General features: G+C 40.1%; 1 protein-coding gene across 3 annotated transcripts; it reads left to right on the top strand.

Moving 5' to 3' along the window:
- Window positions 1-93071: 93071 nt before the first annotated feature.
- NFKB1 (nuclear factor kappa B subunit 1) lies at window positions 93072-211432 on the top strand. Of its 3 annotated transcripts, none has more exons than XM_040966564.1 (24): window positions 93072-93606; window positions 119081-119123; window positions 122618-122693; window positions 126774-126814; window positions 130539-130637; window positions 159924-160072; window positions 171805-171968; window positions 173274-173432; window positions 175933-176037; window positions 178311-178402; window positions 180411-180549; window positions 188469-188612; window positions 189857-189946; window positions 191679-191873; window positions 193780-193921; window positions 197542-197656; window positions 201770-201971; window positions 202440-202609; window positions 202886-202988; window positions 205394-205518; window positions 206630-206696; window positions 206965-207137; window positions 207846-208026; window positions 210578-211432. In XM_040966564.1, exons 2-24 carry the CDS (start codon window positions 119088-119090, stop codon window positions 210736-210738), a joined length of 2928 nt encoding a protein of 975 aa, XP_040822498.1. In that variant the 5' UTR covers window positions 93072-93606; window positions 119081-119087; the 3' UTR covers window positions 210739-211432. The 3 variants fall into 3 exon arrangements, with proteins under 3 accessions (XP_040822498.1, XP_040822499.1, XP_040822500.1); XM_040966565.1 differs by having other exon boundaries at window positions 126777-126814; XM_040966566.1 differs by lacking the exon at window positions 119081-119123 and having other exon boundaries at window positions 93527-93606.
- Window positions 211433-212346: the final 914 nt, after the last annotated feature.

Consider the following 212346-nt stretch of genomic DNA (forward strand, 5'->3'; position numbering starts at 1 on the left):
ACCAGCGCCCATATGGGATCCTGGGGCGTGCAAGGTGAGGACCTTAACCACTTGCGCCACTGCGCCGGGCCCAGCATTTGAAATTTTTAGAAGGCAATGTTTTGTCTATCATGTCATTGCATTTTTTAAATTTTTCATCATGATGTTATCTTAAATTTGAATTTTTTAAGAAGACTTCAAAAAATCTTGGCACAAATTAAAGTCACAATAAATTTTCCATCCAGATATTAGGAACAGAAATTCAAAGTTAAGCTTTCATGTTCTTTTTGCTTTTTTATCCTGAGAGGGTTTTGTAAGGCCTCTCTATCTTGGCCATAACTAGAGAATGAGATTAGAAAACTGATTATTATTAGAAAAGGAGGAGGCACGTGTGCCATTATAAACTGCATACACCTTGCCTAGCTTCTAGTAGAGTGCCAAAGAATGGGACTGGATTCCATGGCCAACCAGATCATGTCAGATTTGTTGCTACAGTTGGTTCATATGCTTGAGTTTTAAGGTAAAGAGAACCTTTATACAATAGTTACGTTTAACTTATTTAAGTCTCTGCTGATAATGATAGAACCCACTGTTTATGATAATAGTCCTAGTGCCACCAATAAAACTAAAATCTATAATTAGTTTCCTTAATCCACATTGACTATGACGACATAATCACTCTAGGACAATTTGCTTTCCTGAGCAAGTCTGATCAAAATCTAAATTGAGCATTAGTCTTACTGTATCATCTAAATTAATGTGTAGTTGGCCAAAAGCCACCATAGTCTTCAAATAACCATTGCTTGAATTCCTACCTGACATTTCAATTCTAGTGAGTGAACACTTGGAAAACTAGTCTATTGTCTTGGCAACAGATTAATTTTCCAAATGTTCTCTGAGAAAGAATGCTTTACAAGTAGTCTATTCTTAAATATAGGCGTGTGGTACAATGGTTACACCACCTAGAATACCAGCGTCTCATATAACTCCTGGGTTGAATTCCAGCTATTCTTCTCCTGATCCAGTTCCCTGCTCATGCACCTGGGAAAGCAACAGAACATGGACCAAGCGCCTGGGCCTATATCAACCATGTGTGAGACCCAGTTGGAGTTACAGGTTCCTGGCTTTGGTCTGGCCCAGTACTAGCCATTGCAGTCATTTGGAAAAATAACCAAGGGATAAAAGATATCTCTCTTTCTTGAATTCATTGCTTGAATTTCTAACTGACATTTCAATCTAGTAAGTGAACACTAGGAAAATTAGTCTATTGTCTTGGCAATAGATTAATTTTCCAAATGTTCACTGGGAAAGAATGTTTTACAGTCTATTCTTCAATATACGAGTGTGGTACAGTCAGCAAATACAAACTCTATAAAACCGAGTATAAAACTACTTCCATGAAGCTTTATTACCATTACCGCTATGTCCACACATACACATCTACTTGAATTTTTTAAAGGTCTATAGCCAAAGCAAACTTTTTCTAATGTAAATTTAAATATGTTCCATGATTTATCAAATACTTTGAGTTACTTTTAAGTGTTTTTCATTTACAACCTCACTCAATGGCACAGCAAGAGACTGTCCAGGACCACCCTGGGGAGACAGAAGAAAACCAGATCTGTTCTAGGCCTTTGGATCTCCATTTTCTGAACCCGACAACTACTTCCCTTCAGTCTGCCCCGATACAAGATCTTTAAATGTTGAAAGCTCTTGATTTTGCACACTGACCAGCTTCCTACTAAATCATACATTATTACCAGAATTTCCTGGTGAGCTATCTCTCCCTGCTATCACTTAATAATGGTTTATCACTGCCATTCCCCACGCTTCCTCCTGATAACACACAAGCAAATGTATGTACTTGAGCAGATGTGTGGCCATCCCAAGCCAATAGAGTGAAGAGGTGGATGCCCAGAAGTCCTGCAAGAAGGTGTGGAGGGCAAGGAATGGCCTTGAAGATCCTCATGAAGCATGTGCCAGAAGAGGTTCTCACCCAGGAAGCCTCCGAGTGACCCAGAAAGCATGTGCTGGCATGTCATCACAGCTTTGCTTTTGCCTTAGCCAGCTGGTGTTGCTTTGCTGGAGAACATGCTTAATGCTCACCACCCCCTGCTCTCAAGGAAAGAGGCAGAGCAGAAACAATGCCTGCCTATCAAGGAGAAAGTTACAAATCCTGCTACTGATGAGCGACTAGTCACAATTTAAGGTAAGATCATTATTTTGATCTTCAATTTAGGAGACATTACCTTTTACCATAAGTAAGTTCTAATTTGATTACAAGGAGTAGCCTATGAGATGATGCAAATTTCAAAAGCACAATTCTTCTGTTTATTCAACAAATATTTTTAGAGAGTCTTTCAGACACTCCTCAATATGTTGAGATCATTGATGTACACAGCAGGTTCAAATCCTAGCCTTCCTTGACCTCCCATTTTAGTAGGAGTAGAATGAAATAACACATAAAGCTCATTTTCACAAAACATTTCTCATAGTCACAGTCCATTTTAAATATATCATTAAAAAAAAAAAACTTTGAAAATGTTCCAGGTGCTAGCATATGGTATAGTGGTTAACACACCTGGATCCCACCTCAAAGTATTTGGAATTGCTATGGAATGGCTCCAACTCCTGACTCCAGTTTCCCAGCAATGTAGACCCTTGGTAACAGCAGTGGGGACTCAGGTAACTGGATGTCTATCATCCTTGCAGAAACCTAGCTTCTGTTCCTGGCTCTTGCCTCTAACCATAGCCTAGTCCCAGCCTTGTGGGCATTTTAAAATGGACACAGCAAAGGAAAGCTTGTTTTCTTGCTTGTGCTCTCTCACTCTGCCTTTCAGATTAATTTGTCTTTTTCTTCTTTAATTTTAATTAAAATTTTGACAATATAGGGCAGGCATTTGACCTAACGGCTATGGCGCCTGTTAGGATATCTGTATTCCACATTGTAGTATGTGGGCTCTATTCCCTGCTCTGGCTCCAGATTTAAGCTTCCTACCATTGTAGACCCCAGGAGGAAGCAGTGATGGCATTGTGGGCATTTGGAGAATGAACCTGCATATGGGATTGATCTTCTCTCTCACTGTCTTTCATTAACTAATTTTTAAAACCATTATACATGCACATGATATTAAGGCTTTCAGCTTCATTCACATTAACCAAAACCTAGAGGCAACCAAATGTCCTTCAGTAGGTGAATGGAAAAATAACTGAGATAGTTATATAATGGAATATTATCCAGTAATATAAAACTGAGCTACCAAGCCACAAAAAGACACAGAGAAAGCTCAAGTATATATTGACAATTGAAGAATCCAATCTGAAAAGGGTTCAGATTGTATGAGTCAAAATGTAGGACAATACAGAAAGACCAGATCACAGCAATGGTGAAAGGGCCAGAGATTGCCGAGGGGTCGAGGGGGGAAGACAGCGATGCAGTAGTGGAATATGCTGGTCTTTGAGGACACCAACACTTTCAGTCTGATATTGTAATAGTAGACACATGTCCTTATGGAAGGCAAAAACTTAGTGTTTAACACAATGTAAATTCCGGGCTTCAGTTAATAATTGTGTATCAATATTAGCTTGCCAGCAGTAAACTGTTACAAAAAATACTCATACAAGATGTTAATAATAGGGGAAGGCTAGAGGGAAGGACTAGCAAGGTTTGTGAAAAATCTCTGTACCTTGCAGCTACTTTTCTGTCAACCTAAAATTTCTTTAAAAGAAAAAGTATTGATTGGAAGGAGAAACAGTCTAAGGTAAATTCTCTTGCCTTGACTTTCAGGCAGCATGGGATTCAAAACACCGTATTACAGTAGATTCCATATCTCAGAACTGCAGAAGCGGTGAAATTTCTCCAAAGGTACAAAGGAAGAAGATACGTTCTACCTTTTCTTTGCCAATCAAGCATATGAAACACACATGTGTGTACTTATAGTAGAACTTTGGAAAGTTTGTGGGGAAATGAAATTCAAATAAAGTCTTATTTTAGTGCAAAAAAACATTCCTGCATTGTTTAAAGTTTCCATTAATGTTCTGAAGACCCCACTTGTGATGAATTTCAAAATGTTTTTGCACCAAAATCTTCAAATTCCATTTCTCCCAAAACTTTTGAAGCACCCTACTGCAGGCCAAATATACTCTCCCTAAAATGGCCTAAATAAAGGACACTTTCAGTTAAAAAAAAAAAACCATGATAAAAAGGAAAATTTCACAAAATGCAATAAACTTTTCCTTATGAAAACTCACTCTGCTTTGAAATGTTCTCATTTCATGGTGCCCCTATGAACATTTCACCTGGTGTCTGTAGCACACAGGCTGGTTCAGGCTTTAGTCAACAATTTACGCCAGCAATATGCGTGAAAGTGGAAACTCTGGCCTGATCTAATGGATTGAATGTCAGCCATCTAAGTTGACAAGGTATTGTGCCCTCAAAGAAATTGGCTACTTGCATCCTTATTACTGTCCTTGTTGTTTACCATGGTTGTAAATCATACGAAATGTTCAAATGCTAATTTGGTAATAGATTAATTAATAATTAATAGGTTAATTAATTGCCATAAATTAGTGTTCCAAAGGGATCATTTTTTTTGTTTGTTTCCTTAAAATTCTGTTCCCCATTCCTGTGAGATGGGACTCAGCAGATAACCTGGGAAGACCTTCAGAACATGGTTTACTGAATAATGATGGATCCTGCCAGTGGAGGTGTGTATCACTCATCCAATATCCTAAACAGGTACTCACTGCTCCTGAAGAAGTAACTCAGTACTCCCAGGTCTGGGACAACAGCCCAGGGCTCTCACCAGATGTTCCTCCTACCCCAAACCCACAGCATGCCAGATATGGCTTAGATATTACCTGTCTCTGAGAGCGAGTAGGGAATAAGAACTGTTTATATTGAGACATAATATGAGCTGTTGTACATGACTACTCAAAACAACGGTTAATGCCAAATTTATGTTAACCATACCACTGTGTCAGCATAGTCACCTAGTATATTCTTTTTTTTTAAGATATGTGAGGGGAAGATGCCAGCACACACCAACAGATAGGGTCTGGGAACCCATTTGCAGGGGTGTGTGGGCCCTGCGTAGGCAGGTAGGCCCCCAAGCTGGCACAGCCCACCACCAGAGGACTGGCATGGATGGCTATGGATTGCTCAGGGAAACATATCCAGAGATGTGTGTGAGGGAGGACTGCTGAAGGAGAATGCACCAGGTGAGGAGTGGCTTCCGGGGGACTTCCATCAACCTGGCTACAGAACTTGCAGGTAAATGAGGACACTGAGACCAGGCAGTTTAGAGGAGGGAAACCAGAGGACCTTCTGCGACCAAACCAATACATCCACCCACATGGGAGACCTGAGGTAGGATTGTTGGAATCAACCACCACATACCAACACACACAAAACCATGGCTGGGGGAACTGCCTGGCAGGGCTCCACCACTGTGCCTTCCAGTGAGTATTGAAGCAAGGGGTGGACCATGTTAGTCTGGGAGCAGAGTCTGGGGGGATCATGGGCTCACCCCTGTTGGACTGCCATATCAGCTGGATTGTTGGAGGACTGGAGTGGTGACAGGCTGAGCTACGCATGAACATAGAACTCAATAACACTCATGGGAACTGAGATTGGGAACAGGCCAGACCGGTCTAGGCAGTACCACCCACAGGCAAGCCCAAGAATTGAGTGTGGGTCAAGCCAGGCCATAATATCCACCAGCACACACAAAGTTCAACACAGGGAAAGATCTAATACCTACTGGCATACATGAGATCTGGGTCTGGGAGTGGGCATGGTGGAGGCAATGTGGGGAACTCCTACCTCATCTCAGCATTTGCCAGGGGGTGCTGTAGCCCAGCCTGGCATGGTCTACCTTCAGTTCCAGCTCATGCTGGTGGGTGCTATACAGCCTAGCCCAGCCAAACCAACCCCAGTGCTGGCTCTAATGTTAACTGACAGGTATTGTGGCCCAACCTGGCCCTTCCTGCACCACATCATGGGTCTCACATCTGCCGGTGGGTGTTATGGACTGGCCCAGCCTGTGTGACCCACAAATATGCCGGCAGATACCATAACCTAGTCTGGTCTGGGCTGCCACCAGCCTTGGTTCCTGTGCTCACCTGCAGGGACTGCACCCTATCAGAGCAGTTCCCCAAACACCTCTATCAGGCCTCCTCCCAGTAGTAGGTCTCACGCACACCAGTGGATCTTTGGCCCAGCCTGATTTGGCCTACATATTGTCCAGGTAGAAATAGAAGCCTTGCCCAACTACCACACACTCATTCTAGTTCTTACTGTTGACTGCTACAGCCCAGCCACACCTGGTCTACCCCCAGACCCAGCTTTCATGTGGTTCAGTGGGTGCAGAGACTTATCCCAACCCATCTTATACCCACCCTGGCTCTTGTGAGCACCAGTGGGTGCTGGAGTCTAGCCTAATCAGTGATCCCCAGACCCAGCCCACACCCATGTCCAGGGACACCACAGTCATGTCCAGATCGCTGCTCCCATTCTGGCTCTTGTACTCACCAGTGAGAACCACAACCCAGCCAAGGCACACTCTTAGCACCCCAATCAGGCCTGTTCCCATCCACAAATCTTGAGAATGTCAGTGGTTGCTCTGATCCAACTTGGTATAGCCCATTGCACTTCTTAGCATTTGGCATTAGATGCTGCACCTTGGCCTATCCCAGCCCATCCCCAGTCCCAAATCTTGCTGGTGGGTGCTACAACCTGGTCCTGCTCATTCTGTTGCCATCTCTGGCTCATGCAAACTGGTAGTTGAATAGCGTAGCCTGGCATGACCTACATTCCAGTGTCACTCCTGTTTGCCAGTAGAATAAGGTTGGCTTGACCCTGCCCAGCCTGCCCCTACAATACCAACACACACACCTGTCAATGGGTGGAGCTACTGTGCCCAGCCTGACCAACACCCAGGGCTGAACCACCTGTTCTCCAACAAGTAACTTAGGCCCTGCAGAGGAGTTTTCCAAGTTCCCTCACCAGGGCTACTCCGAGACCCAGATTTCACATGTGCCAGCAGGTGCTATACCCTTTCCCGGAATAGCCTACCCACTCCATTCCAGCCTTTGCATGAGCTGATGGGTGTTGTGGCCTGGCCTGTTTCACATCCTATTCTTAGGTGCACCTGTGGATGCTACAGCCTGGACCAGCCCAGCCTGTTCCCAAACCCAGTACCCATGAGTGGTGAAGGGCTCTGATGTCATGCCTAGCTCTTCTCATCACTACCCCCAGCCCTTGGACTAACAAGTAGAAATTAAAGTTTCACAATGGTGGACCCACATATCCCTCCCCCCAGATTCTGTCCCCATACCTGGTTCTGTCATGTGCTCGTTAGTGTCATAACCCAGCCTAACATTACCTATCTGCTATTCCAACTCTCACTGATGGGTACTATGATCTAGCCCTGCCTGGTAAACTACTAGGACTAGCTTTAATGTGCTAACTAGTCCAGCTGAGATCTCCCACATGGGCTAGTGCATCTGTCTGACCCATAAAAGTCCTGCAGTTTCCACCTTCTGAATCACTTGGTCTCAGCCCCCTTGCTTACCTGCAAATACAATGGTTTTGTTGATGAGAAGACCCTCAGAAATCAATCCTTACCTGCAACATATTCTCTCAGCGATGTTCCCTGCCACACATCTATTTACCCCCTTCCCTGATCAATCCACAGACCAGGCACATGAGGAGATCCCCAGGCTCACTCCACCTACCTGTTCACAAAGCCCCAGGTATCCCCAGGTATCCCCACCAGCACCATTCCCCTGTCTACCAATAAGCCTGCCTCCCCATGCTCCAACAAGCAAGAGGCCAGGCTCCTTGGGCCCCACAGGCAGCCAGCCTATTTAGAGGCTGCTTACCATGGACAATGGATAAAGATAAGATTTTCTGCTGAGAAGACTAAGGAAAAGCACATTTTAGATTTAGAAATGTTCCCAACACTCTCCAAGTCTTGTAAAAACACAATCCATTTACTTGATCTCATTTCTATCACTATGAAATAAACAACAATTCCTTATGCTAGTTTCCCTTTAAGAAGTACACTAGGGGCAAAGGGGGGAGGAGGTTAGGAATACTGTCATTATACCCAGATTAAAGCTATGATCCCATGAACCCAAATGGCTGGCAACCAGGAACTAACTACCCGTTCACAACAGTGTTCCTTCTCTTGCCTGTTGCTTGTTGCTTCCTGAATAAACATAACAGTGAGATTATGAGTCTAGCCAACTTCATAACCTCATATATGAACTTTTTAAAGTTAGTTGTTTATTTGAAAGGGAGAGTTGGAGAGAGGTGAGTGGGGAGAAACAGAAAGATGAGAGATCTTTCATCTGGTGATTCATTGCCTCAAATGCCCACAATGCCCAAGGGCTGGAATAGGCGAAAGCCAGAAGCCAAGAACTCCAGCCAAATCTCCTACACATGAGTGGCAGGTTCCTCAGCCTTTGACCCAATACCCATTACCTCCCAGGACACGGTAATAGGAGGCTGAATCTGAAGCAGAAGCAAGACTTGATCCCAAATACTCCAATATGAACTGCAGGAATCCCAAGCAACAGTCTGCCCTGCTTTGCTACAATGTGAATTGGCACATAGTTCGCAATGTATGATTTCAGGATAAGGTAACTCTATTTTTTCTTACTTTCCTTTATCCTGAAATCATATATTGCTAACTAATTTGTGAGGCAATGAAATGGATACTTAAAGTTTCTTATTTCAATATATGCTGATACTTGTGGAAAATGTTATTTCTGGAAAATATATTGAGAAAATAAGTTTATTTTGCTGCCAAAATTTTTGAAAACCATGCACAGCTTTTTCATAATTTGCATTTAAAATGAACTTCCTGAAAACTCCCCATACAGAAAAAATTTCTAGTAATTTATTACATTGTGTTATGTTGGGGTACAGATGAATGATAGTAATTTTTTTACAGAAAAATCACGGCATAGTAAATGAGAAGTACTAATTATATTAGCCAAAAAAAACCAATTATTGAACAACACTTTGTCATGCCACTGTGTTACTGCTTAGACATATACAGTGTATACACATACATACACCCCAACACTGTATAATAGAGCAAAGCAGATACCTTCTTACTATCTTCTCCATATTGCAACCAAGTGAGAAGGAGAAAGATCTAGTTTCTCATAAAATGAAATGTACATCTATTCTAAAACCCATAAATTCCACTTCCAAACATTGACTAAAGAGAAATGAATTTACATGTTTATAAAAATCTATGTGTCAACTAAAGCATTCAGACCAAAATATCCATAAATAGCATAAGCTGTGGTATATTTCTATAGCAAGATAGTGCTCCACAAGAAGAAAGAAATCATAAGTACATGCAGCAACATAAATAGATTTCAAAAAAATATTTTGAGTGTAAAACATCTAACTCAAAGGAGTACATATTGAATGAATATACTTACATGAATAGAGTGCAATGAACCAGTGGCAGATTCCTCTGGGATAGTAGTCCAAATGTTGTCTGGGAATGGACACAAAAAATCTTGCTTTGGGGAAGGTAATATGCTATATTTTGATACATGTTTGAGTTTTCCAGGTGCAAATATTTGTCAGATTCAGCCACTTACTCATTTTATTTTATGTAAATTTCTCAACAAAATAAAAGAAACTTAGAACACAACACAACTTCAAATTATTTGGGAATAAATACACTGAGGCCTATAAGATATTTTGAAATATATCAAAATCTAATAGATTAATAGATGGTTAGAGCGATAGACAAGGCAATAGGTATTTGATAAACAGGTTTCGTTAAGCATTAATAGTGGAATTTAACAGAGGGTATATGATGAAAGGAAATGAAATGAGCATATGAAAGAATTATTGTGCCCCCATGTTTACGATACTCACCTCACCATCATCAATAGATGGAACTAATCCAAATGTTCACAACTGATGACTAGATGAAGAAATTATTATATAAACACAGTGTAACATGACTCATCCATAAAAGAACAATTTTGTATCTCATGGCAAAAGGGATATAACTATAGACCATTTTGTTTGGTGAAACAAGCCAGAACCAAAAAAAAAAAAAAAGTTTTCCCTGACTTATAGTATACAAAGTACAAAACATGTAATGTAAATGACTACAATTCACATTTTGATATCTGACTATTGTTTTAGTCATTGTTTATACTCTTAAGAAACAGTGTTTTTTTTTTTTTTTTTTAGTTTCTGTTTGTTGAATTTGTTTATTTAGTGTAGGGTTAAACTGGTGATTCCAAAGAAAACTGAATGCATGTCTTTATAAAAGCTAAAAGAAACATAAGAAAAGAAAGAGTGAACGTAGGAGTCAGGAGGAAGCTCGGGTATGATGGCAAATATTATGCTCTTAAAACTATAAGAAATTTTTAAAAGTTGCTGCAAAAATTAAAAAGAAAGAAGAGGGATTAGAGAGAGGGAGGAACCCAGGTCAAGTATATTTATCCTCTTAGAATTATACCTATAAAATTCAATTACTTCTAATACTGATAATATTTCTATACTTATTCACATACTATACTGATATGGGCAAGATGGAGCAAATGAGATTATCTCATTCTTTATTTAGAAATCAATGGGAAGTGTGGCAAGATGCCTACTAAGTAAGACACTCTGACAACCTCCCCCTAGATTGACAATTTAAACAACTCTTCACATACCAAGCTAGCTTCTCAAGAGTTAAAAGAGCCAGGTGAGAGACAACAGTGCCTGGTTTTAATGCAATAATAAGAAAAGGCATATTGAAGGCAGAAAATAAAGCTTAAACCTTAGACTTGAAACTCAGTCCCCATGCCTGTCACAAAACTCAGTGTCAGCAGAACCCTACAGCCCTTGTCCCTGGAAATTGAACATTTGGGCTGTTCTTAGTCGAGTAATCATTTTCACCATCCTCTCTTCCCAACTTCAGCAGACAGCAGACAAGACTGCAACTTCTGAGAAGGGCAGGAAAGTGAACCTAAGGGTTTGCCTTGAAGTTCTGAACTGGGCCTGAAGCTGTGAGATCCAACCCCAGAAAAGCCCAGTGGTTTCTAGCCCCAAGCCAGTTCTTAAAGATTCAACCTCTAGACCTGCACTAGCTGAGACCTCTATCTTGGTGGGAGGACTGAGTGTCCAACAAGCATCACCTCCAATCTTCATTGAGTGTTTATTGTGTATCCATAAGATAGCGCAAAACTCAACTTAGTGTCAGCCTTCATGGTCGGGACCACCCTCCGCCAATCATGGGCAAGACTCTAGTGTCTGAGGAGTTAGGCAATAAACCAAGCATTGGATTATGTCTTGGAAATGGTACAATCATCCCTCAACAGCAGCTTATTCTTGCTGTCCCAAGGACAACTCCTACAAAAAGAGCTCCTGAATCTGTCACAGCCCCAAGCTTACAGTGGTGACTCCAATCAACTGAAACTATATCTTGGCTGACCAACTATGGAAGCAGCAATATTGGGCCTGAAATCTACCTTTGGAGTAACCCACTGTAACATAGTTCACCTTGGTACTATTCTACCCTTGGCTGGCAGTGAGCAGCAGGTAAGATCTAGCACTGCAGCATTGTGTGGTCACAGGATTCCTCCCTTGATTCCGCCTCCAACCCCAGACAGTATACACACAGAGAGGGTGTTTACCTGTGAGAGGACAAGGTAGACATGTTACAAGATGTTGTATTGACACATCTTCAGGAAAAATACATTTACTGTAAAAGCTAATTATACAAAAGTGATAGAAAATAACTAATCCTCTAGATGTACAACTACCAACATAGGAACACAGGAAGTATAAGAAGGTAAGGTAATTTGATGCCCCAAAGTAACAGACTCCAGACAAAAGGAAACTGACAAAAAGCCAGATTTTAAAAATTCAAAGAATGATGATAGGAAAACTCAAAGAATATAAATAGACAAAATCAGAAAAATAATACATGATATGAATGAAAATTTTTACTTGGGCACTGATTTCAGACCTAGCTGTTCCACTTCTGACCCAGCTGTCTGCTAATGCACCCGGGAAAACAACAGAAAGAAAACCAAGTGTTTGGGTCTCTCTACCAATGTGAGAGATCTACAAGAAGCTCCGAGCCCTGGCTTCAGTCAGGCCCAAACCTGGCTACGTCAGCCATTTGAAGAGTCAATAAGGAGATGGAAGACCTCTCTCAAAATGAGTCGCAACAGATTTCAAAACCATGCAACAGAAGCACATCATATTTTTTTTCTGATCACAACAAATGAAAACTAGAAACACATAAGAAGTGGTAAAACGGCCTGCAGGCTGGATGTGTCCTTAATGAGCAATGGACCACTGAAGAAAGCAAAGGGAATCTTTTTAAATTCCTTGAATGAGACCAGATCAATTGCCTACAATGCCACTATCCCATATCAGTTCAAATCCTAGATATTCCACTTCTGATCCAGCTCCCTGTCAATGTGCCAGGGAACATAAAGATTGCATTTTTGGTTCCTACAATCCATGAAGGAAACCAGGACGAGTTCCTGGCTCTTGGCTTTGACCTGCTGCAGCTCTGGGCATTATGTCCATGTGGGAAGTAAAACCGCAGTTTGAAGATCAAGTCAATATTTTCTCTCTCTAGCTCTCACTTCTGTGTGTGTGTCCTTCCCCTTTTTCAACTACCTTTCAAATAAACAAGTAAATCTTATAAAAGAAAAAGCCACATGAAATGCCATAAATACATACATTTTTCATCTGTTAAGCTTTTTTAATTTAAAAAATGTATGTTTTGAAACATGAAAATGAAAGTACTGCATATCAAAGCTTATGGGATAAAGAAAAAGCAGTACGTTTTTAAAAGATTTATGTATTTTTATTGCAAAGTCAGATATACAGAGAGGAGGAAAGACAGAGAGGAAGATCTTCCATCCAATGATTCATTCCCCAAGTGACCGCAATGGCTGGTGCTGCACCGAACCAAAGCCAGGAGCCAGGAACTTCCTCCAGGTCTCCCACATGAGTGCAGGAGCCCAAGGCTTTGGGCCGTCCTCAACTGCTTTCCCAGGCCACAAGCAGGGAGCTGGATGGGAAGGGGGACTGTGAAATTAGAACTGGTGCCCAAATGGGATCCCAGCACATTCAAGGCAAGGACTTTAGCTGCTAGGCCACTGCAACGGGCCCAAAAAAGCATTATTTAAAGTATGCTTTATCCCTTTTAGTATCTACTTTTTAAAAATATACATATATACATATCTGTACATATCTAATAAACAACATAGCAGTATACTTCAAGAAAAATAAGGGAAAAAAAAACCCTGAAAGGTGGTAAAAAGTAAAGATTTGAGCAGAAATAAAAGAAATACTATGAAAGAACATATGTACAGCAGTCTAAGTAACTGGGGCCATCCTCCTTTGCTTTCCCAAGCCATTAGCAGGCAGCTAGATCAGAAATGGTAAAGCCAGCATATTAACCAGCATCCATTTAGAATGCTGGTGGCACCAAGCTGGAAACAGAGCTGGCTCCACGTGATAGCCCTTCTAACCTGAAAAGGTGAAATACGGATCAGAGGTCTTGTCTGCCTTTTGTTTGTTTCATTACAACCTCTTTTCTGTCTTGACCTTGATTTGGTTTCAGGTTAGAGAACTACGAGTTTTTTTAAGAGTTGGTGAGAACACTTGAATACTATAAGCTGCTAAATATAAAAATGAAATAGACACGAGACAGCCAAATAGTACCCTATAACCAGTTTAAGGTTTATAGCAGCCAGTTGTATATAAACTAAAATTGAGATGTCAATGAAGTAGTTACAGGATGTCATTAAGAACTTGCATATTCTAACATATTGGTCACTCAGTACCATGTCAATTGACTTCATGATGTTGTTAATTTCCATGTTTCTTCCTGTTGTTGAAGTTGTATAGTGACATTTCATTGGAGGGGATGATATCCTGCCAGCTCTACTTTCAGACCAAGGATGGTCTCCCAATGAAACTGTTGAATTTATCTGGACAATAAGATGCTGGACTCTCTGCATGGTCCATGCCCACAATGAAGGAATCATGACTGGTTATAAACTGTACAACTGCAACAATATGGAGGAATTCAATATGGGGGGAAGGCTTGAGGAGGGGTTGGGAGAATCCCAGAGCCTATGAAACTGTGTCATAAAATGAAATAATAATAAAAAAATCCTGTAGTGACTCAAAGTTGTTCATTTTGAAAGATTTACAATAAATCCCTCTTACATTTTATTTAGCTCAAAAAAACAGTTGGTAAGAAAAGATTACTCCCTGCTGTGTGGTAGTTCTCCTACTGTCAACAGATGCTCAAGTACTCGAAGCCTGGTCCCTTTTCATAAGGATCCTGTGAAAGGTAATATTGTAATGTTTAACATCCAGCTTCAAGCCTGTGTAGCAGGATTTCACTGGCAAGGAAAGGAATGAGAAGGAAAATAGTAGTAGATCATCTACTGAACTAGCCACTTTGGGACGGGTGTGGTTAACTGATTTAATTGTCCAGAGTTAAAGAGGCGGTTGTTACCACCATTGTTTTGGGGCACAAGCTGATCTTTGAAGAGATAAGTAACTTAAACAAGTCACTTGGTTGCATGGTAGAACTTGTCTATTCAAATTTTGAACAATTATTCATTCTTAGGAGTCTGTACTCATGGAAAAGGCATCTTGAACAACAAGAGACAGAACAGCTAGAAGCACAACGTTAGATTTCAAGATATAAACAAAAACATCAAGGTCCTGGCATAAAAAACAGATGCATAGATTCACGGAACAAAGTAGAGATCCAATCAATACTGTGGATGGCAATTCATTGACAAAGGCACTGGAACAAGGGCTATTCAAGAAATGATGCTGGATAAACTGGGCACCCATGAGAGAAAGACGGAACAATTACTCCTCTCCCGTCTCCACAACAGCTAATTCAAAATGGCTCAAATGTTTTAATCTAAGATGTAAAACTATTAAATTACTAAAATAAAATGAAAGCAAAAAATACATCAAGACATTAGCATATGCCACTATGGATACAGATAGGTAAAGAATATCCATAGAACAAAGGAAAAATTTCCCAGATAAAAATTCCAATAATAAAACTATTAGGTAAAATTCAGTTTAACTAGATCAAAAAGGCAAAAAAAAAAAATTTCCCATAAATGGCATTGTCAGTAAAGAAAGCAAACAACTGATAGGTTGAGAAAAATGTGTTTGGTTTATAAAAATAATAAGGATCTAGTATATAGAATCAGCAAAAATTCTTTCAAAGCAAAAAGACAAGGTTATACACAGACGGCTCACAAAATAAATCAAATCCATTAGCAGTAAGAAAAATTAAAATTAAAACACTGATTGCCATTTCATTTCCATTAGGAAGGATAATGACAGGCTTTGATATAGGAAATCCAGTGACCAAATGATAGGAACAAAACTGCTATGATCTTTCTGGAGAGAAGCTGGAAAGCCATACAAGTCCATGGGAAAAAGAGTTAAGCAGGCTTCTTACAGTGTTGTCATTAAAGGAAGTTCTTACCTGGAAACAGATAAATATAAAGTGATGAAAGATGGAAGTCCAGACAAAAATGCTGCACAACATTTAGAAGGATTGGAATTCAGATAAACAGTTACATGAATAGAGCTAGAGCTTACATCTTACATCAAGAAGCTGAGTTTTAAAAAAAAAATGAAGGGAACTGGGTCCAGTGCCATGGTATAGTAGGTTAGGCTTGCACCTGCAATACCAGCATCCAAAATGGGTACCAGTTCAAGACCTGACTGCTCCACTTCCAACCTTCCTTCCTCCTAATGTGGCTAGGAAAGCAGCAGAAAATGTCCTTGAGCCCCTACCACCACATGGGACACCTGGAAGAAGCTCCAGGCTTCTGGCTTTAGACTGGCTCAGTTTCAGCCTCGATGGCCACTGGGGAATAAAACAGTGGATGGGAAATTGCACACACACATGCGCATGCTCTCTCTCACTCTTATTCTCATTATAAGTGTGCCATTCACACAAAAATAAATAAATCGTTTTTTAAAATGAAGAAAATGGCCCAATGTAACAGCCTGGTAGCTAAATCCTTACCTTGCATGTGCCAGAATCCCATATGGGTACAGTTCATGTCTCAACTGCCCCACTTCCCGGCCAACTTCCTGCTTACAGCCTGGGAAATAAAGGACAGCCCAAAGCTTTGGGACTCTGCACCCACATAGAAGACCCAGAAGACACTCCTGGCTGCTGGCTTCAGATCAGCTTAGCTCTGGTTGTTGTGGCCACTTAAATAATAAATCAATGAATGAAAGATATTTCTTTCTGTTTCTCCTTCTCTCTGTAAATCTGACTTTCAAAGAAAAATACTTTTTTAACAATAGAAGAAAACTGAAACATGGCCTACAGATAAAAAAATTTCTATAATTAAAAACATATGAAAGGTTGTACAGACAACGAGGCAGCCTCAGCATGGTATAAAGGGAGCGGAGAGTGGTCAGCCAAAAACTGGGGCTACAGAGACCATGGTGGAAATCTAACATAAGAACACAGACCTGGAACTAGCTGAGGGAGTGGCACAAGTGACTGCAAACAAAGAGCCATGTACCAGCTGAAGTAAGTAAAATAGAACAGTAGACCTTCGGGTAACACAGCTTACAAACCTGCCCCAAGGAAAAGAAATTGATAACCAGAATTACAATGACCAAGAGCAACGAGACAAAGGCACAATGAATATTACTGAAGACTCCCCTACAAAGGAGCAAAACCCTCTGCCAAATTCAGAATTCACTGAGGAAGACATTGAGAAAATGGGGGATACAGAATTAAAAACACTTGTTATAAAGCTTCTTATCAACAATGAGAAGCACATAAAGCAGGCATCCAAGGAATTCAAGGAATATGTCACAATGGAAATGAATCAAATGAAAGCTGATATATCAGATATGAAGAATACAGTGGAGCAAAGTAAAAGTACAATAAAGAGTCTCCAAAATAAAATGAAGGAGGCAGAAGAAAGAATCTCAAAATTAGAAGATATTTCCTGTCACCAGGGGGAAACAAACAAAAAGCTGGAAGCAGAGCTAGATCAGGCCAAAAAAAAAGTATTCAATAATTGAAAGACACTATTAAAATGCCAAATATAAGAGTTCTGGGAGTCACAGAAGGTGCAGAACCAGAAGCTGGGTTTAAAAATGTATTCAATGGGGCCCGGCGCAGTAGCGCAGTGGTTAAGGTCCTTGCCTTGCACACCCGGGATCCCATATGGGCGCCGGTTCTAATCCCAGCAGCCCCGCTTCCCTTCCAGCTCCCTGCCTGTGGCCTGGGAAGGCAGTCGAGGACGGCCCAAAGCTTTGGGACCCTGCACCCGTGTGGGAGACCCAGAAGAGTCTCCTGGCTTCGGATAGGCATAGTATCGGCCCGTTGCGCTCACTTGGGGAGTGAATCATTGGACAAAAGATCTTCCTCTCTGTTTCTCCTCTCTGTATATCCGCCTTTCCAATAAAAAAATAATCAAAATAAATCTTTTTTAAAAAAAGTATTCAATGAAATAGTAAGGGAAAATTTCCCTAATCAAGAGAAAGAATTGGGAAACAACATCCAGGAAGGGCACAGAACTCCCAACAGTGTTGACCAAAAGCAATCATCACCACGACGCATGATTATCAAGCTCTCTTCAATTGAACCTAAGGAAAAGATCCTTAAATGTACACACACAAAAAAAACTGACATATAAAGGAGTGCCAATTAAATTCACAGAAGACCTCTCACAGGAAACTCTACAGGCAAGAAGACAATGGCGTAACATATTCCAGATTCTAAAAGAAAAAAATTGTTGGCCCAGAATAACATATCCAACAAAGCTTCCTTTTGTTTTTGAAAATGAAATAAAATTCTTTCACAGCAAAGAAAAGTTAAAAGAATATGCCTCTTCCAAACCTGCCCTACAAAGGATACTTCAAGATGTTCTCTTGACAGAGAAGAGGAATAGCACCTACCAAAACCAAAGGCAAATGAGAAAAACATCCCAGTAAAATAACAACAGAAGACTAAATCAATGAACAACTGATTGTTAAAATGACAGGACTGAATTACCACCCATACATATTAACCCTGAATGTAAATGACATAAACTGATCAATCAAACATCATGGATTAGTAGACTGGATTAAAAACAAAGCCCATCTATTTGTTGTCTACAGGAGACACATCTCACCAGCAAAGATCAACGGAAACTACATCTCATAGATTTTGATTTTTTGTTAGTATCATCTCTTCAAAACACTTTCTTCTGATTATTCAATGACTCATAGATCATACAGTAGCATCATTTTCTTCAAGAAGTTTCTTGAGTTTCTTTTTCATTTCTTCAGCGACACATTAGCCATTTAATAGCATGTTATTTAACTTCATGGCATTATAAATTTCTATTTTTCTTCCTGTTGCTGATTTTGCTTTGTGGCTTTTCACTTAAGGGGATATATAGTAACTGTGTAATGGAGACTATCATATCCAGATGTGAGGATACAATGCAGTATGCATCTCTACTTCCAGACAAAGATGGACTCCCAAATGATACTGTTTACTATGTCTTGACAATAGGATGCTGGACTCTCTGCCATTGTCCATACCCACAATGATGGGCATATGATTGTGTATGAAGAACTATACTATAGTAATGATATAGGGGAACTCAGTGATGGGGGAGGGATCTTGGGAGGGGATAAGGGAAGTCCTATGATCTATGGTACTGTATCATAAAATGATAATAATAAAAAGAAGTAAAGAAAAAAAAATAAAAACAGGCAAATGAATGGGAGTCTGTCCATCCATAACATCTGCCAGGCCTGGAACAAAAATATAAATGGAGGTTTACATGTGTCTATCAACAGATTTTAAAATTAAATCAGGCTGATAAATCATTAAATATAACAATGAACCTATATTTGACAAAAAATACCACCCTTCTGAAAAAAAAAATCTAAGAACACATAAAGGTTTAGATAGAAATGGCTAAAAGTTAACAAAATATTAGACATAAGACAATCATTATGCATGGCTGCATGTTCTATAGATGGCCAACAATGTCGATTGAACAGCTGTTTAATGTAACAGAGTGTACCTGGCCTGGCAAGTGCATCTGCTGCCAATAGCATCCTAGTGTACAAGTCCTTCTCAAGCCACAATTTAAAGATAAGAGAAGCCAGATACGGATATCAAGAAAACATCTACCTCTGGAAATGCATCACCTTTCTTTTGAGAGCAGAAATTTGACAGAATAAATTTTCTTTTCCCTTACCTAAGTTTGTCACCTGCTCAGATCTTCCCTGTACTTCAAATATTGGCTGCTCTGCTATTGACAACACACACACACAACCCTTAGCCCCTTTGCAGACAGATGCAAGCCACATATTCTAAGACATGTGTGTTGTCTTGGGAATTGCGTGGTGCCAATAAGAAGGCGAGTGTGAAGGATCACAGATTGAGCTATTTCAACCTGAGTACTGGAGGCTGTGGGAGGCACCTATGGGTTCTTAAATACACCTGTTGATATTCACGATTCTCTAAAGTGGCACCTGGATGAAGAGTCAAAATGTGTTGCTGACGTTATCTCCTCTACCTGTGGTTAAATGAAATAATAGAAAAAGGAATAAAGAATAGGGGTTGGTGCAATGGCTCAACAGGCTATTTTTCTGCCTAAAGACACCGATACCCCATAATGCTATACCTCCAAGGGCTAGCAGTACCAGTTCATGTCCCAGATGCTCCATTTCCCATCCAGCTCCCTGCTTGTGACCTAGGAAAGAGGCAGAGGATGGCCCAAAGGCTTGGTATACTGCACCAATGTGGAACACCTAGAAGAGGCTCCTGACTTCTGGCTTCAAATCAACTCAGCTCCATTCATTGTGGCCACTTGGGAAGTGAATAAGTGGCTGGAAGATCTTTTTTCTCTGTCTCTCCTTTATTCCATTAATCTACCTTTAAATAAAAACAAATAAGTCTCGCTGGTGCATACAACTATCTGGCCTGGGAACACCTCAGACAAAATTTCTTTGGTGATCTACCCAATTGAAATGCCAGACTCAGAACCCTAACCATGAAGGGACAGAAGATGGAACAAGTTAATCAACCGCCTCAGCTATAGGTTGACAACAAAATACTGGGCAAATAGAGACGCTATGATGGACAATGTCAATTAATGGATTTTTCAACAACCTCATCGTGTTTGGAGAGGAAAGATTGGCAGCAATTTCAAAACTGGTGACCTATTGAAACCACTTCAACGAGTATCTCGGAGCATGCCCCACATGCGGGACTTGGGGTGGGTGGGAAATCAGGTGGGGCTTCTCCCTCAATATCCCCCTCTACCTCAGATATATGAAGGAAACAATATGGAAATAATAGTCTTACCCACTTTCCTGTAGCCCTTGACCCTTTATGCACAAATTAACCATGTAAAGATTGTTAAAATAAAAAATATTTAAAAAAAAAAACAAATAAGTCTCTAAAACAAAAAAAAGCAGAGTGTTCAAGAGTGAACTAAGAGCTCTTTGTATTTCAGCTATTCCTTGATAACATTTTTTGGACATAATCACCAGAGATCATAATACAACATCCTTACATTTGATTTGTATAACATGGCATCAATCTTGGAACTCTGTGCAGAAATATAGGAGTTCTCCACCAGTTTCTCTGAGACATATCCTAATCTAGGAAAATCAAGTCAGTCTGTACTGAAGTACTGATTATTCCATCAGCTAGACAGATTTTTGTCTTCTATTATTAACTGGTCTAATTGCAGTTGATCCTTTTGAAGTAAAAACTTGTGAAGTCCTTCAACATGGTGTTTTACAACTCCATAAATTCTATGCTTTTTACAAGACTAGGAGTCTGGCTTTTTAGTTGATTTACATTTTAATGTGGCATTCATAAATCAATAGCGTGATAAAACAAAAGCCACACAACAGGCAACAAAATCCCTGTTGGTGCTAAAGGAAAAAGAAGTGTTGATGGAAATTAATGTTCTAAATGGAACCTTATTAGTATCTTCCTATTATAAGGACTTGTGGTCCCCAACACAGATTCGTAACTATTTGTGACTCCCTTATGAAAACTTGCATAGCAAATGAAAACTTCCTACTTGATTAACTCAAGTTCCTTTTATTGGTGGCATTAAAATAAATTAACTTGACTGACAGGATGTTGGACTGTGACTCCCTTGAGCCACAAAAACATTAATCTACTCTTACACATGTACCTTTGATTATCAAATAGTTGCAAATCTTTTCCCATACCACCAGATCTAATAGTGAAAAGATACATGTCTTTTTAAGTAGGATTTCCTGAGGAAACACTAAATAATTTCAAAGAACACAGACTACAAGAGCAGTCATAGAACATAAGAATAGGGGGAAGTGGGGTCAGTTGACTTCATATTTAAAGGAAAGATCATCACTTACTCTATTCAGAAACACTGAAATCAGGTTGTTAGCAACAGAGTCAGATGAAAATACAAGAAATTCATACTAGAAGTACAAAGAGTTCAGCAAATAAGACTCTACTATTTATCACAGCTCTAGATTTTTCAAAAGCCTTTTCTGAGAGATCTATTTATTTATTGTTTATTTGAAAAGCAGAATGCCAGAGAGATAGGCAAAGGCAGAAAGAGATCTTCCAGGGGCTGATTGATTTCCCAAATGGTCAAAACAGCCAGGCGTGGCTGGGCTTAAGTCAGAAGCCAGGAACCAGGCAAGGGTTTGGCCATCGTGTGCTACCTGCTCAGGCACATTAACATGAATCTGAATGTAAAGCAGAGCAGCACTGGGATTCAAGCGACACTTCTTAACTTTCTCTGTCACATCTTAATCTCTTTTAAAAAGCCTTTCAATTCATACAACTTTGACCAAAATTTGACTGTTGGCCTCTGTTAGTCTTACTCAAATCTTAGCACCCTACTTCCTTTTGCTCGGTTATTTAAAATTTATGAAATCTCAATTATTTAACTGCTCACTTTTCAAATATCTGGATTTCTTAAACTCCTTTAACATTCTTCTCTTGCCATATATATTAACCAATTCTTTCCTATGGTTCAGGAGGGTAAAAACAGGCAGAAATATTAATCACTGAAGTTAAAGACTCAAATAAGACTACCCTTGCAACACACGCTGTGTGCTTTGTATTAATAAGATGCTTTTAGATAAATGTAACTAATGAAATATGTGTAATGAAAAAGAGAATTTTTTAAGTAATTGGGTTACACAGTTCTAGGATCTAGCAGGTCCACAATCAACAATGTAGGTTCTTTGGTTTGGATGTGGCTTGAATTTGTCTCCCAAAAAGTCATGTGTTGGACTTAGTCCCTGATATAGCAGTATAGAGATATGACGGTACCTTCAAGAGGTGAGATCAAGCAGAAAGTAGTTAGGTTGCTGGGTTGACCATCCTATAAGATGAGATAGAAGAGAATCCTGGCTCTTGAATCCCCTTGGTTTCCCGACTCTACAGGTGATTACCCACAAGTCCTCCTATAATTGTGAGGCCACCTGCCAGAAATCAGCATCACATTCTTTTCTCTCTAAGGTTTATCTACATATCAGACTATCTCAAACATTGGCTGCCTGGTTTCTTTTAGATCCCAAGCTTTCCTATTGTAAAGTGTATTCTCCAAAAAGTTTATGAAAAAAAATATGAAATCAAAAGATAAGCTTAGTATGATGCAAAAAGGGGGGATGGCAAGGGATTTGTGCTTGTAGGGAGTCTTCAAAACATTCTTGCACTTCAGGTAAAGCCGCTGTTTGCCTTGAAAACATACTATAAAGGCGTGCTAGTTCAAGTTCCAGGTACTCCTCTTCTGGACCAAGACCCTGCTAATGCACCTGGGAAATTGCCAGAAGATGGAGACAAATTGAATTCTTGTCTCCTAGCTTTGTCTTAGCCCAGCTCTGACTATTGCACCCATTTGAGAAGTGAACCAGTGGATGGGAGATCTCTCTCCATGTCTTTTCCTCTCTGCATCATTCTATCTTTCAAGTAAATAAATTATCTTTTTTAATGCATGCAAAATGTACACTTTGAAAAATAGACTATGAATGAATTTCAAAAAATTCTGCTCCAAAATAAATTTCTTTTTTCTTTTTCACACGGACTTCTAAAGGTACCCTTGTATATGGTTATTATTAAAAATTCAGAAAACACTTAAGTACACAAACAAAATGATCATTAAATGTCTTCCCTCTTGTTCTGTTCCTCTTTCTCCCTCTCTTCCTCTTTCTCCAGATACACATCTACACACATACTCCAGAATGTTAAACTGAAACAAAAGATATCAAATACAAAATTGAATTATCAGACACCAAGATGCAAATTTCAAAAGAATTACTCAAGAACTCCATATAAAACACTTAGCCCCCTTCCCAGATTCAACAAAACAAGCAAGAGAAATCTGTGAGGAAGATTTCTTTGGGGCCAACTCCTCAGACAAGAGGTCACAGTGAGTGAAGATCTATGCCAGCTGGCCTGACCCACATTTCTCATCTGCCTTCAGGCCTGTCAAAGACCCACAGCTTGTTCTGATCCATAATTAGATTTCCACTATCAAATCCCTGGGTTTAATGTCTCCTGTAATTGAACAGTATGTCTGGGCCAGACTGAAAAATGGCAATAGCCTTGCAATGACAGCTACTGAGGCACTCACTATTTCATGAGTTCAACCCCTGTGGTGTTTAATCCCTGTAGCAGTAAGTCACTGATGCAGGATTTTGCTTCTGTTCAGCTGTGTGTTTCATGCTTGCATATGAGTAGTGTGATGAAGTATTGGGAGCAGGGGAGGTGTGAAACACATTGTCTCTTTCCTGAACTTAGCAGAGCCAATAGAGAACTGGCAACATGCAGAGATGTCCCTGCCATGATGTGCCAGCCATTAGCAAGCAAACTGTGGGACAGTTTGTGCTTACAGACAACTAAGACCTAGCCATCTGGGTCTGCTGGTGAGCTATTCCTCCCATGCAGTAGACTGAGAGTAGACGCAGTGTTCTGTGAGAAGCTGACACAGAGACAGGAATCTTTACTGAAAAAAACTCCAAGAAGGTTCATGATTAATACATGACATACCTGTTATACATTCCTGTCATTTGCAGTCCATGTAGCTACTCATGGACATGTTATCTGTGTTGCCGTTCATTGGTTACTGATTGTTTTGGTTTTTTTTTTTTCTTTTTAGCTTGAAAAGCTAGTTCGATGGTCTCTTGAAAGAGATTGTCAGTCAACACACATCATCAGAATTGTCAGGGCTAGACAATTCTAGGCCCAGGGATTAGCTCCAGATCATTATTATTAACCGCTGTGTCATTCAGTGAACCTGAGGAATCTTTTGTTTTTGCTAGTCACCTAGAAAACTCCAGAGTACTTCAAAAAGTTTATAGCAAAACAGAATTAAAATATAAGTTTATATTGGTGCAAAAATAAACTTGAAATCTAGACTTTTTTTTTACAGCTGCATTTTTCATGAACAATTTGAGCATATCTTATCTGTCCTTTCCTCAAACCAAAAATCTTGCTACCCACATAAGACTCTGACCTCCAGGCATATAAGATGGAAGTCTCATCTCATCCAGCTTTTTTTTTCTCTCAAGTACATAAAATTGACTATTTTCCCAAAAACTGGAGAGCAAGACAACTCTATCACTTAAAATGCAGTCACTCAATGTTCAGGAACGCTTTGGTTAGTACAAATGGGCTTGACTGTCTCTTCTAAGGACAGACAGGACCACCCGCAGGCTGAGGTGCCTCTATGTCCTTCCCTCTTCTCCCTCCCTGCCATTTTTTCAGGACTTTGCTCCCAGCTGCCTATGAATTCATTTCCCTGGAGTCTCTTTCAAGCCACTCTACATGCTTGGGTCAAATCCATCACAGAATGTGGAGAGAGATAAGCATCATCCACAGGGAGGAAGGGAATGCTCAAAAGAATTTGTACCTAACAGCAGAAAAGGAGAGAAAACCTATGAGTCACCAGCACTTATTTCAGAGCATCTTTGAACAAAATAGTACTTTACTGAAAGTCTCAGGATGGAAAATTCTTCTGTCTGCCCTTTTAGAAGTTGTTTCTTTTTTGTTAGGTGTTTCTTTTTATTTTGTTAGCTAACACAGTATTGAGAAATCTAATAGACATTTACCGAAAAGACCTGGATTAAATTCAGAATGTGGGAGAACCTCAGAATTCATAACTCACTGGGTGTGTGGAGAGTTCACCATTGCTTATTTACGCTTCAATTTCCTTAAAAACTTATAAATCTGAAACTAGCCAAGGATAATTAATTTATTTCATGTAGTCCCACCTGCCAAAAGGAAAAAAAAAAAAAAAACCTCTTCTTATTGGGAAATTCAAGGTCTTCTCAGATGTCAGCCACACATTTGCATTTCCCCCCTCATTGCAATGCTGGGGTCATAGACAAAGGCCAAATTCACAGCTCAATAGCGAGGCAATCCACGATGATAGCTTCTAGTTTTAATTCTTCATCTTGTTTTTGTGATCAAGAGGTCAGCTAGAGAAAGTCTGTCAAGAACTTTACTGAATGCTGACTATGCAGCAGGCAGTGGGGGAAAGTGGTTGAAAAGGCCTGATTTCTTCTGTTCAGGATACTTGTGTCTGCTAGGTGAAACACATTCAGATATAAACAGTTATAATACGGGGGGAAATAAATTGGTTTCTCTTGTTACAAAAGGAAAGATTAAGTATTGGATGGCAGAAAAGAAACTGAAAAAAGCTTAAAAAGTGAATACCATATGCCCATCAAGTGCTGAATGAATCAACTGCGTAATGGTCAAGATGAACTGCTGATGCAGGCAACATCACAGACTAATTTCACAGGTGTTTTGCTACCTAAAATGTGGCATATACACAAAAAGTTATAAAATGCACAGCAGTGTCTGTCGGAGGCTCAAGAGAAGGCCAAAGGGGTAAGTTACACAGGGACACAGGAAATTTTTCTCTTTCTAAAGATTTATTTAATTATTTGAAAGGCATAGTTACACAGAGAGGGAAGGAGAGACGGAGTTTCTCCATCTGCTAGTTCACTTCTCAAACGACCACAAAGACCAGCACTGGACCAGGACAAAGCCAAGAGCCAGGAGCTTTGTCTGGGTCTCCCACTTTGGTGGGAAGGGCCCAAGGATTCAACCCATCTTTTGGTACTTTCCTAGGTGTATCAGCAGGAAGCTGAATAAAGAGTAGCCAAAACTTGAACCAGCACCCATAGAGGAGGCTGGCACCACAGGTGCTGGCTTAACTCACTGTGCACAGCCCTGGATCCTGAAGGCATGTACTTTTTTCCCTTAATACAATTTTGTAGGTATGGGGATTCCCCCTGTCCTTCCCTACTCCCTCCTCATTTCCCCCTCCCACTATTTCCCCTCATATTATTATGGCAATATAGTCCCCCAGTAACAGTTACAAGCTCAAGATTCTGCTACTCACATGTGCCATGGCACTATAGGCACAGACAAAGGCAGGAAAATCTAGTATCATATTACTAAAGTATACTTAACTGTTTCATTAGGAGTCCTCACTTTATTCAGGGGTAGAAATACAAACTGCAAGGCATCTTCACTTCCAGGTATGCTAGCCTCGATTATACAGTTCTTCTATAAGAATGTATGTAAATACCTGTTCACCTAGATGTTTAGTTGCATTGTATTTTGCATAAACGTTGAGAAGGCATGTTCTTTATCACAATTATGGTAGTGGTTACATGACTGCAAAAATCTGTCAAAAGTTGCTGAATTATGCATACACTTAAAGCGGTGCAATTTTTTACACATAAATTATGCCTCAATAAAGTTGATCCTCAGTCAAGTTGCTGCACTGGCCAAATGTGAACATGCAGTACCTGTGCCCACTACTCTCTCCTGGCCTACGATGCCAGCAGGATGGTCAAAGACAGATCTATTCCTCAGAACAGACTTTTGACAAGCCCTGCAAATATGGCAGGTGATGTTAGCCCCGAAAACTCCCCTCAGATGCACTCCCACCCTCTGATGCCTAAAGAGAAAACTTAGAGAACATTTGGTATCCGAAAGAGCCTAAGATGGATTCACTACATGATTCCTAAGCTAGAAAGGCATATTATTGTTTTTAGATGACCTCTCTGAAAAATAACAAAATGAAGCATACTGGAGAAAGTTAAATAAATCATTTTAAAATTTGATGCATATATGTATCTGAGTTAGTATAAAGTGACCACTTGAAAATGTATGAATTATCCTTTCATACTGTGCATGAAATGTATTCATAGCAACATTCTCACTTAAATGTAACGCAGGAGGTTACTATAAGATAAAATTTCCTCTTGTCAGCGTCTCAACACAAGTACCTGTCTGACTTTGTTAAATAAAACCTTTACTGTGTTTTAAAAATAAAGCATATTTTTTTTTAATTAATGAAAGCTATAACAGGTGAAATCACTGCCTGTGATATGAACATCTCATATGGGCACCAGTTTTTGATTCAACTTCCAGCTAGTAAGCCTGAAAAAGCAGTAGGAAATGGCTCATGTCCTTGCGCCCCTGCAACCATGCAGGAGAACCAGATGAAACTCCTGACTCCCAGCTTCCACCTGGCCTAATTTTACCTATTGTAATTATCTGGGGACTGAAACAATAGATGGAAGATTTTCTTCTGCTTTCAGTCTCTCACTCTCCCACTCTCCCACTCTCCTGCCCTTTTTCCCTGTAACTCTAACATTCAAATAAATAAATCTTTTTAAAAATGAATGAATAGGGCCCAGCGCAGTGGCGCAAGTGGTTAAGGTCCTCGCCTTGCATGCCCAGGATCCCATATGGTCGCCGGTTCTATCCCGGCAGCCCCGCTTCCCTTCCAGCTCCCTGCCTGTGGCCCGGGAAAGCAGTCGAGGACAGCCCAAAGCTTTGGGACCCTGCACCCACGTGGGAGATCCGGAAGAGGCTCCTGGCTTCGGATCAGCATAGTATCGGCCGTTGCGCTCACTTGGGGAGTGAATCATCGGACGGAAGATCTTCTTCTCTGTCTCTCCTCTCTGTATATCCGCCTTTCCAATAAACAAATAATAAAAATAAATCTTTTTAAAAAATGAATGAATAGATGCTAGCACTTTGGAATGTAAGGCTAAGCCTATACTTGTGGCTTTAGCATCCCATTTGGGTGCTGTTCATGTCCCAGTTGTTCCACTTCCAATCCAATTCCCTGCTTATGGGCAGGGAAAGCAGCAGAAGAGGACTCAAGTCCTTGCACCCATGTTGGAAACGAGGCAGGGGGGCAGGGTGTCAGGGTTTGGAAGTCAATGGTCCCCAGCTTCAGAATGGCTAAACTGACCATTGCAGCCATCTGGGGAGTGAATCAGCAGAGGGAAGACATCTATGTCTTTCCCTCTGTGACTCAGCCTTTCACTATTTTCCTGTGGTTTCCAGTGAAATGGAGAGGCAGGCTGAGGCGGCAATAAGATTATGCAAGACTTGATGGCCATGTTTGTCTTACCCACAGTAAAGTAACTTTGGCAGGTCGAGATTGAAATTCTGATTGGTCTTTTGACCAGAATAACTATTTTCCAGTGGTTCACAAAAATCGCAAACAGAAAAGGGAAAGCAGACGGGTTCCCTGTACGTGTCCTCTAGGCCCTTTAGAAAACAGAATTGGGCTTAGCTTGATAGCCTAGAGGCTAAATCCTCGCTTCACATGCACCGCCAACACATATGGGCACCAGTTCATGTCCCAACTGTTCCACTTCCCATCCAGCTCCCTGCTTGTGGCTTGTGAAGGCAATAGAAGATGGCCCAAAGCCTTGGACCCTTCACCTGCATAAGAGACCTGGAAGAAACTCCTAGCTCCTGGCTTCTGATCAGCTGATCTCTGGCCATTGTGGCCGCTTGGGGAGTGAACCAAAGGACAGAAGATCTCTCTCTCTCCTTCTTCTTCCTCTCTGTATGTCTACCTTTCCAATAAAAATAATAAGCAAATCTTTAAAAAAAAAACCAGAATTGTTCATTTAGCCACATGCAAACACCTCTACAGGAAAGGTGATATATAAACATCAAGGAAATGGTTATTGCTCAAAAGAGATGCCCCATAAATATTATCACAGAAAAATTGGGAGAATCTACAGTATTATCCAACATGCATTTGGTGCTGTAAACAACAACAAAAAGCTAAGGGCAAGATTCTACACAAGAAAATTGATGTGCATGTTGAACATATTGATCACTACAAGAGCAGAGATAACTTCCTGAAACATATGGAAGAAAATAAATGAATGATCAGAAAACAATAGAAACCAACTAGGAAACTGCCCAAGTTCTACTGAAGCACCAGCTTGCTCCACCCAGAGAAGCCCACTTTGTCAGGATTGAGCTGCTGGAACCTATCCCTATGGATTCAGGGCATAATATGTGCAAATAATTAAAAATTAAACACATGACTAATACATGGTAATAAAGAAAAAGGAGGAAGAAAGGTGGGAGGGAAAAGGAATGGAGGAAAACAGAAAGGAAACAAAGGAAGAAAAAAAGGAGTGAGGGAGGGGAAAAAAGGATGGAGGAAGTATGAGTTAAAAGAAAAAAGAAAGCAATTTCTCTAACTCCAAATCTTAAACTTTTTCTCTATGACACTTATGAAAAGTAGAGTGAGAAGTAGGAAAGATTAGAAGTCAATTCTGTGTCCAGAACCATGTAGTCCCAGTTAGAGAAGCAAAGTTGACAACCACCTGCAAGACTGCAGCAAAGTATGCATGTGTGCCCTATTCCTACTCTACCAACAGCACTGCCTAGTTAGCCATTCCCCAACTCAACAACCATGATATGGGTGAAAAAAAAACCCAGTTCTATACAGGAGGTGATATTTACCTGTCTTAAACATAAATTAACATCCACCAGACAACTGGGGAAAGCATATTTCACACAATGCAGCTCTAAGTGGTAAAGCACCTTCTGAGGTCTATGGCACACAATACTTCAAAAGAAAAATTGTGAGAAAGGAGAAACTACTGTCATTATCCCCAACCTGAAAATTATAAATATTAAGAGACTAAGAATCAGAATGAGTAGGCATCTCACACCCTCATGGCATCTTCAGGCAACAGCATACAAAGAATGCAATGGGAAAAACATTTTTTTATAGGAGCTGAGATGTTAGACTTCAGGTAGGAAAAGTGATCTTGGTAGAGCACCTTTATGCTTCAGCTTGGTTCTGATTTATCACAGTAATAAGAAGCTTTAGCTTAAGTGACTTTTGAGTGGGTAGTGTTTTCAAAAAATTGTCTGTATTACTTTTTGATGTGGGGAATGAATATATTAATTTCCAATCCAAGTTCTTCTCTCCTGCAGAGGTAGAAATGCTAAGTAAGACTAGTATCATGTGCAAATAGGAATAGAATTTCCTATGAGGTGATAAACATACATTCATACATGAGTGTGACCTGGACAGAGAAACATGGCAACAATGATGACAATGCACAAAGCAAGGGTCAGAAAGGATTATGACCAAGAAATTATAGAGCAGACCACTAAGAACTGATATGAACTGATATGAAGCTCAAAAATAACCCTTTATCATCAGAAAAGACTCATTATGTTTTCACAGCTGCGGCTATAAGTTAGATATTATTATCTTCAGTTTATAGAAGAGAAAACTGATGACCAAAAATCAGGCGACTTGCTCGAAGAAAGTCTTTGTTTGAGAGGTACAGCTGATAACTCTAAACTGATCTTCTGACACTTCAGTCCAAGCACTCAGTCACTCTGCTCTTTATCGCCTTCAGAGCCTTGACTCACACATTAACTCTCTCCATATCATCTAACATTCTGTCTAAAATGCTTGAGATTGTGTACCCCCAAATTCATATCGAAGCCCCAATCCCATATGTGACCGTATTTCAAGGCAGGACCTTTGACATGGTAATTAAGGTTAAATAAGGCCAAAGTATGAGGCTCTAATCTAATGGGACTGGTTTCCTGACAGTGAAGCACTAGACACTATTATTGTTCATGTGAGAAGACAGCCATCCACAAGCCAAGAAGGGACACATCAGTCATTAATCCTGCTGGCATCTTAGTCTTGGATTTCTAGCCTCCAAACTTGAGGAAATGAATGTCAATGGTTTAAACCATCCAGCCCAAGTAGGCACAAAACCTAGCTAAGGGTGTGGAGAATCAGGTATATGATCCAAAGAAAAATCAGAACACAGTGGGGAGTAATTGTTCTGGGCCCTGTGCTGTGCTGATTCTGGAGGTAGATCACAACTTTGAAAGGCAGCTGGCAAGTATAACTGAGTTAAGTTACTTAGCTTTACTACTGGATTCCCACAATGAGCTTGAGGTGAAGAATTCAGTGTACAAATGGTGGTGCCACACGAAAGCAGTTCTGATGAGGCTATGAAGGAGAAAGCATGGAGTTGGAATCGGTACATTCGTGTTTGAGCTCCACTTGTGCTGCTTACTCTAACATTATAAACTAGCAAGTGTTACCTAAGTCTCCCTGGATAGACCTGAATATTTCAATGATGAGTTAAATACACATTCCCAGTAAAATCATTATGAGATTGTGACCTATTTTATACATAGTAAATGTAAAGCATATGGTACAGAGCAGACATTTAAAAATGTGTATAGTGTCATTATTATAATCATGTACAAAGTCTAGTAAGCATGTAACTATAAAGTGATTATAACCTCCACAAAGAATGTCCACTGAGGAAGTTTCAAGGGAAGAGTAAAATTTAATCTGGGCTTTGAAAAATGAGTAGTTTACCTATCTGATGGAGAAAAGACGCTTGAAAATGCACTTACGATATAGATGGATATAGAAAACAACAGTGAATTGTGAGTTCGGCAAATTGCATTTAATTCAGAGTAATGGACTAAGAGACGGAGAGGAAAGTGAGTTAGGATATGGTACAGGCTCTTTTAGAAAGAGACTTGAAGTCGCAGGGGCTCAGAATTGACAAACCGCTCCTCTCACACATAACCGTCCCAGTAGATGTGCTGCCACTGCCCTGCAGAGACACCGACATACCTGAGTATTTTCATCTTTGCCTTCATCCCCAAAGTCCAAGATATTCCACTAACATGCCCATGTTCCAGGCAGTGTAAAAGAAGGAAAGGAACAAAGGGAATTTCCATCCCCCTCAAGAACAAAAACCAGAGGCTGCAAGCAACCTTTTAAAAACAACAACCGGGCCCAGCGCAGTAGCGCAGTGGTTAAGGTCCTCGCCTTGCATGCCCGGGATCCCATATGGGCGCCGGTTCTATCCCGGCAGCCCCACTTCCCTTCCAGCTCCCTGCCTGTGGCCTGGGAAAGCAGTCGAGGATGGCCCAAAGCTTTGGGACCCTGCACCCGCGTGGGAGACCCGGAAGAGGCTCCTGGCTTCGGATTGGCATAGTATCGGCCATTGCGCTCACTTGGGGAGTGAATCATCGGATGGAAGATCTTCCTCTCTGTCTCTCTTCTCTGTATATCCTCCTTTCCAATAAAAAAATAATAATAAAAATAAATCTTAAAAAAAAAACAACCAAAAATACCCCACAAAGCCTACAGAACAAGGGAACTCAAAAAATTTAGTCTATGCCAAGATGCCATTTCTGTTCCAAAGTTCAATTTGTACATGTTCTGATGTGTGTGTGTGTGTGTGTGTGTGTGTGAATCTCAGAATCCTTTGTAAAAACTACTGCTCAGGGAAATGAAAAGAGAAAAGGAAAAACTCCATCTCCAGAAATCTGACTGACAGAAATTTTTGGTGAGGAAGCAAAAGAAATAATGGAAGCTCCACAGAACAAAAGGTCAGAGGTCAGAAATGCTCCTTGCAGGCAGTTGTGCGCGGTAGCCAGTGGCTGGAGGAAAGCTGGAGTTCACCACCACCTTGAGTAAGAGACACGATGCTGAGGACTGGGGAGGACAGCAGAGCCAAAGAGCTGAGCTCAAACCACACGACCAGAATCACCGACAGCACTGACTGGCAGAGAATCTAGGGCCCGCACTGACTCCAAGTCCGGGCAGCAGCTGCAGTGAGAGAAGGGTTCTGCTGGGCCACCATGGGGGAGGAGCACATATCTTCTTTCCATTCACCCACACAGCACCGTGGTAGTGGAGAGGAGCTACCATTTGGAAAGCAGCCTGGACCTGCCCGGAACAACTGCTGCTGCAAGATAAGTAAAGGTCATGCAGCTGCAGCAGCCGTGGCATGCGCCTGACTCTGAGTAGGCACACATGATTAGCTGGTTCTGTGGAAAAGATAAATCCATGTTCCTCACTGATTTCAAGTCAGGACTAGTGGCCTAGCAGGAAACAGCCCACACACCTGGAACTACTGTGAGGTATGGACATACTCCCACCCTTCTACAAGCCCTGAAGGGAGACACAATAGGACAAGCTACTAAGACAGAATACTCAGTTAGCTGGTGCTGGAGACAGTTCTGCTTTCAGTCATTGGCGTTGGAGCAGATCCACTGGGGCTGAGGAGAGCTCCAGCACCCTCTGATTGAGGCAATCTTGTGCACAAGGACTTGGGAATTCTGTGACAGCTATGATGGTGCACAGTGTGTATCTACAGAGAACTGTATAGATATTTTGTGTGCTTCATGTACTGGCATGGATGGGGATGGTGGCCACCATGGTCTAGTCTTGAACATTGACAGCTTGAAAGAAAGAAGTAAAGCAGTGATCCCATTAATAGTCACAATCATGGCCTCCACCATGTTCAACAGAGAAGAGATCCTCCATGCCCATAAAGACCCACTCAACAAAGAAAAGCCCAGGACTGATGGCTTCACTGCTGAATTCTACCAAACTTTTCAAGCACTAATTCCAATTCTTCTCAAATTAACTCAGAAAAAATTGAAAGGGAGGGAATCCGCCCAAACACCTTCAATGAGCCCAGCATCACCTTAATTCTAAAACTGGGAAAAGATAAACAAAGAAAGAGAACTGTCAATATCTTTGATGAACATAGATGTAAATATCCTCAACAAAATATTAGCTAACTGAATTCAACAACACACAACAAAGATCATTCATTGGATCAAGTGGGATTTATCCCTGCCATGCATGGCTGGTTCAAGATAATTAAATAAATAGATGTGAATATATCATACTAACAAGCTGAAAAATAAAATTCATGGTTCTGTCATGGCGACAATAGTTATAAATTACTGTCTTTATGAGAGTATGTCCTCCTAGAAGGCAAATACTATTTCTCATTCATCCCTAAGCCTATCACTGTGCCTGACATAAATGTGACTCAACTGTTGACTGGACAGATGGAAGGGAAGATAGATGATAAACTAGCATTTCCTGTCTTAAAGGAATTTATCATCAAGGAAGAAAAATACAACTTATACACAGACAGTTGAGTAGATACAAACCAGTAATGTTGTATGTCTGCTACTGTATTTTACAACAGAGATTAGGATCTGAAAGAAAGCCTAGTTAAATGAATATAATGAAACACTTTCATTTATAAGCCAAACAGGAAAGGCTTCATTTACACTACTCATTAACACCTAAAGGATCTTATCACTTGGAAGAGATAATGATGAAAGTGGTATTAACAATAAGGAAACACAAAGACCAGGTTTTGAAAGTTTATTCCATGGTTACCTTAAGTGCTGTGTTAACAGCACCTTCTAAAGAGAAGTCATTTGATTTGGTTGGGTTGGATTTTATAGTGAGCTTCTTTCCTGTTATTATCTCCAGGTCACCTGAACACAATGCTATCTTCTAATCTATAAATTTGTGCTTTCATCCAGATAGATAATCAGCATATGGAGTTTAATCCTTCCAGAACACTCAGCCAGCAACTTTCTTACCCTAGTCTACCACACCCTGGTAAGTGTCAGTTAGTATGCAAACTGAGCCAAGATCCTTGGTACCAATCACTGCCCACAAAGGGTGGTGCAAATTAAATGACTCATCCTAAATAGTAGGACATGTGTACTTAATATAACTTCCATAATAAATTAGGTGAATAAACTCTGGGGAAAAATGATATTTGGACAAAGTTTTCTCTTCAAGTCAGTATATGTATTATCTAGACAAGGAGTAAGAAAATTCATACAACTTTCTTGGGGAGAAAGTTACTAATGATTTTGAAATATTTCCCAGAATAAAATTGCATAATGTGTACACTCAAAATAATCTCTAACAATAAAACTATTAATCAGGAAACCAAAATGATGTTCAACCAAACAAATTGAATAAAATTTAACCACAGAAACTGAAAAACTGGTTTAAGAGAAAAGCTAAATCTCATTTTTCCCTCAATGTGCAAAGATTATGTCTTACGTGGGTTAGATAAGTGCTGTGGCAGAATACTACAGTTCTAGTCTCAGGAGCAAAGCCAATCTATAAATTATTCAATCGCCACTCTGATTCCTAATGGACAAGAACCAAACAGCAAAGGCCAGAACTGCTGTCTGTGGCAACTTCTTAAGCAGGGCTAAGAACTGACCCTTATCCTGTCTATGTCTTACTGACCACACACTCACAGAACTTTGGTCAACAACAAATTAACACTCCTCCAGTATTTGACCTTTTCTCCCTCGCAAGAGGCTAATCATTACTGATTCTCCTCCTGGCTTGCTGCTTCCACCTTTAAGCTGACACATCTCCTCATTTCTCAAATATTTGTTGAATGTTCTAGTCACTGGCCTCTTTAAAGGCTCTGCAAGTGAATCACCAGCCCATCCTCTCCCCAACTTTTGTTCAAATCAAGGTCTCCCCTAGCTTTTTTCTGTTTCTCTTCCCTTGCATGTGCCAGTTTCCAAAATAAAATTGGTATCGTTTTACTCTCATGTAGTCTTACTACTTTTCACATCTTCAGTTTTTGATCTAACTGTGTCAAGTCTTTCATGCAAACAGGTTGCCAAGGGTTCTTTATTCTACCTTAAAATGATCTTAGCACTACTCTCTGTTGGCTATTCACTGGTCCCTCTTCCGTTGTCTTCACTCAGGTTCTCCTTAGTCCTAACCTCCGCTAACCAATCTTCCTCTATCCTTTCCCCAATCCTGTATTCCTCCCAAGTTTTCTCCTTAAAAATGAAATATGGTTTCATCACAACTCAGCTAATAAATGTCTATGGTCTCTCCTTTGTCTACAGGATTAAGTCCAGATTTAATCAGAAGGACCAGATACGGTCCCTTCCCAAACAACCTCAACCTGTTCCTGTATTTTCATTCTCTTTCATACTCTGTTTCTTTTTCTCTCAAATTGGCATGTGTTTCATCCTTTGTATGAAACTGCTCTTCCCCCCACTAAACCTTCAGCTTCACCTTAAAAATTCTTTTTTTTTTTTAATTTTGATTTAAAATTCTTATTTTTGTCATTTTTGAAAAAATAGATTTTGGCTTGGGCAATATGGTACCATGGATTAGGCCTTCACTTGGCCACATTCCACATCACTTGGCCAGCTCAAGTCCTGGCCATCCCATTTCCTGTTATTACCTCCTTGGGGCAAATGATGATGGCTCAAGTGTTTGGGCCCCTTCCATCCACTTGGGAAATGCAGATTCAGTTTCTAGCTCCCAGCTCTGTCTGTTGCAGGCATCTGGGGACGAAATTGGGGGATGAAGGTCTCCTTTTCTCTTAACTCTCTTACTCTTTCATTCTCTCACTCTTGGGGTGTGTGTGTGTGTGTGTGTGTGTGTGTGTGTGTGTGTGTGTGATTCCACCTTCCATGCAGACAAACAAACAAACACTATTTTTAATTCACTGAAAAATACCCTAAAAAACTAATCAAATGTCACTTGACTAGAAAGACCTCCTTTGTTGACTCAAGGTTCAAGCAACCATATTTGCCTGAACCAAATGTGTGATTCCAAGAGCCTCAGGAGCATCCTGCAGAAGATCAAAGATCTAACCATCCATCCAAACTCCCGGCACCTAAGTTGTGTAGCATGTAATCCCTAGTGGGTTTAAAGTCTATCAAAGAGACATTCTAGAAGACTAGGCAAGAGATAAACTTCAGAGGCTCAGGTATGGAGAGATAGGAAATGATTAATGGTGTTGATCCGGCCCGAACCAGTCAGTTGATCTCCTGAGATCATGTGGTCTTTTTACCAACAATGCCTAATGATGAAATTTACCTGTTCACATGTCTCAAATTTGCATCAAGCTGAATTGTTTGAAGACAGCAATCCCAATCTCATTTTTGTACTTTGAATGCCTGGCTTCTTACCTACCAATTAGCAAAGATTTTACTATAAATTCTGGTTGCATTGAAAATCCATGATGTAATAAATGCTTGGGGATGGGAAGATAGGTTTCATCATTAAAATCACTATTAAATGTTATACAGAATCCACATTCGGGTCCTTCATGCTAACCAGTGCCTAAATCCTTACTTTCCATGCACTGGGATTCCATATGGGTGCCAGTTTGTGTCCTGGCTGCTCCACTTCCAATCCAGTTCCCTGTTTATGGCCTGGGAAAGCAGTAAAGGACGGCCCAAAGTCTTGAGACCCTGCACCTGCATGGGAGACTCAGAGGAATTTCCTGGTCCTGGATTCAGATCAACTCAGCTTTGGCCATTGTGGCCACCGAGGAAGTGAACCAGTGAATGTAACATCTTTCTCTCTCTCCTTCTCTGTAAATCTGCCTTTCCAAGAAAAATAAATAAATCTTTAAAAAAAGCCACATTCTCAATGTGATGAGTGAGAACATCAAAATATAAATCATATAGTGCACCTGCACTGGGAAGCCTGTCTACTTTTCTTCAGCTTTATTTTAAGGCAATACCATGAATTCTGCATCCCAGTGTAGGGATTTTCCTTGACCCTAGTGAAGCTTCCACACTTACAAGCATTGATTATGAGGATGCCATTATGGCACAGTGGGTTAAGCTGCCACCTGCAATACAGGCATCCCAAATGGGAGCCAGTTTGAGTTGCAGCTGCTTTGCTTTTGATCCAGCTCCCTCTGAATACATTTGAGAAAGCAGTAACAGACGATCTAAGTCTTTGGGCCCCTGCCACCTTTCTGAGAGATATGGATGGCATTCCAGCCTTCTAACTTTGGTCTAGCTTAACAAGACAGTTGCCATCAACTATAACTCCATCTTTCAATTAAATAAATAAACCAAGAAGGAAAGGAGCTGAATGAAATATGTAGTCATGAATTGTTTTCAGGGTAAGCACTGTAGCACAAAGGATTAAGGGTAAGCATTGTGGCTTACATCCCATATAGAAATTGAGTCCCACCTCTCGTTCTGACTCAACTGCATTCTCATTTGTACTCTAGGAGACAGTGTAAGATGGCTCAAGTACTTAGTTCCTTGCCAACTAGACAGGTGACATAGATAGAGTTCTTGGCTCCTCACTTAGATTTGCCTCAACCCTGGCTGTTTTGTGAATTTGGAAAGTAAGCCAGCTGATGGAAGATCATATATATAATCTCATATATATATATACATTCTCTCCATCTCTCTGTGACTACATTTTTAGGAAGACAGAGAGAGAACAGATCCTGTGCTTTCTAACAGAGGCCATTAATCCATGCAGTTTCTCTCTTCTGTGGCGCCAGGTAGCCTGCATAGAATTATGAGCACCCCGAGTCCGCCATGGTGACAGGGATCATGCAGCAAGACAAGTTCTTCAGTGATCTCCACTTGAAAGGGACACAGTAAATAAAGAGAAACCATGAAAGTAGAACTCCAGCTCCTGTCATTCAAATCTCCCCAGGGCTGGGGCCCCAGAGACAAGCACACTGTTTTCTTTCTGAGCTCCTTACCGCACTTCCATGCCCCTTCTCATGGCAGCAACTACTTGGTAACAATAAGGAACTGGGGAGTCCAACTTCAGCTCCATGGACAAAGTCAAGGAGACAAAGCCAGACTCACAGTTTAGAGCTGAACTCCCCGGATCTGCAGCACTAAGACACATATTCGGCACAAAGTGCCCCTTTGGAATGCCTTCCTCTGGCATTTGCTTCAGATTCTCTTTACTCACTTTCTTTTCCATTTTCCCATAATCTTCATTATGTTATAGAAATTAACTTTCCTGAGAAGTCTCAAATCCATACAGGGAGTAGGCAAGGTATCAGTATTCAAATTTGGTTAAAAAGACAGCAAAACAAAGCAGTAGTCACTCCAACTTTAATAAATTGAAGGTAAAAGTAAACAGGTGGTTATTTATGTTTCTTTAGTTTATTTACCTTATTTGAATGGCAAAAGAGAGCAGCCATGATTCTTCACCTTCAGGTTCATTCCACAAATGCCTATGATAGTCCAGGACAGACCAGGCCAAAGGCAGGAGCCTAGCATTCCAGCTGAGCTTCCCACATGGGTGATATGGGCTCAACCCACCTGCACCTTCACCTACTGTCTCCCATAGCGCCAATTGGCAGGACTCTAGAGTCAAGAATAGAGATAGGACTCAAATCCAGGTACTCCAACATGGGGTGTGAGCATGCCAAGTGGTGTTAAACATTGCATCAACTATGATGATATTAGGAGTACCCAGAGACATGGCTTTTGTTGGGTGATTAGGCTATAAATGTTCTGCCGATTTATTCATGTGTCCCGTTCACAAGAGCACAATGGTGTTAGTGTTCTCACAAGAGACCCCAGGCTAGGACTCAGCCAAAAGCCAGAAGATAACTGTCTATGAACCAAGAATGCTGTTCATACAGCTGCAGAATTTATGAGCATCTTAATTGTGAACTTCCCAGCCCCCCGAAATGTGAAGGATAAACTGGCCAGCTTCTAAGACATCCAGGATGTGAGAGTTCGCCATAACAACCAGGCTGAAACAGTAAGGGTAAGGAGACAACAACAATACATCACCTGGTTTCTCTAACCATTGAAAACAAACAGGAAGTTCACAGCAGATGCTAGAATTGTGACTCACGTTCAGTATGGAATATTAAGCAACTTAAGAAAAAACATAATTTGCATGAAGCGATTTTCTGAAGGTATAAGAGTAGGAAGATGTGGGTCCAGCATGGTAGCCTAGCACCTGAAATCTTCACCTTGCACATGCTGGAATCTCATATGAGTGCCTATTCGTGTTCTGGCTGCACCACTTCCCCTTCATCTCCCCACTTGTGGCCTGGTAAAGCAGCAAAGGATGGTCCAAGGATTTAGGAGACCCTGAGGAAGCTCCTGACTCCTGGGTTCAGATCTGGCCATTTTGGCCACTTGGGAAGTGAATCGGCATATGGAAGATCTTTTCCTTCTCTCTCTCTCCTTCTCTCTGTAAATGTCTTTCCAATAAAAATAATAAATAAATCTTAAAAATAAAAGAATAGGAAAAAGTATACTGTAGGCTGGTGCATATAGTAGAATCTTAGTTTCATAAAGATAACCTTGACCAAAACACACATGTATGCACACAGCATGAAGGATCATGTGAAAGAACGCCTATGATATCAACATGCATCACTGTGGGGGCCCAGAAGATAAAACAGGAAGGAAAGGAAAAGCGGGAAAACTTCACGCTTATGTTTTCCCATCATTTTTATGATTCCACGTATTATCCCACGTGCACAATACTTTTGTAATTTTGAAAGAGCTCTTGAAGGGGAAAGCTTAAAGAGCCTTAGGCTCTGCATGTTTTCTTCCTCCTTCCTTCCTCTACTCCTAGAATTGTACCTGCACCTGAGATTTAGAATTTGCAGCTTTAGCAAAAAAGTGTGATGTCACTGAAAAGAACAGGAGTCCTTTTCCAGGTGGTTCAGGCTTTTCTCATTGTTAATGGTGAGTTCCTGAGAGCTCCCTTACTAGTCCATAGCTATTAAGAAGAAACTCTTTTAAAAAAAGGAGAAAAAAAGCCTCCAAGTACTTATTTTAATCAGCCACTCTCCTTGGATAGTTATGTGGGAATGTCTAACATTTAAAACATGCTAATCATTTGTAAACAAACACTCTCTTAACAGCAGTCTCATGGGGACTATGGGAAGTTGAAAGTAATCAGTCTCAACTTTGGATTTCAAGTCCAACCCATTCCTTCTGAAATAAAATTAAAAAGAGAAATTGCTTGGGACGGGATCAAACTCAACACACAATTTCGCTACCATGTAACCAATCAGAAAGATTCTTGTTAAGGTTTATTTTCTCTAAACACATGTTCATGTTTTTGGCTGATGATTGGACAATATCCAACGACTCCGAACACTATGTTGATCACATGTATTAGTTAGGGTTACACTTCACATGGAATTTCCCCGCCCCCCACCACCACCAAAAGGGTGTACTAAGAAGCTCCCAAACCAGACATCTCAAAAATGGGGGTCTGAGATATTTTTCCCTAGGGATAATTCCACCTTGAACTTTTCCCAGGCTAAACTTGTAAAAGTTACTGCATGCTATGTAGACTTCAAAATGGTGATGCTTGATTTGCTCTGATCCTGAGTTGACCCAGAATTGTTCTCCGAGAAAATTTTTTTTAAAAACTGCTTCCAGGGTTCGTCAGGCCAATGTCAATGCAAGACCAGGTTTTAGCCACACACTGCACTGATCTTAAGGACACTAATGGTTTTCTTTTTGCTCATTGGTTTTAAAAATATATCCTTTTTAAAAATCTCCTCATACTTTAAAATTTTATAGTAAATCAAAATATGTTTAAGAAAATTTTAAAATCCATACATAATTCTTCAACACACATTTTCCATATACTTTTTGAAGATCCCTCTTATAGATGAATTTCATTTACAACAAAAGTTTTAAAGTTTAGCTTTCATGCAGTTTTTCAAGTATCCTCATATAAATTTTAAAAATACAGGATCTTCAATCATAACACCAAATAATTGCTTAAATACTTTATTCAGATAATAAACTATTAGTCATTACCCAAGTGTTATCATAAGTGAAAGTAACCTTAAAATAATATCCAGGATGACTACTTACATGATACAGAATATATCCAGCCAAATAGATTTTTGTCCCTTGATGAATCCAGAGATGCAATGTGACAGGTAACTTCAGGGAAGAGAAAGGCTGCAAAACATTGTAGAGAGGTCGAGGAGAGGATTGAAATCACAGACAGCCTTAATGCATAGAGAGACGATCATATTCAGATGTGACGATATGATGACATATGCATCCCCACTTCCAAAACAAAGATAGACTCTTTGAAACTCTTCCACAATGAAACTCTTCCACATATCTAGACAATGGGATGCTGGGCTGTCTGACATTGTCTGTACCTGCAATGTTGAGGCACACTTAAATAACAGACTGATGGATTTAGGACTGCTTGTGAAGGATTATACTATTCTAATAATATGGGAAAATCAGTAGGAGTTTGAGAACTTATGGGGGAGTATCCCAGACCCTATGGAACTGTATCATAAAATTCAAAATAATAAAAAAGGATGTTAAAATGCATCCTTTCAAAATGAAAATACTGTTGCATAAAGTCAAGGAAAAGGTGGTTGTACTTGACCTAAAACTGTAATGATTTGGATTCAAATTGAATAGGATTTTAGTTGACTTTACAAGAAAAAAAGGCAAGCAATCAGAAGAAACAAGTTGGGAAAGATGCTAATGAACTCAGTGTTAACTTGACAGCACATTGACAGGACTGAGCTGGGAATCCCGAGCTGGGAACATACACGCTGGAGATAAGAACCCCCAAGTCATCAGCAAATAATAGAGCATTACAACTCTAACCCACCAGCTATGCCTCCCTGGTCAAGTCACCTGTCACCTCCATGCTTCTGTTACCTAAGTTGAAAAGAGAAGATGGTCAAACCTATCCAGGATTCCTTGAGAAAATGATTGCAATTTCACTTTATAAATCCTTAATATAGGTTAGCTGTTTTTAAAACTAAATCCCTTCGGAAGACCACACTGAACATGGAGTTAATCAGCATTTGGAGAGAAGTGCTTTTGAGATCAGGTATAAGCTAGGAATTCACTCACCAGAAAACTTGCACATAAACAACAACCAACAGCCTACAGCCTACAGCCTACAGCCTACAGCCTACAGCCAGGTCCAGGAGATCTACAGATACCTAAAATGCAACTATTGATGTACAGGGAAAAGAGGGGAAATCTAGGAATGCAACAGAGAGAAAACCAACACTTAAAAAGCAGGACAATGAGAAGTCCATGAGATCACCAGAAAGTTACAAAGACAGATTTGACAAAGTGGCCTCAACCAATTCTTCAAATACGGCAAAGGCACAGTGGGACACAGTGAAGCAGTCACAGGGAACGTTCAGAAATTCTGAGTTTGGAACTCCGAGAGGAAAGTAGAATTCAGCAAATTGAGGCATGTAAAGGAGGGGAAAATTGGAAACAAGTCATACCCAAAAAGAGGGAAGAAAACATGAGGGGGGAGCGAGCACTTGGTGTCAAAAAAAGACTGATTCTTCCTCTTGACTGTGTCTGTTTTGGTGTTTGGTCCCACAAATTTATGCTTGGATGGGTTTGGGTAGTTTGCCTTTTTTTTTTTTAATTGAGACATGGTGACCATAACTATCTAGGAGTACAGTGTGACATTTTACTGCGTGTACACAGCATGTAACGGTCAGATCTGAGTCCCCACATAGCCATCTGGTGTTTATGGATGGGAGAGACCTGGTATTTATGGGCTCAGGATGGAAGCCAATAGAAACACGACGCAGGAGATACAGAACCGAGTGGGAAAGACCAGTGAATCACCATTCTGGCAATGGAAACAGGGAGGGGAGGAACGCAATCAACGGCTCCAGGAAAGGGTGTGGTCCTGAGCAGGAAGGAGGGCGCCTTGGGAGGAGAGGCCTGGAAGTGCCCAGGTACAAGGGAGCGTGGAGCAGGGCTGACAACTAACAGATGACCACAGCTTTCTAAATCATGTAAAAAAAACAAGATGCTTGGCTAGGTACTTAGGAGTTAAACATTGCAAAAATGCAGAAGACCTGGAATGGAGGTCAAAGCAGATGATGAAGGAATTCCAAGCTCCGCTCTGCGATAAGCCATGAGAGCTCCCTTCTCAGAAATGCTCCAAAAGCTTAGACACGAATGCCAGACACACCAAAGGATTTCAACAGTTACCCTCACACTCCACAAGCCACAGTAAGGCGGAACCATTGCAAAATGATATGCCCACCAAACACATGTTAGACTTATGGATATGAATCCCATCTGTCCACAAGCATGTGCTTAGTATACAATGTTCAGTTCACTAAGCCGTTGGCGTTTCTTTTTTTAAAATACTAATTTTTATTTGAAAAGCAGGTTTTACAGAGAGATACAAAGATAGAGAGAAGGTCCTCCTTGCACTGGTTGACTCCCCTAATGGCCACAATGGGCGGAGCAGAGCTGATCTAAAGCTGGAAGCCAGGAGCTTTTTCCACATCTCCCACATACTGTTAGGTTTTCCAACACTGGTTTCAGTTTTTTCCTCCTTGTAGAACCACAAGAATATATTATCTACCAGAGCAGTTCCTTTAAGAATGTGCTTATTAGGGCCCAGCATGGTAGCCTACTGGCTAAAATCCTTGCCTTGCCTTCCATGTGCCAGAATTCCATATGTGTATTGGTTTGTGTCCCAGCAGCCCTGCTTCCCATCTACCTCCCTGCTTGTGGCCTGGGAAAGCAGTTGAAGATGACCCAAAGCCTTAGGACCCTACACCCACATGGCAGACCCAGAATGAGTTCCTGACTCCTGGCTTCAGATCGGCTGAAATCCATCCCTTGCGGCTGCTTGGAAGTGAATCAGTCAGTGGAAGATCTTCCTCTCTGTCTCTCCTCCTCTCTGTATATCTGACTTTGCAATAAAAATAAATAATTCTTTTTCAAAAAGTAAAGAAGGGGGGGGAAGCAGGTTTTGGGGAGGGGAGGGGGGAATCCCAGTGCCTGTAAAACTGTGTCTCATGATGCAATGTAATAAAAAAAAAAAGTAAAGAAAAAGAATGTGCTTATCAGAGTAAAGGGAGTAAGTCTTATTTCCTATTTCTACTTCACCAAATGTGATAGTGCCAAAAGCAAAATAAAATCTGAAATACTCATTTTTTTAACCCAAGTTGTATATCCTTTATAATAAGGAGGAGGAAGAAGCTGAATTTTTATCTCAGCAAAACATTGTTGTGAAGGGGCATTCCCCATTTAAGGGCCAGCATTATGACACATCACATAAAGCTACCACCTGTGATGCCAGCATCCCACATGGGCACTGATTTGAATCCCAGCTGCTCCATTTCTGACCCAGCTCCCTGCCAATGTGCCTGGGAAAGCAGCAGAGATTGGTCCAACTGCTTGGGGTCTGGTGAATCAGTGGACAAAAGATTCTGTCTCTCTCTCTCTTCCTCTTTCGCTCCCTCCGTCTTTCAAATAAATAAATAATAAACCTTTAACAAATTTTCCAGTAGATTTAGAACTAAAAACAGAAATTATCCGTCCAACCACCATACTTTCTAAATACAAAGAGCTCCCACTGTGAACGAGCCTCATTTCAGTTGGTTTTTCCTCCTTTTAGCCTATGTGGGAAATGTGTTACACGGTTGCACTTCATGTTTGTGCAAATGTTTCACATCTTTTTCGCCATGTGGAAAGTGGTTCTGGTCACAATCATGGATAAAAAGAAGAAAAGGTGCAAAAGGACAATCTATTCTGAATTATTGAAAGCCTTGGAACTTCCAAATCTGGAATTAAATCCAGAAGAGTCCAAGTTTCTCAAGATTTGTGAGAGTTTAAACAGCAGTTCTATAAACATGTTTCTTGGAAAACGATGTCTGATTTTCTTAGACAAACAAGTTAACCTGAAAAGGAAAAACATGTATTTTTCACATTTAATAAATTCTATGAACTGAGAAAAAAACAATTAGACCATCAGTTTGGGCTGTCTTTAATGCACACGTCCACAGTGCCACCAAGTGGTAGTCTCAGTTTCAGGAATATTTTGAAGCACAGAAATTCCGCTATTCCACAGGTTGTCACTAGGTGGCAGAAGATGTCCTTTTAAACAGTGTGAGAATCAAGATTGAAAACTATTTCCTCACACTCAAGAGCACCAAAGACTTAAAAGATTTACAGAATAAATATATATTTATTACATTGCATTATGGGACACAGTTTTATAGGCACTGGGATTCCTCCCAACCCTCTCCAAACCCTCCCCATGGTGGATTCCTCCACCTTGTTGCATTGCCACAGTTCAAATTCAGTTGAGATTCTTTTATTACAAGCATCTACCAAGCATAAAGTCCAGCATCTTATTGTCCAGATAAGTTCAACGTTTCTTGGGGAGACCATCTCTGGTCTGAAGGTAGAGCCGGCAGAATATCATCCCGATCAATTAAAAGCCCCAGCGATGTTATAGTAACAATATATAACGTTATGGAATTAGTTGATATGGTATTGAGTAACCAATATGTTAAAAGAAAAAAAAAAAGAAAGTGAAAAAAGATTGCAAGTTCTGAACCACATCCTGTGACTTCTTCATTGACATTTCAATTGTTAGTTTATGTACAACCGGGTTCTGTACACCTTAAAATGCCTATAGGTTACTATTCAGCTCTCTCATGTCTAATTTCATTTTAGTATTTAGCAGTTCATAGCATTGAAGCATGATTTTGCTGAACCTGGCTGTTTTTCGGGTAATCTAACTCTATAACTCAAACAAGACATGTGTCAACAGTTTAGGTGAACAGTTTTAGGAGGGGTGTGCAGGGAAATCTTCAATACCCCAGTGAGGAGTAACTAATCTTTGTGTCCCCCCTAGCGAGGTATAAATGCAACCCCACTGACCATTTCCTGTCTGATTCTAAGCTTTTCCTGTTGTTCTCTATCGATTCTAGATTTTTTGTTTGTTTGTTTGTTTGTTTTGAGGGGTTTCTGGAGCGATCCTGATGGTCATTACAAGAGAGGGTGGAGACCCAAAGTCGGAACCAGGCAAGGACCAGAGAAAGCTCCCCTCCCTAGTCCCGAAGGAAGTTTACTGTTCTTCTGTTTCTGTGGACCGCTCAGGGCTCCTGGTTGTCATTCCGATGACCTTGGATCCTGCAAGGCAGGATTTGGACTTCTTCCATCCATGTGGTAGATCCAAGCGGGAGTGGATGACCTCAGAGTTCTTGGCCTCCGAAGGTACTCCAATTCCCCGTGGTCTCCTCGGCGGTTGGAATGTAGTCCTCAGGGCTCGTACTGATAGTCCTTGGTGAGGATCTGGGGGTGTTCAGGGTTGGGATACAAGCCTCCTCCTGTCTGCCTGCTCCACTCTGGGGTCCCCCCCTGCTCTGTGCATATGACCTCCTGTTAAGAGGTTGTTAGGATTGCTCCTAATTCCCCCATATGCCTTTGTAGTTTTGCTATTGTCTAATGCTGATTTGAGTCTGTTGTCTATGAGTTACCAGTTATGATCCTGATAGGTTATACTTCACGGAAATTCTGTCAGTTGCTACAGCATAAAACATTATGCTTGCAAAAATAAGCCAGACACAAACAAATATTTTGTGGTATCATAAATGTGTGGAATCTAAAAAAAACTGAAGTCATAAGAGTTCAGAGAATAGAGTAGTGGTTGCCAGGTGCTACAACTGGGAGAAATGAGAAGATGTTAGTCAAAAGAGATACAATTTCAACTATGCAAGATCAATAAGTTCTGAAGATCTAATTACAGTTAACAAAAATGGATTATATTCCTGAAATGTGCTGTGTATAGATCTTAAGTGCTCTTATCACACACACAAAATTGATAACTTTGTGAGGCGATGGATATTTTAATTAGCTTGACTTTAGTAACCATTTCACAGCGTGCCTCAAAACATCATGTTGTACACCCATTTTTATCTCATTCAAGCTGGTGATTGGACCTCAACAGACACATACACAGAACACACCCTGAGAGCCTGACCTCTCCTCCAGTCATTTCCAGTGTAGTTTGGGCTGGGTACCCCCGCTCCCCAGGGTGACCTGCCTCAGCACTCACTACCCACTACCCAGGAGATCCTATCAACCATAGGGTGCAGCTTTCCAGCATCCACACAGCCTCCCAATACAACAAACTACCTCCTCCATCCACACAGAAGACCCACTGAGCAGTACCCAAACACGGGCTCTGTTACATCTCCCAGTGCCAGTGTTGCCATATGCCACAACTTAATGAGTATGCAAAGGTTCCTTTTCAGATGAACACTTCCTGTTCTCATCTTCAGATTGCCCTACAGTGATGCTGGGAACAGCAGTGGGAGAGGAAATAAAGTTTCATCACTGCTAAAAACATTTAGTTTCCAGGTTTGTGACTTTCTCAATATAATTTCACAAAGCGATGCTTTGTCATATCTTAGAATTAATGCTTCATGAATTATACACACACGTATGTTTAAGTTAGTGGCAAAGCAACAGATCCCGGGTGTATGGTTTTTTTTACTTCTGCGAGTTCTAGTTTATTCTTTGCAACAATTATTTTGCTCACCTGTGCTAACTATCAAAATGCCATCTATCGGCTTAATCATCACATCAGGAAGTAAAAAGCCACTTGCCTGTGTCAGGATTTCTGAACTGATGAAAGAGCTTAGAGGCATTCCTCCGTGCTAATTAAAATAATAGACCTTGTCACATGAGGCAATTATTTTCCTAAAAACAGCTGACGTGTACACACCATGCTTGGCAAAATTCCTGGCCAATTTCGCAAGAATGTTTATTCCAGACTGAGATCATTAAAAAAAAAAAAAGGCAAGAAAAAGACAAAAAGAAGGAGCTAGAAGGGGTTAAGACAGAGAAGTGAGGGTGGGTAGGAAAGGAGAAGAGAGGGACAGTGAAAACAAAGGAGGGGAAAGCAGGGAAGGGCCTTAATCAATACAGAATTTTCTATTTTTTTAAGATTCATTTATTTTTATGGGAAAGGCAGAGTGCCAGAGAGAAGGACATCCAGAGAGAGGTCTTCCATCTGCTGGTTCATTCCCCCAGTGGTCACAATGGCCAGAGCCGAGCTGATTCGATGCCAGGACCCTGCAGCCTCTTCCCAGTCTCCACCATGGTGCCATCCTCTGCTGCTTTCCCAGGCCATGAACAGGGGGCTGGATCAGAAGTGCAGCATCCAGGGGTGGAACTGGCACTCCAACAAAACGCCACTGCCACAGTCTGAGGCTTATCTCACTAAGCCACCGTGGAGAACGCAGAATTTTCTGAAGTTTTTTTTTTCCTCATTCTAACCAGATAACATACACAACTGTTTATAAAAATTCTTATTAATTACATAGGATGCAAATGTTTTTGTCAATGATTCACCAGTTAAAATGTCCTAACTTAAATTCACGCAGAAAAATCACAACAGTGATTAGGATTTCTATTTCAATTTTATTAATGCTGCCAGTTAATATGAGTGATGGTGAAGAGAATGCATCAAGGTAGAACTTCGTACTCAGAAAGATCCAGAAAAACCAACACTGGGAGTGAACATTTATGAACGGAGACATCACAGAAATGAAAGGTCATGATCTGCACATTCCAGTTTTGCATGCATCTAAAGAACTTCAGGGAATAATCCTTCCAAATAGACCATGCACTAATCCAGATCCAGCTGCTGTCGCACTCAGAGACAACTGGGCCATCTCAGCCAGGAGCAAGCCACTGCTGACACATCTGCAACCCCTTACCTGGTAAGAAAATCCCACACACCTCTTTCGATCACATTCCATTTGCTTCTGATTTCTGGCCACTACGAAAGGTAAAGAGAATGAAATTGCTTCCATCCTTTCCCTCACTTTCAGTCTGGAATTTTGATCACAAGGAAATGTATTTTCGATCTGAAGAGAGTTTACTTAAAAGTTGAAATCTATGGGCCCAGCACAGTGGCCTAGCAGCTGAAGTCCTCACCTTGAAAGTGTCAGTATCCCATACGGGCACCGGTTCTAATCCCGGTGACCCCTGCTTCCCATTCAGCTCCCTGCTTGTGGCCTGGGAAAGCAGTTAAGGACGGCCCAAAGCCTTGGGACACTGCACCCGCGTGGCAGACCTGGAAGAAGTTCCTGGCTCCTGGGTTCAGATCGGTGCAGCACTAGCCATTGCACCTGCTTGGGGTGTGAATCATCAGATGGAGGATCTTCCTCTCTGTCCCTCCTCCTCTTTGTATATCTGACTTTGCAATAAAAACTTAAAAATAAATCTTTAAAAAACTATTGAAATTTATTAGCTACTAACATTTTGCTTAGTGAAAATATCAGGATTTGTACGTGGGAAGGAAAATAGAGTGTATAGCTTGTTTGATTATACTGTGGTCTCCAGAGTATTATGAAGACTTTTAAATTACTTATTATTATTATTATTATTATTCTCCTTTGTATTTAACTGAGCTACGCTTTTCTAAATATCACTTTCTAGAAATATATGCTTGAATAGCACCTGCAACTATGATAATTTTCCAGCCCACAGCAGGTTTAAATAGGTAAGCCCAGAAATTGGTCTTGCAGTTTAATCTGGAAGATTGCATATAACTTTAAAGTTTGCTTTCAATGATCATTCAACAAGGAATGTGTAAGGAATGTAGAGACAGTCCCCATACAGTAGCCTAGCAGCTAAGTCCTCACATTGAACATGCCAAGATCCCATGTGGGCACCAGTTCTAATCCTGGAAGTCTTGCTTCCCATCCAGCTCCTTGCTTGTAGCCTTGGGAAAGCAGTTGATGATGGCCCAAAGCCTTGGGACACTGCGCCTGCATGGGACCTGGAAGAGGCTCCTGGCTTCAGATCAGTTCAGCTTTGATCATTATAGCCATTCAGAGAGTGAACCTTTGGACAGAAGATATTCCTCTCTGTCTCTCCTCCTCTCTGTATAACTGACTTTGCAATAAAAGTAAAATAAATCTTTTTTTATTTTTAGAAAAAGAAATGTAGTGAGAATGTTAAGTGATTGGGTTAGACTCAGAACTTCCTGAAGTTCTCATTTCCTAGGTTCTCTTTCAGGAAGTTTTCAAATAATAGAGAAAATAGAGTCTTAAAATACAGACCTTGTAGAATATATTCCTATTTGTTAGGTTCTAAGCGAGAGGATCATAATTATTTGTGATAATGTTTTAAGACTAAGAAAATATCACCAATATCATGGCATTCTTTTGTTTGCCATGTCTTCATCTTATGTGGAAATTGCTCTCTTGGAATAAAAAGGTAGAAAAAAAATCAATGTACTACAATCAATTTAAATCAGTGAATTAGCACTACTTTATTATTAATTTTTAAAATTTACAGTAAAAAAATGAAAATTAACCAAAAGAGATGTACTTTTGGTACGATACCTTTTACCACTGCTAGAGTTTTCATGTTACTTTTCCAGTATTTTCCTGAGTCATGCATTTTGTCACATTTTCATCTGATATTTTCCCATGAGTGTCTTCATCAGATCCACTTACCTTTTAGAGGAAACTCAATCCACTTTCCAGCTCCTTGGAAAAACAGTCAGTGGCCAGTGGTCAGGCATCCGCCCCTAGTTTTGCTGATTATGACGAGGGACGCATGAGTACATAGAAATACAGTTGTTGAAAATTTGTCGTAATAGTCCAGAAATGCAAAAATGATTCATTCAGTTATATCTTATACGTCAAAACACTTATGAGACTGGAAGGCATTCACACTATAGGTGCTAAGTTAACACTGGAGATGTTTTACTTTGATACAACACGCATTAAGGCTCTACACTGCCCCAGCTCTTGCAATTCATTCTTTGTTAGATGCTACAGACACCAGTAAAAAAAAAAAAAGTATAAAAGCCCATACCTCAAGCAGTTTGCAGTCTGCTAGAAAAAAAAATACTAACTGGAATAAAATATGATATTTGCCATTGTGGGAATAAAACACTTGGGACTTTTTGGATACAAGTTACGGAAAACATGATTCAAACTGGCTTTAGCTATAAAGAAATGAACTAGTTGCACAATCAAAATTGGTTGAAGGGATTGATGCGTATAGCACATCTCAAGCCAGGGATGCCAGTGGTGTCACGAGGAATGACATGCACTCCTCCTCTAATCTTGCCCCCATGTGTTTCAGATTTATTCTCAAGTTCCCACAATGGTCCCTGGCAACTCCCAGCTCATCTCCTACAGTGTACTATTTGGAAAGATTACCATTCTCTTATGGGGTATAGACAGCAGGGGGAGTAATTGTAGAACTTAATACTTCCATATTTTATCTTTTCTGTTCTTCCCTGTTGGTTCTGCACTTCTGCTTTCCAGGGTCATATACTGGCATCTACTCCCTGCGCACAAGCCATTGTCTCGGTAAGACTGAGATGTTATTCCAGCACACGCTGACCCCTGAATATGCTTTCCTTGTCTATTATAACAAATTCTCAACGATCCCATTTCTAACATGTATTCATGGATACAGTCATGATCATAGTCAACAAAACCAGAAGCAGAAGCCTAACAGAAAACTGGGCCGCTGACAATTTTCCCCAGGAGATGGGACGCGGATTAAGAGTTTTCCTCGCACGGTGGATGGATCTGATGAGGCTTGATGGCTTCCTCCTGTCTATGGTGTGCTGGAGGACACTCAAAGCTGATGGTGAAATACTTAGGAATTCTGTCAATAAGCAGTCGTCTTAAGCCAGTGGGAGCTGAAATCATAGTGCAAATGTCTAAATTACAAAAGCTGGCAAAAGTTGCAGAGCTGGTCTTTTTTGCCTCAGAGTCAGTTTTCTATTCTAACCACCACTGCCTTCTCCCCTTTGTATTCTAATCTCTGAGAAATACACAAACAGATCCAGTTACAGAGCAAAGTACATACTACGGGTTGCAAGTCAGGCAAAAAACAAATAATTCCAAAGCAAAAGGATTTGGAACTTGTGCTGAGGAACACATGTTGAGACAGAGGCCTCCCCCTGAAATGAAGACCTCTGGCCCACAGAGCAGCCCTTTCATGTCCTACTAATCCATGATCAGGTTTAGAAACTAAATCGAGCCTGCTGGCAACAGTCGTCAGTCTGGTCTATTACTGGCAGTCCACATGGCTGACCCAGGTCCACAAATGCATAAGACAGAGAGATACAGTAAGGTATGAGTAAGAGTTCTCCTGCAGGGATAAACATGGCAGAGAAGTAGAAAAGATAAGAACTGTTCACTCTCCTGTTGCTTCACTCTGGAGGGGAGAAAAAAAAGGAGGAATCCAGACCTTGAGAAAAGTGGGCAGCTGTGTGGCACAGTGGGATCTGTCATGAGGTGTGAGGAGCAGAGGAAACCACCACTGAGTGGCAAGGAGGCAAATGACGGGCATGGGGTGCTGCTGCCTTAGGCTCCTGTGGACCTCAGTTCCATTTGAGGGCTCAGCACACGAATCCCCTACTACAGTGTGTGGTGGGCAATGGTTTCTACAAACTTGGCCACTACTTACCCACTAACATCAGCACGTTATTTCAAAAATTAATTTGTTAATTCACTCAACCCTCTACTGTTAAATATGAGAGCACTGCAACGTCTGTGGGACTCAAAGATTAAATGGGAATACAAAAGATATGCAATCCAACACTAGTTTTTTCTTAAGGGGCACAGTGCATGAACTTTTTGAAGATGCCTCTTATGTATGAATGTCACAGCTTTTACATCAAAAAGTTACTTTTTCATCTGATTTCCATATATATTTTTTGAAATATCTCAATCATCAGGGTGCTTCTAATCCCAAAGAAGGTGTATTCTGATGCACAAAGTATGTTTCTTCAATTTTGAACAGTTTTTCCTTGGTCAAGGTTTTTTTTTAAAACTTTATTTTGAAAAGTGGATAGAGAGTGAGAGGGAGAGAAAGATCCTCCATCGACTGGTTCATTTTCCAAATAGATGGAACTAGGCCAGGTTGGAGCTAGGAGCCATGAGCTCCATCCATGTATCCATGTGCGTGGCAGGATTGGAGTATTTGGGATACCTTCTGCTGCCTTCCCTGCTCACTAGCCTGGAGCTGGATCCGAAGCAGATCAGCCTAGAACCTAAACAGGCTCTCTGAAATGGGATGCTGGTACCACAGGCTGCAGCTTAAGTTGCTGTGCCACAACACTGCTTTTATAGCCAACTCATTACATAGGAATATCTAAACTTCTGTGGCCATTATAAAAACAGTAAGGACACATTCATCCAGTTTTATGTTTGGTCCACAAAAATTGAATGTCTTTCTCACTAAACTTTAGCAGAGCTTCTGAAACGTTTTGGACTTGTAGCTAGCATCTGTGTAGCTGTGGCCAGACATTTCTGTTTTCTGAAGGACAGAGTGGGATTTATTTCCAATACATTACTTCCTATTTTGTTACCATGTGTTTCTTTAAACATTAGATCCCTAATGCACACTCAGGATTAAGTATGACTTGTCTGCCTCAATCAGGAGCAAGGTAATTTCTTAGCCACAGTCCATGGTTCATGGGAATTCTCTGCCCTATCATTGAACTCTGCTGTATGTATTCACCTTCTTCATTCAGCTTCCTTCCCAAGCATCTAATATTCAGTCAGATTGAGGTAGCACAGCGGGTGCAGGTTTAATCAGATGCTCTCTTACTATCTTGACCCAATGCACCATTTCCTGACATTCTCCTATAAAATGCAAATATTGAAAACACTTATACGATAATGCAGTCAACCTCACATAGACAAACCTAGTCTATCACTAAAGGACTCAGTGGATGCTCCTGTGTTGTGGGAGAGCAATATTATCTCTGTTCTTTTCCTGAAACACCTCTGTATTATCTTCCTGACACAGAGAACTACTGCTTGGACCAAGGGCAGGTAGTTCATGACATTCTGTACACTCACACCAACTAATGAAAGAACTAGCATCTAATGTGCCTCATTCTATTTGTTAGTACTTTCCGTGTGCTTAAATAAATTTCATTTAATACAACTCCAAGTTAATTATCTCTAGATCTCTGAAGTTAGGATCATTGGTATCCATTAGTACAGATGAAGACATTGAGGAACTGTGAAGCCTTTTGCCAAGGGTCACATAACAAGTAAGGCTCAGAACTAAGACCCAGACTCAGGCCATCCAACTACAGACACCGAGTCATTGGATATTTATCTCAAGGATAAGAAAAAAAAATAAAGTCAAATTTTGCTGAATGAACACTAGAGATAGTTTTCCACTGACCTATCAAAACCCATAAATGCGTATTCATATATCCATCCCAAATACTCTAGAGGTTTTCATCACTTTATAATCCAAATAATTATAAAAGTTAAAAATCCTAGATATCAGGCAAAAGCAAATTCATTCTCACTTCTCAACCTCCTACAGCAAAGCACACTCATTTGCTAATATGCCCTCACACAGAAGCTCTGGCACCTGTTTTCCTTTTAACTGCTGAACTATCCCCAATATCTTCACATGCTTTTCTTAAGACATGTTGACTAGAACTATGAAGAGTGTTACAGATTTGTACCTGTGATTGTAATTACTGAACAAGTTAATCCTCCATTGTGTGGTGCCAACATTCTATATAGTCAATGGTGTGGGCCCCAGCTATCCCACTTCCATCAAACTCTCTGCTTATGGCCAAGGAAAGCAGTGAAGGGCGGGCCAAGTCTTTGAGCCCCTGCACCCACATAGGACACCTGGAAGAAGCTCCTGGCTCCTGGCTTCAGATCAGCTCAGCTCTGGCCATTGCGCTCATTTAGGGCTAAACTAACAGATGGAAGACCTTTTCTTTGTGTCTTGTCTTCTCTCTGTAACTCTGCCTTTCAAATATAAATACATCAATCTGTTTTTTTTTTTAAAGTGATTGTTGAACCACAAGAGAGTTTTGTTTTTTACAGGGTAACTTGAGCTCTTTGGCTGAAGATATATTATTAACTCTTTGGAAAGTTCTGTCTTCAGGTTCATAACCAAAGCATGATTATGGGAAATCCATTTCAATTTTGCTTCCTCATCCACAAAGTGGGAAAACTGATGAGCAACCGTGTTGTGGTGGGTAACAGCAGACACTGAAGTCAAACCACTTGGTTCAAAACCTACCTCTGTAGATGTTCCATTGGACAACTTACTTCAACCTTTTGTGTCTCAGTTCCTCATCAGCAACTGCAAGTTAAAACAGTAACCCCTACGTTCAAGCATCAAATGCTTACTCCAAGTGTCAGAGGAGTTCATTAATGTTAAATACTTGGAAACAAGAACATACGCACTAGTTATTCTTACTAAGGAACTGCAAGAGCTAAGGAATAAAATTGGAATGTATAGTGCCTCAACTGGGAGCAAGAACTAAGGCATTACTTCACGCGCTGTCATAAACAGAGCACTGGCTGAACGTAAAACAATAAACTAGTCCCAGGTAAAATAGACCAGCACAAATACCCTCATATCACCTGCTCGCTAATCAGATCTCATGAGCAAAAAAACAATAATCAATAAATAATCACACCAGACAATAATCAGCATTGATTAGACATCTACTGTGTGTTTGCCCTTTTCTAGGCACACAAATGCAGGCAACAAAGATAAGTCTTTATCCCCAGTAATTCCCTGCCTAGGAAAACAGAGCTTCCTTTTTCTGTTAAACCACAGATCAAAACTATCATGCATAACTCTGAAGGATGGAAGGGGGGCGAAGGAGGGACGGAAGTATGATTGGTATTCTGAGGAGACACTTGATGTCACAAGACCTGGTTCCACCTGACTCCAAAATCCTGGGCTTTTTCTACATCCATATACAAACTAGTAAATACACATCATCTCTTCAAAGAGTGGTAAGTCCCAGGATACAGAACTACACTTATTTTGGCAATTCAGTTTTTTCCTAATTCACTTTTCCCTCCAGCCTTTAGTCCCAGTGCTTTCACATGGGCTTCCCCTCAAGCAGCCCACTGCCCGGCCCCTGGCATCACTACACTGGTCCTCAGATGGTAGCTGCCCTGGCAGGGGAAGCTCTGCATGGTGAAGCTGAGGCTGCAGGTGCCTATTTCAGATAAGCACTTGTTACACTGAAAAGGGGAATCATCAACAGTCATTTTAATTGCTCCTGAGCCAACGTAGTCTATCCAGTTAATAGGTATTAAGTGAAAACAAATAAAAACCAAATGAACAAGTAGACCAATCCCTTCCATAAATTTATACATGAGTGATCACATGAGTTGTTACTATTTTAAAGGCCTGCCTTGTAGTAATTACTTTCTCTTGCAGGGGCTGTTAGAATTGTTTTGTGCAGCACATCTTGCCATAAGTGCAGTGCTCAGTCTGTACCTGGATTTATACTTTTTTAAAGAAGAAATTTCTATAAGCAGCAATGTCTTAATACACAATCATCGATTCCATTATTTTTGAAAACTTTAATCAGTGGCCCTAAAGGGAGTTTCCTTTATAAAAAGCCCCCTGATTCACCACTAAGGGGTAGGAATTTACACAGTTGCTAAGCTTGAGCAACCTAGAGATACCAACAAAAAAAACAAAGATGTGAATACATATTTTGTATAGATTCAATTAGAAAGTAGTAGAATGTTTGGTCATAGAATAATTTTATAAAGCAAGACAGAAATCTATGGAATAGTGGATAACTACATAAAAATATTGGTAGCAGCTGAGGTGCCTCAAAGTAGCGTATCTCAAACCCTGATGTGCGGCTGGATCAACTGTAATCTTGTTAAAATTCAAATTCTGTGGTGGACACTTGGCAGGGAGTTTAAGTGCATCCCATATGACTTCAAGTTCAGGTTCTGCTTTTGATACAGTTCCCTGCTAATACACACTCTTGGAAGCAAGTACTGGCTCAAGCAGCTGAATCCCGCCATCCACGGGATGGAGACATAGACTTAATTCAAGGCTTCTGGCTTCAGTCTGGCTCAGCTCCCGCTGTTGCCAGATCTGGAGAGTAAGACAGAAGATAGAAGATACGTTTTCTTTTTCCTTCTGACTTCATAAATAAAAATTTTTAAATGTATACAGTGCAGGTTTAGTAGGACTGAAGTAAAGCCCCAAATTCATCATTTCTCTCACAAGTTTCTTGGTGATGGCAATGCTGCTGCTCCCTGAATCACCTTCCAGCAACATTTAAAGGGAACACGTGTGCTTATTTGAATGGCCATACCCAGCATGAAGTTTAAAAACAATTTTTTTAAAGTTCAAGATGGTAGAATAGGGTAACAACACATTTAAACAGATACAGAATCCTTAGCCAGAGAGGGTACACTCCAGGGAATGAAAGAGGACAGGCGGACGGCAGAGGGGCACCTGGAGACTAACAGACACTGGAAATCATGGTGTTGCAGTGACCAGATACCCCACTGGCAGTCAGCGAGCAGTGATCTGAGCTCCATTGGTGGCCAGAGTGCCACCAGAAGGCAGGTAGGAGAGGAGTTCACCAGAAACTCAGCAGATGAACCCAGGCAAAGAATTTCCCGTCCTGCTGATTAGTTTGATTCAATCAGGAGCAGAGGTAAAATAGAAGACCCCAAACAGGTGGTAAAGAAGTAGGGTAGATTTCATAGCCCAGATCCCCAGTAGAGTCTCATTGGGCATCATTTTGCGTAGGGAGGCATGTGGGACATGACTGTGCATGCACTAAGCTAGGAGCAAACTCATTTCTGACTCAGTGCATTGCACTGATAGGGCAGTAGGAAGGTTCCACCCAAAATAGGTCCGAGCAGCCCCCATACCTAATGGCCAGCAGATCCAGAACTCCACCAGTGGCACATTAAGTACCACTTTGTACAGTGTGGCAGATGCTATGAGATTGCAGGGACAACAATGAGCTAAGCATGCACTGAGCTGGGAGCAACCTCTCTGCCAGCTCACTGCATTGTACTGGTCTCACAGGGAAAATAATACTGACTTTGGCATTTTTGGGGTCAAAATAGGTCCAGGTGGTCCTCAGACTTAACAGCGAGCAGGTCCCGGCAAGATCAGCACCATCAACAACCTAATTATTAGGATATCTGGTATCTCCCTAATCCTGGGAACTGCTCAAACAGGAAGTAGGAGAAAGATTGTACAGAAAATGGTGCAGCCACAGCATGGGATCACATGAGATGGAGAGTAGTAAGCCAGGAGCTGAGGCTACAAAGACCATGGTAGAATCCTAACACAAGAGTCCAGACCTGAAACTCGCAGGAGGGAGTGGCACAAGTGACAAAAAACAAAGAACTAACTACCAAACACAATCAGTAATATCAAACTGTAGTCCTGAGGGTGACACAACTTAGAAATCTGCCCTAAGGAGAAGAATCTGCTAACCAGAAGTACAATGGCCAAGAGCCAAAGAGACAGGTACAGTGGATATCACTGAAGACTCCCCTGCAAATGAGCCAAAGTCTTTACCAGCCTCAGAGATAACTAAGGAATACAAAAAGAAAATGGGGGGTACAGAATTGAAAACACTTGTTATAAAGCTTATCAACAATGAGAAGCACATACAGGAGCTCAAGAAATATGACACACAGCAAACAGCCACAATGAAACCAAATCAAGTCAAATGACTGGAAAATAAGGACACTTATTAAAAATTCAATGTAAAGTTTCCATAATTGAATGAATGAGGCAAAAGAAAGAATCTCAGAATTGGAAGGTATTTCCTGCCACAATGGGCAGACAATCAAAAAGCTGGAAGCAGAGCTGGATCAAGCTTAAAAAAAGCATTCAAAAATTAAAAGGCCAAATATAAGAGTTATGGGAGTTCCAGAAAGTACGGAATGAGAAGCTGGGTATAAAAATGTATTCAATGAAACAATAAAGAATGGGGCCCGGCGGCGTGGCCTAGCAACTAAAATCCTCGTCTTGAAGGCGCTAGGATCATGTATGGGTGCTGGTTCTAATCCCGGCAGCTCCACTTCCCATCCAGCTCCCTGCGTGTGGCCTGGGAAAGCAGGTGAGGATGGCCCAAAGCCTTGGGACGTTATACCCATGTGGAAAACCCGGAAGAAGCTCAAGGCTTCTGGGATCGGATTGGCTCAGCTCTAACCACTGTGGCCTCTTGGGCAAAGAACCATCCGACAGAAAATCTGTCTCTCCTCCTTTCCAATAAAAATAAATGAATCTCTAAAAAAAATAAGATATTCTCTTGACATAAAAACGGATTGGCACCCACCAAAACCCAAGGCAAATGTGAAGAACAATCCAGTGAAATAACAACAGAGGACTAAATCAAACAATGAACAACCTATTGCTAAAATGACAGGACCAGGGCCCAAGGTGGCAGCCCAGCAGCTGAAGTCCTCACCTCACAGGTGCTGGGATCCCATATGGCCACCAGGTCTAATCCCGGCAGCCCCACTTCCCATCCACCTCCCTGCTCGCGGCCTGGGAGAGCAGTCGAGGATAACCCAAATCATTGGGACCCTGCAGTTGTGTGGGAGACCTGGAAGAGGCTCTGGACTCCTTGCTTAGGATCAACACAGCTCCAGCTGTTGTGGCCACTTGGGGAGTGAATCAATGGATGAAAGATCTTCCTCTCTGTCTCTCCTCCTCTCTGTATATCTTTGTGATAAAAATGAATAATAAATCTTAAAAAGAAATTTAAAATATTTTTTTTAAATTGACAGGACCAAATTACTAACAATTCATATTAACCCTGAATGTAAATGGCTTAAGCTCCTCAATCAAATGCCATATTAGCAGTCTGGATCAAAAATAAAACCCATCTATCTGTTGTCTACAAGAGACATATCTTACCAACAAAGGTCAAAGGAAACTATATCTCATGGATTTTGGTGGTTTTGTTTTCATTTTCAATTTACAATGTTTTGTTTTCTCATATTAAATTCTTCACTGATTCAAAGCTCATAGAGTAGCATAATTTTCTTCAAGAAAGCTCTAGATTTTCTTTCTCATTTCTTCATCAACACATTAGTCATTCAGTTCCATGTTATTAATTTCATGGTGTTGTTCATTTCTATTTTTCTTCCTATTGTTAATTTTGTTTTGTGGCTGTTTGTTTAATACAATGTATGGGAACTGTCATGGAGACTATCCAGATGTGAGGACACAATGCAGTACGCATCTCTACTTCCAGACAAAGATGGATCCCAAGGAAATGTATCTTGACAATATGATGCTAGACTATCTGCCATTGTCCCTACCTATAATAATAGATTTATGACTGTTTATGAAGAACTACCATTGTAATAATATAGTGGAACTCATTGGAGGGGGAGGGGATATGGGGAGGAAGTAAGGGAAATTCCAGAGCCTATGGAACTGTATCATAAAATAACAATAAAAGGGGAAATGTTTAAAAACAATTTCAAGGACTTGCACTGTGGTACAGGATTCCTAGAGGTGCACCAGTTGGAGTCCCTGCTGCTCCAGGTCAAATCCAGCTCCCCTTCTAATGCCACTGGAAAATAGGGGAAGATAGAAAGACCAGGAAGAGGCTCTTGGTTCCTGGCCTCACTGTGACCCAGCCCCAGCCATCTCGGCCATTTGGGGAGCAAACCAAGAGATGGAAGACCTTTCTGTCAATCTTAATAGCTCTCTTTCTGTGTGTATGTGTGTGTGTGTGTGTGTGTGTGTGTGTGTGTGTGTGCGCGCGTGTGTGTGTGTAACTCTGCCTTGCAAATAAATTTTTAAAAATAAGATCTCATAATTAACCAAAGAAACAAGCATTCTTACAAATAAATAGGGTTAGTGGCTAATTTTTCCTTCAATCAACATGTTCCTTGTGTCAAATTGTTCACGATGTCATGTTTTAAGGAATACACAATTCAGATGGTTGACATGTTGAAAATAATTGGCAGTTTCATCCAATGAAGTAAGATTGCTCCATTCTGTGTGAAGCAGTGACAGAATTTTGAAGTTTTCAAATGCATAGCATTGTTTACTAGCAATTACATTATTGCAAATGTTGGCGATTGCTTCAATTTCAATTAAAGCGAAGATGCAACATGGCAAGAAATTTTCCACCTAATTTTAACCTAGTGTGTCCAGCTTTTGAAATAAATGTCATGGATTCTGCCTCAAACTTGCTTGTGCATTTTTGTATTAATAGTATGAAGGATTTTACCTCCTTTTTTTTTTGTAAACATCAATTACTGCCCTACTGCATATTAAATCTCAACACAGAAATCACCAGAAAGTTCCAAACTCTATCAGATTAGGGATGCTATAGGAGAATGGATGATCTGCCCAAACTTTTATCATTGTCCCCAAAATTGGGTGGCTTTAAGGAAAAGGGAAAATAAATGTGAGAAGTCATGTCTAGTGAATATAAGCCCAAATAGTGACTGAATCAGGCAGATTCAACATCTCTGACAACATCTGTCCAGAAGGTGCCAGGAGGTGGCAGTATTCATCACAGCATGCCCGATGGTATCACACAAAACAGCTTCTTAGAGGGGTTATGTGCACGAATTTTCAAGGGAGAGTGGTAACGACAAGCTAACGTGGCTGGAGGTCCGTTTAGACTGAAGAGACATTGGGACAACATTATTATTTTACACTTTAAAGCAAAAGATGTCTGGTGTTATCAGTGCATTTTCTAAATCTTAAAATCTCAGCTTACGGAAAGACATTACCGACATTTTGAAAGAATGGGGAAGGGAACGTATGGAGGCATAAATTTTAACTGAGATAAGTGCGACGAAATGTTGTTCTGGAAATCTCTTCGTGAACAATCTTTTAAACCATAGTCAAAAGATCTGGCATGCTGCCAAACACAGAGTAGGAACACTGAGGAAACATTTCCGTTCTTTAACCCAATCCCGCTTACAATGGCAGGGGATTTGTCCCAAGGTCACTGTTGCTCCACCAACCCCAGGAGTTCTAACTTTGCTTCTCAAGTTTCTCATAGGAAACTGCTGAAAACAATAAGAGCCATAAATGTCTAAGAAATAGTAGCAAGCAAGCCTAGCAGACAGACCACGAGGAATAAAGTGGCTCTTTCTGAGTCAGATTTCAGAATAACAGTCAGTCTACATAATAATAAGAAAAAATGTGATCATTCTGGTTGCTACAGCCCCAACATATCATTCTGTCTTAAAGGTTTCCGGTCTTATTATTAACTGGTCTCCACTGTGCTCCTACACAGAAACATATTCACTATATTTATCATTGTTTAAATTATGAATTGAGATATTTTTGAAAATAAAAGCTAAATTTTAGAAAAAGTAAGTGACCTACATACATCCTGCATTTATAGCTACCCACACATACATTTTGAAAGACACTTTTAAGGTTTGAGAATATATACTTTAACAACATATTATTCCTCTGTGAATGCTAAAAATTCTACCTTATTGTTATTGTGGTGGCCTTTTACTATTAGAAAACTACATTCAAACTGTTGAAGCTAAAATTATCCTGGGGTAATGACTCCATTTTTTCCTGTCTGTTTTTTTAAACCTTGTGAATTCTAGAGTGAACTAAAAATGAGCAAACAGTGAATCACACAGGGTTTGGAATGACTCAAAATTCTAAAGAATAGCATGTTAATTATTACACACTATTTCCCAGGAAAATAAAATGTACAATTTTGTGACCCAAACTGCCTTCAAAAAACTCACCAAAGTCCACTTTACACTGAGATTTCAAAAGGAAAATGTAGAGTTAGGGTATATGCAAAGTGAAAATATAATCCAAGATGTTTATATGACAGATGAGAAAAGTAAAGGAATTGAGTTCAGAATAATTATCTCTATTTTTACGAATGCAGAGGGACATAAAGAGAAAAGGAGAGGCAGAGAGAGATCTTCCATCTACTAGTCCACACGCAAACACTTGCAACACCTGGTTGGGCCAAGAGAAAGCCAGGAACCTGGAACTCCCTCCAGGTCTCCCATGTGGGTGATGGGAGCCCACGTACTTGCACCATTATCTGCTGCTTCCCAGGGTGCATGTTAGCAGAAGTCTAGATTGGACACAGAGGCAGGACTGGACCCAGACACTCCAGTATGGGACACAGGCATTCCAAGAGATGGCTTAATGTGCTATTCCACAACACTCAGTCAGACACTATTTCTATTTTTTTAACATTTTAAACACATTAGTTTGGGGGCCAGCATGGTGGCTCAAAAGGCTAACCCTCCACCTACAATCACTGGTATCCCAAATGCGTACCAGTTTACATCCCAGTTCATGCTCCACTTCCAATCCAGCTCCCTGCTGATAGCCTGTGAAAGCAGCAGAGGATGGTTCAAGTCCTTAGGCCCTGGCACCCACTGGAGACCCAGGGGAGGCTCCTATCTCCTAACTTCAGATAGACTCAGCTTCAGCCATTGCAGCCATTTGGGGAGTGAATCAGTAGAGGAAAAATCTTCCTCTCTGTTTCTCTTTCTCTCTACAGATCTGCCTTGCCGATAAAAACTTTTTTTTAAATAAATAAACTATTATTTAGAATATTCATAGCTACCTCCATATATGATTATTTTATATATAAATATGAGAATCTTTAAGTATTCAATGTTTTCCTTTTCAGGGAAAATGGCTTTATTTCTTAAAAAATGAAATATGAATTGTACGCAGCCATCTGCTTCTTACTTCAAAATCTGTTTCATCAGATTATCTGTTGCTCAACCTGGCAGGCACCTGACTTCAGCAAGTTTCAGAAGCAGTGATATCAACGTTAATATTTTCGTAAAGTCTGAAAAGAAGATCTGCTAAGATGGCACAAACATTCACAACAGCAAGAGGAAACAAATATTCTGAACAGCAAGAGAAAAAAAGAGGAAAGAATATGTTTTTGTATCACAAAGTGCAAGCAAAGCTTTCCTTTTATGTCGATTATTAGAAATTAGAATACTCCCGTGTTTTCTGAGTAACACAAAGAAAATTGAAGAGATGCCTTTTTTAGAGACTTTAGAAAGCAGTTAAGATTTGTCTACTATGCTTTTCCAACATTGCCATTAAAATTCCTGTAAATATTGATTTTTTAAAGCCTGTGAAACAGGTTTTAAGTATGTGATTCCACAAACTTAGAATTTTTGAGACAGACAGTATCAAGGGAGATGGATGTATGTGTAGCCGACTTTTCAGAGAGTCCTGTAGCATATGAGTACACACTTCAATTACCCTTCTATTTAACACTTCAAATAATTTCACATTTGCCAAATCCATAGCAATAGAGTACCTGGTACTTTCCATCCCAGTCAAGTCCAAAATGGAAAGAGCAAGTCCTAAAATTTAAAAATGCACATATTAAAACAAAATATGCTTTCCCATTTCAATGTATAGCTCCTATAAAACAGCAATTAGCAATTTGAAATTATTGATATGCTTTTCTCTTTTTTTTTTTTTTTTTTTGAGGCACATGATTTAGTCTTCCTTGTTTCTTGCCAGGGTTACAAAAAGATGGCAAAAAGAAAAACTGAGATAGTATCAAATGCTTTATCTGAACAAAGGATTTTGTACCAAGATAATGAATACCTTTGTAAATCAGATTAGACCATACAGTGTTACATCATTCAAAGGAAATTAGCAAAGGCAAAAGAACTAAAATTTATTATAGCACTGTTGTAATGTAGCTAGATGAATTAAATTCAAAAGCAAAAACATTTGATATTAAAATTGACAGGTTTAATAAAAAAAACTTCTTTAAACTAGTTCTCTGAGCCCTGGTATATGAACAAAAACTAAATTTTGAGACAGAATACCTATCAATTGATGACTAGATAAGAAAATGTCCTACATATACACTATGGAATATAGCTTAGTCATAAAAAAAGAATGAAATTGTGTCTTTTGCAACAAAACATACAACTGAAATCATTATGTTTTGTGATCTAAGTCAGTCTCAATAAGACAAGTAGCATATGTGTTCTCTAATATATGGCAGTTAAAATAGACTAAAAATGTACTAAAATGTACATTTTACTAAATGCACTAAAAATGTACTAAAAATGAATGAAATTGTCATTTTGAGATATTATTGTTGTTTTAGCCCTTCTTTATTCTCCAGTGGTACTGTGGTCTTCCTACTTTACACTTATTAAATATTATGATCAGTTGCAAATTAAGACTGTGAATACAGAGTGGATTAAAATTACGTCTTTGCAAAAATCTTTGAACAGATGGGAGAGGAAGAAGAGTTTTGTGGTAAATGGCAAGTGTGGTTATCTTCTTGGAGCTGTACCTATGGAATGCATAAAACCTGTTCTCTTTCTATTAAATTTATAAATAAATTATAACAAGAACAGGAAAAAGAGAAGTAAATTCTACCTTCACAACCTCTACCGATCATACAGCAAGCATGAGTGTGAACTTTGGTCACATATTCACATGCAGCAGAAATGCAGCCTACTTTACATGTAGTGGAGTGCAGCCTTCCACAAGGAGCTGATCTGGTGTTCCTTTCTACTCCCCTTTAACCAAGGTGAGAAGCAGAGAATCTGCTCTTCTGTGTGACCCTCCCCAGGAGCACCTGCTGAGACAGCAGTAGTCCTTTCTGCTCATGAGCTTCACCAATGAAAACAAGGCAGCACAAGGTGTCACACCCCTGGTGTCCATGTGTTCTCAGGGATCCCAGGCAGCCTGGGCTTGCTAGCCAGTCTCATTCTGCAGGCAGACACCACTTCTCAGAGCGCTGTTTGTGCCAAGGGCTGCCAAGGGCTCTTTAGAGCTTCAGTAAGAATATCCTTTGTATTTGTGCCCACCCGCCCCCTTCCAATCTGAGAAATGTTTTTCTCTTCTCTGAGTAGGGCAGGAGAAAATATCTATACTTAATTTGCCAGTGGCCAAACATTTTTTTGGTATCTCAACATTTCCCTGAAGACTTTTTCAAAGAATTGCATAATGACCAAAATTTGCAAGAAATACACTATTCCTTTTACCCTGTCACACCCTTTTCCTGAGTGGATGAGCACAGACTGGCCCAAATATTTGAATGCAGAATGAAGATAAAAGCAAGAACGAGTTAGATGAAGCAACTGTCTCTAAAAACGACATCTTTTTAATATCAACATTTTCACTTTCGCTCATTTCAGATTTTCTTTTTGTCCGTGTATAGGTAAAAACATTTAATCTTCATAAGGGCTTTTATGTTTCTTTAGCATTTTATAAGCTACATTTTAGAAGAAATACCCTCAAAAAGTTAAGCCATGGAAAATGCAGGGAAGCTTTTTTTTTTATTCAATATACTGTTAATTTTTTAAATGAAGCTTATCTCATTTCCAAAAATTATATACTAATTAATCCATTATTAATTGCAATTTCTCATTGATATCCTAAGGTGATTGGTTCTAAGAAGGATCTCTGGAGATAGCAAAATCCAAAATCTTTAGATTTTCAACTCCTTGGTACAGAATGGTATAAAATTTCTTCTTGACCTGAGTTCATCCTCCATGTACTTTAAATCTTTACTAGATTATCTATAATATCCAATGCAATGTAAATATTGCATAAAATGTGATTATATTAGGGACTATTTATTGCAAGAAAAAAAATCCACATGTTTGTACACATTGCTATTTTTCCAAGATTTTTTTTTTGAAAGGCAGATTTTTATACAGACAGAATGAGAGACAGAGAAACAGCTTCATTCCACTAAGTCACTCCCCAAATGTCTGCAACGCTGGAGCTGGGCTGGTCTGAAGCCAGGAACCTGAAACTCCTCTGGGTCTCCAACATGGGTATAGGTCCCAAGGAGCTGGGCCATTCTCCATCACTTTCTCAGGCCATAAGCAGGGAGCTGGATCAGAAGCGGAGAGGCCGGCACTCACACCAGTGCCCATATGGGATGCCAACACCACAAGCTAATTTCTGTTATAAAACAGTGAAGGGGCAAGGTTTTATGTTTTCACAGATTAATGTTAAGCTGCAGGTTGGAGCTTGTATTTGCAACATTCCTTTTTTAGAAATAGCAGCTAAGACATCTTGTCAAGTTGCCCCACCTGTGAGAAGGACTCCCAGCAGGTTTTACAGGTCATGGCTGGAGAGTGGCAAAAGTGAGGCTGACAGGTAGTCAGTGGTCCACCACCTTCCAGGGACAGCAAGATACTTCATGGGATCACCATGCTTTGCTGTCACAGAACACCATTTAAGCCAACATCCTTAGCCAGGTTTTCTTTTTTCTTCCCAGAAAAGTATTCACTTGCCTGTTTACTAATTTTTATGTTTTGTTTTTATTTGTATTATAAATACATTTGATTCATTTTTTAAAGATTTATTTATTTTTACTGGAAAGGCAGATTTACAAAGAGAAGAAAATACAGAGACCTTCCATCTGCTGTTTCACTCCCCAGATGGCCACAACACCCAGAGCTGATCCAGGAGTTTCTTCCAGGTCTCCCTTTGGGTGCAGGATTCCAAGGCACTGTGTCATCCTGTACTGCTTTCTCAGGCCACAAGCAGGGAGTTGGATGGGAAGTGGAGCAACCAGAACACAAACCAGAACCCATATGAAATTCTGCTGCATGCAATGTGAAGACGTTAGCCACTGAGCCATTACTCTGGGCCCAATATGTTTAATTCTTAAGGCCATGATCATTTGCTATCCTTGTACCCGCCTTCTTCTCTAGCATATTTTTCTTCCCTTACATTCCATAAAACATCTTCACTTAAATCTGCCACACCAGGAACTAACTTTTCTATATTTCAACTCAGCTGTTTTTTTTAATCTCCAGTATGTTTCTGTACACTTCACACTTCCATCTCTTTATTTTGATTTGTACTCTCCTCTCGGTTTTCTGTTGCAATTTCACAAAGAGTATCTTCCCTGACACTCTAGTGTCTCAGCCAAGTTTTCCAAAACAATCTCCTAGCTCCAGTAGTGATAGTTTGTCAAAATATGTAAACCTCTCAATCTCCAGAGAAATAAAAGGCTTCTTCCTGTTTTCATGTTCTCGTCTAAGTTTCTAATTTTTTTAAGTTGAAAAGCAGAGGGACAGAGAGAAGGAAAGAGACAGATGTTCTATCTACTGATCTACTCCCCAAATTTCCACAACAGCTGGGGCTGGCTCCAGCTGAAACCAGGAGCCAGGAACTTCATGAAGGTCTCCCAACTGGATGGCAGCGATCCAAGTTTTGTTTATCATTTGCTTCCTTTCAGGAGGATTAGCATGAAGCTGAACAGAAGTGGAGTGGCCCGGCTTCTGGGACTAGAACCAGCTTTCCAACACAGGAAGTGGTCATTCCAAGCAGGAGCTTAACCAACTCACCAAGCTGTAAAACCACCCTCTACTTTCATTTTTTTAAAGCACACATTAAAGTGTTCTTCATCTTCCAGTTCCACTGAGCAGGGAGCATTGTTTTCTAATCCATGTAATTGCAAACAGTCAGTGTCAGTAACTTGGCAATGATCCTCTCTCAGCCTCTGTTTGCATTAACAGAATTTCCTTCTTGTGCTACTTTGGAGAGGCATCTTGGTTGAATCTCGTAACTTCTGTACTTCAATTATGATCGTCTCAATTAAGATCTTAACTTCAATTAAGATCAAAACTAACTTTTCAATCTCTTATCCCACAGGAAATCCTAAGTCCTAAATATTTACCCTAATTACATTCATCTTGTTTTTTTACTACCTTCCTCTGTATACAAGGAACTGCTGTTGTTCTCATTATTACTATACCTAACAATCACCAAAACACCATGTATCCCATTGTGACAGTGTGAATGTTGGTGCTTTCCCAAAATTCATATGTTACAACTTCATATGCAATGTGACAGTAAAAAAAGATGCAACATCTTAGGAAATGGTTCAGTCATGACAGCCCGGTCCAAATGAATGGGGGTAGTGTCCATACAGTAGAAGTTGAATGGAGCTGCCTTGCTCCTTTTCACCATGTAAGCATATAGTAAAAAGGCACTGTCTTCAACCAGATACCAAATCCGTTGGTTTTCTGATCCTAAACTTACAAAGTTTCCAGACTTTGAACTTTCCTATGTTATAAATTACTCAGTGTAAGGTGTTTTGTTATAACAACAAGAATATACTAATAAACTTGAAACAAGACTGGGGTACTAAATGGCTTTGGAACTAGATGATGGACACTGGAAATCTGAAGAAGGCGGCAAGAAGATGCTTCTACCACCATGCTTGGACCATAAAAGATGAATCCAGTGAGGATTCAGAACAGAGGAGCACAGAGAAGTTCAGTCTTCTTGGAGATTACCTAAGAGACCATAGCCAGAGTATCAGTAAAAATATAGCCATTCTCTTAAGGTTTTAGACAGATATAATGAGCATGGTATTGGGAACTAAAGGAAAGGCCATCCTTATGATAAAACGGAAAGAATCTGAATTGCATTCATGTCCCAGCGCTAACTAGAAAAGAGCATATTTGGCAGTGGAAATACCTAAGCAAAACTTTGAGAATGTGGCATGGTTTCATTGATCCACCTAGACTAAAATTCAAGAAGACAAAAACAAAGGTGGGGATTATAATCTAAAAATTGGAACTTAATGACCTGGAAAATTATCAGTTTGGCCAGGTTGCAAAGAATAAAAGCATGTTCAGCAGAGCACACTAACAGTGTGGCCATGCCGCTGCTTGACAGAGACAAATAAGGATGGTCAAATGGTTGTTACTCTTCATTAAGACATTGGAAAAATGATCTTGACATTATTTCAGAGACCTTTGGGGCTTCCCTGCCCATCACAGTGCCAGAATACCAGAGGTGCAAGATGATTTCAACACTCTCTTCCACATATTCTAATATAGAATCCCATGGTCACCCAAGTTGTGACTCAAGATTGGGCTACCCCTCCAGAAGATGCAAGCAGTAACTCCAAACAGCTTCTTAGTACATACTGCTTAGCTCATGAGGGCATGGCCTCCCACATTTAGTGTAGTTACATGGAAAGGCTGCCACGAAACTCCAGAAAAAGCTACCTGCCAGCAATTCTAACAGGGAGAGTCATGAGTACATGGTTTAGACATGAGACCTGCACAATGGGCTACACCCAGCAAATCTGTAGAGACAGGATAGCCTGAACTTTGGCAGCACAGCCCAGCATATCCAGAAAACAGGATGTTAAGTTGAAAAGATTAGTCTAGAATCTTATGGTTTAATAATGGCCCAGGATTTGGCCAAAACCTGTTCCTCCTGCCCTTTTTTTTTATTTCCCCCTTTTTGAATGAAAATAATCTGTACTGTACCTGTCCTATCTTTGTTGCATTTCACAGGTTCACAGCTGAGGAGTAATTTTCTTCCAAAGATAAATCATGTGGTTTGTCTCACTTATACCTTAGTCAGATGAGATTCTGGCCTTGGGTTTTCTAATTTTTTCCAGAACAAGTTAAGATGTATTATACAGATGTATTTTCCATCTAAAGGGGACATCAGTTTGTGGGGTCAGAGCAGAACACAGCTGTCTGATTATTAGTATCCCCTGAAAATCCATAAGTTAGAATCGAACACCTAATGTGATAGGATTAAATGCAGCCTTTGGGGACTGAAAGTCTTGAGGACTCTACACTCATGACTGGGTTAGAGCTCTTATGAAACAGGCTGAAGGAGGATGCCTTGCACAGCTCTGTTTGCTGGGATATAAAAACAGGGTATCATCAAGGGAACAGAGAACACAACCTTATCAGATGCTACCTTGGTCTTGGACTCCACAGCCTCCATAATTGTGACAAAAAGGTCTTTATTGCTTATAAATAATCTAAAGCATTTGTTATGGCAGTCCCGACAGACTCAGAAACTTGTTTCTGGAAGAATATATAACGCTTTTAATTTCAAAATGAACATGAGAGAATACTTTTAAAAGCTTACAGAACCCCAACCATGAAGAGACTATGTCAGCCAGTGGATTCTGAATAGATTTCATCATTGGAATGACGAGACTGGCAGCAATTCAGAACTGTTGAACTATCAAAACCGCTTGAGCAGGACCCTTTGAGCACGCCTCCCATCGGGGACCTGGGATGGGTAGGAGGCAGGGTGGGGCTTCTCCCTTTGTTTCTCCCCTAACCCAAGATACAGGGGGAAAAAGTGATGATATTAGTGTGGAAACAATGACCTTACCCATTTTCCTGTAGCCCTTGAGTCTTTGTACCCTAATCAACTAAATAAGATTATTTTTAAAAAATAATAATAAAATCTACCCTATAAAAAAAGCTCGCAGAACATGAAATTGCAAACAAGTGTAGAAGATAGGTTTTCACCTAGTGGCTGAAATGATTGCACCCCATATTGGAGTACCTGGGTTCAGTATCTGGCTCTGCCCCTAACTCTTTCAGTTAATGCAGACCCAGTGAAGTAACAGTGTTGATTCTTACTGAGTAACGGGACATCTGGATCAATTTCCAGGTTCTATATTCCTTTACCTGCCTGTCTCTCAAAAAAAATGAATAAATCTTCCAATATTTAAAATAATTCTGAGAAATTAATCATTCTTTTTTATTATCATAGTTGTTTGCTATTACAGAGAAATAATAATGTCTACTATTTGTTGAACATTATTGCCAGGCAGATGGAGTGATACCCACAATTCTAACACTGCAGGGTAGTTACTACTGATCTCATTTCCCACAAAGAGACTGAAGTTCATGGAATTTAAGTACTTGCCCAAATAATATTGGTAATAAACTGTAAAACAAAAGCTCATAATCAGATGGCTTTGGTTCCAAGCTAAATATGATGCCTATACTAGCAAAGGTCCTTCTAGACATATGAACAAAATCACTACCACTTCAATAGAGCTTTTTGTTGCATGTGAAACTCAGCCTAGCAAGCTATTTGAAACTGCCAACAAATCTCACTAGTAACATCTGTGGAAGAAAAGGAGATGGCAATTGATAATACAACAAGCACAGTTAAATACACAGGGTGTTTGATGCATCACTGACAGTCACAGAGATCTCTAATCTAAATCTGCAATAGTGGTTCCAGGGGTAAGCAGCATGGTTTTTCCAGTGCATTACGTTATTGAATGAGTTATTTCCTGCATTCAACTTTCTCCCTTCAACAGGATTTAAGCTCATTGATAGAAAGATGTTAACTATGTGAAGGAGTAGAATTTACTCTCTACATCCTTAGTTACAGAATTAATTAGAATACATCATTGCATCCCCTCCAAAAAAAGATAAATAGTTCTATAAAATAATTGATTTTAAGTGACCAGATCTTCAACCTTTTATTATTTATCTATTACTAGCCTTTGAAACATCCAAACTCTAAGCAATAGCTAAAGTATTATTGTGTTTGATTTCAACTTCAAATAGGCCATTAAAGTGCTTTACAAAAGGGAGACTAGAAATAAACATCCACTTAAAATGAATACTAGCATATGTTGCTCTGGATCTCAGCTGTTTAAAATGTGGTTAAGTCTTTAGAGATAAAACTGATATTAATGGGTTAAAATTCTTTTCTCCAAGGGAAAAACTATAATCCAGAGGAATCAAATACGTCAAGGATAAAACCAGGAATTATCACTACAGATCATGCAGACATCAAAAGGTGATACAGGAATAGTACCAATAACTTATAACACATAAATTTGGTGACTAAAATCAAATGCATTAATTCCATGAAAAATACAAGGTTCCGCAGTTCATTCAACATATTACATTTTGAATAATTTGTAACTATTAACAACATTAATAATTTTGAAATCTCCATAAAGTAAATATCTAAACCCAAAGAATTTTATTGGTGGATTCTACCAAACATTGGTAGAAGTAACACCAACACTATGAATTTTCTTCCAGAAATCAGAAGATGAATGCTTCTAAATTCACTTTGTGAAGCTATTATGACAATGAGGCCAAAACAAGACAAAAATTATAGACGAGGAAAACTATAGGCCATTATAGGTGAATATTTTGTCAAATGGATTCAGCAGAATCTAGGAAGAATTACATATTGTTACAAGGTTGGAGTCATTTCTAGGATGCTATACTACATTGATAAATAAAAGTTAATCATAATCTGTCAATATTATTTAAAAAGACAACATCAATGCTTAATATTTGTAGAAGCACTCAGAAACTATGAATAGAGAAAATTGTTTTTTCAAAATCATGAAGATCATCTGCTTAAAAACAAACTGCAATTACCATTATAATTAATGGTGAAAATTTGAAAACCATTCTGGTAAGGAATGTTGAGAATTGGTTATGAATTTTTGGAAGCAATGAACATGCAGAAACTCTGTACTTTCCATTTGCTGTGTCTCTAAGTATACTCTTTGAAAAAGTCTTAAAAATTTAATTGTGTTTGTATATACACACAATGGACATATGTACCCTGAAATTCAAACATTGTAATTTATAATCATCCAAAACAGAAGCATTTTCTATAATATAGCGAAATATACACAGGATTTATATTCTAAAACTATAGAATGTTGACAAAATAAATTAAGAATATAGATAAAACCATGTTTATGGATTGGAAGACATAACATGTTCAATGTGACTGTTCTTTGAAAATGCTTTTACCGGTTTAATGCAGTTTTGTCAAAAATCTCAGCAATACTCCTGCTATATATGGGCAAAATTATTCTAAAATATAATTTAAACCTGAAAAAATAGATTGTTTTCTTATGAAAGTTTGAGAATCCACTTTATGTTCTGTATAAAAGTGTCTTATTAGATATGATTTGCAAATATTTTCCTTTAATATGTGCTTGTCTTTTTTTGAGGATAAGGTTTTCACTTTGATGAAGTGTTATCAGTTTTTATTGTATTGTGGCTTCAGTGTTGTAACAAACAACTCTGCACCGAAAAGTCACTCAAGATATTTCTGTATGTTTTCTTCTAGAGCTTTTACAGTTTGAGGACTTAATAACCTAAGTCCATGATATATTTTGAGTTGAGTTTTGCATATAATTTTTGAAGATACAGATTGAGGTTCTTACCTGTTTTAGAAAAACCAGCAATATCTAGTTCTTCTTGCATAATTTACTGAAAAGGCTATGTCTTCAGTCAATTGCCTTTGAGACTTGTTAAAAATCAGGTGTCTCTAGACTTTATTATGCTATGACTGGATTTGTTTTAATGATTTTTTTTCTCTGTCTATATAATATCCTATTTTAGTATTACAGATTTACAAAAAAAAAAACCTTGAAATCAGGTGATACTCCTCAAACTCTTTGGAAGCTTGAAATTATTTTTCATTTATTGGAAAGGCAGATAGGTACAGATGATAGGTAGGTAGTCTCCCATGATCACCGAGAGATCTCTCTGCTTGTTCACTCCTAAAATGCCCATACAGGATGGGGCTGAATTAGGCAAACGTCAGCAGCTATCAATTCAATGTGAGGTTTCCTTATGGATGAAAGAGTCTTAAGTACCTGTGCTGCCAACTCTTGCCTCCCAAGGTGTACTTTCTTAGGAAGCTGGAACTGGAACAGAGCTGGTCCTCTGATATGGGATGCAGAAGTCCCAAGCAATCTAACTGCTTTGCCAAACACCTTCCCTCTGTTGACTTTTTCGATGTCGTTTTGATTATCCTAGATCTGTATGTCTTTCTGTATGAATGTTAGAACCAGCTTGTCAATTTCTGTAAGTGTTCTGGATTACTTAGATTTTCATTACTCCAATTAGGCACCAAAGTCAAGCTACTTACAAAAGAAGGAAGTTGATTTTAACACACAGTTTTAGAAAGTCATAGTCCACGTATTAGCTGCTTCTCATTCTGCTGTCTGATGAGGGTGGTGGATTGTGGAATGCATAACGATGACAGCTGGAGCCAGGAAGAACAAAGAGTCAGGGGTCATACTTGTCTAGGCCTGTGCGGCTTCTCTTTATAAATGCTACTTTTAACCATGATTCATGAAGAATGCGGTTTCTACTCCCACCAGGTCAAACAACCTAACTACCTCCAAAAGGCCTCGCCTTCAGATAGCACCATCGGATTACATGTGCACCTCGATCCAGTAGTTGTTACTGTGAGCTCACTAACCATTTACTTAAGAGTAGGAACCAGGTCTTTAGCAGATGAGTCTTGGGGGGAGGCCCAACTAAAATTGAAACCATGGCATATGTTGTGGTTTTGATGTGGTTTGTAGTAAATAAATCAGTCTATTTTGAAATAATTGACACCATTGCCTCTTGAGAAGTACGTATCTTCATTTATTCAGACATTCTTTACCTTAATAATGTTTTGTAGTTTTCAGTGTTTAGGACTTTCCCATATTTTCAGATTTATCTTTTTTTATTTTTAAAGATTTATTTATTTTTATCGGAAAGGCAGATATACAGAGAAGAGGGGAGAAAGAGGAAGATATTCTGTTCAATGATTCATGCTCCAAATGGCTGCAGCAGCCAGAACTACACCAAACCGAAGCCAGGAGCCAGGAGTTTCTTCCGGGTCTCCCATACAGGTGCAGAGTTCCAAGGTTTTGGGCTGTCCACAACTGATTACCCAGGCCATAAGCAGGGAGCTGGATGGAAAGTGGGGCCACCGGGATTAGAACCAGCACCCATATGGGATCCTAGAGCATTCAAGGCAAGGACTTTAGCTGCCAAGCTACTGCACCGGGCCCAGATTTATTCTTATGTATTTATACCTTTAAAACTATCTAAATGTTAATTTTATTTTTTCCTTGCTAGGATAGCTATTATTAGGCTTGTGCTGAGGTTTCTTTCTGGTATGTTTCTTTCTGTATGTTCCTGAGGAATTTTTTTTTTAAAGAGAAGTATACAGACAGACAGAGTACCTTTAACCATTTTCCCCAATGTACTATCTTGTGGAACTAAACTACAGTGTTATAACTAGGATATTGACCTTGGAACATTCAAAATACAGAACACATTCCACCACAAAATTTCCTCATGTTGCTCTTTAAAACCTACTTTTCTCTCTTTCTTAACTCCTGGCAACCACTAACATGTTTTCTATTTCTAGAATTTTCATACATGGAACATGTTTTATAAATGCAATCATATACTATGCAGAATTTTAAAATCACTTTGTTTTCCCACTCAATATAATTCCCAGGAGAATCAAATGTTTTGTACAATCATTCACTGTATTTTCTTACTAAATTATATTCTATGATTTGAATGTTCCAGTTTGTCTACCCATTCATACATTTCATACATTCAAGGGGATGAGTTGTTCCTCCTTGTTTTCTTTCAGCCATCTCAGATAATCTTTTCATGTGTGAACATGAAATTTCATTTTTATTGCATCAATATCTAGATGTGTCATCATTAGATCATATGTTTCATGCTTCATTTTTAAATAAAACACTAAACTTTTCCAGAGTAACTGTACCATGTTTTTTCTAACAAGTGAGACCAGAGTCATCCAATTTCTTTATATCCTTACCACCATGTGATGTTGTTGCCCTTCCTTATTTAAGCCTTTCCTGTGTGCCATGGTATTTCACTAAGATTTTAATTTGTACATCCTTAAAGGTTAATGCGGTAGCACATGGTTTCATGGGCTTGCTTGTCATCTTCTCTTCAGTCAAATTTCCATTTATGACTTGTGTCTATTTCCAGTTGGGTCTTTTAATTCATTGAGTGTTCTGAGTTCTTTATATATGCTCCAGATGCTTTGATTGGCATGTGGCTTACAAATACGTTCTCTCTGCTTCTTAATCTTTCATCCTCGTAAATGAGTCTTATTAAGAGCAAAAGTTTTGGATTTTAATAATTCCCAGTTTATCATTTTTCATATGAGAGGTTTATGATGCTAAAATAAACTCTCTCTGCCTATCCCTTAAGCCCTAAAATTTTCTCCCATTGTTGTTAAGTTTTAAGTTTATACTATACATTTAAGCTCACGATTCATCCTGGGTTAATTTTTAATCTAGCTCAAGGCTCATTTTTTTCTCCCTTGTCTGTGAATATTTCAGTATTCCTACACAATTTCTTGAAAAGGCTCACTTTACTCTATTGAATTGCTTTCTGCACTATTGTCAAAATCAGCTGAGTGTATTTCCATGAGTTTGTTTTTGGATTCTGTGTTCTAATTGACCTATGTATGTCTGTCCTATTGCCAGTAACTCACAATATTGATTAATGTAGCTATAAAATATTTCAAATTAGATGGGTTGTTCATTCTCTTTGTGTTTCTCAAAATATTTCTAGCTAGTCTACTTTTAATATTTTTGCCTTTTCAAAAATTTTTTTAAAAAAATAATTTGTCCTCTTTTTGCACAAGAATTTCAAAACTCATCAATTTTTATTCCTTAAATATACCTGGTTATTGGATGTCATTTTAACTCAGTGAAGCCATTATTTTTTAAATATGTGAGTAACCCTATTCTAGTTGATGAAAATCAAAGAGTTATTGACACATCTGGGACAGTCCTCTGGTGATAAAAGAAATCCTTCAGAACTGTCTTTTTGCCTCTCTTCCTTTCAATTTCTCCTCCTCCCCCACCTCTCTCTCCCCAACCATCCCACTCAGTATGAAGAAGACAATATGTTGTACATAGTGCAGCTGGAAATGTCCTTTGGCCAAGAGGAAAGTCAGGCATCAAGATATTGCTAATGCAGAGAGAGAGAAACACAAAAACAAATTCCTCCAACAAGAACAGAATTAAAGACCTATCTATAGTGAATATGAAATCTACTTTACCTAAGAATTTTCAATATTCCACTTGCTTAAATCATTTTGATTCAGAATTTTGTACATTGGTCCCAAAGCAGCAGCTTAGTTGCTAAATCCTCGCCTTATATGCACTGAGATCCCATTTGGGTGCTGGTTCGAGTTCCAATTGCTCCACTTCCCATTCAGCTCCCTGTTTGTGATCTGGAAAAGCAGCAGAAGACAGCCCAAAGCCTGGGGAGCCTGGAATAATCTCCTGAGTCCTAACTTCAGGTCAGCTCAACTCCGGCAGTTGCAGTTACTTTGGGAGTGAAATCAGTGGACAGAAGATCTTTCTCTCTGTCCCTTCTACTCTCTATAAAACTGCCTTTCCAACAAAAATAAGCAAATCTTAAAAAAAATCTGTAGCTTGCAGTGGGAAGCATCCTAAGCAATTTAAGTGCATTTTCTTTTGAGATTCTTACCATAATATGCCATTAGAATACAACTCTATTATTGAAATTTCACTAGATTATTTAAATTTGTAGAAAACCCAAGTGAAAGACTAATATGTGTAACTTTGAATATAAAACTGATATGCAAATTTATGTATATCAGCTGTATAAGATGTATATAGCTGCTACAATACAGAGTCTATCAGCTGTTTACATCATCCCATATACTTCATGCCTTCCAGTGACAGCCAGAGGAACCTCTACACTGCTTGGTTGTATGTGATTATTTGTGAATGTTGGACTAGTCTAGCTGGTGGCAGGCAATGTAGAGGGAAGTGGCAGCTGTGAGATGAATTGCTCCAAGCCCATGAAGCTGGACAGGAGGATTTACTTACACCCAAGGAGATCTGAGAGAAGAGAGGCTACTGTCCAAACCTCAGTGGGGTGTTCATAAATTGTCTTTCAGCTCACTGCTAGCCCCCAACAGAACAAACTTCCTCCCGGCTGATTTACCACTACCTCAAAGACCCTAACACGTGGTCTGTAATTGTGGGTCAGTGTCTTCAGAGCAGGAAATGGAAAATAACAATTTACCCTCATAGTATTAGCAAGCCAGCGAGCAAACCGAACATAAACACTTCAAACAAGTGTTTTATTGAAATAGACCTCTGGAGGAGTTGAACAAAAACTTTTTCTAAAGGTAATAAGTAGACTTATGAAGCTATAATTAGCGGTTAAGTGACTAACAGTTAAATATATGCTATGTTGGAACTTAACAAAAAAAAAAACGATTTAAAAAGACGTAACAACTCCTTGTGTTGCTGACTCTCTGTCCCTCCTGACTGAAATAACCAAAACAAAATCACTGATGGAAATAACTGAGTTGCTCAATAACATATTTTTGAAAATTAATATGTTGCTTATCTGGCATGAAAGTCAGGAATCCACATATTTCCCAAACTGAAAACTGAAGGGAACTGTTGAGAAATCACCTTTGTAGTGCTGGTTATTGGGTACAAATTAGGAAATTCTCTCCTGTGAATTCATAAACAGTCACATTATATGGAGTGATTAAAAACATTCAAGTAATGAAATTAATAGTGTTATGAAATGAATAGTGTACTGTAGCACAGACATAGAGAAATACAACATTCTTCAAACATATCAAAGGTTTTCCAAAGATGAAATTTTGAGAAATAACGGGAATGTATTATTGAAAGCTTACCTGACTACTAATCAGTATTAAATGCAGCCAAAATGAGAACTGTTAGCTTCAAGAAATTACCCAGAATGCAATCCATAATAATAAGAGATGTTGAAAGATACAAAATTTAGAATGAAATGGTCTAACACACACGTTCAACATAAATTCCAGATAATGAGACTAGAGAAAATAGAGGAAAAGACAGTATTACAAAAATTTGAGAATTGTTGAAAGATATGAAATCTTAAGATCTGGGGAGCCATGGGTGGGCATGGGCATTTGGTCTAGTGCTAAAGACCTTGGCTGTGGCAACCACCTCTTATATCAGAGTACCTGGGTTCAAGTTCTAGCTCTGCATCCAAATGCAGCTTTCTATTACTGTGTACCCTGAGTGTCATTTGGTGATACTTCAAATAATTCACTCCCTGTCAACCATGTGAGAGACCTGGATTGAGTTCCTAGCTCCAGGCTTCAGCCTAGCCCATTCCTAGCTATTGTGGACAAATCAATGCTTGTAATCTTTCTCCCCCTTCCCTTCAAGTAAGTAAATATATGCATTGTTAAATCTGAGGAGTCATACAAAACCTTAAAAATGTACAGGTGGCATTTGAAATTTGCCATAGACTACACCTAGATTCAAGACAAAGAAAACTGTGAAAACAACCAAACAGCAATTAGGCTAATGCATTGACTTCATAATGGCAATGAACACTAGAGAACTGAATGAAAATATTAGCATACAAACAATGCCTAAGCTAGAATTGCACATTCAGTCAAACAATCTCTGTTACCATTTAAAAGGCATAGATACAACTAAATGTCACTAAAAGAAATTTTTAAATATAAGGCTTGCTAACTGAATATGGCCAAATTATGCTTAAGAAAAAAAAAAACTGGAATTGACAGTGTTACTAGGTTAGCTATAATGGTACCTGTATTCTAGAAGCTGAGAAACTGATGTCGTTATTTCATACCACGGCATTTGAAAAGAAATCCAAGAAATGTGAAGGAGGGAACTCTGAAAATCTGAGGAAGAGTGTTCTAAGCATAGAAAACAGCATGTGCATGAATGTCAGGAGTGGGTGGGGAATGCCTGGTGGTTTCAATAACAGACTATTGCACAGAGCGGTAAGCGGTGAAACCAGGAGCCAACAGTCAGGTCGGAAGGACCACCTTTGAACATTGACTTTGACATTTGTACTGAGCGATAGAGGAAGTCTTTAGAGGGTTTTGACTTTATCACTTCATCTGATCAGGTAGATGGAATGTTTTCAAAATAATTTAGGCTCAAATCATCAGAAATTATGTTTCCTTGGGGTGGTCCTTTCATAAAATCCTATTGATCAGATTTTATACAAGATTAGAATTTACAGCATCTTAAATTGTCAACATTTTTATTTTTGCGTTGCTGAGTATTTAAGTTAGTCTCTGTGATTAGGGCTGCAATGCATTCTCTACAACCCATAGATCACATAGATGTTTCCAGGCAATGTCCCATTCTTCGTCACAGCCTCCTCTGCCCATGTCAGGAGGAAATAGCTCCAGAATATGCCTACATGTTCCAGCATGCACTGACTTCTTAAATTCCTGTTTCATTATAACATAGTAGTTATTTTGGGATTTGTTCTCTATGCTAGATGCCATGCATCTGTCCACCAGATCCACACTCCACCCCATTCCATCCTGTAATGTGCCTCTGGCTTCCATGTCAGTCCCTCAGTGGAATCCACTGGGGTTGTGAAGGCAGGGTGGAGGGTGTAGGGTAATACCTCCCACTGATTCCCTCCCCACTATCCAGGGAGTTGTTGCTGGCTAATTTCTCCACTGAAACATGCTGTTCCTCCCTGAGACTCGTCTCCTCCAGTCAGAAGCTCTTTCTTGGTTCTAACAACGTTTTCTAAGGCAGTTACCTCTCCTGGTTCTTGTTAGTCCTGGTGCAATTTGCCATCCATTGTGAGTTTCCCTTAACTCTGTCCACATCCTTGTAAATAAGCCCTTTGTTAAAGGATATTTAACTATGCCATTGAGAATGCCCTCTTTCTCTGTCTGCATTCTGATGGTACTAACAATAAGTCCAATCAATAATATTTATCAACCTTTTTTTTAAAAAAAATACACTGTACAGGGTGGACATTGTGGCACAGCAGGTTGAGCTGCTCCTGCAATATTCTCATCCTATGTTGGACTGCTTGGGATTGAATTCTGCTTCTATTTGTGATACAACTTCCTGCTGGAGCATCTGAGCTACAGAAGCTCCTGGGCTCCATCACCCACGTGCAAGGTCTCAGATGGAGTTCTTGGCTCCTGTTTTTGGTTTTGCCTAGCCATTGTTATTGTGGGAATGCAGGGAGTGAGCCAGCAGATGGAAATTCTACTCGTTTCTAGCTCCCTTTCTGTCCCTTAGCATGTTGAACAATAATAATTTTAAAAAATTCTTTCCTTTTTAACTTCCATTATGACTTTTTAAAAAAATGTTATACTCAGAATGAAACACTGACTCAGTTGACATCAAGTACAATGCCATGGGTATAAAAAAGAAAGCAACTTGGGGTTCAGAAAAAAATCCCATTAGAAGGTATCGTTTGAGCTGAGTCCTGACATGTGAACAAGACACCGGAGCTCTCCTACTAGGGCAGTCCCTTTCTCTTCGGGGATTATCACAGCATCAAGTAGGGACGATTAGCTGCTCACCACAGTCTCACTCCAAGCCACCAGCACCGAGTCCCTATATCAGCAGATCTAAGGCTGTCTGCTTGAAACAGTCAAATTCCCCAACACCCACACAGCTCTCCTGAACAGCAGCCTGTTCACTACAGAAGAGGTCAACCTTCTGTCAAAGCCATCTTCCCTTACACAGAAGACTTCACCTGCACCAGAGCCCCTAAGTGCTGAGCCTGCTATAAGGCACCCTTTTGTCCCCAGATGGTGTTTCATTCACAAAGTTCAACAGAGCACTAAACAACAGAAGACAGACTACAGTGGGCATGTGTTGGGCTTTTTATTATGTGGAAGTGCATTACATGCAGTTAATCCTCATGAAGCAACCCAATTTTAAGTTAAGGAGAGTGAGGCTCAGAAAAGGTTGGTCATGAGGCCAAGCGTAGGAGCTGTATTCAAATCCCTTCTGCCTGATCACCACCCTTCTATCGGATCTTTGTTTATGAATGGCCTAAATGCAGATCCTGGTATCTTTTCCATGTGTTCTGAGGGCTTTTCTGGGCCTCAAACAATATCCTTAGGCACAAAACCAAGGTTATGGTTAGCCTATTTCTACTAGGGACAGTGGAAATAGTAGTCTGGGAGCTGCCAGAGGCCACTGAAGGACTTCAGAAGAGTTAGAGCTACCTTCACTCTTTTCACTACCTCTTGTCCCAAAGTATGCTTCTACTGTAGTCAAACAATCTGAATTCTCATTTCCACTGGAATCTTGATCAACTGACTTAGTTTCTCTGATTTTAGTTTTCTCACCTTGGACATCAGAGTAATTGAACTATGGTGAAAATTTACAAGATGTACAAATCAGGTTGGAAATGTAGACATGAATTGATACAGCTCCTTAAATACTTGAAGGGCTATTTTGTAAATGAGGGAGTAGAGCTGTCTTTGTTATACTATAGAACAGTAAGGGGGAAATACAGCACAGATTACAAAAAAAAAAATGATTGGTTTCAATATGGGAATAACCTTCGCCAGTGACCTTTCGATACTGGTAAGGACCACCTGTCTGCAATCAGCCACTAGAATATTCACAAGTTCTGGGAACCATGCAAGGAACTCCTGCTTCATCTATAAAGTCAAATTTCATGATGGTTAAGTTTCCTTGCACTCTGTGAAGGTTTTTATACTTCTAGCAATTGGCTTTCAGTGAACAAACAAATGACTTAAGAGCCAAAACCCTCCTTTCGAACGAAAATGCTGGCTTAAAAAATACTTTTGGCCCTGCGGCGTGGCCTAGTGGCTCAAGTCCTCACCTTGAACGTGCTGGGATCCCATATGGGTCATATTGGCGCCAGTTCTAATCCCAGCAGCTCCACTTCCCATCCAGCTCCCTGCTTGTGGCCTGGGAAAGCAATTGAGGACGGCCTAGAGCATTGGGACCCTGAACCTGCAGGGGAGACCCGGAAGAGGTTCCTGGTTCCTGGCTTCAGATTGACGAATCATCAGCCGTTGTGGTCACTTGGGGAGCGAATCATCAGTTGGAAGATCTTCCTCTCTGTCTCTCCTCCTCTCTATCCACCTTTCCAATAAAAATAAAATAAAATCTTTAAAAAAAATACTTTTAAAGAGAAATAGCTCCATAATTCACTATAAAGAAAACATGTAAATTGTCTCTACGAAACTAAACATTTCTCAAACATTTTCATCTACCCCTATCATTATATACAGGTAGAAAAACTGTCTCATGAAGACACACAACACATTTATGTGTTGCAAAAAATGTTAGTTTTTAAGACCATGTTACTGATGATTTTACAAATGAATAATAACATATAAAGCATGTTAATTCTAAAGTTTTTCTTAAATTCTTAGCAAAATGGGCCACAGATAAGCGGCATTGCTTGCTTATTGATATTCTCAAAAATCTTGCTGCCCATGTATTAACAGAGGTCTGTCATCCTAGATATTATTAGAGTTCTTTCAGATTCCTACAAAAAAGCCTTACACAAGATGTGTGTTTGCAACAGTGTATTTATTCTGGTTAGAGAGATGGAAAAGCATCAATTCAACACTTACGAATAGGCTTCACAACCAAATACAGCCCTTTTTAGACCACAGAGGATCTCTTCAGAAAAACAAGTCTTATTGTCTCAATTTCCATTAGGCAGTCTGGTTTCACTCAAAACAACTTACTGGCCTCATTTTACATGGAGGGTTACTTGGACAAGAGACTGCCTATGCTGAGATCAGATAGTTCCAGGCAAATCAGAGTGAGTTGATTCTCCAGTTCTTTGACACTATGCAAAAGATAGCTTTGTATTATGAGCTGAATTTTGTCCCTCCAAATTACATATATTGAAACCCTAATTCTTTAGCACTTCAGGATGTAACTGCTTTTGTGAATGGGGTAATTAAGTAAAGAAGAGGTCACTGGAATGGGCCCTCATCTGTTCTAATGAACATCCTCTTAAAAGGGAGATACGTGGAAAGGTAAGACCATGGGAAAACACAGGGAGAAGGTGACCACCTGAAGGCCAAGGAGAGAGGTTGGTTGGAAGAGACCAACCCTGCAGACACCTTCTTCTCAAACTTCTACTCTCCAGAACTGTGAAAAAATAGATTTTCATCATTGTTGTCTTTTGTATGGTGTCTATAGCAAACGAACCCTCTAACAATAATTCTCATTTCTGGCTTACAGCACTTCCAGCTGACTAGTCTCATACAGAGTTCTTCTCCCTGTTCTTCCTTCTCTCCGAGCTCAAAGGCACCCCAGTCTTGCTTGCTCTGGATTGGGATCACAATACAACCCTGTCCCTTTCTGGTCCCTTACTCCCTCTTCAAGCTTTCTCTATTAACTAATTAAACTCTCTTTCAGGCTTCCCACACTTCCTTTTTCTCACCACTCCATTAGTGAGAGTGAAATAAGCAAGGAATAACACTAATCTCTCATTCCTTCCTTCTCATTTCAAACTCAGGATGAGACTCTTGGAGTTACTGCCTTCCTTTCCCCATTTCCCACTCATTTGTCAGACATACCTTCTGACATTGAAATTACCCTAAAAGTGAATGAAGTCCCAGCTGTCAGTGTCATTTGAGGATCAGCAAAGGTACCTTTTCTTCCAGTCAGAGTGGCAGTATCAACAGAGCAGGAGCTGGCTTCTGCCCCATACCACGCCAGCTGTCCCCTGCGGCCACACTAAGGGTTTTGTGATTCCCAAACTCATTGGATGCTTCTCATGCTCACGTTTTGGCAGGTGTCTGCAGTATCTGACACTGCACTCTGTCATCCTTAAAACTCTCTCTTGGCTGGCAACAATGATGAAAATATAGTTTCTTGGCACCTCAGGAATCTAATTTTTTCTCTCATCAGCTCCAAAACTGAAGCCATCAAATTTCTGTCCTTGGTCCGTTTCTCTCCAAACTCTTCTATCTTAGAAACGCTCTTACAAGTACCACATCTCTGCCCTATTGTAGGGTACCAGGCTTGAACTTCTGGTTGTACATTAATCATTTCCTTGTAGAAGTCTCTCTGAGCCTATCATACTTGACAGATCCAAAACCAAATATCAGATTCCCATGGTAATGTGCTATCATTCAGACCACCCAGACTAGAAAATTCATAGTCCTCTACAACTTTCTCCTTTTCAAACTGTACATATATATAAGCTATAAATGTCTTATTTACCAAATCTTTAAAAGTCTCTCATATTCTTTTTATTTCATCAGACAGCATTTGCAGTAATGGTTAAGATCAAGGACATTGGGATGAAATCATTTTTTAAAGATTTATTTATCTTTATGGCAAAGTCAGACATACAGAGAGGAGAGACAGAGAGGAAGATCTTTTGTCCATTGATTCACTCCCTAAGCGGTAGCAATGGCTGGAGCTAAGCCAATCCAAAGCCAGGAGCCCGGAGTCTCTTCCAGATCTCCCACATAGATACAGGGCCCCAAGATTTTGGGCCGTCCTCCACTGCTTTCCCAGGCCACAGGCAGGGAAAGTGGGAAGTGGGGCTGCCAGGATTAGAATCGGTGCCCATATAGAATCTCTTAAAGTTCAAGGTGAGGACTTTAGCCGCTAGGCTACCACTCCAGGCCCTGAATGAAATCATTTGGATTCATGTGCTGTATACCCTGTGACTTGTTAGTTATGAAATATTAGGAAAGTCACTCAATCATGAAAATGAGTGTACTAATGAAAATATATTTGATATGATCAAGAATCAAAACAAACATGACAGATACTAACATATGCTCATCAAAACCATTTTTCCTCCAAAACTAGCAAAACATATTCCCTGCATTCTTGTACTGAGAAAGCAATCCTTGTACTATGAAAGCAATACACAATGACAGTTAGATGACAGAAGGATTATGAATTCCTGAGGCACTGTATTGAGGAGAGCTGCCCAGGTGAACCATGGGACTGGGAACTTCTGCAGCTCATTTTGTGTGCAAGAGAAAAATATTGTATTGCATCAGCTTGGGATTTAAAAAAAATAGCTGTTGTTACATCCTGTAAATATGCTGGACACAGGGGGCATTGTGGCACAGGGATGTGCCATTTGGGATGCCCACATCTCATGCCAGAATGCCTAAGTTCCACCCCAGATCCACTTCCAAGCCAGCTTCCGGCTCATGCACGTCCTGGGATGCAACAGATTATGGCTCAAGTAGCTGAGTCGAACCCGCCTTCATACAAAGCCTGGATTAAGTCCACGGCTTCTGTCTTGAGCCTAGTTTAGGCTCAGCTATTACTGGGATTTAGAGAGTGAATCACCAATGGAATCCATCTCCCATTTCTCATCTCTCACCTCTTTCTCTCTCTCTCTCTTTCAAACCAACAGAAATAAATAAAGCTTACAATACTTGAAATAAGGCCATGAAGTACCCAACCAATGGGACAGATTGCTCTTTCTACAGCGCTGTATTAGCATGACTCTAAATCATCTTTCACTTAGAAAAGGACATCAGGAAACATCAATTCTCTCTTGCTCTAGCAGTTTATTTACCAAGAACATGCATTTTCCTGTTAAAAGTCTTTGTTCTTCCCAGTTACAACATTAATAAATTCCAACGTGATTACAGAAAAAAAAAATTCTAGGAGTCCAATAAAGAAGGAAGTGTAGGCACTCATTTCCTTCTTAGTGCTTCACAGTAGCAAGATAAATGATGCTAGAAGTTGCCCTTGTTGCATAAGCTGCTACTTGTCTTCCACCATCTGCATCCTGCAGTGCTGAGTTTGGATGTCACGGGCAGGTCCTCTCAGAACCTGTCTCTCCCATAGCACCTCCCCCTACCTCAGTCCTTCCAACTGCGGGATATGCATTGATGGCCAAGTCTTTGTGGTGGATAACAATGTATTTCTGTTTTCACCAGACTTTTAGTTCATTTGGTTTTAAGACTAGAGCATTTTAAATTGTTTCATTGTTATTTAATGGAGTGCATTTTTTGTGTGGAGTCTATTTTAAATACTATGAATGATTTTTAGGCAGGGGCTATTAAAAACAAGCTGTTGAATCTTGGGCATCTGAGAATCTAAATTTTTGTTTTGGATTTTAGTTATTGCAGCATACTCATCTAATGTCATTTCCTGAGTCTTTTTTTTTTTGCTACAAACTGTTTTAAATCAAAACTTCATGTGCTTAGTTTCTACTCCCATCTGTTTTCTCTCTCCTGATTATTTTGCCATCATATCAACCATTCCAACACCTACCAAATGCCATCTTCTTCATTAAGCTTTTCTTCCCATAAGCTTTTCTGCAGCACGAATGATAGCAACCAATACTTCTGGGAGCTTCTTGGGCATCTCCCCACCCCCATGTACTTCACACAATTTTTGTCATCTCGATGCACGGGGCATTGTCATCACCCCCTGTTACAGATGAGAACAAGAGGGCTTGGCACAATTCCATAGTTTGTTCACAGTTGCACAGCAATCAGGGCAGAACAAGAGTGAATTACTTTCTGTGAAGGGTACACCCAGGCACTGGTTTTAAATCCGAAGGCTATGCTAGAGTCCTTAACCTGAGAGCTTAACCATCAAGCCACCTTGCCAGCACTATAATACCTAAGCATTTGTACCTCCATGAAAGCATTTTCGTATGGTGCTCTGTCTAGTACTATAATTACACACTCCTTTGTTTTTTGTGAACTCTTTGACAGCAGTAATCATAGCATACAAATATTTACTGGAACTCACAGAAAAGATGTTGGTACCTGTAAAACCAACAGCACTTGTCTTTCAAATGTATTGATGTCTCTGTTTCACAGCATTTTCATTACCAAGGGAATATAATTTTGGAATCCTTTTTATGGAAAGATGATTCTTTTTGGGGTTCACTCCTAGTGATTTGACCTATTTTGCAAATCACTTCTCTCCTGGCTACTGGGCACTAGAGTGGTCAATTTTCTAGCTTTAGTTTGGAAGTAGGGATTGTGTCTTTTTTTTCTTCTGTGACCACTTAATGCTGTCTTAATAAGATCAGCTAGCAGTGCAAGTGCTTTAATGAAGGTGAAAGGAAACAGTGCTATAAACAAGATGACATATAATAATGACTATACATTCTGGTAAGAACCCATGTCCCTTAAGCCTATTAGAAAGTTAATTTCATATTACAAAGTAAAATTTTAAAGTTACATATAGATTTGTTTGAGAGGTAGAGACAGAGTGTTTAACTTCCAAATGACCTCAACACCTGTGGCTGGCTGGGGTCAACGCTGGGAGCTGGGAGCTCAACCCAGGTGTCCTGAATGGATGCTAGGAGCCTAATCACTTGAACCATTAATACTCTCTCCAAGAGTCAGCTTTAGCAAAAATCAAGACTCAAACCCAGGGCCCATCATATTATCCAAATAGTCTTAAGTGGGATATTGCATCCAAACTGGCATATTAACTGTGAGGCCAAACCCCCACCATCTTATACTTGTACAGGCCTTTGTGCTTGCTTTTATTTCTCCTTTATCTCAGTTAAACTGTCAGAATGTAACAAACTTGCACATTGTTGCATATATGTGATAATTTATGTAGTACCATAAATACAACATACATCATATAAAACATTGTATGAAGCTATTATGCAGCATTTAATATAAACTACAATGATGTGCTTATTAGATTACAGATGAAGTAACTAAAGCTCAGGCAAATGATTTCTTGGCAAAAGTTATACAAATAAAAAGCAAAACTAGCGCTCAAGCTCAAGTTTGATTCCAAGTTCAGTGAGCTCTGTCCATTTCATCTTGGGTCTGTCTGTCTTACACCTAGGACCTGTGACCCAACTATTTCTAAGTGCATTGAGGCGATGTCATAATCCCAAATTGTACCCTTTAAAGAAATACAGTTCAATCTGGACTATTCTTATAAGAGTTGTAACACTCGGTGAGTCTGAATTTATGAATCCTTTTCAGAGACTGTGACTGCCAGTGTACATACTAATTTCAGAATTCTCTGCACACTGACATGCCAACCCTGAGCTTCACAAGATCTCATTTGTGACCAGTACCACTGACCTCTCCCTAATATTATTGCCGTGGATTTCACATTCAGACTTTTTTCCCCTTGTAGCCTAACCACAATAGATATTTGATAACTTATAATAAATGTATTTGTAAGAAATCTCCTGAGAACAGTTTTGTAAATAGTGTATAGAAAGTGCTAGATGTCAAAGTAGGAGTACAGGAAGGTTAACCAGTGAGCCAAAAAACTGGGAGCTCTTATAGTTTTGCCATCTGTAGTGACGATTGTATTCCCTAAAAACATGTGTTCAAGTCCTTAAGCTCAGGTATCCATAGCATGAACTTATTTGAAATAGGGTTTTGGCAGATAGAAAAAAGTTAGGTAAGGTGATACTGTATTCACCCCAGGACTGCTAAACCCAAGGACTGCTGCCTTAGAGCGAGCAGAGGAGCTTTGGATACCAAAACTCAGAGTAGATAAAGGGATAGAAGTCATATGACAACTGAAGGAAGACTGGAATGATACAGCAATACCAAAGCATGCAAGGCTTGCTGGAGCCACCAGAGGTTAGGAAAAGCAAAAGATTCTTACCTGGAATCTTCAGGAGCAAAGTCTTAATGCCATCTCTCTCCAGACTTCTCACCGCCAGAACTGCAACAGAACAAATGCCTATTACTTTAAGCCAGCCAGCTTGTAGTAGCAGAATGTGGCAGAAAGCTTGAGGGTTCTGGTCTAGCGTGTATGCAAATGGAAACACATAGACCACACTCTGGAGCTGTAAGCCAAAAAGGAATATATTTGGGCTGGTCAAGCCAGGAATGAAACCATCTTGTGGCCATAAAACCTGGTTCCCAAGCAGCCAGGAGTTACAGCTTTTATGGGGCTTCCTTCTAGGGAAGCTGTCCATGTGAATTATCTCAGTTACAGACCGTCAGCAGAAGAGAGGGCTGCAAAAGCCCACCAAGTATTTATATATTACACCAAGTGGAGTGGACGGTGGAGTTGTAGAAACGTGGCAAGAGGGTTTTTGGCTTTCTCTGCGGGGAAGGGGAAGGTGAGGGCACTACGGCTGTTGGCCTAAATGCTTTGCAAACTAGCCACAGCTGCATCAGAGACGTGGTAGACACGGGCCTGTCCGCGTCTTTATGCAATCAGTTGTATCCCTTTCACCTGCGAGAACCATGATTATTCTCAACACAGATTTAGTCAGTTTGCCTATTTTTCTCCCCAGGGAGCAAGGCTGTGACTAATTTGTTGCTACTTTTACCCCTAGGAAACTGAGTGTTTAACATACCACCCTCCATTTTAAAGTCCATCAATGCTATCAATCTGAGCTTCAATTTTAATGGAATCCTTTTCACTAATCAATGTTCTTCCATATTTGTTCCCAAGCATGCAGCTCTGACTGAAGCCCTGTAAGAATCCCATCTAGCCATCTTCTGTGCACACTTTCCTTATCACTTCCTTCATTGGCACTTACAGACTTCCTACATCTGCTAAGCCACAAGTCATTCTGCATAAACCATACACCAGTCTTTTAAAGTGTAACATTAATCCAGTTGCTAGTATGTCACATAAACATGTGTCACAGGATTTCTCAGAAGCCCTTCCATTTGTGTGAGTTCTCTGAATTTTGGCTGTTCATTCTGGGAGTTACAGCAAATGCCTGGAGGATCCGCTGTCTCAAGGTCACCAGAGGCTCATCTCAAACCTGCTAGACACTCTTCCAAAATTGTCTTTGGACTTCTTAGAGGAGGGAGATAGGGGAACAAAAAGGAATGAGACACAGGTGTTAAGGGCAAGCAAGAGGCTACAACAGTAGTGATTTTTGTTCTCTTGGCTTTTTGTTTTTTATAGTTTTGTTTGCAAAGTGACCAGATGAAGGTGGAAAGAAAGGGGAAAGGGGAAAGTACTTCCCAGGAGAGAGCCAGGAGATGGGGTGTCTTGTGAGAGGGAGAGACACTCAACAACAGTGATGTTTTAAAGCTGAATTTACTTCTGCCACTAAACTGGCTATGAAGTTCAGGAGTTTTTTTAAAAAACGTCTTTCATGGTCTGAATTCCTTGTTAGTGTGGGGCTTCTTTTTTAAGGTTATTTATTTGAGAGGTGGTTATAGAGAGGCTGGGAGAGAGCTCTTCCACTCGCTGATTCACTCCTCAAATGGCCACGGATGACCATTCATATATCAGATGCAATGGCAGGGAGACCAAGTCCTTGGGCCATCTTCTGCTGCTTTCCCAGGGACCGAAGGTAAGGAACTGGAGGCTGGTGTTATCAGCCTGCAGCGTAACACAGTGGTGCAGGCAGCCTTGAGTTGTTTCTTGGAGATCCAGCCCACTGTAGGTCTCCCCCAGCCCATACTTCGTGCAGTGGCAGGTGCAGAAAGCAGTTCCAATGGTGGTCACGGGGAACCCATCCACGGATGCTAGTAGCGGTCTACCCAGCAATAAAAAAGAAAACTCTCTGGCAGATTAAGATTTCTCTGTGAACTGTGAACCAAAACCAACACTACCACCCTCCCTCCCCTTCCATCTCTGGTAATCATCAGAAAGGCCTGACCATACCTCCACCTGTAAGTTATTAATAATTATCGCAAACCCAGGAGATTTAAGACTTCGCCAAAATTCAGTAGCTACTCCTACTTCACTGAACCTAAATCGGTTATGGTATAGGAATTCCAGTTTAATCTGTGAGGAGATTTGAATGTAACTGACACAGACTTAAATGGAACATACAGATGAGATTTATTTTTGTAGCTGGCAGGCTTGGATGCATGCCGACCCCACATCGCCGCGAGCTGCTCGGGCCTGCCTTTCAGGACTCCGGACCGCCTGCTCCAACACCCGTACAGCGGCTGCCGCCTGCCTGCCTGCCTGCCTGCCTGCCTGCCTGGACTATCTGGGCCCTCGGGCGCTTCTTGGGGACGTCCCACTCGTTCCAGCCCTCGGGATCTCCGGAGCGCCTGGCAAGAAGCAGGGAGCCTCCGCCCCGCGCAGGCCACCGGGGCGCCCGGCAGGCTAAGCGCGCTCCGCGTCCCGAGGAGGCCGACAGGGGCGGCAGCCCTGCTGCACCGCCAGGCAGGGCCCGGGGTGCTGGGCGCCAACACGAGTGCGGGCTTTCCCCACCCCCGGCGGCGACCCCACCTCCCGCCCCCGCGGCGTGCGCGCCTGTGTCCGTCTGTCGGTCTTCTCTCTCGACGTCAGTGGGAATTTCCAGCCAGGAAGTGAGAGAGTGAGCCAGAGAGCAAGAGAGAGAAGTGCACCAGCGAGCCGGGCAGGAAGAGGAGGTTTCGCCACCGGAGCGGCCCGGCAACGCGCTGACAGCTTCCCCCTGCCCTTCCCGTCGCTCGGGCCTCCCGCCGCCGCCGCCGCAGCAGCTGCCCTCGGCCTGCACCCCGCCGACAGCCCGGCGCAGCCCAGGCCTGAGCCGCGGGGGCCAGGAAGGCGCTCCCCGCGCCGCCCGGCTACCGAGCGCCCTGCGCTTTGCCTCCGACCGCGCTGCGGACATGGCGCGGCGCTGACTGGCCCGGCCCGGCCAGACTGCACGCCCGCTCCCGCGTCCCGACCCGCTCGGGCCCCGGCCCCGACCCCGGCCGGCCACTGCCTCCTCCTTCGCCAGCCTGCAGGCCCGCGCCGCCCCTGGGGGCTGCCCACAGGCGCAGGGAGGCCGCGCGCTGACTCGCCACCAGGGTAAGCACAAGTTGGGCTGGTGGGGGGCAAGCTGGGGGCTTGGGGGCCGCGTCCCGCACCCCTTTAGCCCGCCTCGGACTTCCTCATTCCTCTCTTACCCACTGGGTTAGACTCTGGGTGGAGGTTGACAGTAATTGAGAGGCACATGGGATTGGCGACCGGGGCGAGGGGGAGGGAAGCACATCCGGACTCGGCGGGTGCCCTGCAGCCAGCCCGAGGGCCGCGGCCGCCGGACTGTCCTGTCTCCTCGGGTCGCTTTGCCTGGGTGAGCACGGATACCTGGAGGGACTCTTGGAAACTTCTTCGTCGTGGTCGTCGTCTTTTTTTTTTTTTTTTTTTTTTTTTTTTTTTTAACACGCACCCCCTCACTGGTCTCTGTTTAGGGAGAGGCTGGAGGTTCGGAGTGCGCTGCGGCGCGGAGATTGGGAAAGGTGGTTGGTGCAGTGCAGAACCAGATTTCACCTAAGGGTGTTCCATGAAATGAAAGCAGAAGTGCTTGTCAGTTCTCTAGGTTGGAAAAGCCCTCCTAGCTTCCCAGAATTGAACAGGAGAGCCTATTCCTCCCTCTCCTACTTCTGAAAGAATCCCTCGCTTCCCATAAGTGTTTGTGGGGGTCCGCCCGCGCATGGACATACGCACACACGCACACCACACACGGCGTCAAGGGTCGTGATCTGTTCACCTGCTCTAGTTGTCAAAAAGCGGAGGCCTAGTATTCTTCCAGGCCCTGACGTTTGAGAAAGATGAGAAATCACACACTTGCAGTGCCTTTTAGACACCGAATTACATAAAACTCTTGCACGGTGGCACCATGCATTGTGTCTGACCTCTGAACCCAAAATCATAATATAAACAAAGCCTGTTCTAAATATGTTGTCTTATAAGGTTTAAAGTAGACATTTATGGAGATGTTTGGTCCATCCTGACTGGAGCTTAAGGGTACTGGGTTTGAATATCAAGATTTCGAATATTTTTGTGATCTTTAGGTAGAAATTTTCAGCATTACAACTTATGAAATGACTGTTTAATTGGAAGATTTTCTTATAAAACTTATGCCCTGAGAAAAACTGTTATAATATTATTAAAATATTTAGTAGCTCTGGCATCAAATGTTTTCTACAATCTTGGAAACAAAATAGTAATTTTTCTAGCATGATTCCTCAACCGAGTATTCTTGAATAGCGTTAGCTGCATTAGTTTTGCTTAGACTTTAAGAGGGAAACTTAATTAAAATAAGCCTTTAGCTGACGTATGTTGTTTTCTTGATTTTAATATTGCGCTTTCTAGAGATGAATCTTTCCTATACTTTATGTACTAAGGAAATTATGTAAATAAAGCAAAGTACTTTTTGAACTTTGGAAGACAGGACATCAAAAGAAAATCGTCTTAGCATTTTATATTTATCATGTAATTGAATGTTGACACAAAAAAGTATATATGTATTTATAGATGAAAAGGAGACAGGAAATCTCATGAAGCCGTTCATCCATATTTATAAACTTGGAACTCCTGAATGACCTCCTTGGCTTGTTGAGGTAAAATGTCTTCCTGAGCTGCAGCCTAGGCAGCCAACTTGAACACAAAAGATTCATCATGTGTAGGTTTTAATGCTGGAACATCAGTACTGCTTGTTGTGAAGCGAACCGCTTCTACCCTGCTTGAAGGAGATTTTTGAGAAAGTGGTATTATCCTGCTAGGAGCTGGTGGTGACTTGTAGACCTGTTATCCTTGCTTTGAAATTTCAGTTGAACCTCTTGTTCTGCAGTTGGTGCTCATGCAGGCTGATGGCTGCTCCTACTTTTCAAACTCTGTAAATATAGGAGTGTACATGTAAAAATAGTCTTGTTCCCCTTTGTCAGCTTCCTTTGATCTTTGCACTTCCTTTTTACTTCTATCACTTAAACAATATCATTTGTGATATCTGAGTCGCAGTTGGTTTAAAGCTCAGTGAGTCTGAAATAAGCAGAGTTACAGATCTACGGATCACACACTTGACATTTCTCTCATCATTGTTCCTTGAAACAAACTGAAACTAGATTGAGTAACATGTGTACAGGTTGTTTTGGCTACCATTTTTTGGACTGCCAAATAATGGATGAAGTAAATTACTGCCTAGACTTTCAGAGATTGCTCTTTGTAGGAGAGAGAAGATCTAAATAAGCCATTGGCACCTTATATGAGTCTTAGACTATCAGCAAGCCCTGTTTTTGCCTGATTTGAGGGGAGGTATTCCCCTCATCAGAAGAGGTGAAAGTTCTGGCTTCTGGGGGAAGTGGTTACTTCCTAACCTTCAATTAGTTTGAACTCAAGAGTAGAAAAGGAGTTCACATTTAAAATAATAAAGTAATTCTAAGTTGCCTTACGGATTTTTGATCAAGAGCTGCAAGTGTCTGATTCACCTTTCAGAACCTACTGCTAGATATGCTCTTCTAAAGAGATGACTGCAGTAGGAAGTGCATCTACAAGAGGAGATGGTTTAACTGTAGGACAAATACTCACACTCTGCTTGTCTGCCCTACAGACTGAGCAGGATTCACATCAGCAGGAATGGGCCTGTATGAATCAACTGCTGTATAAAGTTTCTCCTTGATGTGTCTGTCTCATAGTAGGCATATTGGTTTGGTTGTTTAAGTGGCTTGCTGTTTACAATGTGAATCATAGGATAATGGGGATGTTATGTTTAAAGAAGATAAGGAGGAAAAGGAAATTGAATTGCAGTGCTGGAGGATACTTTCAGTCGGTTTGCCTCTCCAACTACACATTTGTCTAATAAGGGTTAATTGACAACTGCTTCCTGGTGACCAGTAAACCACAATGGAGCAATTTATCCTGCTTTCTGGGAATTCATTTTCATTTGCACCTCCCATAAATAGAGTTCAATTAATATGTTCTCGGGCGAGAACTGAAGTCGGCAGGAGTGTACATGGCCTTTCATAGTGTTTGGAATTAGTTTAATAGTCACTTAGGAGGCTTTGAGACTTGAAGTGATGGAGGCCTTGGCTCAGGGAGAAATCTGTTGGTTTTGTGGCATGGTCCTGCAGGTCACTTTAACACCTGTGCTGTATATACATGTATGTTGAAAAATTAATATTTGAAGCCACATAGTTTGTTAGAGTTAAGTTAGGGTTGAACATAACTGAGTCTCTTACCTTTGTGATAATTTATTAATGAGTATCTAGTGCTTTACTGGAGATGAACAAAAGAAAAAGAAGTGGCATTTATTTAATGATGGTGAAATTGCTTGATACCTTTAGTCTCTGCTGCATTAGATGTTGCTACTGGATTGAATTGATAGCTGTCTTCCAGATGTTCAGAGGAGGTTGATAAGGTCTGGCCCTGATAATCAGACAATAGTTTAGAAAATAAGTTGTGAAATAAAGCTGCTTTGCTTCACTACACTAAAACTAGCAGTTTACACAAAAGTGGTATAAGATGTGATTTATTAAGGATTCTGGAAACCTCAGTAAACACATTTGCTTAGAATACTAATCATGAAAGTATTTTAAGTTTGGAAAAGCTCAATTATTCTTTACATTTTGTGTAGTAATTAACACAGATTTGTTTATTAGCAGTCAAAATTCCCCTGCTTAAATTTGCTACCTTTTTTGAAATTCAAGTAATGATACATATGGTTTAGTTATTCACTTCAAACTACTTGTTATTTATCTTTCACTATCAAGCCACCTAAATCCTTTTAAGTATCTTTATAGGGGGAAAAGAAAAGGATTTTTTTGAGAGTTAACAAGCTCCAAGCCGTAAGTTTGTATCCCCATATGTCCACAATATCTGGGACAAGGTCGAGGTTGAAGCCAGGGGCCAGGAATTCTGCCTCTAGTAGGTGACAGAGGCCTGTTACCTGACCCATTATCACTGGTCCAAGAACCTGCATCAGCAGGAAGCTGGAGCCAACATCAGGACAAACCCAGGCACTCTGACATGGCTTGCAGGCATATTCATTGGCATTTTAATCACTAAGTTAAATGCCTGTCCTTAACCAGTTTTTATTCTGACCCATAGTTTTAGTAAATAAGCTATCCAAAGATATTGGGGATTTTAAGATTTATTTTTATTGAAAAGGCACATATACAGAGAAGGGATAGAGAAAGATCTTCCACCCACTGGTTCACTATCCCAAGTGGCCACAATAACTGGAGCTGAGCTGACCCGAAGCCAGCCAACAGCTTCTTCCAAGTCCCTCCCGTGGGTGCAGGGTCCCAAGGCTCAGAGTCATTCTATACTGCTTCCCAGGGCACAAACAGGGAGCTGGATGGAAAGTGGAGCAGGCAGGACACCGACTGGTGCCCATATGGGATGCTGGCGCTTGAAAGTAGAGGATTAGCCAGTTGAGCCATTATGCCAGCCCTGGTTGATTGGACTTTGAAGAATGTAAATATTCGTTATTGCTTATTTCCAGAGAGCCCAAGTTTAAAAAGTGCAATAGAAAAAGCTGTCGGAGGAAATCAAATCCTTTAGTTCCAGATGAAGGAGTATCTAACCTACACTGACAGGCAGAGGTTTCTGATGCTGCATAAGCTGCAGGTTTGCCCATAACAACCAGTGTTAATTGCTGAATGAATCGATTCATTTGCTTTGTTAAATAGCAGTCTTTTTCTGTAAGGACAAAATATTATACTGTTTTTTGCTTCCCTTCTGGGGGAAAAAAAAAAAGGCACCCAAAAGCATAGCTCTTGCTTCCTGGCTGTGCTACTTTCTAGAGTGCACTTGAAATGTACTGGAACAGATAAACTGTTTTTAAAAATGCATATTTTCTTCCAGAGGGAAGCATTTCATTCTGAAAGAGGAGTTTATGATCTGGAAAGTGCCTTTCTGTTTTGATGTTTTAGAGAGGCATTTGTCAAGCATGATCATACAGTAATTGGCATGATAAATGATGCTGTTACAAGTGAAAAATGTAACTTGGCAGAGTGAGAATTTCTCTAAACCCCACTGAAACCTTCCTTTCAGTGCTAGTGTCTTCAAAAAAGGAAACAGTGCTGTTAGCACTCATTCCACTCCTGTGTAACATCTGTGTAAATTAACAGCCAAAACATTTAAAAATTGTGGTATAAACTATAAAGCTAACGATTGCCTATCACCTGTAAGTCTGTGAGCTTTGAGTCCCTGTATGGGAAGCCTCGGGAGAAAGTAGACAGCTAGTTGTTTTTTAATGGTACTTTCCACTTCACATTATTTTCATGATGGTGTAACCCCATAAAGCTTGAGGCCTCATCACCGCAGGAATTTGTTGGTTAGTACACAGTTGTAGAGTTTTCCAAAAACAAGACAACAACAACAATTAAGATTTTGCATGAAGTGAAGTAAGCCATCCGAAGGAGACCAGAGCATAACTGTGTGCTGGTGTGATTTTTTGTTGTCAGGGAACACAGTCCGTCTGTCGGAAAACAGCCATGATGTTGTGCGCAGCTCACGCCACTGCACTGGTTTGCCTCCTGTTTAGTTTTTTTGTTCTGACCCTGAACTCCCTTTACCGGCCTCAGAATATCCAAGTTTTAAAAATGAGTCCATTTTGTTCTTGCCAACAAACTGAGGAGGAAATTACATGTCTACATATATACCAACCACACTGTAAATCTGTTGTTGAAAAGTGATCTGAAGGGGAAGGAGGAGTGCATTTGTTAGTTAAAATAATAAAAATTTATGCAAGTCTGCCTCTGTCCCATGAGATAGCTCCCAGAGAATGCAGCTTCTAAGCAGAGAGGTTTAAACAAAAAAAGAAAACTGTGATTGTGTCCTAATCCTTACTGTACTAATTAAGAATACATGCATTGCATGGCTTTCATATTGGAAAATAAAGTCACTGGATTTTTGTTTGATGTGAGCCATTTTGATTGTAGTGTCGTTCAACACCTGCATGAAAGCTAAGCTTAAGAGGCGGAAAAAGGTTTTTTTTGTTTTTGTTTTGTTTTGTTTTAATGGTTTGGGGCAGGCATTTGACACACTGGTTAAGTCACCAATTAGGATACCTGCTTTACATAGTGGAATGCCTAGATTTGATTCTTGGATGTGTATCTGACACCTCCCCCCGCCCTTGCTGCTAATGGCACCTGGAGAAAAGCTGAGCTGATGAAGTAATTAATTGATCCCTGTCTCCCACGTGGGAGATTCAGATTGCGTTCTGGGCTCCCTACTTTGGCATGGTCCAGCCCTAGCTGGTGGAAGCATTTGGTAATCAGTCAGCAGATGAAGATCTCTGACATTCTGCTTTTCAAATCAAATTTTTTAATTTGATTTTTAAAATCAGTATAGTAATTTCAAAAAGCAGTGTTTTCATTGCACCATTTGGACGAACCTTATTGTATCATGTCTCAGTGTCAGGTCAACCATGTTTCTCATTTATCCCAAATGTCAACTGTCACATTTATTATACATGCAGAGATGAAAAATTAAAGCTATGACAGACCCCTCCTTCTGAATCAAGCTACCTGTTTGTTGGATTTATGGCCAAGCCTGCAATTTATTTAGAGCAGTGAAAATAAATTACTTGATCATTTTAGAAAATATACTAAGACAAAAATTTTAAGAAAGAGAAAGTGACAATTTCTCAAAGCTTTAACAAGAATTCCTGACTCATATTTATTGGTATTTGAACAACTTCCTTGTCTACCTGTTTTTAAATACAGATGTAAATGGTAGAGTTTTACCATGTATTGGTGTTGAATAATTAAGGCTTGTTTCATTCAAATTTTTTTTCCAATGAGTAGCAGACATGATGGTAAGGGCAAAGGAGAATATACTTAAAATATGGATGTGTCACCTAAGCATTTTTATGACATGAAAGAATGGAATAAATATCAATGGCTGCTCATGGAAGTGTAGAGGAAATCTAATGTAGAAACAAAGAGGGTTAAGAATTAAAACTAAGCTAGTCTTACTTTGTGAATGTTTAGGAAAGTACGTAAAGGGAATACACAAGAAATTGATATATACCTACTTAAAAACTGATTATAAAATATAGGAAATGAGCGTTTTTTCAATGCCTACAAGCTGCTTATTTTAAATTGATCAGGAAGCCTAGGAAAATATTTTCTGGAGGAGAGGGATTAATTGAAAATCCAGTCCCATGTGCTATTCATTTAATTCATCTACTTATTATACTGCTAATACATATTGTGGAATGTAAGTTTAGTCTTTGTGTGTTTACACCTAAGAGTTCTTTCAGGAGATTTGATCAAAGCAAATTATAACTGGAGCACAGAGAAACATTTAGGGGGAGAGTCCTCTATGAAATTAAGACCTGAACTGTTACTGACTTAAATATGAAGATAAAAGTGAACCAGAATCTTAAAGAAAAGGATGCATTCTATACCTCATGGTTGAAAAAGGGAGGGGTCACAAAAAAAGGAGTGAAAAAGGTCACCCTTGAATACATGCTTTCTGTAGGCATTTCATAGCAGATTATACTATTGTTATTAAAGTGAAAGCAGTGGATTTTCCTCACATTCTCAGAATGTTAGAAATATAGAAATATGTTGTGATTAAGTGAGCATCACTATCTGAAAATTTAAAATAAATGGCAGCTGCAAAAAATTAATATATTTCCTTGCTCATGCCATATCACAATATTTATTTGACTTATGTTTTATAGTTTCTTGCTGTGTGTTTACTTAGTTTCCTGATAGACATTTACTGAATTTAATTAGCACAGTATGGACTAATTTAAAACATTACAGATAAGGCATTTGCAGATAAGACTTTTTTGTGATGGATGAGAAGAGTTTCCTGTTTCTCAAAAAGTCTGTTGCAGTAGCCAAATTGGAATTAAGGGAAGGTTTAGTTCTGGGGAATAACCGTGCTGAGTTGACTGAGTTGTATTTGGGAGTCCTGTCATTGAGGACAGAAGCTAGTAATTCTGTTGCTAAGATAAGTGTCTTGACAAATGTCCCCAGCCATCAGCATCCAGCCTCCTCCATTGTTACTACAGCGTGTTAGGGAATGCTGTCATTTGCTCACTATGATTCATTCTGCCTCACTTTCTGGTGTAGCCGCTGCAGTCCGCTGCCCCCTCTCCAGAGGTTTTCCCACTGCAGTGAATTTCTGGCTTTTGTTTTCGTATTGTCTCCTGAGGTAATATTTCCTGTTCCTTACCACCCGTCATCCCAGCATAATGTTTTGGTTTTTTTTTTTTTCTAAGATGCAAGTGTAATCTTGTCACTCTCTTTACATTTCTAGAGGGACTCTCCGATGTCTTCCTGGGCTGGCTCCTGCATCTCTCACCATCCACCTGTGCTCCTCACCCAGAGCCTCATTTTCAGATCATATCAGCTCTCAGTTCTCAGTGCATGTTTTCTTAATTTGAAGGCCCTGGCATGTTGCCTGTCTTGTCAGCAGTGTGTTTTCCTTCCTGGTTATCCTGCTAATTACTCAACCCTTAGTCTGGATTCAAATATGCTCATTTCCGTCTCCCCACCTCCCAACACCTCCTCTCCTTTCCTCCCTGACCTCTCTATAAAGAATTGTGTGATCCCCTTGTGTGTTTTCTTGACTTCTTGTGTGTTCCAGGAAAGAAATATCTGAAGGCAAAAAATTATGTCATTTACTGTTTTTTTTTTATGATATTCAGTATGTGCTGAATATGTGAGTAAATTTTTGTAGGAGAGTGTAGTACTGAGCTGTGTGGTTCTGAAAGTTGTTTTTAACTTCCAAGTTTTTTTTTTCACTATTTAAAACAATGGGAGGGTTAGACTAAGGAAAGTCTGCCTTTCAAATTACTTGTTTCTTTGATATGATTGTTTTAGCTGGAACACATCAGGATTCCCTGCCATTTTGAGATAGGTTGTGGAAAATGCTTGTGATTGGAAATTAAGCCAGTTCTTATTATTGTTATGTGGATAATGTGCTGTAGTTTTTTGTTCCAGTCCCATTTCTTCCTCATTTCCAGATTGTTTGGGATTCCAGATTTTCATTGTCAGTCTCTGATGATCCTGTATCTCCAAAGAGTTAGATAACAAAACAAATTGATGGTAAAATTCAGCATTTGAATTTTAGGTTGGTCCAGGGTCTTGCTGTTTATAACTATAGTTGCGAGAAGGAAGGAAGGTGGTGATAGTGTGCAGTCCTCATCTGCCATGAAGGAACGCGGTGTCTAGGATGGTAGAACAATCACATAAGCCAAGAAGAGAGCATTGAGAATGGTAGAAAAGTCTGTTGAAAAGCAAGTTTGTAGATGAGGAGGAGTGGCGGAGGGGAAGCTGCTTGCTTGTAAGGAAAGTTTACTTTCAAGCTCTTCCATCTTTTATAATTTTTCTCTTACAAAAAATTGTATACCAACTGTTTAGGACATATAATTGTATGTTTTAATATCCCATGTGCATTGGTAAAAAGGCAAATCAAACTAAACATTTTGATAGTAATTCATTTGAATGTGTGCTAAATTCTTTGACAGGGACAGTTCTTATTACTGAAAGTATAATGCTCAACAAGTCGAAGTCTAGAACTTCATGGAGCTTAGATCAGTTCTGTTTTCAGTTTTTAAGATTAAATTTTCTTCTTTAAGACTTTATTTGAAACATGGAGTACAGTGACAGAGAGGTAGAGACAGAGAGTAAAAGAGAGAACTTCCATCCACTGTTCACCCCTCAGATGGCCTCAGTAGCCAGAGCCTGGGCCAGATGGAAGCCAGGAGCCTGCTCTGGGTCTCCCTCCTTGGGGAAGGGACCCAAGTACATGGACCGTCTTCCACTACATTCCTAGGAATGTTAGGGAGCTGATTGAGAAGTGGAACAGTTGGAACTCAGTGTCTATAGGGGATGCTGCTGCCACAGGTGCTAGCTTTACCACTGGGTTATAGCACCAGTGTCCCACATTTTTTAATTAACTTTTTTTTTTTTAACTAGAAGAGCCAAATTTTAAAATTTGCCTTAAAAAAATAAAAACTAAAATTGCACCAATTATAAAAGTAAAGCTTTAATGGTGAATCTTAAAATACACTTATCTAGGCCTGGGTGGAAATGAAGTATTAGAACATTGCCTATACTCCCAAAAGCCCCTTCTGGTACCCTTCTTTGTCAATGCCCGTACCCTCCACTCATTGAAAAAGATTTCACTAGCAAATGACTTCTGGGTTATGGGTTTATTGAATTCGTGTCTCATGTTCATTTGCATAGATGGTCAGGGGTGGCTCAATGAATTTATTGCTGCAAGGTGCTAGTAATTAGCTTCGCACAGGAACTCTGCTCTGAATAAAGACTATAAGGTTAGTTAAGATTTTCCTCACCAATTTTTTTCTGATATTCATAAAAATGTGAAACAAATTGCGTCTTCATATGAAGTTATCATGTATGAGTTTGAGAGTAAATATTTTGTGTGTTGCCAAGTAGTTGGGCTTACTGACAAACACAGGAGAAAGATTTATCTGTCTGATTTTATCAGACATAGGAAAGGGTTTATATGCTATTTCTTAGTTTATATGCTAATCTCTTTTATGTATTTTAAAGGATTAGTTTATATGTGTTGTCAATGTGCAAAGGGCTTCTAAACTAGATCTAACGATTGAAAGGTCACTGGAGAAGACCTGATGTTGGAGCTGGAAATAAATGTAATTTTGGAAGCTCTTTACTGTAATTGTTTCCTCAAGAAACCCCCTTTCTCCCTCCAAGCTGATGGAAGCCATATCCATAGAACCAAACATTCTTGGTTCATGTGATGATATTTTTTCCCCCAAAGGAAAGCACATATTTGTATGTTTTCATGAGGGCAGATACCATGAAAATCCAAAATAAGTCATATTCAGATTTAAGAGAATCAGATCAGTTTCTCCACAGATGAACAGAAGAATGCTAATCTCTATTTCATAATCCATTGAAGTGGTCTTCCTGTTCAGCTTGAAAATATCAGTACTCCAAAAATGGTGCTCAAGACAGATTAGAATTGAAATTAGAATTCATCATTCAGTATTTCCAAGGAAGATGAAATATGTAGTGTTTCATGTAGACGCAAAAGGTCAGAACACATTCAGTAAGTCAAATAAATAAAACCAATAGATAAAAATGACCAAAGCTTTTTAAATTGTTCCTTGAATGAAAGATCTGCAAATGTTATTGGGTGTATGTCTTCATGTGGTAATGAAAGGGGGTGATGATATCCGAGGCATGCCTTTAATTCTATCATAACATGTTTGACCTAATTCAGTAAATCTTCAGCTCTACAAATTTATCCTTAGCAGATTTTGTCTTACTATAACATTATTTGAAAATTTGCTTAGAGTTTTTCTGCTTGGCTTAATTACGTATATTTGGGAATATTTGGGAATCTTTCTGCTAGCAATTTTAGATTTCAGTCCACTGTATTTATATAAAATTTTCTGAATGCTTTTACTTTGAAGTTTATTGTGACTTGTGTACTGGCCCGCGTGATCTGTCTTGGTGAGTGTTGAGTGTGTACTTGGAAAGAGTATTTTCATGATTGGGTGGAGTGTTCTGTACATAGACCTGGATTTATCTGACTGATGATGGTGTTTGTCTTTAATTTTCTATATCCTTACTGCTAAGGTTTGAATGTGCCCATTCCAAAATGTGTGTTAGGAGTTAATAACCCATGTGGCTGTGTTGAGAACAGAGGACATTAAAATATGATTGGGTTGTTTCAGGGCTCCTTTCTTTGTGAAAGGGATTAAAACAAGGGTTCACAAAGTGGACACAATTTATTCTTGTGTTTTCTGGCATGAGGACATAGTGAGCCTCCCTGCTGGAGGATGCAAATACTGATGCCTGCTTTTTAGATTTCTGACAGTTCTCCAAAATTGGGAGAAATACCTTCCTAGAGGAGTCATTCTGCTTCAGTACTTAAGCCACCATATGTGATGCCAGCAGAGTTCCCCGTCAAGTCTTGTCAACTCTACTTGTGATTCAGCTTTCTAGTAATGTACCTGGGAAGAAAGCAGATGATGCCCAGGGTGCTTTTGTCACTGCCTGGATGAAGTTCCTGGTTCCTAACTTCAACCTGGCCCAGTGCTGGCTGCTGTGGGCATTTGGGAAGTGAACCAGTGTTGAGAAGATCCATTTGGAGTCCAGCATGATGGCTCCATGGGTTAATCCTCTGCCTTGCAAATGCTGGGATCGCATATGGGTTCCAGTCTGTCCCAGACGCTCTATTTCCCACCAGCTCTCTGCTTGTGGCCTGGGAAAGCAGTAGAGGATGGCCCAAAGCCTTGGGACTCTGCATCCATGTGGGAGACTCAAAAGAAACTTCTGGCTCCTGAGTTTGAATCAGCTCAGCTCTGACCATTAGCAGCCATCTGGGGAGTGAACCAGTAAATAGAAGAGCTCTCTGTCTCTCCTTCTGCTTCTATAAATTACCCTTTCCAATAAAAATAAGTAAATCTTTAAAAATCTGTTTTTCTCTCTCTGTATCTCCTTCTGCTTCTGTAAATCACCCTTTCCAATAAAAATAAGTAGATCTTTAAAAATCTGTTATTCTCTCTGTCTGCCTTTTGAGTACATCAGTGTTTTTAAAAACGAGGAAATGAGATATTTCTCTATAAATCATACAGCCTCAAATATTTTGTTATAGCAATTGAAAGACAGTTGTTGATATTCTGATCTGCTTTTCTTAGTTACTGGGAAGAGTGTGGTCTCTAGTTCTGCTGCTGCTTTATGAATGTTGAAGTTCTGTTAATAGGTAAATACAAAGTGACCTAATAATTTCTCCTTGATTCATTGGCCTTTTTAACCTTATGAAATATTCTAGTTTGTCTCTGGTCATATTCCTTTTCTTGAGGTCTATTACAAGTTCCCATACTTATATTTTTAACTGTTTTTAATGTTAAAGTGCAATTCTTATGGAAAGCATATACTTGCATCTTGCCTTTTTATCCAGTCTGACCACCTCTACTTGTTATAGGTGAAGTTAGGCCATTTCCATTAAATATTTGTTTTGTTGAGTTTGAATGTCTTTTCTTTGTTATTGTTACCTTTGTGTGCCATTTCTTCTTTATTCACTTTATTCTTCCCTGAAACCTTATAAATAAATCAAGCTTAGTGACTGTTTTAGCTTTAAAAATCTATTTTGTCTTCATTAGTTTCTTTTTATTTTGATTGATTTATTTGAAAGAAAAAGACCTTTTACTCTCTAAAAGGCTCCAACATCCAAGGCTGAGCCAGGCTTGAAGGAGACAGGAACTACATTCAGTTCTCCCATCTGCTAACTGTCAGGTGTGTTAGCAGGAAGCTGGATTAAAAGTACTCAAGTACTTTGGCCATTTTCCGCTGCTTCCCAGGGACGATAACAGGGAGCTGGATTGGACATAGACTAGGCGAGACTTGAATCAAAACTCCAATATGAGGTACAAGCATTTCTGGCAGCAACTTCACTGGCTGTACCACAGTGCCTGCCTCCTCATTGGTTATTTTCTGAAATTTTTGTGTTACAGGTTACAGTATATATATCCTGGCATCTACAAAAATGGACAGAGCTACTATTCTCTTACGATGTAAGAGCTTGACAATGCTATCCTTCCCATTGTCCTCTTCCCTTTCTCTGTGCTGTTATGGATGCACATTTTACTCCTTAATGTGTTAATAATTTCCATAGTTTGTTGGTTTTCTTCAGCAGTCAATTGTCTAAGAAATTAAGAAATAAGATATCAAAGTTTTAGGCTAATCCACACAGTTATCATGTTTGATATTTTGATTCTTCTGTGGAGGCCCAAGCTTCTGTCTGGGATCTTTCACCTTCTGCACCAAGAGCTCTCTTTAACACATCTTTTAGTAGGTCTGGCAATCATTTGTTTATTTGAACATGTCAGTTTCACCTTTATTGTTAGGATGTGTTTGCTGAGTATGTTTCTAAGCTGATCTTGTTTCATTTCAGTGCTTGAAACCTGGTGTTCTATTGTCTTCTAGTGCATGTCTTTGGTGATGAACAATCAGCTGTCATGCTTTTCTTTGTTGATCCATTTGTCCTTGTCAATTGCTGCCTTTATGATTTTTTTTTTTTTGCCTCTTAACACTGTTTTAACAGTTTGTCTAGTATATGCTTAAACATGATTGTGTCTGCCTGTCCAACATGAGGATCTTTGACATTTTTGTATCTGGATTGATTTCTAAAAACTCTAATTTGAAAAATTCTTAAGCATTGTTTCTTCAGGTTTTTTCTTTATTGTCACAAAGCTTCAGACTACTGAAGCTGAAACTGTCTTCATTCTATCTTTTTTCTCTGTCCTTCAGTTTGAATAATCTTTAATAACCTTTTTCTGGTTTATTGATCCTATTCATTTATGATGTTCAGTATGCCAATAAATCTAGTGAAATTTCATTTTGTATCTTGAACTTCCAGTTGGTTTGGGAAGAAAGTCCACAATTCTCTGGCCAGTTAGTAAGTCTGCCTTCTCCTTTATATCACTAGACATATCACTATTAGTTGTTTCAAAACTGCTAGTTGCTATTTGTTTGTTACTTTTTCTTCTGGGTCATGTTTTTCCATTTCATTATAAATGTAATTATTATTGTACATTGTGGCTATTGTAGAGTTTACATTTTTATATTCCTTTATCGTTTTGTTGTAACAGGCAATAAGTTTAGTGATGGCTTACCTTTTTTTTTTTTAATTTATTTCCTTATTCATTTGAAAGGCAGAATGACACAATGGGAAGAAGAGAGAGAAATAAAGATAGATCTTCTATTTACTGATTCATTCAACTGCCTGCACTGACCATGGCTGGACCAAACCAGCAACCATGAACCTACAGAGGATAGGGACCCAAACACTTGGATTATCATCTGCTAACTGTCAGGTGTGTTAGCAGGAAGCTGGATTAAAAGTAGAGGCAAGGCTTGAGTCACTCAGATATGTGATGGAGGACTCTGAAGTGGGCAGGTCAGCCCTCTTCTCCACAGTGCCCGCCTCCTGCCTGGTTTTACCACCGTGACTTTAGAGTAGCCCTGATTTTACCATGTGTCCCTTATACTTATCACCTGCTCTTCTGAGGTTGCAACTGAATGTGAGGCCTCTCTACCCTGGATGATTGCACCTTCAGTACTTCAGCATTGTATGATCTCTGGAATCTCCATTTAGCTCGTAAGTCCCCGTAATATTTTTGCAAGTGGTCTTCATATGGTGTCATCATGCACTAGCACAGCTTAGTATCTGGCCAGTGACCAGGAGTGAGTCCTGTGCAGATTTCTGAGGCTCTTGTTCCTTATGTAAATCCTTTCTCTTTGATATTCTGCCCAGTGAGATTACTGCCTTCTGTTTGGCTTTACTTCCTTGTGTCATGGTTTGGGATGTGTACTCTTTCTAAAAGTGAGGGTAAATTTGATGCCTTATAAAAGTCTATTGTCGAGTGTCTTACATTATTTATTTAAGCATTCTGTGTGCTTCACAGCCGAGTATGGAAAAAGGAAAAGTTCAAATATTTTTATCTGCTATAACTTAAACCAGGAGTCTACTTTTGACAAATTGGAGATTGTAAAACTTCTTATTATTAAGGCAATTTGATAAAATATATACTGATTTATTTATCATACTTACTGATTATTTTCTTTAAAAAAAGTAAAACTCATTTCTACTTTTTAGACACATAAAGCCATTTTTAGAAGATGTTAAACATGGGTAAAGTTAAATCGCAACAGAATAATATGTCAATTTATAAAAACCTACCAGTAGACATACATATTAAAAATCTGTGTTGACTTTGAGCAAAGCAAGTTCCAGGGCACATTCAAGAATTTTGTAACAGAAGCCAGTGCTGCAGTAGGTAAAACTACTGCCTAAAACCCTGGCATCCCATAGGAGGGCCAAGGCTTGTGTCCTAACTACATAATGCTAATGTGCAAAAGGTAGCACACGTGTTTGGACCCCAACGCTCACTTGGGAGACCCAGATGAAGTTCCAGGCTCCTGGTTTTAGGTTGGCCATTCTCTGGGCATTGTAGCCATCTGGAGAATGAACCAGCAAATGGAAACTCTTTTCCTCTCTCTCTTTTCATGTCTCTTTCTGTGACTCTCTGTATGTAGCTTTGACTTCCAAATAAATAGATAAATACATATTTTAAAAAGAAAAAGCACTTCATGACAGAAGTTGGGTTTAAGGTAAGTCTTACAGAGTAGATGATAACCAGTCAGTCAAGATGGTATTTTAGGATGCAGAAAATACTGGGAGTAAATACATGTGATGGTAGCAAGCAAGTTGTTTTTGAATGACGGTTCTGTCTTACTGGAGCCTTTTAGTTAGGATATAATACATGATTATAGATCTGATATAAAAATATAATACGCTGAATGGTTGAGGCTTTTGAACTTTATCTTGTAAGTTGTATAACAATAATGCGAAAGATACTTTAGAAAGAGATTGCAGTGAGGAACAACAGTTAGAAGGCAGTTACTGTCTTTCAGAAGTGAAGTAGTACAGATATCACCAAAGGATATGACAGTAGAAATGGAAATAAGGGCCAATTAGAAGGAGCAACACAAAACAGAAGCTGGCTGGGGTTCTATATTGGCTGGTTATGAGAATGGCATGTTGGAGACCATTGGCAAACCTTGTTGAAAGGACCTATTAAAACTGGAATGATGAGTTTGGTTTTTGATCTTAGAGAGCTTAAGGAATTTAAAATATTAACTTTTTATAATAGTTTCACTGCTTCTGGATGTAGAACATGGGTGGCAGGGACCCAATTACTTAGGCCATCAGCCACAGCTTTCCCATGCCCATTAACAAGGAGTTGGATGGAAAACAAAGCGGCAGAGCCAGCACTCTTTAATGGGATGCTGGGGTTGCAGGTATAACTTAACCTTCTGCACCAAAAGAATTGCCCTGGTTCAAATATTCTGTTTACACTGCAGTACTTTTGGATAATGTACTTGGGTCTTTTGTTCAATTGGGAGTTGAAAAAGCCCATGGTATAAAAATGAGTCCAAAGGGTGATCTGACTAGAACACTTAACAAAGTGTAATTGTTATACTGAATTGCAGACAGCTAACCCTTGCTACCCTCATGTCCTTTAACACTTATTGTGCTATTCTGTTACCCGTTTATTTTCCTATTTAGTAAGCTCTTATTTTATTTACCTTTTGCAACAGAAAAAGCCACCACAAGAATAGATGTTTAGTGTGTACAATGTAGTGTGTAATACCTGCAGAGTGCCTGGGTTTGCTTCCTAGCTCAGATTCTGATTCCAGCTAATGCACACCCCGGAGGTATCTGGTGAGACTCAAGGCTTGGGTTCCTGACACCCACCTGGGAGACCTCTGAGTTTCAGGCTCCTGGATTTGGCTTGGCTAAGCCCTGATTGTTGCATTTGTTTTGGGAATAGAGCAGCATGTGGAAGACCTCTTTCTTTCTTTATCTCTCTTAGTCTCCTCTCTCTCTCTCTCTCTCTGCCTTTCAAATAAGTATCACCATAAAGCAAATTAATATGCACGCACTTAGTGCTTCTTAAAGATTTGTGAGTTGTGTAGGTTGTCTGGGCTGAGTTACTCAGTTGCTTTTGTTAGGTCTGAATCTCAGGTAGACCTGCCCTCTCTCGGCTCCACATCATCTCTCATCCTCTTGTAGGCTAACCCTTGCTTGTTTGCATGGCATCAGTGTTCCAGAATAAAAATGTGATTGCAAGGCTTCTTGAAACTTGAGTTTGCCTCGTTTATTGGTGAAAGCAAATCACAGGCCTGCTAAAATTCAAGAGATGGAGAAATAGGTTTTCCATATTGTTGGCTGGAGTTTCAGAATATTTGTGGCTAATGTTCTCAGCCTGCTACAACTGTGAGTTCTGTGAGTACACGACTCCAACATTGCTAAATTTTTTAAAAGAGTGACTAAATTAATGAAGAAAGGCAAACAATTAGGTAACTTTTCAAGATGCTTTAGTTTTCTATACATACTTTCATCATATCATCAGTGAGAATGTGTTTTATATACACATTTTAGGGATGGTTTCTTTATTCCATTCTTTGAAACTGACTAAAGGAAGTTTATATTTTTTTTAAAAGATTGATTTGAAAAGAGGAGTGGGGAGATTAAGATTCCATCTGCTTATTCACTGTGTAACAGTCACAACACCTTGATTTGGGACAGATAAAATCCTACTTAAGAACTCCGTTTTCTCCCACTTGGGTGGCAGGGACCCCAGCACTCGGGCTGTCATCCTCTTTCTTTGCCAGGTGCTGTAGCAGGAAACTGAATGGAGGCAGAGCAACTTGGACTCGAGTCAGCACTCTGATAGGGGCTGGTGCACTTCATGGTCATGTCTTAACCCAATGTGCCATCAAAGAGACCGCCAAAGAAAATAAAAAAAGAACAATCATTTAACATTGATTAATATTTCTGTTTTCACAGTTGATTCTGTTGTGAAGAACTGAGATTTGCACATTGCCAGAGTCTTTTGTGTTTTTCAGGCTATGCATTGGGTAGAACAGCTCCAATATCCAATATAACAAAAATGTGGTATTAAAATAATGCTCTAAGTCAAGGATACGTACCGCCTCTGGCTCAAAAACAAGCAAAAGAACCATAGTCTGCGGTGTCAGATTAGCCTTTAGTATTATATTTATACACACATATATACATATGTTTAAACTATATATTATATATTTGTATATGTGTGTATACATGCTGTCACACACACACACACATACACACACACACACACACATACTTATTTGAAAGCACTGCAGGGAAGGAGAGAGAAACAGAGCTCTTCCATCTGCTGGTTCCTTCCCTAGATGGCCACAATGATCATGGCCGGTCCAGTCCAGAGCTAGGAGCCAGGAACTTCTTTGAAGTTTCTGACTTAAGGATATAGTTGAATTTACTTTCTTCTCTGTGAAACAAAGCCTTGTCATGACTCATCAGGGTTTCTCATCCTCACCTTTATTGGTGGTTGGGGGTCGGATAATTTGTTGTGAGGGTCTTCCCTGTGTTTGTAGAATGTTTAGCAACATCTCTGACCTCTGTACATGAATTGTTTTAGGTCCACCCACCCACTTGTGACAGCTGACAGTCTCTAAACATTGCTAGAATTCCCCTGAATGTAACATGGAAACCATTTTAAGATTTATTTTTATTTGAAAGGTAGTGAAAAGAGAAGAGACAAAGAGATTCTTACATTTGATGGTTCACTCCACACATGATCACAACAGCCAGAGCTGAGCCCATCCAAAGGCATAAGCCAGGAGTTTCTTCTGGGTTCCTACTTGGATACAGGAGCCCAGGACAAGAGCCATCCTTTTCTGCTTTCCCATGGTATAAGCAGGGAGTTGGATCAGAATTAGAGCAGCAAGGACTCAAATTGGTACCATCATGGGATGACAGTGCCACATGTAGAGGCTTAGCCTACTGCACTGGCCCTGAGTGTAAACTTTTTTCATCAGCTTTGAAACATAACCATCTTATAGAGAGAGTATGGCCTGGTACTCAAAATATAGGGTGGGAAAGAAATTCAATATTGGAATGTTCTCAGTATGCCAAAAACTTCTGTTTGTGGCTCTTTTCATTATTTATCATAAGCACTTGTTACGCTTTCTGACAGAATGGACAACATTGCTGTGTATCACTCACTGTACTCCTTTGTGAGATAATGAAAGAATTTTGTGTATGTTATGTACTATCACTGGTAGGTTGTCCCCCAACGTGAACAAAGAACATTGATATACAGGTTCTAAGAATTGTATTTGTATTTGTATTTATCAAGTTATTGTATATATTAATTGGTCTCAGTTGACAGAAGTGCAACACTGTGGCTGAAGGAAATGGGAAAAGGAGTGGGGAAATGTAGAAAGTGAAGTGATACAAATCTAAATGTGGCTACACAGAAATACTGACTTTAAACAAGCTTGGCAATCAGCTGTTTTAAAAAGTAATTAATCCCACCAGCAACTTCCTTTCACCATCACTGAGCCAACATGTTACCACCAAGATTAAACAGCACATTGACGGTTAATTTTTTCATTGTGTTTCCAAAAAGATGTTAATAGTGCTTAAAAGTTTTTGATTCATTCATCCCTCATTTTAAAAAGAGATTTCTTTGCTTGCTTGAAAAACAGGGGTTATAAAAAGAGAGAGAGGAAGGGTTGGAGCGAAACAGATCTTCCTGCTGGTTCGCTCCATAAGTGACTGCAACAGCTAGGGCTGGGACAGGCTGAAACCAGGAGCCTGGAGCTTCATCTGAGTCTCCTTCATGGGTGGCAAGGGCCCAAACACATGGGTCTTCTTGGGCTGCTTTGCCAGGCTCACTAACAAGGAACCAGATTGGGAGGGAGTAAAGCCATTGGAACTCAGATGAGTGCTCCTGTGGACTGCCAGCATCACACAGACAGTGGCTCTACCAACTGCCACAACACTAGCCATCATGCTTCATGTTTTATACACTGTCATTAGTTATTAAAGGTGTCAGAGTTTAAGATCAGGGCAGGTCTATTAAGTATTTCTGGATATATAATTGTGGTAGGAAATAAAGTTGTGGAAATGCATAACTTAGTAAAAGCTTCCATGTTGTTATATCTAGGTCTGAATTATTCTAACAGTTGCCTAGTATTAGTTTTATGAATGTAGACTAAATCTGGTTTGTTCTCAGAGGGTATGTAGCTTATTTTCAATGTTATGCCTCAGTGAATACTCTTATTTTTTGGGCACACTGGCTCAAATTTTTAGTGAAAATTCTTGAAATTGAAATAGCAGAATCAAAGGACAGTCTCATTTGAGCATATTGCATTATATCCATGTGTAACTAACTTTTATAGTCTTTCTTCCAAAAAATTCCTGTATGGAAAGAGATTTCACCATGTTTTTCTGATGCATAAACGTATTATCCAACAGACAAATGGTGAAAGGTCATCCCTTCTCATAATTTCATCTTAGTTTCCAACCAAGATGAAATGTTAAAATCATGTATAACTGGTGTCTGTTCTCTGAATAGGATCTTGAAATTGAATGTTCCTTCTTGGTGGCATGTAAAGTTTTGGTTTTTTAAATTTCAATTGTGCTCCTTTGGTAGATCATGAAATTGCTTTAATGGATTTAAAGAGGGTGTGTGTGTGTGTGTGTGTGTGAAGGCTAATAAAATGGAAATATATTTTCTTAGGGGGATTACAATCAAAAAGTAAATCTCTGATTCTAGGAAGTATCCCTTGTAATACATAAATACCCAAACTCCAACCTTAACGCTAAACACCACTTTTAATCAGCTCCATCTCACTGCCTCCTTTCACCAAGAAACACATGTGATGAGCTTTGTTGTTCGTAGAGGGTTTGTTCCAGATGTTCAGACAATAACCCTTTTGGCATGTCACAGAACTCATCACAAATTCAGGACTAAACTTGTTGCAACATGGCTTTTACAAGAAAACCACAAACAATTCACTGGATGTTTTATTTGTTGCTAGCCAGCTATGTTTTCAGTTTCTGTTTCCATGGGCTGAAAATCTTGCCAGAAACCTTTCCACTGGGGAGAAATGCAGAGATTAGACTCATCTCCCCCAGCCGACTCTAGATCTCCCTTTCTGTTTCAAGGTCCTTCCTCAAAAGCGCAGAACTGAGCAAAGGGACAGTGAAGGGAAGGCTGGGGGAGCAGGGGGGCAGAAGGGACTTTCCCAGTCCTTTCTAATCCGTTAGTTCCAAAGGCTCAATTAGCATTTCAACATTTTAGAAAGAAAACCTGCTCTTACAATTAATGCAAATATTGCTAGTGATTCATTCTTTCCAAATGATTCTTGGCTTGTTTTGGCATTTTACTTTTAAATTATGAATTAACCTTGCCACCACCCTTTGGGTACTCTTGCCTCAACTCTTTACAGTGAATGTAACTGTCTTGTAGGGGCTGTAGAAGTTCAGATTGAAGGTTTTATCTATGGTACAGTGGTGATCCATGCTAATAACTCAACATCCCTGTCTTAAAGGAGCTGCAGTCAGTGTTGTCAAAATTAAGGTGAGGGCTGCTTTCTGTTAATTCCATACATTTAAGCTCAGGAATACCACAGTTTAAGCAGTGCAGCAGAGGTACTGAATTGTTTTTGTCAGTTTCACGAATCAGCGGTCTGTTCTTTCAAAAACTGTGGGCAAAGATTGTTTGAAAATATTCCGAAGATTGACCCAGATCACTGATCAAAAAAAGTGACTTTAATCGTTTTTCTGAACATGTTGGTTCCTATGGTATATTAAGGATAAGGATTTATGTACCTTTTTGTTTAGTATTTCTCATATATCTGAAAATGATACTGATAATTCATTATATTCATGTAAAATTTAAAAGTGTTTCAAAAATGTTATGACTTAAGAGATGTTTTCTTTGAATAGACATTTGCCAGCCAGATAACAGAACTACAGTGAGCCTGAAAACATGTTTTTTTCTTTCAAAAATCTGTCCCATCAAAGTCTCACATTAAAGGTTAAAAATGAGACCATGGTGTTTGGTTAAAAGCCACAGTCACGTACCTAGCAGTGGCAGAATTTTCAATGACCTATCTCATCTATACTGTAGCATGTCCCATTGTCTCTTAAAAAAAAAAAAAGCAACTTATTTTTGAGAATTTATTAAAGAGTGAAACAAAGACAGCGTCAACTCCCCTCCCATCAGCTGGCCTCCCAGAGTATGCATTAGCAGGAAGCTGAAATCAGGAGAATCATCAAGAATTGATCCTTGCACTCCTTTCTGGGATGCAGTATCTTAACTCACAGCTGAAATACTCCAGTTCTCTTTTATAACTGCTGGTCTTAATTCACATATATTCACTCGCTGCTGTTTGAATATCTTCAACCAATAGTTTCTTACTTGGGAAAAATATCTCCCTGCAAACCTATGTGAATTTCATGTCCAGCAGGACTTGCAGCTGTCCTTTTCCCTTTTGCTAAGGTTGAACTGTGCTTCGTATCCTGAAAGTCCTCATGAGCCTTTCTTCCTTTTTGTCACGCATGCTCCAGCAGGCACAGATTCATCAGAAGACAGTTTTTTCTTGGAGGCTAAGTGCTCATTGCAGCTTTAAGCAATGTGTTCATTGGGGTGAGGGCTGAGCTGTTTGAACAGTCACCGAATAGTACACTGGGCTTTAAAGAACAGAGACTTGCCTCTTTCTCACATCACCACCAGTGTGAGCCTGGCTGGTCAGAGCTGCTTTGTTGCATGGTGACCGTCTAAGGTCCAGATTCCCTCCATCTTATCTTCAGTCTTGCAGTCTCTCATCATTGCCTGTGTGGTAGAATCCAGCTCTCCTCCACATCCGGGCTTTATCTTGCAAGGAAGAGAAAAACAAAGCATGGAGGAAACATGTGAAAGGTCTTCTGCTCAAGGCCTCAAAGCTCAGCACACACACAGCTCTGACATTTCCTACTGGTGAGCATGTTGTCAGATGGCAGGAATTGTGGGCTCGATTGCACGCTGAGTATCATGGTGCCAGCTCAACAGTGCTGCTGTGGGAAAAGGAACACATTTTGATGGACAAGCTCACATTCTCAACTGCAGCCCTGAATGCCTTGGGTGCCTTAGGGGTTTCGTGGGGAGTGAGGGAAAGACGTCAAAAATTTGTGTATGCTTTTAACTCCACTGTTTCATGTCATATATCTAAAATGTACTTTCAATTAAATTAATGGTTTCCTGTTTAAAATAATGCTAACAATATTAGGTAAATTGTGAATGTTTTACAATGTGGTTCAGCACTTTTGTTTTTTTGTTAATTTTTTTCCCTTGGTGAAATCTACCAAAAGTTTAATGAATTAAAATCAGTCATTCATAAAAACTCTTACAAAGAATAGAATAGTACTTTCTCCAGCTTATTCTATCAGCCCAACAATGCTATAATAATAAAATCAAGGATCTCCCAGGAAAATTAAAGATCAATATCTTCTATGAATATAGATGAAACACTCCTGAGAAAAATACTATGAAACAAAACTGCCACAACATAAAGACTTATTACACTGCAAACAAGTGGGACTTACCCCTGGAGTACAAGATTGAGTCAACAACATATAATAAAAAATATAATGCAATATTAACATAATAAAGAAAAATGCACATAACCATCTCATTAGATGTTTAGAAAGCATTTTTCAAAATCCAGTACTTTTTCATGACAACAAAGCACATAATAAACTAGAATCTAAAGGAACTTCCTCAGGTAATGTCCCACAGCTAATACCATACTTTATAATGAAAGACAGACTTCATCTTAAGATTAGGGAAAAACTATGGAAGTCTATTCTTGTCACTTCTATTTGGCTTTGTACCTAATGCGTGCCTCTGGGTAATAAAAGATTGCTAGGAACTGAAGTGTGTTCATACCTGGCTGGAGTTACGTCTTGAAACCCACAGTGGAGATAAGGATTCTTGTTTTTGCATTTTTATGGCACTTTTAAGGTTAGAGTTGCTATACTAACTTCAACATTGGTAGGGAGGTGGCTGCCTTCAGTGGACACAGGAAGCACTAGAGGATAGTGTGTGGTACCCTGCAGCAATCCTCTAGCCATCCTGGCAGCTGTGCCAGGCTCTATTCAGGCCCTTCTGAGACTCTTCAGCTGGAACAGCTTGTAGACAACTTGGAAACAATTCTGAGACCATCACAGGGTTCATCAACAGCTGGAAAATAACAGGAAAGCACAAGGAGCTAAGACTGTAAATCCTTAAAATTTGAAAGGTGATAAAAAGAAATGGCCACTAAAAAATTCAAGTATGTATGACTTTTATGTAAAATACCAAATTCAGGTTATTGTAACCTTAATGTGAGAATGTAGAGTCATATGTAAATGGTAACTTATTATGCAATCTCCCTGTTGCCAAATTTACATACCGAAGAAGAGAACCACACTAAATCCTTCTCCTAAGGTCTTTTTAGAACAGTTAAATTTGGTCTTAGAATGATATTACTGCATGAATTCCATAGTTACAGGATTTTAAGTTTTGGGTTTTTTTTGAAGGGCAATTACAGAGAGAGGAGGGGAAAAGGAGAGGGACAAATGTGTCTTACATACTGGTTCACTTCCCCAAATGGCCACAATAACCAGGAATTGGTCAGGCTGGAGCTAGGAGCTTCATCCGAGTCTGCTGTATAAATGCAGAGCCACAAGAACTTGGACCATCCAGGCCTTTTGCAAGAAGCTGGATTGGAAGTAGAGCAGATGGGACAAGAACTGATTGATGCCTATATGGGATGCTGATGTCTCAGGCAGCCAACTTACCCAGCTGTACTATGATGGGATTATTCATATATGTATAAGCAGAGAAGAGTCTGAGAACTCCCATCCGGTTGTTAGCTACCTAAATGCCTGAAATAGTCTGATCTAGGCTGAAACTGAAGCCTGGAGCTATGAACTAAATTCAGGTCTCCCAGGTGGGTGATGGGAACCCAAGAGGTTAAGCCATCCCTTACTACTGCTTAGGGTCCACATTAGCAGCAACCTAGAGTCAGGATTCAAAACAAGGTATTAAACTCAGGTGTTCTAATATATAACACGAGTGACTTACCTTGTATCTTAACCAAGCTAAACAAGTTTCATTCTGGTATTATAGCTTTGTTGTGTTTGTTTTGATATACAGCTCCAGAATGGCAGACGACGACCACTATTTGAGAACTGAGGAAGTAAGTGTTGTTATCTCACAGATAATTTTATTTAAATGCATTAATATTCCAAAATGGATAGAGGTACCACTAGTAATAGTTATGAGAAAAACTCTAAAGGTGGTGAATAATTAAAATTTTTTTTTCAGTTTCCCTGTTCCTTAATGTGAGGTTGGAGAAGACATATGAGTCCTGCTGTCACATGTTGTTGCATGTAAATTGTGCGGCAGTTCAAATGATGGCCCCCTTACAGTCCTGCTATGGCAAATTACCATGAACCTGGTGGCTTAAATCAACAGAAATATATTTTATCTTTTTCTCAAAGTTCTGAGGGCAAGAAATCCAGGATCTCGATGTTGACAGCGTAGGCTCCTTTAATGGAAGTGTGAAGGAGAACCTGCCCAAGCCTGTCTCCTGATTCTTGGGGGATTCTGGCAAGCCTCAGCATCCCTTGGCTATGGCCGCATCACTGCATTCTCTGATTCCATTGACAAATGTCCTTCCATCCTGTGTGTGTCGACTGTGTCTATATCCATATAGCTCTTTCTTTTTATTTATGGCAGTTTCAGTTGTTGGATTTCAAGTCCCCCCATCTTCCTAACTTGATTAAATCTAGAGACATTTTTTCCAAGTAAGGTTACAAATCAGGTAGTAGGGATTAGGATTTAAACATTTCTCCTCCACCCTTGTTTTTTTCAGGAAGAACACATAGCAACCCACCATAGCCCCTTAAGATATTTAAAATGCATCTAAAGAAGCAGCTAATATGTATTGAGATCTTTATAAATTAAATTTCAGTCTTTATATAATTTTTTGAGCTTTATAGATACTGAGTGCTACTGAGCACCTCTTGTATCTCAAAGGATTTCTTAATTCCCCTAAGCCTCACATATCTCATATACAAGGTTGGGATTCTAGCTACATATTCACAGGGATGTTGAAAAGACTTGAAGACCAGTGAATGTGCTTTGAGAATGTTACGTTAATTTGTTTTGATAATGTTAGCAGTTATGTGGGGCACCGATGTCCTTGTTTTGTTTTCCATCTAGCTTTTTACTTTGGAGAATTTATAAGCTATAAAGCATTAACTAGTCCAACATATCTGTGCTCCCTATTTAAAACTCTGCTTCATTATCTGTACTTACCGTCTTGCTGTACACATAAATTATTATTATTATTAAATTATTATTTAAAAAAATTTTTTTTGGTAATTTGGGAGAGAGCTCGCGTATCTGCCAACTTCCTGAGTGACTATAACTTCCAGGGCTGTCTCGGCTAGAGCTAGGAGTTTGGAATGCTATTCAGGTTTCCCATGGGGTTGCAGGACCCAGCTCCTTTTGCCATCACCTTCTGCTTCCTTGGATACACATGAGCAGGAGGCTGGAATTAAGATCTGGAACAGAACATGAATCAGGCACTCCAGTATGGGAAGTGGCCATCCTAAATGTTGGCTTAACCGCTGTGCCAAATACCTATCCTTTACATTTCTAATGTAATTGTTTTAAGAGCTATTTCAAACTATGAGATGTATTCTATTTATTTGGGCATAATGATCTGACAACATCAACTTTTTGTGGATTAAAACAAGTGGTACACAGACTATGTTCAAGGCGCTATCACTGTAACAGGAGGGACTGCAGTAGTTTCTGCAAGGTGATAGATGCTGTAGTAGATGCCTGCACAGAGGGGACAAAAATGTTGAAGGATCGCTAGGTGCTCCAAAGGCAGTTTTTATTAGGCAGTGATTTGAAAGCTATAATTTGCTGCACTGGACAAGGGGGAGGGATTCCTAGGTATCAGCACATCTGAATGGCAGCCAGCTAAAGCAATCTGAATTTTCTGTCCAATGTGATGCATGTAGAGAAACATCCAGAAAAAATAAAAAAACAGTATTGAAGTACTTTCAGGGATCACTTACTGATTCTACATATAAATAAAATAGACTAGCATTCATAACTCATGATACAGTAGAGTTACACAGAATGACTGAGTCCTGCTTTTTTCACATTAAGATGTTCCTTTCTGATTTTGTTGTTAAAAAATAGTAATACAAGATAAATCTAGGAACATTTTCTTTGACTGCCATGTAAGAGACATTTAGGTACTTATGTTATTAAAACCCTTTGTTTTACCTTTCACTTTTAATATGCCATCTCTAATTCTAACCAACATGAAGCTGTTTCTGCTTGGTTTTAAACCATGCTTTCCTGTCTACACACAGGAAATCTTGTTACCAGGAAACAGTCTTTCATGCCACATGAGGGTTAAAGACTGCCGAGAACATTCATTTTGAAAGTTTTGCACATGTGGGCATTTTTGTGATCCTCAGCCACAGGGGTGGGGCATGTTCTGATACTTCCATGTTTGAGGGGAAGATGTCCTTGATGTTTTTATTTTCTTGTCTTTAGCTTGATGGGTTTTATTTCCTGACGTTCACATGCCCGCAGGGTTTGAGGGTATTCTGGAATTTGCTCTCTTTCCTTGATGTGCTCAGACGCTACGTAAGCAACAGCACAGCATGGTCCCTGCACTGATGGTGCCTTCACTCTCTGTGCAGCCATGTCAGTCCCCCGCATGACCACAGCAAAGGTTTCTCTACCAAATCATCTCTTTGGCTCTGAGACCGATGAATATGCAATAAGAAACTAGGAAACCCATTTTTACTGATTTTTTTAAAATTCCTGTTTACTTTCCAGGAAACAATGAATAGCTTGCTAAGTTTTACTCTTCAACCATAAAATGGAACACAATTTTAATTCTGAACTGATAATTTTTGTTTTTCTTATTGTTGATTTAACTAGGCATGCTGTGTTCCTAGGCTTCCAAGAGCCTCCAATGCATTGCTAAAAAAGGAGAATGGGACAAGTTGTTATATTGGCTATTTAAAAAAATCTAATTGTTTATCAAGATAGAGTTGAGTTTTTTAAAAATATGTTGCATGCCCATAGTATTATTGCTACAATAAACTACAACAAATTATTGCCAACTTGTGAGTGTAAACAATACAAAATTGTTCTCCATTTAATTGTTTGAAAGGCATAGTGACACACAGAGATAAGGGAGAGAGAGATGCCACTTACTGACTTTCTCCTCAAGTGGATGCATACGCACTGCTGGGCCGAGTTGAAGCTGACAGCCAGGAATTCCATCTGGGTGTCCCATTTGGGTGTCCCATTTGGGAGGCAGGAATAAAAGTACCTGAGCTGTGTCATCTGTTTCTTTCCAGCTGGATTAGAGGTGCAGAGTGGCGAGGACTTCAACTGTTTCTCTGATAAGGGTGAGGACATCTCAAGCCATGGCTTCACCTACTATAACCCTCATCCTAAGCTGTTCTTTCTTAGATTTCTTTGTTAACAAACATGGTCCAACTCGACATAAAATGCCATTCACATATGAAATTAATTAGATCTCATGAAAGTATTTTGGAATACTGATTGCATATTTTGGGGTTTTGGATTTCATTCTTACAGTTGTTTCAAGTATTTGACTTTAGATTTAAATTTTCTTCTCTACAGATGTTTCATTTGGATGGTTTGAGTACTACAATATTTAGTTCAGAATTATTTCAACCTGAGATGCCACCACCAACAGGTAAAAAAAAAAAACTCATGCTTATTTCCTTTTGGATTACTTTATATTTTTAAAATTGAGTACTTGTTCATAATCTCTTTTAAAGATCAGTCTTTCAGAATGTTATCTTCGAATGTATTTGCACGAAATTCTGTCTGCCAGGGGAGCTCAGAAAGAATTTTTTACTGAATGTAAGGATTTTCCTTTTTAACTTCTGTCTTTTCTCTCAGTGCTTTTTGAATCTTTTTTGCTCTGTAGCAGACTCATGAGGCAGCCTCAGCTGTTCAGTTCTCTTCCAGAATCATTTGTCTAAAAGCTGTTTATGTGCCAGGCATAGGGAAATGAACTGTAACATGAAAACGAGCACAGTAGATATAGTGCTAGGTTTTAGTTTTGTTGGTTTTTGTTTGGTTTTGTTTTTAAGTCAAAAGGCAGAGTTCCAGGGAAGAGGCTCAGAGAGAGAGAAAATCCTCACCCCCTGGGTCCCTCCCTAGATAACTACAATGACTGGGCCTGGGCAAGGCCAGGATCCTGGAGATTCGTCTGGGTCTGTTTCCTGCTATTTTTCCTAGGTACATCAGCAGGAAGTCGGATCAGAAATGGAGCAACAGGGACTTGAACTGGCACTCATATGAGAGGGTGGCATTGCAGGCAGTGGCTTTACTCGCTTACACCATAAATAATGCTAGTCCTTGGCTTTGTATTCTGACCAATTGAATATGTCACAATCAAAATCCTTCCCATTCATGTAGCTATTAGTTTCATTCTCATACTTTTTAATTGCATTTAAGCAATTCAGTTCACTCAGTTCCTTTTTCATTCGCTGATTATATGTAAGCTTGGTATGATGGCTGTTTTCATGTCCTGTTCACTTCTTACATCATGCAGAGATTCAGCTGGTTTTCAGAACAGTGTGAATTAATCATGATTAACAGGATGTTAATCACAGATCTGGATTTGGATAGTTTTATTTGCTATGAGCTTATTTTCCTTGAAATACTTTATACAACTTATACCTTTCTCGTGTACAATTTTTATGATTACACTGGTGATCATTGTTTATATGAGAATGTTTTTCTGTGTTTCTATAATTAGAAGAATTGCAGGGGAGGAATTTATCTATGCATTAGGCTTCACTAGCAAGAGCCACAACACACTGGTCTTTGTCTTTTTACCTGACAAAGCGTATTTTAAAGGCCTGTGTGTCTATGATCTTGTGAAGTCATATTTAGTTTGAACTCTAGATCAATTTCTTGGTAGTGTCTGTTTCCTGCAAATTCGTTTTTTTTTATTCTGAGGTTCAAAGTATTTTTGATTATATTAATATTTTGTTGAAAATCTAGTAACTTCCTTCTTGGCCACAGGATACATATACATTTTCATTTAATGTATTGTGAATACCAAACAATCCTAAAAAACTTTTTTTGAGTGTTATTTTTTCCTTAGGTTTATATTTTATAGAAATATGATGACCCAAAGAACTATCTAGTAAATATTTTGTGGTCAGAATTTCATTTTTTAGAAACGATTGTGCTATAGCAGTAGAAAAACATTTTAAAATTAATCCTGTAGTCGTGTTTTCCAGTTACTGCCCTGTCGTTTTTATCCATACATTTCTTCCTCCAAGTAAGCTTTGGTTTTTTTGGTTTGTTTTTAAAGTTGTCTTTTTAAAAAAAAAAAAAAAAAGATTTATTTATTTTTATTTGAAAGGCAGACTTTTACATAAGAAAAGGAGAGACCTAGTCTTCTGTATGTTGGTTTACTCTCTAAATGGCCACAACAGCCATAGCTGAGTCAGTCCAAAGCTGGGATCCAGGAACCTCCTCTAGGTTTCCCACATGGATGCAATTTTCCAAGGACTTGGGGCATCCCCCCCACCTTCCTAGGCCATAAGCACGGAGCTGGATAAGAAGTGGAGCTGCTGCAAACCACAACCATATGGGATGCTGTCACCACAGGCTGGAGAGTTAGCCTGCCACACCACTAGGCTGGGCCCTTACGGAAGGTTTATTCAAATTTTAAATGGATAGAGAGGTTATCTAGCCCAGTGCCAACTTGTAATTTTCATATGGATAGTTTAATCTTGTGGATTTATTAAAAATCAGGAGCTTTATTTTGCTGTTGTATTATTATTAATTTGAGTACCAGAGAAACAGAGAGCTTCCATCCCACTGATTCACTCCCGAGATGCCAGTGGTGGCCTGGAGTAGGCCAAGGCTGAAGCCAGAAGGTGGGAACCTAATCCAGGTCTCCTGTGTGAGTGACAAGACTATTTGACTTGAGTCATCACCACCTGCCTCTCACAATCTATGTTAGCAGTCAGTTGGAGTCAGGAGTTGCAGGAAGATATCCAACCCAGGCACAATGATGTGAGCCGCTAGAATCCTGACAAGAGTTTAAACCTAACTGTGTCAGATGTTCACTCCTTGTAGATTTTTTTGAAATCTAAAACTGTTAATACATCTGCAAGTTGTTGAAACAGCTGTTAGGATTATAACTTTCTTCTGCAATTCAAATTTCTTTGCATAATAGAATGTCATGAGATAGAGATGTGACCAGAAGAAAGTTGGCCTTAAAACAAATATATGCATATCAAATCTAATTTTCCAGTGGATTTAACTCTTGAATATTTTCTCTGTGAAGGGGCCTGTCTTCTTAGTAAAATTCTGGAGCATTCTAGAGGACATTGTCGTATAGACTATACGTAGGTGGTATGAAGATATTTGTCTTTCTACTTAGTTTGACTTCTTCAACCCTAATTAAATCCTTGCCATGTTTTATAATTTTATGATTTTAGTTACTTTTTATAGAAGCAATTGACAATGTTGTTTACAGTGTCTATGCTTGAATTTTATGTAGATAAAAGAAGATAATTCACTGTTTCAGACATTGGTCAGTGCTTCTTCGTTTTTTTCCTTTCTTGTATGTCTGTCTTCAGATATGATCAGTCATTTCCAACTGCCTTCCTTGTATATTTTCTTAAATAAAAACAGGAAACAATTATGCCACAATTTCCTTCAGTTCTCTAGCGTTAACCTAAGATAAAAACAGATTCCAAGTTAATTTTTAGTGTCAACTTCAAGATTTATCTCTTCACACAGATTTATTTATCCAAAATAATAGATCTTGAGCTTCTAGGCTAAAGATAATGATGATTAGAATGGACACAGCTACATCATCGTAGAAGGTTTTTTTATTATTAAACATTGACCACATGCCTGTGTTAACTGTAGAGTTATAGGTTATTGTTCCGTTGGCATAAATACAGAAAGAAAGTAGACACGTTCTAATATGAAGCTAATTTGTACATTTTCTGCCAGATATTCTGATTTTCCTTTGAATTTTTAAGCTAGGTACATTTGAGTAATGGATGAAGCGTAGGTTTTTCTTATAATTATTTGGTATGCATCTAGCCCATTAAATTACTTTATATATTGTGCTGTTGAGAGAATGATATTCGACTATTTTTCTGTAAACATTCAAAATTGTGAATAAATGAGAAGAAAATCACCATTTCTGATACACTAAATTGGAGAGGCAGAGGAAACTAATGAACGAGTGAAGGAGAAGAAGTGTTGAGGGATTTAGTAAGACAAAAGAACAGAAACAAGGAAGAGAGCAGAGAGCCCAAGGTCATGGTCTGTGTATTTTGCACATGCACGTTGCTGGCTCAATCGCTTTTATTCCAGATTAAAATATTTGAGGAGTGAAATTCAGTGTCTAATGATGTGAAGGCAGAAGAAAACTTCCTTGTTGTAGGAAGTAGTTGCCTCTTTGAATTGGTGTTCGTGTCATTCTTAAGGATGAGGTTGTGAAGATTATGGGCATCTTTGCCAGCCGTCATGTCTTTCTTGGGTTGGGCTGTGTGCCATCACTAGTTGGCAAATGTTTGCTTCTGTAAAAACAGTGAGACTGTAGTTTTAAGAAAAGGATACATTCAGTGTTTCAAATGAGCCTGAGAAATTGTAGCCTTGTGAAATGAGCTTTAAGAGTTGACTTGAAATCTCTACTAAAACAGTTTGAATTTTTAATTTGCTTTACATTTTCTCAAATTTGAGAAGCCTCACAGTTCTTTTGGTTTCTGTTTGTTTTTGTTTTTAGCAGATGGCCCATTCCTTCAAATATTAGAGCAACCTAAACAGGTAAGAAGATTAAAGGGGTGGATTTTACCTTACATGTTAAATCCCTGTGTCTGATATTAAGATCTCAAGCCTTGAATTATAGTAAATGAATTTTATATTGGAAGTAGATTACCTGGAAAATCATCTACCTTCCAAGTTGTGGAACAACATTAATAGTCCACTTTATCTCTTTCTTCATCATCCTTCTTTCTGTCTTGAGCCCCAACAATTACTCTGATAAAACTTTAAGCATACATCCTTGATATCCTACTATCTCTACCATCTTAATCTATCAGCTCCTCCCAGGAAAGGCATAGAAAGTTCTATTTATTTTCATTTATAAGGAAGAACATTGCAATTCACATACATACACTGTTAGATCCATTAGTCAAGTCCCTAGTACTTCGTAGCCCGCCTCCTTTCTTCAGGAGCACTAGTCTGTCTTTGCATTATGCAACTCAAGGCACAGAAATACTAATGGGAGATGGAATTTTAGGATGCACTGCTGAGTTCTCTTCTCTCTGATATTAGCTTCACACCCAGTTTCTTTGAATCAGAATATTTGGTCTTATCAAGTTGTTAACTCTTACCATTAGGTTTTTTAGAGATAGCTCAGAATGTATAAGGTTACATTACCATGTTCAACTCTGTAGAAATTGATGCTATCAATATTGTGAAAAAGAAAAAGAATCTTTAATACCTACCTATAAGAAGTGTTCATCATTAGGGGATGGAAGTAGCAATATAGTCCTGCACAGAGCTGCAGTAGAGCCACTACACCTCTGAGTGGATGTGCTGATCAAATTTGTGTGAGATTAAGGAAACACACACCTGCTTCTTGAAGTTGCAGTTGCTTTCTGAAGTGTTCTTTTCCTACTCAGATAAACGACATGTCTGCGTTGTATAACACTGAATGAAAGTCAAGAATTTAAATAAGTTTTTACAACATTATGGTTTTCAGGATTTTCAGATTTTCTTTTGTGGAGATGAATCTTAGCATAGACTACTATTATTAGCATATACAGCTTTCTTGAGTGTAATCCGGGATCAGTTATCTATTACTGCTTGAAGACTAAAATTATGTTTAAACTGATTATCAGATATGTATAAATATTTTATGATTAGTCAATTTTGGAGGTTAACTATTGCACCTCCTGTTGGTTTTTCATGTGTTCAGAAATTTCATTCAGTTACCAAAATTAAGCCAATAAAACTTGTTCACAAAAACTGTAAGAGTGAGCATGTAGCCTGTTTCTTTTAAAATTTATTTATCGTATTTATTTGAAAGAAAGAGACTGATAGATTTCCACTTGATGCTTTGCTCCCCAATACCTGCAGCAGCCATGGTTGAGCCAGCCCAAAGCCAGGAGCCTGAATCTCCAGCTGGATCTTCTTCTAGATTCCAGGGACCTGGGTTCTTAAGCCATTAGATCTTCCTCATGAGGTATAAAAATATCAGGAAGCTGCCTTCGAAGTGGATATAGGACTCTATCCCAGGTAATTGAATAGCAGAAGCTGGCATGTAAGGAGGTAGTTTAACACCTGCCCCTGTAGCTTATTTTGTAATTTGAGTTTTATAAGAAGTTAAACAGGAATTGCCCTGAAACTTCACCTCAGAAAGTTGTCCCGAGTCTCCTGAGGCACTGTGTGTAAGCTGTCTTAAGTCCCACTTTGATGAGTTGATCAGACAGGTTCAGAGGCCCCTGTGTGCCTTGAGAAACTTTCCCATACCTGGAAATTGCTTCAGTCCTTACGCGTTCCATGAAGTCTACTTTTCCAGCCAATCTTTAGAAATTAGAGTCCTTGGGCCAAGCTAAAGTCCTCACCTTGAAAGCACTAGGATCCCATATGGTCGCAGGTTCTAATCCCAGCAGCATCACTTCCCATCCAGCTCCCTGCTTGTGGCCTGGGAAAACAGTCAAGGACAGCCCAAAGCCTTGGGACCATGCACCAGCGTGGGAGACCTGGAGGAAATTCCTGGCTCCTGGGTTCAGATCAGCACAGCACCGGCCATTGCACTCAAAGGGGAGTGAAATATTGGACGGAAGATCTTCTGTCTCTCCTCCTCTGTATATCTGAGAAAAAAAAAAAGAAAGAAGAATCCTTGGAGATTATAGGAACAGTTCCAGATGTTTTTCAGAGAGTTCAAATTAGAAATCACAAGACCCTATGAAGTATGAAGAAATGTGGTACCACCAAGGCCAGTGCTTTGCATAGTGGGTCAAGCTCCCAACCACATTACTGGCATCCCATATCGGTGCCAGTCTCAGTAGGGCTGCTCCACTTCTGATCCAGCCTCCTAATGCATCTGAAAAAGCAGCAGAGAAAGCCCAAGTGCTTGAGCCACAGCGTCCACATGGGAGAACTAGAAGAAGCTCCTGGCTACTGGCTTCGGCCTGACCCTAACCCAGCTATTGGTCATTTAGTGAACCAGTAGATGGAAGACCTTTCTGTCTCTTCCTCTCTCCCTCCCTACTTTGCCTTTCAAATACATTTTTAAAAATTTTAAAAAGAAATATCCACCATTTAAATTGGGCAAAAATTCAGAGCTGTTCAAAGCTTTGTGTTTGAGTGTGGAATAGAAACCCCCCCCAATTGGCAAGCAGTGTGTGTTATAGGGCACTCCCAGTGGCCTAATGGTCTTATACTGTTTATTGAAGTCAGTCCCAACAGTAAAAGAAAATGACCAGTGTGGATATGTTTTAATGTAGTTTGACTTAATGTTCTTTTCACTCAAGTGATTTTAATGACAGGGAAAACCATCCAGTCAGATGACTGTATGTTATAAACTATCAAGTACTACCACAAATAGACACTGTTGTGAAATTGCATCTTTTTGGAAATAGAATGAAAGCTCTTTTAATAAAATGGTGAAGTCCATTTCTCATATCTGTCCTGGTTTTATTCTTTATATTCAAATAGATTTAATTATAATTTCACCTTATGAATCATAAAATGTTAGAACTGGAATACACCTCAAAAGATAGCCTAATATAATCTTACTTGTACAGATGAAAATACATGGCATTTAGCATGTTAATCAGCTTGTAATCCACAAAGCAGAGGTTTCTATCCAACTCTTCATCAATGAATTAATATTAAAATTCCAGGGCTAGATCATATTTAAGGGAACTATCTAGTTTTGTATTCATTTAGGTCAGTTAGCATTCAAGTTTGGACTGGAACAAGTCAATTATCATAAAAAACAAATCTTTCCCTCTGAACTGTTGAGAAACCTACCAGATGGGTAGCCTAGTCTAGGATTTGGTCTGTAACGCTGGTGCAGATATTTCTGTGTTCTCTACAGTGGCTGTAAACAGTAGATGAAAGGATTCCTTTAAATAAGAGACAAAGAAGCATAACTTTTAGTAATATGGCAAAGTTCAGAGTTTTTCAGCTGCAATTTGAGATGAGGAAGCTGTGATTCAAACAAGCGCAGCACATCAAGTCCAGCAGCTTCACCTCTTTGGCAGTTTGCTGTCCACCTATGCATGTCACAAGAGGTTCCACAGGATGGGGCCCCTGGCCTTTCCGCCATGTTTCAGTACACAAATCACACAATGTCCTCTTCATAATGAGAGGACAGGAGAGTGACTCTCTTTTACAGAGACTCACTGTTTCATAGTTTCATGAATTTTTCTTTTCACTTGCAGTGTATGCAAGTCCTAAAAGTGTGCTTGTAACTGTCACTTAACAATTTAACGAACATTTCTCAAACTTACTGGGTCCTTGTTTGCCTTTGCAGAGAGGATTCCGTTTCCGTTATGTGTGTGAAGGCCCATCCCACGGTGGACTTCCTGGTGCATCTAGTGAAAAGAACAAGAAGTCCTACCCCCAGGTCAAAGTAAGTTTGTGATGCCCTTTCGTGTGAATTCTGGAAGACTGGCATTCCTAGGAGCAAAAGCAAAGAATGCTTTAGGTGACTATCATTTGTTTTTTTCCCCTGAACTGTGAAGCATTCATGGGAGTATTAATATTTTAATAGGAATTCTGTTACCTTTCAATAGGACCGATAGATTTTAAAACCCTATTAACATTTCTGTTAGTAAAATATTCTCAACATTAGCAACTGAACTTTTTCTTAATCATTTTAGAGATTTAAAAAATATGTATACTCTCTGAAAGTATTGTCTTTGAAAGAAATTTCTGTTAACAAATTTTTAGACTTTGTAGGGGGAAAAGACAAAACAGATGACTGAGTGTATGAATTACAGCCATCCTTCAGATTTGCAGATTCCACATCGAAGTTTTGACTAAATGTGGATTGGAAATACTTGCAGGAAAATGGTCTGGGCTGAACATGCAGACTTGTTTTTCTTGCCATTGTTCCCTAAGCAATATAGTATGGCAAGTATGTACAAACATTCTCATCTTGTTGGGTATTATAAGTAGTCTAGTGATAATTTCAAGTGTATGGGATGGTATGCTTCTGTTATAAGCAAATACTGCCCCTTTGTATACAAGACACTTGAAAATTCATGGATTTTGCTGTCCACAGATTTTGTTGAAACCAATTCACATACACATTGAGGGACAACTAAGTATGATACATTTTCTGAAATCACCAATCGAGTTTAGAATCTGTGTGTGTTTGCATTTAGTAGGTTTATCTAAGACTTATGCACAAAAGGCAAAATTATTAATAGTACATAGTTGGTAAGATCTTTTGGAAATTCAATGAGAAACTGTTCAGCAGACAGCTTGGAAGTCCTGCACCTGAACGGCCTGGTAACCACTTGTAATAAACTGCTTCATGATGTGCCTTGTGTTTGCTTGGGTGTACTTTTGCCACCTTCAATTTTATTTTTGGTTTTTAGATAAAATGTCTTCCTCCGGGTTACTTTGAGTTTTATGTTTTCATAACCTAATGCCATGTTTCATACACTGATTCATAGTAGCTTTGCAGATGAACCAGTTGACAATTGCAACTTGCACATTTCAGAAAGTTTTATTTGTTCAGTTCCAAGGCTTGGGCAAAAGGTTGTCTTATGGTTCTTATAAGGTGTCCATGCCTCTCAGAATGTAAAATATTTTGGCCACAATATTTTTGTTATTTTGTTCTTGTAAAGAAATAAAACTCATTAGCAGGCCCTTTAGAAAACTGTCAAGTAAGGAAGTTGTTCTTTGGTTTTCCAGCCTTGCATTTGGTTTCTCTTGTTTTATCATGTCATGCTTCTTGGCCTAGGGCTATCAAGATTTCTATCTTTGTTCTAGAGTGGAAGACCAAATACTGATTTGATGCCATTCATTACCCTCGAAGTGAAATTCATTCATATTATACAGTATGGAACGTACTAATCACATTTGCCTTTTTTTTAAGTTGGCTATTTTTTTAAGCTATAGTTATGTAGTAAGAGGTTTTTCTCCCATTAAAGATAATTAGGCAGGTGGATGAACTGTCTCTAGTCCACAGCAGAACACAGCATAGGACCTCACGTCCTTCAGAACATGAATGAGGAAGGATGAGCGATAAAGAAGTACTGAGTATTGACTAAGTACTGGACATATAGTCTTTTAATCTTCATAACAACTTCATTAAGTAAGAAGTGCGGGAAGGAGTTCACTTGGCTTTCCTATGGGACTAGGGGCTCAGTCAGCAGCACACTTGCTGCAGATTGGAGGTGCGGAGGGCAGGGCCTGGGCAGGCGGTGGTAAGTTAAAGCACTGAGAACTCGAACTGAGCACGAAAAGGGTAAGAGACCCAGGGGCACAAGTGCCTGGGTGTCTGGAGTCAGACACAGCACCTGCCTTCTCAGTACACGAGCCTGTGTGTCATGCTTGTAAGTGTTGTATTTATTTATGAGAAGCATATAAATTATAAATAGTACAGATTGTTCACGAACTATTTATTGCTACTATTCTCGTGTTTTGTGGGTAGGGAGCAATTCTTGATACTAAAAAATCACAGAATTAACTTTTTAAAAATGTATTGACTCATAAAAAACATCGTATATACAGTTATGCTTTGTCTTCATACACCCTTTGCATGTGGTGATTGCTTGTAGTGTACCTAACAGAGTATGTCAGAAATGAAACGGCATACTAGGTGCTATATGCTCTTGTCGAATCAAGAATTTAATATTCAGCAGGAAATACAGATACATAAATAATAACAAATTCAGTCTAAGTATAAATGTGGAAGATTAATCATTATTAAATGTCAGCTACGGCTAAAGCATTTATGTTTTATTCACTAATTCCAGGTTATATTCATTAAGCATATATTCAAGGTATAGGAAAAGGAGCTTAAATAATGTTAACAAGCTGTTCTCATACCTTTAGCCTGACATTAACTGTGAGTTTAAATGGCTCTGCTGTCCCTAAGTTAAAGGAGGTAGTTTTATTTTAGAAACATTTTCCAAAAAAATATTGATTTGTTTATTTGAGAAGCAGAGTGACAGAGAGAGTGAAAGAGAAGTGACATAAAGGTAGACTTTGCATCAGCTGGTTTACTCCCAAAATGACTGCAACAGCTAGGGTAGGACCAGACTGAACCTGTCAGTCAGAACTCCATCCAGGTCTCCCATGTTGGGGACAGGAATTCAAGCACTATAATCGCGCTCCATTGCCTTCCAAGTGCATTGGCAAGGAGCTGATCAGAAGCAGCACAGCATTGAAAGCAGTAGCTTAACTCTGTGCACCATGACCCTGGCTACTCATAGAGTCTTGACCAGAAGGATGAAGATGAGGGAAAGAGACAAGCATGAGGCATTTGTTTGCAGAACTTTTAATCCCATCCCTTCCATTGATATTTTTCATGAAGAATTATTAAGGGTGGCCTTCCAGTTATATGATTTTAAGTCCTCTTTCCCTCTAATATAAGTGGGGGAAAGTTGCTGTCAGCAGGTGTCACTTCTGAGCAGGAACTTTTCAGTCGTGTATCTGCCCTAAAACAGTTGTATTTAGCACCTGCATGATGGGTGCTGCGGGGAAGCACCACAGAAGGTATACTTGGATCAGATGGGACATTTGGAGTTAGCAAAGTTCTTTATTGTGGGTGACTGTCCAGTGTGTCATTGCATTACTGGCAGCATCCTTGGCCTCTGGTCACCAGCATCACAAGAATGGGAGACAACCAAAAATGGCTCTAAGAATAACCAGTATCCTCTGGGAGACAAAAGCCATTCCTGTTTGAGAACTGCAGATCTAGTGTTCAATGTGAAATCTAACTAGCTTTACTCCTTTGTTTACTTTTCTCTGTAAAACTGTATCAAGGACTCATAGATAACATGGAATTGGTCATACATTTTTTAACACAATTATGCAGACATATTTTACTAACAGTAAGTACTTTTGCAAGTAGGTATTTCTCGTTTTCAAAGATGCTCACTGTATAATTTTTTTCTAGAATCTCTGAGTTAGTATACCTGCCTGTTCAAGATAAAGAAAAAACAATCTTAACCATTCCAGAGTCTATGCTAACTTCATACTTACAGACTATGGAGGTGTTCTGTTGACCATTGTAAATATAGTGAGGAATCAGGGAAAGCACCCACACTGACACCCAGAATCCATTCCCACAGTAACATCACAGGGAGGGTGTTACTACAGGCCACAAAGAAATGCAGCTTTCTAAGTGCCACATTCCAAGTAAGGCAGTTGCCTCTATCTCTTCTGCAGCCTGTCTACCATCTTCGCTCCCTGTCTTCTTGTCAGGCACCCTAAAAGATGGTAGGGTCTTTGTGCACTTACCCATATACAAAGAGCAGCAATGTCTTGGGCCAACCCACATGTTAGGGGAGCTGACCATGTGTTGGGACTCTGAACACAAAACTGCACTATACACACCACGCACACTTCCAAATTCCTTGGATCATCTTCCTGATTCCTTAGATCATTGTCCACATTTGACATCCCAAGTTAAATTCATTTTGAAAACCAAGTCTAGGAACCTACACAAATCCTACAATTTCTCCTAGAATTGTGTCCCATGTGTTAAACTCTGTTTCAGATAAGCAGGTAAAGACTAGGCTTACACACCCTGTCATCCTTAGAGATTAATTCTAGAACATGGGCTCTGCATGTTTCTTTCATTATCTGAGAAGAATCACATTCAGCTGATGTCTTTTCTGTTTCTTAATTACATAAAAAATTTCAGTGATATAACAGCATGGTCCATCATGTAGATTTCATAGATACTAGTATTTTTACCTGGTTTACACTGGCCTATGTGTTTCTCCTAAATAACTTGCAATTAGAATTGCAACCACACCTGCCTGTCACATTGTCCTCTTTCCTTGTCTGTCAGGAAACCACTATTCTGCATGCTCATTCTCTGAGATGGAGTTCTGTTTTTACTACACAAGTAAGCATTCCTATATGCTGGCCTTTTTCAGAAAGTGAAATTTCACTAGCTTCAATTCATTGTTTTGGTTATATGACTGTTTCAGGCCCAATAAGGGCTAAAGCTCCATGAACCTTGCAAGGTTCACACATTGATTCTTCAGAATTACGATTACCATCAAGATAAAATATTAATTTACATTGTGGAGTATGTGGCTATCCTTACAGCAATGTATATGCTAGCAGACAATCCAGGGAAAAAAAATATGCAAATCAGTTCATGTTGTGTCCTTTTAAGGAAAACTTCCTGTTGCTATGCATAAATAATCTATTGGTGCTGTCCCATAAAAGTTCCCTTTAAAGTTTCTTGTCATGATTTCATCATGGAGCTCTTGGTGGAAGAAGCTGGCAGAAAAGCACAGGAATCTTCCTCTAGGGCAATCCAAGCCTGTCCATGCCTGTTGTTGACTCAGCAAGGAGTGCCAGGGAAGACTCATTGCCTTCTTTTTCCCGAAAGCCATGCATGCATTAAAAAAAAAAAATTAAAAAACAAAAAACTGCCTTCCTCTTCACAGAGGTGGAACGGGGCCAAGAGGAGAAGCCTTGTGGAGCCTCAGGCACCTTCACTGGCTTTTTAAGTGGCCAGCACCACTTTCCCTTCCTGAGTGGCAGGATGCCATCTGCTCAGCAGGTTCTAGGTAAAGCAGAAATTAGTAGCAGTGCCTTAGAGTCCAAAGCAAAAGGAACTCACCAGTTACTGGTCTGATTTTCTCTGTTGTTAGTAGTTTAAAAATGTCAGGGGTTTGTAAGACAGCTGGTACAGGTGCATCTGTTTTGAATCAAATGTTGTCCAAAAGCTATGTCTCACTTAGGTGTTCTGTCCATGAACTTTTATATAGAACAGAAGGCATTTGTTGAAATGCTTGTATCAACAATAGCTTTTTGTTGTCTGCTATCCACAACTGGTTTTAAAAAAATGGCTCTACTCTTCCTGCCTCACACTTTAAAATAATAAATGTGTAGTTTCTGTGAAGGTCCAATGACAGAACTGACTGGTCTGCTGTGGCATTTGATTAGATCTCATATCTTTACATAGCCTGCCCTTCCTTTGTATAGACTCGTCTGAATGAGGAAATTTGCCATTTTAAATATCTAGTTGGAATACCGATTTTGAGTAATTTCATCTTAACTACTTAAAAGAATGGGGGGAAAATATCATTGATAATCAGTGGAGTATGAATACAGAACCCAATTCATGGCATCTTGCCGGAGTCAGCTCCAGTTGAGTTCGGAGCTCGAGAAGGGTGCGTGAAGTAGGCGTAGAAAGAAGAGACGGACCACTACAATTTCAACATCATTGTGGACCACGCGAGAAAGCTGTCTGCTTTATTTATACAGAAGCAGTACACAGTCTTTTTTTTATGGCATTTTGACATAGCTTCAAGGGGGGCACAATTTACAACCGCTTGAGAGGCGAGTGAGGGAGGATCCCACATTCTTTCTCGGCTTGCCAGCCCCTACTTACTTCCCTCAAGTCTGGGTCCCATCCTTGGCACTGTCTGTGACAACCAGACCCCTACCTTGAATTATGCATGGGAAAAGGGCTGAGAACTTGGTTTATGGGGATTAGGGTATTGGCACCAAAGGTCATTAGGTCTGCAGGCCCACACAGTTTGCTAACTAAGCAAGAGTTACAACGACGGAAGGAACTGCAATTAGCAATGAGCCATGTTTACTCTATTTAGGTTTCTGCTGTACAATGGGCAAGTAAATGTTTCCAAAGATAACTCTACAGATAGTTTCACCTTAAGACAGGACATTATCCATTCTGATGTTGCAGCCAACATTTTCTCAGTAGACGACACATCTTATTCAGTAATACATTCCTACTACAATTCTTATTCTATAACTTATCCATCACTTAATGAGAGAAATACATTAAAAGAGAAGAAATATAAAAATCTAAGGCAAAAGTTTCAAACATTAAATCCCTCTACAATTGTAGGCTCTATAACCTCATAAATGATCAAACAATAATCAAAAGTATACATGATGTTAGTAAAGTCACCCTATTTCCTCTAGTTAAAAATTATGAAGGCAGCCAAAGCAACTACATTTACTATGTTCTAAAGAGTTGAGAGTTGCAAGGACAGGCTAACCTTTAAGGTCACAGTAGCTATATTTGGCCATAGCAGGATAGCCTTTAGGATCACAGTAATTATACTTTTGCCATAGCAGGATGGCCTTTTGGGGTCACAGTAATTATAACAGGAAAACCTTTAGGGTCCCAGTAACAGGATAGCTATATTTTTTGTCATAGCAATTTCAACCCATACTCCCATCACTTCCATTAGTTTGTGAAACTCTTATCAGGCCATTTCCCAGAAAGCATGCTAAATATTTGGGCCAGATCTCAGAGCAATGGTTAGGCACACAATAAGGTGTCTGGAAACAGCATGGGCTTAATTGTACTCCTATGCGCAGTTAAAGGCCCACTCAACAAGACACTATCAGTAACATTAACTTTTAAGCTCATGTTGGTTGTAAAAGCCATCTCACAGGGGCAAACTATGCCTAATAGATTGCAGAATTCTTAGTGGGGTGGTTGAGTGTCCATGCAAACAGGAGGTGAGACTGCGTCAAGGTGGTCAGAGAGAAATCTGCCGGGCCCTGCCAAACAGCTGTAAGCTCCCCCAGGCCCTGCCAAGCAGGGGAGCTGTTCTCTTCACACCTTCGTGTCATCCATACCTACTGCACAGACCCCAGCACATCTGTTAGTATTTCCTTTGGGACCAAAAGCTATAAACTGTGCTAAGATCCGTGTCCCCAACATGCATTTTATCCTGTAGTCTATCAGAAGAAAATTGCTCATTGAAGAGATGGGCTTCATTTTTTTGGGTCTGTGGATCCAATTTTGTTGATTTTATAGAGTCCTTGGATTTCTCAATTTATCTGCAGAATGTTTTGTGTGTGTGTGTGTGCACGCACATTTTTTGCAACTTTTCATCAGATTGTCAAAGGGAAAAGACTTGAATGTAATTAAAAGCCATTGCTGTAGGGTGTAGGTCACTTCGGGTTTTTGACAACAGCTAATTAAAACACTGGTCCCTATAGTGTTGTCTTAATCTTTTTTCTTTCTTTGTGTTTCTTAAATATTATTTACACGTGACTAGAAATGCTTCCTATTGCTAAATACATAGCCAAGGACGCCTCCCTTTAGTTTGCAGAAGGTGAGAGCAGGTATGGCACAAATGTAACAGCCAGGAACGACACATAGGCTTCACTTCTTTCTCTGTCTTTTCTATCCATGTGCTAATTAAACATGAATCTAACCATTAGCGTTTGAAGCCAAAAAAGGTTAAGACAACTCATTCAACAAATATTCATTTTGCACTGTTAAGTACTGTTGTTGACAAGCAGACAGAACTTTCTCCTATTTGTAAGTATAATTTAGATGCCCAGATAATTTCTCTTTCAAGTGGTTCTAAAGTTTTCCATTTGGCCCCCCAGAATGAAATACTACCTTGTCAAATACTTATTAAAATAACCCTCTGAATCTGCTGCATATTAGCAAAATTACCATTATAAACTGGAGAAAGCTGCTCATTGGAGTGAAATATGATCTGTAGAAATTGTTCAGGACATCATGGGCTTCTTTAGTCGACCAGAAGTCTGACTTTTGCATTTTGTTTTTGTTGGTTCTGCTTGGTGGCTTTCATGTGTTGCCCGTTTCCATTTTTCTCACCTTAACACTTCCCTAAATACATTATTAATCCTAGAGCCAGTTTTCAACCTGACGCAAACCTAGATGGCTTCTTCTAAGCCCAGTAGTTTCAGTCTGAAGACCTTGATGTAGCAGCTCTTCATTCTTTGGGAATCCTGGTTTTATTTTTTTTAAAGATTTATTTTATTTTTTTATTGGAAAGACAGATATACAGAGAGGAGAGACAGAGAGGAAGATCTTCCATCCGATGATTCACTCCCCAACTTACTGCAATGGTCGATGCTATGCCAATCCGAAGCCAGGAGTCTCTTCCGGGTCTCCCAAGTGGGTGCAGGGTCCCAAATCTTGGGCCGTCCTCGACTGCTTTCCCGAGCCACAGGCAGGGAGCTGGAAGGGAAGCGGGGCTGCTGGGATTAGAACCGCCGCCCATATGGGATCCCGGGCGTGCAAGGCAAGGACCTTAACCACTTGCGCCACCAGGGAATCCTGGTTTTATAAAATCACGTACTACTGATTGTTTTGGTAAGATGAGTACACAGAGGCACTGTAACCCTAAAATGTCTGCCACAGCTTGCCCTTACAGACTAGTTGTCAGTCCTGCAGATCTAAAAGGGAAATTTTAAGTCTTGCTGAAGCTTCCACCTCTTCTCCACCCATGCCAGGTAGAACCCTGGGACAAATCCTGCAACATACCTGATAACTCAAAGAGCTCTCATGGAAGTGGACTAGAAGGTGCATGCAGATTTCAAATATGCTGGTAGCCTTTAGACCCCGTTCACTGAACAGATGATCATATAGCTTCCTTTGCTTTTGTGTATCATCTTATGTGATCATCACAGTAACTCTGTCAGAGCCTATGATCCCCCTTTTACTTAAAAAAAAAATTGAAGGTGGAGAAGGATAAAAACAAAAACAACTGACTTTGGTTCTCACAGTTTGTAGATGATGGAGCCCAGGGTTTCAGTTCAGGCAGTGTGACGGGAGAGTGCACACTGTAACCATCATGGGTTAGTACCATTTACCATGTTGGGAAGGATCCCTCTTCACTCACAGGCGTCTGAACACAGTGGTTCTGGATCATAGGTATGCATCAGAGTCACCCCCAAAATGTTGTAACCATAGAAATGCCTGGAGCCCATTACAAACAGTGCATCATCTGACCACACTGCGTCAATTCTGCGATAATTCCCAATGACTTGTGTCATTATACAGTGATAGCATGTGGCAACCAGTGGTTGAATAGATAAATCAAGGTATAAGCATGGAATATAATATGATATGACTGGATTGTTGAAAATTGATAGAGCTTTCTGTATGACATAGAAAACTCCTGTTTAACTGATGTAAAGAAAAAAGCAGTGTTCTAATTTTTTTTTCTTACTGGCTGGTTATAGATATTAATCCCTTTTTATAAAGGCTAGGATGAAGTATGTGGGTGAATTGGTTGAAACTTGATTCCAGTTTGAGTAATAGGAAATTGGACTGAAAGAAAAATATGTGGGGCAAACTCAGCTACAATTTCCATCATGTTTATTTGAAGATAAAAGAGACAAAAACTAGTCTGAGGAATCTGTAGGAGATATCAGTGTGCTTCTCAAGCCTTATTATACATGAAAAAAAAATCCAAGACTTATTAAAAATGTCAGTTTTCTTCCATTTCCAAAGTGTGGTAACAGTACATAATCCTAGTACTGCAAAACCCCTAGAAATATATCCAGAACAAAAATGGAATGAACATTTCCTTTAGTGGATAGTTGAACCTACAATAAAGCAAGTTACTCAGGAACTGTGAGACAAAAGGATTATCCAAAGGAAAAAATAGATCTAAATGCAATGGGATACAGGTGCTCCTTGAAGTGACAGCTTACTCTAGGAATATTTTTGCTGACCAAGACAGTTGAAAAGCTTGGTTATTAACAGCTTCTCAGACACCAAGGGAAAACTTGATCTGTGATATGGGGAGAGCTACAGTTGCCCACTTAAGTTAGGATCGTGGAACATAAGACATAGAGGAGACAGAAGTGGCCTAGGTTCTAGGAAATCAAAAGGTATACTACCTTTCCTGAAAACCAAGCCTGATGCGTTCAGCAGTTCAAGTTTAGACTCCTATTCAAGGAATCTAGGAAACCCCCCAAGTCTAGAGTTAGTATGTGGTTCCAGATTGGTGACACCTTCGAAGCATAGCAGAAGTCAATCATGGGTAGCTTTAACTAATATGAACAGAAATTATTAAACACTTTAGTTATTAAGCCAGGATGATTGATTTTAGGGCTAGGCACAATAATGATTTCTAGTTTTTCTAGTTATAAGCAGTGCTATTTAATTTCACTGAGCCTTATTTAGCCTTCTCTTCAAAACTGAAATAATACATTCTTTTAGGATATGTGTATAAATTGAACTGTTCAATGCATGATACACAATAAATGCCTAAAAAATAGTTTCTTCTACTTTCATATACTCAAATAGACCAATACAAATGTTGAATGGCAACTTGGTTGATTGGTTTAATGATTCATGGAGCCAAACAAAAGTTCAACCAATCACTAAGTTATTCCAACACAGGCTTTCTAGTCAGTCCTACTCCCATAGTTATTTGAGTCCTTCTCCTACTGTTGAGATAGGAGACTGAAATTGAAAATGCTTGTATCAAGAGTTGCCTTTTAGTTGTAACATGTGATGTCATGGTGGATACAGGAATCCAGAACGGAATTTATCAAATTTTTGTTAAGGTGCTTGGCAGTGTTTTCTTAGGCACTGTGCTTACACTAATTTGCATGAGTACTGTGTAGCTTTCCTAGGAATGCCACAATAAGTTACAACAAGCTTTGTGGTTTAAAACAACAGAAATTTAGTCTTTTTCAGTTCTATAAGCTCAGAGTTCAAGGCCAATGTGTCTTGGGCCAAGTTTCCTCTGGAAGCTATAGAGAGAATGCCTACCCTGCCCTTTCCTAATGTTTGGTGAATACTGGAAGTCCTTCATGGTTTTTAGCCTGTAGCTGCAATACTCCTATTCCTGCCTCTGACCTTAAGGGATTTTTTTTTCTTCTGTGTCTGTTTAAAATCTCTTTTTCCTTTCTTTTGTATAGGTATCACTCATTATTTTCAGCATCGACTGCTATCCAGTATGGCCTTTATAATTCATTGTGTCTGCAAAGATCCTGTTTTAGAATCAGGCCAGATTCTGAGGTGAACTTGTGTTTGGCAGGGCACTGTTTGACCCACTGCAAGTGCATTAATAGTATCAAACAGATCAGCTATTGGTCTTGAGCATATGGAGAAATGACTATTTTAGCCATATGGCACACCCAGAAATCTACATGTGTTCGTGGTGTTATGTTACATTTTTATGTAACTAGAGAGTAATAAGAAAAAATCAAGTTAGATGGATTTTCTAGTGTTTCAGTAATTTAAGAAGGAAATTCCTAAGGACATGCACGTGATACAGCTGTTAACACCGCTGGTTGTGTCTCCCATGCCTTGTGTCACAGTGCCTGGTTTGAGTCCCAGCTATTTCACTTCCCATCTACCTTCCTGCTCATGTACACACTAGAAGGTAGCAGGACATGGCTCAGGCTTGGGTGCTTGCCAGACATGTGGCAGATCTAAATTCAGTTTCAAACTCCTGACTTCAGCCTGTCCCGGCTCTGACTATGAGCCTGTGGGGAGTGAATCAACAGATGGATGATTCATTGTGTGCGCATCTGTCTCTCTCTCTCCCAATCTGCTTTTCCAATGAAAGTTAAAAAAAAAAGAAACTCCAAACATCCAAACATATTTCCTCTTTGAGTAGATACTGGGTAGAGTCATAAATGTTTAAATGCTGGCTCTTCAGGAGCAAAGAACATTACTAATTTGTAGTGTTTGCAGTTTTTTTGCTATGAATGCTTTTATCAATTCTAGGTCTCTAATGTGCAGTCAAGCTGGCATAAACGTTTTCTGAAAATTTGTCAACTCCAATGTCAAACCAGCTCAACAAACCACTACAAAGCTTCATAAAGAAATATGAGATCACATGCTATATATTAACCCCATGAGTAACAGATCAAGAGACGATAATAAATTGTCATATATAAGACTATTTACTCATGTGTTATGTGACTGAACCACCCAAGACTGCAGGATCTGGTAAATAACATTAAGTTGCTAAAGTGGAGACACCTGTTACATGGTAGTGCCCTAGAGTTGTGGTTTCATGGGCAGAATCCTGTACTTGAATGCAAAAGTGAAGTCTTCCTCCAGATTATGCCAGATCATGTCATCATCATCAAGATATTTATCTCTTCAAGCTTTACTTTTTTCATTTTTAAAAATGAAAAAAATATCCACCTTGTAAAAAGTGTCAGGATAATGAGGTAGTTTATATACATCACCTAGCATAGTCCCTGACACATGAAAGTATTCAATATTTATTTGGGACATGTTTATAGTTTTTAATCTCCTGAAAAGGCCTGTTATGATAGTTCCACGAGGGCAGGGCTTTTTATCTGATTTACCTTGTTCTTCCCAATCTACTGGCCTGCTTTCCCCTTTCCTTCCCAACTTTAATTTGACTAGCAGTCTTAAGACTAAGGTTCTAGTCCCAACTCAGACCCTGCACTTTATTTTTTTTTTTAATTTTTTTTTAAGATTTATTTTTATTATTTTTTATTGGAAAGGCGGATATACAGAAAGGAGATACAGAGAGGAAGATCTTCCATCCGATGATTCACTCCCCAAGTGAGCCGCAACGGCCGATGCTATGCCAATCCGAAGCCAGGAGGCTCTTCCGGGTCTCCCACACAGGTGCAGGGTCCCAAAGCTTTGGGCCGTCCTCGACTGCTTTCCCAGGCCACAGGCAGGGAGCTGGAAGGGAAGCGGGGCTGCTGGGATTAGAACCGGCGCCCATATGGGATCCCGGGCGTGCAAGGCGAGGACTTAACCACTTGTGCCACCGCGCCGGGCCGGACCCTGCACTTTAGATGTATTACCACTTTTCCAGATGGAAACAGTCTTTTCTGCCTACTTAACTCAAGGCATTAGAATTTTCCAATGGCAAAATGAGACTTAGACACATCTAAAACCAACTTAAAACAGATTTATTTAAAATTTTGATTTTAAATTCCAAAGGAAGCAATAACTGAATTCAGATTCGACTTACTTCAATGGTCTGCCTGGCTCTCTCTCACTCTCCCTCCAGCTTTGACTTCTCTTGGTGGGCCTTGCATCTCCATCTCTAAACTAACCCCAACAGCAACTCTAGGCCCATTCTGTTAAGTTACCAATCTCTACAGTAAGATCCACTTTCTAGGAAAAATGAAATCAAAGTGTATGAGGTCCCAGACTGCAGGTCTCTAGGTCCTAGTTTGTTATTTCTTGGCCCAACACTAAAGATTGCCTTGGGAGCAACTCGGAGGACAGAGTGATCATGTTAACATTCCTTGCCAGGCCTCCACCCCCGGATCTGAAAGTTGAGTGAGGTATGCCAAAAAATTGCTGATTGAACTGGAGTTGTGGATTCCCAAGCAGAAGATTGAATTGGAGCCAACAAGCAGGTTAAACCATTGCTTGTAACAACAGCATCCCATCCCCAGTCCTTCCCGCTCTGCTTCTGATGTAGCTTCTTACTAATGCACTTGGAAGGCAGCAGAAGATGACCTAAGTACTTGGGTCCCTGCCATCCATGTAGATGAACTGAATGAAGTTCTAACTCCTGGCTTTCTGGCCAAGCCCTGGCAGGTGCTGCTGTTTCAGAAGTGGACTTGCAGATGGAAGATTTTTTCTCTCCTTGTCACTCTGCTTTTCAAAAAATTATGTCTTTAAAAAGAAATGTGCATACCCTTAAGACTCAAAGACGGAGCAAAAGTTTCTGCTAAAATCAACTTAAGACTTTTAAATCCTCTTTTACTGAAATTGTATGATATTCTGTACTTTTTTCTAGAGAACATCTAATCTGCACCATTCCCAATATACAGTCTTTATTTTTTTTATTTGTAACTAGAATTTGTTGTTGTTTTTAAAGATGCATTTATTTTTATTGAAAAGTCAGATATACAGAGAGGAGGAGAGACAGGAAGATCTTCCGTCCGATGGTTCACTCCGCAAGTGACCGCAATGGCTGGAGCTTAGCCAACCCGGAGCCAGGAGCTTCTTCCGGGTCTCCCATGTGGGTGCAGGGTCCTAAGGCTTTGGGCCATCCTCAGCTGCTTTCCTAGGCCACAGGCAGGGGGCTGGGTGGGAAGTGGGGCTGCAAGGATTAGAACTGGTGCCCGTATGGGATATCGGCACTTCAAGACGAGGACTTTAACCACTACGTTAGTGTGCCAGGCGCCAGGATTTTTTTTTTTAATTAGCTTTAAGTATCACTTCAGGGGTAGACATTTGGGCACAGCCATTGAGACACTGATTAGAACAGTCATATCCCAACTCATTGCAATAGAGTCTCCGTTCTCCTTCAGCTCCAGCTTACTTCTAACTGACACCCTGGGAGACAGTGATTGTTCACGTACTTGGGTCCCTAACCCCACACAGGAGACCCAGAATGAGTGCTCAGCGCCTGGCTTTGGCTTAGCCTAGCCCTGGATATTGCCAGCATTTGGGGAGTGAGTGAACCAACAGATGAGAAATCTCTGTTCCTCCACTCCCTCCGTTCCTCGCTGTCTTGCTGTCACTCTCCAGGCTCTTGCTCCCATTCTCCTACTTCATCTTTACCTCTCCCTCTCTCATTTAAAAAAAAAAAAAAAAAGCAATGCTAGGCAGTGGGCGTGTGTGTGTGTAGGAGAGCTGCAGAACTAAGGCAGAACCTTACTTGAAGTCACCTACTGACCAGATGTCTGTTCTTGCTCTATTTGAGAGACTAATGATAGCACCTGATAAGTGTAGTTCTGAAAGTTCAGAGTACTGATCTGGGCATACATCTCAAATACCCTCATGAGAATGAGTCACCCCAAATAGACTTCAGTGTTATCATTGATAGAGTTTCTAGAAGAACTGAGTCAGAGATGCTAGATACCCTGTGTGGGATTGACAGTATCCCTGGTTCTAGTAATGTCAAATTAGAGGATCTTGAATGAATCTTTAGGAATTTTATCAATTTTGTGGGTAACATGAAGTGATCAATAACAGATAACATAAATGCAAATTGATCACATAAAGCTAGCACAAAGTAGTGGTATTTAAAAGATAACTATATTGAAAAACAAATTACCACAAGTGAAAGATGATGTAGCTTCAACATATGCCAAGAAATCTTGGAGTTTCAATTGCTGAGTAGCCCAGCAATGTGATGTAACAGCCCAACAAATAATTAATTCCCCATATGATAAAATAACAGAAGTATGATGTGCAAGACTAAGGAGATGGTGGGCTGTGCTGAAGGCCACACCAGATATACCATCTTCACTGCTGAGACCCACATCAATGGAGAAATAGAAAGCACCTTGAGTGTGTTAAGAGCAGAGTAATAAGGCTTTTGTCATGTGAGAGTAGTTACTGAACCTGAGGATTTTTATAACCTGGAAGAGATGGCTGCCTACAAATATTTGAAACGGCTATCATGGGAAAGAAGGATATGACGTGCTCTGTGTATCATACAGACATGGAAGTAAGGAAAGGGGAGTGGAAGACTCCCAGGTGGTGGAAGTTTTCTTCTGAAAGAGCTGTTGGAGCTGGAATGTAGACCTCAGGATGGATGGAGTTTAATGCCACCACACTGGAGCAAAAATAAGTTCAAAGACGGCAGGTCGAGACAGCTAACTTGTGTTTAGATCCAGTACAATCAGTAGATATTCTCCCACTCCTTTCCTCCCACCCACGCCTACCTGTCTCCCTTGAATTTTACTTAATAAACCATAATTTCATAATAAGAGATAAGATTTGGTCTTCTTACAAATCCTCCAAATGAGTAGCTTACAAATTATGTTGTTCAAACCTAAAGTGTATAACTTACTTCATACTCTCTGTGTTTTAGTCTACTTATACAGGCTAGAGAATATGAAGGTATGTTAAATGGTGCTTTTGCAAGTTTAGAGTACATGAAGTGTCATGTTTCCATATTGCTGGCTGATGTTAACTTGGAACATGTTAAACATCTGGTGCTTCTCCCTTCCTGCTTTTATTCACATCATAGTAACAGATAGTACAATATTTGGTTAACCTCAGTCTGACACTTACATTGAGTTTTCTCTTTTGTCATACTAGTGTCTGGGGTGTAACATGACCAGTAAAGTAGCACCAAGAAATTAGACAAAGAAAATTTCCCAGTTCTGCTCACTTGTAATTCTCCTAATTTAGTAGGGGTTTTCCACAGGAAATCACAGAAGAATAGTTGAAATGTTTTTTATCTTATGTACTTTCCTTCTGAAGAAAAGAACAGTTAATTGTCTTCTTCCCAAAATGAACCTAAATTCTTGTAGAAGGCAGCTGTATTTACCATAGTACAAGCTAAATTCAGCAGAGAATGATGTTTCTAAGTTCTTTGAATCATTAAGAGCCTAATTGCTTTTCTACCCAAAGGGTTTGAGTGTACATGATATAATAAGTTTCTTCAGCAAATAAAAAAAATCATGATGGTGATTATATGCCTGAAAAAATGTGATGATATTTAATCCTACACATAATCAGTGATAAGCTAAATCATCTCAAATCAAGTTTGGACCAAAAAGGCTGTTTTGAGAAACTTTAAAGTACTCCAAAGAATATTAGGAATCTGTGTTAATAACTTCTGTTTTCAAAGTATAAGTAAATGAGAAGCTTAAAAATTTTGTTTTGGGCATTCTTCATTTATACATAACATGTGTTACAACTCCTTTAATTACTTGTGTTATTTCTATGTATTCTTTTTAACTTTTTAGACTAAAAGTATTCATTCTGCCTTCATTGGTGATCCTCTCTCTCCCTGGTGGGTAATTATAGCATTTCTAACACAGCCCCTGGATAGGTAGCTCTTTTATTATCAGGGTAGAACCCTCATTGGATTTAGTGAAAAAAAAAATGCTTTGGGTACTTAGTCTCAGTTTTAATGACAAAAGTTGAAATCTTTGCCTAACATAAAGGTTTTTCTTTGTCTCTAAATTTTGATTTTCCATGCTAACAGAGGTCCCATTGCAACAGGTAATTTATTGTTGATATGTGTGTTTGCTCAGTTTGTAATTGTGATGCAGTGTATTTGAAATGTCCACATTTTAAAATTAAGTTTATCTGTAAGGTTCCTTCCAACTCAGAAATTCTGTGAAATTAAACTTTTTTTTTTGTATGATAAATGTGATCTTTGGCTGTTGTCCTGTGTGTCTATGAATCATAGAATTTTAGAGCTGGAAGACACATTAGACATTTGTGATTCTACAAATGCCTAAGATTAAGAGCCAAAAGAGGTTAAGTAACTTAATCAAGAACATAGCAACAACTAGTGATTAGGATTCTGGCCACCTACTGAAGTTCTGAAGATTTGTCAGATGTTTTCATATGAAAACCTGTACTCTTCCGAGCAGGCTCCTAAGTGCATAAATAAAAAGCTAGAATATTTTTGAGAAAGGTGAACCTAATATGGCACATTCAGAAAAAAGGCACTGCTGAGACATGTGTTCAGTATGATGGAGAACATTTTTCCTTTTACACCCCAAATGGAAATTTTAAACATTCTCAAAACTTTGAGGTAGTTACGATAGGTGAAATTTTTTTCATCCTCTTTGTACTGTGCTGTTGTCCCTGTTATTTTCTCTAAACCTGGTATAATACTTGAAAATGCACTACAACTCTTGGTAGCTTAAAGTAAAACATTATATACCCATTTGGGTATGAAATTATAGAAATCCTGATTTCACATTCCTAAAATATTTTTCAGTGACTTAGAAGCATAAACTGACAGTGGGAATTGGGACTGTATTCTGGACGGAATGTGACAAAGATGCTGACACGGAAAACCCACCTCCTGCAGCTGTGCTGGCAAAGTTTAGCTGGCCGTGAATGTGAGATGAGCTATCCAGATCACACAAGGCCTGCAGCCAAGGTGGTGCTTCTCCTCCCAGTCTCGCTTCTGCTTTACCTAGAACCAGAACTGGATGCTTGTTTCCCACTCACTATACCACCTGGGCCAGGGCCCAGCCTGTCTCAGAGCTGAATTCTACCTGAAAGTTGAATTTGTAAAAATGAGGGATGTTTTTTGCATCTCTGCAGCTTGTCTTTCACTAAATGAAAGTTATTTTTATAAATGAAAAAGCCTAAAGGAATACAGGGTTTCAAAACATAATCCTCTTAGAAATGAGAATCATGCCAAGGCTAGGTGTTCCTGTGATTTCATACCAAGGATTTAGCAAACTCGCTAGTTACCTGGCTCTGCTTGCTCACCTTTGCTAAGACTTTTCAGAAATTCCTCAGGGATCCCTCGGAGATAAATTAGTGAGGCAAATCTCGTTATAGACAGCAGCCCTCCAGACCTAAAGAGACACAGCCTGCGGGTCCCCTTTTGCAGGCGAGTCTGCTTCTTTCTCTGGGTAGCCTGGAGTTAGTCATATTCATTCTGTTTTGTTTTGTTTCTTTTACAAATATTAATTAAGTAGGCGCTGGTTTTGTGCCGGGGGCTTGGGTAATATGTTGATCTTTAAAGAGAAAGCCATTAGTGTGATAGAGGAACTAAGATACATCTTTAATCATCTGAAATATGGGAATATGATGTTTGATTTAGTCACTGCTATGTACTTAGTTCCTGTGGCTGCCGTGGATAAATGACTAAATAAGATATTTTTGAGTGGAAGGATAAATTATCTCATGATTCTACAGTAAAAGTTAACTTCAGAATTGGCTAGTTGGAATGATTAATTGTAGGATTTTAGGAAATCCAGTATTTGAGCTGGAGATTGAAGGAAAAATAATAATTGAAAGCATAGCTGTAACTGCAGAAAAATCAGCATCAAAGCTTCAAAAATAGAAACCTCTGAGGTTGAATGGGGAATGATGAGTAATTCTTCCAGAATGAAGCACACATGAAAAGAGCAGGTGGTAATACCAAAAAAAAAAAAAAACAGTAATGTCAAGCTATGAAAGAATTTAGACTGCATCTTTTGATAAAATGGACAGGCAATAAAAGTTAAAATATAGGAATGATGCATAATAAGTGCTTCAGGAATTCATTTGCTGTCTGCTAAAGAATATTCAAAGGGAAAGACCTGTAAACGCCATTTGAAGGAATTTCATGAGGGGCCCTAAGAATGCAAGCCAAAATAGAAACTAAGGTAAGAGAATGGAGGGGGAGGGAGGGGAAACAAATGAAGAGGCTTTGAAAATACTTGGCTGAAATTTGAAATCCAAAGAAGCAATAGAAGACAAAGAACTGCGAGGGATCTAAGATGGTAGGACAGTGTACTCCAGTGCAGTTACTTAAAAGCAGTGATTCCATTCACAGGAGGCAGAGTAGGTTTGAGAAGGATATTAGTTCTGTTTTGGGCACACTGAATTGTAAAGATAGTAGTCATCTTCATGAAGTAGACAGCTAACTCCAAGAGAGTGGAGTGCAATGAACATGGACCATCGACCCCATGGACCAATGAACATCCATAGTGAACCCTCTCTCTGGAGTGGAGGAAGAGTAAATATCTCAGCAAAAGCAGCAAGAGGAAAGAAGAGGAAATCTCCAGGAGGGAGACACATCGTGTGCTTCAGAGAGGCTGTATGTGACTAAGAATAAGATAGGGACAATAGGTTTAGAAGCATGGAGCCAGTTGTGACCTTTAATGGTTTTTCATTTGAAGAATGGGGGGATTAATGCAAAGGGCTACAGTAGGTAGTTGAGTGTTGGCAGAGTATTTTGTGTACATGGTAGAGTCAAGAGAACAGAGATCGAGTTGGTGTGTGTACACTTTAAGAACTTCTGTAACTGTTTTGTAGTGAAGATCAAACCAAAGAATGGTTTGACATTTCTGGGTGTGGTGCCTGGCATGTAGGTTTCAACAAGTACAACTGTCAGGAAAAAGTTTTTCTTTTCTTTCTTTTTTTTTTCAAAGAATAAGGAAGGAGAGTATGCCTGTCTATGACAAGAGAAGGGGATCTTTAGAGAAAGAATAATTCAAGGAAGTCTAGAATAAAGATTGAAGGTAAAACCAGAATTATTAGTTTTGGAAAAAGGAACAGACCTGTTTCTATGAATTAGCAGAAGGCTTGTGCTTGAATGGGGATATTTTGAATTTCAGTTTCAGTAAGAAGAGAGTTTAAAAAACCTCTCCCACAGTGGACTGTATCTGCTCTTTGAAGTTAGAGGACAGCTCTCTGAAAACTGTCAGACAGGAAGAGCTAGATCAGAATTGATGCCACTTTGTGCCTGGTCTGTATCAAGAACTGCACCTGACACTTTAGATTACCTCCTTTCATCCTCATGGAAATTCAAAGATGGTCTGTTTATGTTCACATCTTGCAGATGCAATAAGCCAGGAAAGCTCAGTAGCTTGCCCAGGATCATCCACTATGTTGTGGAGGGAACCAGGAATGAGTCCAGGCTTTCTGGCCCCAAAGCCAAGGGTTCTTACTGAGATTTTGGACATGTGACCCCAACTAAAAACTGAGTAGATCTGATGGGGTGATTTTTCCTATCAGTTACCAACGTGGACGTTGAAGAAGAGCCTTCTCATCTGAAGAGCAAAGGGCTATGAAATTGGGGTAGATTAGAAATGTGAATCTTGAATACCTGAAATAACAAGACTAGACATAGAGGAAATGGGTGAATGGAGAATGGCATACAGAAAATGCAGTAAGGCTGTAAAGAGTGGAGGACAAGGGGTCTTGATTCAGGTGTCACCCTCTTCTATTTTCCCATTCCTGCTAGAATTCCTACCTCTCAGACACTACATTCCCTTTATCATACCGCAGGTGCAGTGCAGCACCTGGAGCCCAGAGCTTCAGATCCTTCTGCTGACCTAGGCTAATGTTCTGTTCTGGTATATAATAATCTCATTCTAATTTAAATTTAAAAATACACTCTATTGAAGAGACACATTGGGATGTAGTCACATGTTCAAAGACAGATTGACAACATAGTAACATTAATTCCTTCCCAATCACCTTTTTACATTTTAGTAAATTGGCTTCCATGATAATATTTTAATCATGTCTTATTTATTATACACTCCTTAAATTATGTGCTTATTTTGAAAGCCAACAATATGACAAATATTATTTTAGGTATTAGGAGTATGGCAGGGAAGGAATCGATATCCCTGCTCCATTGTTTTGGAAAAAATAATCAGAATACATAGTCATGTAGTAGTAAATGGAAATTAATATATGGAGAAAACAAAGCAGAGCAAGGAAGATAGGTTTAGGTTTAGCAAGATAGATTTAGGTAGGGTTAGTGTGAACAGTGAACACCTCCTTCAGAGATGATAGTTGACAATGAATGTGGAACAATACAGATATCCTGAGAATATTCTAGAGAGGTGCCTGCAAATAATAAAGCCCTCAGGGGAAGGCTTATATTCAAGAGCAGTGAGAGGCTCATGTGGCTGAACAAGAAACAAAGCCAGAAAGGAGAGCCAGAATGGGGTGATTAGATCATCTAGTCATCATAAGCCCTTGTAAAGACTTGGATTTTAGATAGAAAAACACTGGAGGGAGAGGAGCAAGAAGGCTGGGGATATGAATGACATGGAGACTCTAAGAATACCTTTAATCTAGTAGAGAGAACAAGAAACTTAGATAATAGTTCCAGAATGTTTTAAACTTTATTGTAAGAATATACAAATGAGGCAATATCAGGCCCACATTTGCACACTTGTAAAATAATCCATGATAAAATTGCAAACCATTCTTCCCATATTTTTTGTAATTATTGATGATTAGGCCATACAACAGTACAAATTTATTCGTAGTTGTTATTGAGATGATAAGGGTTGAGGTAAAAGTACCCAGCAAGCCTTGTATTAAGCCACACAGTATTCTGTAGAGTGGATTTTCTGAAGGAAACGTTATGTGTGTGCGTCTATACCTGATAGGGTAAAATTTAAGAATTAAATTTTAATAAAGGAAATGGTCAAAGTATGACAAAAAATCACACTTTCAAAGTAGAACTGTTCAAAGAGCTCTTACTCATCTTTTCTGTGTGGTTGATGAAACCATCATAGGCCATTTCCTTGTGATGTGGCAGTTTGATCTAATGCCAGGCTTTTTGTCTGGAACTGTATGTGCAATCAGTCATGTAGGGCACTGGGCAAAGTGAAAGAATGTCAGTGAATCAGTGCACATCCAGGACATACCAGGAGGATAACTATCCTCAACAGCAAGTAGAGTATTTTCCTGTCATCCCATACTTTACTGAGAATGCCACACTGGTATGGCAAAAAGGAAGAATGAATTCTGAGATCCTTTTTATTTTGGCTATCTGACTTTGGGTTATATTACTTGTTAGTCTGCCTTGTATTTTCTTATCTGCAAAATGGTAATAATGGGGCCAACCCTTCTTACTTCCTGGATTCATTGGGAAGCCTGTAGATCTTTACAAATAGAAGGAACAAAATTGGTACCACTATGGTAGCTATGTGTACTAGACACTATCTAGTCTTTGTAATAGCCCTCTGATGTCATATGATTGGCTCATTTGTCTATGTAGGGCTTGAGCCTCGGGGTTATCTAACTTGTATACAACCACAAAGCTGGGCGTCCTGGAGCCTGAGATTTGATCCTGATTAGATTAACAGGAAATTCCCTTCCTTCAGGGAAGACTTTATAAAGTGTCTCTATAGCAGAAACTGTGTTAAGCATTATTCTGAACCATCTTGTTTAGTAAAGTTTAGTCTGTATTTTCTGGTTGCTGAAATGTTTACCAATGATAATATCTAACTACCATTGTTAAAATAATGTTTTCCTTTGTTGTTGTTGTTATTGTTACCTTATAATCTGACTTACTGGGCAACAGAAAAGAATTACTGAATGTTCATGTAGCTAATTTTTTTTAATGGAAGGGCCTTGTAAAGGGTCAAGCATGCTTTTGCCACCTATCACAAGAAGGCCTTCCTTTCTGAAAACACACACCAAGAAAACCAAACAGACGGGTTTCTCAGGAATAGCTCAGATGCTTTTAATCAGATGATGTGCACTTCCAAATCACAGAGGAGACCAGACCCATGCAAAAGAAAATGATCCAGTGAGATGATGGCACAGGAAAATGTGAGTGAACTGTGAAGTTAGACCCAGATTTTAAAATCTGCCCTGTCACTGGATCACAGCTCCATCACTCTGAGTCTTAGATCCTCCAGTTCCTTCAGCTGTGGACCAGAGTACCAGTACTTACGCCAGGAGCCTTTTGTGGGGCATATTTTTGTCTCTTCCAAAAAAAAAATGTGCATTAAGTTAGAAACAATGGATAAATGCTTTATAAATTTAAAAAGCAAGGAGAAGGAAGGCAGTACCCTTTAACTGCCAGTTAGTTTCTCCCCACTTCTTTTTGTAGTACATTGCAGGAGGTTTTCATTCACTGTCCCTATTGATCAACAGTTCCAGCACCAGGACAGTCAAGGAGCTTGGTGGACTAAAATGATGAGAAGGTTATTTTATAATGTTCGCATTTAGTCCTTCCCCTTAACGAATAACAAGGAAGGAGAAGGAAACTCCAGGAAGTAGAAGCCATTTGTGAATGTAACAGGAGATCAGGAGTGGGCTTTTGTCCCTAGAGCCTTTGTGCTATTCTCTCTGCCAGGAACACTCTCTCAAGCCTTGTGCCCTACTCAGCCCCTGCCCTGTAACATTCACCCACCTTGTCCATTCCCACCACCATTCCTGTTAAATTCCTGCACTTCTTTATGTCTTAACCCTGGAAGGTATTTCTGAATTCCCAGCCAGGTCAAGTTTCTGTTGCATATAATTATCTAATAAGTTCTTCCTAGTTATGCTTTTACATTCACTTGTGAGGTTATATGATCTGAGTCAGTTCTTCTCTGATTCCATAACAAGGAATGTGTCTGGTTTAAACTTCCAGTATATTTCTCCACTGCCTAATTTACTACAATGCCTGGAAAATAGAAAGGTCTTAAAATTCATTGAATAGGTAAGTTTGGTTATCAGTAAGGCAATAGCTTAGATGGGAAAAAATTTATCTTTGGGATTGCTAATCTCAATAGATGCCAAATACTGTATTAACTTATTTAATTCTGAAAACAATCCTATGATAACTAGTATTTCATTACTTTCATTTCAAAGATGAAACCAAATTCCAAGGCAGTTAGCCATCTCTGTGTTGGCTCAGCTAATAAGTACAGAAGAATTCAAGCGCAGAAGCCTGGCATTAGAGTTCTGAGTCTTAGACATGTTGTTCTTCTGCTTCATGTGGTAAAGGACATGAGTACAAATAAACCAGGCATAGGCTTTTTAAAAACTATAGATTTGTCACCTCTTCTTCATTATCATCATCATCATTAACATCTTCCTTACTTATAAGAAAAACTGAACAGAAAGGAACTACTTCATGTGTCACGTCTCACATTCATATTTGACTCTGCATTGTGCTGAAGTGATTCATCCAAATTTACCCAGGGTTAACTAGGCACTTTACATTCTGATTCCTAGAAAATTATGGACTTATTTCATTATAACACCTTTTGAAGTACCATCATGTGCCTTGCCACAGCATGGCAGTTACTTTAAATAAACAGGGATGATTTGACTAAAATTGATTATGTGACCCTGGATTTCTACTTTTTCAAAAAGCGGATCTAGGCTGTGGTCATCAGTTGGTGTTGAGTCATAAAACTCCCAGAAGAAAATTTTAAATTTCATCAAGAAAGCCAAGAAATCCTTCATACCCTTAAGAACGATAGTTACTGTAGTCATATGATTACTACTAGAAAATTAGCAGATCCCAACAAGGTACTGTGTTCTTGAAAAAAGACACTCTATGAGCAGAGGTGGCCTGAATCAGTCATTATTCCATACATCTGCTTTCAGAGAGGATTTCTTAAAAAAATCATTGATATGTTTATGTTGTTTAACCATCTCTCGGTAGAAGAGTACAGTATAGAGCTCGGACTCAAGTTGTGCCGTTGCAGTGGAAGCATATCATGTGGCTAGGTACACTAGCAATTGGAATAACTACACTAAGCAAAGGACTTACATCAAAACAGGACTGAATTCTGTGAATGTGGGTGGTTTCTCTCAGTAAAGGAGCTGCAAGATAGCTATGATAAAGAGAATGTCCCAATTTACGTGATAACAGAGTAACTGATGAGTTAAATAACTAAATGAGAGTGGGTGGTGATTACTATGGCTCTGAGAATTTCCCTGAATGCAGATTCCTTATGATTCTAGCGCAGTGTTGTACAAAAGACTTGAATCAGGGGCTTGTAGTAAGAGTTCTTCATAAAGATTCTTCATAAAGAACCAGCTTCTTTATGAAGAAGTTTCCTTTATGAATAAGTCATTTAATAGAGGAAACTATGTTCTCGGTACCCAACACTAAGTCAGAAGAAACTGAAGATCACATAAATTGGATCTTTAAATGGATTGAGAAGTAGATGAGAGACCATAACCCTCGACTTAGAAAACTGACCACTTCAACAGTCTTTCTGGTTGCTGTTTCTCTGCCCACTTTATAGAAATTGCCCATATATCAGTAAAACTTGTATTACATTTATATATAAAGGTTTATGCCTCAATTTCTTTTAATCTCAAATCTCATAAATATAATAATAGTAGTAAGGATTCAGAGTGAAAGGTGCCATTGTTTAATGCTTTGATTGCTAAATAAAACAAATGGTTGGAAATGTTAGGTTTATAATACTGTAAATGATCTCTTAAAACTAAAGAACTAAAAATATTTTTTAAAAAATGGGTAATGAACACTTGTTCAAGTACATGACTGTTATTTGCTAAAGATTATTTTAAAGACTTCATGTAGCATTAATTTTATTTAATTCTCAGACAACACTGAATACTGTGGTTATCTTTTTACAGATGAGGAAACTGAAAAAGATTACACAGCCAGTAAACAGAAGTTCTGATTTGTAACCCAGCTGGTCTTCCCCCTTGAGCCCATTGTCTTATAGTGTCTTTGGGTAGCTAGTTACTCCATGTTGCCACTTTTTCTGCTTTGCTAAAATGGAAAGATTCAATTTGTTTAGCCATTGGTGTTTAAGTGCCTGCAATGTTCAGCTCCCTTCAGAGGTACAGTTGCTCTCTAAAACCTTAGTTTTCAAGGAAACCGCTGTTCAGAGAAGTAAAAATTAAGGCGAATAAGTAGAGTTAAATTCCCTATAAAACAAATGAATTTCCTCATTGATTGTAAATAACTCTAGTCATTGTGGCATTTTACAACGTGTGGTCTCCCCCAAAGTAGAATGCCAGTGTCTTTTTGTGCCACATGACTTGCAGATACTCTTGGTTTTTTTTCTCTCCACACTTCAGCTTTCTTCTTTCAGTCAGTGTTTTGGAAAGTCCACAAAACCCAGGGGGCTCCCTGTTGGAACCCTGTGGTCTATGTAAAAACCAGGTAATACCACGCTGACTTGGACTTGTTCAGATGGATCACACAGTGCATTAGTCACTGGCAACTTTTTCAGATCCTTTACCTCAGAGACTACACAGTTCCTCATTCTTGCCATCCTTCAGTCATAAAGAAAAATATGTGAGCACTTTTTGAGGGCAACTCCCCCCACTCTCCTTGAGTGCTAGTGACTAATTCCCTCCTGTAGCAACAAAAGAGGGTCCAAATAATATCTGAAGCAATTGAACTTTGATCACTGTATTCCTTCAGGGATCCCATTTGTGTGGAACACCCATCTGATTTCACCCAACTGAAGCATTTCATCACATCTTACCCAGCTGCATTGCTGTGCTGTCACTTAAAAGTAAAATTAGATGGTCTCCCTTGTGCTTTTTCATTTATCTGTTAACAAAGAGCTCAGATGTCAACACAGAGGCGTGGAACCGACATCAGCAATCCAGGGTGTGTGCGGGGACAAAAGCCAACATTACAACAAACCCAGAACTTCTCCTTTCCCATCCTGCACTTAAACAGAAAAGCTTTCTGCCTGGTATAAAAGGGAAAGCATTATTCCCACTTAGCTTTATACCTAGAGGGTTCTTCAAGTGCTAGAGCCTGTTTTAGAAATTACTTATTTGTATTTTAATATGGTCAAAATTAAGTTTTGTAATTAGCTGCTGGTGTCCTTGGGAAGGAGTGGTGCTTTCTGCTGCTATTACTGGACACCGCAAACTGAGAATGGAGAATAAAAGTTGACTTGGCTGCTGATTCTGAAGGCTGGGAAGTTTGAATGAAGTGGCACATCTGATGAAGGCCTTCTATCTGGTCAGGCACACTGCTCAGGGCAGAGTGATGTCCCCGCTCGGTTGTTTCCTCTCCTTTATTTGAAGTCTTAATGCCATCCATCTAGGACCCCTTCCCTCTGACTTCTTTTAATCTTAGTTGCCTACTAAAGATCCCACCTTCAAGTAGCACATTTGGGTTGAATTTCTACCCTTTCACACCTCACACTGAGGGTTACATTGTAATGTGTATTTTCAGTGACCACATTGAATCCACACCAGGGAATAAGCGGATTCAAAGGCAAACCCTTGCACCAACTCTGCAGCAGTATAGAGGAGAGGCCCTAAAGTGTCCAACAGAGCTGCCCTGTTGATTAGAAAAGAGTCTGTCCTTTGTTCGTGAGGGGAATTTTCTCTCAAAATCCTACAGCAAAACAGACCAAGCTATGATCAGCTTCTCAACTCTTGTAGCAAAAGATGGATTCCATTGGGAGAAATTCCTGTTACAACCCTGCCTAAGTGGATATCTACAGTATAAGAAGGCTGATTTCAACAAGTGTAGGTTCTTACTCAAATTTATAGCAAAAAGACTTTAGAACTATAGCAAGATTCCAACAGTTTAACTGAATTTCTGGCAAATTCTGACTTAACAGGATTCAGGAGGGGGAAAATACGGTCACTGACCTTTTCTGTCGATGTGATCTTTACGTTGGAACTTTCTCAAGAATAGGATTTAATTTACTGTAGGAGGCTGGGCCACCAACTAGAAAGGAAAGGGTGTCCACACTCTCTTTGTTTAATCTATCTTTTCTTCTATGCTATTTTATTTTTATGGCAGTTTTCATTTTAAAGGTAAACCAACCAGGGCAAGTGTTTGACCTGCCAGATAAGACACTTTTTGGGGCAACCTCATCAAATATCAGAGTACCTGGATTTGAGTCCCAACCATGCTCTTGATTGCAGCTTCCTGATAAAATGCACCCCAGGAGTTAATAACTGGTGGCTGAAGTACTTGGGTCCCTGATACCCATTTGGGAGAAGTGGATCAAGTTCCCACCTCCAGATTGGAGCTTAACCCTAGCCATTTGAATTAGCAAATAAAAGCACTCATTTATATACTCTCTCTCTCTTTTTCTTCCTCTTACCCCCCGATATAAATAAATAACTTTTTAAAAATAAATTACCTTAAATGAAAAAAAAGTCTGATATTCTTACAAAGCAACAGCTGAACAAGTATAGCATCTAAGGATTTTCACTTTACAAATAGTTTGTTGAACTAAAGAAACCTAAGAAACTTGAGAAAATGTAGCTTAATTATTAGATCTCACAACAAAGGAAGATACTGAAGATTTCAAATACCCTGAGAGCTCATGGTTGCAGCCCAGGCCTGCAGGCTTGAGTGTCCATGGCCAGCCTTCAGCATAAGGTTCCTAGACAGCACCTGCTCCTTCTGAGTCACGTGATACAGTGTAAGGGTGCACTACTCTGCCCAGCTCTCCTTACCTTGATTTCCATCAACCACCAGTTTCCTCACTTAGTAACCAAAGCTTGTGGTAAGGGTACAGAGGAAAATGGAGTCCCTAATTCTTGATTAGTAGTAGAAAGAGAATACTTTGAGTACCAGCCCAGAATTCTGCTAATATGTGCTCTGCCAACTTTTTCAAGGCATACTTGTGATTTATTTTAAATGACTTTCTTTCCAAAGAGTGTCTTTCTACCACATAAACCAACCAACATTAAAGTTTTTGTGTAATTCCATCCTGTCATTTGTCCATAACACACTTTAAAAACATAGAAATGTATGTATGGTTATGTATAATTTGGGTTGTGTTTTTTATTAGTCTATCACAGACGTTTTCCCATGTTACTTTACATAGACGTGCTAACTTTTGAAATATACTTCTTATGTAGATCTGCAAATATATTGGACCAGCGAAGGTTATTGTTCAGTTGGTTACAAATGGAAAAAATATCCACCTGCATGCCCACAGCCTGGTAGGAAAACACTGTGAAGATGGGATTTGCACAGTAACTGCTGGACCCAAGGACATGGTGGTCAGGTAAGTGAGGGGTATAACATGGTGGAAGGTAGGAACAGGGAGGCACAGGGGCATGAAAGCAACAGGCTCTTTTCATAAGAGAGCTTTTTGAGAAACTCTGAGAGAGCTTCATGAAAACAAAAACTTGTGCTGTCACTTCATCTCCATGGAGGAGGGTGACTGCATGTCTAGATTTGCCTGAGACAGCCCAGCTGGCATCTGTGGTCCTGGCCTAATTATTTAGAACACCTCATCTATTTACAGGTGTCCCAGTTTGAATGATAAATTAAATGGTCACTTGACATAGGAATCATTTGTGCTTGTTTCAACAATACTTTTTCCTTCCTGGAAATAAGTATAAGGACAAATTAGAAGAAATCTAACTATAGCAGAAATCAACTCTTCTTGGATAATTTTATGTTCTCAATGGTTCCCTTAACAGATGTATAGTATGAACGTTTGGAGCATGCAGTAGGTAAATAAATATTGTTTCAGCTCGGAAAGTGTGTGCATGAAAGAAGCTAAGGAACAAATCTTTGTTTTGACATTCATTACACTTAAAATAAATGTTAATAGAATGTGGTGCTGATTAAAGGATTGGTCAGGTAAAATAAATTTTTATGAAGTTTTCTAGAAATGATTCCAGGTTAAAAGAATTAAATTTTTCTTTTGAAAAATTTGTTTTTAAAAAAAAACAAAGAGGGAGAAAGAGAATGCGCTTCTGTCTGCTTCCGCAGTAGGGGCTGGGCCAGGCTGATACGGGAGCTGGGGACTCCTTCAACTCGTAGGAGTGGGAGGAGCACAGTTATGCAGCCATCACTTCCACCTCCCTGAATCCGTGTTAGCAGGAAACAAGAGAGGAGCCAGAGTCGATTGAACGCAGCATCTCTCTTGTAAACATAGGCAATGTAACCAACAGGTTAAACAGCCAGCCACATTTATTTTCTTAATAAAACCTATTTATTATACTGAATAATACATACTGTTTTTTCCTTTTACCCAAACACAAAAATAGCATACAATATAGTAATTACCATGATATAAACTGCTGCATGAAATCAGCAATCCCAATAATATTGGTTGCCTTACTTTAAGACACTTTTTTAAAACAAAAAGAAGTAACAATTTTAATTTAATTTTTTGAGACTTTTTTTAGAGTTTTCTAATGTTGCTTTGAATCATTTATGTTCAAAATCCCAATTAATCTAGGAACTCAAAAGAAAGAACTCATTAAAAATCAATGGTAATTAAGCTGATGTAGCATTTTGGCCTTTGAGTTCTGCTCACGTTTCAAGTTGGCTGTTAGAGGGGAGGTTGGGCTTTCATGTCCCTATGTTTTTCTTTGTTTGACTGTAAGAAATATTCAAGTGTGAAAAACCTAGAGAGCTTTCTTTTAAGTCACCAAAATCTGATTCTTTTTGATGTTAGAAAAAACACTCTAGATTGAAGGAAGAAGCTTAAAATGATTTGAAAAAGTTCAGGTGTGCTTTATGAACTTGTTTCCACATCCTCTTGAAAGGCTGGACTGTTTCCTGTTGTGTGTCACAGTTGGTTCATCATCTGTTTTTGGAATACACTTCCAGTTCCTGGCAGACTTGTGAGAGCTTTAAAATGCAGGGTATTGTCATCGTTTCAGATAACTGAACACTTAGTGCTTCTGCAGATTTATTCGAGTAGGTTCTAGTCATTTGAAAATGTGTATTCTCTTTGGTTTTGCTTAATCTGTATGATGATCCTATCATTAACACGAAATTAAAGATATTTATTGTTATGAAATTCCTGGTGTGTCTGTAATTTGGTGTTTCTGTGGTTTGGTTTTTATTAGTCTTGTGATTTTAGAAGCAACTACTGGGTATTTAATTTGAGACATAGGTTAGAAGAAAATTCCCTGTCTCCAGAGAAAGTGAGAAATTATTCTCTTTAAGGCATTTATAGAGTCAGCAGCAGGAGTGAAGGGTCTTCCCTCCACTGCCCAAATGGCTGCAGTGGCTGACCCAGGACCTCTTTCAGGTTTTTTTATGTGAGTTTGGGGGACCAAACATTTGGAATATCCTCTTCTGCTTTACCAGAGAGCTGAAGCAAGGAGCTGGCTCAGAAGTAGAACAGTCAGGACTCAAACCAATGCCCTTAAGGAATGCTGGCACTGTGGATAGCAGCTGAACCGATTATACTATTGGGCTCACCCAAGAAAATATTCTCTTGAAATGCCTTGAAGTGAGAAGTCTAGCAGTTGAGAGGACACATTAATTTATTCCTCCATTTGTGCAACAGTTTGAGCATTTAGACCCTATTGTTGGTCATTATAGTTATTGATTGGTTGTAGTACCATATGATTGTCTAACCCTAGACAATGTCACTGAGAAATTTAATTAGGAGAAAATGCCACTTAATTAGGAGAAAACTATAGCCCACTCAGTAGTCTTTCTTGTTGGAGGATGCTATGAAACTTTGGTACTCCCTTTCTAATTTAGTTTTAGCTAAGTTTTTTTTCTTATACTCTTTTCCAAAATATGTTATTTTCTTCTAGGATCTTTTCTCTCCCCTCTTCCTTTCCTCAAGTTTTCAGTTTTTTGTTTTGTTCTGTTTTGTTTTGTTTTGATTTTCTTTTTAAGAAACAATATTGTGCTGTCTGGAAACCAGAATTTGGTTCCAATTTTATTGCTGTTAATGGGAGGACTAGGGGCAAGTTGCATGGGGTACAGAATCTATCTTCAAGCTCTTTTATCTCCAAGATTCTAGACTCAATTATCATGAGCTAATATTATGAGATAACATGAGCTAACTTGCCACATATGCATCTATGGTATGACATCAGTTATTATTTAGTTCTAACTTGTAGGCAAGAAGATCACATGCAGAAATTCAGGAAGCTAGCCAAAGTTATTCCTCAGACTTGTCAATACTAGAAATGGAACATGATAACCTGCTTTCAATAAGAGAGATTAGACTAAGAGTATAGATTCATAAGCAGGGCACTAGTCCAACATATCCAAAATGATACATAAAAATGACTGTGAAAAGATAAATAGTCTTTAAATTATGAAGACCAAAAGAATTACCTTTCTTTCAGTATTTCTCTTCACTCTTCTCTCTGCATGAATTCTCATTATACTTAGTTTCTGTTTTCAGAACTATTTTATCTGTACTAAGATAATTGTGCCTCAGATAACTAAGTTTTCTTTAAAGTTAGTTATTTTAAAGGCAAAGTTACAGAGAGAGAGAAAGATGGATCTTCCATTCACTGTTTTGTTCCCCCAAATGGCTACCACAGCCAGGACTAAGACAGGGTAAAACCAGGACCTGCAACTCCATGTGGATTTCCCATGTGTGTGTCAGAGGTCCACATACTTGGGCTGTGTTACATTGCTTTCCTGGGCACATTAATAGAGGTCAGGATGGGAAATGGAACAGCCAGGACTCAAATTGGCACTCAGATGGAATGCTGGCATCACAGGCAGTGGCTTAGCCCTCTGTGCCACAGCTCCGGCCTTGATAGCTGAGTCTTCATGATAGCTGTGCTTGTTTTAGTATGGAGTATTTCTCCCTCTAACTTTGCTTTAAGTTTTTGACGATTTCATTATTTTTATTTAAAAGGCAGATTTTACAACAGGATGAAAGAGAGGAGAGGTGTTCTGTCTGCTGATTTACTCCCCAAATGGCACAACAGCCAAAGCAAATCTAATCTGAAGCCAGGATCCTGGAGCTTCTTCCAGATCTCCCATGTGGGTACAGGGGCCCAAGCAATTAGGTCATCTTGCCCTGCTTCACCAAGCACAATTGCAGGAAGTTAGATCAGAAATGGAGCAGTCAGTTCTTAAACCATTGCGCACATGGAGTACCAGCATCACAGGCAGTGGCTTTACTTACAGTGCCACAAGGCTGGTTCCAAGTATATGTTCTAAAAATGCCAGTTAAATCAACTTGTTCAAACTTTACATTTTCTTACTGATTTTCTGTCTACTGGCTCTATAAATTATGGATAGAGGGATGTTGAAATCTCCAGTAATATTTATAGATATGCTTGTTTCTCATTGCAGTTTCTTTATGATGTTACATTATGAAGCTTTTTTTTTATTTAGGTGCATGAGTGTTTAGGATTCTTAAATGTTCTTGATTAATTGAGTCCTTTATCACTAGAAAATGATCTTTTATCCTTGGCAATACTGTTTGATGCAACATCCTTCTTAAGTGAAACTAATATAGCTGATTTACTTTCTTTCATTAATGGTAGCTTAGAACATTCAAATACACACTGCATATGATTGGAACTTTTTATGTTCAGTGTGACCCTCTTTTAATTGAGGTGTTTAAACCACATATATTTAGTGTGGTTGTATATTCATATATAGCATGATGTTCAAGTCTACCAGTCTTGCCATTTTTTTCACTGCTTGTCACATCTGTTCTCCCACCTCTTTTTCTTCCTTCTTTTGCATTATTTGTAATGATCTCATCTTACCTATTTGATTTTACTTTTTTGTATATTCTGTAGTTACTTTGGGGTTTATACTACCCATATTTAATTTAGCATAAAGTCTGCCTTTGAATAATGTTCCTTTTCATGTATAATATATATACTGTGCACTGCTGCCCAGTCATCTCCTCCAAGCCTTTCTGATGTTGTGTCATATATTTACAGTACATCTGCTTTAAATCCCACAATGCATTTTGTTTTTGCTTTAAATATTCAATTACCTTTTTTTAAATATGCCTTAGTGAGGGGCATGCTTTTTTTTAAAGATTTATTTTTATTGGAAAGTTACATGTACAGAGAGGAAGATCTTCCATCCGATGGTTCACTCCCCAAGTGGCCACAACAACCAGAGCTGACCGATCCAAAGCCAGAAACCAGAAGCTTGTTCCAGCTCTCCCACACGGGTGCAGGGTCCCAAAGCTTTGGACCGTCCTCACCTGCTTTCCCAGGCCACAAGCAGGGAGCAGGATGGGAAGTGGAGCTGCTGGGATTAGAACTGGCGCCCATATGGAATTCTGGCACATTCAAGGTGAGGACTTTAGCTGCTAGGCCACCACTCTGGGGCCAAATATTCAATTATCTTTTAATGTAATCTTTTAAAGCCTGAAGAAAATTTGTTTTAGGTTTTCCCACATGTTCACTATTTACAGTGCTCTTTATTCTGTTTCAGAGGTCAGTCTTTCTGTCTGGTATCAACTTCTGTCTAGAGTATTTCCTCTGACTCTTCTTGTATTGTTGATCTAACACTGACATGCTTATAGTCGTGGTATACCTTATGACTATGTATTTCAGCTGTTTCTTAGATGCACTTATGAGACGGGTAGGATTTTAGATTGATAGTGTTTTCTTTCACACCCTTAAGATGTGTGTCTGTCTGCTGGCTTTCCTTTTCCCGGTAGGAAGTCTCCTGTTGTTCTATCTTGGATCTCTGAGTTTATGTTTTCAAGCAAATGTTTTCAAACATTTTTCCTATATATTCCTCTTTTCCTTTTCTTCAGTAATTCCAATTAAACATATTTGGCCATTTGAAATTTTCTCACAGCTCACTGATAGTCTTTTCTCCCCTCATCTTTTCTTTGTATTTCATTTTAGATAGTTTCATTGCCTAATCTTCAAGTTAGCTGATTTTTTTTCTTCATGTGTCTAATGTATTCTTAATCCCATCTAATTGTTGTCAGGAATTGTAGTCATGTCTGTAGGCTTATTTGGATTGTTTCTTGGTGTCTTTCATGCTTCTCTTTAACACAAGTACTTTTTGTGTCTTTTGATGATATGGAACATGCTTATAACTTCCTATATACTTTCCTAAAAATTACATTTTTGGTATAATTTCTGAATCTGTTTCTGGAGATTGAGTTTTATCCTCACTATGAATTTGTGTGTGTGTGTATGTGTGTGTGGTGGGAGAGGGATGACAGTCATTTTTAATTTTGGATTGTTAGTTACTTGATTTATTTTTGTATACCTTTATTTCTTTTTTGAGAGTTGTATTGAATTTAAATTTGGCAACAGACCGGTCCTTTTTAGATTTCTCTTTTGGGATTGATTAGGAAGACAAGAGGACATTCATCCAGGGTCAATCCGACACCATTATTAAGGCAGGATCTTCAGAATAGTATTTTCAGCCTGATGTATCTTGAGGTTGTAGTAGCAGAATTGTTCTGACTGCTTCTGTATGGTGATTCTTTTTCCAGTGTTGGGGGTTTCCTCACACACATACTCAGAACAGTACTCAGCTTTTAAAGATTTGAATAGATCTCTGAGTGTCTCTGTAGTTCTTCTCTGGTGCTCCGCCTGTGGAGATGTGTGACTGTCCAACTCTACATGTTTGCTGGGATTATAGTTTTTTCCAGGTAGCCTCTTCCCAGACATTAGTTAGAATAATTACTGAATTTACTTTTGAATTTCTCTGAAGAACGGCTATTCTGTACTGCCTGTTGTTCAGTATCAGGCTAGTTCTCTGCTTCTTGGCCATCTCCTAGCTCACTATGAGCTTTGTCCAAGAGTCCTCTTCCCTCTCCACCATCCCCACCACACACACACACACACACACACACGAGACTCTTCATTGTTTCACAGGGGTTCCAGGAAAGTTCTGGAAGGAATGAGCAGGTTGACTGTTTCATAGGAAATTTTTTCCCCTGCCAACATATTTTCATATATATATTTTCATATAACAGATAATTGTTTTGTAGAAAACTGGAGCAGGTTTCCAGATACTTAATTTGGTCTTTTTTTATTTTTTTTCCCAATGATCTTTTTTTTAATTATATTGCATTATGGGACACAGTTTTATAGGCACTGGGATTTCCCTCCCCCCTCCCCAAACCCTCCCCATGGTGGATTCCTCCACCTTGTTGCATTACCACAGTTCAGATTCAGTTGAGATTCTTTTATTACAAGCATCTACCAAGCATAAAGTCCAGCATCTTATTGTCCAGATAAGTTCAACGGTTTTTTGGGGAGACCATCTCTGGTCTGAAGGTAGAGCCAGCAGAATATCATCCTGATCAATTAAAAGCCCCAACCTAACATCAGTAACAATTTACAATGTTATGGAATTAATTGACATGGTATTGAGTAACCAATATGTTAAAAGAAAAAAAAAAGAGAAAAAAGAATGCAATTCTGAACCACATCCTGTGACTTCTTCATTGACATTTCAATTGTTAGTTTATGTACAACCGGGTTCTGTACACCTTAAAATGCCTATAGGTTACTATTCAGCTCTCTCATGTCTATTTTAATTTTAGTATTTAGCAGTCTGTAGCGCTGAAGCATGATTTTGCTAAACCTGGCTGTTTTTTGGGTAGTCTAACTCTATAACTCAAACAAGACATGTGTCAACAGTTTAGGTGAACAGTTTTAGGGGAGGTGTCTAGAGAAATCTTCAATACCCCAGTGAGGAGTAACTAATCTTTGTGTCCGACCTAGTGAGGTATAAATGCAACCCCACTGACCATTTCCTGTCTGATTCTAAGCTTTCTTTGTTTTTCTCTGTCTATCGATTCTAGATTTTTTTGTTTGTTTGTTTTGAGGGGTTTCTGGAGCGATCCTGATGGTCATTGCGAGAGAGGGTGGGGACCCAAAGTTGGAACCAGGCAAGGACCAGAGAAAACTCCCCTCCCTAGTCCCGAAGGAAGTTTACTGTTCTTCTGTTTCTGTGGACCGCTCAGGGCTCCTGGTTGTCATTCCGATGACCTTGGATCCTGCAAGGCAGGATTTGGACTTCTTCCATCCCATGTGGTAGATCCAAGCAGGAGTTCTTGGCCTCCGAAGCTACTCCAATTCCCCATGGACCCAGATGCTTAATTAGAAAGCCACTTTTTAATGTTGTTTTAGTTTTTTAAGAGGAGGTTCCATCCCATCACTGTAGCGCCATCATTACCTAAAGGCAGAAGATTGACTTTCGTAGCTTCATTTGTTGACACAGTACAGCTTTTATTCACATAGTGATCAATAAGAATAATGCCTTTCTCACAGGCATCAAAGTAGGTCATCTTCATGAAGAGCATTTTATAAGTGATAAAGTATAGACTGCAACCCAAATATTTGTCATTTTTATTATCTGGGAGATTACCATGTTTTCCTTTACCTGTGGATATCCTATATAGTAGTAATACATAAAAGGCCAAAAGCTGCAAGTATTGTTTCTGAAAAACTACCTATGCCTGCAGGCGCATCAGGATATCATATCGCATAGTTGCTGTGTCATGTTCATGTGTTCGTTTAGTCCGCAGACGTTTGTGACACGCTCAGACTTCAGGAGCTGCCTTAGGCAGTGGCGATCTCTGCCTTCGAAGAAATTGAAGTGGTGTATTTTGCTCTTCGTGAATGTCTCAGCTGCTCATTTATCTGGACCCATGACTCATTGTGTCTTCAGGCTTCTGGGAGAGCACACATTTCATTGTACCATCACAGCCTCAATTTTCTTTACCTAGTTTAGCTTACTTTCTCAGATTATCTTGTTTCATTAAGTCTAGTTGTCCTAACATCTCTGTTACTAACCATATATTTTCTTTCTTTATGAGTAAAAGTAAGAATGAAAGTTCCTACAGGAGCTTGCTTTAACAGATGTGCCTCCAGCTTATTCTTTGAATGCCTCACTTACTGATTTCTTGCTTAGTTCTCGCAAAGTACCTTGGGCTTCAGGCTGTTATCTTTTGGAAACAACAGCAAGGGACACTATAAGTGGTAGATATTGTGCAGCCAATCAGTAGTGGTAGGTGGCCTACAGGCAGCTAATGGTGCTGAGTAGGGTCCATCCAGGAGCTGCCTGGCCTGAGACGTGCACTGGAGAACCCTCATGTGGCCTCTCTCTGCTGCTCCCCCTGCCCTGGGATTCCACATGCCGAACTGTACTCAGGGTGATAGTGAAGTGGTTCCTGAACCAGAGCATGCTTTGAAGAACCTGGGACCCAAATCCCTACAGCTAACATGGCTTGATGGAAGATGTGCTGTACCAGAAGATGCCTCCCAGCTGGAAGTTCCTGTCCTGTGGCTCCTGACCAAAACCAACATGATAATCCAATGGCAGAGTGACTGTTCACTGCTCATTTGCTCATTAGATGTCCCAGAGGAGTTATTTTGGATTCGAAGAATCAGAACATGACCACCTTCATCTAGACCATCCAACTGGTGGGGAAGGAGAAAAGCATTTACTGTGTAAAACAGCAGCTGAAGGAAGTTGGCTGCAAAGCCTGAGTAGTCTCTAGCTTATTTAGAATCCCAGAGCTGTCTAGGAATTTAGTCTGACAGATTCTAAAGCAAAGGACCAAAATTATGAAGGTCTACTTGTATAGCTGAAAAAAGGTGTGTGGGTGTGTGTGTGTGGTGCACACACATACGGGCGTGTATCTGTGTGTGTGCGGGTGTGTCAGTGTGTGCTTCATCAAATGCAGTGCTGTGTCAGTGGAAGCTAGGAGCCAGATACTCTCTCCATATTTCCAATATGAGTGACAGAGGCCCAAATACTTGGCTCATCCTCTGTTGCTTTCTGGGGCACTTTAATGGGGAGCTGGAATGGAAGCAGAGTGGCCAGGACTTGCACCTGCTGTCCCATATAGGAGGGCAACTTTGCAAGCAGTAGCAGCAGCAGCTTAACCTCCTAGATATAACATCAGCCACTGTGAAGAGTTTAGAATATGTCTTGCCTGGTACCTAGCCTGTGACCTAGACCTTCCCCACCACCACTTCACACCATGCAACCTGTTCAGCTCAGTCTGCCCTCGTTGTACTTCATTATCAAAGCCAACTCTCCTCTCTGGGTGGTAGGTTGTGGGTGGGTATCCCATGATGGCATCTAGCAGTGCATTGTCCACATCATGCACAAAATCCTCATCTGAGCTAGACTCTTATTCTCCCACTAGCAGCTGAACAGTGGAGCCCAGAGGTCTGGTGACTTGCCCAAGGTCACTGACAGTGTGCAGGTGCTGTGGTAATAAATATGAGCCTATAAGCTACACAAAGATAGGGCTCTGTTTTGTTCTGCGATGTGACCTGTGTACCTGAAACAGCATGGAGCACATAACAGGCAATGCTTCTATTTAATGCTATTTTTAAAATGGAAAGGAAATCACTCACCTGGTCCTACTCGGGATTTCCCACCTGCACGTCTTTCTGCCGTGAATGCTCTTCACTTACACATCCATGGCTTCCTCTTCACATCTTTCACATTGCTGCTTGCTTGTCATCTTTCCACTGAGGTCCTTCAGGACCTGTCCCTGTTTTAAAGTGTTGGGCCTTTTTCTGTTAATTCTGTTATTCCTTATTCCTACCTTATTTTTCTTAATAACACTTATCTTCTAAATTATATTGTGTAATTTTTAGTTTCTTCTGTTTTTCATGTTATCATATAACAGAAGCACCTAGTATATTGTCTGGCATTAAATAAACATTTGTTGGATGAACAAGTCTCCTTGGCAAAGTGTTTTGTGTCTGTGTGTTTTATTACTGCTGCTCAACAGACTTCTTTGTTTCTTGTATCTTTGTGTGCATGACTGGAGAATTTTATGTATTTTTCACCTCAATTGCCATATGTCCATTTATTAATGTATTTTCTGTACAAGTAACCTTCAAGAGATAAAATATCCTCCACCTTGCTGCAAGTGACAGGATTTCATTCATCCTAAGAGTGAATAGTATTGCTTTGTGTAAATGTCTCATATTTTCTTCATTCACTCTGTGCTGGTCTGGATTGAACTAAAGGACATTATAGGAAAGAAGTCAGACACAGAATGATATCACATGCTCTCGTTTTCTCTTGCATATTTGGGAGCGAATTTTAAAAAGCCTCAGCATGAAGCCAGAATGTTGCCTATTATTGAAGGCTGAGGGGGTGAGATAGAGTTTGGATGTAAAAAAATACATATGGAAATTTTGGTTAGCTTAGGAATTGTGACCAAAAAAAGTACTAATAAAGGCATTAATAATGGGAGCTGGGAATAGATAGCTGAAAATTTTGTATAACTACAAAATGTTTTGTAAATTTTAAGCTATTCTGAAACAAAAATTGAAAAAACTTGAAAACAAAGTAAAAGATTCTCCATTATGAGTGCATATACCCTCAGCCCTGCGTACATGTGGAATTAAGGACAGTTCTAGTGGCAATAATCAATTCCCACCTTAAAGACAGCCCAGGAGTAAATGAGACTCCAGAAAGACTTTAAATCTTTCAGAAACCAAAGCATGACCTGAAGAAAATAAACCCTTTCATCTGTAGCATTCCTCTTTTGTTAAAAAGAAAACATGTTAGTGTATATTTGGAATCTAGTGTTTCTTTTTGTGAGATTCCTATAGAAAATTCTTTCACATGAGCTCAGCTAAGACTTTCTCCTTTGAGGAATATGTATCCCACTCCTTTTGACAAGTTGGAAGTACAGTAACTTCTGAAAACAAAAGATACATTCCAAATACACCACAGAATTGCTTATCAGCAAAATTCTATGAGACCTGTCAACCAGGTGTTTGTTTTTCATTTGCTGAGTATAGTTATGTAATATTTGTATTTATAGCTATATAATATTAGTGTATTTGATTGCATTGTACTCTGAAAACATGTTGAAAATATAATGCAATATTCAGTTTAAGTGTACATTAGCTTTCCAATGTCAGAAAGACCTAAACTGTAATCCATCTAGTTGCCAGGTATTTGGATAAGACTATGGACTGTGCATTTTTAAAATGCACTTTAGTAAAGCCCTCCTCTGTAGTCATGTATGTCTAACTTAGTGTTGTTGCTGTTCCTGCTTACTGGGTTTTTTTTTTTTTTTGCCTCCAGCTTTTCAAACCTAGGTATACTTCATGTGACAAAGAAGAAGGTTTTTGAGACACTGGAAGCAAGAATGACAGAGGCGTGTATCAGGGGCTACAATCCTGGACTTCTGGTGCATCCTGATCTGGCTTACTTGCAGACTGAAGGTGGAGGAGACCGGCAGCTCACGGGTGAGCCTCGTTTGCCCAGCCTTGCTCCTCTGAGAGCAGCTTCTGTGCTGCTGTGGCCCGTGGGTGCATCCACGTGCCTCTGATTCCTCCTCCTGTGGCCTGTGCCTCACCGTCCCCTCATCCTGCTCAGAGAGCTTTAATGACAGTCTGCCATCTCCAGAATCAACTCCATTGCCCACATAGCCTGCGGGTGCAGAGTCCTCCCGGGCGGGCTGAGCCTCAGCTCCAGCCCCATCCTGTACTGTCCTCTCTCTGCTCTCAAAACGCTGATGCATACCCATGGCTCTCTACGTGTCTTCCTCTGCCAGAAGCATCCCTGCTTTCCCTCTTCAGCCTGTCAGTGTAAATGCGCAATGCAGGATCTACTTCCAAGGGCAATTCTGTGGCATCCCACCCAGCTCGCCTCACTACAAAATGCCCTTCTTTCCTTCAGCACTTTAGTTAGCTGTTGCCTGAATCATATATATGCTTTGACTTTCTATTTGCCTGTTTTATTCTTAGTGAGTTTTTTTAAAGATTTGTTTTTTATTGTAAAGTCAGATATAAAGAGAGGAGGAGAGACAGAGAGGAAAATATCCCATCTGTTGATTCACTCTCCAAGTAGTCACAGTGGTTGTAGCTGCACCAAACCAAAGCCAGGATCCAGGAGCTTCTTCCAGGTCTCCTATGGTGGGTGCAGGGTCCCAAAGCTTTGGGCCAGCCAGGCCTCAAGCAGGGAGCAGAATGAGAAGCGGGCTGTAGCTTTTTTGTAGTACTTCACTTGGATTTTTGATATTATACATTAAGTATGACTATATTCACTAGCGTAAAAATTGTAACAGAAGGAAAGGAACCAGTTATAATTGAGTCATTTGACTCTTTTAAAACTCATTTTTGAGTACTTAACCACAAGCCAGTCCTTGTCCTGGAAACTTAAGGGAGGAATGTAGTTCTTATGCTCAAAGAGCTTGTGGGCAATTAACTTTCATATTTCTCAATACAGCTGGTGCATAGTAGGCTAATTAGAGTTCATTGCATCACTTCATCGAGCCTGAAGTTCTTATTGTAGGGAGCAAAAGGGAGACATAGAGGAAGATGGGAGAGGGGAGAGGCAGCTGACAGCATGTTTCACAGAAAATGCAAGTCTTTTAATGCCTTGATTTTGAGTGATGAAAACTAGACTTTTCATAGTTTGTAAGAATTTCAAAAAAGAAAAAAATAGAAAGTGCACATGCTTTCCTTTGGGCTTTATGAAACCATGCTGTTTTCATTGTTCACACATTCTGCTTTCCTTGACCATGAATAGTCTGTGCTGTGTGGTTCTAGATCGGGAAAAGGAGCTCATCCGCCAGGCAGCACTGCAGCAGACAAAGGAGATGGACCTGAGCGTGGTACGGCTCATGTTCACGGCCTTTCTTCCAGACAGCACTGGCAGCTTCACAAGGCGCCTGGAACCTGTGGTGTCAGATGCCATCTACGACAGCAGTGAGTACCCGGCTCCTCATAGAGGCAATTTGCTATAAAATCAAGACCAGACTGCCAGCCCTGTCCTGCTGTTTACTTACAAGCTTTGAGTCCAGTGGAAAATAATGTCACCACTCTGAGCTTCAGGCTTTTCACTACCAAATGTGAGCACCAAAATCCACCCTAAAAGGCATTCAGTGAGAGATTGTAAGACATGCTCAGCAAGTGCCATTTTTCTTTCTTTAGTTGTGAATTTTATATGCAGGAGCAACCTCTTAGTTATGTATTTATTACTTTAAGCATATATTGGTAGTGCTCTTAGAAAATCCTCTCAATGTTTTTGTCACCCAAAAGAGAAGTTGATAAAAGACAAACTGTTCATTCTCAGCTATTACTGAAGTTAACAAGTAGCATAGATAAATATGACATGAAAATTCCATTTTAGTCTTTATTCAAAGAAATTTTTAAAGAGTTTTCGAGTGGACTCCAACATTTAGCTCATAGCCTTCTTGTTTGGTATTTATGGAACGTAGTGAAGCACATCTCCAGAAATCCTTCAAAGGAACAGGATGGGCATTTGGTCCAGCAATTAAGTCAGTGAATGGCCTGCAACCAATATCAGGTTCCTAGTTCAAGTCCCAGCTATGCTGTTTCCAATCCAGCTTCCTGCTAATGCACATACAATGAAGCAACAGGTGGTGGCCTGAGCACTCGTGTCCTTACCTCCTGCACCGGAAACCTTGATTCGGTGTAAGCTCCTAGACTCAGCCTAGACCAACTGTATTTGTTGCAGGAATTTAAGGAATGACCCAACCAATGGAATAGCTCTGTTTTCTCTCAGTGTGTCTCTCACTGTCCCTCTTTTTTCTCTCTCCCTCTTTGTCTCTCTCTCTCTCTGTCTTTGAGGCTTATCTGCCCTCCTCCCTATCTGTTTTAAATTTTTAAAAATATGTGTTTTAAAAATGTTAACTTTTTTTTATGAGAAGTTTTGTTTTCAAATAACATAATTTAATAGATACTGGTATAAGAGGGAAAAAAAAAAGAAACCCTTCATGATCCAAGCACAACTAACTGATGAATCAAGTCGGAAGGAAAATAAAAGGTACCCGCTGCCAGCAACAGCATGACCAGGGTTGGAGAGGAGCTGATGTGCAACTAAGAAAATAAGAAATGAGACAGATACAAGAAAAACTACAGAAGTGGACAGCTAGAGGGAAACCCCCTTTGATTCAGGAGTCTGGCCTGAAAGGCTCGCTGCCTCAATCTTTCATTAAACATTTTGGGAAATCAAATCACAGGAGCTGATGTTACACAGACATTGAGAACCACATTCCCAAACTGGTGTTAACCAGCCAGTGCTTGATCAGGAAGCAGCAGTGTGACCCATACAGAAGTCAGAGTTCCTGTCTCATGGGCATTCTTAAAGCTCTCTGCTCTGTGGCCTTGGAACGTTGCCCAACTGCAGACCCTTGACCTTGGTCTTGGACTTTTGCCCACTCGTAGACCATTGCCCTCAGAGTTTGACCTTGGACTCTGACACCAGCAGTCTGTTAAGATTTCAGACAGTGTCCTGCTCTTCACTCTGTTATTGTTATTTTTTTTTTTTGCAAACTGCCTGTGGCAAAAGGGTTATAAAATAATATAAACTAATATACCACAGATCAGCCTAAAATGCAGCTGTTAGGGAAAAAAAAGGAAGCTTTGTACTTTTGCCACCTGAAACTTTGTCTCCTCTTTCTCAACCACATAGAATTCTAATTTAGTTTGAGGGGAAGAAATAGAACATCTCCATCTTTCTTCTCTCTAAAATAAAGATTGATATGTAACTGAAGAAAGTTGTGGTTTATTCTAATTTTGGAAGTAAAAATTTCTCTTCATTTGAAAGGCAGTATTACGGAGAGAAAAAAAGACTGATCCTGTGGCTCACTCCCCACATGGCTGCAACAGCCAGAGCTGGGCCAGTTGGAAGCCAGGAACCTGGAGCTTGTTCTAGGTTTCCTACCAAGGTACAAGGGCCCAAAGCCTTGAACCATCCTCTTTTGATTTCCAAACCATAAGCAGGAGCTTGATTAGAAATAGAGCAGCCAGGACACAAGCCAGTGCCTATACGGGATGCCAACATCTCAAACAGAAGCTTAGCCTACTGTAAAATGGTGCTATTCCCAACTTTTCCTAATTTTTGGTTTAGCAGTATCATGGAAACAAGACTGGAATTAAACTCTTGACCTGTCTCAAATTCCAGAAATCCATTATTTACTTTCTAAAATATCAAAAAAGTTCCTTCTCTAGCTGCGTTACAAGAGAAATAATACCTGTTCCATCTGTTGCCATGAATGACCCGTGATCAGGAAAGGCTCTTCAGAGGCCATTTTTGCTTCATTGGTGTCTTTCGCATAACAACCTGAGTAAAATCATCTGTTCAGATTTAGTTTTGGTAATATGTTAAGAAGCAAGATCCCTCTTAGGAGCATGGGGATAAGACAGATTTTCTTGGTTTTTTGTTTTTTTTTCCTGTGGACAGAAGCCCCCAATGCATCTAACTTGAAAATCGTGAGGATGGACAGGACAGCTGGGTGTGTAACCGGAGGGGAGGAAATTTATCTTCTGTGTGACAAGGTTCAGAAAGGTAAGTGAATGCTCTGGCCTCACATTGAGAGGACGATTCGCAGTGTGGCTCAGTCACTTTTCAACAGGAGAACCCCTGAAAACACCCTCATGTTGTACTTCTCTCAAATGTCCAAATAGAAGTTGTCTGTATTTGTTCTAAGTTGGAATTTCCCACAGAAATCAAGAAAAATAAGAAAATAGTGGTAATAGTGACTTTAAGTGTTTTTATATTTTAGGCTTTGGTATCTGCACTCAAAGTAAAGGAAATGTGTAGTATCCCACACCTGTAACAGGTACAAACACACACATACTAAGTAAGTTTTATGTCACATAACAAGATTGATTCCATTCATTTTGGGCTGCTTTGTCGTAACATGGCGGGAGCATCTTCAAACACTTCCCTGGACATGGCGGGAGCATCTTCAAACACTGTGGTGGTATGAGTGCAAGGGAAAACTCAGAGCTTATTTTGCCTCAGTGTACACTTTGAGAAAAAGTTTGGCATTTCCCCCCTCATTAGATGTAAGATTGATAAATGTGTAAAAGCTAAAAAAGATGATCTGTTAATAGTATAAATAAAATGATAGAAGTACATCATAATAAAGATCCGTTTTCTGCAAAGTGACTATTTTGAAAGCAAGCCCATATGAAGAAGAAAGCATAGGGTCTGCATAAAATAATTAGGACTTCCTAAAAACATCTCATTTGAAGTTTAATTGTATGTGCTACACAGTCAGGAAAAATAGAACCGGATTTTAAAGATACCTATTTTATTTTATTTCTCTTTTCATAATAAAGTTCTGTATGCTCCAGGATTTCCACCCTCCCCATACCTTCTCCCCACTACTGTTTTCCCCTGTATTATCACAATAAGATTGATCTTCAGCAACAGTCACTAGTACATCATTCTGCTATTTTTAAGTGTGTCATGACATTGTAGGTATAGACAGTGTTAGAAAGTCCAGCATCCTATTGTCAGGAGGTATTTAGTAGTTTCACAAGGTCCCTTCTTTTCTTTCTTCAGTAGAGATGCAAAGTGCAACGTATCTTTACTTCTCGGTAGACTATTCTTTGTGCAAAAAGAGTTTACACTTTCTCTGTTTGCACTGGTATTGGCCTTCGTCCAGCCCAATCTACCCAAGTAATACTCATTTCCAGATTTCTGGGGATGCATGCTATGAGTAAACACGACCTGAATACCCTTGTTTGTAAGTACAGCTCTTAATCATTGCCGTTACATTGGAACAGCTTGATAAAAGAAGACTTTTGAACATGATTTGAAGGTCATGTTCTACCTGAAGACAAAAGAATGGACCAGGAGATAACTAGATGTTTAATCCAACCTTAATATTTATATAAATGTATTAAATTAGATGTATAAACAGTTTCATAAATTAGTACCCTGGTCCTTCCTGTGAAGTTGGAACCCAAGCCAGTGAGATGCCACTCTCAGCTGAATAAGTAGAACTGAATAAGTAAGCCTGCAAAAGTATAAAGGAGTATCACAAGGTCAATGGGAAAATGAAAATAAATGGTAATATGCATTGTTCCATTCACTTTTTGAAGCCTCCTTTTAAAAGCCATAACCCGAGTGTGAAATTTAAACATTCTTACTTAATCAAAAGAGATCCAACCATTGTAATAATTTGATCAATCTCTTAATTATTCTTTATTGTCCCTAGTAAAGTGTTCTAGGCAGGCCACAAAGTAGCAGGTTCAACAATCTAAACTCTATTAAACTATAGTGTCTATATTTAAATCCTAATTACTGCATTTATTGCTCCACCCTGGGTAAGGTTCTAAGTCTCTATGGGTTCCAGTTTCTCTTGCAAAAAGAGCATGATAGTATACTCAGATCACAACATTGCTGTGAGAGTTAAATCCATGATCAATTATGACATCAAGCTTACATGAATTAATTTTCATTATGTACTTCAATATATTGAGGGAAACTACTTTGGGACTCTTAATAGTTCCTCCATCTTCCTTCATGCTTCTCAAGTCAGTTTGTTTAAGGATGGAGAAGTGGGAAGGTCAAAGATTAAGGCAACACTCAGCTTGATGACATCAATTTGATATTCTTCTGTTATAAAGGAAACTTTGAACCCATTCCTGTGCTGATTTAAAAAGAAAGATTTCTGAAAATATTAAGTTATTGAAGAGTATGCAGTGTTAATTCTTTTCAACATGGTTTAAGTATGTCCTAAGTGAAATCTTGAACCACATTGATTTTTCCATCTTAAATGTTATTCCACGGTGTGAAACGACGTACCTGAATGTGACTATTTGCAGATGACATCCAGATTCGGTTTTATGAAGAGGAGGAAAATGGAGGCATCTGGGAAGGATTTGGAGACTTTTCCCCCACGGATGTTCATAGACAGGTCAGTGGATGAGTATTAATATTAGTCATGTCGTATTTTCTGCATTGTTAAACTTTGGTACCTAAGTATCCATATGTGGCAAGGTAAAAATATTAATATATATTTAAACTTTCATAAAACAGTGCTGTTTTTTGAGATGCTTGCTAACAATCCAAAAGCCCTGTCTACCTCAGAACTGGAAGGTTCTACCAGTTCCTGGGCTCTGAAACACTGACAAAATATTTCATCTGGTGTCTGACATCCCAACCCGTAGAGCAGGGACACTTAAGCCTTTGATTACTGAAAGTGTTTTAAATCTCTGTAAGGTAATTATAGGAGGGCCTGTTGTAGTATATTCTGATGGTGAGTATAAAAGGAGGCATCTTTTTGACTACTGGACTATTATCAGTACATTGTAAGATTTGGTGCTAGAACAAAAATTCCTAATTCAACTAGTTAAAAATCACTTTATTGATAAGTAGATTATACATTGAGCCAAAGTATAAAATTTGTAAGCTGTTCAAAGTAATCAGGAGCTGTATTCCCTTTGAAAAACATGACATGACATGGCTGCACACATACATAACCATTTTCATTATAGACACTGAAATGACAGACGGATCTCTGTGATGGTCTTTCCACTTCCAATTGAATAATATATATTGTCATAGTTTATTTGTGTATGACACAGTTCTTACACGTCATCATTGCTCTCTTCCCCCTAGTTAGGGCTGGAGGAATGCACTGAGACAGAATTGGCCTCTATGAGCAAGTTACCTCAAGTCTTAAATTCAAATTGTAATTCTAAAATTACAGTTGTATCAACAAATAACACTGAAATGTTCCCCACCTCTTACATTCTGTGTGGCAAATCAAATTCCTTGTAAAAAAGGAAATTTAAAAAGGTGGCTTCACTTGGAAATTTATCTAAATTCAAATAACGGTATTAAGAATATGAGTAATACACTACTTACATCTTTTTCCTGGAATAAAGTATTTCATGTTGTGAGACTTTAAAAAAAAAAAGGAGGAATCTTGCAATTCAGTTGCCATCATCTTGGTAAAACAAGATTTCCCACTGACAACCACACTTTAATAATTACTCTTCTTTTTATGAATGATGGATAAATACTGTTTCACAAAAAGTTGGAAACTGTCCAGTTGCTCATCAGATATTAACCACTTAAATAAATAATGGTGTTTCTGTGTGGTGTATAACCATGCCCTTATTAAAAAGAATGAGTGCTCTGTGAACCAATACATAAAAATTTCAAAACCATAAGATTAAAATTTATTTAAGGATAGCTATAGAGCACAGTATTTAAAAATTACACTATGGGTGGGGGTTTGGCCTACAGTTAGTGACTTCTCGGGGTTCCCAAAGCCCATGTTTGAGCGTCTAGGTTTGACTTCAACCTCTGCCACTGATTGCAGCTTTCTGCTAATTCACACCACGGGAGGCAGCAGGCAATGGCTCAAGTGGTTGGGTTCTTGTCACCCATATCGGTGACCCAGATTCAAACCTTAGCTTCCAATCAACCTGTGTAATCCTGTTTATTCTGTGTATTTGCGGAATGAGCCAGTAGATGGAGAATCTTTCTTTGTCTTTTTGTCTCTGAGTGTATCTCTCTGCCTATCCAATGAATACATTTAAAATTAATTTAAGAATTAATTCTGTGTTGATATTTGCCTATGCATAGGGAATCTCAAGTGGGGACACTTGGGGAGTGAAGCATTGGACACAAAATCTTCCCCCCTCTCCTCTCTGTATATCTGACTTTCCAATAAAAATAAAATAAATCTTTTTTAAAAAGCAGTAAACAAATAATAGAGACTTGAAGTCTATTGACATCATGCTGTATTTCAGTTTCTTAGTGACAATCAAATAAATATGAATGGATGTAGAATTCTGAGCTTGTAACTTTCCCTGGGTGCCTTTTAGTACATAGTATGTGTTTAATGAATTACATTGCTGCAATTAAAAAAAAAAAGTGTCTAATACCAACATTTCAATCTGTTTATCCTACAGTTTGCCATTGTCTTCAAAACTCCAAAATATAAAGATGTCAACATTACAAAACCAGCCTCTGTTTTTGTCCAACTTCGGAGGAAATCTGATTTGGAAACTAGTGAACCAAAACCTTTTCTCTACTATCCTGAAATCAAAGGTAATTTGGTTGTGTAGATGCCTGTGTTTGTTGTGGTAAGAGGACAAACTGAATACCAAGATAATTTAGTCACCCCCTCTCAGCAGCTTCCTGATAACAGGTCCCTGGATCCATGGTACTTATTTTTAGAAGACAGATAATAAACTATGTTGGGGTTACCTGTTCACAGAACTGTCCAGCCATTTAAAATAATATTTTTTTCCCATTAAGCTTATATGAGATTTAAACTGTTGGGAATTTTTGTCTTTGAATCTAGTAATCTAATGATTATTGGATAATACAGTGTTAAGGCAGCTGAGATGGAAAGCAAAGCGTCCTGCTTGGAAGAATCAACCATTGGTCAGCCAGCCATTAGGAACTGACTAGAAAACCAGGCTGTGGTACAGAACCATAAAAATGACAGCATGTTACTCATTACTCTTTCCATCACAAAAGCTTCAAGAAAGGAAAATAAAAACCTCCTGACATTGTTGTAATGCAAATTATAGCTATTAGTTTATACATATAAATTATAAGTATGCAGGTGTTTATGAAGTATCCACAAATGCAAATGAGGTGGTTGAGGAGAGAGAGCAAGAAGTTTTAACATTCTTTTGCACAGTAGTGTAACTGTAGATAATGATGTACTTTCATAGCTGTTGAACTATCAAAACCACTTGAGCAAGAACCTCGGAGCACACCCTACATCCAGGACCTGGAGAGGGTGGGAAATTGGGTGGGCCTTCTCCCTTAATAACCCCTTTAAACATGAAGGAAATAATATGGAAATAATAGTCTTACTCACTTTCCTATCGCCCTTGAGCCTTTTTTACCCAACTTATCTATGCAAAAGTATAATTTAAAATGCAAAAAAAAAGATAATGATGTACTGTATATTTTGCTTAAAAAACAGAGAAAAGAAAGGAAGGGTTTAGAATGTTTCCACCACTAAGAAATGAGCATTTGAGAAAATAGATAAGTTTATCTTGATGAGAGCACTATACAATACATAAATGTTTTCAATTTTAATTGTGTTTGAATTTTTTTTGAAGTAACATTGAGGAGAGATTATTGATTTCAAGAAGCCTCCAGAAAGTTTCTTTGAGGAAGAATCTCTGATGTTTAAAGTGTGGGATGTATGGTAACAGTTGGGTAGTAAACAGGGAAAGAGTTCCCGAGCCTGGGAATACTTACAGCACTCAGGGACAGAAGTGAACACAGTTTGTGTTTGTTCAGACATGAGCCTCATGAGCAGTCAGATGGACTGATGAAGACTCAGGTAAATGAGGAAGGTCAGGACAGGTAGTGGAGGGCTACAAGCGACAGCTGAAGAATTTTACATTGATTTTCTATGTAAAGCCAAGCGTCCAATGGAGTCATGATAAAAGTTATAAAGATGTTGGCACAGGAGTGAAAGGAGAAGGTGGCTCCACAGTGCAATGATGGGGACAGGGGACCTGCAGGCTGGGAGAGGCAGGAGGTGCAGGAGAGGTTCAGGAATCCTAGACAGCTCTTGGATTTCCAGATGAGAACATTGAAAATGTGGATGAAAGGAACAAGTGAGCAAAAGTAAGTTTGGTCAGAAAAAGGGAGAACTCAACTTAAAAGCATGTTTTATCTTAGGTTCCTGTTAAGGAATTCGCAGATTCCTGGTAAGCCAACCAGAAAGCAATACTGGCACCGGGCAAAGGGCAGGGTGGAAAATTTAGCATTGAGCATCTCCAAAGGTAGGCAGTTACATAAAAGTATTTCTTACCCTGAGTCCATTGGCCCCTAGAATGCCTTTTAATATACTTAGCTTCTTTTGAAATCTCATTTTGTATGATGATATGTGTTGAAAACCATGATTGAGAGGAGATGCTTAGATTTTGACAGACTGTACAAGTGATGTGGCCCAGACAACATTAGAAACCTCCTGGTCCGAGGGAAGGGAGGCTGGAGAGGGAGATAAGAAAAGTTGATGCGGGCCACTCGGGTCTTGGCAGCGCACAAATGTGCAGCAGCCATGAGCCGTGCAGGCTTTGCATGCTGTGACAGCACACGATGGGCAAGCTTTGAAGAGGGCTTTCCTTTCCTGGAATTCACATGGTAGTGGGGTGCTTAGAGAATGGTCCTGCAAGTTCTTGTTTGTTTTCTGAGGTTGTGGCCGCACTGTTGTGGGGTCAAATCTGGAGTGCTTTCTCTACTGGTGGTTTGAAATTATGTTCAGCAAAAGAACCTTGTGACATTTATTGCAGAGTCCCAGCCTGTAGGCCATGGCGCTGCTGGCTAAAACGGGGATGAGGAGTACTGCCCACTTGAAATTTCCCAGAGGCCCTCCTACTACCTCTTTTCACTTCCCCATCCTGGGGCTGCTGCAGATCTTGTGTTGAAAACTGTTGGAAAATCATGGATTTGGTTGAAAAGTCTTTTTTGAAAATAGGAAAGAATCTTTGCATTTTCTGAGGAAAGAAAATAGATGCTTCCTTCTGAAATGCATCTTCAAAATAAGGGCAGTTTCTGTGGCTGTCATGATGGCTCTACTGGCTCATCGTCTGCCTACAGGTACCAGCATTCCATGTGGACACCAGTTCCTGTCCCAGCTGCTCGATTTCCCATTCAGCTCTCTGCCACAGCTAGGAAAGCAGTGGACGATGACCCAAAGCTTTGGGACCCTGCACTGGTACGAAAGAAGCAGCCAAAGCTCCTGACTTCAGATAGGCTGATTCAGCCAGTATGGCCATTTGTTAAGTGAATCAGCATGTGGGAGATCTCTCCCTCTGCCTCTCCTCTCTATAAATTTGCCAATCCAATAAAAATAATTTTTTTAAATAGCAATTTCTGCTCACATAGAATCAGGAAATAAAATCTGGGCTGCCTGTGTGTGTGTGTGAGCATAGAAACTAGCAGTACTGGGCTTGGTTTCTTGGCTGCCTTTCCTCGTGGTGTCTGTCAAGAGTGTGTGATAAAATAGAGGCATGCTCACACTCCTGCTTCCATTGGAACTCTGTCCTACTGGAGGCTGTCTGATGCTGGGATTTGGGTATGGGATCCCTTGATTTTCACATCATGAATTTATGCTACAAGCACTCACCTTCCAGGTGATCACTGATTTAAAAACTGTATAGAGCAAACAGTGTAAGAACCATCTGGAAGAATAGCACCCATTAAGCTCCAAAGGAAACAAAAGCATATATATATATATATATATATGTGTGTGTATGTATATTTACATATACATATAGTGATTAAATCATTATGCTGTTAAAGCTGTTTTAATGGGTAAATTTTTGTCATCTCTATTTCTGGATTATTAAAATCCAAGATAATAAGCCTGAGGAGAAATTATCATTTGGTCAGGAAGGTAGTGAGCCATCTCATTAAAGTATATGGAAATGAAATCAAACTGTACAACCTAGGGAGTTTCTGTATCCATTTGCCAGAAGTCATTGAGCACACGTTGTATGATCTCTAATCCTGTACTCACTTCCTGTCTTACTAACTTTATACTCTTCTTTACCTTTGTCAATGTATAACCTTGTCTTATCTGTTTATTTATGCATCTGTTGTTTTCTTCCACTCCCAGTAGGAAAAATCTTTAAGATACAAATTTGGTCTTTTTGGGTATATGGCTGTGTCTTCAACATCTAGAGCAGCAGGTTTCTCGTAGTGGATACTCCTGTAATGTCCATAGATTGACTTACAGATTGGGCAGCCAAGTTGCCATCTGTATGCAAAGTCTTAATAATATCTTTGCTTCCTGATGTGCTAGTCTCCAATGTACCATTCATCTATGAGTGTATATGTATATACATGTTACCTGTATATCTATTTGTTTTGTATTTTGAATAAAGGTTGTTTTAGAGAGAACAGAAGATATTTCTGTTTTGAAAAAATTCTTTGTTTTTCATGATGCAGTCCTTAGGTTCAGAGATTTTTCCCTTTGACACTCCCACAACCCCTCCCACACCCTCCTTTCCCCTATATTGTAGCAATACTTTAGTCCCTAAGCAATAGTCACAAATTTGTCATTCTGCTGTTAAACTGTTTCCTGGCCTTGTAGGTATAGAAAATGGTGTGAAGTCCAGCATTCTAGTGTCAACATGTAGTTATTTGACAGTTCTATTGGGCATCCATATTTTATTCAGAAGCAGAATTGCATACTGTGATGTATCTCCATGACATGGTATACTTGCCTTCATTATACAGATTCTCTAGATAACTATGTATATGCATGCTTACCTATAGATCTATTGATCTTGTATTTTACAGGATGGTTGCCTTATAACAGAGTGAACATAAAATATTTTTCCTTTTGGGACTGGCTTATGTCATTGAACATAATATTCTCCAACATGGACCATCTTGTTGTAAATGATAGAATTTCATTGTTTGAATAACTGAGTAGAAACTGGAGTAGATGTACCACAGTTTCTTTATCCATTCCTCTTCTGATGGGCGTCTGGATTGCTTCCATGTCTTAGCCATTGTGGATTGTGCTACTATATATAGAGGGCTGCAGGTCAGTTTCTCATTTGCAGATTTTACTTCCTTTAGATGTATTTCCAGGAGTAGAATATTTGGGTCATACAGCAGATCAATTTTCAGTTGCTTTAGTACTCTCCATACTGGCTTAGTGGTTGTACTAGTCTACACTCCCACCAACAGTGGAGCAGGGTACCTTTTTCCCCACTTCCACACCACCAGGTGTTTTTAGAGTTCTCAGTGCAGACCAATCTCACTGGAGTTATGTATCCCTACTCCCCAATAAAAGGAGGATCCCAATGAAATTATTTAATATACCTTGACAATATGATAATAGACTTTCTACCATTGCCAGCACCTACAATGCCATGATGTACTTAAATAGCAGAATGTTAGACTTGTGACTGTTGTTGAAGCACTATACTATTGTAATAATATAGGAGAAAATTGGGGGAGGGGCAGAATGAGAAGGGAGGGGACAATCCCTATACCTACAAACTGTATCACAAAAAATAAAATAAATGAATGTAATTTTAAAATTTTAGAAAGTCTGAGTACTATCAAATTAGACAAAATTATTAAAAAAAATTCTCTTCATTATGTAGAATCATACATTTCTTAACTCTGCTTTTACCATGGTCACTGACACTGTGTCTCACAGAAACTTCATGCAGAGGTTTGGCTCCATGGGAGACCATTACAATAATCAAGATGGGCCTGGCACTGTAGCGAAGGTCCTCACCTTGCATGCACCAGGATCACAGATGGGCACCGGTTCGTGTCCTGTTGCTCCACTTCCCATCTAGCTCTGTTCTTGTGGCCTGGGAAAGCAGTAAAGAATGAACCAAAGCCTTGGGATCCTGCACCAACGTGGGAAACCCGTAAAAAACTTCTGGCTCCTAGCTTCAGATTGACTCTGCCTTTCCAATAAAAAAAAAATCTTAAAAAAAAAATAATCAAGAGGAGGGTGGTTGGCAAAGGAAGAAAATTGCTGACAAATTGCTATATGAATGCAAAGAAAGACCATAATGATTTTTCAGTCTAAAAAGATAAAGATTTGGCAGGAATCATAGCCTTTACATTATGAAAGGTAGTGTCTGGAGAGGTGCAGTATGCATTATTGATAAGCTCTAACCTGAAAAGTGAGACTGAGATACTGTCAGACCCGTGCCAAGGAAACCATGACAGAGGGTAAAAGCTTACCTACATTTGTGAATTGAACTATTATCTAAAAATTATAATTTATTGACGTCATCAATTATTACCATACAAGGCTCTTTTGTAGTGTTTCCCAAGGAATGATAGCTTAATGTAACAACCACTAGACCTTGGGGGTGCTCTTCACTCTCCCTGACCTCAGTAATCATGCTAGCTTCAGTTTCCTTTTACGTAAAAGTAGAACTAGCCTTCACCAAAGGTAGACCACAGTGATAAATGAACTCTGTGAAAATCTCCAGATTCAATTCTGAGTCTTCACTGGTTCTTCACTGAAAATAGACTTAAAATTCCAATTTTTTTACAGTGAACTATAAACAGCATCTCTACTTTCAAAAGCAAAAAGAGTACATAGAAAGTACCAACTGTTCTCTTTGCTAGAAACAGATAAATAGATAACATTTCTTTCTGAAGGTAAATAAATTTTCTACTTCTCCCTTTGTGTTTCTGCATTAAACTAATAATCTGTGTGGGATCATCAGTTTTTATGATGAGTAATGATTGCAGATATTAATGAGTTGTGGTAGAACAGAGAAATTATATGAAACTGTCAAAAAAATTTCTGATTGGAATATGTTTAAAATTTCTCCCCTGAAGGTCACCCCCTTCCAGGAACTGTACACTTTTCTCAAAATTCACTCTCTTGGTCTTTTTTTCTTTCTCATGACTCTGGACCATTTTCTGATATGCACTGAAGTGTTTTCTGTCACCCAACTTTCTTGGCTTTATCTTCCCACTGCAGTTAGATGACCACGAGATAATCAGTAAACAGCAGCCTTCTACCTGGCCTGGGATGACTGCCATGACCACAGATTTAGAAATAAGCAGAGAACCTTCTGATCGTAAACAGTAACAAGAAACTGACACTGAAGAATCAGGAACAGGACAGTCATTAAGTGCTGAACTACTCATTGAGAAGTATATTAATTATTTTAAACGTAAACAGGAAATTTCCTTTAGCCCAGAAGAAGGAAGGAAGAAAACCAAAATACAGAAGGAAAGTCAAGAAGAGAAAGAAAGGGAAACAGAAAGAAGAAACTAGAACAGTCATAGACCACAGAAGCCAAGAGAGCCATTGGGGCTGGTGAGAAAGCACACATAGTGAGGAGCAACTGGGAACAGAACAGTCCCACGGTCAGTGAGGGGAGAGAGAAATCGCACCTGGGCCAGGCAGTCCACAGTCTCAGAGGGCATCCCTGTGTTTTAGTACAGAGATGTTCTTAGACCATTAGTCTTCCCCAGCAGTCACCAGAAGCCAGGTACCCCTCTTTCCTAGTGTGTAAGGGGTGCGCCCTATTCCTGTTTTCACAGTGCCACTAAAGAGCAGCCTTCCCTCACCAAATGCCTGCATTGTCACGGCCTCTCTCTGATCCTTTAGGCTGTTCTATATACAAATGACAAGTGAATGTAAAATACTACCCCTTACACATCATTCTCTCACTTAGAGATTTGGAGTAGCTCTCCTGCCTGTAAGTGAAATCCCTTAGGTTCATGTTCCTGGTGCTCCACAGTCGGATGACCAATCATCCCTGTTTCTCAAGAATTTGTTACGCTAAGCCTTCCCTTCAGCCAAACTAATCTGTTTTTACAAGTACCCCAGGTTCTTTTTAATGTTATCACATTGTTCCCTTCATATCACCTTCCCAGGACATCCTCTTTATCCTTCTCCTCCCAAGTTAATTCTGGAAACAATCTTCAGGAACCTCCTGGAAGTTCTTCCCTGAACTCCTAGAATCTCGGTCTTTACCATCAGTGAAAAGCGTTCTGATGCTGCCACCATAAAGGCCTTTCTCCCTCGCTAACTTGAATTGCTTTGAAGCATCCTTGACCACAAAAGCATTAAGGCATGCTTCTCTTTATCCTCAGCAGGTGGCTCATTGTAGATGCGTAATAAATGGTAGAAGATAAGTAATAGCTGTTTTGTATGAGGAAGTAAACATGTTTAATAGCTTCTAAATTCAGTATCTCCGCTGTAATGGTAGATCTCACCTCACTGACGTTAAGTGTTGAGGACCCAGGAAGCTGCTGTAGAGTGCGTGTGGGTGTTCACTGCTCTGTGATCTCCCCGAGGCCAGTTTCTGGTCTCTGTACCCATTGGAATAAATGCATTGCTTCTTGAAGTTTGGCATCCCTTCCTCCCTCAGTGCTCTCTGTTTCCCTTCATGATGTTTAAAAATACCTTTGGAATCAATAGTCTCTCTGTGGCTAGTGGTGGATTCGAGTCATCTTTTCTCCTCTGGTTTCTCTTCCTTTAAATACAGATAAAGAGGAAGTACAGAGGAAACGGCAAAAGCTCATGCCCAATTTTTCAGACAGTTTCGGAGGTGGCAGTGGTGCTGGAACTGGAGGCGGAGGCATGTTTGGGAGTGGAGGTGGAGGAGGCGGTGCTGGCAGCACAGGCCCAGGTACAAAAAAAGAAAAACATTCTTTCTAAAACTTTCTCATATTAAAAAGGGTTGAATTTTCTTTTCCTGGTTGAATGGCAGTGAAGTAATGGAATATTAGACATCATATCCATTGAAATCTCCCAACAAATGTAACTATTTTTCTATTAATAGCTAACCCCAAAACCTGTAACAAGGAAAACTCAGGCAGAGCCACTTGTCCAAAAACTACCTCTCTATAACATTGTGATATATGTGTCCCCCCCACCTTTTTGTTGTTGTTGTTCCCTTTTGGCCTCTTGGTATTCTTTGGGAACTTTGAAAAACTGATACGTTATATATACATTACAGTGCACATTATTTATATTACAAAATTTGAAAATAAAGACCACTTTAAGCTAACTATGTAAAGGTTAACCACCTCTAATTTTTCATGCATACATTATAGTAGATTTATATGAGCTTCAAAGTACAGCTGTGATAATTGTGTATTCTATGTTAACACATTGATTTCTATTGTATTATGAATATGTCTAGAGTCCTGCATGCTGCTTTTATATAACATGTTAGCATAAGCATTTCCTCATGGTAGAATAAGTGCTACACTGCATAATTTTTAATGATAGGATATTTCATCATATTAACAAACCATTGTATTAGCTGCTAGAATGTCATTTCCTACTTTCTATATAAAATATTCTGCTGAACCCCAATCCATATCACTTTTCCATTATTCTAGATTATTTTTAAGTGAGATTCTTTGAATTGAAAATACTGAGAGTAAGACATCTGATGACTGTGGCTTACCCAGAGACTTTGCCAGTTTACACTTCCACAAGCATGCCTGAGAATGAACAATGATGGCCTCTTTCTGCTGAGGAGTCAGAATGTTTTACTCTTGACTTTGGTTTGGTTTCTCCTCAAGAGATTGTTTTAACATCTTCTATGTAAGCAAGTCTGAATTTGGGTGGTGGTCACTTCCCATTAGCCTCTCTTCTCCATGTGGAAGTGGGAACTTTTCCCCAGCATAAGACCATTTCTATTCCATGCTGTTGCAAGCCTGGGCCACCACCTAATTTGCCAAAGTAGAATTCTGATGCCTTCACCACCACCGTGATGTGTCTCCCTCCCAGCTGAAGCACCATGTGGGAGCACTGTCCCCCCACAACCACAGCCCATGTTCACCTGAGGGATGGGCACCATGGCTGGCTGAGACTTGGCTAAAGGTATCTCATGATGTTCCATCTCTATTACTCACCATTCAGGGTATGGCTTCCCGCACTATGGATTTCCCACATACGGTGGAATTGCCTTTCATCCGGGAACCACTAAATCTAATGCTGGAATGAACCATGGTAAGTGATATTATATTTAAATATTGAGTATGACAAAAATTAATGCAAACTGGGTTCTTTTTATTATTTATCACAACTACATTATCACCATGAAAATAATTTTGAATGCAAATTAAGAAGATACTTTCCCAAAATATTGCCTATGGATGATATAAACTCTTTTCTTTATGTTCATATTCTATTGATGTATTACTATGTAAACGATGTGAGTGGCGGAGATAAAGAACTTTAAGAAGAAACCTATAGACCCTTGACTAGACTAAACATAAAGGCAACAGTTAACTTAACCTTTCTTTTTTTTCCTACAAAATGTTGAAGTTATTTTGAGTCTTAAAGTGTTGATCTTTTTCAATCAAATCCATCTCCAAAATAGTAGTTGTGGTATGTGAGTTCATAGTTTATATTGCACATCCATTTTCGTTTGTACCCACTTATGAAATAGTACTGTAAAATTTTCACTTTTATTCAGTGTCTACCTTATACTAGGTGATTTTACATACTTTTAACTATAATCTTCGTGACACTCTAAGTATTGGGATCTCCATCTTATACACAGAAGCACAGACACTAAGAAATGATCATTTGCTGAAAGTTCAGAGTGTTAGTGACAAATTTAACTGGAGCTGGCCAATTAAAGTTTTTAATTATTAAAAATTAATCTTGGTGGGCCCGACGCAATACTGTTGCGGTTAAGGTCCTTGCCTTGAACATGCCAGAATCCCATATGGGCACTGGTTCTACTCCTGGCATCCCCACTTCCCATCAAGCTCCCTGCCTGTGGCCTGGGAAATAAGTTGAGGAGGCCCAAGACTTTGGGACCCTGCACCTGTGTGGGAGACCCGGAGCAGGCTCCTGGCTTTGGATTGGCTCAGCTCTAACCATTGCAGCCACTCGGGGAGTGAACCATCGGACAGAAGATCTTCCTCTCTGTCTCTCCTCTTTGTATATCTGCCTTTCCAATAAAAATAAATAAAATCTTTAAAAAAATTGATCTTGGGCTCGGTGTGATAGTGTAGCAGCTCAAAGTCTTTACCTTGAATGCACCAGGATCCCATATGGTCACTTGTTCTAATCCCAGCAGCCCTGCTTACCATCCAGCTCCCTGCCTGTGGCCTGGGAAAGCAGTTGAGGACAGCCTGAAGCTTTGGGACCCTGCACCCACATGGGAGACCCAACGGAGGCTCTTGGCTTTGGATTGGCTCAGCTCTAGCCATTGTGACTGCTTGGGGAGTGGACCATTGGACGGAAGATGTTCCTTTTTGTCTCTCCTCCTCTCTGTATATTTGCCTTTCCAATAAAAATAAATCTTTTTAAAAATTAATCTTAAATGCTGTTATAGCTCCTTTCAGATAACATATTCAAGTTAAAAAGAGGTGGTCAGAACTAATATTTGGAGAGGTCCCACACTAACGAACTTGAATTGAAATCGCATCCTTGCAGCTTACTTAGTCTATTAGCTTTAGAAACAAAATAACTGCTCCACTTTCTAGAACTTTAAATTTTCCACTTCCCTTCTGTTCACAGAAGAGGAGTTGCTTCATTTTTCTCCGTTACAAATGAGATCTCAGTTTTTAGAAGTATACTTTAAAAACCTTTCTTAGAGAGTTAAAAATAACTCCGGAATGTTATTTATGATGAGATAATTAAAATTTTTAATAGTGGTTTTCTGTTCCCTTTGCAGTAAATGAGGACATGCTTTTTTTTTTTTTTTTTTTTTTTGCGTTTCTCTTAGGAACCATAGATACTGACTGTAAAAGTGACCCTGAAGGTTGTGACAAGGGTGATGACACAGAAGCTCTACATGCCTCTGGAAAAGTAATTGAAACCACAGAACATGACAAGAAATCTGACGTGTCCAGTGACAGAAGTGATGAGATGGCATTGAGGCCCACAGTGGAAGTGAAGGAGGAGAAAGCTCGGCCTCAGGGTGAGTGCACAGCCAAGTGCCTCCATTCTGTCAGCTGGGGAGGGATGGTTCTAGATGCAGAAACAACTTTCAGAAAACAGGTATATTTTCTGTTGATCTAAATATAATACACCAGTTAGTGCAATATATTCTTCAAAGTCCTGTGTGTCTCTTGAAAAGCATGTGTCGGGTTTGTCTTATTCACACTGAACCTCCTATTTTCCTAGTATATCTCTGAATGTAAAGTACAAAATTTACATGTGCATTCACCAATCTTAATTGCACTGTTTGAGGGTATCATGAAATGTAATCTTCTTACATGAATAATGAGCAGTTTCCACAGTCATCACAGTCATCTCTCTCCTGAGTCTAGTCTAACTTTCATACTGAAGTGAACTTTGCCTGAGAATAGGAACTTTTCTTTTTATCCCATTACTTCTTTTCAAGAAGTAAGATTGAAGGACATGTACTTCTTATTTACTTTAAAGGAGTACTCTTTTTATAAGGGAAATATAATAAATATTTGGATTTGCTGACTACATGTCGTCTCAGTCAACAAAATGATATTTTATATCTTTTCAAATGACCAACCAGGGCAGGCATTTAGCCTAGCAGTCAACACATCAATTAAGATGTTCATGCCTGGGCATGGCATCATAGCCTAGTGGCTAAAGTCCTCGCCTTGCACATGCCAGGATTCCATATGGGCACCAGTTCATGTCCCAGAGACTCCACTTCCCATCCAGCTCCCTGAGAAAGCATTCGAGGACTGCCCAAACCCTAGGACGCTATACCTGCATGGGAGACCTGGAAGAAGCTCCTGAGCTCCTGGCTTCAGATTGGCTCAGTTCTGGCTATTGCAGCCACTTGGGGAATTAGTTAGCAAATGGAAAATCTTCCTCTCTGTCTCTCCTTCTCTGTAAATCTGAATTTCCAATAAGTAAATCTTTAAAAATATATACATTTTAAAAATATGTTTATGCCCATACTTGAGTTCCATTTCTAGCTACTGATTCCAGCTTTTTGCTAATGCATACCCAGGCTCTAATTTTTGGGTACTTGCCACCCATGTTGGAGATTGTCATTGAGTTCACACCTCTGGCTTCAGCCTTGGCCCACGCCCAGCCATTGCAGGCACTTGGGAAGTGATAGCAGATGTGAATGCTTTGTGTGTGTGTGTGTGTGTGTGTTTTCCCTCCCTTCCGCCCTCTACTCCCTCCCTCCCCCGCCACTGCTTCTCCCTCTCTCCCCCTGCCCCTTAGTTCTCTCTCCTCTTCCTTCCTCTCTTGTGCTTGTCAGTTTGATAGAAATAAACATGGGGCATGCTGGTGTGTACCTGTTTGTCTCTTTTTTGAATAAAATTAGAGTAATAGAAGAAAACTGTTCAAAAAGAAATACAAATGACCAATGATGCTTAGCTGGGGAGCTTTATAAAAACAGGCCATTTATAGTTCGGGGCCCAAAGGAAACACAGATCTGCCCTGACTTCAAGGGAACAAACTTGATGGAGATGCTAGGGGCTCATGGAAGCTGTGCCCATGGCAGAGGTATGTGTTTTCTGATAAGTTGCCTTGTGAGTTGGTTGTTAAATATTGCAATGAAGAATTCTTTCATCAAGAGAACGATTGTTTAAAATTATAGCAAATCCACTCAACATTGGAGAGTGGCCATTGTACTTAAAGAATATTTGTCTTTCTCCACCCTCTAAAATACACAGGCAGATATTTTTGATACATATGCTTGTGAGTGAGCCAGCATCTAAACCAAAGTTGTGCTTTTTTTCTAATGTGTATAATCTAGAAGCATGGAAAGAAGTATTTTCACCTAAAACAATGTTTCAAGTTATCAGAGCACTGATGTCTCAGGCGTGCTTGCCTGTAGAGCAAATGCAGGGAATTCAGTGATGGCTGTGGTTCTTGTCTTGCAGATAACCTCTTTCTAGAGAAGGCCCTGGAGCTTGCCAAGCGGCACGCCAATGCCCTCTTCGACTATGCAGTGACAGGAGATGTGAAGATGCTCCTGGCTGTCCAGAGACACCTCACTGCAGTGCAGGACGAGAATGGGGACAGGTAAGTTAGGACTCCTGTGAGACAAGAGTTGTTTCAGGGTAATCAAGAGAGAAAATCATTATGCAATGTATACTGGCTAAAGATGAAAAGAATTTTTCAGAGTTACTGGATCCTGTACCTGGAAAACTGTAATGATAGTATGCTCAGGAAAGGGCTGAATTAAGGCAGCAGCAACAAAATAATCACAAGGCTGGTGTTCACCCTTCTCAGTCACCACCTGCTTCTCCACTGTCCCTCAGAATGGTCCCCAGACTGTGACTGGAAAAGACTCTGCTGCAGCCCATGTTGTATGAGCATCTGACATCCCACACTCCATGACGTCTATCTTCTTTCTTTTTTTTTAAGATTTATTTATTATTATTTTTTTTATTGGAAAGGTGGATATACAGAGAGGAAAGACAGAGAGGAAGATCTTCCGTCCGATGATTCACTCCCCAAGTGAGCACAACAGCCGATGCTATGCCGGTCCGAAGCCAGGAGCCTCTTCCGGGTCTCCCACGCGGGTGCAGGGTCCCAAAGCTTTGGGCCGTCCTCGACTGCTTTCCCAGGCCACAGGCAGGGAGCTGGATGGGAAGTGGGGCTGCCGGGATAGAACCGGCGCCCATATGGGATCCCGGGCGTACAAGGCGAGGACCTTAACCACTGCGCCACCGCGCCGGGCCCTATCTTCTTTCTTACTGAGGTGATACTGCAAAGCCACCTGGGTTTTCTCCAAAACAACTTAGTCCGTTCACGAAGACTTCCAAATGATCTCAAAAGCCTGTAAAAATAACAGACAGCAGCCTTCACATTCAACTCAAGGGCTTTATTTAAAATCATCCTCAAACAGCACCTGCTCTGAGAAATGCTTCCTTCATGGAAAAATTTTTGAGTGTTGTATGTTCAAACTCAGTTTCAAAATGGTGCCAAATGTTTGAGGAAAGTGCCAACCTCAGAGTTTCAAGCAGAGACCATTGTTCTCATGTTACTGCATCACCAAAGATGTGCTATAACCACTGGCCTTGTTATATGCTATCAAATGAACTGGCACAACCTTTTTCATGTAAGGCCAGGAACAACACCATGTTTATTGTTTTTGTTGTTGTTTCAATGTTAAATAATCCAGTTACCACTCAGTAGCTTACAACTACATGAACCAGGACCCATGCTGTCCTAGTGACATTTTTAGGGACCTGCTGATTGATGGGTGTAAAGAAGAAGAGCTAAAAGGGGGCACTGGTGTTCAAAGGGAAGACTGGAAAGGGGCACAGGCCTCCCACTGGTGTGTTGTGGGGAAGGACTCCTTGCCAAGCAGGAAGTGAAAACTGAAAAGGCCCCTCCTGGAACCACACACACACAGAAGGCTATCACAGGGGTGAAAGACATGGGCCATGAGGAAGCCAAGAAGGAGTCATCCCTGCAAGTGCAGACAAGTGACAGCTTTTGACCGTCATAGCTCAGGCTTCTGGTACTCATTGAGCTTGTCATATTTGGCTAATAAGCTAAATCCTGTGGCCATTAGTCATCATAGAAAATTTAAAAAAAAATTACGTAGAAAGCCTTCTGATATTGGGGAAATTCCCATGAGGGTGTGAGGATTTGAGGGGGAGGGAAAATGTGAACTGCTGAGCTGCACATGGGAATTTTTAGGCTGGTTTTGAAGTGTGACCTTTTTTGGTACATGTATATCATGTCTGCGTGAAACTGCAGGCCTTTTTCAGACGTCTTCTTCCAGCGTCACATTTCTAAAAGCCATGGTGAAACCCTGCAATCACTCATTGAAAAGTCTCTCTTAAGTGGTAAAATCAATATTTAATTTTCTAGGCCATCAGTTACCAATGTTAATCCTGAATAAAAGATGCTGGTTGCTACGAAAGAGGCAGAAAATAGGAGCACCTCATATCTTTAAAGATCACAGCCTTTCCCTAAAATCCCACATGTACCAACAGTGCCCAGTGATGCTCTGAGTGTGCACTGCATCTCAGTCTGTCCATGCTTGGGTTCTCTTCTTGAATGTCTACCAGGCTTTCATGTTAAGAAGCAGTACACCAAGGGACCCGGCGTGGTGGCACAGTGGTTAAGGTCCTTGCCTTGCACGCCCTGGATCCCATATGGGCGCCGGTTCTATCCCGGCAGCCCCGCTTCCCTTCCAGCTCCCTGCCTGTGGCCCGGGAAAGCAGTCGAGGACGGCCCAAAGCTTTGGGACCCTGCGCCCGCGTGGGAGACCCAGAAGAGGCTCCTGGCATAGTATCGGCCGTTGTACTCACTTGGGGAGTGAATCATCGGAGGGAAGATCTTCCTCTCTGTCTCTCCTCTCTGCATATCTGCCTTTCCAATAAAAAAAAATAATAATAAATAAATCTTAAAAAAAAAAGAAAGAAGCAGTACACCTGTGTCCCCTATTGCAGGACAGCTTAAGGCATTCGGGATGGCTTTGGAGTAAGATAACCTGGCTCTGAATCTGAGTTTTACTGCTATCTGTATAGGTGACCTGGAGATAAATGGTTCCTGTAAAGTCCCCATTTCATCATCAGATAAGCCAGGGTAATCCAGGTACTTCACAGTTCATGGGAGTTGGAATAAAATAATTTTGATGCAAGAAAAAATTTTTTTAATTTATCATACTGTTTCTGTGATACCCACTTTCCATGACCTTTTGGAGACCCCTTGATTTGCTTCCTAGGATCATTGTTATAGTAATATATCACAAATGCTTAATATAATCTAGTAAACAGCTCTCAATAATAGTTATTTTTATTGTTGTTGTCTCAGTTGGTTTTAAGAGTTTTAACCATTGAGCTGTGTTCCCAGGGTAATGGTGCTTACACTCACCTTTACTCTTAGCACATTAGACTATTCCACTCACTAGTTTCCTTCTGCTCTTCCCATTTCTGTGCCTACACTGCCGTGGGTTGTAAGGCTGACTGCAACATAGAAACTACCTGAAAAGATAACTGGCCAGAGAAGAAGGGCATTGAGAGAACTGTGCTTGCATCACCAGGCAGTGTGCTTGAGAGGGGTCAGTTTGCTGTGCCCAGAAAGTGTTCTTTGTAGATGTGAATTCTGAGGACTACAGTAAGCAACATCCAAAGGGAATATTTCCACTTTTTTTTTCCCTCAAAAATGCTTCAAGACTTTTCTCAACAAACTGATTCCGCTCTCCCCTCTTGAGGTCTAAGATAGTCTGTAAAATCACCACACAAATGTTGGAGGAAGGGGGCAGGACTAGGTGATGTACCTAATATTTTTTAACAGTTCCTAGTTCCAGGTATTCATTTTACGCCCACCAATAGGGAAAAGCTAGAGCAGAAAACACCTGAAACCATAATGCAGAGGTAGACTCGGGCTTTGAGTCTGGCCAGATGCCTTACACTTCAAGGGGTTAGGCATGAATGTTCCTAGAAGCCAGGCAACAACCCCAAAGGAGCAAGCAGGCTTGGACGGGCAGTCGGGCAGCGTGGATCCTCTGAAAGGTGCATCCCACCTCAGAGTCAACACATTAGATAGATTCAAAGCACCTCAGTGCTAGGTAAAAACTAGGCTTGAGAGTAAGATTCAGTTTGCACTTGTAATTCTAATCATATATTGGAATCTGGTGGGATTATTAACATTTCATTATTGCCACTGTATTTTCATTCCAGTGTCTTACACTTAGCTATCATCCACCTGCATGCTCAGCTGGTGAGGGATCTCCTGGAAGTCACGTCTGGTTTGATTTCTGATGACATTATCAACATGAGAAATGATCTATACCAGGTAAGCAGAAATCTCCGCAAGATGATTGAAGGAAAGATCAATAATATTTTCATGTATTTGTGTGTGTTAACAGGAGCAGAAATGCAATAAAACATATTCAGAGGTAATGCTACTGACAAATGCCATTGTGGGGAATGTTACATTATGAATTGGGATCCCTTGGTCTGTGGTCTAAATACCAACTACCCATGCTAGGGGAAGGCAAACTAGAACTCCAGATATAAAAGCTGATGCATTTTAGAAGGAGAACCCAAAGTAAAAATGTCACTTCTATCCAGAAAAATAAAGCTGAAAAAAATTTGAAAAGACAATATTTGGTAAGGATTTTAAAGTCTACTAAAACGTACTGTGACAACATCGAATTAAATGTGTATCAAATACAGGGTGCTGAAATCATAACCTAGAAAAGTAAAAAGGTTGTTTGAGAGAGAAAGCTGTCCTTCAAAATCAAAAGCAATTCAAAGTGAGGAAAACAGGACACCTGAGATTTTCTTGGATCAGATTTAAAGACAAATTGAGTAGGCTAGCAGTCCATGTCCAGATGGTCTGCAGGCATGGTAAAAAGAGAAGTCAGCAGGAGACCCAGAGACATGGTCACCTGATGGGCAGTGCAGATTTCAGCGTGCAAGGAGGGTGGGAACTGTTCTGGTGGGAGCCCAGAGCCTGGGGCTGATTGGACCTCTGCCCTGAGGGCTGTTTCCTCCTGGTCTTTCCACTTGTTGCCTTTTTCATCTGTCCCCCAAGACTTGGGTGTGTGCATTTTGCCCCCTCCTTCACTTTCCATCTTTCTCCTCTTCACTTGCTCTAAAGTGCTTCCCCGGTCCTCCACAGCTAAGGAGGTATGCTAGATGTGTGATTCAGGTGCAGCTCTCATGCCCAATAACTAAATAAAACTTGATATTAAAAGAAAAATTAAATGACTAGCAATCTCATAAAATTATGTACCTAATGAAGGTATCTGGGCCCATGCACAATCTTTCAGGTAGGTGAGATGAATAACTTTTATTTTTCCATTTTAAATTAAAAGAAACTGATACTTCCTCATTTTGATTTTCACATTTTCAAAATGTGCTTTAAATGTCCTAACCTGTTTACATGTGGCTGTGAATAGATTTTTGTCTGTGAATAGGTGTTTCCTGATAGGTAGGAAAAAAAAAAAACTATTTCCTTTCTAGGGTAAGACATTAAACTTTTCAGTCTGCTGTGCTTAATGTTTAATTTTCTTTAATGCTTAATAAGAAAAACTGCAGTGAGGGACTCTTCGCTCATAATTAGCTAGAATGAAGTCTGATTCCAACTTTATGTCTAAAGGATTGCCTTATCTTCAGCATTTCATACCACTCCAGGTTGGGAGTGGTGAGAGGGTTGTTGGTTTTTGGAAAGTCATTTGGCCCACAAATCTTGATTCTTGCAGACCTTTTGATGGATTGCTCCTTCTAACCATCACAATGTACAAATAAATCTAGGGATGGAATGTTGTCGCTTCTTAGCCCTCCTTCCAGAGACTGCTTAGCTCTATTGCCTGTAGGTTAGATTTAAGCAATGCATTTTCTGTTTATAAATAGGATCTACAAAGGCTCCTCTGCAACAAGACAAATAACTGCAATGTATTATATGCTGAACTCCTTACTGTATTACTTAACCACCACTACCATTAGTGACAAGGATTCTGGATTGTCTGATCTGCCTTCTCGGTCCCAAAGATGCATGTGGTGGAAACTTCAGAAATTCCAAGTGCCAACCACATGATTGCATATTTTATATGCACTAAGCTGTGCAATTCTATATAGTTTCTCATGTATGTGCTTTTTCTTTACTTGAAAGGCGAAGCAAGAGGGAACTGCTAGCTCCCTCCCCGATACACACAATGAGTGAGATTGCTCCAGGCTGAAGCTAGAACTAGGAACTCAATTCAGGTCACGCAGATGGGTGGCAGAAACCCAGTTACCTGAACCATTACCTGCTTCTATCCAAGGTTTGCATTAGCAGGAAATTCAAGTCATGAGCCAGTTCTGGGTCTGGGTATCAAACCTAAGGGATACAGACTTCTTAGGTACTATGTAAAACATCCATCTAATGCATGTATTGTTTTCCAGTGTGTAAGTGGCATGATACTTTTCTGCCTGTGCTGTTTATTTGATCTATCCATGCATTTTGCCTATAGCTAGTTTCTTCTCTCTACTTGAGAGCTCCATTGTGTACATCTCCCACTTACAACCTGTTTGTTTCCCAGTAGTATGCACTTCACCAGCTTTTTTCTTTAAAAACAAAAATGTTTTATTTTGAAAGAGTTACAGTTCACTCCCCAAACAGCTGCAGTGACCAGAGCTGGGTTTTTCCAAAGCTGAGAGCCAGGAGCTTCTTCTGGGTCTCCCACATGGGTGCAAAGGCCGCAAGGCCTTGGGCCATCCTCAGCTGCTTTCCCAGTCCAAAGCAGGAAGCTGGATCAGAAGTGGAGCAGCCAGTACTAGAACTGGTACCTGTATAGGGTGCCAAAACTGCAGGTGGAGTATCAACTTGCTATGCCACTGTGCTCACCCCTAAATTTCACTAGTTTTAAGCTTTCCTTTATGTAAATAAACTCTGATAGACTACAGGGTAGTGGTTATCCTCACCCTTGTCTTCTTGTGGATTCAAGTCAGCATTTCTCTTTCATATGTATGTCTGACTTAGCTTGCCTGGGGTATTTGTATATTTGGCTCTGCAGAGTACCTGAATAACTGTCTACTATGTCATCCTGCACACACTACCTAGAAGCATAAAATAGCATTGAAAGCCCTGCTGGCACTGTGGGACAAAAGCTTAGGAAAAAAACAAACCTCTCTTACCTATGGAAAGAGATTTTATATGACATTTTCAAAAACTACAGATACTTCCTAATTTTTGAGTGGTTTTTTACAATCTCAGATCCTCTTTTTCACAGTCTCAGTCTCTTTCCTTTTCCCCTATCCCCAAACAGCATTTTATCAAACACAGATCAGTAAAAAGCCTGTAAAGACTGGATTTGGGGTTTTGAAAAGGTGATTGGCAATAATCTCACGTTTCAAGGAGGTAGTTCCATTTCAAGCCAGGATTATTGTCCTGGAAGAGTCATAATGTAGCAGAAAATAACAGTCTTATTTCTGTATTGTTTACTGTAACTGAGTTAGATGAGCCAAGCATCATTCACTCTGCTGGTTTTCACATGGTTGAAAGGATGCTGGAGGCCGGCCTGTTGCTGCTGTTAGAAAAGGTAGCTGCTGCTTAGAGGGGAAGGTGTAAACAATGTTGCTAATCAACCTGAATTTCAGAGTGAGGCTCCTATAGAATACACTGATTTGTATAAAAATATATTGCTATTTTCTTTGTGACCTCAGTTCTTTGAAAGATGCATTTGTGGTTGCATTTCTCTTTCTGGTTTTTGAAAACAGACTGCAAAATATCTCATTTGCATTCATGCATGTACTACTTTGTGAGCAAGGTAGTCAAATGGACTGTTTTAAGTATCTATTAGGCACCAGCAATCAGCTGTTTTGTCCATCTGATTCCTTTTAATCAGGTGGTTGCATGGTTCTGGTTGTGTGATTTAGAATCCTATAAGATACAGGGGTAGGAGACCTATATTGATTGATCTGGAACAAGTCAGTGGAACAGTATTTGTTAATTTGGCAAATTTGTTTTCCATGTCAATTTAGAATGATGGCACGTTTCTTCATTGGTTTCTATTGCATAACTCATTTAAACATCTTCAGCAGAGCCATAGCCTTGACTTGATGTTTTTAACATTTGGAATTTTGAAGATGAAGGTTCTACTAGAAACTCAAGAAAACCAAATTTACTAGTAGGTGAGCTAAAATATCAACAGTTGGACTGTGATGAGACACAAGAAATCCATACAAAGAGTTTTAAATGCAAAAATAAGCATAACTGTTGAATTACTAAATATTAGTTCAGCATTCGTACGTCTTCAGTATACAGTATGTACAGGGAATAACTATGCTGCCAAGTTCAGCAATTAATCCAAGAATAGGAAATAGCTTTGCATTATGACCCCACATATGACCTTGATGGCTACCAAGGCATGGGTTAGAAGTGGTCAGCACTGACCCATGCCCTGTGTCTTCTCCACTCCAGACGCCCTTGCACTTGGCAGTGATCACCAAGCAGGAAGACGTGGTGCAGGATTTGCTGAGAGCTGGGGCAGATATGAGTCTCCTGGACCGCTTGGGCAACTCTGTTTTGCATCTAGCTGCCAAAGAAGGACAAGACCAAATTCTAAGTATCTTACTCAAGCACAAAAAGGCAACTCCCCTTATTGACCATCCCAATGGAGAAGGTAAGAGACATTCATATATTATCTCTTAGTTTTTTAATTAGTAGGTATTTGATAACCAGTGTGTTGTTTGGTTTGCACTCAAAATTGCTTCCCTTAGTCACCTGGAGCTCATTGTCTCCTGTGATATTTCTTTTGCTCACTGTAGCTAATTCTTTTAATTTGGAAGAGTAACAGGAAAAAGCAGAGTCCTGAACAAACACTGTTCTCGAAGTATATAAAGCATCATTGATTCTGAGCATGTTTGTGTACTCTCAGTGACTCCTGAGAACACAGTTGGAGCCTGTGGATTGCAGCACAGAACAACAGACCTATCATGCCTTTAAAGAACACCCTGAATGAGCATCTTTCAAGCACCTATTCCCTGTGATCCAGTTTTACCGTTTGCTTCAGCTTCAAGGGTTATGGTTATGGTTAGCTACCTGTGAGCAGCCTTCCAACCCTGTGACTGTCCTTATGTTTGGGCCATAGGTCTGAATGCCATCCACATAGCCGTGATGAGCAATAGCTTGCCGTGTCTGCTGCAGCTGGTGGCCGCTGGGGCGGATGTCAATGCCCAGGAGCAGAAATCAGGACGCACAGCACTACATCTAGCTGTGGAACATGACAACATCTCCTTGGCAGGCTGCTTGCTCCTAGAGGTGAAGAACAAAATTACTTTTATAAGAATGAAGCCAGTAACAACTTTTCTCCCTGTATTCAGCTTTACTTAACATCCTTGCATGACTGCAGAGCAGCCCCCTGAAACATTCCCCCAATCCCTGCATCTAATTGGACATGTCCTCATTGGCAGGGTAAGCCCACAGTGGCAACTGGGCTAGTAACTTGACCCCAGGGACCACACACACAGGGGGAGATGGGGACAAAAGGGTGAGAGAACCTTTCACTAAGCTTGTTCTGTGTGGACTGGGTTTTAGGGAGATGCCCATGTGGACAGCACCACCTTTGATGGAACGACACCCCTGCACATAGCAGCCGGGAGAGGGTCCACCAAGCTGGCAGCTCTTCTCAAAGCAGCAGGTAAGGTGGTCAGGTGGTCACTGAAGTCCAGCCTGACTTCAACAGAGCAGCCATGTTGCTTTCTTTAAGCCACAGACCTGCTGCTGAAAAGTATGGATAAAAATTGTATGGCTGATCGTATGTTTGCTGCCATGGAGGTGCTGATTGAACTAGCAATCCTGGCCTTCACTCTGCTTGTCGTGCCAGACAATACTGATTCATCTGTTTGTTTTGGTTTGGAAAATTTAGGTTGACTTTTGACAAAGGATCTTAGTGAAGTGCAACTACTTAAGAATTCTGAACATTATGGTCTCTGAACATGTCAGAATTCCTCAGGGGGGGAAAAAAATTATAAAAATCACTTAAAGACCTCCTCCTGTGAGCAAAGCCTCTTAGAAGTTGAGTAACAGGCAAAAGCAAACAAGCCATGTGCTCCATACCACAATGTACAAGGCACTCACTGCTACTATTTATTTGACCTTCCTGTGGGCCTGGTATTTTCTGTGCATTTTCTCATTTAATCTATAGTAACCTTTGAAGTAATCCCTCTTATCATTCTCATTTTACAGTCATTGAGACAGATGAGCATGACTGCCTTGTATCATGCCACATGGCCCAGTGGCAGTGTGAGTCTACACCTAGGCTGCCCGAATTCCCACACATCATCCTCTTTCTCTTCCTACTTTGTTCCAAGGTTTGCAGACATTATTCCATTTCATCCTCTGGTGTTGTAAAGTATAGGAGTCATCCCCCCTTACCTTTGACTCCAGATTTGGAACCTCATATAATACTTAATGAAATCTGTGGTTCAACTGCCATAGCTTGATTTACTTTAGGGTTTGTTCAATGTTTTTTTAGAAGGTGTTTCATTAATCCAAAGAAACAGAGAAGGGTAAAATGCTATCTTGAAAGTACAGGAGCAGTTTCTTTAAAGGCACATAATTTCCTTGAAAAGCACTAACCTTTTACTTTGTCAAGTAGAACTTTTTTCTTGAATCTGGAGACTGCAGTGTATATGAATAATTTTAGAAGTAACTGATAATGATTTAAATATGCCTTTAGGGCACAGTGCGGTAGCCGAGTCGCTAAATCCTCACCTTGCATGCACTGGGATGCCGTATGGGCCGCAATTCATGTCCCAACTGCTCTACTTCCCATCCAGCTCCTTGCTTATGGCCTGGGAAAGCAGTTGAGGATGGGCCAACACCTTGGGACCCTGTACCCATGTGGGAGACCTGGAAGAAACTCCTGGCTCCTGGCTTCAGATTAACTTAGCTCCAACCATTGTGGCCACTGTATATCTACCTTTCAAATAAAAATATTTTTTTAAAAAGCCTCCAAACAAGAAAAGCTATCTCAGCTTCAACATTGCCTTCTCTGGCATTCTCAGAATCCTATTAAAAGAGTAGCAAGTAACAGCTGTCCTGATGTAAATGAAGAACTGCAGCTAACACCCTGGTCCTAAGCTTAGAGTCACGAATTCACATCAAAAACAGATGTGGGTCAGTCCTATAGCCTGCGCATCCTCATTTCTCCATTCCTTTCATGGTTGTTTGACTTGCTGCTTCATGAATCAGGCCAGGACTGGGAGAGTGACATCCAGAAATAGCATGAAGATCCTGACCTCATTAGACCCTCTCATTACTAAAGTTTGCTGCACTCACGATTCCCCTGCAGAATAAAACCAAGCTCCCTGTCCCAACACAGTGTGTTGGACCTGTCATTCGTTAGACATCAAACTAAACACATTCTCAAAAATAGTCTCTCTGCCTTTGAAAAGTAACTCTTGCTCTAACCTTTGAGTTATTTTGAGTCATTTCCTGCCAAAAGCTAAAGAATAGACTAGATTTCCTCAGATTCATTAGCCCCACATTTTCCACTGACTACACATCCCAGCATAAAGTTCCTTTGGTGCTTTTTGTCTGAGGATCATAGCTCTGACAGTGTTCCACACAGGAATAAGATAGGCCATACTGTCATGGTTTCAAGCATCTTACATCTTTGAGTGAGAGCAGAGGCTGAAAAAATATGCACTGGCAAGTGTAAGTTTGAACATTGAAAGCCTTACTCCTGACGACGCACCCTAGTCCCTGTCAACCACTGTCCATCAGACTCAGATCAAAGAGGTGTCATTCTGTTGAAAAACACTCTACAGCTCAATGTGAGGGTCAAAGCTTCTAAAGTCTTTTGTGTTCCATAGTATCTTTTGCTATATAAAATGTCGTGAGACAGCCATATAGTCCAAGTAAATTTAAATTGAAAAAGAAGCTGAATCTTTCAGTAGAAACATGCTGTTTGCACTAAGAAGTGGCCAGGTGGTTAATTCCAGCAGCTGCCCAGTCCTGCTTTTAGAAACCGGACCCCTGCAGGCAGCTGAAGCTGCCAAGCCCTGGACTTACCTAACGCTGTGTAATCCATCTTCACAGGAGCAGATCCCCTGGTGGAGAACTTCGAGCCTCTCTACGACTTGGAGGACTCTTGGGAAAAGGCTGGAGAGGATGAGGGGGTTGTGCCTGGAACCACTCCTCTGGACATGGCCACCAGCTGGCAGGTGAGTGCAGTCTGCCCAAAGGTACCCCTTGGGGATGCCAGAGGTTCCAGAGTGAAAGAACAGATGCTCCTCCTGGTGCTTTATTCCCCAAAGAGCATGCCTTTTATTTTGAAGACAATCTGCTTGTCATGAGCCATATTTATCTTGAAAACCCTATCCATGAAAGATCTAGGTCAGCTGGGTGTTCAGTGTAAAAGTGTGGGCCTAATCAGATCAGGGCTGAGAGGTGAGAGGGGTCAGGAGCAAGAAAACACAAAATCCACCTAAGAATTCACCCTCTCGCAGTCTCTGAAGCTAGGGTACACATTATGGTTTAGGTAGGTGATTTCTAGACATAAAAAGAAACTGGGAATTCTGCAGATATGCATAAATATAAAAAGGGTAAGTGGACTTAAAGCCTTTCCTCAAACCACCTCTATACTGAGATCTGATGGGGAAGTGCAGTCCCTAGGCCTTTAAGGCCCAGGATGAGGAGCCAGAAAGGAGACAGCAGCATACAGAACTCCACCACCAGTACCAAGTGGGCATGGGAGCCTACGGCTGTCTCACTCTCACTCACCTCCCAGGAGCTGTCTGTGTTGAGCTGAGTGATGCTGGTGGAGAGCACCTAGCCAACACCACCTTTCCCCCAGAAAGCCTAGAAGGCCACCAGCTGGAGTGTGACTGCAGAAAACACCCGAGAAGCCTCCGCGGCAGCACAATTTGTTTGCTTTCAATGAGATATTTCAGGAGCCCCAGTTTCAATGCCCTTGTGAGCATATGGACCACTCAGTTTGCACAGGCTTATCCACCCCATGCTGGTACGCCTTTTCCTCAGGGGCAGGTAGCAGAGCTGAGTAAGCGTGGCCCCCAGCCTGGTGCTCTGCCTCACTAACCCCAGAGAGGCCAAAGTTGAGTCTGAAGACCGGGTTGGTTTCTCCTCCCCCTCAGTTTTTCAGGCCCCCAAATCTGAGCCCTCCGTCCTGAAAATGGATACACGTGTACCTGGAGATGAGTTCTCGCTTCTATTGCTGGGCTCTCCTGAGGAGGACATACGTAGCCCTGTGATACAAATATTTCCCTAAAGGTTCTTTCAATGTGTAATGCTTTCCCATGTTTTTCTTCTCAACAGGTGTTTGACATATTAAATGGAAAGACATATGAGCCAGAGTTTACATCTGAGGAGTTAATGACACAAGGTTGGTGCAGGAGAACCTGATTCTCAAAGTTAGCCTTTCCTCCACACAGTCCTCTACGGAGGGAGAGGGAGAGCCGGTGTTATCCAGGGGGTACCGTGAAGGCATGGTTCTTATTCCTAAATCACTGAGTCAGCCAGACTTCGGACTGCTGAGGCCAGTAGCATGGCTGTCGCCAATAGGAGTTCGAAGGCGAACACCACGGCAGTGCTGTAGCCCTCCAGGGAGTCCCTGCTGGCTTAGGACAATCCTTTTTCTTCATTTTCTTTAGGAGACATGAGACAACTGACTGAAGATGCCAAGTTGAAGCTGTACAAGTTGCTAGAAATTCCTGATCCAGACAAAAACTGGGCTACTCTGGCACAGAAATTAGGTCTGGGGATACTGAACAATGCCTTTCGGTTAAGTCCTGCTCCTTCTAAAACTCTGATTGACAACTACGAGGTAACACACGGCCTTGGGTTCTTACCTGTATATGTTTGGCTTGACTCTGTAATGTCACTAGTTCCATGTCCCTTGAATTTTTGGAAGAAAACAATTTTTTTTTCCCCCTGAGAAGAAGCCTACCATCCTGAAAATTGGTTTTGAGAGCGTCCCTGTTTTATCAATACCTGGAGGCTTCCGGTAGAAGTGTTAACTCAGAGTGCCAGTACTGTCCAGTGCGTGAACCCAAGCAAGCACAGTAGGCTGTTGGGACCACGTAGCTTCCTGTCCCCAAGGACATAAACCTTGAGCACCTACCAGCACACATGGAACCAGCCTTCTGTGAGGTGTTTCTAGTGTGGTTGTTCTCTGGTGATGCTTTCGTTTCTATAAATAAGAAATAGAAGAACATGGGGGTGAAACTGTTTTCTGCTGAAAGTGTCCTGTGGCTTCACCTTCCCCGGAGATGTGCAGACCTCACTCTGGGCTGAGTTTCACTGCCTCAGCACTTTCTCTCTCGTGCTCACCATCAACCCCTTCTCTGGGATTTCCTGAGTGGCCTTTGAGCTGAAACAGGAAACTTGATGAAGAGACTGTGTATTTTCTTCACCAGCCCTTCTCTCTGAGCAAAGGAGAGGAACCTGAGGAGAGGGTGGTGTGTCACTGTTTCTGGCCAGCACAGGAACTGGAATGTAAGAGCACCCCCTACCCTCCATTTGCTTCCCACAGGTCTCTGGGGGCACAGTCAGAGAGCTGGTAGAGGCCTTGAAACAGATGGGCTACACCGAAGCCATCGAAGTGATCCAGGCTGCCTTCTCCACCTCAGGAACCACACCCTTGGGCCCTGGAAAGATTGCCTCTGAGGCATGCTCGCTCCCTCCGTCTCCGTCCTCCACAAGGCAACAGATAGGTAAAGAAAATGGCTGGTGCAGTGTCAGCCTTCCCTAGCTCCCCCAGGTGGATGTCTTCAGTTCTCCTGGGAACTGTTAGGGCAGTGGCATCCCCACTTCATCTCCTGCACATGTGTCTGTAGGCTCCTATCTGACCCCACCCCATCTAGACTAGGGGACTAGTCCCACAGACCATCATTCACACGTGAGAGGTCCTGACATTTCAACTAAACACTGAGAGCAATATGATGTGGGTGGCTACAGTTAATAGTACTGCTGTTTTCTTAATGCAGAGAAAATGCACAGTGCCTGGGCTGTACCAGCACCAGCCCCCAAGCTATGACTGTGGCTTTCTCCCACACCACCTTTCAGTTCCTTAGCTGCTCCCTCCAGTGAGCTCCTGCCTCAAGATGCCCACCTTGTCTCCCAACACTCACTACTGGCACCAGCTGTCTTCCACCCAAAGGCCCATGACCACAGGGAATGGATTCACAACCCAACTCCATACTCTTGTAATTCTTCTCCCCGTCACTAGGAAGCCATCTCATGCTTTCAGTTTCTAAAGCACCAGGACCCCTTTCCTCTCCTCACTCATCCTGTACATGTGCCTCATGCTTCATTAAAAACAGAAGCTCTTGGGACACCATCCAGTGTTCACACCTGTGTCTGTGTCCTCCACGTGGACCCAACAGAGTAAACATCTGTGCCCAGTAGGAGCAGCCTCTTTCCTCACTCAACCTCATACCTCCTCTAGGCCCATGTTTTTATAATTCTTACCCTTCTCCTATGTTGTCAGTCCCTCTCTACTTACTGTCTCACCTTACAAGCATGCCATAATGTCCTAGTTTTAAAAAAAAATCACTCCCTGAACCACATGCTCTTTATCAACAGGCCAGTTTCTCTGGTCCCTCTGCACAGAATTGGTTGTTCTCCTACCTCTTCATCTCTGTCCTTTCGCTGTCCCCCTGTTGTCAGGGCACCACCACACATCTTCCCCGAGCCTGCCGCTGTCACTGAACAGCATCCTCTACGTTACCAGATAAGGTCACTGTCCTCATCCCCTCGACATGCATATGTCACAGCCAACCACTCCCTCCTCTCCAGGGAAGTCCTCCACCTGTAGCTTCTGCACAGCACACCACCTTGCTGTCACTTCTGCCCCCACCTTTTAAAGTCATCACTCTTCCTGCTTCTCCACACAAAACTCTTTGACATCCGCTTTTGTTAAAGGCACAACCATGCAGCAAGAGAGGAAGACAGAAATCTAATAGGGAAGCATCTGCATTAGGCCTACTGGCCTTCCATGCAGCCCGTGCATCCTCCCTGCCCTGTTTCTGGGAAGACACCCCTCCCAGCACAGTCCATCCTCATTTCTTGCCTAGATCCCTGAGAGAGCTCCTAATCCATCTGTTTCCTTTCTGCACGCCTCCCATCCACCCATTTCCTGCACAACAGGCTAAGGAAACCATGTCTCTTTTGTTGTCTACCTTCCTCCATTCATCTGCCCTCCGAGCCAAGCACTGTTTGAGGCACAGAAGAGAACGCTGCAGCCTGCTTTTGCCAGTCACTCTTTGAAGCTGCACACCTCTCTTCCCTCCTCACCACCTTCCACCCCGAGGTGCTCCCTGTACTCCCACAGCCACAGAGACTTGGGACCTTCTCCTTTGCCTACCTGGAAGGTGCCTGCTAACCATCTGGTTCCATGTGGTGTTACTCTATGCAAGAGGTCGTCCCCAGAGAGTAAGGGTGCTCTTCTGTCTTGCTAGGAAAACCACACAGACCACCCATCTCATGGCTCCTTCTGCATAAAAATACAAAGACGAAAAGTGAATACTTCAGAATTGGTTCACAGTGAGTTACAGTTCCTAGGATGTAACAGATCCCAAAAAAGATAGGTTTATTATGGTAAATTAATACCAAGACAATAACCATCCCAGTTGCATTAAAAGCTTAGTATTCTAATATCCCTTAACTGGTAGTGGTCAGATCCCTAAGGGTGCCTTGAAAGCAACCTAACTTTCCAGAATAGATTCACTTTCATCAAAATTGCCTTTCTTCTGCCAGCAAAACCCTTTGAGACAGAACATACTATTGAATAACAAGCTCACAGAAGTTTCTCATTTTTAGTTACTGCTTCTGATAATGATTTCTTTAACCTAGGTTCAGCAATTTTCCCCAGCTATAAAATAGATAACACAGTGGTTGGAAAATACACCTGATTTCTAAGAAAACAGGTACACTTTGAGTCAAGAGAATTCAGGAAGGATTCTGGTAAACACATGCAAGATTGCAAGAGAAAGATGTGAAAACATTTGCCTGGGTCTAGGTCTACAGGTTTGGTGTTACACAGCAGCTGCCGCCCCCTCCACCACCTCTAGCAGCAGTGGTGATGGGCAGGCAACAAAGGTAAGGTGCGATGACTAGTGGAAGCCAGTGGACAGTCATCTGCATCGTGGTCCATGAGCCTTTCAGAGCCAAGCTTGGAGCTCAGCGGAATTGAGGTTACGAGAACGAAGTACCTGCCCTGACCCTCACTGTGCTCCTGGTAAATTCTGTGCTTTCTGCCCCCAGATGAACTTCGAGACAACGACAGCATCTGCGACAGCGGCGTGGAGACATCCTTCCACAGGCTCAGCTTTACAGAGTCGCTCACCAGCAGCAGCTCCATGCTAACTCTTCACAAAATGCCCCATGAGTACGGGCATGAAGGACCTTTAGAAGGCAAAATTTAGCCTCTCAGCATTTCCCCACATCGCATAAACCAAAGCCCTAAAATCCCACTGGGCTGCCCAAAGGGAGGAAGGTAAAGAACATCCCGAGGTGCTTGGAGAAGAGCAGCCTGCCTGAATCCTTCTTGATTTAAGTCAAGGCCTGCTCACTTGACTTCCTTTCCTTGCTCCTAACGAATTTTAGTCTGGTTCAATTGCAGATAGTATCTAGCAATCACAGTGCTCGGCTGAGCTGATGCATCATTGCGGGTGAGGTAGCTTTCTGAGCTTTCAAAGCCGCTCCTGGAATCCAGCTGCTTTCTGTTGTCGTTGCTGCTGTCCCTCTGCCGCATTCCCACTGTCATTACAAGGTGACACTCTCCCCACCCAGTGCTCCTTCTGGCCATCCATGACACAGTTGTGCATTCAGATTAAGGTTTCAGCAAAGGGTTATTTTAACATGAGTCACTTGGTGTGCAATAAAGAAACAAGACATGGCTTTTTCTAATGTGGTTATCTCTGTGATTAAAAAAAAAAAGGCATGGTACTTACCAATATTTAAACATCACAATCACTGCTGAAATGATATCTTCCCTGTTTTCTGCATTTTGCTATTGTAAATATGTTTTTTAGATCAAATACTTTAAAGGAAAAAAATGTTGGATTTATAAATGCTATTTTTTATTTTACTTTTATAATAAAAGGAAAAGCAAATTGATGACCTCACTTTGTTTGATCTCTGTCAATGTTTTCTTAAGATTATCCTTTGGGGTCACTCTATAACCTATATATTCCCTTTCTCCTTTTGAGTTGATTTTTTTTTTTAAGCTAAAACTGAACAAAAAGAAAATGCTTTAACCTAAGCCGAACGCCTTCCACTACCAAATCCTGACACGGCTCATCTCATCTCAGATATCTTTGCCATCTTTGCATTATCTCTGCCATGCTTAGTTTTGGAATTCTGTTATACCAGAGGATCCTGGACAAGCAGCTTCCCACCAGGAAATTTTGCTAAACTCTCTCCTCTCCGAAGTAGAAATAAGAGGAGAAATCAAATGGTTTTGGATGAGGTGCTAAGGTGAACTCTGTAATATGTAAAACCAAAATCCCTCTAACAAAGCTTTGCTGGTCAGCTGCCAGAAGGCACCTTCCAGCCAGCTACAGGTCACAGAGCCCCACCTACCATATCTTTGGTGGCCTCAGGCAGTGATGGAGCGAAGTGGATTGGTCAGAGCCTCTCCAACCTGGGACAGTGCTGAAGGGCTCTTTGTACTACACAAAGCTCCCCAGGGAGTTACCTGAGCCTACACAGCCCTGCTTCCTTTGCCCCTTCCCACAGCTGTTCAACTCCAGGGCACTCTCAACACCATGCACACAAATTTCCAATGAGGTGTGTTTGTCAAAGAACCACGCCTGAGCTGTGCTGGGCCCCATGCTCAATATGTTAAGTCATTTATTCTTGAAAATCATTCAGCAAGGGAGCTAGGATTATCCCCATCTTCCAGAGAAAGCAGCTGAAGCCTAAAGAGTTCAAGCTGCTTCAAACCTCTGAGTTTATGCCCAGCTCTGTCTAGCTCTAAAACTCCCACAGGGTAAAATGGCTGATAAAAATACTTTAAGGCCAGAAGGAAA

The sequence above is a fragment of the Ochotona curzoniae genome, unplaced genomic scaffold, assembly GCF_017591425.1.
Source record: "Ochotona curzoniae isolate NIBS_2020 unplaced genomic scaffold, NIBS_Ocur_1.0 scaffold_4506, whole genome shotgun sequence".
In the NCBI taxonomy this organism is placed as follows: Eukaryota; Metazoa; Chordata; class Mammalia; order Lagomorpha; family Ochotonidae; genus Ochotona; species Ochotona curzoniae.

Bases quoted from the DNA above. Each gene is read 5' to 3' on its own strand.
- NFKB1 (XM_040966564.1), top strand. From the start codon at position 119,088: ATGGCAGACGACGACCACTATTTGAGAACTGAGGAA. The intron at 126,815-130,538 runs GTAAGAAGATTA...TTGCCTTTGCAG, and splicing joins TATTAGAGCAACCTAAACAG to AGAGGATTCCGTTTCCGTTA. The intron at 201,972-202,439 runs GTAAGAGACATT...TTTGGGCCATAG, and splicing joins TGACCATCCCAATGGAGAAG to GTCTGAATGCCATCCACATA.